We start from the raw sequence: 250379 nt of genomic DNA on the forward strand, positions 1-250379 counted from the left end.
TATTTGTGCACATGATAAAACAAGTCAACTTATAAAGCAAAGAATAAAGTAAAAAGTAAGTCACTCTACACAGCCGCCGAAACCTACTCCTCAGAATGCGTGCCGTCATCTGGAAATTTTCTGTACAGACCCGTAGAAAAATATTTTTGAGGGGTAGGCACTGGGGATTGAATTGCAGGGAATTCTACCTCTTAGCTACATCCCCCAACCCTTCTTTTTTATTTTGAAATAGGGTCTAAGTTGCTGACAATTTGCTCAGTTGTTGAGGCTGGCCTCAAGCCTGTGTTCCTCCTGTCTCAGTTTCCCAGTCCTGGGATTACAAGCATGTACCACTGCCCCCGGCTTCATTAAATAATTTTGACCACTTTAATGCAATACAATTCCTACTGTACAGTTAGGTCACTTTTTAAAGTGTACGGTTTTGTAGTTTGGGGCATATTCAAAATGGTGCAAACAGCGCCTCAAGTTCATTTCCGATTATTTTCAGCAGCCCCAAAGAAACCCTGTACCCGAGGGCAGTCGACCCCCGCTCACCCCGTCCTAGAACACTCCTGGTCTTCTTTCTGTCTCTATGTATTTGCTTGTTCTAGATATTTCATATACAGTTGGCCTCCATATGCCCTGATTCCACATGCACAGATTCAAACAACTTTGGGTTGAAAATATTTGGGAAAAGTTTGCAATTGTACTGAACATGTAGCAGTCTTTCCTGTCATTACTCACTAAGCCGGAATGTTTAACAAGTATTTACGCCGTATTTAGATTGTCTTGGGTATTATATATCACCTAGAGATGATCTGAAGTCTATGGGAGGATGTCAGTAGCTTCTGTGCACAGACTGCTTCATTTTGTATAAGTGTGTGGGGGTGCTAGGGATTAGACCCAGGGGCATTCTACCTCTGAGCTACACCCCTAGCTCTTTTTATTGTTCATTTGGAAACAGAGTCTTATCAAGTTGTTGACTCAAAACTGCAATCCTCTTGTCTCAGCCTCCCAAGGACTGGGATTACAGGTGTGCGCCATTTTATAAAGGACTTTAACATGTGCAGGTTTGGTACCATCGGGAGTTCCGGAACCAATCTTCTTTGGATACTGAGGGGCGACTGCGACAAGAATCCTGTACGGTGATGGCGTTATGTACACGTGACCGCAGGTGGGATTAGGCCTTACCTGTCTAGCTTGAGAGCTCGTCCTAGGAATTTTGTGTTGTGCACGCATACAGATCTATCTCATGAAGTAAAACTCCTGCCGCCTAACGACCGTGGATGCTCTTCTTGCCCGAGGGTACGGCTTGTAAATGAATGGCTCTTGCTAACGTTTTCACATATAAACGTGGGGGACTCCTCTGGCGAAACGGCTGAGGAAAGGGTCTGCACGGTGAAAGCTGGTCACACCAGACTCTTTCCCCAGAAACGTGCCCCTGCACCAGGAGCCGGAGACACCCAGACAGGAAAGACCGAGAGACTGGGAGACGTGAGAAGTCGCCCGAACGTGGAGCAGTTGATGCCGCCGAGGACGCGCAGCCTGCCTCCCGTGGGGCTGGTGGCCAATGTGGAGAGGGAATGGGGCGTGGCGGGGCAGCGGCTCACTGTCTCCGGAGTCACGGCCTCCCGCTGGCTCTGCCACATCTCCGGGTGCTCCTCAGCTCAGGCTGCAGGCCCTGGGGCCAGAGACATCCGTGGTTCTTCCTGGCCGCGGCCGGTGGCTATTTCCCACAACAAAGTCATCGTTCCTGGCCAGCTCTCAGTACAGCCGAGCATCCGACCCTGCAACTCTATTCCGAGCACACGTAGCCAGGGTCCCGCAGAATCCAAAGGCCAAATGAATTTATTCCTTAGACTTTGAGGTCCTGGAATTTACCTTCCATGAAGGGCCAGACACACTCTTTCCCTCTCCAGCACACACACACCATACACATACCACATACCACATACACACAGATACATACACACATATACACTCACCACACATACACACAAAGAATATACACACGCATACACACATGTACCACACACCACACACACAGATACATACACCACACATATATCACACATATACTCATGCCACACATGCACACAGAGAATGTACACGCACATACACATATACATACACATACACATACACATACAGGACGGGAAGAGCCACGGTGCTAGCCCAGCTCTGGGAGACGATACCTCTGCCACTGGGCGCCATCTTCCTTGATGGATTCCTGTAGCCATTTGGTCTTCGGTCCAGACAGGATTCCTGCACCACAGACCCAGCCTCATTCTGAAAATCCACATCGGGTCAGCATTTTCAAGCTTTCTCTACCAACTTTTGTGTAGAGCCAGCCAGCCAAGAGGAAGTGGCTTTGGGCTTTCCACCCAGCTGAGACAGCCCACGGGACCCGAGGCCCCGACCTCGCCCGGGCTCCTGTCCACCATGGACGCCCTGTCGGCAAAACTGCCCCTGACCTCCCTGCGGCCACCAGGTCATAAATGAGCGCTCCCCAGGGAAGCATCAATGGGAGGTAGACATTATCACACACACACACACACACACACACACACACACACACACACACACACACTCCTGTAAGGGATTCGCTTACCCATCGTGGAGTCCAACACGTCCAATATCCAGAGAGCTGACGCCCCAGCCGAGCCCAGAGCCGTCTGCCCCGTCGCAGAACCAGGAAGGGGCCGTGTTCTGAAGACAGGCAGCAGGAGAGTCCTGAACCAGGGGGAGAGGGGCCTTTTTTCTTCAAAAAAGACCTCTCCAAGCCAGGCACGGTGCCACGCGTTTGTAATCGCAGTACTTGGAAGGCTGAGACAGGAGAATTGCAGGTTTGGGGCCAGATTCAGCAACTTAGTGAAACCCTGTTTCAAACTAAAAAACAAAATAAGGCTGAGGGTGTAGTTCAGAGGTAGAATGCTCCTGGGCTCACCCCCCAGCACGAGTGCGCGCGTGCACACACGCACGCACGCACACACACAGTACCTGATTGGATGAGCCCCTCTCCCCCCGGCTCTAGGGAGGCCCATGAGCCTTAGTCTGTAGACTGAAGCTTTCATCTTATCTGCAAACACCCTGCTCACCTGCTCAGAATAATGCTTGATCAAATAGCTGAGCACTCCAGGCCCCAGTCGGGTGCACACAGATCAACCTCCCACCTGCCCTGTGTCTCCACGGCAACGGGGAGCCCTTTCTCCTTTCCCAGTGCACACCAAGCGATCCACCAGCCACCACACAGTCTCCCCTAAGGCTCCCCACCTGCCTCACTCAACTATTTTATCCTTTGGAGGTTGAAGAAAGATCTCCTAATTCCCTTGTCCCTCCTTGTATTTAAGAGCTGACGCTAGCTGGGCATGGTTGCGAACCCTGTAATTCCAGTCCTTGGGAGGCTGAGGCAAGAGGATTGCAGGTTTGAGGACAGCCTCGGCAAGTAGCGAGGCTCTCAACAACATAGCAAGATGTCCCCAGCACCAGAAATAAATAATAATAAGTGAATGAAGAAATACATTTGAAAAATAAAAAAGACTGGGCGTTTAGCTCAGAGGTAGAAGGCCCCTGGGCTCAATCCCCAGTACCAATAAATAAATAAACAAATAAATGAGCTAGCATTCACTACACCCCCAACCCTTTTTATTTTTATTTTTATTTTTTTATCTTGAAACAGGGTCTCAGTAAGGTGCCGAGGCCAGCCTCGAGGTTTCGTTCCTCCTGGGCGGGCCTCCCAAGTACTCCTGGGATTACAGGAGTATGCCACACCATGCCTGACTTCCTCCCCAGTTAAACTGTTCCTTGTAAATCAGGGACACAGAGAGGATTGTTGATTTCTAACAGGATTATCAGGAGAGCCGGTTCTCCCAAGAGAAGCCCACCTCGAGGGGCTGGGGGGCGGAGCGCGCCCTGCGCGGGCTCGTGCCCGAGCTTTGAAGTGGGGGCAGGAGGGCAGACGGCCAGGGAGGGTCCAGCACGGGGAGAGCCATTCCAGACCGGGAATATTTGGGGGAAAGAGGCCACCTTGAAAGAGGACTTTTTTGGGGGGGTCTTGACCGATGCTGGGTGTCAAACCCCTCTCCCTCAGGGAAGTCTTATTTCCTGAGTTTGGGAGCGTCCCGAGTGATGCTTTCGGGGAGTCCAGACTGATGTCAGACCCCGTCTCCCTTGGGAACCCCTATTTCTTAGGGCTGCTGGAGTCAGATCCCTAAGGCTGATTTTGGAGGCTTAACCAGGACTTTTATATCAGGGTTACGAATTTATATAAGGGTTTATATTATAGCCATTTGTATTAGGGTTACATGCTCTCCATGAACAGAAACATGGGTGCTGGTCAAAAAGACTTCTGCCAGTACCCCACCAGTGACTTTTACATAGTAACCAGGGTCTCGCCAAGTTGCTGAGGCTGTCCTCAAACCTGCCATCCTCCCGTCTCAGACTCCCAAGTACTGGGATTATAGGCGCACGCCACCACACCCAGCTTCAGAGCAGACCCGTTGATGACCCAACCGACCTTGGCGAGGTGTAGACACAGGGGTGGGGATGTGGTCCGGCATGGCTGTGGTGAGCGGCCGCAGAGGTAGGTTCCCTCCTCTTTTTCTGGACATTGTGGGAGTCAACCAACTGGAGGCACCTCGGGTCAGTCCCACTTGCAATTTGAGATAGAAAGGCTTCCCAGGGCTGTGCCCGAATTTGTGTCAGCAAATTTAGAAGGCCAGGCGAGGTGGACCAGGTGGGAGCCCTGGGGAGGACCGAGCTCAGGGGCCTGTGAGTCCTGGGGAGCAGGGCGCTGCAGTCCGAGGGCCGCAGTGCTCCCCGGGGAATGAAGGGCTGCCACCCTGCTGCCTGTGCTGTGCCAGGCGTGCCCCCAAACAAGTGTGTGCCCCCTAAAGGAAGGAGCCTGGGCTCATCCTCCGGAGGCAGCAGGGACTCCAGGCTCTCCGCGGCGGGGAAACTGAGTCTCCTAGGTACTGCAGGCCTCCGCTCGCCCTCCTCTCCTCTTCCTCTGCCTCGCCTCTCTCCTTCCCTCCCTGCCTTCTTCCCTTCCATCCTCCCTCTCTCCTTCCCTCTGTTTCCGTGCTGTGTCCGGCAATCAAGGCCTTTTTGCTTTCTGCTTCTAATAGACATTTTTAATTCAAGGATCTCCCGAGTCCTGCGCCATGCGGGCACCCCGAGGCTCACAGACGGGAACAGCTCGGTCAGGGCAGTGACGATAACGCCGACCTCATGCATTAACGAGAGTCACGATGGTATCAGTACTCAGCAGCCCCGGGGTCTGCGGGGCTGGGGTGCAGTGCCTGGGCGCCCGGGGGGCGGGGCCTGGAGGTGGGCGTGGCTTCTGGCGGGCGTGGCTTGGATGGGGAGGGCGCGAGCTGGAAAAGTTTGCTCTCCAGCGGGTCTGGACAGAGGCTGAGCCCGCCGGGCGCAGGGACTCCGGACTCGGGCGGCGCTGCGCGGGCCCGCAGGACCAGCACGAGGGGACCCCGGCCCAGGAGCACCCCGGCCCAGGAGCACCCCGGCCCAGGACCCGCGCGGGAGCCGGGGGAGCCGTGCCCGGGCCCCCGCCCGCCGGGATGCCGACGCCCAAAGGCTCTGGGCGGACCGAGGTGAGCGGGAGGGTCTGGTCCCGGGCTGGGTGGGCCGGGGGCTCTCAGGACCACTATGGGGGCAAAGCCTCAGCATCCCGGGCTCTCAGGACCACTATGGGGGCAAAGCCTCAGCATCCCGGGCTCTCAGGACCACTATGGGGGCAAAGCCTCAGCATCCCGGGCTCTCAGGACCACTATGGGGGCAAAGCCTCAGCATCCCGGTCTCGGGAGACCCGCCCTGGGGGGCCGGGGCGGGTTCCTCCAGCTGCCCTGGGAGGCTTACAGGAGCAGGACCCGAAGCACCTCCCCAGGAAAAGCGCCTGCAGTCCTTCTCCTGGGACAGCTGAAAAGTTAGTCGTGGGGGGCAGGGGCGGCCGTGGTCCTCTGCCTGGAAAAGTCGTTCTTTTAGGTACCAGTAGCCACGAGTTCTAGTTTTCCTAACATTTTTCCAACAAATCAATTAGGGTTGTCGGGATGGAGCTGGAAGACAAAGTCCCCACAGCACAGTAATGACATCCTTAGAGAAAACTGGCGCGTAGGAATGAGTGCTTAACCAATCCATCCTGCCGGGTTTCTCTGGCCCTGGCTCTGGCTGCAGACACTCCCCGGCCGTTTCTCTGTGGTGTTTTTATATTTAGATGTAAGAGAGGGACTCCTCGTTGGACATCACAGTAAGAAGGGGCAGCAGCTGCTCCCACGGCTCCTTACCACCCCACCCGGAGCGCTAAGACTTCAGGATTACGTGGCGTTCTGAAGTCTGGACAGTGTTACATAGCATCCCATGCGCATAATTTATCTTTTCCGTAATATTTTCTTCACAAATGAAAATACTGCGGGCAGAGGAAAGAAAACTATAATTTCCAGAGAGTCCAGGGAAGGCGCATATTCGCAAGCAACCAGCAGGATGTGGGTGGCCAGGATGGTCTTGGGCTGGCTGCTGCAGTGGTGCGTGCGTGTGTGTGTGTGTGTGCGTGCGTGCGTGTGTGTACACGTGTGTGCGCACACTGTATTCAGGAGTCATGGAAGTGTCCAGATGAGTCTATGCAGCTTCTTAATAGATGCAGAACTCAGAACTAGGACAAGTGGTTTTGCTGCCGTAGAAGACCCATGCCTCGGCTTTTTAGAAACCAGCGCACAGGGACAGATTCACACTGGGCCTGGGTCATTCTGTTCTCTAACCTGCAAAGTCAGCCCTCAGGAGCCTCCCCCTGAGAAACAGAAAGAATCAAGTCACAACTATTTTTTATTCCATCTGAGAAGACCATATTCCCTCTTTACATTCGTGAATTTTTAAGTGCATGACTCTTCGTTTTCAACCATATTTGGATGGCAGAAATTCTCCTTTCCTGTAGAAGGCACTTCACATATTAGCCTAGTGACCCGATTCCTCAAAATTCAGGGACTGATTTTCCTCTTTCTGGAAATTATGACACTTATTTCCATGGTATCTCTTCCTTCTTCCTCAGTACCTGCGGTGTATGCATATTTTTCTTATAAGAAGTAGTGAGAATTCAGGCATCTCACAGTCTGGAAACACTGGGGGTTTCCTGTGTGGAACCCCTTTTCTTCTGCCAAAGCCTGGGGTCACCCTCGCAGCTGTGGGCTGCCTGGGACCTCCTGTCTCTTTGTCTCTCTTTATAATGCCTTCCTCATCAATTTGGAATCATTCCCTAGTATTCGCTTGCCATGCATTATCTGTCCAAATAATTGTCTTAAGAGATTTTACCAGAAATTTTTGGAGATAATGTGTTTTGGGGAAAAGAATATCCCGAGTGAGGTCCTATCGAGTTTCAGTTAATAATACATTTCAATTATTGTTTCTGCTCTAGCCACCAGGCATAACGTCTCCTTTATTGTTACTCTTTGCTTTTTTTTTTTCTTTTGAGGAATCCAAGCTGTGTCAATAAGCCAGGGCCAGTTAGGTCAAATCAGTGAGAAGGCTGTGGGGTAGAGAGCGGCCCCCCGTGGGGAGGCTCCTGGGCCCTGAGCGGAGCTGTGACTGGTTGGTACAGTGAGCCCGAAGGGGCCGCTCTGTGGCCTTGGAGCTTCTCTCTCTCTTCCTGGCTTTGAATTTTTATAAATATTTCTGTAAATCCCCCAGAAAGGTATTCTAATATTTTCCTAGAGCTGCAGCATAATCAACTGTAAGACACACTAGAAAAGACATACTAGAAGAAACACTAGAAGACATACTAGAAGAAACACTAGAAGACATACTAGAAGAAACACTAAAAGACATACTAAAAGAAATACTAGAAGACGTACTAGAAGACGTATTAGAAGACTACTAGAAGACATACTAGACATACTAGAAGTAAGACATAGCAGAAAACCTCTATGGCCTCCTAGGTAAAGACCAAGGGACAAGGTCACAGCCTCCCAAAGAGCTCACTCCTGATGGGGTGTGGTGGAACCACGCAGACATCCAGCCCAGCCAGGCTCTACAACTAAGGACAAATGACCCCCCAGCCTCACTTTCCTCCTCTGTACGTTCAGAAGGCTTGTGTTCCTGTGGGAGCTGGACACGGCACAGAGGGACCACAGGTGGCCTCCCTGGGCAGGGATCCTCTTGTTGGCATTGCCTGTGGCTGTCTCTGGGAACCTGTTTCCACACACCTGCATTTATTTTGCAGAAAGCTCTGTAGTAATTCAATCCCGCGCCCTTACTCAGAACGAGCAGAGTAGAGAAAGCCTGAAAAGTTGGTTGCAAAGAAAAGGAGAACGGAACAAAACAACAACAACAACAACAACAACAACAACAACCACACCCTCGTGTGGAATTCAGTTGCCTCCCCATGGACAAGTCTGGGAGCCGAGGAGGATCCACAGCGCAGACACTTGGGCAGGGACCTGAGATTCCTGGGACACAAACCTGCACATCTTGGGGTGCTCGGCTCCACAACAGCACCCCAGCCAAGCCGCCGGGAGGCAGGAAGCCCGCCAGGCAAGCGGTTTGCTTTCTTGCTTCAAGGAAGACGGGGGAGGGAAAACGCAGGTCTCTCTTTACCTGTCTTGCCTGGAAGGGTTGGTTGGTGTTTCCCAGACACAGCAGCTCCCCCAATGGGCCTGCGTCAAAGTGCCCAGGCGTGAGGCTGCAGCTTGCAGTCCTCGGCCTCTGGAGGCAGAGTGAGGTCACCCAAGAAAACCCAGCAAGGAAAAAGACTCATTAGCAAAGGAATTTAGCTGGAGCCGCAGAAAGGCCAGCTCATTATTTCCTTTTTGAAGTTCTTTTAAATGAGAAGAAAGAAAGAGAAGAAAGGAGGGAGGAGGAAGAAAGAATCCTTGAAAGAAAAGAATTCTTGCTGTCCAAGAAGTTTTGCTTGCTGGGAAGACATGTCTTTTAAAAAACACAGCACTGTACCTCTGACAAGGAGAGGGTCTTTCTGTCTCATCATCTTCTCTGGGGGTGGGGGGAGAGAGACTAGACTGTAGAAATATTTCCCTCCATTTTCTCCCCTTTCGCTTCTTTTTATAGTTTGTTTATTTTCAAGCTGACGTGTAGAGAAAGTGAGCTGCTAGCTAGCGTGCACATCTGGAATCCATCTGGCCCCTCTCCCAGGCCCACCTCCCCCTAGGGGGTGCTCCATTTGGGATGGGGGAAGGCAGGCATCCCCAGAATTGGCAGGGTCGGACTTGGGGTCATCCACCGTGGAATAGCGACTTACCCCTTCTCTGCAGGAAAAAAAAGTATGCTGGTGTTAAAAAGCCTTGAGTTGGGCTGGATGACCGCAGCCCGAGGTGGCCCGGTGCCTACTTCTGAGCCTCAGGTGTGACCGGTGGCACTCCTGATAGTGGGATGCCTCCAAATGCACAGTGGGCGGACAGTGACGTTCTCCAGTCCTGGCAGGGCCGGGCCGGGTGAGGGAGGAGGGAGGGTCTTCGGGGAGTGCCAGGGGGCTTGTTAGTGCAGGACTTGGACGTGAGCGCTTTGTGCTCCCGAACTTCCAGCCAAAACTCTGCCTGAGTCCAGTGAGGTGGTGCACGCCTGTCATTCCAGTACTTGGAAGGCTGAGACAGGAGGATCACACGTTCAAGGACAGCCTCTGCAAGTAGTAAGACTCATCAACCTAGGGAGACCCTGTTTCACAAATTAAAATAAAATAGGGCTCAGAGTGTAGCTCGGAGGTAGAATGCCCCTAGGTACAATCCCCAATACTAAGTAAAAAAAAAAAAAGAAAAAAAGATTCTACCTTGGAGTCTGAACCAGTTAGGGATTGCCAGCAACGGTGGAGACCCAGGAGTGTGTCCCTGTGTGGGTGTCCCGTGGTGGAGACCCAGGAGCGTGTCCCTGTGTGGGTGTCCCGTGCAGCACGTCCAGCTTTCTGAATATACCCAGGATCAGTCTGCACGTCACTGTGGCTCTGGACACTTCTCCTTTCGTGCAGAGCGGAATGTGAGCTTCCTCTGTGCCAGTCTTGTTCTTGGGGCGGGAGCACCTCTGCCCCCCACTCTCAGGCAGGATGAGCTTGGAGACCACTCTTCCCGGGGTGCAGCAGGGCAGCACTGAGCAGGGCTGGCCGGGGCAGAGCTTTCTTCCTGCAAACTCGAGGTCTGTGGACCCTCAGGAGCGGGGGCAACGCTTGGCGTTTGACCGTGTGCAGTAAGGTTTAGGCCAATCCAAAATCAATAGGGCCTTTTGGCTTCGAGCCCAGCACTTAACTCTCAGAATGGGGCCGGCTTCGTAAGTGTGATAATCCAGAGAAAACGAGCCTGTGGATTCCAGCAGGGCCAGGTAGCTTCCATCTGTGCAAATGCAGAGAGTCGAATTGACAAAAGGCGTCCTGCAAAAATTCCAGTCCTTGAGAGATGAATATTGAATCAAGGGAGATAATGACTCAAGCCGTAATGGGAAAGCCTGCTCACCCTCTGCGCCGTGGTCTGGAGGGGCTCTCCGGAGTCCTCCTCTCTACTGTGTTGCTCTTGCTGGTTGCTGGTTGCTGGTTTTTAGTGTTGGCCTGTGTTTCTTTTTTCTCTCACGGGGCGAGAGGGAGCTAGTGGATTGCAGGGTCTGTTAACCCTCTCTGCTCTTTCTTCCAAGAGTGGTTCTAGATCTGGCTGTTGTAAAGGCTCGTTTCCCTTTTTCTTTTCTTTTTCGTTTTTTACAGTACTAGGGATAGAACCCAGGAGCATTCTACCTCTGAGCTACATCCCTACCCCTATTTATTTATTTATTTATTTATTTATTTATTTATTATTTTTATTTTGCGGTACTGGGGATGAAACCTAGGGGCATTCTACCTCCGAACTAGCCCTATTTTATTTATTTATTATTTATTCATTTATTTTGCAGTACTGGGGATTGAACCCAGGGGCATTCTACTCCAAGCTATACCCCCAGCCCTATTTTTTATTCTTTATTTTGAAACAGGGTCTCGCTGAGTTGCAAAGAGCCTCACTAAGCAGCTGAGGCTGTCCAAGAACCCGGATCTTCCAAATGCCGGTATTACAAGCGTGCGCCACCACGCCCAGCTTATTCTTTATTTTGAAACAGGGTCTCACTAAGTTGTGGAGGGCCTCACTAAGTAGCTGAGGCTGGCTGCGAACCCGTGATCCTCCTGTCTCAGCCTCACAAGCCCTGGGATGACAAGTGTGCGCCACTGCATCCAGAGGGACTCACTTTCCTTCTACACACGCTTTCTGGAAAAATCCAAGGCATGCGGACCTTTGAGGGGACGGTAAGGTGTAGAGTATGGGGCAGAGGGTTACTGTGTGAGAAACTGAAGGGGACCAGCTGATTTAGTGCAACAATAGCCAAGAGGCCTGGAATCGTGGCGCACACCTATCATCCCAGGCAACTTAGCGAGGCTCTCAGGAACTTAGCAAGATTCTGTTCAAAACTAAAAATAGCCAGGTGTGGTGGTGCACGCTTTTAATCCCAGCATTCGGAAGGCAGAGACAGGAGGATCACGGCTCACGGACAACCTCAGCTACTTAGTGAGACCCTTTGCAACTAATAAAAATAAAAGACTAAAAGATGGGGGTGTAGCTCAGAGGTAGGATGCCCCTGGATTCCATTCCCAGAACCGCAATCAATCAATCAATCAATTCATAAATAAATAATAAATAAAATAGGCTAAAGGTGTAGCTCAGAGAGAAAATGACCCTGGGTTACAAACACACACACACACACACACACACACACACACACACACACCAGTCTGAGTTCCTAACAGGACAAGAACGTGGAGCTTCAGTTGAACTGCCACCGACCCGAGCTGGGAGACGGGCCTCCAGACATCAGCAGGGACGACGCTCTGTCTCTGTTTGTCAGACTTTGGAATGGAAAGCCTGGTGGTGGAGCAGCTAGCCCGGGCTATTCTGCACAGTGGTGTCTCTCACAGCGCAGCCGTGGGGAGGGCGAGGGCAAGGGCCGGGCAAGATCCCTCCATCCCTGTGCAGCAGGGTGGAGATGGCTGGCGCTCCTGTGGGAGGGACAGCCCCGCAGGGCCAGGCTCTGCCCACTGACAGCGGCCTTTCCTGCATCTGCTCTGCGGTGCCCACGAGACGCTCCTCATTTGGGGTGGAAATTGAGCAGAGTGAGTGTGTGGAAATTCTCCAGTTAATGGCTCACAGATAAAGACATGGCCAGCTAAGCAGGAGGGAAGGTCCCAGCAGCCCTGGTCACCTGCCGGTGTGCAGAGACCGGGAAGACAGTGGCGTGCGGCTGGAATGGGCCGCCCCGGCCAGAGCGCCACTGTGTTAAAGGGCTTCCAGTCGGTGCTCAGGAAGTCCCAGCTGCTTATTATTATTTCCGGTTTTTTTTTTTCAAAAGATAACTTGCAGGGAGGGGGCAGGGAAAGAGGTGGAAAAAAATAAAAATAAAAAATTCTGGGCATAAGTGGCGCACGCTTGTAATCCCAGCATTTGGGAGGCTGAGATGAGGATCGCAGTTCACGGACAGCCTCAGCTACACTTAGTGAGGCCCTTTGCAACACAGTGAGACCCTGTTTCAAAATAAATAATTTTAAAAAATAGGGCTGGGGGTGGAGCTTGGAGATAGAATGCCCCTGGGTTCCATCCCCAAAACCGCCATTAAATAAATAAATAAATAAATAAATAAATAAATGGATAACTTGCATTTGGGTGGGGGTGGTACTGGACAGTAAACCCAGCATGATTGACCACTGAGCCGCATCCCAGCCCTTTTCATTTATTTATATATTTTTTATTTTTATTTTTGCCGTACTGGGAATGGAACCCAGGGGCATTCGACCTCCGAGCTACACCTCCAGCCCTATTTTTTATTCTTTATTTTGAAACAGGGTCTCACTGAGTTGCAAAGAGCCTCATTAAGTAGCTGAGGCTGACCTCAAACCGCTATCCTCCTGTCTCAGGCTCCTGAATGCTGGGATGACAATTGTGCACCACTATGCCTGGCTCCAACCCTTTTTATTTTGAGACAGGGTCTCGCTGAGTTATTCAGCCCCCCGATAACTGGAAATACAGGTGTGCACCACCATACCTGGCAACTTACAGCCAATGGGAAAAGTCACGGGGGCCGGGCTGGTCCAGGGAGATGCTCCAGAACAGATACAGTGACTTGAAGCTTCCGGGGCAGATGAGAGATAGATAAAAACGATAAAAACGAGAAGCCGCGGAGTGGAACGGGCCAGTGGGGAGAAGCTGCGGCCCTGCCGGCTGGTGGGAGCGCCCTAGGGAAGGCCGGGCTGGGTGGGCGGGCTTGTGAGCGACAGGGCCAGCAGGTGACCCCCTCCCGGCCTTCATGGCCAGCCCAGTCTGGGAGCTGGGCAGCTTTTCTTTCTGAAGTTAGATGAGGACTCTGGCCAACATATAGAGGCTTCAGCCAGCATGTGACCTTCAAGCTGACCTTGACCCAGCCCTTCTGTCCTCCCCGGCTCTCACAAAGGGACAGGCAGCTCTGGGCAGAGAACAGACCTCAGCTCAGAGGCTCCCAGGGCTCGCAGAAGAACCCACCCTCCCGCCTCCAGGACACTGGAAGAAATTGGGGACAGTCTCTCCCCATCTCAGAAAACCCAAGTCCTAGCCAGGTGTGGTGGCGCATGCGTGTAATTTCAGTATTTGGGAGACTGAGACAGGAGGATCATGGGTTCTTGGCCAGCCTCCACTATAGTGAGGTCCTCCACAACTTAGTGAGACCCTGGTTTAAAAAGAAAGAATAAAAAATAGGGCTGTGGGTGTAGCTTGGGGGTAGAATGCCCCTGGGTTCAAGGTTCAATCCCCAGGACCTAGAGAGGGGGGAAGGGAGGGAGGGAGAGAGAGAGACAGAGACAGACAGAGACAGAGACCGGCAGACAGGCCAAGTCCTCCAACGCGAGGTGGGGAGGGCGAGGGGGCCTACATGTCACCTTGGCCTGAGCCCCAGCGCAGCCCCCCAGGGCCCGGATTGACCCACAGGAGGGAGCTCAAGGTGGGGGCCTTCGGATTCTCTGGAGCCCCAGAGCCAGCCCTGCACTGCCGCGGAGCGGGTTCTGTCTCTGAATTAAACTTAGGGCTATGGCTGAAATATCAGAGTAAAAAAAATCTTCACTATATATGTAGTAACCCAGTTTAAATGAACACCATTTGCTTTCATTAGATATTTAAATACTTGAATGATTTGAGGGGTGCTGAGGACTGAACTCGGGGCATTGTACCTCAGAACTGTACCCCCAGCCCTATTTTTATTTTTTTGTTTTGAAATAGGGTCTCACTAGATTGCTGAGTCTCACTAAGTTGCTGAGGTTGTCTTCTAACCTGCAATCCTCCGGTCTCAGCCTCCCAAGTACTGGGATTATAGGCATGCACCACAGTGACTGGTTTAAAGTTTTGTTTTGTTTTTTTCCTTCAGTACTGGGGATTGAACCCAGTATCTTGTATGTGCTTGGCAAATGTTCTACCACTGAGCTACACCCTTAGCCCTCCCAGCTAATTTTATTTATTTATTTATTTATATTTATTTTTGCGACACTGGGGATGGAACCCAGGGGCATTCTGCCTCCAAGCTACACCCTCAGCCTTATTTTTTTTTCTTTATTTTGAAACAGGATCTCACTGAGTTGCAAAGGGCCTCACTAAGCTGAGGTGTCCACGAATTGCGATCCTCCTGTCTCAGCCTCCCAAATGCTGGGATTATAAGCATGCGCCCAGCTTTTTTTTTTTTTTTTTTTTTTTTTTTGAAATAGGGTCTTGCTAAGTTACTGGGGTTCTTGCTAACTTGCTAAAGCTGGCCTCAAGCCTGTAGTCCTCCTGTCTCAGCCTCCCAAGTACTGGGATTAAAAGTGTGCCACCATACCTGGCTAAGTAATTTTAATTTAAAATAAGTGAGTCTAGAAAGATCCTACCTGATCTCATCTACGTGGAATCTAAAAATATTGACTTCATAGAGTAAAAAAGTGATCGCTGGAGGTTGGGAAGGGGGAGAGAGAGGGGGGGATGGAGGCTGGATCCTGGAAGCCAAGTCACAGACACAGGAATATGTTCTACAGCGCAGCAGGGTGTCTATAGCTTACAGCAATTGATTATAGTTTTATTTATTTGTTTATTGCGATACTGAGGATGGAACCCAGGGCATTCTACCTCTGAGCCACACCCCCAAGCCCTATTTTTTAAGCTCAGGGATTACAAGCATGCGCCACTATGCCTGGCTTTATTCTTTATTTTGAAACAGGGTCTCACTGAGTTGCAAAGGCCCTCACTAAGTAGTAGATGAGGTTGTCTGAGAACCGAGTAGTAGATGAGGTTGTCTGTTTCAGCCTCTCAAATGCTGGGATTGCAAGCGTGCACTACCAAGCCAGTTTGTTATATATTTTATAAAGAGCTAAAAGAGGGCAATAGAAAACTTTCCAACACAAATGTTAAATGTTTAAGGAGATGGAAAGGCCCGTTACCCTGATCATTACATATCGTATGTATGTTATCAAATTATCACACTAGGCCCGGCGTGGTGGTAAACACCTGTAATCCCAGTGCTGGGGAGGCTAAGACGAGAGGATCTCAGGTCTGAGGCCAGCCTCAGCAACTTAGCCAGATCCTGTTTCAAAATAAAAGATAAAATAGAATTGGGGGTATAGCTCAGAAGTTCAACTCAGGTGTAGCCCCTAGGTTCAATCCCCAGTAACACACACGCACACACACACACACACACACACAATCATACTATATTCCAGAAAAACGTACAACTAGTATGTGTCAATTACAAATAAGTGGGTCTACTGGGAGCAGTCTTTGCATCCTGGCGCTTGGAGGCTTGCCTTCACCCTCTTGGGCGCAGCCAGGGGGCGCTCTTCGGCTCACCGGCACTGATTCAGTTACGCTCAGTCTTCAGGCCGGATTTGGTTTTGGAGGTGCAGGGAATGGAAGGCCAGGCCTCCAGCGTGCTGAGCCCACACGCTAGCGCTGAGCCCAGGCCTCTGTTTTAAGCCGCGCAGCCGTGATCTCCCTGGCTTCCTTCCTTCCTTCCTTTGACCTGGGCGGCAGCTGGCGTCGACGGGCTCCCGTCCCTCCTCAGTGAGCTCAGACTCGGCGTGGACGTGGAGTGGCCGCGGGCCAAGCTCAGCCTTAGGCCGTCTGCCAGGGATGGCTGCCCGGTCGGGCCTCGGGGCTCTCTGCCAGGCAGACCCCAGGGGAAGCCATCCAGGGGCTACAGTACTTCCCACGGTGGCACCCCAGAACTCGCCAGGGAGGTCTTGGAGCGCAGTTATCCTGCATGCCAGCCTGCCCGTTGTTTGTGTGGCTTTGGGTTTGTTTATTTCTATTTTATTTTGTTTTTGCTTTCCTCGGGTTTGGTTTTGTCCCAAGAAAGCCCTATTTGTCTCTAATGGTTTACCAGCTCGGAATGATGGCTTACCAGCTCCCACGTGGTAGTGAGGACTAACCGGCTGCAGCTCCCTAGTGACTTCCAAGTGGAACCTTCCTTGGGGGCTACACGTCTCAGTCACAAGATGAGACGAATCATGCATTGGGGTTACCCAACCTGGTAACTTCAGACCCCAAGTAGCCTTCTCCAGCGCCCTTCAAACACTTAGAGAGTTGCCCTGTGGTGCACACCTGCAATCCTAGTAGGCTGAGACAGGAGGATATCAGGTTCGAGGCCAGCCTCAGCAACTTAGTGAGATCCTTGACAACTTAGGGAGACCATATTTCAAAATAAGAAAGTAAAAGCGGCCGGGAGTGTAGCTTGGAATGCCTCTGGGTTTAACCCCCAATGCCAATAGAAAAGGAAATAAATAGCAACTTTTAAAGACTGCCTGCCTCCCGGCCTCTCTCCGGACACAGGCCGCGCACGTTCACGCCCTGGCCAGGTGGCGGTCGCTCTCCCACAGGCTTCCTTTCTCCTTTTTCGTGCAGGAACAGGTTCTGAGCATCCTCGCCGGGGGCTGGCCTGCCCGCGGTCCTGAAGCCGCCGCCTCTGGGCTGGTGGTCCCTTGACATGGACGTTCCCTGGGCGCCCTCTGCTGGACCGCAGTGCTAACCGCCGCCCATGCCCAGCGATGGCCGCCTGGCTCCCGCCGCGCCTGCTGCCCGCGCTGGCCAACGAGACTCTGCGGGAGCACTACAGCTACGTGGGGAAGCTGAAGGGCCGGCTGCGCGACCCCTCCGAGGGCGGCACGCTCACCACCGTCCTCTTCCTGGTCGTCTGCAGCTTCATCGTGTTGGAGAACCTGATGGTGCTGATCGCCATCTGGAAAAACAGTAAGTTCCACAACCGCATGTACTTTTTCATCGGGAACCTGGCGCTCTGCGACCTGCTGGCCGGCGTGGCGTACAAGGTCAACATCCTGATGTCGGGTAAGAAGACCTTCAGCCTGTCCCTCCGGGTCTGGTTCCTCAGGGAGGGCAGCATGTTCGTGGCCCTCGGGGCGTCCACCTGCAGCCTGCTGGCCATCGCCATCGAGCGGCACCTGACCATGATCAAGATGAGGCCCTACGACGCCAACAAGAAGCACCGCGTCTTCCTGCTCATCGGGATGTGCTGGGTCATCGCCGTGTCGCTGGGCGCCCTGCCCATCCTGGGCTGGAACTGTCTGCAGAACCTGCCCGACTGCTCCACCATCCTGCCTCTCTACTCCAAGAAGTACATCGCCTTCTGCATCAGCATCTTCACGGCCATCCTGGCAGCCATCGTGGTCCTGTACGCACGCATCTACTTCCTGGTCAAGTCCAGCAGCCGCCGGGTGGCCAGCCCCAGCAACCCGGAGCGCTCCATGGCCCTGCTGCGCACCGTGGTGATCGTGGTGAGCGTCTTCATCGCCTGCTGGTCCCCCCTCTTCATCCTCTTCCTCATCGACGTGGCTTGCAAAGTAAAGGAGTGCCCGGTCCTGTACAAGGACCAGTGGTTCATCATGCTGGCCGTCCTGAACTCGGCCATGAACCCCATCATCTACACGCTGGCCAGCAAGGAGATGCGGCGCGCCTTCTTCCGCCTGGTCTGCAGCTGCCTGGTCAGGGGCCGGGGGGCCCGCGCCGCGCCCATCCAGCCGGCGCTCGACCCCAGCAGAAGCAGCAACGACGGCAGGCACTCCCCGAAGGCCAAGGAGGACTCGCCGCACACAGCCGCCTCGTCCTGCGTCACCGACAAGAACAGGACTCTTCAGAACGGGGTCATCTGCAAGTGAGTCCGTCCGTGCACTCTGCTCCACGGCCTGGCTCTTATTGATGGCCCGGATGGCTCTCTGAGGAGCTCCTTGGCTGCCCGGGGTGGGCTTCCCCGGAGAAGGGCACCCGTACCAACATCGACGACGTGTCTTGTCCTTTTCGGGGTCCGTGAGTGTACGGAGCTGTGCGTCGCCCGCACGACGTCAGGTGCCTCCTCTCAGTCCTGGACGCTGCTCCTGTCCTGCCCAGCGAGGGAGGCCGTGGGCTCCGCTGGGCCGGGCGTCTCTGTGCCGCTGGAGACCTTTCTAAACTTCACACTACATTGATTTGCAGAGAAAGGGTGCTTATATAATTTGTCTGTTTCTGTGTTGCATGGAATTTGCCTTCCAGGCGTCCGCCAGGGGTAGGTCCATAGACTCAGCGCCTCACGCGGTTACGTAGCTGGCTTTCGAAACGTGCTGTGACTGTGGCTACAGGCTCCGGTGTGGATGGGGTGGACATGCCTCTTCTGGTCACCTCAGACTGAGATGGAATCTTGGGCAGGCAAGTTTTTAAGGCCCAAATTCCCCAAAGAGGCGTGGGTGGGTCTGGCCCTAGCCAGCCCCGTGTCTTTTCTGTCCTGTGTCCCTGCGTGATTATAAACACATTCAAACACCAGATCACAGGATCCTTTGGGGGCTTCTGCAGATCACAGGAAAGCCAGCCAACCTCTCAAGAGCCAGTGCTCCACAGCTAACCAAGGAAAGCCCACGAGGGACGGGCGGGGGTGTTTCCAGCCAAAGAGGGCTTTACGAGGAAGCTCTGGTGGTCTGCTTCTGTGTTGGCAAAGCACAGAGCCAGCACCCACCACCCCCCCACCACCGCTGCCGCCACCACCAAGTAGCTGGGACCCCCCCCCCAGCAAAGTCCCCAGCTTCCTGAGAGCACACACTGACCAGGACGGCTGGTGGGAGTGGTTTAATTGTCCGGTTAGGAAGTACGGACCGGCAAATTCATGCAGCCGTCAGAGAGGGGTTGTCCTCATGCCTACAGGAAACTGGAATGTAGCTTTTCGACACCAGCGGCACCTGCATGTGTCCGTTTAGCTTACTGAGGAATTACTCAGAAGACATCTCTACGTGTTCCTCCCCCAGGATTCCCCGTGCAGTGCACACAGATGGAGTGAGCACGTCTGTAAGCTCGCGTGCACGTGGTCTCGGTGTTGAGTTCCTGGTAAAACACAAGAACAGAGCCAGACCTGGTGGCACACACCTGGAATCCCAGTACTTGGGAGGCTGAGGCAGGAGGATAGCGGGCTTGAGGCCAGCCTCAGCAACTTAGCAAGACCCTGTTTCAAAGTAAAAAAAATAAATAAATAAATGAGGGCTGGGGGTACAGCTTGGAGGTAGAGCTCCCTGGGTCCAATCCCCAGGACTTAAATAAATAAGCAAACAAAAATGGCCTTCCCGAAGAGTCTCACATGGGTGAACTTCATGTCAGCCTCTAAAATGTTTAGGTTTACTGAGAATTCTACCCTACTAATGCCTAAAGAGTATTCTTCACACCTGAAAGATGCTTCGAGAGAGAAGTTCCTTCCTGGCTGTCCTGTGATCCGAGCTGCTTTTATCGAGGTCCATTTCACATGCTGAGCAAAGTTTTGTTCCGGATAAGAGAGAGCCTGCTGGTAAGGAGCCCATTTGCCACGGCCTTCTCCCCGTCACTGAAAACTCACTTCTCTTACCAAAGAGCATGAGAAACCCCACCCAGGGCATTGCTAGGAAAGGAAGGCACCGAGACTCTGAATGTGTACCAGGAGGTTAATGCGTCTTCACATAGGAAACAAAATTCTTTTCAAACCTGTTCTTTCACAGTTTTGAGCTGCTTCTCACATCTGCCCGTCACTACCACTAATAACGCGTGGCTCCCTACCCCTGACTCCTCTGAGGCCTGCGCACGCCAGCTCTCATCCAATAGTCCTTCCCGGGACCCCACGGCTATTCCCGGGAGGAGGTACCTATGTCTGTGACTTGGCATGAGGCTCCTTGGAGATAACCCCAAACTTTTAAGCAATCTGAATTAAAAGCACACTAAAAAAAAGTAATTGTGCTAACTTGATGTATACAAAACACAAAAGAAGAAAAAAAGGAAAGCAGTCGCCACCTTTGACACCCGTACACTCCTGGCAGCTCGCTGCACTTAGGAGCTGAGTGTGGACAGTGGAGACGGGCACCTCACAGCTGCTGGGAACCGAGACATTTGATTGCATCACAATTAATAACCTTGACTATTTCCAATGTATGTTATTTTGAAGAAAAATAAAACCCGAAGCCTTTCCGTTCCCGGGCCTTGGGGGTCCGTGTGAGGGGGTAGCCTCGAGGTCTTCGCCGGCGCCTCCCTCGTGGCGGGCAGTGGTGGGCTCTCATCTGTGCCTGTGCCGCCCTGCGTTTCCCAGAGGAACGCCTTTCAGGACCCAGATCGCCTCCCCCCTGCGTGGCCACGCCTATAGATGTGTCTGGATGGAGCGGTGGTGTGTTGGGTGCTGCTCACATTTGGCCGAGTCGCCTGTTGTTAGGAAAGTATCCGAGGGCTCTTTTCACGGGGAGAAGAGCAGCGGAAGCCGTGGCCAGAGACTACAGCGCAGAGAGGTGGGACCTCTGCTTCTGCTTCGTCTGCTGTTTGAGAGGACTGGATGAGGAGCCAGCCCGAGATTTTGTTGTGTTTTGTTTTCAGGTCTAGGGATGGAACCCAGGGGCATTTGACCTCTGAGCTACACCCCCTGCCCTATTTTTTATTCTTTATTTTGAAACCAGGTCTCACTAAGTTGCAGAGGGCCTCACTAAGTAGCTGAGGCTGTCTGCGAACCGCGATCCTCCTGTCTCAGCCTCCCGAGTGCTGGGATGACAAGCGTGCCCACCGTGCCCGGCAGGGTCCCATGTCCAGTGACAGGTTACAATGCCACACCCCCCAGAGAGGAGCCTTCTGGGCCATCTGCCTTTCTTCGATTGTGCCCAAGGCCAACCAGGCACTGGGTGATGAGATTAACATGAGGTCCCAGAATCCTTTCTGCCCGGCCGCCATTTTGCCTTCTGGGGAGAAGCTGAGAATACCTGCTTTCTAGAAAAATGTTTCAAACTCCCTTCCATTTTGTAAGGCAGCGCAGGGCCCATCATTTGAAGGAAAGAGACTTTTCAGAGCAGCCTTTATTGCCAGCGCTTACATTATAGTCATTGAAACAATACACTGGTTTAAAATGGTTGTTTCTCAACCTCCAGCCATAGTTATTCTGTGCTGGCAAACAGCCTTTCACAGGAATGTGACAAGGTACGTCTTATAGAAAATGTCTAATTACATTACCAGTTCCATGCTTTGAAATTCTATCTACAAGTGCAAAACCTCGACACCCCAGTGGTCCTAGTGGCTAAGTCACATGTCCAAAGGGGCTGCTACGTCATCAAGCGCACATACCACTACTCCCATAAAAGGCACGTTTTCCGATGACCAGTTTTCACGAAAGGCGCAGCGTCACCTAAGTCAGGCCGCCTTTCACACCTGGGGACGCTTTGGGTGTGCCGCCCCCACCTGGTCACCCCAGGTACAGGGTTGGTCCTAACTGGAAACCACGTTTCCAGAAAAAATAATACGGATTCGGCGAAAGTGAGGAAGGAATCTGAGCCAGTGAATGAGCTTCACCCACTTACTGGCAGCTCTCCAAAGTGGGGGGCGAATAATTCGGTTTTGTCATTTTTACAGAAGATTAGGAGACTTGAAGTCAGTCTGTATTTTCACTCCTCGGGGATGTCCGAGAAGCCACTTCTATCCCGGTATCAAGGAGGCGAGGGCGAGGCGCCAGCACCCCCAGGCAGGCTCACGGCAGTTCTTTTTGTTTCACAAGAGCGGGTGGGAAGGAGCACAAGAATTTCAAACACTATTCGTTTACAGCTGTGTGTGATTTGCCAACCAGATGCTTTTTCAAAAGTAACGAATGTTATTTATTACACATGAAATTTACATAGAGTTGTCCCCTGATCCTCAGATTTCAACACCAAGTGTTTAATTCTGCATACAAAGACACATCCACATACTTAATTCCACAATATTCTGGAACAAGGTAGAGTCCGCAGTCAAATGAACAGAACACTCCATTCGTGACTGCCAACACAAAGCGCCTCGACATTCCGAGGGGGACTTGTCTGCTCAGACCACTTCATGTCTCCAGAGTCGCACTAGGGGCTGGGGTTGGGGTGGAAATGGGGCCTTGTGTGTGATTCCAGAGCTCAGAGCCAGCAGCCTCACTCCACATTCCAAAGCTTCCTATCCACAGCAGTTCAAGGCGAGACAACCAGAGAAACACTTGAAACAGTACGAGTGTTGATTTTCTGTGGTTTCTTCTGCAAGAAACGTTTGAGCCCTGGGGCGGATCCTGTGTGTTTGGGGTTTCAGGGATTCTGTTATTCAGGACGTCGGGAGTGTCAGAGAGGGAGGCTGGGAGCTCCTCTTCTCTTGCCTCCAAATGACACTGGCTCAATTGCGCCAGATGAGTCCTGAACCTGCCCTGTCTGACTTGAACGCACCAGCACGTGTGAGGCTTGTGTGTGTGTGTTGATCTCCTGCTAGATTATAACCTCAGGCAGTAACGCTGTCTGTCCTCCTCTCCATCCCATGAGCCCAGCACCAGGTCTCCACATAAGAACGAAAGCATAAATGGGGCCAAGATGACTGGGTATAAAAGCCAAAGGGCTGTGCCAGCTGTAGCTAGGAAACACAGCCCTCGCTCCAGAGCAGGCTGCCCGGGGAGCAGCCTCCCTGCCTTGCAAAAGCATCATAAATACAGCTGTGAGAACCTTCTGCTTGCACTGCTTCTATCTCTGCCCTTTCCTTTCCTGCCTTCCCCCGCAGGCTTCTCTTCCTTCCCTACTGCCACGACCTGCAGGGGGCGCTCGGCCCCCACTGAGCTCGCGTCTCACCCCTGCCCCTTCTGTGCTACAGTCCCTGAGAAGGACCCGCCTCCTTGTGTCCCTGGATGCTGGGCCTGTCAATCCCCAAGCTCTTGACGTGTGTTTGACTTTCTAGTCGTCCTTGTTGGTTACACAACCCAGGGAGGAGTCTGATGGTGAACAGCACAGGACTAATGTGTGCACGCGCAAAGGCGCACAGAGGTCCGTCCCCATCTTAATCAACATGAGTATATGCATATATATAAACACACACATGTGCAATTCACATTCACAAGTCCTGGTATAAAGTCACAATTTTTCTGGTTGCTCTAAAATGTGCCAGTTTTAAAACTGTGCAATTGTTGCTTGCAAACTTCTAAATATGCATGGACCCCATTATAAATAAATTGCGGCTGGCAGATGACATTTTATCTGCCCGCAAACGGGTGCATGGAGTTAGAAGTGCTTATTAATCCTCCACTTATAAATTCACAGCCTGGACCCTGGGAGCTATGACACGGAATGGCACGAAAACTTAAACCCTAAAATAGAGAGGGGTGGGCCACCCCTAAAATAGAGAGACAGGAAGGAAGGAACTGAAGGCGCCCGCCAGTCAGTGGTTCTCAAGAGTCGAGAATCCTTGAGAAGCCGCGGCCATCCACACTTGTGCCAACTTGCAATGTCACTGAAATGCAAATTCTCAGGCCTCGCGTGTGCGTGTGCGCATGTGCACGCATGTGTTTATTGTGTTTATTTCCTGCTAGATTAGAACCTCAGGCAGAAACCCAGGCGAGTCAGGGGCTTGAGTTGCGCTGATCCATCAGTTTCCATCTGACGGTATGTGTAGCCGCCTGTCGGCAGACGGGAAAGCCAATGCACACTTTTGTAAATGGAGAGCAGCTGTTCACACGTGACACGTCTAATGTTCTCACACGGTGGGAACCGCACAGTGTGCACCCAGCCACACCTGGAGAAACCCAGCTGCCAGCCCACGGCCGGGCCATTCTGGGCGCGCAGACCTGAGCTGGACACAGGCGTCCACTGCGGCTGGCTCTGTCCCAGGGAAGCCTGGGGTCCAGGCGTCTGCCCGACAGGAAAGGAATGTGGCTCTGGCCTCCCTGTGGTAACCAACGCAGAGCACATGGGGACAGATGTCTGTGCCGCGGCGTCACTCAACTAGGAAGGTATCCACATGTCTACGCTACCGGGAAGAAAGGCCCCGTGCTAAGTGCCGGACATCTTCACGACCCCAGCAGAGGCAACGAGGCGGGACATGCTTTAACAGAGACACCAAGCTCTCTCAGGCCCGCGCCGCTGCGGCCGGTCCTTCCTTCCAGGGTAAGCTTCACTTCTGCTCTTGGCTTACCACTGTCTATCTTCATCCAGGATTACCCACAACGACCTCTGCCCCGGGAGGCCCTCAGGGACGCCGTATGTGGCGCGACCGGACCGTGGTCCATTTACCCCAACATCCAAGGTGGTCTGAGACAGAAAAGCTGCTCATCAAGGCTAAGCAGGTGCCAGCCTTGGGTCCTCCAAATGTCAGAGGGGTGACCATACATAGCACAGCAGCCTAAGTGTAGGATCTAAATGGCTGAGGCCGGCCTGTGGGGGGGCGGGGACTGCAGCTCAAACCCAGGGGCATTTCACACATGAGCTATATCCTTGCCCCTTTTTAAAATTTTGAAACAGGGTCTAAGTTGCCTGGGGTCTCATTAAGGTGCTGAGGCTGGCCTTGGACCTGCAATCCTCCTATCTCAGCCTCCCAAGTACTGGGATTGCAGACGCACACCACCACCGTGCCTAGCTCTAAGCATAGGACTTAATACTGAGTTGCTTGATGCCTCCTTAGCAGCTGCTCACCCGATGCAGCTCAAAGCCCTTCAGGGGGAGCCTGACCTAAGCCGCGACCCCAAAGAGCCCCAGCCAGCTTCGGTAGGACAGAGATGTCTGTCGAAGCATGGACAATCACCCGGGAGGGTGGGGGTAACCAGGGTGGGCATGGGTCTCCGGGGCCACAGGGCAGTAGCCGAGAAGCAGGCCCTTTGAAGACTGCTGTCCTGGTCTTCACTCCCTGCAAGGAGAGCTCTGGGTGAAGGCCACGCACTCTGAGACCCAGGGTGGCCCAGGGCGCTGCTCTGCCTGGGCCTACTGTTCAGCAGCCCTGCCCAGCCCAGGCAGGAATGCAGGCTAAGGGGGCGCCCAGGCTGGGACAGAGGAGGCCCTGCCGGCTTCCCCTCCAAATTCTAAGCTCCAGGCGCAGCAGGAACGCCGCAGAGCGAGGAGGCGCTGAGTGAGCACTGCGGTGCTGAGCGGGCCTCGGTGTCCCCCGGTCTGAGGGAGGCGTGCAGGCAGGCCACACCAGCTGGCGTGTGAAGGCAGACACAGACAGCGCGAGTGCTCTAACCCTTTCCACGTGGAGGGGACACAGAGACCTCTGTCCTCCGCTGTGTCTGGGATCCCTGTGAGCGCAACAGGCGGGCCGGCTTTTTCATAAGGTGCTACTGCAGACAGTCCTGAATCTGAACCGAGATTGTATCTTTTGAGCTAATATTGCAAAGAAAAAATAAAAACTCACCCCAATACTTTTAATTTTCTAAAATGATTTTCAAGTGAAAAAAAAAATTACCTGCCATCCTTGAAACGGATGCTGACTCCAGAAGACAGAGCTGTTATCGAGGCAGATGACGCGTTTAACTTCCCTTGACGGGGAAATAGAACTCATGGTGGTTTTTTGTTTTTTGTTTTTTGTTTTTTTACTGGGGATTGAACCCAGGGATGTTCCATCTCTGAACTACACTCCAGCCTTTTTCTTTTTTTTAACTTTGAAATGGGGTCTTGCTGAGTTGCTGAGGGCCTTGGTAACTTACTGAGGCTGGTCTTGAACCTGCAACCCTCCTGTCTCAGCCTCCCAAGTGCATGCTTCCTTTCCTACGCTGCTCACCCCCTGAACGCCTGCGCTTTGCACTTACACAGGCAGGGACACAAGAACACCGACCTCATGGATTAGTATATGCACTGTGTATTCACACACAAGAGGACCAGGCCTGTGTGTGTGTGGTGTGTACAGGGTGCTGCTCCCAGGAGACGGGAGGGCAGGGGGCCCTGGGAGTCCACACCAAGCCGACAGCTGCTAACAGTATCCCCGCTCGGGCCCAGGATGCTGCAGTTGGGGCTCGGCATCCATGCCCAGCACCAGCCAGAAAGCGCCAGGTGCTCCACAGTTCTGATCTGCCACAGAGCATTCTGGAAGATGGACTCTTTGCCAGCGTGGACTCCTCAGACCCTCTATGGCCAAAACCTCTACAGAAGGCCTCCTGTGTGAAGCCTGGTCCCTCCCGCTCTTCTGACCCATGAGCCCCACTCGGTCCCCGTGTGACCGCAGACCTGCAGAAGCAGTTCACACGCCCCCGCCAAGCTCTGCGCCATCCTCTCCCTGGCACTCTGGGCCCCTTCAGCCTGCTCAGACCACTGATCCAGCACCTCCCAACTGGACAGGCCCGGGTGCCATGTGCCAGGACCTCCATGGCCAGAGCCAGCATGCCAGCCAACAGTGGATGTGGGAAGGACAGCCGCCGCCAGGTGCCGGCGCTTTTAGGTCACATGCCCTGTCGACCTCGGAACACCCGAGGGTGGTCAGAACGTGACAGCGTTTGAGCTGGAAGAGACGGACAGGGCCAGGGGTCGCGCGGGGCGCCTGGGAGCCTCTACAGGGTCATTGAGGGCTTCGCCATCCCGCTGGCCCAGGAACCTCTCACACAGCTCCTCCCAGGGGCACGCAGACCGGGGAGCGACGGCCAGAGTGCGGCCCGGGGCTGGGCCACGCGTGTACACGTGTGTGTACCTCTGCACCCACCTCACACGCTCTTTGCTCTACTGAGGGGTGGGCCAATCACACTCACAGCCGCCACCAGCAGCCTGTGGTCAACCTGCAGGCTGGAAGGACAGACAGATGGAGCCGCTGCCACACCAGCCTTCCACACGCACACACACGTACACAGGCGGCTGTTCTATGGACCGGGTGCGCGTTCCCTCCAAATCTCTGTGGGTGAGACTCACGTTGTGCCATATTTGGTCTCAAACAAATTTTAGGCGTGCACACGCACACACACACATACGCACACACACATACACACGCACACACACACACACACAGTTGGGGTCAAGAGTGACAGTTCTCAGCTCAGAAGGACCCAGAGGAGCTGAAGACCACCGTGTGTGTGTGTGTGTGTGTGTGTGTGTGTGTGTGTGTGTGTGTGTGTGTGTTTTGGGGGTGATGCTGGGGGTTGGCCCCAGGGCATTCTACCTCTGAGCCAGCTCTATTTATTTTTCATATGAAGGAGTCTCCCTACGTTGCCGAGGGTCTTACTAAGTTTCTGGGGTTGCCCTCACACTTAGAATCCTCCCGTCTCAGCCCCCCAAGTACCGCCGTGACAGGCAGGTGCGCCAGCGCCTGGCTCACCCAACACTTTAAGTGCAGGGTGAGACACTGGTTGGGCAACGTGCTGCGCCACTCTGTTACAATTTCGTGTTTATCACCAGATCTCCAGTTTGCCTCCAACCCCCTCGTTTTGTGCTTATTAGGTAAAACTGCAGGTCACCTTACCCCGTGAAACTTCCCAGCGGGATAGGTCAGTTGAGTTACATTTTTGCCGGATAACTACAATCAAACTTTGTTTTTCATTAAAAACATAAAGAATGGGGACGTTAGTCTCACCTCTTTCTTAGTCTTAAAAAATATAAATATAGAGGGCTCCTTTGTACAGGGTGTATACGTATGTACACCTTCAGTACGCGTGCGAGGAGCGGGACAGGCTCGGGAAGCCTGAAGGAGGCCTCCCGAGGGGCATCTCAGGAGGCGGGCGCCCGCAGGCCGCCCAGCTCCCTCGGCCCGGCCTCACTGCTTCCTCTCCACGGGCTGCTGGAGGCAGAGCTGGCTCCCGGCGGAGACGATGGGCAGGCCGCTGTCCAGGTGGTAGCTGATGAGATGTCCAATGCTGTCGAAGACCCTGTCCTTGGTCCGGATCTGTGGAGGAAGCAAACGGAAGGTCTAGTACAGCCCACGGGCAGGAAAAGAGAGCTGCTGTGCTCCACGTCCCTGGGCCATTTCCACTGGTCCAGAAGGCCCGGGGCAAGGGGCCGGGCAGCCTCCTCGGCCCCTGGGGGTCACCATGCCGCAGAGACACTGTGGCCATCCACGGAGGCCATTCCCCTTTGAGGCCGAGCCCCTCTGTCCCACGAACCCCCTTCCTGTACCTTCCCTCCCTGGTCACTCTGAGATGGGCCCTAGAGGCTCAGCCTCCCTGCCTTCACAACCAGAGGCAGCACACCTCTCTCCCTGCCCTCCCTGGGCTCCGTGGTCTCGGCCCCTCTCACCCGCTGGCCTTTGCACAGGTGTCCCTGGCCTGGAATCTCTCCTACTAGGAACCTGGCTCAGCCTCAGCCCATGCCAGCCCCTCTCAAGCCTCCGTTCTCAGGTGCCGAGGGACGGCTTGCTGCCCCCCATCGCAGAGGGAGCCTTACTGGCGCTCTGGCGGACATCGTTGATTCCGTAGTCCCAGCACAGAGGCAGCTGCTGCTTTGAGAAGCCCCTAGTGATCGTTCCGTGGTTCCTGCCACGGAAGGTCACTGCTCTCGGGCAGCAACACAGCATGAAGCCTGATATAATAATTTTAGGAGAATTTAATAACTGGGGATTGGGGAGGAGGTAGATGACAATTCTCCCACCCATCTGCAGCCAGCACCTTACTTTTATAGAAACTCTAGACGAGGCGTCATAAAAGTTAATCAAACACAAAAGCTCACGATTGTCACAGGTACAATAAAGGAAATCAGCCAGGCAGGCCCGTGACAAGCTTGGAGGAGTCTCTGAGGTGACATCAAAGATCACACCTCAGAGATGACACCAGGGCCCTTGGAATTTGTCCGCTTGCGGGCAAATCCCACCCAGCCAAACTCCATGGACTCAAACTGAGCTGGCCCAAGATTTCAGTGTGCATTCCAAGATGGCCCTCGACTGAGCCTGGCTGGGCAGAAGGGCCGCGCTCCGTGTCCCTGGGCCTCCAGAGTCCAGCACGCCGTGTGCCCATGAGCTTTCGTTCACTTAGTATAGGGGGTTGATCCCAGGCTCCTTCTATCTCCGACCTATACCCCGGCCCCCTTTTTTGAAGCAGGCTCTTGCTAGCCTGCAGACAGTCTTACTCAGTTGCTGAGGCTGGCCTCCAACCTCAACTCTCCCTCTCAGCCTCCCAAGAACTGAGGTTTTAGCCATGTGCCGCCAGGCCCAGCTTCCATGGATTTCTTTTCTGAATGGACAGATGAGAGGTAGAGGGAGGTTTGATGCCAACCTGCTCACAGGTCTGTGCTGAGGACCCGGGGCACCACTGGCCACTTCCACCCGAGCTGGCACCCACACCCAAAGAAGGCATGTGGGCTTGTGTCTGGCAGTCACGAAAGGGGCTGTCTGCACATAACCCCTCGGTTTGCTCATCTGAGGAGGGGAGAGGGTCTGGAAGTGGACCCCGGCTCAACCTGTCTTCAAGGGTCATGGAGGCTGAGTGTCCCCATTCACCTCCTTCTTCCCTCAAGACAACCAGCTCTCCACCCTCCCACAGGGGCCCTGCTGTCCTCCACGCTCATAAATGCCCCAGCATTCTCCACCCTTCAAATTCATTCATCAAGGCGCTCTCTCTCTCTCTCTCTCTCTCTCTCTCTCTCTCTCTCTCTCTCTCTCTCTCTCTCTCTCTCTTGTACTGGAAATTGTACCCAGCTGCATTCTACCTCTTTGCTATGCCTCCAGCCCTATTTTATTTTTTATCTTTAATTTTGGAACTGTCTTTGTTCACAGACTGATTGATTGTATAATTGCCGGGCACGCTTGTAATCCCCGCGCTTGTGAGGCAGAGACAGAAGGATTGTACAGGTTCGAAGCTTAAGAGGCCCTGTTTCCAAATAAAAATGTATAAAAAAAATAGGTCTGGGATTGTAGCTCGGAGGTAGAAGGGTTTCCAGGAACCCCAAGTACCACCACAAAAAAAATATATTGCAGCTTAAATGTAAAACAAAAATTGTATATTCAAAGAAACAGCAGGCTACAGGGACCCACCGTATTTGATCCAAGCCCCCTGAGAATGGATCAAAACATCAGCTTGGCAGCTGCATGATGCGAAGGAAGGTGTGGGAGGCAGATCCTCTGGCAGCCAGGGAAACTCAGAAATATCAGCTTTTAGATAATGAATAATAAAAATAGATTGTACTAGCTAAGGGCGCTCAGAGCTCAGTTGGAGGGGGTCTCCTCTCTAAGGAGCCAAAAGTTTCCCAGTGAGTTTAAGAACAGCAGCCCACTGTCCAGCAACCCCCCTGATTGCAGATGACGCACTCCCATGCTCAGAAGATCCTATAAACCCCAGTGGAGCTTCTAGAGCTGATGAACAACTCCAGCTAGGCAGCAAGCCACGAAATCAACAAATAAAAACCAATAGTTTTCTATATGCCAAAAATAAATCTGCTGAGGAAGGAACCAGGAAAACAATCCACTCATAATAGCTTAAAAAAAAATAAAAACCACAAGCCGGGCATGGTGGCACACTCTTGTAATCCCAGCATTTGGGAGGCTGAGACGGGAGGATCACAGTTCTCAGCTACTTAGTGAGGCAACTCCTTGAGACCCTGTTTCAAAATAAAGAATAAAAATAGGGCTGGGGGTGCCACTCAGAGGTAGAGCCCCCCTGGGTTCCATCCTGAGAAAAACGCACACAAATGTGAGTTCACTGTACCACAGTGGGGCACGAGACTCAAGTCTCCGCAGCGAGGTCACAATGGTTTCAATCGTAGAATACCATGAAGGCAGGAATGGCCTCCTCACGGGAGCCGCTGGTGTCTTAGGAGAGGTGCTCTGGAAAAGTTGTTGAGGTCACATCCTAAGGTGATCTCAGTGTACATTTTGATGAGGCAGAAAGCTGGGCAGACACCCCCAGAGCTAGTGGAAGCAGGAAGAAGTCCTCAGTCGAAAGCTCGCGGACAGACCGAGAGATAAAAGTCCAGATTTTAGAGAGAAGATCATAGCAATTAACAGCGAACTCACTCAACCAACTGGCTCTTCGTGAAGGAGATAAAGAGGTCATCAGAGAGTCTACCAAGAGTTTGGTACAATCTCCATCATATATTCCACTGTGCAGCTACAGTAAAGTTGAATGAAAATGTAAGAGCTGCTGTTCAGTCCTATGTGATTGCTACATGACAGCGTATTCTCCTTGGACAACCAGTCAAGAACCTGGAAGTGTTGATGTGTGTGTCGACAGCATGTGACTCCTGCAGTCGGAAGCATGTTGATGAAGTGGTGTGTCCACCTCCTGTAGGCCCCAAGAATCCGACTGAGTCTTTAGAATGGCCTAGTAAACGATGTCACTCCAAAATCGATAGGAGACAGACCCGGGGCACAATACACCAATACACCAGCAGAATATGTCGTACAACAAGGAATAAAGCGAAATGTGGCGCAAAGTGTGGTGCCAGTTGGAAAGCACCTTTCCCAGGATGGACTGCCAACCTTTAATGGAACAAGTAGTCTCTTTATTGGGGTGGAGAAAGGAATTCTTTGAACAATGCCCTGGCAGATCTTGTTCCGGTAGATAGAGTTGTGGACATGAGTCGTGCGGCTGCCTGGTATTTTGGAGTTAATAAACCAAGAAACATCAAGTGAATAATTACGTGCCGGCAGCACTAATCCTTCCCGCTGGGGTGAAGTTGAATACCATGTAATTTCCACTTTCAAGAAGAGTCCCCTCGGACAGGCCATCAGACACCTCTTATATCATTACCGGACTGCGGTGAGCCACAAGGCCCCAGCATTCCCGTGTGATGTCTACCTCGGGGTGACTGTAAGAAACCCCAGGATGACAAAAACAATAACTTGTCTTCACAAACCTATGGTGTTTCTTGAATATTTCACAAGTAATCCTGGGTTTTGGAATACTATTAATGTCAATATGTTAATGAATCAACTAAACCCTGAAGATAAAAAGACCTTCAATATTGAAGTTCCACAATTACACTGGGCAGAATGTATAGAGAACTAGCACAGGGGAACTAAGAAATAAGCATTGAATGAAGAACTGCCCGGCCTCCCTGCAGCTAGAAAACGTCGGGACAAGTTACGGGACTTAAGTCACGTTTTAATACCATCCTCGCGATCCTGGTCTGGTGCATTGTATTGCAAGATCGCAAATGGCAAGAAACACCTGGCACTTTGTGTTTAATCTGTGTGACGTTTCTGTCACACCTCCAGCACTATGGGGTGCTGAGGACCAAGGATGGAGTATCATCACAGCTGTGCACATGGTGGTCTAAACGCACAACGTGTAACACGAGCCTAAGTCATCTCACCTTTCGTCAAGACATTAAACCATCTTAAATCGGAAGGTGGAGTAAATCAGGGTACGTTTTATGTAACATTTTAGTGTTTATGCTCGTAAAGCCTAAAGAACACACTGCTGTGCCATCTCAAATCTACAACAGCCACTCAAACCATGATTAAATATTTTGATCCCCTGGAAAGGAAGAGAAAGGAAGGAAGGAAGGAAGGAAGGAAGGAAGGAAGGAAGGAAGGAAGGGAGAGAGAGAGAAAGGAAGGAAGGAAGGAAGAAAGGAAGGGAGAGAGAGAGAAAGGAAGGAAGGAAGGAAGAAAGGAAGGGAGAGAGAGAGAAAGGAAGGAAGGAAGGAAGGAAGGAAGGAAGGAAGGAGAAAGAAAGAGAAAGGAAGGAAGGAGAGAGAGGAAGGAAGGAGAGAGAGAGAAAGGAATGAAGGAAGGAAGGAGAAAGAAAGAGAAAGGAAGGAAGGAGAGAGAGGAAGGAAGGAGAGAGAGGAAGGAAGGAGAGAGAGAGAAAGGAAGGAAGGAAGGAAGGAAGGAGAAAGAAAGAGAAAGGAAGGAAGGAGAGAGAGGAAGGAAGGAAGGAGGGAAGGAAGGAAGGAAGGAAGGGAGAGAGAGAGAGAAAGGAAGGAAGGAAGGAAGGAAGGAAGGAGGGAAGGAAGGAAGGAAGGAAGGAGAGAAGGAAGGAAGGAAGGAGAAAGAGAGAGAATGGAAGGAAGGAAGGAAGGAAGGAAGGAGGAAGGAGAAAGAAAGAAAGAAAGAAAGGAAGGAAGGAGAGAGAGGAAGGAAGGAGGAAGGAAGGAAGGAGGAAGGAAGGAAGGAAGGAAGGAAGGAAGGAAGGGAAGGAAGGAAGGAAGGAGGAAGGAAGGAAGGAGGAAGGAAGGGGTAGGGTGAAGGCGAGAGTTGGGAAACACTGACCGACTGGCATTCCTATGCAGTTCTGTAGCATGTTAATTAAAATAGACCTTAACACATAACGCTGGTAGTATAATCTTTAGCATGTATTTGGACAGGAATCTTAGCTTATTTGGTTATACCTGATTCTTTAGTTTTTCTATCGGTTTGATTTTTAATCAGTTGCTAAAACTAGAGCCAAACTATTTTCATTCATCCTGTGAGTTACTGAAGCCATCGAGCATGAAGGACACGTTCTCACTTTTCTTCTGACCGGACATCTTTTGCATATCATTTTTCTATGAAGTAACCAGTTGCTTCTGTAATCGGAAGGCTATTCATGTATATTAATTCTAGAAACCCCACTGGATGTAAATGGGTTTGAGAATCCATATCAACATAGGCGATGTGTTTTTTGAAGGAAAGTCAAAACAAATGTATTAAAACTGTTGAAAGGATAGGAATACATTTTTTGTCTACATTTTAATCAAATAAAAATCCTCTGAAGCCGGGCGTGGTGGCGCACGCTTGTAATCCCCATGCTTGGGAGGCAGAGACAGGAGGATCGCGCAGGTCTGAAGCCAGCCGGGCTGGCTTAAGAGACCCTGTTCCCAAATAGTGTGTCTGGGAGTGTAGCCCACAGGTAGAAGGGTTTCCAGGAGCCCCAGTACCACCAAAAAAAAAAAAAATCCTCTGAGATTGAGTTCATGTAAGCAAGAGGATTTCTTGAGACTTTATTAGAGGTGGGAGTAGGGAAGAATTAACCATATTTGTGTGCTCCACCCTTGCTCCAACCTTTATAAATTTTGTCATAGGACTTTTTAAAGGCTCATACTGCCTTTCAAATTAAATCTGAAAGTGCATGACTGTGGAAGAATGCATTTGCAGTTACTGATGGTGTTAAGGTCCTCATGTGTAAAACACACGCTTATTTTGACCTTGAAAGCTGAATTCCTTCAAGAAAAATAAATACTGTGTAACCTGTGCATAAAATTAAATAGAGGACTTTATTTATAGACCACAAAAAAACCTATGAATTAATCTAACCAAAAAGGTAAAATACCTATACAAGGAAAATTACAGAATGCTGAAAAAAAAAAAAACTGAAAAAGACACAGCAGATTGAATGACCTCCCGCATTGCTGAGATTAGAATTAATTCTGCTGAGGCAGAATTAATACTTTTAAGATACCATACTAAGCCGGGCGTGGTGGTGCACGCTTGTAATCCCAGCATTTGGGAGGCTGAGACAGGAGGATCACGGTTCGCAGCCAGCCTCAGCTGCTTAGTGAGGCCCTTTGCAACTCAGTGAGACCCTGCTTCAAAATAAAGAATAAAAAATAGGGCTGGGGGTGTAAGTCAGAGGCAGAATGCCCTTGGGTTCCATCCCCAGTACCCCCAAAATTACTCATGATACCTAAGCCAATGTACATTCTAGGCAAATAGTTGTTATATTGTATTGTTTAGGGAATGATGACAAGAAACCCATCTCTGCATATTTAGTAGAGATACAGGTGTTTGTTTTTTTTTTCTTGAAGATTCATAGAACCCAAGGATAGCCAGGGCTGGCTGCGAGCCCTTTGTTAATACGGGCGAACCTGGTCCACTCAACCTCAAAAATTACGTCCCAGGACCTCTGCTACTGGCAGAATAGCCACCTGTCATCCCAGGACTATGACCCAGGGCTCTCCACCTGCAAAGCCCTGACCCCGCTGTAGAAGCCAGGCCACCTCGGGGGCTCAGCCATCACCAGGAAGCCTCAGACACTATCCGATGATCACCAAGACACCACAAAGAAGCCTTCTTTCCACTGCTACAGGGGTGGGGTGGGGTCTGTCCGCCCTGCGGAGTCCTCATCTGGGCCCGGCCAGGGAGAACACAGCTCCCTCTCACACTAACCCGGCACCTTGTGAAACTGCTTCCAGCGCAGAAGGAAGCCCGCGTTGGCTGGGCTGTCCCTGCCGGGCCTGGGCCTAGGGCTTCTCCTCCCACACCTGCCAGTTGATAACTGCACCTTCTGGCGCCTCCTTGTGACCAGACCAGCACAACGGCAGGGAATTAGAAATTCTCCAGGTGCCCCGAAAACATTTTCTTCTTAAGGAACAAGTCTGGCCCATGGAACCCTACGTGGATGCCCAGAATACTAATGGGAGGAGGCGGGCCCCGGGCTCGCCAGGAGCTCAGCCTCGGGGTTTTCCCAAAGCCAGACAGGGAGCCGGTCCTTCCCGCCGGAGGCTGTCCACCGTAACCTTGTATCTCTTCGGTAGTGGGCAAACTGCAGCCAAAGTCAGCAAATTCTCCAACACCCAGAGCAGAAGCCTCTTGTTCCTGCTGAGGAGAAAATGCTGCCTACCCAGAGCCCACCAGATGCCTCTGGCTTCAATCCCTAGTACTACACACACACACACACACACACACACACACACCTATAGTGAACCCTGGAATATTGAATTGGAGCTGGGAACATTGTAAATGAGCGGCTCCCAACATATACAGAGAGATAAATAAATGAACACAATACTGCTGTATACCTGTGTGTGCATGTGAGTGGTGGTGAGTGTGTGTGCACGTGAGAGTGTGTACGCATGTGTGCGCATGTGTGCCCTAACCCTGTCCTGTCCAGAGGCCTGGGGTCAGCCAGAGCCTGCCGTGGTCTGGACAAAGGTCTCCTGAGGATCCATGCGTTCAAACCGCGGCCCTCCATCCGTGGTGTTACTGGTGGAGCCTTTAAAAGGCGGGGCCCAGCGGGAGGAAGTGAGGTTGCTGGGGGCGTGCCCTTGGGGGTGTAAACCAAGCCCGCAACACCTGGGGCTTTGGGGGTCATGGGGATCCCCCTCGCACCAGGTCTGCTCCCAGCTAGAGGGCTAGAGACACTCGTCAAGGCAGGAGTGCGCAGGAGCCTTCTGCGGTGAAAGATACTTCTGGTGACCCCGTGGCAGCGCCATGTCTTGACAGCAAGGGGCGAGGCCCTGTGGGGGGCACTCAAGCCCCCGCGATGGTGGAGTCTTTGCAAATGACTCTCCAGGGATTCTAAAGATAAAAGCTCTGTGTCCTGTACTCTCAAATACTCCGGTGTGGATGGGCTGAGATGCAGGGGGAGCGAAGGCCTCCGGGGCAGCCAGGTCCCCTGGGTAGGGGAGGCACCGAAGAAAACAGACAGAGGAAAAATTTGTCAAAGACTGGAAGAAATAGCAAAGTGAGCCGGGCGTGGAGGCACACACTTATAATCCCAGTGTGTAGGAGGCTGAGACAGGAGGATCACAGGTTTGAGGACAGCCTCAGCAAGTAGTGAGACTCTCACCAACCTAGTGAGACGTTTCAAAATAAAAATAAAATATAAAATAGGACTGAGGGTTTGGCTCAGAGGTAGACTGTCCCTGAGTTCAATCCCCAGCACCACAGTATAATAATAATAATAATAATAATAATAATAATAATAATAAATAATATAAAGGAGAATAAAGAATCCTTTTTTCTAGAGTTTTTGAAATACAATATGTTGTTAGCTACAGCCACCCTACTGTGCAATAGAGCCACCTAGTTCTTCCTAACTGCAACTTTGTACCCTTTAACCAATCTCCCCAAACCCTCAAGACCTTTCCCTCCCCGGTCTATGACCACTGGTCTCCGCGTTTCTCCGACGAGGCCAGCTTCTTTAAATCACACATACAAGCGAGGTCATGCGGTATCTGTCCTTCTGGGCCTGGCTTACTTTATTTAACATAATACTATCTAGGTTCATCCACGTTGCTGCATATGCCAGGCCCTCATCCTTTCGATGGCTGAGTAGTATTCTGTTGTATAAATGTACCACATTTTCTGTATCCATGCATCCATTAGGCTGATTCCATACCTTGCCTATTGTGAATAACACTATATAAACATGAGAGAGAAGATGTGTCTTGGAAATACTGGTATGTTTTCTCTGAGTCGTGAGGTCGCTAGGTGACATGCCAGGGCAATGTTAACTTTGTGAGGAAGCTCCCTGCCGCACTCCTTGGTGGAGTACTGATTCCATTCCCACCAACAGGGCACGATGGTTCTCTCTCTGCATCTTCGCTGGCATTTGTTGTTTTTTGGTTGCTAGCCCCGCTAGCTGGGGTACCCTATCTTGCTGTGGTTTCGATTTGCATTTCCCTGATACTTAGCTGGTGTTGAGCATTTTTGCACAACCCTGTGTGCCATTTGTCTGTCTTCTTTTGAGAAAATGTCTATGCACGTCTTCTCACTTTGAATTTTTTTTTCCTACTGAGTTGTGTTCTTTTTATATTCTGGCTATTAGCCCCTCCTCAGACCAGTCGTTTCCAGACATCTCCCGTTCTTAGGTCACGTATGCCCTCCGCTGCCCCCGCTGCCTTCAGTCTCGCGCAATCCCGTTCGTCTGTTTCCCTTTCTTGCCTGAGCTTTGGAATCTTATTCCCAAATCCTTTCCATTTTTGGAGTTACTCTCAGCATAAAAGGAAAACCTAGCAACTGGTGGAAGCGCTGGGCTATGGTTGTTTAGTAAAAGCCCCAGTGTGAGCTCCGAAATGTGCAGGAAGCTGAGACACGTGAGCCGAGCCCCTGAGAGACGCAGCCCTCGTAGCCCATCCCCGCAGGCCAGAGGAGGGACCAATGACGGGCGAGTCAGGGGATAATTTTAGACACTCGCAGGCTGACTAAACGAGCTCAAGGGCGTTGGGAAGAAAACAAGGGGCTTCCAGCTACATCTCTGGGCTTCTCTGACAGGCCTGGCTGCCAGCGCTTTCCAGCGCCCCTTGTTGGTAACGTCCCACAAGCAGGCTGAGAACTTGCCACCGCGGCCTTCTCGCCCTGGCCTCCAGCGATCTCCACGCAGCGAGACGGCCCCGGGCTTGGCAGGCTGCAGTGGATTTAGACAGAGAACTCTTCCATCTTCTTTCTCTGAGTCATCTGTTCTGCCAAGTTTCCTCGTTTATAGTCAGGGACCAGCCAATTACCATGAAAATCAGAGGAATAAATATCGAAGAGAATGTGTTCGACATCTCTTTTGGCGTCCTCGCGGCAAGGAGGCGACTCCCATTTTTAATTAGGCCTCTCACTGGCATCTCTCCCTTCCACCAAAGCGCCCTCCCTCGGGTCAGTTGAACGAGGTAATCGGTCCCGATAAAAGGCCCTCCCAACAAAGGGTCACTTGTAAGTGGGGTTTCATCAATGCTCTCGGCAGCGCTATGAATTTCTCCTCCAAAATTAAAATTCTACAAATAGCATGGTTTGGGGTGTTGGCTTGCGTGACACCTGGATTGAACACAACTCCGTTCTCTACACCATCTTGATGCTGGCCTGTGAATGTGTAACAAATACGCTATTGGCAGCACACAGCCCTTTTATTTACTTATTTACTGGGGAGGGGGGATTGAACCCAAGGGCATTCTACCTCTGAGCTACACCCCAGCCTTTTAATTTTCTAATTTGAAATAGGATATCATAAAGTTGCTGAGGGTCCCAACTAAATTGTTGAGACCGGCCTCGAACCCGAGAACCTCTGGTCTCAGCCTCCCAAGCACTGGGATTACAGGCATCGCCACCGCACTTGGCATGTATCTCCTTTTAAATCATTCTTTGGTTTATTAAGATTACGTGAATAATAAAAAATAATTATCTTTGTTCTATACGATGGCACGTTTAACTATATTTAACATTCGGTGCTTTTTAACACTCCAAATTTTCAACTGAAATGTTTAATCGTCTCATAAAATGGCTTGCGTGTTTTCGCTCCTATTCATCCCCAAATTTTGTAAAATATAAGTAAAATAAGCATACTACCCTAGTCGTTTTATTATATTAGCGATATTAATATATTCAGTGTTGTGCGGGCATTACCACCAGACACCTTGACCATTCGCCCCGTCCTGTAAGACTGAAACCCGTAGCCATTTCAGAAGGGGCGGAACCCAGAACCTTGAGGCTTCAGGACTGGGGTTTCCCAAAGACAGCCACAAGGCGACATCTTCAAAGGCCCATCCAGGAGGGACATCGCAGTTCAGCCCACGCCAAAAGACAAAAGTTGCCAACGGCCGGGCGCGGTGGGCACGCCTGTGATCCCAGCATTCGGGAGGCTGAGACAGGAGGGTCGCGGTTCACTGACAGCCTCAGCTACTCGGTGAGGCCCTCCGCCACTCAGTAACAAAAAGAAAAGCATAAAGAAAGAAAATATTAGGCACCTCAATCCAACAACATATTGCACAATCACCATGCCGAAGCAGAGTCGTGTTTATGGTAGGATCGCCATATCGGAAAGATCATCTCTGTAATTCTTCATATTAATAGATCTAAGAAAAATAACACAGCAGAAGTAGCTAGGTAATTGCCATGTGTAGATTCCACCAAAGCCGAGGTTCTCTTTTTAGACTGGTTCACAAATGCACACCGGGTGCCAAAATGATGTCTGAATCCAGTACATGTTTTTTGAATGAATAAATGAACGAACTACTGTAGGCTGAGAAGGATAATGTACCAAAATCCTACTGCAAGCACCTTTTCTTTTCTTTTCTTTTCTTTTCTTTTTCTATTTTGAAACAGGGCTGAGGTCGGCCTCTAACTTGAGACCCTCCTGTCTCAGCCTCCCAAGTACTAGGATTACGGGCGTGCCCCGCCATGCCTGGCAAGCACCCTCTTAACAGGACACACTGCAGACTTTCCCTTGCAGGCTGGGGGGCAGACAAGGGTGCTTCTTCTGGTCAGTTCTTGAGGTGCCCTGGCCAGCTCAGAGGTGTGAGAACAGGTGTGAGGATGCCCTCCATCCTGGGCAGGAGAGAGAGCGCCAATGTCTGCCTGCACAGGGCCCAGAGAAACTTCGAGAATCAGCAAGACTTGTGCAAAAGAGAACACCACATTTCTCTTCCTGCAGCAGGTATTGTTGAGAAAATGCAACTGAAACAACATACCACTTACCACAGACACCTTAAGAAACGACCTGACAAAGAAAACAGAGGGAGGCTTTCAACTCCATCCACGGAGACCTTAAAAACCAAGCCGGAGGCGTGCGCCAGGTTCCCGGCATGGCCCGCTAATGCTGAAGAGGGTCTGTTCTCTGCCAAAATTCAAACCATAAATTCAAGGCAAGTTCTGTCAAAATCCCGGCACGTGTTTCTGGTGACTTAACAAACTGATTCTAAAATCAGGATAAATGTGTCAGAACAATTAAGACAATTCAGATAGGCGAATCGGGAAGAAGTCACACCACCAAGATTGAGACAGCCACAGAGCCACGATAATTAAAACAACACAGTCCTTACACGCGGAAGAAACCAGGCTAAACAGAACTACGAGTCCAGAAACAGATGCGGCACCAAGCACTCAGTGTGTTATGAAAGGAACTCCAGTATGAAAGAGAAAAGACGAAGAATCGGAGATGAAATGAAGGTGAAAAATGGGCTTACTTTATAGAAACCCAAATCACTGGGCTACGAGCTCGTACTGTATTCAGGCGTACTTCCAGCCGTGATTAAAGCCTAATTGTCAAAGACAAAACTATGAAACTAATAGAAAAAAATAATAAAATACAGAATACAGCGCATTTTGTAACTGGCGGGTGGGGAAACGTTTTAAACTCAAAATCCAAAAACCATGAAGGAAAAAATTGAGGGGTTCAGCCACATTGCAAAGAAAGACCCCTATATTTGATGGAGATTAACTGTTCAGAGAAGCAAAAAGAGAAGAAAATGGCAAGAGAATGCACGTGGAAATTTTGTTGCTGAAGAAATGAAGAAGAAAGCCTAATAGGATAATAAAAATAAAAAGAGACGCGGGACAGGAAGAGGACGCAGAGCTCACCGGCGCCGCACGCTCGCCGGCCCTGCACTCCCGACTCCTACACGTGAGCAGAGCTAGGAAGAAGCTTTGAGGAAAGGCTGAGGACGAGGGTCCCCTCGGGTGCCTCGGTCGTCCAGCTAGACTGGAAGCAAACGCCAGCCCTAGCGAGAGGACGTGTGTGCATTTCCCGTGACCATAAACTTCACTTCTGGTATCTGTACCGAAGACACTGCGCCCACAGAGCTCGTCTAGACAGCTCAGTGCCCGACCCTGGAAACGTGTACACCGCGGGCCCTGGGCGACCCCCAGAGGAGTGGCCCATCGCACCTCAAAACACTTGCCCTGGGAGGAGAAAGCGGAGGAAACCAAGAGGGGCGTGTGGACCACCATGCTCGCACATCTCTGAAAGACACAACAGGTATTTTTCAGGTGACATCTCTATAAAAGAGAGCGCGCAGACTGGATACCTTCGTTCCATCCCATCTTGGGAAGTGGGGAGGGAAGAGGAAGTCGGCAGAGACAGACGTTTCTAAAACCCAAGGAGCAGAGGCCTGTGGGCACCTCGGTCTGGGTCCTGAAGCACTGAATCACCCAGACGACCCCGGCCCCACCCCACACACATTTAGATTGTGTTCAAACTCAGCTGAAGATAAAAGCCTCGTTCCTCCCGGCCGATCATGTAGATAATCCAGTTTACACAATTTCGCCTGGCTTTTGGTTTCACTGGGGAAGAGATTTTAAACTACGGTCCTGGGATTTACTCCAGGATTAAGGTGACTTTGTTGCATTTGTTTATTTATTGTGTGTGTTGAAAGGGGAACTGTGGGTTGAACCTCTGAGCTACGGCCCTAGCGCTGTTTCACTTTTAGTCTGAAACAGGGTCTCACTAAGTTGCTGAGGCTGGCCTTGACCCCGCAACCCTCCTGTCTCGGCCTCCCATGTACTGAGATTACAGGTGTGCGCCGCCGGGCCGGCTTCGCTGCATATATTAACCTTGGCAATTAATTATTGGGCTCCGCTCAGAGTGGAGTCAGATATATATATTGATTGGAAGATGGACACTTCAGCGGAACACACAGGATTGTTCAGGCATGCATACACTGCCAGGGATGGCCAAACTCGGTATCCCAACACTCACTGTCTGAGCAGGAAAACCAGAGACCAATGAGTGGGAGTTTTGCTTTCTGTTCACTACATTTACAGCTTACAAATAACCTTAGCAATACAACTTTTGGGAATATTTAAGGTAAATATTTTCTTACCCATTGTGAATATATCTGGAAGAAAAATGTTCTTTTTAGAGATTTTCTCCTTCTAGTTGTCTTCATAGCTGTATAGTTTTATCTTTCACCATTAGGTTTTTTCTTTTTTTGGTGGTACTGGGGTTCCTGGAAGCCCTTCTACCTCCGGGCTACACTCCCAGACCTATTTTTACGTTTTTATTTGGAAACAGGGTCTCCTAAGCCAGCGCGCGCGGCTGGCTTTGAACCTGCACGATCCTCCTGTCTCTGCCTCCCAAGCGCGGGGATGACAAGCGTGCGCCACCACGCCCGGCTCACCATCAGGTTTTAATTGCAACTGCAGGTACTTCTGAATATGGTATGAGAGAAGTATCCAGCGTTTTAAAAATTTCTGTACTGTAAGCCAAATTTTCAGTATTTAACATATGTATACCTGTACTAGGGATTGAACCCAGGAGCATTCTACCTCTAAGCCACACCCTCAGCTCTTTTTTATTTTTTTATTTTGATACATGGTCTCAATAAATTGCTGAGGCTGTCCTTCAACCTACAATACTCCCATCTCAGCCTCCCAAGTACTGAGATGATAGGCATGCGCCACTACACCTGTACCTGATCATTTCTTCCCTTCCTTTTTTCTTTCTCATACTGGTAGTTGAACCCAGGGGTGTTCTATCTCTGAACTACAATCCCAGCCCTATTTTATTTCGCATTTTGAAACAGGGTCTCACTAAGTTGCAGAGGGCCTAAGTTGCCGAGGCTGGCCTCAAACCTACAATCCTCCTGTCTCAGCCTCCCAAGTACTGGGATTACAGGCCTGTGCCACTGCACCTGGCAGATAATTTTCCAAGTTTAGCTTGCATGAAGTTCTGACCATTGACACCTGTCATCCTGCTCTGGCCTGAAGCCAAGAGTCTGGTGGGTAAATATGGATGAAGGAGGGAGTATGGTGTTTGCCACAGCAAGTAGACATGGTTAAAGGTGGGTATGAGCGAATCGGAAGGCCCCGGCCCGCGCCTCACCGTGCCCTCGGGTCTAGCGAGTAGACATGGTTAAAGGTGGGTATGAGCTAATCTGAAGGCCCCGGCCCGCGCCTCACCGTGCCCTCGGGTCTAGCGAGTAGAGATGGTTAAAGGTGGGTATGAGCGAATCGGAAGGCCCCGGCCCGCGCCTCACCGTGCCCTCGGGTCTAGCGAGTAGACATGGTTAAAGGTGGGTATGAGCTAATCGGAAGGCCCCGGCCCGCGCCTCACCGTGCCCTCGGGTCTAGCGAGTAGAGATGGTTAAAGGTGGGTATGAGCGAATCGGAAGGCCCCGGCCCGCGCCTCACCGTGCCCTCGGGGTCCACCAGCAGCAGGTGCTTGGCTTGGCCGTTGTGCATGCCTGTGAGGACGAAGGAGCCAGGGTTGGTGGTGCTCTTTCTGACCAGGAAGTCTCCATCTTTCTCGAGCAGTCCCTCTGCCTCCTTCCTGCTCAGCTCTCCTTGGTACCAAGGCTCAGCTTCCAGTTCCTCCAGCATCCTGGCGTCCGGGGCTCTGGGAGAAACGGGGCTGATGCACTCTACAGAGGCGGCCTTGTTCAACAGGGGCCCCGAGGACTGGTTCCTGAGAGCATCTTCAAACGGCTCTGTCAAAAATAATATGTGCCAGCAACGAGTCAATCCCGAGAAATGCGCGTGGTAAAAATACAACATGAGAGATGAAAACGCCTGACAGCGGGGACTAGAGGGAAGGACTCATCATAACAAGCATGCAAACGCACAGACCAAATCTTGGCATGGTTTGTTTTTCTGTTAATCACATGTACAGCCCATGAATATATGAGTCTGCTTGCCCCAGCCAGCTGGGAGTTCTGCTCCATTCCAAGGATCCAGCGGCCCCCTCTCTCTCCATATATATGTTTTAAACCCGGGGCTGTTCTGCCTCCAAGCTATACCCCAGCCCTGTTTGACTTTTTTATTTTGAAGCAGGGTCTCACTAAGTTGCTGAGGCTGGCCTCAAACCTGCAGTCCTCCTGTCTCAGCCTCCCAAGTACTGGGAGTAGGTAAATGTGGTACTGGTGGGTAAATGTGGGTGGAGAAGGGCGTACAATGTTTGCCCCAGCATGTGGAGATGGTTAAAGGTGGGTATGAGCTAACCGGGCGGGTGCACCACCACACCGGTTTTCAAGCTCACTTCTTGTCCAACTGGGTTCAATGACTTCACTGTGGCACAATGCAAAACCCTATGCCCATTTCACACCACCTACTTTCCCTGGAATTTCAGCTGGCTTTCTTAACAATTTCTGAATAAAAACTTGCCAAATACTAAAGGGAAAGACGAGCTACAAAACCATGGTTACATGCCAAAGCTTACCAGACCGAGGAGTTATTTCAGGCTAGAAGCTCTAGCTCCTCTGGACCTGCACACATTCCTCTGCAGCAGAGGCTGTTTTTCTGAGTACCTGACGCCAAGCTTGACTTTATCCCAATTGGAACGTGCCTTTCTCTGGGGCGCCCGCGGATGGCAGGGCTGCTCTTTAACAGCATCGAATACCAGGGACAGAACATGTAGACGGGCATATCTAATTAAATTCCAACATTCAAGTTTCCACTAAGGTGGTATGCACAAAAACACTCAGAGAAATCCCCACGGGCTATGCAAATATAAGGTGCCGTGACAATGGTTTAGGCTCTCACCACAGTACAACTCACAAGGGGAGGAGTGGTCGCTCTTGCACACACTACATCGCCAGAGCCCCACTTACTTCTCGGGACACAGTTCGTATTTTGTCAGTATTTAATGTCAGTTGTAGAATAGGCCCAAGCTGGCCAGTCTTAGTAGAAGACAGGAAGGAGAGAGGTGAATACAGGAAACCTAAATGACATCTTTCAGACATTTGCTAACCCTTTTAGTCTTGGGAAGCAAACGTGCTTAAAACTATTAGTTAAAATTATGTGTGTGCACTTTGTTTTTCTGTTACTTCTTACCCGATTACCTGGAGTGATTGAAAACTTGCCTCCTACTGTTTCTGTACCATCCCTACCTCTGTTACTTCGGCTTCAGCAGCAGCATCCAGGTTGGGCTCACATCCCACTTGTGGGCGCCATCATCATCAGTACCAGTGCTGTCACCATCTTCACATCGCCATCAATACCTCCATCACTGCTACCTCACCTCACAGTCGCCACCATCGTCATCAATACCTCCATCACCGTCGCCACCACCACTCTCACCACCGCCATTAACTTCTCCAGCTTCACCTCCATCACCACCACCAATCACAGTCGCCACCATCGCCCTCCTTGTCATCATCACCATCTTATCATCTCCATCAGCACCTCTATCAGCAGCAGCAGTATCAGCACCATCTCCATCATCACTACCAGTGTGTTCTACCTCTGAGCTACGCCCCCAACATCATCATCATCATCATCATCATTATTATTATTATTATTATTAATTATTTGTATTTTGAAACAGGGTCTCACTAAGTTGCCATGCACTGTTAGCCTCAAACCTGCAATTCTCCTGCCTCAGCCTCTCAAGTACTGGGATTACAAGCCTGTGTCACCATGCCCAGCTAATACAAAGGCATCTGACACATTGAGAAATACCCAGTTTTTGGAAGGGGATAGGGAAAAGGAGAATGAAAGGAAAAATGAGAGAAACAATGAAAGAGAGAGAAGGAGAAGAAGCAGAGAGATGGAAGAGAGGTGAGCTCTGAAATGTCCTGTTTATACGCCGGTCTTGCTTGGCAGACTTGAGAGCTTGGTGCATACAGACCATTTCATCTTTGCATCCTCAGCAAATAATAACAAGAGTTGGCAATAAAAATAAACAAACTAAAGCCTAAACAGATAAATGAAGCAGGGTGTGGAGGCACACACCTGTAATCCTAGTACTTGAGGGGCTGACACAGGAGGAATACAGGTTCGAGGACAGCCTCAGCAAATTAATGAGACCTTGTTTCAAAAACTAAAATATAAAATAGGGCTAGGGGTGTAGCTCAGAGATAGAACGCCCCTGGGTTCAATCCCCAGTACTAAAAAAAAAAAAAAAAAAAAAAAAAAAAGAGGAGATAACTGAATACATTTATTTATGTACATCCTTTGTCTCAATACATTTGCAAGGTCTTCAAGAAAAAACTCAGACCAGGAACCGTGACAAGTGCCTGGAACCCCAGTACAAGAAGGCTGAGACAGGAGGATCACAGGTTTGAGACCAGCCTCAGCAACTTAGCGAGACCCTGTTGCAAAATAAAAAATAAAAGGGGCTGGAGGACATAGCTCAGAGATGGAATGCCCCAGGGTTCAATCCCCAGTATAATAAATAAATAAATAAATAAATAAATAAATAATCAATTCTAAAAAGGCAGGGAGTGGGCTTTGCCTGTTGACTGCAGAGAGGACTGTGTAAGTCCCAAAACCCTAAATGAGCCCTACTGTGGCCTAGGAAAACACAGCGAATTATCACTGTTAATCTACACCCTGCTAACAGAAAATTCAGTGGTCACAGATAGCAAGCAGACGCAGCGAGGAACGCCAGCTGAGCCGACAGCGCAAGGCGGCGGCCACGTACTCATGTCGAAGAGGTCTTTGCGCGGGCTGCTCTCTGCGCTGCTGGCCACGGCCGGGCCGGGCGCTGGGGACACGGGCTGCGTGTTCACATAGGTGGGGGCTGCTCCCGCCCCGGCCGTGAGCGGCTTCCCTTCCGGCATGCTGTAGACGTCCAGGGAGCCTGCAACAAGAAAACAAGCCCGCTAGTCTTAGATGGAATTAAGCCACACACCAGTCCAGAGCAGGGCTCCTGGGACCCTAGGACATCCCTCCCGCAGAGGCCAGCGGCCTCCCTTCCGCCTGATGAGGACTGCTGGGTCTTGGCTAGGGCACCTTCTGGTCCTTTCTGTCAAAATGAAATCACCAAGTACTGGCGCACGCTTGTAATCCCAGTACTTGGATGGCTGAGACAGGATGATTGCAGGTTTGAGGCCAGCCTCAGCTGCTTAGTGAGGCCCTCTGAAACTTAGTGAGACCCTGTTTCAAAATAAAGAATAAAAAATAGGGCTGGGGGTGTAGTTCAAAGGTAGAATGCCTCTAGGTTCCAGCACCACAAACAAAAACAAAAACAAAATGAATCACCAGCCAACCCCAGGGTAGACAACATGACATGTACAGGCCTCACCAAGCATTCTGGACCGTGTATCCCAGGGTCCTGGGGGTCAGGCAGTCAGAGGATACCCTTCCCCCTTCCTCTCCTTCACAAATACTCCAAGATCAGACAGCTGAGGAGGGGCCATGAGATGTGGCTTAGTGTGTGTGTGTGTGTGTGTGTGTGTGTGTGTGTGTGTGTGTGTGTATGCGCGCTCATGCATATGTGAGTGTGTGCATGTGTGTGTGTGTTACTGAGGATGGAACCTAGGGTCGTTCTACCTCTGAGCTACACCCCAGCCCTATTTTATATTTCATTTGGAAGTAGGGTCTCGCTAAGTTGCTGAGGCTGCCTCCAGCCTGCCGTCCTATTGCCTCAGCCTCCCAGGCACTGGGATTCCAGGTGTGCACCACCACTCCCAGCTCAACCGTATTTTGGTTTGTTATTTCCATCCTGTTTTGAGGCAGAGCCACGAGGTGGCTGCAGCCGGGTCTGTGGGTTATTGATGGCCCGCACCGCAGTGCTCCCTCCACGAGGACAGGCAAAACCTAAGATGCTTCTGCACAGGGAAAATCAAAAATGCACTGCCATTTGCTCCCTGACACAGACGGCTATAATAAAAGGCTGAGCCTTCATGTCAAGACACTCAGCAGTTGGGTTTATAATCATCAAGGCAATCGTGGGCTCTGTCTCATTCAGACCCCACAGCCCTAGCAGCGCGACCTCAGAGGTCTTTAAAGAGCTGAAAAATGCTTTAGAAAGGAAATGTTTAAAATTAAAAGAGATCTATAAAAGACAGATTGGATGGATGGATGGAAAAATGATAGACAGACAGACAGGATAAATGGATGTACAGGAAGGAAGGATGGACAAATGGTAAAATCAAATAGAGACAGAATGGTAGAGAGGGAAACACATAAAATGTGTACAGATGTTACTGTGTAGAAGTTCTTCTGTGAGCAGTCAGCAGTTCAGAAATCACGATGTGCCTACATCACTCTGGACACCTAGCTTCTAGGTGGCCACCTCTGCATTAAAAGTGTTCGCAGCGAATCGGATGCCTGCGTCTCCGTGACCTGAGCAGGTGACGCGGGCGTCTGTCATCTCACTTTTCCTGTAAGAGCGACCGGGGCCTCGAGAGGCGTACACACAGTGAGACCTCTGCCGTCTGTGCCCAGCCTCGGGGTGTCCACGCCCCTCCCAACACTGCTCCTGAGCGTTGGCGGGGAGGGGCCCTGGGGCTACCCCTGCTGTGAAGCTTTGAGTATAAAACACACCTCAGCCGGGCGTGGTGGGCACGCTTGTAGTCCCCGAGCTTGGGAGGCTGAGACAGGAGGATCGCGCAGGTTCAAAGCCAGCCTCAACTACTTAGTGAGGCTCTCAGCAACTTAGAGACTTGTTTCCAAATAAAATATAAAATAGGTCTGGGAGTGTAGCCCAGAGGTAGAAAGCCTCTGAGTTCCACCCCCAGTACCACAAAATAAATAAGTAAGTAAGTAAATAAATAAATAAATAAATAATAGGTCTGGGAGTGTAGCCTGGAGGTAGAAGGGCTTCCAGGAACCCCAGTACTACCAAAAAATAAAATAAAATAAAATAAAAAAATAAATAATAAATAAAACACACCCCAGGCCTGCCCCGCCGAGCCCCGTTTAAGTTGGCGACGGTGCTCCCGGGCTATCAGTTCCTCGGCAGCCTAAGCACAGGCGCTGCCTGAGGCCGGCCATCCTCCAGGGCCGTGGGATGGAGCCCTGGGTGTCTAACGCCTCCACGCCTGTCCTGTCGTCAGCGCTCTCGTGTACAGGCTGGCTCTGCGCCTCCCCCGAGGCCGGCGGCCCACGGGGAGCACCCAGCACCTTACCTTGCCGCTGGTCCGGCCTGGCGGAGGTATGCGGCCAGTCCTCACCAAACGCATCACCTAGGTATCTTCCCTGGTAGTACGTTTGCTCTCTTCCTGCAAACTACAGACACGTGTAAATACACAGATGGGCTCATTCCCCGGGATGGCGGGTCAGCCGCTTCCTCTCTTGCGCCCTGTTTCCCCTTTGGGCCTCATCGTTTGCGTTGGAATTTGACAAGCGAGTTGGTGTGGGGGTGAAGCAAAGGCGTCCTCCACCTCGAGCCTACACACGCCGCCAAGGGGGGCGGCGCAGCCTGTGAACCAGGACTTGGAGGCTGAGGAAGGAGGGTCACAGGTTGGAGGCCGGTCTCCACAATTTAGCGAGCCCCTCAGCAACTTAGTGAGGCTTTGTCTCAGAACAAAAAGCAAAAAGGGCTGGGAGTGTAACTCAGAGGCAGAATGCCTCTCAGAGCCAAAAACAAACAAAATAAAAATCTATGCATGAAACCTCCTGGATTCCACAGCCCCTCCCCAGGGCAATCATAAAGTGAGCTCTTCCAGCCAGGCACGGCGGGCACAGGCCTAAAATCCCATTTTTAAAGAGGCTGAGACAGGAGGATCTCGGGTTCAAGACCAGCCTTAGCATCTTAGCAAGACTCTTAACAACCTAGCAAGACCCTGCTTCAAAACAAAAATAAAATAAAAAGGGCTAGCGGTGTAGCTCAAGAGGTAGAACTTCCCTGGGTTCAATCCCCAGTGCCACAAAATAAAATAAAAATAAAGTAAACTCCTCTGCATATAGCTGCATGACTCACAAATGAGATCTCAGTCCCAGCGCATCTGTGGCCGCATTCCCCTTCCCTGGCGACACGCGCGCCCATCACCACCCGCTCAGCGAGGCTGTCCTCTGAGGACCAGGGCACTCCCTCGCACCCTTAGGGCTTTGATTTCAGTGGCAACTTCTCATTTACATGAATGTCATTGCCACTCACATAAGAAGATTGTGTTAAAAACTGTCTGGGGCCGGGGTGTAGCTGTGTAGAATAGCGTGGGCTTAGCATGCATGAGGCTCTGGGGTGGATTTTCAGCATTGCAAACTAGAAAAAAAAAATCCTATAAAAAGACAGATAGGAGCTGGGCCTGGCGACACATGCTTATAATCCCAGTACTGGGAGGCTGAGACAGGAGGATCACCGTCCGCGGTCAGCCTCAGTTCTTAGTGAGGCCCTCGGCAACTTAGTAAGACCTTGTTTGCAAATAAAGAATAAAAATGGGACCAGGGGTGTAGCTTGGAGGTAGAATGCCCCTAGGTTCAATCCCCAGTACCAAAAAAATAATAATAATAATAATACAGGGACAGGAGGATCGCAGGTTTGAGTTTGAGGCCAGCCTACGTTATTTACCAAGTCTTAACAACTTAGGGAGACCCTGTTTCAAAATAACAAATAAAATAGGGCTATGGGTGTAGCTAAGAGGTAGAATGCCCCTAGGTTCAACACTCAGTTCCACACACACACACAAAAAAGATAATGTAAATTCTAAATGGCAATTTTGAGTTAAAGGGAAAATCTGAGTTGAAGTGGGAATGAAGAAAAAGAAAAATGCACAAGATTCTTCTAAAGCTTTGAGTTCTCCCTTCTCTCATTACAATCATGGTGTGAGGCCGGGCTTGGTGGTACACGTCTCTACTTCCAATGCTTGGGAGGCTGAGACGGGAGGATCACAGGTTTGAGGCCAGCCTCAGCAACTTAGGGAGAATCTGTTTCAAATCAAAAAATAAAATAGGCCTGGAAATGTGGCGCAGAGGTCGAACATCCCTGGGTTCAGTCCCCAGTACCCCCTCGTAAGAAAAAATGAGGGCGGGAGGTAGGGAGGCGGGGGGATTAAGAGAGGTCACAAGATCAGTGTGGGATTTATCCAAGGGTGAGCGGGCTTCCCAGATTGCTATCTCAGGAATCACATAGTGGCCAGGGCACTGTGACGGCAGCACGCCGTCTCTCACATGAACGCTTTACGAGAGCCAGTAAAAGCAGAGCTGTGTTTGTTTGTGCCGAACTGAAATAAAATTGCGCAAAATAAAATGTTCGGCCTGAAATAAAATGGCAGAAAATAAAAGGAAATCGAGCCCCGCGAGCCTCCACCGGGGGTGAGTGCCGGACGTACCTGGGCTGTGTCGGGAGCATGGGGTCTGTTCTTCAGTCGGGCGTCCAGAAAGCCCCCCGGGGGAGGCGCCTTGCTGGGAATGCTGTTGTAGTAGGGGTGGTCTGCGCCCTCCCTCTCCTCTTCGGCCCAGGGCTCGTCCAGGCTCTGCATTCTGTTAAAAGTATTTTTTCAAGGGCTTTCGAGTTTGCAGACAAATGTCACGCCAGTACCTGCTGTGCTTCCCCTGTGGTTTAAGAGCGACCGCTCCCAGAGACTCAGGTGCTGGGAGCTTGGTCCCCAAGGTGGCGGTACTGGGAGGCCACAAGATTCAAACGCAATTGAACTCACAAGCAATGGGCTCTCAGAAGGAGCCGGGTCCCAGGTCTCTGGGGCTTCCTGTTGCAAGGGTGGCCTCCTCCTCGCTCTCACCTGATCCCACCGCAAGGCGGCGCCCAAGAGGGCCCTCGGCAGAGGAAGTGTGCACCTGTGCCTCCAAACCCCAGAGCCAAGCAAACCTCTTTTCTTCATAAAGTTAGCCTACCTCCGGCGTTGTGTTGTATTAATGAAAATGGACCAATACAGTCCCTGTTGCCGAGACAGTCGGTCTCTACCTACGTCTATGTGAACCGTGGAGGGGCAGTCTGCCTAAAATCTCTGCCTTACTCAGCGTTCTACGTGTTTTTCTATGAAACACGTCCTTTTTGGAAACATTTCAATTGAGAAATAAATCCCTTTCTATCTAAAGGTCACCAGATCCTCGAGGTACAGGCAGGGTTTTCCGTATGTCATGAAATCTTTGTGATGGAGAGACCTCAGGAGAATGGGCAAAAATCTGATCATTCTGCCTTTCTTAAAAGCACTAATACAACTGGCCAGAGGGCAAGTCTGGTCACAGTCTGCCTTTTCAAAACTCTAGGGATTATCCAGATGCTTGAGACAGATACCCCAAGGAGCACTTATTAATAATAATAAAAACTGTAGGAACGGTATCTTTGTGGCCCTTTACACCAAATGTGCTCAGTTACTGAGACCCAGCACCCTGGAACCACAGGAAGAGGAGTTGTGTGGCGCCTTCAAGGCCCCACTCCCGGGGCACCACCACGATTTGACAGATGCAATCGACCCTTGAAAGACCCAACCCCGAATCCGTACACTTTAAATGTATACTTAGTGAATACACAGTAGCTGTGTATGTGTACAGGGCACAGTGTGACAACTCGATGCATCTGTGTGCTATGTCATAAGCAAATCAGAGCAATGAGCATTTCGTCTCCTAAAATACATATCATTTCTCTGTGTCTGCCAAGCTCTCTTTATTTGACCTGATTGGAGCCTGCCCAAAGAGACGAAAGAAAAAAAAAAAAGAAAAAAAAAAAAAACTTCGTTCCCAGGGCATTTGTGGGAAACTATTAGAGGCAGTTACTTAACATGGGTTCTCTGGGCAGACGCCTTGTGAACTAAATAGTGCTCTGAGCAAATGCTGAAAAGGAAAGGCTGGGAACAGAGTTTCCCACGGGGGACTTCAATAAGCTCCAGTGTGTTCCTGGGAACGCGGCGTGGCGTGCGGGCTCCATACACGCCCAGGCGGTGTGCCTGCTCAGGATGGGGCAAGACGCCTGAGCTCTCAAGGTCACCTGGCTAAGGCAAGTTGTCATCTGCGTGGCCACGTGTGGAAGAAGTGACCCGTCCCCCACCTGCCACACAGCCCTCAGCAGAGACTAGAGCCTTCGTGGTACCAAACATGTAAAGAAATATGTCTCCAGGTGCGGTGGGGCACGCTTGTAATCCCAGTACTTGGGAGGCTGAGACAGGAGAATGGCACAGTTCGAAGCCAGCCTCAGCTACTTAGTGAGACCTTGTTTCCAAACAAAATATAAAATATGTCTGGGAGTGTAGCCCAGAGGTAGAAAGCCCCTAGGTTCCGCCCCGAGTACCACACACAAAAAGAGAAATATGTCTCCATCATTAACAAAGCAATACAGTTAACCAAGCACATAGCCAGGCTTGATGACACATACCTGTAATCCCAGTATTTAGGAGACTGAGACAGGAGGATCACAGGTTCAAGCCCAGCTGCGGCAGCTTAGGGAGACCTTCAGAAATTTAGCAAGATTCTGCTTCAGCACAAAAAATAAAAGGGCTGGGAATGCGTCTCAGAGGTTGAATGTCCCCGGGTTCAATCCCCAGTTCCACAAAATAAAAAATAAAGAGTTAAGCAGGCACAGCCCTCAGTGGACATAGAAGGGAAAGAACACGGACTTCACACTAAGTACAAAAGTCACTAAAACAGGTCACCACAGAACACACAAAAACAGCAAATCCTGAAAAAGGGGAAAGCTAATCTTCAAATTGTCACATATTAGGATTTAAATTCCCAGTTTTACACACACCTGCAATCCCAGTACATGGAAAGCTGAGACAAAGATTACTGGTTCACAGACAGACTCAGCCGTGTAGATAGACTCTCAGCAACCTAGTGAGGTTCCCTTTCAAAACAAAAAAACAAAACAAAATTTTAAAAGGGCTGAAGGTATAGCTCAGAGGTAGAATGCCCCTGAGTTCAATCCCCAGTAACACACACACACACAAATTAATTAATCAATTTCTAATTTCAACACCAACAAAAAATATGAGTCATATGAAAATATAGCTCATCTACAGGGGGAAACCAATCAATGGAAACTGTTCCCAAGGAAACCCAGACTTTGGACCAAGTAAATAGACCCTAAATCAATTATTTTAAATATACCCCAAAAATGAAAGGTACCACGTGTGCAAAAACTAAACCGGCGAATAATGTCTCATGAAATAGAGAATATCAATATAGATTGAGAAAATAGAAATTCTAGAGCTTAAAAATTCTAAAAACTAAAAAATTTTAAGTCAGTAAGGATCTTAGTAATAGGTTTGAGGAAGCGAAAGAAAATAATTGTAGAATTTAAAGATAAAGATAGGTCAACTCAGATCAACCAAAGGAACAGAAAAAATAAAAGAATTCAGAGAAATGAAGAGCCTCAGGGGCCTGTAAGACTCCATTAAGCAAACCAACGTGCACAGCACAGAGACCCCAAGGAAAGGAGAGGCAGGAGACAGGGAAAAAAGAATTTCAAGAAATAATAATGAAAAAATAAGGACATTTGAAGAAAACAATATAACCAAATGGCAGAACAAAATCCTAACTTATCAGTAATTGTGTCAAATATAAACGCATTAAATAGTCTAACTAAAAAGCCAGAGATTGGCCAGAATGGATTTTATAATGAACTTTTTTTTTTTTTTTTTTTTTTTTATGAGAGACACACCTCAGGGGAAAAAACCTGAAGGGATAAAGAGGCAATCTGACAGCAATGCTTGGAGACACTAATATGCCAGTTTCTATACGAGATGGAAAACTGCGCAGAAGACTGAGAGGAGCCGAGCAGCATGGCAGCCAACCAGACCTGAGGCCCTGCGGGACGCCCCACCTGACAGCAGAAGGCACGCTTTCCAGAGCAGACGGGGCACGAACTGGGCCACAGAATGAGCCTCAAAGCACTTGAAAGGACTGAAACCATACAAAGTATATTTTCAATTAATATCAGAGTCAGGGCAGAAGCCAATGCCAGAAGGAACTTTGTGGCACTCATCTTCCCTAAGGAAGCAAAAGATGAAAAAGGGGATGACCAAGGACAAGAATGGGAGTAAAAACAACACACATAACTTATGGGGTTAAGCAAAAGAAACACTCAAAGAAAAATACCTGAACGACAAAACATCTAACGATAAAAGAAAGACCTCAAATCAGTAACTAACCTTCTATCTTAAGAAATTAGAAGAGAAAGAACAGCTCAGCCCAACGCAAGTAAGAGGAAGAGAATATTACTACAGCAGAAATAAATAAGATACACAGTGGAAAAACAACAAAGAAAATTAACAGAACCAGGAGCTGGTTCTTGGAAAGAGCAACAGAAATGTCAAATCTCTCACTGGGTTGACTGAGGAAAAAGAAAACTCAAATTATAAAACTCAGGAATGAGAGAAAGGACGATACTACCACCCACACAGAAATAACAATATGGTTATAAGAGAAATGACAGCAGATACTGACTTCACAACTGTATCACAGAATAAAATTCAAACATCTGGAGAGGGTAGATAGTCAACTTAAGAAAAGTAAACACACACACACACACACACACACACACACACACACACACACACACCATGATAGCAGGTTTGTGTTATATACGCCCATCCAGGACAGAAAGCTTGCCACCCAGTGAAAGACAGAACACACAGTCGCTGAATGACCCATACGTCTCGTGGGCTTTGTTTTGTTTTGTTTTGTTTTGTACTAGAGGTTGAGCCCAGGGGCATTCTACCTCTGAGCTACACCCTGCCATTTTTTATTTTCAAACAGGGTCTCACTAAGTTGCTGAGGCTGGCCTCGAACCTGTCATCTTCCTGTCTCAGCTTCCCAAGTGCTGGGCTTACAGGTGTGCGCCACCACGCCCAGTCCTGTATTACTTTTCTGATGCTTTCTGCCACATGGAATATTCTTATGTCCTAAAAAAAAAAAAAAGACTCAGAGTAGACACTGAACACTTTGTAAAATAAATAGGAACACTTACACACTGTTGGTGGGATTCAAAATAGTACAGCCACTGTGGAGACCAGTGTGGAGATACTTAAAAGACCGGGAACGGGGCCACCCCACGGCCAGCCACACCGCCTTTGGGGATCTTACCACAGGACTGACATCATATTACTCGAGGGACGCATGCACGTCCACGTTTACGGCAGCTCCATTCACGACAGCCAAACTATGGAACCAGCCTAGATGCCCACCAGCAGACGGACGGATTACGATATTATGGTATCTGCACACAATGGAATCTGCTCAGCCGTAAGAAGAGAACACGATGTGACCTTCGCAGGAAAATGGATGGAACTTGAGGATACTGTGCTTAGTGCGGTTAACAGTCACAGAAAGCGAAGGGCCCCGTGTTCTCGACTCATACGTGGATGCTAAAGAGAAGCTGGGAAACAAAGACGACCCCAGAGAAATAATGGGGACCCTAGGGGAGAGGGAGGGGAGGGGAGAGCTGATGGTGGAAACTGCAGGTGGTCCTCTGTGCAAACATGGAGCTATTTGCATTAATGTTAAGACTACCTATTGGGGGGAACTGCAGGGAAGCGCACCGTGGACACTGAGTACACGTGTGTTTGTTTAACTCTGAGCCTCACTACGACGCGTAACTATCAGGCACCAATTTTTTTAAAATCTCATAAATGCTGTTGATGACCCGCTTTCACTTAACACAGGAAACGGCGGCCAAGGCCCTGTTATTCCTGTTTCACAGATGAAGCTGCTGAGACTCAGAGCGTTTCAGGAGCGTGCCCAGGGCACCCAGCAGGTCAACAGGCCCCAGAGCCGGCGATGGCCCACGCCGGCTGGCGGCCAGTGGAATCCCCTGGAGCAGGACCCCGGCCACCGCCATGACAGGGACAGACGGACACGTAGAAGCTGGGACAGCACAGACATATGGGGGGAAATCACACAGCTGCAAGGAAGTGGCTCTGCGCTAACCTTGGATACCCTCACCAGCTTCCAGAAGGCTTTTGCGCACACTTGAGGCACCTCTGCACGTGACAGCGGTGTGTGCCGCAGTCTAGCCCGGGCCACGCGCTGTGAGCCAGGCGTCCCGTGAAGACTGTAGTTTTGAAAGACAATGTCCTAAAGCACAAGAGGCTGCCGCAAATGGGTCACAGAGCTACTCACCGGTCCTGCACGGCGGGGATCTTGGAAGGACACTGCAAATATTGCTTAAACCGGAGCTCAAAGGCTTGTCCGATGGCGCCAATGACGTCCTGGGCCAGTCCGTCACAGCATTCCAGGATATGACACGCTGGGGAGAGAGGGACAGGAGCCCTTGGGAGGGATGCTGGAGCTCCAGCTCCCCAGCTCCCGGCAAACAGTCCTTCCTGGAGCCAGAAGGGACCCAGACAGGAGGATCCCAAGTTCAAGGCCAGCCTCAGCAACTTGGCAAGACCTTGTTTCAAAATAAATAAGAGGGGCTGGGAGTGTAGCCTCTGGGTTCAACCCCCAATACAAACCAACCGACAAAAGAGGTGCAGCCTTGTCAAGTGACTATGGGGGTACCGTCCCAACAAGAAGCCGCCACATCTCCATAAAATGGAGACCTGGTTTTCATGCAGATCTCAGGAAGGCAGCTTTTTTTTTTTTTTACGGGCCTGGGGATGGAACCCAGATGCATTTGACCTCTGAGCTACTCCCCCTGCCCAATTTTTTTTATTCTTTATTTTGAAACAGGGTCTCACTGAGTTGCAGAGGGCCTCACTAAGTAGCTGAGGCTGTCCGCAAACCGCAATCCTCTGGTCTGCAGCCATACCACCCTGAACGTATCTGATCCCGTCTGATCTCGGAAGCTAAGCAGGGTCAGGCCTGGTTAGCACTTGGAAGAAAGGCAGCTTTCAAGAAAGAGCAGATGAAAGCCCGGGCTGTCCCAGGCCAGAAGCAGTGCTCAGAGGCGGGGAGAGGCCAGGAGGGGTGTCTGACTGCTCTGGGGCAGGCTGCAGCCATCACAGGACACGCTGTGCCGTCCTGGTGTGAAGTTTGTGGCGTGAAGTCACGGAAGCCCCCAGACAAGGAAGGCTGATGGGAGGAGGACGGCGAGGGCCTCCGTCTTGTGCGGACGTGACGCTTCTCCAGAGCCTTGGGAACTTCCTGAAACCCACCCCCAGCGCCCCTTCAGCGGAGTCTTAGCCAGTCACCTGTCTCCCTGGAGAGCTGCAGGTTGGCGACCTGCTCAGCGCGTTAAACACGACGATTGAGGTCTGTGTCTGTACGGAGCTCCTGCCCCAGGCCCAGCGGACCAGACCAAAATGAAGCCACTCCTGCTACACGCCCCATCATCAAACAAACCTCGAGAACAAGGCCAGTCCTTCCGGAAAACGAGAGGCCTCAGCCCCGGTGAGCCACCCAGGGCGGGCGCTGTGCCTTAGCCCCGACCCACCGACCGCAGGGAGGGCCTGAGGTCACCCTCGGGCTGCGGGGCTCTTTCTGTGATGCTCCATCTCTTGTTCCCAAAACCCGCGCCTCTGCCCGGGCCGCAGGAGCGCACATCCTGTTTTGAGGATGAATGGAAACCAGTGACATGCGGGACTCGCTCTGTCCTGTCTGTGCTGACAAGCACCTGGGGCTCGGCGCGAGTCGGGGCTCTCTCTGGAGGAGCACAGGGGCCGCCACATCTCACCTCTTGCTGCCATGTGGCTGTTTCCCAGGTGGCCTCTCCCAGGAGCCCCAGCGCTGTCTCCGTGAGGCGCAGGCTCACTTGGTCATGAACAAGCAGCGACTGCGGAGACGCCCAATGGTGCCGTCTCTGCAGGAGGAGCCTCGGGACCAGGGAGGCCGCCACCTCCACACGGTGCAGAGACCACGGCCGCTCTGCCTTCTCGGTGCACAGCGAGCACCCAGAGGGCGGCCGGGCCGCAGGCTCCTCCCGGCTCCAGGTGAACACGAGACAGGGCTTCCTAGGAAGAGCACGCAGGAGCGTCCTCTTGCCTCCGACTGTAATCCACTGGAGGTTTCCCGACAGCCAAGGGGTTCATCTTACAAAGACACAGGTGCTCTGGGTCCCTTTTTTTATTATTATTGCTTATTTTATTTGTTACAGATGTTATTTATAAAGTATCACCCTGGGCATTCACAGAGCAAGCCCATATGAAGCGGCTGTCACCGTTGCCTGGGTCGTGGACTGCTGGGGATGGAGGCGTTTTTCTGGCTAATCAGGAAGTAGGAATTCGGACTGAAAGGAGGCAAAGCCAGGACGACGCTCTGTCCCCGACCTGTCCTCTGGCTTCTAGCCTCGCTCACGGCTGTTCTGCAGCAACACACACGGCTCAGAAGAACTGACTGGTCAATACGTTGGAGAACCAGAAAGCAAGAGTGGGGAGGGGTCGAAGAGTATGGTTGTTTTAAGAAGAAAAGCTGTAGGTTGCCTTTTTTTTAAAAAAAAAAAAAAGTGGGTTTGTTTGCTTTTTTAAGAGATAATTTGCACAGCGAAAATTCTGCCCATTTTAGTGTACAGCTGTATGAGGTTTTTGATACTTGGTGCCCTGCAGTCTTGCTTCAGAAGGCAGTTCATGGCAATAATGACATACTGCACACAGTAGGTCTGCGTTTCAGGTAGAAGAAGGCGGCTCGTCCGAGGGGTGCCCGTTCTCACCACTCGCCTTCCCCACGTCTGAGAGCGGGAGGCCTGGGGAGGCGCCGTCGGGGAAGCCCAGGCGTTCTGGGGCAGCGTCAGGCCCCAGGTGCAAGGGCCCCGCTCAGCGAGGCTCGGGCCCTGCCAGGCCAAGTGATGGCAGGGTGACTGGGCCTGCAAGGGGGCGACGCATGCGTTCTCGGGAGTCCTGAGGCTTCACAGCCCCCGGGGGTGGACAAAGCAGTGCCATCGCCGCAAGTCTGAGGATTCCTTTGGTAACATGTGCTCTGCTCCAGAAACTCACTCCGTTCCCAAGTCAACTCTGGACCGTGCACCTCTCCGCCGGAGAGGTGGAGGGGTCGAGGCACCGCGGGGCCACCCTGGGCTCCTGGAGACCACCCAGCCCCTCGGTTTTCCCCTCACAACTCGGTAATCAGCTCGCCACTGCTGAGAAATGCAAACGCGACACTACAACAGGAGGAAGGGCTCTGACCATAGATAGACGCGCCCTGGCCCCCCACCCCAAAATGAGCTTCGTGGTGACGCCGACACTTGCGTGGGAAGAACAGTGGCCAGCGTCTGCTGTGTGGCCATGTCGTCTTCAAGCTTAAGACGCCACAGGAGGAGAGTCAGCCCAGCTCACCGCTCACCAGCCCAGGTGAGTGACGTTCCAGGCGGAGAATAATCCTCATCCACGTCCGTGGAAGGAAAGATTTTACAACCAGGTTGGGTTCACTTTGGGAGAGTCGTGGACACCAGCTGTCTAGCCTCCTCAGTCTGAAAACACTTCTCCAGGACAAGTCAGGAGCCGTGTGACGTCAAGCTGAAGAGTGATGGAGCCGGGAGTCCCTGCAGGGAGGGCCCCATCCTGGATTAATCTGTCTGTAAGTTGTCTTGAAAATACATCCTTGATAAAGGGCTCGGCAGAGTGTGGCAAGACAGAATGTGGAGATCGAATTTATATAGAATAGTAAATCGGGAGAAGCCAGGCATGTTGGCATAAGCCTAGAATCCCAGTACTTGAGAGGCTGAGACAGAAGGATCACAGGTTCAAGGCTGGCCTCAGCAACTTAGTGAGACTCTGTTTTTAAATTAAAAAAAAAAACAACAACAAAATAAAAGGACGGGGAAATATATGGAGTTCGAAATCATGCCGACTGCCGGGCGTGGTGGGCACGCTTGTAATCCCCATGCTTGGGAGGCGGAGACAGGAGGATCGCGCAGGTTCGGAGCCAGCCTTGCTGGCTTAGGAGACCCTGTTTCCAAATTTTAAAAATATTTTTAAAAAATAGGTCTGGAAGTGTAGCCCAGAGGTAGAAGGGCTTCCAGGAACCCCAGTACCACCAAAAAAAAAAAAGAAAGAAAAAAAGAAAAAAAAAGAAAGAAAGAAAGAAAGAAATCATGCCGAGCAACCTGGGAAATCAGCTGATTCGTGGGAGGGGCCGGAGGCGGCCAGGGCCAGCCGGGTAGTGGGAGATGCTCTTTTGTGGGGCTGCAAACCCACCCTCAGCCTTATCGAGGGGTTTTCGGTAACAGCAGTGGCGTGGACGTTCGGGAGGAGCGTGGTCAGCCCCACCCTCCAAATGTGTGATCATCCATCGGGTCTGGGTCTGTGAGTGACGTCCCGATCCCGCCTGTGGCTGGAGGCCCAGGCAGCCTCATGGAGGAAGCACCCTGCCATGGGCGCTGGGTGAAAGCTAGGCCAGGCGGCATTAGGGCTCAGCTGGCCCCGCAGTCTACACGTACAGAGAGCTGAGGCTGGGCAGGAGGTGAGCCACCATGGAGTCTCCGGGCATACCCCAGGACACCGTCAGCGCAGGTGGGCACTGCCAACGTATAAGTCAGGCATCTCAACCTGTCGCCATCTGGATACAAGTGTGCGTTGAAACTCAGCGACATCCGGCATCTCCTGGCTCGGCCAGGACACTGCTGCTCTTGCTGACCCAGTGACACCTCACAGCACTATACGGCACCTGCTTGTTCTGAGCCAGGTGCGCCGTGCGCAAGGACGCAGGCCACGCGGCGCTTACCTCTGCGGTTGACGGGGTCCTTGGCTACGTAGGCAACGTAGTCTGTCGTGTCCTGTTAAGAAAAAAGAAGTCTGCGTCACGCTTTGGCGGAGGCGGCTTCAGGGCTGTGTGCACTGCGTGCAGGCCGAGGAATATCTGTCCAGCGCGGCTCGAGAAGCAAACACCGCCCCAGAGAGCCCAGCCCAGACAGCCTCACTCTGGCATGCGGGCCGGAGGCCGGCCAGTGCAGACTCTGGGCCGGCACGTCCAGACAGGGCCTGAGGCTCTGCCTTTCCAGCCAGCCCTTGCTGGACTGACTGTCCGTCCATGCGTCGCTTGGAGCAGCCAGGAGCATCCCATCTCCTGGGATCCTCTAAGAGCACTGGCGTTGGAGTCCCTGCACAGATCATCCGGTTTAGCTGGCTTTGGAGGTGAGCCCTGGGCAGTGGAGATTTTAGAAGCTCCTGAGTGAGATTAGTCAGGCACAAAAAAGTAAGAAATTGGTTCTCTCCCAAATATGTGGAAGCTAGGGAGGCAATGGGTCACAGAAGGAGCTCTAGATGAAGAAGGAGATACTATAAATGAGCAAATAAGGCGACCTAGCTGAGGGGACGGGAGGGGAAGAGGGAATCCTCTAATGCACACGATGTACTTAACAAACATCTCAGTGTCAATCACTAAGCCAAGCATGAGAAGGAGGGAGGGGGAGGGAAGGGGGCCGGAAGCGGATAAGGGCTAAGTGGGTGGTGTGTGCATGTATGCCTCCACCATCTTGTACTCCATAAGATGTATGACTACAGTGCACCAATAAATATTTTTTAAAAAGCTCCTAGGTACATACTACCACAGTTGAGAACCCGCTCTCAATAATGTTGACACCACGGGCCCTTGAATGTGAGTCCGTGCCAGACTCCCCTGCAAGCCCCGTTAAGACAGACTGCTGGCTGCACCCTACAGTGCCCCATCCGGCGGTTCTGGTATGACCCTCAGGCCACACAAGTGACCGCTGACCCATTACAACTGCCACTGGACTGGGGACCACGCTCTGATAAGCAGCTGGTTCGGGGAAAAAAAACAGAGTGGACGTTGAAGGGTTAGTTGCAAACACCCCCTCATGGGCAACTGAGGTAAGATGTTTCTTTTCTTCCTATACATAAGTAATGATTTTAGTCTTTTAAGGGGAAACCTCAGCAAAACCAGGAAGGAAGGGAGAAGAGGAAGAAGGCTGAGGTTTACTCATGGAAAAGCTACATTTGAATATGCGTAGACATGTGAACATAACACTGTCGACCTGGACACTCGGTACTGGAGGAGGGAAAAGGGAGGCGGGTGGCGGGGCACCAGTACCGTGTGGATGCATGCCGCTGTCAACAGGATCCACATTGTGATGTGAGACTAGAGGGCTCCGATAAAATAAAATTTAAAAATAAACCTTAATGGTATGCTGGAACAGCCCTGCGCCAGCTCGTTTTTAGACAAAAAACAAGACAAGTCAATCATCATCCTAACTCTCTGTCAATCTGACAGTTGGAAACATCAGAAAAACCACCTCCCAGGGGCACTTGGTGAAGGCAGCCTAGTTTTGCTGCTAATTTCCCAAATAGTATCTAACGCCCCGAAGAGCTCAGCCGTGATTCCGCTACGCCAGCAGGAGGGTGGAGAGTCTGAAGGGCTGCCTGCCTGCTCATCTCCTTCCGGGAGAGGCCCGTGAGGATGTGAAGCCACTGGCAAAAACATGGACGGCGGCTGCGATGGCAGAGCCTTCCCGCTCCCTGCAGGGTGATCACTGGAGGCTCTTGGGGTCTCTAAGGCTCTTAAAGAGCAGCGGTGCTTCTTGGACTGAGAACCATGGCCCCCTGGGGTGGACTCTCTGGTATTTTAGATGTCGCCAGAATGCGTTGTTTGATTTTGAATTTTCCCTTTCCACGATAACCTTTAAAATTTAATATGACCCAGGCGCGGTGGCACATGCTTGTTATGTCAATACTCGGGGGCTGAGACTTGAAGAGGACTGCAGGTTCAGCAAGTAGTGAGACTCTCATTAACCTAGCGAGACAGTGCTTCTAAATAAAAATAAAAAGCAGGGCTGTGGGGCTGCGGTGTAGTTCAGAGATAGAATGCTCCTAGGCCCAATGCCCAGCACCAAAACAAACAAACAAACTTAATATGAGCCAGGTCTGGTGGCGCATACCTGTAATCCCAGTATTTGGGAGGCTGAGACAGGCCAGCCTCAGCAACTTATCAAAAATCTCAACTTAATGAAACCCTTATATTTAAAAAAAAATGTTTAGCCTGGTGTTGTGGTTCATGCTGATACTTGGGAGGCTGAGACAGAAAGATCGTAGCTTCAAGGCCACCCTCAGCTACTTAGTGAGGCCCTCCACAACTTAGTAAGATCTCGTTTCAAAATAAAGGAGAAGAAATAGGGCTGAGGGTATAGCCCAGAGGTAGAATGTCCCTGGGTTTGATCCCCAATACCAAGAAAAAAACAAAACAAAACAAAAAGAATTTCAAACGATGTTGCTGACATGGCCAGGTACACAGTGAGCCCACCAACTCCCACAGGGGCTCAAGGGCCCAAGGGGTTCAAAGCGCCTTCTCTGCACTTGTTCCAGCCCGTTCTCATCCCCAGGGGCCTGGGGGCCTAGCCACTGTTCTAGCACCCTCTGGGTGGTCTTTTCACAAATTTTTGCAATTTTAAAGGTTATCATGGAAAGGAAAAATTCAAAATCGAACAACGCTAATAGAACTGCTAATCGTGGAATATTATAAGTGTTATAAAGTCTCCTTTGGGAAGGATTAATAGTGTTTTCCAGGGTGTCTTTGTGGGCCTTTCTAGCTACCATTTTGCTCCTGGGTAGGCTGAGCAACCCGGCAATGAAGTGACGCACGCACTTACCGGGAGCACAAGGGCTACAACTAGAACTGTTGGTTTTATTGAAAGCATCTACCAGCTGGGCACAATGGCGCACACCTGCAATCGCAGTACTTGGGAGGTTGGGCCTGGAGGATCGCAGGCTGAAGGCCGACCTCAGCAACTTAGTGAGACTCTGTTTCAAAATAAAAAGGGCTGGGGTGTAGCTTTGTGGTAGAGTGTCCCCAGGCTCAACCTCCAGAACCAAAATAAGTAATTATCTACCATTGGGATGGGTTAAAATCATGGTTAAAAATCAATTTGGAATAGAACGCCATGCCATGCACAACCTAATATGTATTTGGGTTGAAATCTTGGAGGCAATTTTTCAGTATTTTTTGTTGTTTGTTTGTTTTAGTATTGGGGATTGAACCCAGGGGTGTTCTACCTAAGCTACACTCCCAGCCCTATTCTATTTTTTTTTTTAATTTGAAACAGGCCTCACTACATTGCTGAGGCTTTATGTAAACCTGCATGGTGGCACATGCCTGTAATCCTAGTGCTTGGGAGGCTGAGACAGGAGGAGCTTGGGTTCGAGGCCAGCCTGGTCAACTTAGTGAGATTCTCAGCAACCTGGAGAGACCCTATTTCAAAATAAAAAAGAAAGAAAGAAAGAAAAGAAGGGCTGTAAATATTCATAGCTCAGAGGTAGAATGTTCCTGGGTTCAATAACCAGTACTACAAAAATAAAAAACCTCAAGAAAGTCAATGCTTTCAGAATGTCTGACAGCTTTTGCCTAGTGAAGAAAAATTAATGGTAGGTTCTTGTCATAAGAAGGACCACTCCAAAAGAAATGATAAGAAGAAATTAAAAAACCCAGAGGGGAAAATAGCTGGCATCACAATTCAGTCTTTCATAGTGTCTTAAGGAGCGCACTTTAACTAGGCATCCCCTCACCAAAATCCCCAGCGAGAGGAGGAGAAACCAGCCCCAGGCACTTACCGGGTCTCCCCCAGAGGCGAAGGAGATGGACTGCATGCGGTGATTCGCTATAATCTGTCAAGCACAAAAGAAGAAGGAGATGTGCTGTTACTGCCCTCTCCACCGTGCAGAACCAACTGTTTGTTGGCAGGCAAGTTTTCCTGAAAACTGGGGCCACACGAACAAAACTGTCAGGTCATAACAAGAGAGCAGCTTCCATTCCCCCTTCCTGGTCCATGGCTGTGACCCAGCCAGCTGGCCAGAGCGACTTCACCAAATCCTCCCCAACTGCCAAATAGCAGCCACAGCAATCCCTCACAGGTGAGGCCCCGACGCCAGGAGGGACAAGCCGCTGCCCCCAGGAGGCGCGCAAGGCGGACCTGCCGTCCACGCGGCACCTGGGGCCGGTCCAGCAGCCTCACTCCTGGGGAGGACAGTCTCACCCACACACCAAGCCTGTTTCCAAAAATACACGGGGCCCCCAGGCAGGATGGGGCAGTGGCCCACCCGCGTCCAGGATTCCAAGTCAGCGCCACGTCGAGCCTCCTGACATTTACCAACCGAAACGCCAGAACGCACATTCCGAGTTAATTTTAAAATGGGAAATTTCCATTCGCCTTGTCAAGTGCAGCATACAGTGGAATTGGTAGATGCTAAGTTAGCGAGGAGCTGCCCTAAATTTAACGAGCCATATTAAGTCTCCTGTGCTATTTCTATCTTCTAAAGACAATGGGATGGCAGTGAAGAACCCTTCCGGGGGCGGGAGAGAGCGCTGGTCTCCATCCCCACACCAGGTTTATTTCTGCACAGGCTCCTCAGGGCCCCGTCCTCAAGCAGGCAGGAGAACTGACGCAGCCCTGATCATACCGGTAAGACTCAAAATATAACCGAATTATAAGATGAAAGAGCCCTTTTTAAACACCTACTCTGGTTGTTGGCATTTGTGAAACTTCAGGATCCGGGGAAACAGGATGGACAAATGACTAAGCTCCGAGGCTCTCCGGGTGGCCAGCGCCGGCCCCGGGCACTTACTAATAATAGTCGCTCTAGATATTGCCTGGAGACCGGACACAGACAGAGCCTGAGAGCCGGGAGGAGATGGACGGCCAATTAACGAGAAACGGGGCTCCCAAGGTTTTTAATTTTGCATAACTAATTTCCGTGTATTCAATTGTGTGCATATTTAAGTTTTGCTTATAAGGCAGCTCCTGAACTGGGGTTAGAAATTAAATGGGAAGCTGACTTAGGCGGACTAAGTGGAAATCACATTTGGTCAACACGATGCTGACCATTCGCACATCTCTGTACGCGGCCACGTCGAGTGGCAAGGTAGAAGTGAACTGACTCTTGCAGAAGCATGCGTTTTGCGTTTCTGCTTCAAGGGCTTCACGACCTCCGTGGAGTGGAGTGGAGTGGAGTGGGCGCCATCTGTCTGCTCCCTCTGGAGAAGGAGTGGTATGTCGTCGAAGCGTTCTCAATTGGCGACAGTCCCGCCCTGAAGTCAAGGGCACGTGGCCGGAGCCTCTGCTGGACCTGCCCCAGACTGCGCTGCCCCCTTGGAACTGGCAGCCCGGGTGTCTGGAGGAAGCACCCGGAGCCACACACCTAACCCAGCAGCAGGGAGGTGTGACGGATGCAGCCCTCTGGCCCCACGGTGCTGGGAGCATTGGCCCCGCTCCGTCCGTCCACCCTACCCCTTCTCTTTTATTCAGGTGGGAGTAAGGGAGAAAGGTACTCAGGGACGACAAGATCCCACAGACTCAAGGGCTAGAGTCTGAGGCCTCCCAGAAACAAGATTCCCAAGGAGCAGGAAGTGGAGAGGAGGGGAAATGAGTGGCCGTGGCTGAGTGGCCGACCGGAGTCACCAGGAGAAGGCGGAGCCGCCCAGCATTCATTTCTTTGCTGTTTTTAGGGGTTTGTTTGTTTGTTTGGGGTACTGGAGATTGAACCCAGAAACATTCCACCTCCAAGCTACACCCCAGCCTCTTTTTAAATTTTGAAACAAGGTCTTGCCAGGTTGCTGGGGTTGGCCTCAGCCTCCCAAGTACCAGGATTAAAGGCATGTGCCATCACGCCCAGTTTGCTCAGCATTCTTAATCCACAACCTTGGGGGCTAATCACTCAACCGCTAGAAGAATTAACGTGAAGAGAGAGGGGTTATCTAGGAGAACAAAAGAAAGGAGTGATGATGGCGTTCAGTTATGTTCAAACAAAGCCCAGATGCCGCTTCCCCTTTCCCCACCAGATCTAGAATCGATTTCTAATTCTTGGGTGGGAGTTGGAGGAAGAAGTGACGCTGGGGGTGCTGCGTGCTGACCTGGAGCTCCGGAAACAAGTACACGGAAGCCCACACAGCAGGATGGGTGACCACGGATGTCTCCAGTGACACGGCCACAGCCATGAGTGTGCCACACAGAGGTGACACCTGTTCCCTGCCCACCCTGCCAGGGCAGAGCGTGGACAGCACCCACGTCTCCCTTCACGTGGCCCAAATGTCCCCACATCCGTGGCCTCATCCGACCTTCAGAACTGTCCCGTCGGTAGCCGGGAGAGCTACTCATATGCCCATTTTTCCAGCTAAAGAAACTAATGATAGATCAGAGAAACATGGACAGATACTGCCCAGGAACACAAACATCCCAGATAAAATTTGCCTTAATAAACATGGCCAGACAGCTCTGTTGACTTGAAATCACTCCATCCCGTCTGTACCGTGGGTATGTTGCATCTCATCAGCTCTGCAACCCCGGAAGATACCGTGGAAGGAAAGATACTGTCAATTAAACCAGGGTGTGCCAGCCCCCTCAAAGCTGATAGAGCCGGGCGTGGTGGCGCACGCTTGTAATCCCCGCGCTTGGGAGGCAGAGACAGGAGGATCGCGCAGGTTCGAAGCTAGCCCCGCGCGCTGGCTTAGGAGACCCTGTTTCCAAATAAAAATGCAAAATGCAAAAATAGGTCTGGGACCCAAAAATAGGTCTGGAAGCCCGGAGGTAGAAGGGCTTCCAGGAACCCCAGTACCACCAAAAAAAAAAAAAAAAAAAGCTGATAGAAACATGCTCTTTATTTATTTACTTTTTGCAGTACTGGGGATGGAACCCAGGGGCATTCTACCTCCGAGCGATGCCCCCAGCCCTATTTTTCTTCTTTATTTTGAAACAGGGTCTCACTGAGTTGCAGAGGGCCTCACTAAGTAGTAGCTGAGGCTGTCCGCGAACCACGATCCTCCGGTCTCAGCCTCCCGAATGCTGGGGTTACAAGTGTGCGCCACCACGCCCGACCCAGAATCATGGTCTTTAAAACCACTGAAATGGGGTTATAAAAGGGAAAGGACATTAAGAGAAGACTTAGGCACAATGTTGTCCTTTTTTTGCCTTGCAAATAAACCAACAATTTCATCGGTGATACTGCACAAACCAACAACGAAAACAAAAAGGTAACATCGCAGAAGTAGAGAGAACGGATCTCATCACCCACTGTCCTGGTGACCCTTCCAAGTGGCCAACCAGGTGCACAGGCCAGTTGAGACTGGACGTGAAGGCATTGTGCAGGGCCTGGTAAAGCCGCGGGCAGGCAGCCGGGACCAGCCCTAGCTGGGTCTCTTGGAGGGTGGCGGGAGCTGGACGAGGCACACCTGTTTGGAGTCGGGGGTCCGCAGGTTGAGGCTGGCGGTGGAGATGGTCAGAGAGATGTTCATCCCGGCAAACTGGAGGTTGCTCTTCCCCAGGATATTGGACAGCATTTTGCTCGGAGGCTGTGAAATCCAAAAACATTATTTTAGCTTTTATTTAGCGGGGGCCACCCTGTTGGGAGTTCTGTGTTGCTCTCATCTAAAACGATGGAGACATGGCCGGGCATGGTGGCGCACGCTTCTAATCCCAGCATTTGGGAGGCCGAGACAGGAGGACCGCGGTTTGCAGACAGCCTCAGCTACTTAGTGAGGCCCTTTGCAACTCAGTGAGACCCTGTTTCAAAATAAAGAACAAAAATAGGGCTGAGAGCGTAGCTTGGAGGTAGATTGCTCCTGGGTTCCATCCCCAGAACCACAATAAATAGATAGATAGATAGATAGATAGATAGATAGATAGATAGATAGATGGATGGAGACACGGGTATCAGCCACACCCCAGACCCTCACTGACTGCTCCTCCCCCTTGGGCACAAAAAGACAAATAGAAAATGACAGCTGGGAGGATGGGGCTAACCTTAAGATATGCACTTTCTAGAATATGCAAGAAGCCGGGCGTGGTGGCGCATGCTTGTGATCCCCGCGCTTGGGAGGCTGAGACAGGAGGACCGCACAGGTTCGAAGCCAGCCTCAGCTACTTAGTGAGGCTCTCAGCAACTTAGTGAGACCCTGTTTCCAAATAAAATAGAAAATAGGTCTGGGAGTATAGCCCGGAGGTAGAAGTCCCTTGGGTTCCATCCCCAGTAAAACACACACACACACACACACACACACACACACACACACACACTAGAATATGCAAGATGCAAACTGTGAAAGACCTAACTAATATGGAAATACAGATGAGGGCTCCTCGGCAGCCGAGGTGCCAGTCTTTCTGGCTGCCTCTGGCCATGTGCGGGTGTTTCCTGGGGGTCCCTTGGATGTAAACCAGGCCAGAGACAGGGAGGCTTTGCAGACTCAAAATCTGACTTTAAGCCGGGCATGGTGGCTCATGCCTGTAAGCCCGGTACTTGGGAGGCTGAGCCAGGAAGATTACAGGTTTGAGGCCAGCCTCGGCAACTTAGCCAAATTCTCAGCAACCTAGCTAGACCCCGTTTCAAAACAAAAGATAAGAAGGGCTGGGAGTGCAGCAATGGAGGTAAACCCCCTGGGTGGGTACCACACCGAGCATGCCGAAAGTGATACTACCTCTCGAGGAAGCCTAAAGCAGACCCGCTCTGAGGCTTCTGAGCAATCCCAGAGGGTGACGGGCATGCTCCCTGCTGAAGGAAACGGACCACACATCCTTGGTCCAAAGCACCTTCCTGGCCAGGGCTCACGGGGAGAACCCAGAGAGAAGTCCATGGCCTGGGCCAGCGCAGGATGGAGGGGCCCAGGCTGGCTGCCACTGGTGTCCCCAGCCACTCAGTGCAGGAGTCTGAGGGTGGCGTTTCCCAGCCAGACGCGTTCCCCCAAGTCCCCGGGGAGCATGTCCAGTCATCCCTCCGCCCTGTGGACCTAACTACCCATCCTTTCAGCCTGGATTAGACAGGACATCGCCCTTTCAACATGATAGCTAGTTTCTAACCAGACACCTCCTTTTTAATCTCCTGGAAAAGGAGATAAAGCACGGTGGCGTATGCCTCCTAATCCCAGGGGTTAGGAGGCTGAGACAGGAGGATCTCAGGTTCAAGACTGGCCTCAGCAACTTAGAAAGACCTTCAGCATCTTAGTGAGACCGTATTTCAAAATAAGAAACAAAAAAGGGGGCTGGAGGTATAGCTTAGAAGTAGAACACCCCTGGCTTCAGTCCTCAGTACCATAAAGAGAAAAGAAGAGGAGAGGAGAGGAGAGGAGAGGAGAGGAGAGGAGAGGAGAGGAGAGGAGAGGGAGAAAAGTGAAGCTGGGCTCCTCTGCGGGCGTGGGAGACAGTGAGGGCCACACCCCACCTGCTGGAGGTCGAGCCTCAGAATGTCCAAGGGACCAGATAAGCCATGACATCAGTGTTCACGGCTTCTGTACTCTCAGTTGGGAGTACCCTCATTATCTGGTCCATCAGAATGAGTTTGAGGTTAGAATTTCTGCTCAGCCAGTGAACTGCCTCCAAAAACAACTTTTTATGGAAATCCTCCATTTAAAGAAAAAAAAAAAAAAAGACCTTTCCTGCGCTCACCTCGGGACACTACTGAGATCTGCCCTGGTTCAGTGTCCTGGACCACAGTTCTTTGCTTCCAGCTACATGCTACACCTTTGATCTCCGTGCCAATATATATTTGGTTAACACTCCTGAAAGAGATCTTCAGAAATAGCGATGCTGCCCACCCACGAGACTCAAGTGCGCCCCAGATGAGGCCCAGAAACCTGTGCTGTTTCCATCTCCTTCCTAGAGGCCCTTGAGGGCGTCCCAAGACCTGCTGGTACTGTCTCTGTCCTCAGATGCCTCCCAGGTTCCTGAATTGGAGATTCCAGAGCTTCCTTCGGGCTGGAACATGCCCAGGGGGTGGACCAGATAGAAACTGGCACACCTGAGCTGCCAGCCTAAGCTCTCTGCCTGAAACCCAGTTGTCCTGTGGGCGCATGGCTATCCCCAGCCAAGGAAGGGCCGAGCCAAGCTCACAGCTGCCCCGAGGAGCCAGACAGGAAGACGCTCGGCCTCGGGCAGAGCCAGAGCTCTCTGGGCTATGCTTCCCCCACGCTTCTGTCCAGGCCTAGAAGAGTCACTGTCCTGGGTACTGAGTTACGTGTTTACAAGATGTCTAACCAAAGAGGGCGTCTCTATGATTTCTCTTTATTTGAAATGTTTCTCCTAGTCCCACTATTCTTGGGATGGTAACTTGTAGATCACAGTAGAGCTCTCCTCCTCCGAGGCGGGTGGGCTGGCTCAGCCCCAGCTCCACCACCTGTTGTCGGCTTCTCATCTCTGCCCCTGCGTTTATCGCCTGCAACATGGAGTCCCACGGGTGCAGAGCTGGCTAGCACCAGATAACAAGAGCCAGGTATTAAGTTAATAGCTGATGGGTAAACACAGCTGTTATTAAATATCAGTTCAGGCAAACTCACAATTAAAGTTTAGATTACATTTAAAAACCAGATAATAAATACTCAGTGCACCTCCTATCCTAATGCTTTTGCTACATTAAGTACTAACTAAGCAATCCTGGTGGGCACGCCTGCAATCCCCGTACTTGGGAAGCTAACACAAAAGGATTGAGAGTTTGACACTAACCTTGAGAACTTAGCGAGACCCTGTTTCCAAATAAAAAAGTTAAATAGGGCTGAGAGCATAGCCAGAGGTAGAAGAGCCGTGGGTTCAGTCTCTAGTACCCCACTAATAAATAGTAACTCTGCTTTTCTGTTAATCTACCGGCCTTCGGGTTGGAGGTGCTATGTATGAGGCACGGCCGTGTTCTGCTTCTTCACTCTGTTCCAGAGACATCACACTGCTAGGAACGTAGGTCCAGAAGTAGTCACTACCCAGAAATGGGCAAACGCTAGGCTTCCGCGCCTCTCCCTCCCCTGCCAGCTCTGAGAGCTGGCTGCTAAACATTCTCTACGGATTGGGGCGGCTGGGGCCGCTGTGCGCTCTGCCTGCAGCCGCCTCCATCACAGATTTGACTGGGTGGCCTTCGTCTAAAGAGTTCTCCGGAGAGAGCGAGTGGATGTATTTGATAAATTTTAGTTATGAAGACAAAATGTGAGGATGTGCGCTCATCGCTATGAAGACACGCAGACGCCCTTTCCTTTTTGGGTGGGATTTTTCCTTTCTTACCTAAGAATGACTTTGGAATAATTTTCATTAACATCAAGTCAGCAAAATGAAGTGAATTTAAAAAACAAAATTCGCCCGCACACCTGGGATGCCCGCCATGAGCTGTCGTGCTTAAGGGATATACGTAAAGCGCTCAGCGGCACGCGTGGCCATGTGTGCGCCGGATAGATATCCGCAGGGTTTAAGCAGCTGCTTCTGACTGGCGGTGACGTTCCCTACCCCAGCCACAGGACAGAGAGCAATCTCAGTTCTCTTTGCTTTTAAAAAGGTCAAGGGTTGGCTGGGCGTGGTGGCGCACCCCTGTCATCCCAGTATTTGGGAGGCCGAGACAGGAGGATCACAAGTTCCAGGGCAGTCTTAGCAAATAGTAAGACTCAGCAACCTAGCGAGCCCGTTTCCAAATAAAAATAAAATATGGCCGGGGTGGGGGAACTCAAAGGTAGAATGCTCTGGGTTCAATTTCCCAGTGCCCCCCCAAAAAGAAAGGAATGAGGAGGCGTAGGGAGGAATGGTGAAGGGTCAGGCCAACAGCGTGCTCCTACGATGCATAGCTGCAATGCACTAATAAAGATGTAAAAAGAAATAAAAAGAAATGACAAGCCATTTATAGGTGGGTGCATTATAGGTGGGGTGCATACCTATAATCGCAGTATTCGGGAGGCTGAGACAGGAGGATTCCAGGTTTGAAGTCAGCCTCAGCAACTTAGCAAGATCCTGTCTCAAAAATAAAAAGGGAGCCTGGCATGATGGCGCACACTTACGCTTGTAATCCCAGCATTTGAGAGGCTGAGACAGGAGGATCGTGATTCACGAACAGCCTCAGCTACTACTTAGTGAGGCCCTTTGCAACTCAATGAGACCCTGTTTCAAAATAAAAAAGAATTAAAAAAATAGGGCTGAGGGAGTCGCTGTCGCTCGGAGGTAGAATGCCCCTGGGTTCCATCCCAGTACAGCAATAATTAATTAATTATTAATTAAAAGGGGTTTTTCTCCTTTCTCTCATTCTTTCTCCCTCTCTCCCTCTATCACACTCTCTCTCTCTTGAAATTGCCCACATTCTCCTTCAAACATGTATTGTATTCCTCACTTTCTTAAATAAACCTCTTTGTCTCCGAAAAATAAAAATATATATATAAAAGAATAAAAAGGGCTGGGGGTGTTGCTCAGAAGTAGAGAACATCCTGGGTTCAATCCTTTGTGTGTGTGTATATATATATATACTGAAATAACAATGTCGAGGCCACAGAACCTCGACAAAAAACCGCGGGTAGGAACAGGCCGGCCAATCAGAGACGCCCCGGCGCGCATGCGCACTCGAGCGTACCTTCCTCTTCTTGAAGGCGCCTTTGGCTCCCGGGACAGCTTCGCAGACTCGGCTGATGGCTTCCCTGGGGGGACAGGGAGAGAGAGCCATTTTATCACACCGTCAGTCGGCACTACATAAGCCAGAGACCCCCCACCTGAACGCCCAGAGAAAGCCGCCCCTGCTTCTTTCCGCGTGGACAATGGACACGCGGAGCGCAGCCAGCTCTCCTGCGAGGCCCAGGGCATCTCGGCCCCCGCGGGCTGTGGGCCAGGCCCAGGCGGCCCTGTAAGATCAGCGCCCTTGAAAGCGCTTTGTTTCAAGGCCCTTGGGCCAAGCCTGTACAGAAGCCACCTAGTGACCAGGATCCCGCGGACGGGGCTCGGATGGAGCAAGCCGGACCCTGTGGCTGGACCCCCAGCTTCTGCGGTGATAAACATGTCCCCAACTTCACCATGGCTTCATTTGCCACAGGTGTGAGAGCGATACGCACTGGCGAAAACCACGCTTAGAATTTTAAGTTCCAGTCTTGTGCTCTTAGAATAAACTTTGATTTGTGTGTTAACCATACGTCACTCTGAAGTCTAGAGAGATGCAAACGAGATCTTGCCCCACTCCCTCTCTCTCCCTACTCGTGAAGTTAAAATTGTGTTAGCTTCGCAGATATACATAGGATTGTTTGAACTGATTCCTTTATCAGGCCTCCTCCTCCCCTGCCAATCTCCCTCCCCAAATCCCTTTCCACGTTTCTACTGGTAAGCTTTAGGTTTTAAAAATATTTTACTTTTTAAGCCAAGCATGGTGGCACACACCTGTAACCCCAGTATTTGGGAGGCTAAGACAGAAGGATCACAGGTTTGAGACCAGCCTAACGTAGTGAGATTCTCAGCAACCCAGCGAGACCCAGTTTCAAAAATAAAAAGGGAGGCCGGGCGTGGTGGCGCACGCTTGTAATCCCCGCGCTTGGGAGGCGGAGACAGGAGGATCGCGCAGGTTCGAAGCCAGCCGCGCTGGCGTAAGAGACCCTGTTTCAAAAATATAAAATAGGTCTGGGAGTGTAGCCCAGAGGTAGAAGGGCTTCCAGGAACCCCAGTACCACCAAAAATAAAAAATAAATAAATAAATAAATAAATAAATAAATAAAGGGAGCCAGGCGTGATAGTGTAGACTTGTGATCCCAGCATTTGGGAGTCTGAGACAGGAAGATTAGTGAGGCCCTTTGCAACTCAGTGAGACCCTGTTTCAAAATAAAGAATAAAAAAATAGGGCTGGGGGTGTAACTCAGAGGTAGAATACCCCTGGGTTCTATCCCCAGCACCACAAATAAATAAATTAATTAATTAATTAAAATAAAAAGGGCTGGGAGTATGGTTTGGAAGTAGAAGTCCCCTGGGTTCAATCTCCAGTACCATAAAAAGAAATATTTTTAAGTTTTCTTAGCATGCACTAATCATACATGTTAGTGGGGTTCGGTGTAGGTTCCACCGTGTGCATAAAGGCGCGCTAATTAAACCCTGCCTCCCCGTGCGCCTGTCTGGCCTCTCTCTAGTAATCATAGCTCTGTAAGTAGGGTCCCCGTGCTTCTGTGTCCTCGGCCCGTCCACAGGATCCCCTGAAGAGCATCCAGTGCCCTTTCCACTCACTGGGCTTGTACGCCGAGGAGCACTGTGGTATAAACACAAGCGCATTTGGGAGGAGGAGGACCCCCTGGGCAAGCGGACGAGCCGGAGATGAGGGCCTGCACCTAGTAGGTCCACGGAACAGCACTGGCTACTCCATGCCAGGCCCTGTCCCTGCCAAAGGGACACTGTTGGGGGACTGGTGGACGGGGTCTGTGGCAGGAGGGTGGAGGGCGGGCGGTGACAGACTGGTGGACCGTGGCGACCAGGAAGGGATCGCTTGAAAGTAAACAGCTCGCCTCTGCGACGGCCTGGGCGAGACATGACGAGGAGATGAGCCCCAGAGGGCTTCAAAGTCCGGAGCCCAGAGAGATGCAGGGAGAGCTTCCCAACCCCGCACAACAACGGAGAAAACGTCAAGATGATGGAGAAACCACACGCAGGCATTTGAAAATGCTGACCCCAATTTTTTCTTTTTTGCAGTACCGAGGGTGGAACCCAGGGGCACTCTACCTCTGCGTTACACCCCCAGCCCTACCTTTTATTCTTTATTTTGAAACAGGGTCTCACTGAGTTGCAGAGGGCCTCACTAAGTACCTTAGGCTGTCCGCAAACCGTGATCCTCCTGTCTCAGCCTCCCGAATGCTGGGATGACGAGCGTGCGCCACCGCGCCTGACAGATTTGGATTCACGTATGATCTCAAGCATCATATGTCTCCAGAAAATTACAGGAGAATAAACAGAGTCGTGTGGGAGCCCAGGCCACTGCAAAGTCCACTGTTGATTCAACCTTCTTCTTGAGAGGCCGCGGCTGAGCTCACGTGCCCCCATGCCCTGCCACCTGATTCTCTGAGCACATACGTGCCCAACCCGGGCACACGCACCGATGCAGACACATCAAGCGACTCCAGACATCTTTGGACCCACAGATTGTCAGCAAGTCCTTGGTAAAACCACAAGTGCAGCTAAAGTTCCTACTGGGGCAGGTGAGGCAGGAGGGCCACAAGTTCAAGTCCAGCCTGGGCCTTGTTTGTGTATATATATATATATATATATATATATATATATATATATATATTCTTATTTTGTGGGTCTGGGGATGGAAAACCCAAGGGCATTTGACCTCTGAGCTACACCCCCCTGCCCTATTTTTTATTCTTTATTTGGAAACAGGGTCTCACTAAGTTGCAAAGGGCCTCACTAAGTAGCTGAGGCTGACCGCGAACCGTGATCCTCCTGTCAACCGTGATCCTCCTGTCTCAGCCTCCCAAATGCTGGGATTACAAGCATGTGCCACCATGCCTGGCTGGGCCTTGTTTAAAAAATAAAAAAAGGACTGAGAGTATATATAGCTCAGTGGCAGAGTTCCATTGGTTCAATTCCCAGTAACACCTAAAGATTAAAATAAAATAGAAACAAACTAACTTTCCGACTTCTCAATCAGAGAGGACACAGTGAATCAACACATAACAGTCAACACACAACAAACACCTCTCACCTCCCCATTCACTGTCAGACAACTGTGGGAACAAAGACCTCAGGGCCAGTGGTCAAGAGGGGAGGGCGCCCAGCTCCCACACACCTGCCCCCTGGTGGTCTACCTGGCTCATCTCAAAATAGCCTCATTTATCAGCGTCTTATTAATCATAAGACAACTACAGATATTATTACAAACTAGTGGTAGAGGACCATTAATACAGAATACAAGAGACCAAAGTATAAATTCATAGGAATAGATACTCCAAGCCAGGTATGGCGACGCACACCTATAATCCCAGTGTTCGGGAGGCTGAGACAGGAAGAGCACAGGTTTGAGGCCAGCCTCAGCAATTTAGCAAGACCTTGTTTCAAAATTTAAAAAAAATATATAAGAGGGCTAGAGATGTAGCTCAGAGGTAGAATGGCCCTGGGCTCAATCCCCAGAATCACGTGAAGAAGGAAGAAGGGAAGACGCTGGAGGAAGAGGAGAAGGGGGAAGAATAATAAATACTCCATGGACACAATGATCTTTCTGTTTAAAAAATCTTTAATATCACAGAAAGAAGCACAATACAATAGCAGAAGCGCCTGGAGGGAGAAGAGAAGCCCAAGAGGGCAGAAATCTCAAGCAGAGCCAAGCGCACAAACCCGAGAGGGAAGCCAGCGAGGCCGCTCAGACAGCAAGAGGTGTGGCAGAGCGGGCCTGCGAGGTAAGAGAGAAGACACCGTCTTCAACTGAAGCTTGAACCCAAAGGCATTCTACCTCTGAGCTCCATCCCCAGCCCTGCTTTATTTTTATTTAGAAACAGCCAAGGCGGCCTCCGCAGCTGAGCACCACTGCTTAACGAGGACCGTCTCAGCTTCGCAGTGAGAGAGAGTTGTGTGGACGGAGGGCGGCCACGGCTGCACAGCAGGAGCTAGACGGAACTAGACGCTGGAGATGGCAAAGTGGTAAGATTCATCTTACATATGTATGTTGTACCACAATTAAAAAATAAGCACCAAATAAGTGAAAGAAGAGGTAGAGGAGGAGGGCGGGGAGGAGGAGGAGGAGGAAGAGAAGGAGGAGGAGGAAGAGAAGGAGGAGGAGGAAGAGAAGGAGGAGGAGGAAGAAGAGGGGAAGGAAGAGGAGGAAGAAGAGGAGGGAAGGAGGAGGAGGAAGAAGAGGGGAAGAAGGAGGAAGAGGAAGAAGAGGAGGGGGAGGAGGAGGAAGAGGAAGAAGAGGGGGCAGAGCAGAAAGGCATCCAGATGAGGCTGGCTATGTTGGTCATATGGAAAAGAAGGGCCAAATGACCACAGCCCCATAAAGTCCCACAGAGAATGAATGATGTCCACAGGAATACATGATGTCTCCTGCCTCCCCCACCACAGGGCAGGTGTTCCACGGGGGCTGTTAGAAGCTCCACCAGAGGGCGCTGCAGAGACCGCAGGGTGGGGAGGGGGCGCCGGGGGCAGTGCGGGGACCCTGGGCGCTCTTACCAAGAACACCGGCCAGGGCTGGGGAAGTGGCTCCGTGGTCCAGCACTTGCCTGGCATGTGTAACGTTCTGGGCTCAATCCCCAGCACCTCAATCCATCAATCAATCAATAATCGTTTTTAAAAGATCACCAGCGACAAACCACCTCCCCAGAGGGGCTGGCGGGCTTTCATTCAACCAAGACCATCTCTCTCTCTTAGCTGATATTTTAAGTAGTAAAGAGTAGTTAACTAAATTACAGGAAATTGCAGAGTGGCTAATTGAATTTAATTTTCAGTTCTCAAAGGCTTTACTTCAAAAGAAGTCCTGAGCTCCTTATCTTTAAGTTATCCAGTAAGTCATCATTTTTCAAGATTAGAAGTAGTTAATGAAATGTGAAGGGAAATTGGGCATTATACCAAACAAGAGAAGCTATGCTTTCTAAAATAAATGAATTCCATGCTGCTGAGAACATTCATAAAAATATTCTCATATTCATGAAAAGGCCCTGGGCAGACAGAAAGGGGAAATTATTTAATATTACTTCCCCGGTTGACTGATTGATTGCAGTACTAGGGACTGACCCAGGGGCACTCTGCCCTGAGCCACATCACCAGCCCTTTTTACTTTTTAATTTGAGACAAGGTCTTGCTAAATTGCCCAGGCTGGGCCTTGAACTTGCAATTGTCCTGCCTCAGCCTCCCAGAGAGTTGGGATTATAAGCATATGCCCCGGAGCCTGTGATAGGAGTGTTGCTGTTATCTTTTTGTTTGTTTTTATTTGTTTGTTTGTTTGTTTGTTTTGGGTACTGGGGATGGAACCCAGGGGCACTCTACCTCCGAGCCACACCCCCAGCCCTATTTTTTACTATTTGGAAACAGGGTCTCACTGAGTTGCAGAGGGCCTCACTAAGTAGCTGAGGCTGTCCGCGAACAGCCATCCTCCTGTCTCAGCCTCCTGAATGCTGGAATGACAAGCGTGCGGCACCCCGCCCGGCTTCTCTTTTTGTTTCTTTCATCTAGAGATTCAACTGTCCCAGCCTCATTAGTCGAAAAAGCTACCCTTTCCTGCTATCTTGGCACCTTTGTCAAAAATAAACCGTCATATATGAAAATAACCCCAGCTTCTCCATTCGGTTCCACTGATCTGTATGTCTCTCTTTATGCTGATAACAAGCTAGATAAATTCTCGACCCTGTGAAGGAGGTTGTGCTATTGAGGACCAGAGACACAGAGAACTTCGGTTCCGTGTGCAAGCCCACCCAGGTAAAACGGTACAGAGCACAGACCATCTGACTCCACACCCCCCGCGCCAGGCTACCCCTGACAAGAGCAAAGGGATCCTTCGGAATAAAATATTGGGGTGGGGGATGTGAGCTCAGAGACAGAAAAGGAGCAGTCGGAGAGGTGCTCTGTGGCGTGAGGCCTATAAATACGCGTCCTGCCAGGTGGTCCTCACGGCACGGGACGAGCACCGTGGATTCGCTGCGCGGATTCCATTTAAACTATTCTCAGCCACCAACTCACCCACGGTGTCCATTTTTAACATTTCTAGATGAGTGGGATCTGCCGAGAGAGAAAAAAAAATCAACAGACTCATTTTCCGGGCTGTGGTTTCAGAGATGGTGTGGATGCGGATGGTTCTGGAACTAAAAGTAGGACTCTGGAGCAATGGCTCTCAACGTGGGAGGCCTGGAGGGGCGGCATCGGCCTCCACTGAGCGCTTGTTAGGAATTCGGGTTCTCGTGCCCCATCGCACATCCACTGAGCAGAAACTTGGCCAGCGGCGTGGGAATGAGCCCTGCAGGCGCCTCTGATGGGTGCTCGGGTCTGAAATCGACTGCTCTCGTGGGTGAGACATCTGAGACCCTGTCTTGACCAGAGCTTCGGGGACACAGATCATCCCTGTGGCCCCACTAACCATCCTGCTGGGTTCTTAAAGAATTCCACAGTCCTGTGGGCCAAGTGCAGCGAAAGGTCCCTTCTGTCTGGCGCCCTGTGGCAGGGACAGCGGGGACCTTTAACTTTTATTATCACCTGCAGGAGTGTGCCAGGATGCCCTTGGGGGCTGCCGGGCCTTCCCCAGCCCACTGCTTGAGTTTGTATCTTGAAGCTCCCCCAAAGGCCGTGCGTCGTCTCCTTGGTGGCAGTATTGGGGATAGGGACGGGTGACAGATCTTTAGGAGGAAGGGCTTTCTGGGAGGCCCATAGATCATGGGGGCCTGCCCCCAAAAAGGACCGTGAGACCGGACCTCTTCCTCTTCCTCGCACTCCCTGGCTCATGAGATAAGCAGCTTCACTCGGTCATATACGCCTGCCATGATGCCTGCCGACCACAGGCCCAGAACAGCAGAGCCAATCCGGCCTGAGTTGCGGCCTCCAAAACTGTGCGCCAAGGCAAACTTTTTTTTTTTTTTTTCTCATTTTAAGTTATCTCAGGTCTTTCATTCTAAGAAGTGTGGGCTGGAGACACGTCCGGACCAACAACATTGAGAACAGGGCTGCAGGAACAGGTCGGGCGCTAGCTATTCCGCAACTGCACGGGCCGGAGGGCTGGTCACTCTGCGCTGTCCTTCCCCGCCCCCCACTCAACCTGCTCAGACAGGCTATGAAAATAGATGCACTCCTTTCCCAGGCTGGTCTAACTGAAATCAACAGAGCTGTTTATTTTTTTTTTCTTTTCTTTTTATTTTTTCTTTTTTTGTGTGTGTGGTGGTACTGGGGTTCCTGGAAGCCCTTCTACCTCCGGGCTACACTCCCAGACCTATTTTTACATTTTTATTTGGAAACAGGGTCTCCTAAGCCAGCGCGCGCGGCTGGCTTTGAACCTGCGCGATCCTCCTGTCTCTGCCTCCCAAGTGCGGGGATTACAAGCGTGCGCCACCACGCCCGGCCAACAGAGCTGTTTATTTTGTACAAAAAAAAAAAAAAAAAAGATATTCTGAAATGTCCTAGTCAAGCAGTCTGCTTGTAAAAATCAGATCTATTGATAAGATTCCTTCTCAGATAGAAGGAAGCTGGGGAGCTGCAGCCGCCTCCTCTTCTGTTCTGTGGGCCGGCTGCAAAAGTGTTTATCATAAAGCCCAGTGTGGTGGCGCACGCTTGTAATCCCAGCATTCGGGAGGCTGAGACAAGAGGATCGCGGTTTGCGGACAGCCTCAGCTACTTAGTGAAGCTCTTTGCAACTCAGTGAGACCCTGTTTCAAAATAAAGCATAAAAAATAGGGCTGGGGCCATAGCTCAGAGGTAGAATGCCCCTGGGTTCCATCTCCAGTACTGAAAAAAAAAGTGTTTATCTTAATATGCTCCAAGTGTTGGATTTTCAAAGATGGGCTCTTCAGAATGCTGTTTCCAAAGGGAGGGCCTTGCTAACCTAGCTAGCCTGCCGAACGAGACGCCTCATGAACGTAAGGCACTTACGGGGATTTCTGCCCGTTTAGTAGCCTGCTGCCACCGACTTTCCAGGAGGAATCATTACCACCTTGAGCCGCACGGAGCTCCCTGGGTCTCTCCACCATCACTGGGGCAGGTGTCACCAGACCCGCCCAGAACCGCCCAGACGTCCGAGGTTCCCGGGAGCTCAGGCCTTACCTCTCCTCCTCCCTCGCACCTGCTCCCAGAGGCCAGTCTGGAGCCCAGAGAAATGCAAACACTCTGGAAACAGCACAGACCTCCTGTTAGGAAATGTGACTTCTTCAAACTGCGCTGTACACAAGCCTCCAGCCCCAAACGAACTTGTGATCCAGTGTCCACGCGGCACAGAGATGGCGGGGGGTGGCCACAGACACCCCTCCCTGGCACCGGGGCGAGCCAGGCCAGACCCTCTCTTACAAGTATAAGGAGTATGAGCGTTGGTCGGGGGAGGTATCTGTGAGCACACGCAGTGGGGTGGGGTGCGCTCGCTCAGGGGGTGCTGGGCCTCCAAGGATCTGAGGAGTCTCAGGGCGCAGTGTTTACCTTGGACTTCTTTTATTTTTTTTTTCTCCGAGAGCATTTATAGAAATTTGGAACTCCAGAATCAAGCTTCCCAGGTGAACTCTTGGAAGAGAAGAGGAGGTCAGAGCGGCCAGCGGTGCAGACGTCTGGCTGGCTGGCGCTCCTGCAGTTGAAGACCAGGGCTGCGGAGCCGGTGCGGGTGCTGGTGTGGGTGCGGGTCCTGGTGCCTGGGGTGGGGCGGGAGGAGACCACGCCCTCCACACGCTCAGGTCTCCCATTCTCCACTTTCTTCTTATGGCTGCTGGCTCAAAGTCCTGCAGCTGCCCAAAACCCGGCATGTTCTCCCCAAAATCACCGCTTACAAACCTGTTTTTTTTTTGGTGCTGCGGATCGAACCCAGGGGTGTTCTACCTCTGACTCACACCCTCAGCCCTTTGTGGAGGGGTCGGGGGTGGAGAGGCAGGGTACTGGGGATTGAACCCAGGGGCAGACTACCTCCGAGCTACACCCCAGCCGTGTGGGGCGGGGGAATAGGGGCTCGGGGACTGAACCCAGAAGCATTCTACCTCCGAGCTATACCCCCAGTCCTTTTCACTTTTTATTTCGAAACAGGGTCTTGTAGAGGATTTCGCTAAATTCCTGAGGCTGGCGTCCAACCCGTGATCCTCCTGTCTCAACCCCCAAAGTACTGGGGTTACAGGCATGAGCCACGCATCCAGCTTACCTTCTAACCCAAGTCCCTGGCAAAAAAACATCAGGCAGGAAAGATCCCAGCTTCTCAGCTGCGGTCCCTGGACCTCTCTGGTGGCTCACTCTCTGCCCCGGGTTCCCTTACCCCACCCCATCATAGCTGCAGTGATGTGAGAGCCAGGACTTCAACACTCAGAGAACTAGCAGTGAAGAAAGGCGAGGCCTGGTGACAGGGCAGGGCCTTTGTGTTCCTCTTGGGCGGGCAGGGACGCCCTGAGCCCGGGCAGTGCTCAGACCCCAGCGTACTTCCTGAGCGCTTCCCACTCAGAGGGGAACTAGTCACATGGAACCATTGTGTGCGACACCGAACCCCAGGGGAGGGATTCTCAGGGGCACACACAGGCAGCTTGCTAAAGTCAGGCTCGAGGCCAGATGGTGGCCAGTGTATGTAGCTACAGTGGCCGCTATGGCGACCCAGTGGCCCTCTCAGATCAAAGCAGAGGTCTGTGGCAGCCTCGGCTGGGAGCCAGTGCTCCAGCTCCTCCTCCCTCAAGCCCACCGGGGCCACACAGAAAAGCGAAATCTGTGTCACAAACACAGGGGCCTCCCTCTGTCTGTTTGAACAAGACCGGAAAGTATTAAAACACAGATTTTCCTATTCCCTGTTCCAGGATTTCTATACAACCTTTAACATCACCGTGCGCACTGAGGGTCCACAAAGACAGCGGTTGAGGGCAGCGTGCCGGGGGCCGCACGCATAGCTGGATCTGGCTGCTTTTTGGAAGCAGCTCAGGGAATCTCCCTGTCCTCTGCCCAGCCTGTGACCAAGAGCCCTTGGGAAGCAATTCCCCTCCAGGGAAGCTGCTGTCCCCCCGAGTGCCTCTCTGTTCTCGGGGTACATTTCACCAACACGGGGCCTCTCGGCCCCTCTGTGACTCCCACCCACAGGCTGCCCTAGGGATGCAAAACCACCAAAGGCCGTCACAGCAATGCCACCAAGACTGCCGGGCTCCTTCCCCTGGAGTCCTCAAAGCTGGGCAGAGACGGAGCAAACTTAAACAGTGCCCCCCCCCTCTGCCAGCCCCTGCCCTGCAGAACCCGTCTGTTTTTCTCAACAGCTGTTGAGGCGTGGTTTGTTAACACGCGTCTCACACGGGATGGCAAATGAGTGTTAGGAGCCGTGTTGACCCGCACGCTGAGATTACCATCTCAAACTGGCTTGGCTACCTACATAGTCCTGGCCGAGTGGTACTGATCTGCAAGCAGACAAACTTCCAAGAATCGGAGGGGACCAAAAAGCAGGGCACACTGTGACGTCTTCTTTGTTCCCAGTAATGTTGACCCTTCCCTCAGGTTAACTCCTAATGACCTCTCCCTAAAGCCTATCCCGTGACCGCCTCTCCCTAAGCTTAACCCGTGACCTCCTTGTCGTTTAATCATTTTTACAAATGCTTTGTTTAAACCCTCATTAAAGCCAAGCGTGGTGGCGCATGCTTGTAATCTCAGCATTTGGGAGGCTGAGACAGGAGGATCGCGGTTCAAGGCCAGCCGCAGGTTCTACCTAGTGAGGCCCTTTGGAACTCAGTGAGAACCTGTTTCGAAATAAAGAATTGTAAAAATGGGGCTGGGAGTGTATCTCGGAGGTAGAAAGCCCCTGGGTTTCATCCCCGGTACCGCAAAAATAAAATAAAATAAAATAAACCCTGAGTAAAAAAGGATGCTGGTTGAAGGAGACACAGAAGCTTTTCCTGCTTTTTCATAGCTGCCCCATTTCTCTAATGATAATAATTTTGACTCCAAGCCATTCCATGCGTGGAAACTCCTAACAGCAGCAGCTGTCCGTGGCAGCTAGTGCCTGCCGCAACTCAGCCCAGGCTTACTCGGGTGAAGGTCAGCAGAGCCGGGCCCTACAGCCAGGCGATCCCCAAGACAGCGATTAGGAGAAGGAATGATCGATCCCCTGGGATCAAGGTGTTGGGGGAAGGTTTTTAGCAGCCACTGAGGCACGACATACATAAATGAAGCCAACTTTGCTGAGTAATTTTTAAAGTTATCCTTTAGGAAGAAACCAGAAGTCCATGCCTGGTGCTTTTGAAAGGGTCGCAGCGAACTGAAAATCAGATGCCAAGAACAGCATAAAACTAAATCTAACCTGCAAAAGCACATGATACGGCTGGCGGGGTCTCCAAAACATCTCGGCACATAATTTTTCATTTATATCCAAAAAGTAATCAAATAGGTAGGTTGGACTTTATTTGCATATAAAAATAATTTTTTTTATAGTAGGGATTAAGTCCAGAGGCATTCTGCCTGCAAGCCACACTTCCAGTCTTCTTTTTTTAATTTTAAAACAGGGCCTCACTAAGTTGCTGAGGCTGGCCTGGAATCTGTGATCCTCCTGTCTCAGCCTCCTAAGTACTGCTATTAGAGTACCTGTGCCTGTTAATGATGCCCTTGGAAACAACCGTTCCTCAGACCTGCATAATACAGTCTGAGCCCACATTAGACCTCCCTGCACCTTGTCCGAGAGTATCTTTAGTATATCAGGTAAACTATGGTGGTAAAATTGAATTGTGGCCAGTTTAACACGTAAGCCACCACTGAGGCCTTAAAAGCTCCACACTGGGCGACATCCTCAAGGCATCTGTAGAACATTCTTTTCGTAGATGCTGATGTTGATTTGTGAAATTGTTTCTTTGAGCAATCTCCAGCAATTAACTCTTCTAAGAAGCAGATCACATGACAGAGATGACCCCAGAGACAGAAAGTATCATGGGGACCAGGGCACATGGCTTTCAGAAGTCAGGTAAGACTAGAGGTGCTTCTTGTGCAAGCCCAGAGGCCGACACCAAGGTCCCACATCTGTGAATGGCGCCTGACTCTGACCACTTCATCTCTGCGCTCTTACCGTACCTAAGGGTAGGGACGGGAAAGACCTCCAGACTCCAGCCCCACCAAGGTCTAGCCCATTTGTCTTATTCTTTGAGATTATCCTGGCTTTTCCACTCAGATTCTATCTCGGACGATCCCTAAGAATCAGAAGCTCTTCAAGGGAAAGCTGGAATTTTTTGCTTATTTCCCCACCCCACCCACCAGTGCCCCAGGGCCCCCGAGGTAAATGATCTTTCTCCCTGACCCTGGAGAAGGTCCAGCAGAGCAGACAGCCCCTGCTGCCCAGAGGGTTGTGTGTGCATAAACAGAAGATCTCAATAAACACATCAAGAGCATTAACACGGCAGGAAGTTATCTCAGAAATTCAGAATTCAGTAGGAAAGATCAACAGTACTTTCCCAGTTGACAGCTGTTCCTTTAAGAATGAGCACAGCTCCCTGGGGTTCTCAGATCCCCCAGACACCGTAACCCTTCTTCATTCTTTGGTACCCTGGCGCCTTTTCATGAGCAGAACAAATGAATGGTTGACCATGGAAACAGGCAGATGTTTCTTGTCAACGCTCTGGGTTCAAAATACCATTCCTTTGCCTTTGAGCACCTCTCGTGAGCCACTCTCTACAAGTATGCAAAGATGGATGCCTTGCTCAGCGCAGGAGACTTGTGTGAGTACGTCTCCCTCAGCCCCACCCACGTCTCGTGTGGCTTGAGAGAGAGGGCACCATCACTCCATCACTTCTTGACCACGAACTTCAGTGAGGAGTAAGAGGTCGTAGGAGGGCACCGAGGCCTGCACATCGCTTAGCAGCGCATTTCCATAAATAAGTGCTTTCTGGATTTCAGTCTTGGACTTTGGCTTGCCGTGTTACGGTTTGAATATAGAATGTCACCCAGAAAAGCCATGCAATGTCAGTGCAAAGCTGTTCAGAGGTGAAATAACTGAATCGGGGCTGGGATCTCATCAGTAGATACATCCCCACGTGGATTAATAATTTGAATGTATTTACTGGGTGGCAACGGCCAGCAGGTGGTGCGTGGTCAGAGGAAGGGGGTCACTGGGGATGTGGTCTTGGGGACTCTCTCTGTCCCTAGTTCCCCCTTCTCCTTCTAACATCTGTGACCTGAGAGCAGCTTTTCTCTGCCACCTTGCTGAGATATTTTTCTTGGGGTCAGCCAACCATGGACTGAACCTCTAAAACCACAAGCTCAAATAAATCTGTGGTCCTGTAAGTTCTTCCTGTCGGATATTTTTGTCACCGCAACAAAGCGCTCACTAAGACAGCTTGTTAAGTCAAAGATACCGGACACAGTGGTTTGAATGAAGTAATCAGGAGGCATTTTCCTAGACCACTATCTAGTGGCAAGCAACTCCACAAGTGCCTAAAGCAAAGAAACTCCTTGACCACAGAAAGACAGCATTGCAGACGGTCACAATTTTCTTCTACGAGAGGACTTGACACCGGTATTTTTCTAATGACAAAGTGCTACTGGGATTGGTCTGCTTCTTAATGGACTCCTGTCAATATTTCTCGTCCCAGTTCTGTGCAGTTTACTCTCTGTGTATATTGTTAGAGATTCTCTCTCGACATCTTGATTTTCTTTTATAAAAAGAACACGTTTCCATAAATTTTAAAACCTCAATCCCGTATTAGCATTTCCTGCACGAAAGAAACCAGGAGAACACTCAGATTGCATCATGGGCCTGCGACCTGATTATAAAAATTAAGCCAGTGAGGGCCGAGTGTCCTTTACAGGGCTCCCGCTGAGAGGCCCACGTGGGCAGTCACACCCATGTGGGTGTCCATCACCAGTCTCCAGCACCCGAGGGGGCCATCTGTCCTTCCAGAGCCTTCTAGGTCGTGCACCTATGAGACGTTTCCTTCCTGAGGCAAAAATCACGGAATCCACTTTCACGGGAGCTTACCTGGTGACCTGTGTTCTTGTACTGAAGTCAAGAGACCTCATGGAGCGTAGGACTTCAACACACCCCAAGTACTGAAAGGGGAAGAAACAGAATCATGAGCCCTGGGAACTGGCATGCGGGGCGATTCCTAACTAGAACGAGGTCACTGGGGGAAGCAATGCACATTTCATTATTTCTTTCTCTCTTTTATTTTTTATTTATTTTTTGTGGTGCTAGGGATTGAACCTAGGGACGTTCAAGCTACACCCCCACCCCTATTTTTTTATTTTTTACTTTTGAAAGAGGGTCTCACTAAGTTGTGGAGGGCCTCACTAAGTAGCTAAGGCTGGCTGCAAACCTGCGGTCCTCCTGTCTCAGCCTCCCAAGGTCTGGTATTACAAATGTGTACCACTGTGCCCAGCTAGCAATACACATTTTTGAAGTCACATTTTAAGTCTAAAGACTGTGGTGAGGTTTTGTCCTGTTTCTATGAAAGTAATAATTCATACCCATAAGAAAATATCCTGAATTATTAGATTGGCACTATACTTGACTTTTCTAAAACATATTAGTATTATTATTTTATTTAGATGCACTTTTTAAAAGCTCTTTGAAGTATGACTTATACACTGTAAAATGCAGAAATCGTAAACAATCCCTCAATGTTATTTAAACACATATTTGCCATGAAACCACAGCCCAGACCCAACATTATATTTCTGCTTCTTTTCAGGCTTGTAAGAATTTATACATGCTTTACATTTTTATTGCCGCATAATAGTTACATACATGTACATATACGCACATAGACATGTATGTAGGATTTCCTGCGGCCTATCTGTAGATGTACATAAAATAACTTGATCGATTTCACCCCCCCAGAGCCTTCCCTTAACCTTCTCTCCTCCCTCCCCCAGCCCCCTCTCTCTACCTTACTAATCTCCCTTTTATTTTCATGAGCAACTCCTCTTTTTTTTTACCATTTACTCTTTAGTTTCGACATGAGAGAAAAATACAGTCTTTGACTTTCTGAATCTGGCTTTTTTATCAAAGGCCTTCCACGCGGGGCATGGTGGCACAGGCTTGCAGTCCCAGTACTTGGAGGACTGAGACAAGAGGATCACAGGTTTCAGGCCAGCCTCGGCAACTTAACAAGCCTCTCGGCAACTTAGTGAGACCCTGTTTCAAAATGAGAGAGGGGGGGGAGGGGAGGGGAGGGGAGGGGAGGGGAGGGGAGGGGAGAGGAGAGGAGAGAAGAGAAGGGAAGAGAAGGGAAGAGAAGAGAAGAAGAGGGTGGGGGGTAGAGAGGGAGAGATGTATCTTGAAGGCAGAATGCTCCAGTACCAAAAGAAAAATAAATAAGCTATGGAGACTTAGCCCTGTTATTCCCACCCCTGGTGACTGTCTAGAGACATCTCTGAGGGTTAGGGTTAGGATTACTATTCCCAGGCCCAGGATTACTATTCCCAGGCCTCACCCACAACAGGGAGTCACCCACGCCAGCCCTGAAGAAAAAAGACTACCGTCTTTTGAACATTTTAGCAACATATTGAGTAATTTGCCTTTTAGGCTCGATGCTGGACAAAGAGTGCCTCTGAAATGACGTGGAGACCTGAGCCGTCATGAAATGACAGCTATTCAGAGCATCTAGAATCTTCCCCAGGCTTACGGTCGGTCACCGAGCCCACCCCGCACCTGGCGGCTGGTCTGGAGTGAGGCTCTCGTTGCTACGCTCCCAGCCAATTTTATTTTTATTTTGAAACAGGGTCTCACTACTTGCTGAGGCTGTCCTCGAACCTGCAGTCCTCCTGTCTTAGCTCCCCGAGTACTGAGAATTCAAGTAGAGTCTGTTTTATTTAAGTCTCCCTGAGCCTCGGCACCACCTTCTGGATTGATACGAAGTGTGTGTCCCCATCTGCTGCACACCCGTGTCCTGGGAGACCAGGAATATTGTTACTTGTCTACCCAGCTCAGGATCTTGGAGCCCCTTTATACATGTGGCTGAGGGCTTAGTTACAGTTCACACTAAAAGCTGATAGTAGCCTAAGTTTCACTAGAGTTTACTGGCTCCCCCTATTTCCTATGCTAAGTCCTGAACACACAAAAATTCCCAGTCCGAGTACCCAAAAACTCCCAGTTCTTAAAAAATGGATGGCACAAAAATGGCCGATGGAGCCAAGCGTGGTGCTAGATGCCCGTGTCCTGGTACCTGGGAGGCTGAGACAGGGGGATCGCAGGTTCAAGGCTCAGCAACTTAGCAAGGCTCTGTTTCCAAGGAAGAAAATAAAAGGGGCTGGGGATGTAGCTCAGAGGTATCATTCCCCTGGGTTCCATCTCCAGTACCAACCAAACAAATAAACAAGCCAACAAAATGGTAGATGGACTGTATGAAAACTCAAGTTAACGATATTAAAAAGAATAACTCCAATCAAGTTTCTGAAAGCTTTCTCTGGGCACTAGATGGGCTACAGGAAAACATCGCTGTTATTAAAGATAATAACTCAAGGGCACTGAACACAATTCGCGTTCTGAGTGAGAACTGTTGAGAGTAAAGACACGAGTCCTGGCAACAGGAAAACAGAGTCCTGCTAAAAGAATAAACCGAACTGGCTCGCTGAAGAATTCAAAGACATAATGGGACTGTGTAGGCAAGCCATCAGAAGGAAAAAATAAAATAAAATAACAAGCTGCAATTTACCATGGCCCTAAAAGAAAACTCAATTCATCGTGGGGAACAAGAGGAAAATAGATGAGAACTGTAGCTCCTTCCACACTTAAGGGCACAAAAGCCGGGATCTTGGCAGAGCGTCTTGCCGGGTACGGACCCTGCCCTGCACCTGTGAGTCTGAGCCGCCGTCCGGTGCGGGCCGGGGCGGGGGTCCGCTCTGGCTGTCACCAGCTGCGACTCTGCGGGTCCCAGCTGGCCCCGGAGAGCCAGCAGGGGCTGGTCCCGTCCCCAGCGGCCGAAAGGCGAGGGCCTCTGCGCTTCTCCCCAGGACGCTCAGAGGCTGCCGGGGACCGGGGGCACGCGGTAGGAGCGGGATTGCAGAAGAGGCCACGGCCCGAGGACAGAAGTGTCCCGCCCCTGCCTGTCACTTGGGGCCTCCAGGGACCCAGGGGCGGTGGCTTCTGCGAGTTAGTGATGTCACCCAGGGCAGATGAGGAGCTGCAGAAGAGCCAGAAAGAAAGAGTGGGCCCTGCACTACCGTGGACGCAGAGGAGGGGCCCGTGGTGGACCACGAGCCCCTTCTTCGCGGGCGCCATGCCCAGCTTATGTTTTATTTTGAAACAGAGTCTCAGCTACGTTACTGAGGCTGGCCTCGAGCCTGAGATCCTCCTGTCTCGGCCTCCCGAGTACTGGGATCACAGGCGTGCGCCGCCACGCCCGTTCTGCTTTGGCAAATGTATAAAGCACATGCCACAGCCTCCCCTGGCTGAGCCAAGGGTGTGCTGCGATGATAACTCCTGATGCCCATGTAGGACTGAGTGCAGCATCCTGAGGTCAGCCTCTCCCCACAGGACCACAGGGACACGGCCTTTCCCTAGCAGCAGGCATTATCCTAAGTGCAGGCAGGTCTAATGAACCCAAGGCAGCACGTGTATGTCGTGATTAAGGAAACGTTTCTTCTGTTTCAGGGCTCTATGTGATGTTGGCACTCCCCACGCACACAGCAGATTCCCTTCCACTCAAAGCCCTAGTGGTACACAACACTTAGAGTGAATCCCAGCCGGGCGTGGTGGCACACACCTGAAATGCCGGTACTTGGGAGGCCGAGACAGGAGGATCGTGGTTCGCGGACAGCCTCAGCTACTTAGTGAGGCCCTCTGCAACTCAGTGAGACCCTGTTTCAAAATAAAGAATAAAAACTAGGGCTGGGAGTGTAGCTCAGAGATAGAGTGCTCCTGAGTTCTATCCCCAAAACTGCAAATAATAATAATAATAATAATAATTTAAAGAGAGTGACTCCCAACCAGGAATGGTGGTGCACACCTGTAATCCCAGTACTCGGGAGACTGCGACAGGAAGATTGCAGGTTTGAGGCCGGCCCCTCAATGTAGCAAAACTCTCAGCAACTCAGTAAGACTCTGTTTGAAAACAAAAAATAAAAAAGGGGCTGGGGACGTAGCTTGGAGGTAGAATGGTCCTTGGTTTAATCCCCAGCAACACACACACACACACACACACACACACACACACACACACACGAACCAAGAAGGGGCCCTGGTGGACCGGCCACATTCAGGCACCCCTGAACGAGAGAGAGCTGATCAGAATCGGACGGAGAGAGGAAATCGCGACACCCAAGACGCCGAGGCGGCGACGCAGCGAGGAGACCGCAGAGGACGCGCTGGCGGAGCCGCTCAGCCGGTTCGTTCTCGGCCTCGCGATTACGACGACTGAGCATTGCCCCGTCCATCCTCGGGACCGACCGCGGGCCCGAGGCACTGCGGCTGTGCTGCGAGGAGGACCAGGCCTTGGCGCGCATCCTGAACGGCGCGGGCGACGAGAGAGATGGTTAGAGGAAGCAAAATTGTGAAAGGTTCGAGAGTGAGAGTGACGGGCACGTAAGATTAAGTAAGAAAGAACGAGCCGGGCGTGGAGGCTCATCCATCAGTCCTTGGGAGGCTGAGACCAGGGGATCACGGGTTCAAGCCCAGCCTCAACAACCTACTGAGACTCTCGGCAAAAGGCTGGGATGTAGGTCAGTGGTAGAATGTCCCTGGGTTCAATCCTCAGCACCACAAGAAGAAAGAAAGACAACCGTGTGGCTGTACTTAATGTTACCGAACTGTATACACATAAAAAAAAAAATTGGCTTAGGCCCGGCATGGCGGCGCACGCTTGTAATCCCAGCATTCAGGAGGCTGAGACCACAGGATCACGGTTCGCGGCCAGCCTCAGCTACTTAGTGAGGCCCTCGGCAACTCAGTAAAACCCTTTTTCAAAATAAAGACTAAAAAATAAGGCAGTGGGTGTAGCTCAGAGGTCGAATGCCCCTGGGTTTCACCCCCAGACCCGCAAAAAAAAAATAATTGGCTTAAGTGATAATTTTTATGTTATATATGTTTGACCACAGTTTCAAAACTATACGTGGATTTGAAAAAATAACGGACGACAGGTTTCTCATCAGCAACTTCAGACACAAAAGAAACGAAGCGACAGCTCCCGGGTCCTGAGAGGAGGTCATCTTTGTCCCTGGATTTCAACACGCGGCCAAACCACACGTCGGGGAACATTCTGAGATACACACAGATCCAGAGAGTTCCCGCCAGGGTCTGAGAGTGGCCGAGACTGCGTTCAAGCAAGAATTAATGTGAATCTAGAAGAAAGCAATTAAGACAGAGGGAGGGAGAGAGGAGGAGGGGGAGAAGGGAAGGAAAACAGGACGCAATGTTGAGTAATGATCGAATTAATTACGTCTAAGTGTCGCGGCTTGTCTTTTTTTTTTTTCAGAACTGGGGATTGAACTCAGGGGCATTCTACCTCCGAGCTACACTCCCAGCCCTATATTTTTATTCTTTATTTTTGAAACAGGGTCTCACTCAGTTCTGGAGGGTCTCACTGAATAGCTGAGGCTGGCCACAAATCTGCGATCCTCCTGTCTCAGCCTCCCAAGTACTGGAATTACAAGCGCGCGCCACCAGCCCTGCTGTGGCTTGTCTCAATCATGCAGCAATCTGGAAGTGACGCCCCAGGTCGACATGGCAGGTGGTCTGAACAAGCGGGACGTGAGCATGCCCTATGACCCGGCAATTCACTCCAGAGAAACAAGCCCATATTGCCCCCAAAAGAAAAGTACAGACATCTTCAGGTGTCAGAGAGAACAGGATCAAACTGGAGAGGAAGCAAGACCCACCAAGAGAGTGGTAGCGAGCAAACTGGTCTGGTGGCCTGATGGAATATTACACAGTGTGAAAAGGGGCCTGAACTACCGGCCCCGGCTGCTCTCTGCACCTGGCCAGGAAGGCCTCGCTCAGTCAGCCTTCCATGACTACACGCAATACCTGAATGGTGCATTCTTAAAGAAAAAGGTTGGCTTTGGACCTCCATTCTGGAGGTTCCGGCCCACGATGGTTCCGCCCCATTGCTTGGGTCCTGCAGCAAGGCTGCCCATCACGGTGGGAAAAAACAGTTCATCTCACAATCACAGAGAAAACAGAGGAGGAAGAGGAGGGCGTCAGCGTCCCCCGAGGTCGTCCTCAGGGACCTCAACACCCGGCCAGGCCCCTCCTCTTAACGCCCGCTCTCCCAGTCGCACCAAGCGGGGCCTGGCCTTCAACACTGGCACCCAGCCCCAAACTCTAGCGAAGCCTTCAGCCACCCCGTGATCGCTCCAGGCATGTTGACTGAGCCCCACTCCCTGCCAGTCTCACCCAGACGCTCAGGCTGAGTGAGGGCCTCTGCCGGGGGAGGCGCCAGGCCGTCAAGAGAGGAGGCCACAGGTGAAGACCAGGGGTGCCCTCCACTCCCTGGCACCGCTCCAGCCGCCGGCCACACTGGACGCCCTCCGGGCCCTTCCCTGTCTACTTCCTGCATGCGATCCCTCCTGCGGGGCGGCCCCTCTTCTCTCGCCATTCATCGGATCCCTTCCAAATGGCCCACGTGGCGCAGACCTCGCCCGGCCCTCCCCGGCCGCAGGGGAGCCTCAGTGTCCCATGGGCGCCTCTGCCCACTCAAAACAGAGGAAACTGTCCTCAAAACAGAGGCACTTGGCCCTGGCAGCTCTGCGGTGCCCCATCCCTCGCTCCCCACAGGGCCCAACGCCCGCTCTCCTGCACAGCAGCGCCAGGGGGCCACGGCCCAGCTCTGCTCGCACAGTCCACGCAGCCCAGCTGCCCACCCAGCGTTCCTACGGCCCCGGGCGACCAGAACAGAATCAGCGTTTGCTTAATGAATTCACCGAGGCCGAGCAAGTTAAAGACGCTCCGACAAGCCTCAGATACTTAGTGAGGCTCTCTGCAACTTAGTGAGACCCTATTTCAAAAGAAAGAATAAGAACCGGGCGTGGTGGCGCAGGCTTGTAATCCCAGCATTTGGGAGGCTGAGATGGGAGGATGGCGGTTCACAGACAACCTCAGCCACTTAGTGAGGCCCGCTGTAACTCAGTGAGACCCTGTTTCAAAATAAAGAATAAAAAATAGGGCTGGGGGTGTAGCTCGGAGGTAGAATGCCCCTGGGTTCCATCCCAGTACTGGGGGGGGGAAAAAGGAGAAAGAGAAGGAGAAGGAGGAGAAGAAGAAGAAGAGGAGGGGAAGAGGAGAAAGAGGAGGAGGAGGAGGAAGAGGAGAAGGAGGCTGGGAAGCCAAACTGGGCTCTGTGGTGCATACCTCTGACCTCATGTAATCCCAGTATTTTGGAGACTAAGAAGGGACATCACAGGACTGAGGCCAGCCTCCACAACTTAGTGAGATTCTGTTGCAAAGTTAAAAAAAAAAAAAAAAAAGGTCTGGGTATGTAGGTAGAAAATAAAATGCCCCTGGAAACTCCCCGCTTTAAAAAAAAAAAAAAAAAAGCATCACCATGAACCAATCAAAAGCATCAGAATATTCTAGAAGGCAGAAAAGAACCCTGTAGGGGTGGGGGAGGCTGTCTGGGAAAGTGCTTTAGTGAGATGATATTTGCTGGTGCGTGTTGCGTGTGCAGATACATGTGATCACAGGAGTCCGGAGGCCGCGCCGACCTATGACATACGGTTCTCTTGGATCAATACGCGTGAATAACCAACCTCTTCCACTAAAGGCAGAGGCTGGCCCGACTCGTGGTGTGCCGGAGAAGGGTGCTCTGGACTGAACGGTAGGACGGGGATGGCTCAGAGGGTGAAGGCTCAGGAGCACCCGCCACCCGCCAGGCGCCCTGCCAAGCCCTCTGCAGATGCCTAGTGCCTTTGTTCCTGGTGGCCCTACAGGGACAGTACCATGTGGGCCCCATTTCACAGACAAGGGCCTTGAGACTCGAGTGTCCCCGCATGACAACCTGCGTCCCTCGGGTGTGTGCCAAGAGTGAGGCCCAGCTCTTCCTGGGCCAGGACGTGCCCTGGTGCACCCAGGCACCAAAACTTGAACCTGGGCGCCCAGGATGGCCCTGTGGGAATAACGGGGTTGCGGGTGCCGACCCAGCACCCAATACTAACTCTCTGCCTAGGCTTTTTTCCAACTCCCACCCAGAGAAACTATCCATTTGGTTACATCCCGGGATGTATCAGTTTCCCAGTGAGTGTGACAACCTTTTGTCCTGATCTTTTGATCTCAAGGAGAAAACTGTGTTAATACCAATGCTAGAGACGTGTTCATCAAAGAAGCCAGGAAGCCGTGTGAGTGCTGGGTGGCGTGTGTCTCCGGCTGAGTCACAGAGGAAGTGTGGCTGGGGTTTGGTTAAAAGTAACCCACTGTGCTGGGTCTCTTCTGAAAACGACAGCAAGGCGGTCGACCACAGCTGCTCCTCAGAGCCAAAGGACAGGGGTGAAGAAGTGCCACGGAAGCAGATCCCCTCCCAGCAAAAGCCACGTTCTAGGCATCGTGTGACCGCGCGCAGGTGGCCAGCCAGTTTCTTCTAGTGCTTTCCTGTCTACTATTCCAGCCCGCCCTCACGCTGATGCAAACAGGGCTGCTTAGTCTTGGGAAATGAATCCGCGGTCCTTGAGCACTGGTTTTCTTGTGACACAATGGTTAGCCACGATGGCCCCAACATGGCCGGCTCTGCTCTTTCTTTGTGCCTGGAACCCAGGCTGCCAGCCAGTGTTCCAGTCCTATTTGATGGGCAGAGGGAGCAGCCTTCCTCATCTTTCCTGGGAAGGAAGGCATCGAGAAAGGAACCTAGAAAAAGAGCCCAGACTCCTGCACACGATCGGTATAAACGCACCATCCTCCAGCCCAGGCATGGACATTTGCAAAGGGCCTGGCAGAGATCCCGGTGCCTGCGCAGTCAGTCTCTGAGCCATCCCTGGTCCTAGTTGAGCCTTGGACGCCTCCCCGACTCAGACCTGACCCTGGCGCCACTGGGTTGGGCACTTGTCCTCGGCTGGCTGGAAAGGCTGAGGACAGGCATCTCTGAGGCACAGGCTATGTATGGCGCTTGCCTTGGGGTTTCCGGTCCAGTGATCCAGGCTCCCCCAGTACAGAGGCCTGTGTGTCGCCAGACCTCAGGGACCACTCCAGGTTATGTCTCCTACAGGATCCTCAGCACAGGCTCATCGCCCAGCCAACACACTGGCCTTGTTCTGGGTGCCTCTGAGCCCGACACGGCCACCCCCAAACAGCCAGAGAATAACACCAACGGCTCGCCCTGCCCAGCTCAGCCCCGGAACCAAATCTGGTTGCCAAGCACCCTCTCCCTGCCCCTCCAGGGGTCACCTGCTCTTCCACACACTTCTCTCAGCCTGGGTTCCCCCTGCCTGTACCCCACCGATCATCAGCCAGTCTGTTAACCTGACCTGGCATCTGAGGGTCTGTCTGTTATCAGTGCACAAGAAATCCATGCGCAGAGCTGGGCACAGCGGCACACGCCTGGAATCCTAGTACTTGGGAGGCTAAGACAGGAGGATCACGGTTTTGTGGTCATTCTCCTTTGCAACTTAGGCCCTCCACAACCAGGAGAGACCCTGTTTTAAGATTAAAAGGGATGGGGGTATAGCTTTGAGATAGAACGTCACTAGTAGCAAAAAAAAAAAAAAAAGAAGAGAAGCATATGTTTGTGAGGTGGCGCACACTTGTAATCCTAGTACTCGGGAGGCTGAGACAGGAGGATCAGAAGTTCGTGGCCAGCCTCAGCTACTTAGTGAGGCCCTCCGCAACTTAGTGAGACCCTGTTTCAAAAAATAAAAATAAAAAATAGGGCTTGGAGGTAGCCCCTGGATTCGATCCCCAGTTCTGCCAAACAAAAAACAAACAAAAAAAAAGAATAGCAGAGTTATAGTATCTTAGATAAAGTTATTCTCGGTGGTACAAGCGCATGAATTAAAGACCAGAAATATCCTTGAGACAGGACAGATCCTAAAAATAAAATATATGCCAACTCTGGCCCCAATCACAATTCTGTCATATTCTTTACTCTGAGCAGGGCATTTGTTTGTGGTTTTTGTTTCTTTGGCACTGGGAGTTGAACACAGGGGCATTCTACCGCTGACCTATACCCTAGCCTTTTTTATTACTTATTTTATCTTTTTTTTTTTTTTTTTTTTTTTGGTGGTGGTACTGGGGGTTCCTGGAAGCCCTTCTACCTCCAGGCTACACTCCCAGACCTATTTTATATTTTTTTAATTTGGAAACAGAGTCTCTTAAGCCAGCGCGGCTGGCTCCGAACCCGCGCGATCCTCCCGTCTCCGCCTCCCCAGCGCGGGGATGACGAGCGCGCCCCCGCGTCCGGCGTTAATTTTTTATCTAGACACAGGGTCTTTCTAAGTTGCTGAGTATCTCACAAAATTGCCGAGGTCAGCCTCCAACCTGCGCCTCCTTTCTCAGCCTCCCAAATCCTGGGATCACAGGTGTGTGCCACCGCACCTGGCAGGGTCTCTTCGGTGTAATTCACACACCACAGTGCACACAGACGGGAGAATCTCTGGGATGCCAGTGGTCAGAGGCGTGTGACTCGGGGCAGAGCGGGCGTCCAGCCGCTCGAGGACTGTCCTCCGCTGGGCAGAGCCTGTGGGGGCAGGAGTCAGCCGGTAGGACGCGGTCGGCCGGCGCAGGTGAGGCCAGCCACGCGCTGGTGCCCCTCACCAGGGACCTCCCGGACACCCAGGAATCTGGACGGAGTCCAGCCCCGGCTGGGTGTGTTCAACTCTAAGCAGCAACAGCCCAAGGTGGAGGCGAGTGATGACTGGTACCCAGCGGGTCTCCCTGCCAGCTGCCAGCTGCAGGAGGAAGCCTCCAAGCCGCTGCAGACACCGAGCTCGCCCAGCCCCCAGAGCTCCCCGCGCAGAGCCCCTCCCGCCCCACACCCTCCTCCAGGACCTCCAGCCCACACTGGCCGCTTTATTTTTTCTTAAAAAGCTTTTATCGGTGCATTACGGGCTAACATCACAATGCAAGTCAGCACACGACCTCTTACCAGGCAATTAACACCTTTGGAACATGGACTTTGTTTCCTGTTGAAATGACGGCTCTTCCTGTTTAACCAGATCACAAATCGTTTGCAGAAAAATCCCCCTAGACCTTTGTGGCACCCACCAGACCTTCTGTGGGCTAAAGCGCCCAGTCCAGCCCCCAGAAGCCTATTGGCCCATTCAGTCCCCTTCCTTGTTCCCAACTCCAGGCGCTTTAATTAGGGGTGGGTGTGCTCACAAGCACTTGTGGGTCTGACTTCTCTTTGGAAACACCCTGGCTGTACAGAACTTTAATATAATAATAATCTCTCGTGAACCTCATTAAAGCTGAGCCCTGCCGAAACTCTCCTGCGGTTAGCTTTAAAGAAGGGTGTGGGGGGACAGATGCATGGGTCTGCTAATTACGCCTCCCATGGACAGATAGACTGGGGAGGCCGGGTGGGATGTGAAAGGCATGTGGGTCGCATGAGGAGCGATTATCCAAAGATTTATAAATGAAACAGAGCTCAAGGTGTGTGTGCGTGTGCATGTGCGTGCACGTGCGTGCGCGTGTGTGTGTGCGTGTGTGTGTGTGACACTGAGGATCGAATCCAGGGGCGTTCTACCTCTGAGCTACACCCCAGCCCTTTGTAGGGTCTCACTAAGTCACTGGGGCTGTCCTCAAACCTGTGATCCTTGTGTCTCAGCCTCCCACGTGCTGGGATTACAGGACTGCACCACCACACCCAGCCAAATACGCTCTTTGAGCCAGGCACGGTGGAGCACACCTGTAATCCCAGTATTTGGGAGGCTAAGAAAGGAGGATCACGGGCTTGAGACCAACCTCAGCAACCTAGAGAGACCCTGTTTCAGAATAAACAAGGGCTGGGGTGTAGCTCAGTGGCAGAGCCTCCCCTAAACAAGCCCTAGATCAACTTCGTGATGGCTGTTTGTGGACTTCTGCGATCCGGTACTTGGCACAGGCCCTTTCTCCAAGGAGGTCTTGGGAAGAGCTGTTGGCTACAGTGAAAACACGGTGTGTTCCTTCGGAGCCCACGTGAAGCTGCTGCTGGCTGGGGGCACGTGGGTCCTGGGTCCTGGGTGCTGCCATCTCTCGAGAGCAAGGCGTTCTTGCTTTCTCAGGACGAGGCTGGTCGGCGCGGGATCCGCTGGTCCCAGGAGGCCGTCCCTCGGGTTTGGGTTATCACAATGACCGCCTTCCCACCTCTTCTGCCCAACTTGAGGCAGCAATCAGCCCTCACAGGGTGTGGCTGCCCGAGCTCACAGGGTGTGGACTCCTGCCTCAAAGCTTCTTTACAAATCACCTGGTCTCAGGTTTTTAGAAAACAGACTAGGGCGAAGCAGTGGTAAATTCCCACAGTCCATGGTCTTACGTCATGGCTCAGCAGGCTCAGGCTGCTGTAACAAATAGACCTAGGCGGATGGCTTAAACAGTAAATATTTATTTCTCGGAGTCCCAGAGGCTGGAAGCCAGAGGTATAGCTACTTGCAGGTCAGTGTCTGGTGAAGCCCTTCTGAATATGTAGGCAGCTGTATTAAGAAAGAGGGCAGGGGGCTCTCTGGGCGTGTGTGTGTGTGTGTGTGTGTGTGTGTGTGTGTGTGTGTGTGTGTGTGTGTGTTACTGGGGATGGAACTCAAAGGCACGCCAAGCTACACCCCCAGACCAATTTTTTAATTTTTTAATTTTTATTTTTGCCATACTGGGAATGGAACCCAGGGACATTCTACCTCCGAGTGACAACCTCAACCCTATTTTTTATTCTTCATTTTGAGACAGGGTCTCACTGAATTACAAAGGGCCTCACTAAGTAGTAGCTGAGGCTGTCCTTAAGCCATGACCCTCCTGTCTCAGCCTCCTGAAGGCTGGGATTACAAGTGTGCGCCACCACGCCCGGCTTATTTTATTTTGAGAGATGGTCTCCCTAGGTTGCTGAGACTATCACTACTTGCTGAGGCTGGTCTTGAACCTGTGATCCTCCTGTCTCAGCCTCCCAAGTACTGGGATTACAGGTGTGCACAGCACACCCAGCTAGGCCCTTTTATAATGTTCCAAATCCCATGTATGCCCTCATGACCTAATGACCTCTGCAAGGCCCCACCACCTAATATCACCACCCTGAGGGCTGGGATCCCAACACGCGGATTTCGGGAGACACAAACACTCCGACAGTAACACATCACATAACTCACGGCCCTCCATCGCCCAAGGGCAAACGGCCTTTCCCTTGAGACTTCCTGGAGAGTGGGTGCCAGTGAGCTCGTCTTGGGTTCCTGGCACCAGGTTTCTGCCAGGTTCTCCAGTAATGCCGACTGTACGTAGGACGGGGGAGTGCAGACCCTGAGCCGCCATCCCGGAACTGGACCGGCGCACAGGCCGGGAACGGGCAGCTGCCCGCAGGACTCCAGAGCATCATCTGGGCCAAGAAGGGTGAAGGACAAGGGCCAGAGCGGGAAAGCCCAGCGAAGCCCAGAGCGCAGCGGGTCTGGGAAGCAAGTGTTTCCACCTGGTTGGAGTTCTGGGGGCAGCGGACGAGCGATGAGGCCCAGAAGCTAAAACGAGGCCACACTAGACAATTTTATGCTCATCAAAAGGAACTTGGATTGGATTCTGTGGGCAGAGGGAAAAACAGAGAGCTTTTATTTTAATGAAGAGGATGAGATAGCAGACAGGAATTCTAGAAAAATAAATGATTCACCACATTAACAAAGAAAGAGAAAAATATATATTTACCTTACCAGATGCTAAAAAAAAAAAACTGAACAAAATTCAAGAACCATTTCTGGTGTTTTAAAATTTATGAAAAGTAAGATGATAGAAAAATTTTCCTAACTCATAAAAGTATATATAACAGGCAAATGTCCTCTTTTAGGGTTGAATGCAGGAATCATTTTGTAACCAGAAGCAAGAAAGTAACCTTGATCAATAGAATTGATCATTGTATTTGACACTCTAGCCAAGACAAAAGAACAGAAAAAGACTGATATTAGCTAAAACTTAGTGTACACACACAAGCAAAAATATTCCCTGAATTCAAGCACGGTGAAATAAGCCTGTGATCCCAGTACTTGGGAGGCTGAGACAAGGAGGATCCCCGGCTGGAGGCCAGCCTCAACAACTGATGAGACTCTGCTTCAAAATAGAAAATTAAAAAGGCTGGGGCTGTAGCTTGGAGGCAGAATGCCCCTGGGCTCAGTTCCCCACCACACACACACACACACACACACACACACACACACACGCAGCAGTTTCTCCATTCCAGAGAAGACCCTGGAGAACCCAGCTGGACAGGAAGGGGGAGGCAGGATGTGCCAGGTGCACCAGGATCCCATCAATCTTAACAAAGGGACAGTGAGAAAACAGACGCCGACCTCAAGAGACGTAGGGCCCAAGGACACCCGGCCCTCGCCGACCCCACGTCGACTCCATTCCCATTTCCAGCCGAGCTTCCTGAAAGGTGCTCTTCCTGGCCAGCTCCATTTCCCAACAGCACTTATTTACTATCTGTTCTTTAATTGGGTCGAGGCCATATAGAAACAGGCATCAAAATTCTTACTTGGAAACACACAAAAGCAAATCTTAAATTGGGAAAAATGCACCCACAAATTATTATTGTTAAAATTTGCAAATTAGAGGGAAAAAGTACTGTCTCGATTTTAGAGGCCAAACACCTTGAAGCAGAAACACGCCTCCCCCAAGAGCCCCAAACGCTCTGTAGTGACTGCGCGTGGACAGCGCTCCCGCCTCTGAGCTTGCTCCCCAGGGCCTCCCCAGCTACTTAGTGAGGCCCTCCGCAACCCAGTGAGACCCTGTTTCAAAATAAAGAATAAAAAAGTGGGCAGGGGATGTAGCTCAGAGGTCAGACGCCCCTGGGTTCCATCCCCAGACCAACAACAACAACAACAACAAAAAACCCAACTGAGACCCTGTTTAAAAATAAAAGAATAAAACAGGGCTAGGGGCCAGGCTTGGTGGCGCACGCTTGTAATCCCAGCATTTGGGAGGCTGAGACCGGAGGATCACGGTTCGCAGACAGACTCAGCTACTTAGTGAGGCCCTCTGCAACTCAGTGAGACCCTGTTTCAAAATAAAAAAAATAGGACTGGGGCTGTAGCCCAGAGGTTGAATGTCCCTGGATTACATCCCCAGCACCACTAAATAAATCCAAACTGTAACTGGGCACAGATATCTGTAATCCCAGTATGGAGGAAGTTGAAGCAGGAATGTCACAGGTTTGGGACCAGCTTCAGCAACTTAGTGAGAACTTGTCTCGAAACATAAAAAATGTAAAGGGCTGGGGGGGGTAATTCTTATTAAATGTAAGGGCTATTCTTAGCAATAGAATGCCCTGGTTCAATCCTAGGACCACACACAAAAAATATATATAAACTTGTCACACACGTGTGTGACACTTACATCTTGCCTGTCTCCAGGAGAGACAGCCTTGCACGTGCAGGGCTCAACACAGCCGCCTTTCCGTGTTCGACGCAGAGGCCGCGCTTCCTGTGACCCCTTCTTCGGTGGAAGCCATAAAGGCCCAGATTATTGGTGCCTCTGCTAACAACCACCGCGGGGACTGATCCTTTGATCCTTTTTCAACCAAGCGAGAACTCTGCTTCCGCTTTCAGCTCTGTTTTTCTTTAAACAGAAGGTTCCTATTTAGGCTCTTGGCAGGAGAAATCTGTAATATTTGCTAAGTAAAAAGCAATCGTATTAAACATATTGTCAGTAGGGCCCTCTAGATGCCAAGCGATTATGTTTAACGGGCTCTGCCGGGATGAAGTTTGTCAGAGTGACCTCAGCGCCGAGTGCTGCGGAGGCGAGGCTGCGGGAAGGCCAAGTCCCACGGAGTCCCAAGGGCTGCTGCAGGCTAAAGGTCTTACACTTTGCAATGGAACTTTGGCTTCTTTTTCTGTGTATTCGGTAGAAGGAAGGGTGGGCAGACTCCTCGGAGAGGCCTGCTCTTCTGGGTGGACGGCACATTTCGGATGCCCCTAGCGTGGCCGCAGATCTAACGTCAGCCACACCACAGCCGAGAGCTCTGTAAGCATTTTTCTCGGGTCTGGCTTTGAGGGCTTAGGGAGATGCTCAGATGGCCAGCGCTCCGGGAGCGGGCGTCCTAACGGTCAAGGAGAGGCGCTGGCTTGGAATTTCTGCAGCTTCAAAGCGACACTTGAGCTCCTTGCAGGAGCCTGGAGTTCTGGCGGGAAACCCTCATCCCCACCAAGGTGGCGGGCCTTGCCGGGCTATCTATAAGGCAGAGCAAGCGCTGAGCCCAGAAGCCACGGCTCAAGGGAGCCAGGGAGCCAGGCCTTGCCTTTAGTCTCAGGACTTGGGAGGCTGAGACAGGAGGATCACAGGTTCAAGGCCAGCCTCTGCAGCTTAGCAAGGCCCTGTTTCAAAATAAGAAATAAAAAGGGCTAAGGGTGCAGCTCCATGACTGAAGGCCCTTAGGTTCTATCCCCTGTAACTCAAACAACAACGACAAAGGCATAGGCAGAAGAAGCCATAGTCAACCTAAGCTGCCCGTCTAGCCTGGCCACAGTGGAGGGCGGTTCCGGCCAGAGGCGCCGCCCAGAGCAGCAGGTGGTCCTCTAAGTCTGCACAAATCGGGCGAGGCCAGAGGGCCCAGAATGGCCTGCGCCTTCCTGCCGACCTCCCTCATGAAGACGAGAAAGCACTGTAGAACCCCTAACTGCAAACACAGCCTTCCGCCCCGGCCTGCGCTCCGGGTGGAGAAGGTCACTCCCCTACTCCAGTTTAACTAGGGCCGTTCACGATTGTTCTGAAATTCGGGAAGGATCGCGGAGAGAAATGTCACCGGTCCCCAGCCGGGAGGCGCAGGCTGGCTGCGGAACGCGCCAGTGCCCGCACCGCACCGTGGCTGTGATGAGGGGCTGGGAGGAGATCACGGGTGGGAACGAGCGAGCAGGCTTGGTACCTGAACTGGAAAGCGGTGGTTTATGAATTACAGGACCACATGCATGCACACTCCATCCACCCCGGTGTGCAGCTACACACACACACACACACACACACACACGCCACAGTCAACATTCACACACTCAGTAGGCTCTTCCTGTGTGCAATGCCTCTCAGTATAAAGACATTATTATTATTATTATTATTATTATTATTATCATTATCATCATCATTATTATTATTTGTACCTCGGATTGAACACAGGGGCGTTTCAACTTCAAGCTGCACCCCCAGGCCTCTGTATTTTTTTTTTTAATGAAAAAAGATTTCACTAAGTTCTGAGGGTCTTGCTAAATTGCTGAGGCTGGCCTTGAACCTGTGACCTCCTTTCTCAGCCTCCCAACTACTGGGATTACAGATACGTGCCACTGCGCCCGGCTCCATAAAGACATTCTTTATCCAGTACCTACTGTATATACTCTCTGGTAAAAGGTAAAATGATTTCTTCTTGTCCTTCACCCTGGAAATAGGCAGGACTCGCTATTTCTTCCCAGTTTATCTGTAATAATCTTATTTCTAAATGTAATGGAATTAAGCAATCCCATTACATTCCCTTTGGGTGTTTCCTTTTCTTTTTGGGGGTGAGGGAGATACTACTACGGATTGAACCCAGGGGTATTCCGCCTCTAAGATACCACAGCCCGTCTTTGTTTTTATCTTAAAACAGGGTGTCCCTGAGTTGCTGTGAGGGAGGGTCTCACTAAGTTGCTGAGGCTGGTCTCAGACCTGCGATCCTCTTGTCTCAACTTCCCAAGTTGTGGGTTACAGGCGTGCGCCGCCACGCCCGGCTTCCCCTTGGGTGTTTCTGTGAATGCGCTGGCTCCTCCCTGGCCTTCCCTCTGGGCCAGCTGACCGTGGGTCTCACCCTGATGCAGGGGTCCGGCAGGGCGCCAGTCAGGTAAGCATGCACACCTGCGGCCAGTCCATTTCAAACACATTAGATGCCGAAGGAAGGGACCCATCCATCACAATGCCACCCGGCCGCCAAGCCATCAAGACAAACCCCAGAACAGCCCTGCCTTCAGCAGCCCCAGCCAGGGATAGCAAGCAGCAGAGGGTAGGCCGGCTTCTCCAGCCCCACACGAGCTGGGCTCCAGGTGCCCTGCCTCTCACCAGGTCAGCCCTGGACTCTGATGCACCGTCACCCCAGCCAGGGCCCCAGGATCAGCACATCGGCATGACCGGCCTGTAGGCTAGGAAGCCCACCTCTCAAGAAGGTTTGCCTGCTCTCAGCCTAGACTACTGTTACCAGAATGTATTTATCATACATTCTTCAAAAATATGATGTCATAGCCGGGTGTGGTGGCGCACTCCTGTAATCCCAGGACTTGAGAGGCTGAGACAGGAGGATCGCAGGTCCAAGGACAGCCTCAGCAAGTAGTGAGATTCTCATCAACCTAGTGAGACTCTGCTTCAAAATAAAAATAAAATAGGACTGGGGGTGTAGCTCAGAGGTAGAATGCCCCTGGGTTCCATCCCCAGCACCACAAAACAAAAAAAGAGGGATGGCTAAGATCATCGGGTTATTTCTGGAAATATGACATTTGCTATTTTCTAACAAGAAAGAAAACACCCCCTCCCATTCAAAGATATCACAGGTTGTCTAGCTGCAGGATGTGGAGGGAGGAAGGCGTGTGTGTGTGTGTGTGTGTGTGTGTGTGTGTGGTGTTTATGTGGGATGTGCATATGCCGGTGGACTGTGGAGTGTGTGCATTTAACACATCTCTGATTGTGTCACATAAAGAGATGATATACTTTGCAGATCAAATTAGTAACTTTATCATTAATGTCAAAAGAATTTTCAACTATTTGGATAATAATTGCATGTAAGTTGCCCGTATTATGAGCCTTTTAGGGAGCCTTAAGAAAAAAGTCAACTTTCAAAGTTGAGCTCCGCATCAAGGAATGTCTCAGTCTAGAACCAAGACAAAATTTCATCAATTCCGCTATAATAACATATCATGGATCTACTTAAAATAACTTCGCCAATGGCTGCTTCCTATGATATTTGCTCACAGTTGCCAAAAGAATAGGACTCTAAGAAAAATATTTAAGATATTTTTATAGATACTTAGTCAAGTGAAAGAAAATAAGAATAAATTTTAGAGCAAATGCTATTTATAAAGCTCATCTACACAGAGCAACAGAACATATATAAATAAAACAAATGACTTATACCTCTCTGGATATCATCAGAGTCATACATTCAAGAAATAAAATAATTTTCAAAGAGTTCTTGTAAACACAAGGCATTGTCCCAAAAGGAAAACAGTCTAATGTACCAAGAAATCATTCACTCCTTTTATGATTGCTAAAACTCTCCTAAAAGTATCTCATCGTTATGAATGTCACGGTCGACCTGCTCACTAAACGCTGGCCACTGTACCAAAGCTCTCAACAGTGAGCCCTTTTACTCTTGCTTTTGAATCAGGCCTTCTCATCACAATTCCTGACTTCAAATTATACTGCAGAGCTACAGTGGTAAAAACAGCATGATGTCACAAAAACAGACACATAGACCAATGGAACAGAATGGAAGGTACAGAAACACACCGCACACTTACGGCCAGTCGGTTTTTGACAAAGGTGCCTGACGCGTGCGTACGTTGGAGAAGAGGCAGCCCTTTCAACAAATGGTGTTGGGAACACTGATCATCCTCTTGGAGGAAATGGAAATGAGCCGGGCGTGGTGGCGCACGCGTGCAATCCCCGCGCTGGGGAGGCCGAGACAGGAGCATAGCGCGGGTTCGAAGCCAGCCACACGCGCTGGCTTAAGAGACCCTGTTTCCAATAAAAAAAACATATAAAATAGTTCTGGGGGCATAGCCTGGAGGTAGAAGGGCTTCCAGGAACCCCAGTACCACCAAAAAAAAAAAAAAAAGGAAATAAATCCTTACCTCTCACCCTCACAGGAGTGGACTCAAGACAAATCAAAGAAGCCAGACCACAGACCGCGAAGCTACTAGAGGAGAGCATAGGCCCAGCAGGTAGAAAGTCCCTCAGCCAGACTCCCAAAGCTCAGGGAATTAAAACAAAAATTAACAAATGGATGGCATTCAACTAAATTTTTTCTATTCATCAAAGGAAACCATCCGAAAGCCTACAGAATGGGGGAAGAGCTTTAGCAGCTAGTCCTCTCATAGAAGACGGATCTCTAAAATATACAAAGAACTTAGGACTTCACCCTAAAAAAAAACCCATCAACAGATGGACGATTTAATTAAATAAATACCTCACAAAAGAAGAGATACAAATGACCGATAAATACATGAAAATATGTTCAACATCATCAGCAATCGGGCAGATATGAATCTAAACTACACTGAAGGTCCACCTACCCCGAATCATCAAGAAGTCAGAAAACAATAAATGTTGGCGAGGATGTGGGGAAAACTGGATCTCTTCTACACTGTTGGTGGGAGTGCGAACTGGTTCTGCCACTGTGGAGATCAACGTGGAGATTCCTCAGAAAAGTGGGACGGATCCACCACGGGATCCGGCTCTTCCACTCCTGGTTTCTTTGCAATGGGGTTGAAGTCCGAGAACTACGGTAACATGTTCAGAGCAGCACAATTCACAATCGCCAGATTGTGGAACCAGCCTAGGTGTCCATCAACAGATGAATGGATTGCAAAATGGTGAGACATTCACACAAAGAAATTCTACCCAGCGAGAAAGAAGAACAAAACTATGTCATTGGCAAGAAAATGGAAGGACCTGGGGCACATCGTGTTAAGTGGACTTAGCCAGTCACAGAAAGGTAGTAATGGGGACTCCGGATATTGAAGGCGAAACCTCAGTGGAGCCAGGGAGGTGGGCTGGGGAAGGGGGGGGAAAGAGTGAGGCTCACTGAAGGAATTCCCCCATCAGCTATGTGTACACATGTGAAAATACCAATGCCAATCTCAGTGCTCTGACGGGAAGGCAGCCGGGGCGGGGGGCGCCAAGTGCTGTGTGCGTGTATCACTGTCCACATGACTTACAGTATGATGTGAGGCTATAATGCACCAATAAGAGCATATAAAAATAAGTAAATTGGGCCTCTTGATTGGGGGGTGTGTGTGTGTGTCTGTGTGTGTCTGTGTGTGTCTGTGTGTGTGTCTGTGTGTGTGTCTGTGTGTGTCTGTGTGTGTGTCTGTGTGTGTGTCTGTGTGTGTGTCTGTGTGTGTCTGTGTGTGTGTGTCTGTGTGTTTCTGTGTGTGTCTGTGTGTGTGTGTGTCTGTGTGTTTCTGTGTGTGTCTGTGTGTGTTTTACTGGGGACTCAATTCTTTTTATTTTGAAACAGGGCCTCATCTCGGTAAGCTGCTGAAGGTCTGTTAAGGACCAGAAGCAATCTGCGGACGGAGAGCCCAGCCACCTTTTGAGGGCAGTACAATTTAAAGATGGGACAGCAGGATCACCCCAGCAACTCAGCGAGACTGTTTCAAAATAAAACATAAAAAGGGCGCGGTGATGCATGCTTGTAATCAATCCCTGTACTTGGAAGGCTGAGACAGGAGGATCACAGGTTTGTAGCCAGCTTCAGCAATCTAGTGAGACCCTCTGCAACTTATTGAGACACTGTCTCCAAAAAAATAAAAATAAAATAGGGCTGGAGGTGCAGCTCAGAGGTAGAATATCCCTGTGTTCAATTCCCAGTACAAATCAAAGAGGGTGCTGAGGGTATAGCTTGGAGGTAGAATGACACTGGGTTCCATCCCCAGCACCAAAGCAACAGCAAATATATGTGAGCAGCACCATAATCAATGCCTCTGTGGGCCCCATCAGCCTGTTCGGTCCAAATGTACAATCTTTTTTAAGTAAAAATTTAATGAACATTTATTGTTCTTTGTCGTTGACTTTTTTTTTAACCTGAGGAATTTTCTTGTTCTTTCACTTCTCTGTCATCAAAGGATAAAAAAATAGTGTCACATATACTTAGAGGGTGGGTAAGCATCGTGGGCGAGGCCTCCCGGTACGGACACAAACCTTGACCTTCCTCGGGCTGTGTCGGGCTGTGATTTAACAGCAAACTCAGTGCCAGCAGAAGGACAGAGGACGCACGCTACGGGATGCCAGTCCTGGTGTTGCTCAGAAACTTTTCCAGTGTTAAATTTGTGTCGTGTGTGTGTGTGTGTGTGTGTGTGTGTGTGTGTGTGTTGTACTGAGGATAGAACCCAGAGATATTCTACCTCTGAGCTACACTCCAGCCCTTTTTCTTCATTTTGTTTTGAAGCAGAGACCAGGTTCTGACAGTCTCACTAGAGGCTGGTCTCAAACCCATGATCCTCCTGTCTCACCCTCCTAAGTACTGGAATTACAGGCACGAGCCACCATGCCCGGCCGGTTTTAAGTTTTCAATCCTAAACAGGGTGTGGTGGCACACATTTGTAATCCCAGTACTTGGGAGGCTGAGACAGAAGGATCGCAGGTTCAAGGACAGCCTCGGCAAGTAGTAAGACTCTCATCAACCCAGTGAAACCCTTTTTCAAACCAGACATAAAATAGAAGCCAGGCCTGGTAGCGCACGCTTGTAATCCCAGCATTCGGGAGGCTGAGAAAGGAGGATCCGGGTTCGTGGCCAGCCTCAGCTACTTAGTGAGGCCCTCCACAACTTAGTGAGACCCTGTTTCCAAATAAAGAATAAAAAACAGGGCTGAGGGTGTAGTTTGAAGGTAGAATGCCCCTGGGTTCCATCCCCAGTACCGTAAAAAAAAAGAAAAAAAGAAAAAAATAGGGCTGGGAGTGTAGCTCAGAGGTAGAATACCCCTGGCTCAATCCCAGTACCACACAAAAAAAATTTTTTTTAATCCTTCATTAAGTAAAGTTGCAAGCCGTAATCCCAGTACTTGGGAGGCTGAAACAGGAGGATCACTGGTTTGAGGCCAGCCTCAGCAATGTAGCAAGACCCTGTTTCAAAATAAATATAAAAACAAGGCTGGGGGTATAGCTCAGAGGTAATGACCCTGGGTTCAATCTTCAGTACCACACACACAAAAAAAATGAAATGATATAATCAAAACCCACCACACTTGTGTAATTTACAGTCTTCTTCTCATGTAAGCAGTTTGTTTGCTTTCATTTTTATGATAATATTCCAGTATCACCTGTTGGTTGATATTTCTATGAGAGGAGAAAGTCCACAAAGATCTATTATATGAGTTTTCCAGAAAACTAAAAGCTACCTGGGGCTTTATTTAATTTAGAAAAAAGTATACCAAAGAGAATAACAAATAATTTCCCAAACTCTAAGTCTTCAGATTTTTTGTAACACCTGATCATAAGATTTCCCACTTCTAGATACCAGAAGTCGTTCAAAGTAAGGATACCAACAGAAACTATCCAGTCAGGACATAACACCCAATTACGTTATATTTTGTTTTATAATTTTCAATAAAGTAAGTCTGTGGTTTTAAACTGTACATGGACAATACGGAAATTTGCACACGTGCACCAACAGAGGGCCAGGTGGCGATCCGAACCATTCACTCAAGAAGCAAGGCAGACCTTGCACAGCCCGTTTCCTTTCTGCGTGATTCAAACTTCCCTAGAAAAGCAGAAGGCAGGCCAGCCAGCCCCCTGCCACTGGTACCCGGCAACTCCCAAGGCCCGACCCGCGGAACGGCGGAGCAGAGCACGCTGCTTTTAGAAAAAACATCACTATTTTGCCGCACCTGACCTAGAACTGGACGCCTGCCTTCATTCCCATACAAAAGCAAAATTCTGACCAAAATGATGTTTTTTTAAGGAATTAAAGACGTAAGTTAAGAATGAGCCCTCAGCGTATAAAACGTGATACACAGAAAAATTCTTTTTCAAGAGCCATTTGTCTATCTTAAGGGTAGGCTCTTTTTGAAAAGAAATAGCAATTATACTCACCCTCCAGAAGTAACGAATGAGCACCGGTATCACAATCTCACCTCAAAATTGTTAGAGTCTTTTGTTTGAGGTCCTTGGATATATATAATTTAAATAAACAATCCGTGAAGAATATTCATTTTCCTTTAAGATAAACTCAGCCAAATGTGCATAGCCTATGCTGAGCCGCGTCTCTCTGGGTAAAACATAATTACCCATGCTCAGAAGCTCAGAAAGCAGGTCAAATTAAAACAGACCCCAACGGTGAAAAGGACTTTTTTTTTTTAACACCAATAGTCACATTATAAGTATTGTTATATAGTTAAAGATAACCCATGAAGTCGTCTGTTTCTTTGGAAATCTTGGGTCCAGCACCACCAAGATCTATTTTACCTAAAGATGCACTCTGGCGAATGTTTAACTTGGACGTGCAGCCAGGATGGAGAGCCCAGCCGCCCGAGGTCTCTTAACGTTACTGACACAGGTGGGGATACGGCTCGTGTCTCGTTTCCTTTTCAACCACAAGGTTGCCTTCAAGAGGCAGGACTGAAATAACGCAACTCGGGCCTCCACCTGTGGAGGCCGAGCTCCAAGGGGCAGGCAGCACCCGCTGAGCTCCTTAAACACCATGCCATGTTTGCACACAGGAAGAACTCTATTCCCACATCACGGTTTTATAATTCTTTGTGTTGGAAGAAAACTCCTTTCTGGACTGGGGCTCCTGGCTGCAAACCCTCCGTCCCTTTGAACCCGTTTAAATGGAAGACTGCAATCCCTGGGGTGGGGGGGGGTCCCCAATCCTCCTTTGGCTGCTGGAAGCCACTCGCTGCAGAACGAAAGACAAACACCACTGAGATCTGTCTGCTTCAGCAACCAGGACCTGCGTGTGCAAGGCGAGGCTGCGTGGCCTGCGCCTGCTGGCCCGCCGCGGGGCCCTTTCTTGGGGGCACAGGACGCCCCCCAGCCCGGTGCCCGCGGAGGGCTCGGGGCCGTCCAGCTCTATCTAGCACGCGTGTTTGCGGACGCCGGACCGGCCGGGGGTCCCAGACGCCGCGGGCCCGCCCGCCCCGCCGCCCGCGGACCCACCTTGACCACGTAGGTGACGCCGGGCCCCAGCACCTGGTCTCCGGCCGGGGCCCGGGGCGGCGCGTCGCCGGGCCGGCTCATGCTCGCGGGGCCCGCGCCGGGGTCCGGGGTGGCCAGGCTGGGCGCGCTGCAGCTGGCCGCCAGGCGGGCGGGCCGGGCCAGGCCGCGGAGGCCGGAGCTGGACACCTTCAGGTGGGACACCTTGTGGAGCAGGTGGCCCAGGCTGCCGGGCCCATCGCCGTGCGCCTTGCGCAGCGCGGCGCCGGGCACCAGGTAGGGCGCGGCGCCCTGGGCGGCCAGCCCGTGCAGCAGGTCCTCCACCGAGGCCACCGAGTCGTTCCTGAAGCGGCTGTACTTGGCGCGGGGAAGCATGCCCCCGCGCCGCCCCGCGCCCGGCCCGGGCCGCTACACGCCCGCCCCGCCGCGCTGCCCGGCCGGCCCCGAGGGCGCCCCCGGCCCCGCAAGGCCCGCGGCCCGCGGCGCGCGCATGGCTGGCGGGCGGGGACTGGCCACCCGGGCTCGAGGGCCGGGGACTGGCCACCAGGGCCGGGGACTGGCCACCGGGGCTCGAGGGCCGGGGACTGCCCACCGGGGCTCGAGGGCCGGAGACTGACCACCGAGGCTCAAGGGCCGGAAACTGCCCACAGGGGCTCGAGGGCCGGGGACTGCTCACCAGGGCTCAAGGGCCGGGGACTGCCCACCGGGGCTCAAGGGCCGGGGACTGGCCACCGAGGCTGGCTCGAGGGCCGGGGACTGCCCACCGGGGCTCAAGGGCCAGGGACTGCCCACCGGGGCTCAAGGGCCGGGGACTGGCCACCGAGGCTGGCTCGAGGGCCGGGGACTGACCACCGGGGCTCAAGGGCCGGGGACTGCCCACCGGGGCTCAAGGGCTGGGGACTGCCCACCGAGGCTGGCTCGCGGGCCGGGAACTGGCCACCGGGGCTCAAGGGCTGGGGACTGACCACCGGGGCTCAAGGGCCGGGGACTGCCCACCGGGGATCGGGGGCTGCAGATGGCTTCCTGCGGAAAGGAGAGAGGGAAAAGAAGATGGAAATAGACATCCAGGGCTGCCAGCCCTGGAGCCAACCGGCCCTCCCCGCCCTCCCTGCCCTCCTGGGGCTCCCGGCCTCCCGCCGCCCTCCCGCGTGCCCAAGGTGGACCCCGCGAACTTCCCGGCCCTTTGCTGGGCCCCCTCCCCTGCCCAGCGCGTCCTGGTGCCCCGGCGCCCTTCCTGGGAAGTCTGGGGCGAATCCCCAAGAATTGGGATTTGGACAGCGGCAAGAGTGTTTAAATAGAAAACAGAAAAGGAAGGTGCACCCCCCCCCACACACACACACCCCGGGGAACGGCAAATACCGGTTTCCTGGGGTCTTTCTCTTTTCAAATCAGCAGCGCAGCCATGATGAGTGTCTCTGTGGCATTGCAGTTTAAAAAAAAAAAAAAAACCAACAACACCCTCTAGGTGAACTTGAGCGCGGCGCCCCTCGGGGGTCTCCCCTGCCGGCTGGCCACAGTCCTCGCCAGGGTTAGGCTGAGCGTGTCCTTCCGGGAGGCAACAGGCTCCGGGCACCCAGGCCAGGAGGGGCTGCGTCCGAGCCCCTTCCAGGCGGCTGCGCCTGGGCTCTGGAGCGATGCCCGAGACACGCTCCCCGCGCCGGAGACGCCCCCGCCGCGACGCAGCCCTGCGCGGGGAGGGGGACCGCGGGGAGGGGGGCCGCCGCGCGCCAGGACAGGTGCAGGCCTCCGGCCTCCCCGGGGGAGCAGGGCATGGCCGCCCGCAGGCCGGCCGAGGCTGGAGCCCGCAGGCCCTTCTCCGCGGGAGGACGCCCCTCCGGAGTCGCCCGCAGCTCCCGCGACTTGTGGGGTGCGTGCGATGCGTTCACCCCTGGCACGCGCCCAGGGCACCCCGGGTCCGCATGGGTGTCCAGCCCCGCGGGATCAGGGAGCGCCCCTCTCGGCGGGCATCTCTGGGCACCCCCGGGCGCCCGCTGCCCCTCGCTCTCCTCGCGTGGCGACGGCACCAGCACCCCCCAGGGACCCGCCAGGGGCGCCCGCAAATCTGAAGCCGAGCCGCCCGGCCGCCCCGGGCCGCGGTCCCCCTTAGCAGCAGACAAAAACAGCCAAGTGTGAATGGGACGCCGCGGGTGTGAATGGAGGGCCGGCGAGCGGCCCGCGATTCTGTGAATGGGCCGGCCTGCAGCCGGCGGGGTCCGGGCCGGGCCTCGGCCAATCAGCGGCCGCGCCGGTGACTCATTCACCCGCGCGCGCACCGTAGTGGGAGATTCCATCTCCATCAAGGGCGGGATCTGCTATCCCACGGCAGTGTGGGAAAAAGAAAGGAAGGGGAAAGGGAGAGTAATGCCACCCGGCTTGATGACGAAGACGCCGGGGGGGGGGGGGGGCAGCTGCTTTGGAGAAGGGAAAAGTGAATTTTGCAAGGAAATTCAAGAGCCAGGGTCAGGTCCGAGTGTGAGCAAGACCGCTCTCCCCGAGGTGAGCTGCCCCCACGCTTCCATTCACCAGCTCTGCCACGGCAAGGAGCAGGCGTGAATGTGGCTTTTATTATGAATGTACGAAGAATCTACATTCAAAACCTGGGATCCGCGGCCCTAGGTTCTGTTTCTTTAGCATTTGTTTATTTATTTGATTAATTGATTGATAAATGAACACTTAGGCGTGCTCTGAGTCACCAAGGGGTAAAAAACCCTAAGGTACATAATTGACCCTTTAGCCAACGGGAGACTTGGAATATTACAATGGAGCCGACAGAGAAAAATGGATCATTTAATTCCAGTACTTGGGAGGCTGAGACAGGAGGATCACAGCTTTGCAGCCACCCTCAGCCACTTAGTGAGATTCTCTGCAACTCCGTGAGATCCTGTTTCAAAGCAAAGAATAAAAAAAATAAGATTGGGCATGTAGCTCAGAGGTAGAATGCCCCCGGGTTCAATCCCTAGTTCCACAAAAAAAAAAAAAAAAAAATCAAATATTTGTATTTCCAGAACACAATAGTACCACAAAGCCAAGCTATCCAGAAATAAGAATGACATCCTGGAATCCAGGAGAATCCAGGAGAAAAGCAGATTAGCAGGGGCTGACGCTGTCCCGCGAGGCCCTTTCCCCCAAAGCCCTGGGGGAGGAGACCGCCTATTAGGTGATGATCCATTCAGAGGAAATTTTCTTAATCTATGCTATGATTTAAATATGAATTACCCTCTCTGAAAACTCTTATGGAAATCTGATCCTCATTATCGGTATTAATAGATTGGAAACTTAATCCAGCTACGGTATGTAGAGGTGGGTCCTTGGGAAGGGATTTGGATTAGCTGAGGTCATCAGAGGAGAGCACCATGGCTGAATCTTAGAGGCTTCATAAGAGGGAGGCCAGGTGTGGTGAGGCACACTGGTAAAACCAGTATTGGGAGGCTAAGACAGGAGGATCACAGGTTCAAGGCCGGCCTAGGAAATTTAGTGAGACACTGTCTCAAAATAAGAAATAAAAAGGGCCAAGCGTGGTGGCGTTGGGAGGCTGAGACAGGAGGATTACAGGTTTGAAAACAGCCTCAGAAACTTAGTGAGGCCCTCCACAACTTAATGAGATCCTATTTCAAAATAAAAAATAGGGCTGGGAGTGTAGCTTAGAGGTAGAACACCCCTGGGTTTAATCCCAAGAACCACATACACCAAAAAATTCAGAAATAGCCAGGCGTGGTGGCGCACGCTTGTAATCCCCGTGCTTGGGAGGCGGAGACAGGAAGATTGCACTGTTTCGAAGCCAGCCGCGCTGGCTTAAGAGACCCTGTTTCCAAAAATATATATAAAATAGGTCTGGGAGTGTAGCCCGGCGGTAGAAGGGTTTCCAGGAACCCCAGTACCACCAAAAAAAAAAAAATTCAGAATTAAAAAGCCCTGGGGGTGTAGCTCAAAGATAAAATGCCCCTAGGTTTAACCCCTAGTACAGAAAGAAGGAAAGAAAGAAAAAGAAAGGAGAGAGAGAGAGAGAGGTTAACTTAGCTCGTGGTTTTAGAGGTTAAGAGGCATGGCCCCACCTCCGCTCTGTGTAGCAGGGCTCCAGGGAGAACAGCAAAGGCAGACGTCTGTGGGATTCTGCGCGTGGACATATTCTAACCCAGGAGCATAGCGGGCCCAGGCCTCGCCACCCCTTCCGAGGAGGTGCCCCGTGACACAGGCCTCCCACCAGGCCCCACCTCTCCAACCCCAGTAGTCTCTGACCTGCCACGCTGGGGACCAGGTTCCCAGCACAGGAGCCCCTGCGTGGGCACACACCATGTCCAAACTGCAGCAGGTCTGAGGTCTAGGTGGCAGATCTGCTCCCTGCGGGGAACTGTGGCCAGCCATGTGTCCACTCTTCACGTAAGGAGTGGGGAAGGACAGGCGTGGACTATCTATGGGGTAAGAATACTCTGGAACAGGCCGCCCAGCAGTTCAGCACCCAGGAGAGCTCCGAGCAGCCCGGGTTCCCACACTCCCTGCAGGACAGGGTTAGGGCCACAGCTTCCCAGAGGTTGCCCGCTGGGTCCTTGACACGGGACCCTCCAATCCTTGACACCCTACCGTGTTGGCCCTGATATGTTACCCCATTTTGCAGGTGGGAACAGTGAGGCCAAAGAGGTTACGTAACTTCCCAGGATGCCGCAGCCAGCAGGCCACAGAGCAGAGATTCCCACCAAGTCAGCCTAACTCCTGCACCCCCACAAAGACAACACTACAAAGGGGGTCTCCATTCCAGCTCGGCTCAGCTCCCACCTTCCGGGGAGGGAGGAAGAAGACACCACCTCCTGCCTCGCACTGTTGCCATGGTGACCAGGCAACGCACTGGAGCCCGCCAATTCAGCACGAGATCACGTTACTGTAGAGCAGGGAGATTGACTGATCACTACCAACTTTACACCCAGAAAAGGGACAAGGTACGCCATCAACATGCTGGCCTAATTAGGGGGACAAGATGGCGAAGAAAGCTCTCATACGCTCCGGAGCAGAGCTGCCATAGAGAGGGTGTTACTAGGACAGTCGTTCCTGTTTCAAACATAAGAATCCTGCCGAGTGTGCTGGCGCAGGCCCGTCATCCCAGCACTTGGGAGGCTGAGACAGGAGGATCACAGGTTCGAGGACAGTTTCAGCAACGTAGTGAGCCTCTCAGACACCTAGTCAGACCCTGTTTCAAAATAAAACTAAGATAGGGCTGGGGGTATAGCTCAGAGGTAAAAAATGCCCCTGGGTACAATTCCTAGTACCACACCACACACACGAAAAAAAAAAAAAAATAGCAGAATCCCAGAAAGAAATCCTTCAGGAAAAAAAAATAATAATAACTAGACTGCAAGGATTTGCTCTCTGCAGTATAATTGCAAAGCTGCTGTTAAAAATAGTTCTTGGCTAAAACATGGAAAGACCATATTTCATTTGTAAAGTTATAAATTATAGATCTTCCTGAAGAATTAATTCATTTAAAACACTTTTAACAAGGTCTGTATCCCCTTCCGAATCTAGATAATCCTTTGATTATAGTTTTATGTAGAAGCAATTTCACGTTCCTTGTCTTTCCTGAAGAAGATCTATTCTTAGAGACATCATTTTACAGTCCGACCTCCACAAATGTGTCTTGTTCCATGGAGTTGAGACATCATTATTCTGGGAGCCTCCCCCTGGTCACGAGGCCCTCAAGATTATTCTGAGTATCAGTGCTGTAAAAGCTGCTATAATAACCATCACACATGCAGCTCCTCTGTATCCACTGAACTACTCTCAATATATATATATAATCGCAAGGAAACAAAAACGTCTTATAATTCTTGAATGGTGTTGCTATATGACCATAATAATATATACCTGGCGTAACCACTTATAAATAGGAAAGGCTCTTTCACTCCCAGTTAGGGAGGTTCTAGTCCAAGGCAGGAGAGAGCCCTCTGCTCTGGGTCTCTGATGGCCCACCAGCTGTCAATATTGAGCAGTGGGTGGTAGAGCAGTTTGCCTCCCAACCAGGAAGCAAACGGGGGAAAAAAGGGCTGGGGTCTGACAACCTTTTTTTTATTTTTTAAGGTGCTGGAAATTGAACCCAGGAGCATTTTACCTCCAAGCTACACACCAGCCTGATTTTTTATTCTTTATTTTGAAACAGGGTCTCACTAAGTTGTGGAGGGTCTCACTAAGTAGCTGAGGCTGGCCATGATTCTGTGATCCTCCTGTCTCAGCCTCCCAAGTACTGGGATTACGAGAGTGCGCCGCCACGCCCGGCTGACAGCCCTCTCTGAGAGCATCCCCCGGTGACCTCAAGATTTCCCATTAGCTCCATCTCTTAAGGCTTGTCCACCCTGGGTCCACACCTTGACACAGGTTTGAGGACCTCCCAGGCCCACATTGTAGCAGCTGCTAAATGCCTTACCACTTTTCACTGCCGGCAGTAATCACAAGGAACCAACTAATTTCCCTGCATCCTCGGCAATTTGGATTTTTTATTTTTATTTTTGTGGTTTTCCTAGTTGTCAGTAATATGTCGTATTGAATAACTGTGAGACAGTTATTGAACGGCCTGTGATTTTATCTGCTGGGGGGAATGCCAACCTTCTTCCAGCATCCGGACTGGTCCATTGCAAAGCCTCGAGATGTGCCAGGCCCCCGTGGGCCAAGGCTGCGGTGGACTTGAGCCTCGAGGACCTTTCTCTGCACCTTCCCGTCAGAGGTGGTCCTGCCTCGAACCTCAGACCCATGGTTCTGGATTCTTTGCAATGTTTTGGCTACTTTTAACTGCCACATACCATGTAGATTTTCTCTATGGTTATCAAATGTTTATCTTTTAACCTTTTTTGGTAAATATTTTAGATATGTAATGATACATAATATGTTATATATAAAATGTATCATCTTGTTATATAAGCATTTGCATATTATATAATATGCTAGAGGACTTACACATAATTATATATTATGTGTATTATCTATATTGATAATTTATTTGTTGATTACATGCATTGTTTGTTTCATATGAAGAATATGAATCAATATGTCTCAATTGATACATAATTATATATACTGATCTACTATAAAAGCTAGGTTGGGAGCCGGGTGTGGTGGCTCACACTTATAATCCCAGTACTTGGGAGGCTGAGACAGGAGGATCTCAAGTTTGCAGCCAGCCTCAGCTACCTAGTGAGGCCCTCTGCAACTTGATGAGACCCTGTTTCAAAATAAAGAACAAAAAATAGGGCTGAGGGTGTAGCTTGGAGGTAGAATGCCTCTGGGTTCAATCCGCAGCACCACAAAAAAAAAATAATAAATACATACATAAATAAACCTAGGTCGTATAATATTTATATACATTATATATACTGTTTCTCATATAAATATGTTATAATTTATAATAGTTATAGATATTAATATACCTCACAACCCATATTTGTATGATATTTTCACCTATCAATTATATATAATTTTATTTTATATGAATACGTTAAAATTTAAACATAATTTTAGCCAGGCACAGTGATGCATGCCTGTAATCACAGTACTTGGAAAACTGAGACAGGAGGATTGCAGGTTTGAGGCCAATCTCAGCAACTTAGCAAGACCCAGTTTCAAAATAAAAAAAAATAAAAAATAAAAGGGCTAGGGGTGTTGCTTGAAGGTAGAACTCCCCTGATGCTGAGTTTAATCCCCAGTACAAGAAAATAAAGCCAGATGTGAGAAGTCATCTGGCCAGCTCGTGGCCCAGAGAAGCCGCCGCCTCTCAGCCGGCACGAGCGAGGTCTCTGAAAACCGCAGACAGCCAGCGAGTCCAAGACCAAGCCACGGCGGTCAACTCGAACTGGCCTCAAGGCTGAGGAGCCTCGGTTCGGGATTCTCAAGTGGACGTTTGTACACACGGTGTTTTCATGTACCAGAATGGCAGCGGGTTCAAAACCACCAAGTGGCCACACTTTAGAAAACTCACTGAAGCTGTGTTCAGAGTGCTGCCTTCTGGGTTTGAATCCAGGCTGCTCCCCGCACAGATGGCCTGCATTCCTCCAGGGAGGCCATTGAAAAACGTCTTCCCTCCCTGCTGGGCTCCTCCTTGGAGCGGCCATAGCCTGGGCGGTGGAGTCAGCGGTTACGGAGCCATGCTGGGCTCCTTGGTCACACCCTGGCCCTGCAGCCAGGCAGCTGCCTCTTTTCTGGAGCCCACTGCTCTCTGTGGTAAGGATTGCCCAGAAGAGGTACTCAGCCCAACAATGTGTCTCCCTTCTGTAGCCTTGTTCTCTGAGACCATCTGTCTCTGAAGCCATTTGGCACTCTGACCATGCCTAGAAATCACATTTTTTTTTTGCCTTTGAGATTTAAAAATAACACACACACATGCATGTATACTTATGCACGTGTAGGCAAGTAAATATATATATATATGTATATGTATATGTATATGTATATGTATATATACACACACAAATACACAGATATACATGCTTAACACACAAACAACAATGCCAGGGCTTAGCCCCAGATTCTGATTTAACTGAGTAAAGTGGGCCATGAGTATTATTATTTTTAAATAGATCATGTACACACACAAACTCCACAAAAATCACCAACACAAATTCATAGCAGACGCTTCATCAGATGCAGAATTACAAACATGATTTCACATTCTTCATGGCTGCTTTTCAGAATCAATTGGCAGGGCTGATGAATACTGGCCATGGAACTACAACCTTAGGAATGATCGAAGTTAGGTGGCATGGTAGTGCATACCTGTAATCCCATTATTTATGAGGATGAGACAGGTGGATTGCAGATTTGAGACTCTAACATTAAAATTGAGTTGGGAGCTGCAAAGGAGGCAAGAACCAGCCAAGTTATTAAAGGCCTCTTTAATCAAACCGGCACCTTTAGGCGAGGTCTGCTGATGTGGGGGAAGGGACCAGTGACCGAGTCCCAGAATCACGGTCAGCAGAGTCACACTGCAGAGGGAATTGAGGGTATTTAAGTAGCCGGGTCTTGGGGTAGGGCTAGTGGCATGGGAATGCTGGTCCTCTCACAACACCTGGAGTCTCATGGCATCTAGAGGCTGCCCCAAGATGTCTGGAGTCTCACAACACCTGGATTCTCCCGACCTCTGGAGTCTCGGTACATCTCCGCTTCTGGCTTCCAGGGTTCTGCCTCCTGTCTCCTGAGGGGATGGGGAGGGACCCAACCTATCAGAGACCAGTGTCAGCAACTTAGCAACATCCTCAGCATCTTAGGGAGACCCAGTTTCAAAACAAAACAGGTGTTACTCAGAAGTAGAATGACCTTGGGTTCAATCCTCAGTACCAAAACAAAAAAAAAACAACAACAACCCTACAAGTGACTGCCAGGAATGGTAGTACACACCTCTAATCCCAGTGCTGAGGAAGCTGAGACAGAAGGATCACAGGTTCCTGGCCATCTTCCATAACTTAGCAAGACCTTCAGCAACTTAGTGACATTCCGTTTCAAAATAAAAAATAAAAAGGGCGGAGCATGGTGGTGCACGCTTGTAATCCCAGGAGACAGGAGGATTCAAGTTCGCAGCCAGCCTTGGCTACTTAGTGAGGCCCTCTGCAACCTAGCAAGACCCTGCTTCAAAGATAAAGGACACATGATATAGCTCAGAAGTATGGGTTCCATCCCCAGCACCACAAAAATTAAAAAAACAAATAAATAGAAAATTATTTTATTTTTTATAAGTAAAAAATAACTGTAGTTTAGAGGTCCAATGTCCCTCTATTCAATCCTCAGTACCAAAAAATAAAAATAAAAGAATAATATGGAGGAAATGCATGTTCTGAAATCCATGGGTATCACTATTTTTTTAAAAATGCAAAAGGAAAAAACACAAAACCCTGTATATGAATGAACACCCACACACACACGCACACATAGATTTCCACACGTGAGCTCATACTAGACAACACCATAAGAGCGAAAGCGTGTCTAAGCGAGGCACACCCCTTCCGGAGGCGCCCGAGGCAGGCCGGGGGAACTGGGAGGCCAGAGCTCGGGACGCTGCCACGTAAACAGGAGCGGCTCCGGTAGCACACACTCAGCACGCCCTGCACCCTGCGGCGTTCGTGACCTTGGCTTATGCACTGCTGGTTCAAAACATGCATTTTTTCCTGTAATTTTTTAACTATATATGCTTTTTTCAATGCACTGTCGTCTTACATCATAATGTAGTTGAATCTGTTAGGGACATACATACACATAGCACTTAGTGAGCTCCCCCCCCTCCCCAAACATACATTTTATAAAGATATCTGTCCTAGGTACTGTTTTGAAGTAGTCCATCAACCACAAATTATCTTTATGTTTTTCTTATAAAATCCTTCTTCCAATATTTTTATTGCCTTTGTGTATTGTAGGAGGCTCAATTTTGCCCAAAGGACCTGGAATTCATTCTTTCACTCTGTGTTATAGCAAAACATGTGTTACCATGGTTTCCTAAAACAAAATTTCAGTTAGCAGATGGAGCCACTGAGAGGAAAGAGTCCTACTGGTGTAGAAATCTGGAAAGGAATGAGAGCTAAAATAAACACATTTCAAAAAGTCCTCCGATTTCAAATTACAGTGAATGACTGCCAACAGTATGGTGGCGTATTAATTATTGTATTAAATATTTTAATTGATATATATCTTATAAAAATTAGCAAATTCACAACATGCTGTATTTTAGTCAATACCATTTTTAAACTTAGAGAACGTTGGATGGAGGTAGATGAAATGTGGGTACTTATTTACAATTCCTTGTAGATGATTATAAACTACTGGAACATTTTGAAACCCTGAAATGAATCCATGAAGAAAGTTCAAATCGTCTCCACAATTTAAATGATGTGACCTTTGTTTTAAAAATTCCAAAATTATAAGGTGTGATTTTTAAGGTCGGTGGCTTGTTACTGCTCACAATCTGTCCCCCAGGGTGATATAATTTTATCAGGGCACGTGGCTGTTGAGAATGAGAACTGTATTTCCCAGCCTCCTTTGCAGCTACGTTTGGTCATGAGACTGACATCACAATGTGGGTCAAGACATTCCACCTTCTTGGAACCTTCCTTAAGTCCAGCAGCCTGCACTGTTGACTGTCTATTCATTATCCTTTTTTCTTTTCTTTTGTTTTGATTCGGTTTGGATTGTGTATGTGGCGCTAGCATTTGAAACCAGGGGCAGTCTAACTCCAAGCTATATCCCCAGCACTACTATTTCATTTCCTTTATTCTATTTTATTTTGTGGCACTAGGGATTGAACCCAGAGGCATTCTACCTCTGAGTTACACCCCCAACCCTATTTTTTTATTTTGAAATGGTCTCACTAAGTGGTAGAGGGCCCCACTAGGTTGCTGAGGCTGGCCACAAACCTATGATCCTTTCTCAGCCTCCCAAGTACTGGGATTACAAGCATGTGTCACCATATCTGGCATTTTTCTTTCTTTTTGTGGTAGTAGGGTTTGAATCCAGGGGCATTCTGCCTCTTAGCTATGCCCTCTGCCCTGTTTTATTTTTTAATTTGAAACAGGGTCTCACTACGTTTCTGAAAGCCTCCCTAAATTCCTGAGGCTGACCTCAAACCTGCGATCTTCCTGTCTCAACCTCCCAAGAACTTGGACTACAACCACGCCACCATACCAAGCTTATCTTTTATTTTAAAACCGGGCCTTAGCCAGGCACAATGGCACATGCCTATAATCCCAGTACTTAAGGAGGTCAAGACAGGAGGATTGCAGGTTCAAAGACAACCTCAGAAAGGTAAGGAGATGCCCAGCAGCCTATCAAGACCTCGTTTCAAAACAAAAGTAAATAAATAAATAGATAAATAAAGAGGGATGGGGGTGCAGTTCAGAGGTAGAATGGCCCTGAGTTCAATTCTCAGTACACACACACACACACACACACACAGTCTCGCTAAGTTGCTGAGGATGCCCTCAAACCCCCTATCCTTCTGTTTCAGCCTCCCAAGTACTGGGGTTACAGGCAGCCACCGTCACCCAAACTCACTTTCATAAACAACCCATTCCCCGGTTGAGTGAGGACACCCAGTCGGAGCCTTAGAAATATTGTCAGGATTTAGCCCTGAGATGGGAAGGAGCAAGCGTTCCCCGGCTCTCCCCCTAGCTGTTCACAAGCAAGGGGGCAGACTCGCTTCGCCCGCTGGGTGCAGGCTGGTGGCTGCTCTTGTTGGCAGACTTCAAGCCCGTGCTTCCAGGGTGAGATGGTTTCTTCAGTTTGGTAAATATGCAGGTCTGTGAAAACGTGTGTTAGTAAACCATAGCCTGCGGGAAACTGTTCTAAGTCTTTTTAAAAAATGGCTTAAAGAGTTAGCGCTTTTTGCTTGCTTTGCCAGAAGACTGCCCCTCTTGAGGGGACTGAAGACAGGGGCCTCGCTGCCCTCCGCTGTCTAAGCCATTTCTTCCAATTCTACACACCTTCTGCTTGGTTTGCTGAGAGGCAGAAGACTGCCAGTCTTGCAAAAACTGCCAGATAACAACTTACCTTCTAACGCGTTCCCAACCTGACGCTCTACTCCTCAGCTAGCGCCAGTCAGTGACTTGGTGATCCCGCCTCCACTCTGTAAGCTCGTAATAAAGGGAAGAGCTGAGCTTTGCTCAGGGAAATGGGCTCTTGCGCCTGCTCCCCTCTCAGCTCTCTGAAATCAGGAATGAAGTCTCTAGAGCCTTTACTTACCCTGTCATTCCGAGCCCTACAGAGCCCAGCAGTAGCGATGAGTCAAAAGACTATAATAGAAGTTGTACTTGGGAGGCTGACACGGGAGGATTGCAGATTCAGGGACGGCCTCACCTACTTAGTGAGGCCCTTTGCAACTCAGTGAGACCCTGTTTCAAAATAAAGACTAAAAATAGGGCTTGGAGGTAGAATGACCCTGGGTTCCATCCCCAGTACCAAAAAAGAAAGAAAGAAAGAAAGAAAGAAAGAAAGAAAGAAAGAAAGAAAGAAAGAAAGAAAGAAAGAAAGAAAGAAGTTAAAGGGGAAGGTAAAGGCACACTTGTGAATACATCAATGTTGGAAAAAATTACTATGTGAATTTTGAATATTTTGAACTGCAATGAAACTACATATCAAAATTTGTAAAGTGCATTTATAAATAAAGAAAAATTAGATATAAGGGCTGGTTATCCAATTAGACAGAATACACAAGATTAAGCCCAGGAGGAGAAACAGACAGTGAAGAGAGCTAACAGAACTACTAGCTGAGAAGATCAACGCAGTTATCTTCAGCAAAAGTAATAGTATAGAACAATACATGGCTAACCAAAATCCAGGCTTAAAAACTAGAAGGTCAGTGGGGCGTGGTGACAGACGCTTGCAATCCCAGCATTAGTTTTGTTAAGAAGAAAAGAAGTAAAATATTAAAACAAGTATATAGCTGGGTGTGGTGGCGCACGTTTGTAATCCTAGCATTTGGAGATCACAGCAGGAGGATCACGGTTCTCAGACAGCCTCAGCTACCTAGTGAGGCCCTCTGCAATTCAGTGGGACTCTGTTTCAAAATAAAGAATAAAAGAATAGGGCTGGGGTGTAGCTTGAACGTAGAATGCCCCTGGATTCCATCCCCAGTTCTGTATATAATTTACATAAAATTCGACCTGTGTAAGTAGAATGTGAAAACCCATATATTCTATTGAGATGGTAGGTTTAGCAAGGCGTGGTGGAGCATGCCTCTATTTTATAATTTTTTTTATAAAATATATAAGGCATATATTTTATAATATTTGGGGAGTTGAGACAGGAGGAAGACTGCAGAGCCAAGGCCAGCCCCAGCAACTTAAACAGCCTCTCAGCAGCCTAGTACGACCCTGTTTCAGAATGAAAAAATTATAGTCGGGCATGGTGACACACACTTGTCATCCCAGTACTTGGGAGCTGAGACAGGATGAGGTTTGAGGACAGCCTCACCAATCTCATCAACCTGATTACATTCTGTTTCCAAATAAAAATAAAATAGAGCTAGGAGTCTAACGTGGAGTAGAATGCCCATGAGTTCAATTTCTAGTGCCACATACGTGTACACACACACACACACACACACACACACGCAATTATTAAAAAGGACTGGGGGTGTAACTCAGAGGTAGAATGTCCCTGTGTTCAGTCTCTAGTATCATTAAAAAAAAACTGAAAAATCAGAGCTGGGATGGCAGTGCACTCCTGTAATCCCAGTACTTGGGAGGCTGAGGCAGAAGGATCACATCTTTTATTCTGGTACAAGATATTGAACCCAGGAGCTTTCTACTTCTGAGCTATACCCCTAGTCCTGCAGTTCTAGTCTTTGTTTGTTTGTTTGTTTGTTTGTTTGTTTGTTTGTTTTAAGCAGAATCAAGTTAAGTTGCTGAATGTTTCACTACATTTCTGAGGCTGGCTTCAAACTTGCAATCCTCCTGTCTTCAGCCTCCCAAGTTCTGGAATTACAGATGTGGGCCACTGTGCCCGGCTTCGTTCATAATACTAGGGCCTAAAAAGCTACACACATGCCAGGCATGGCGGCACACATTTCTAATCTCAGTATTTGGAAGGCTGAGACAGGAAAATCATGGGTTCCAAGCCAGACTCAGCAATTTGTGAGGCCCTCTACAATTTAGTGAGATGCTGTTTCAAAATAAAGAATAGAATAAGGTTGGGGGTATAGCCTGGAAGTAGAATGCCCTTGAGTTCAACTCTCACTACCACAAATTAAAAGAAAATAAAAAGCTGCACAAAGTAGATGCTGGTAGAGGAGTGTGCGTGGGTCTGAGCTGGCCTCTCAGAGAGGGGCCTGGGGAGCAGCACAGCATGAGGTACTGACCGGAGAGGACGTGGGGGAGAAGGGGGCCGCGGGAACCAGCTGGACGCCTCTGGCGTCCCTAAGTCACTGTAGACACGGGCTGGGCCTGGGGTGCTGTTTTGCCTGCTTCGTCCCATGCTGCCTGCGCAGGAGCAAGAGGAAGCAGGCCAGCCAGTGTCCCGTGCACGCCTGTAACCCCAGGACTTGGGAGACTGAGACAGGAGGCTGGCAGGTTTGAGGCCAGCTTGGCAACCTAATGTCACATTGTTTCAAAATAAAAAACAAATAGAAAATAGGGCTGGGGGTGTAGCTCTGAGGTAGAATGTCCCTCAGATGATCAATTCCCAGCAAACACACACACACACACACACACACACACACACACACACACACACACACAAAGACGCAGCAGCCCATGGACCTGGAGTCACCCACAAGGTCGCTGTCCTTGTCCTTATTTACCCATGAGGCTCAGCTGAGGCGGCTTGAACGTCACGGAGGAGGCAGAGGCTGCTAAAGACCTGGGAAGTGGGAGCCGCTGCTGCACCTGTGCCTACGTCAAAGTCCTGCGACATCAGAGGACGCTTCATGAGAGACCCCAGAAAGGGTAGAGTCATTGCTCATGCCTGAAACATTTCCTCCCACAAAGTGGCTTTTTTTCTTTGATAAATGAATAAACTGTGTTCATTTCCTCTAATGAAAACGTGATAAATCAATGATTCATTCATAGCTGGAAGCCCCAGGAACCTTTTAAGAATGTCATGTGTCTCCCATTTGTGTGGGAGGCTGAGACAGGAGGATCACAGGTTCAAGACCAGCCTCGGCAATTTAGTGAGACTATCAACAACCTAGCGAGACCCTGTTTCAAAACAAAACATAAAAAGAGCTGGGTGGTAGCTCAGAAATGCAACACCCCTAGGTTCAATACGAAGGAAGGAAAGAAGGAAGGAAGGAAGGAAGGAAGGAAGGAAGGAAGGAAGGAAGGAGTGTCTGGCCCAGCACAATGGTGCACATCTATAATCCCAGCACTTGGGAGGCTGGGCTTATTTGATGGTCATTTGCTGTCTACCTCATCTGCTTGGGATAGAGCAGGGCTCGGCAGTCTCTCTTTGTAAACGAGCGGGCAGTAAGCATCTTAGGCTTCATGGGTCTCACCGTCTCTGTTGCAGCCATTCAACACTGGGATGCCTTGCAGATGGCACACAGAAGAGATGTAAACAGACAGACATGGCTGTGTGGTTTGTTATCCAACTGGTTATTTAATCTTAAGTTTATTTGATTTTCATGTGTCGTTAAACGGCATTCTTTTTATTTCCCCAAATTATCTTATGTATTCATCTATTTTGGGGAGCGAACTCAGAGGCATTCTACCTCCGAGCTACACCTCCAGTCCTGTTTTATTTTTTCATTTTGAAACAGGATCTCACTAAGTTGCAGAGGACCTTCCTAAATTGCTGAGGCTATCCACAAACCTGCAATCCTCCTGTCTCAGGCTCCCAAGTACTGGGATTAGAGGTGTGAGCCAGCACGCCTGGCTTCCCCGACTGTTGGGAGTCATCTTAGCACCACACACTGAGATTCACACCGTGGATCAGCTGGGCTGTGTACACAGTATTTGGAACTTGTCCGCAGTGGACAGACTTCCAAGGGACCTGATGGAATCGGTGAGTATGGACTCTGATGTCTTCTCCACTTGTCGGCTCCTGTGTGGAATCGTTTTGTACGACGCCTTGTTTAAACCTCCTATAGCCGGGCGTGGTGGCGCACGCTTGTAATCCCCGCGCTTGGGAGGCGGAGACAGGAGGATCGCGCTGGTTCGGAGCCAGCCTCTCTGGCTTAAGAGACCCTGTTTCCAAATTTAAAAAAAAAAAAAAAAAGATCTGGGAGTGTAGCCCGGAGATAGAGAGGCTTCCAGGAACCCCAGTGCCGCCAAAAAAAAAAAAAAGTTAAACCTCCTATAAAAGAAAAGCTCTGGTTACAGGAGGACGGGAGATTCACGCAACCTCCCCTCCAGCTACCCCATCAGATATTAAATATGATAATGATTTTCTCTAGATTAGCATATCTACTCCAAGTCATCTCATGCGAGGGCTTTTCACGTGAGAGACTTCTAATTAACAGCAGCTTTTGTGGTTAGACAAGTGGTGTCCACTACATAGATGAAAGGGTTTCAGCGAGTTGCTCACGGCCCTTCAGCTGCCATGGTCACGGCCAGTGTGGAAGGGGAGCTTCATGACTGTGTTACAAACGAGGGCTGGTCTGTCTCATAAACAGTACTGCTCTGCTTTGCTTCAGCACAGGACAAAGGTGCCCGTTGCTGTTTTCTCTGCCTAGGCTCTCACCAAGTTGTGCTTACAATCTTTTACATATTTTCTTGGTCGACTGACTTTGGGGTCAGGCAAAAAAGTCTTTCGTGCCCAAGCATTTGAGCATTAAGCAAATGGCCTTTGACGACACCAATCTGGATGTTAAAAATGCCCTTTCTTCTGTGAATGGTAAATTTTTCTGTGGTTATATTCAGGTGGCTCAAATAGTTAGGACATAAGCAATCTTTTTTCCCTGTAGCCTTGGGTAAAGTCCTTACACATCATACTGGTTCCAAAATTCAGTGTTATAAATATTAAAAAAAAAAAACATGGACATACCCAAAAACAGTGTACGGGGCATGTTACCACTGCCCCATAACCTCTAGAGGATGACCTCATTGTAAAAAGGGAAAACACTGGACCAAGCAACGCCACTCTAAATTTGATAATCAGGGGAATCTACTTTTGGAAAATGGGAAGGTAGGCCACTCCCAGGCCACAATCAAACACAGAGTGTTTCGGTGAGCAAAGAATAATTACATGGCTCAGTCCAGCAACTGCTGGAAGCACAGGATTCCACTTGCCTGTAAGAAGAGACATAATTATAACCCTTCTTCAAACTAATGTTTGACTTTTAAAATATAATGAGAAATAAATATATCAGAGTTAATTTTTTTTTTAATCATGCTACCCAAGCTGGTCATGGTAGCACATGCCTGTAACCCCAGTACTTGGGAGGCCGAGACAAGAAAATTATAGGTTCAAAACCAGCCTCAGCAATGTAGTGAGGCCATCACAGGTGAGACCCTGTTACCAAATAATAAAACAAGAAGGGCTGGGAGTGTAGCCCTGAGGTAGAATGCCCCTGAGTTCAATCCAGAGTACCACAAACACAAAAAATCATCCTATTTATAAAAACTTATTCCTGGGTTGCATATTAAATAAAAGGCAAAAAACTTATAAAACAAGAAAAAAAAGCTAGTTTTTGTTATCAGGTTTGGCCCTAATGGAAATTAAAAGATAAAGCTTGTTCTAAAAATAATAGGAAGCTCTGAAAATTTGGATTTTCCCCCTAAGAAATAGGCAGTAGTAAAATCTGATGTAGAGTCTTCCTCAACGCCACAGGTGAGCACCTAAGGCATTTGACTCGGCGTCAGCATTGGCTGGTGGACTCCGCCTCCGCCATCCCCTGCCACAGATTTCATATTCATGTGCGTCTTGTAGTCTGTTGCTCGCTGGCACAAAACAGCGTCTAAGTTGCAGGAACTAGCCTCAAATCTGCCGTCCTCCCGTTTCAGCCTCCCAGATACTAGGACTGCAGTCACGTGCTATTGCACCCATTTCTTTTCTTTTGTTGCTGTTGTTGTTTTGATTTGTATTTTTAAAAATTTTTGGAGGGGTTGTTTTGCTTTTTTTTGGCCTACAAGAACCACTTGCTGTATCTTAGGTTCTTTTTCATCATGTGGAGTCAGCAGAAATAAACAAACTAGATTCGGGAAATGAGCTACTTTTAGGAATTATTGCTTATAACAACAAAACATCCCCAGTAAGTCATTGAAAGTTGGCTTGAGCTGGGCTTGGCGGTGCAGACTGGCTATCCCAGTACTGGGGAGACTGAGCTAGAGGACCACAGGTGCCAGGACAGCCTGCCCTGCTCACTACTGCTCAGGAGTAGTGAGACTCTCGGCAACCTAGTGAGGCCCTGTTTCAGAATAAAAATAAAACAGGGCTGGTAGCGTGGCTCAGAGGTAGGATGCACCATACACACACACACACCCCAAAAATGTTGGTTTGGTGGAAGAGACTGGATTCCAGTAAGGATTTCTGCTGAACTGTTACAATCTGCTTGCCAGAATATAATTTCAGAGACATTGAAAGGAAGACTTCAAAAATATTGTGATTTACTTCATTTGGGGCTCTCTAAACATTTACTGTTACAGATCCATCAGATTAATGATTCAAAACGCTGTTTATTTCTGACAACTTATGCTTGGTATACACTTGCCATTCATAAATCTTCAACAAAACCAGCTTCCTGTGGTGTTTTAGTAATGTCTGTAATTGCTATTACTGTTTTGTCTCAGGATTCTTGTGTCTACATCGCGGGGGCTGGTGAAGAGGTCATAGGAGGGCTGATGTCATCAGACGGGGATTCTACTCCTTCCACGGGGAAGATCTCTAACAGTGTTTGGTGAATTCCTTGCGAGGAGATGGAGGAAAACAGCACTAAATAAGATTCAAATAATCCAGCCAACCGGCTAGCACCATCTCCAAGCTGCAGAGAGCACGCTGGTATGCTTTGAGGTACCACTTACCAACGGGGTTGCCATAGAAACGCATCCCGAGTTGCTGAGAGGAAGCAAGGCAGAGCAGGCAGGAGTTCGCAGGAAATTCTCCTTGAAATAATTACAGTTGTTCTCAGTGTGTTTAAGAAATGAATGTGCTGTTTTTTTTTTAATTCTTTTCAAAAGAATGTGATAGTCCTGCATCCAGAGTTTAGCTCAAATGTTTCCTGTTGCAAGTCTTAAGTCTTTTTTTTTTTTTGTGTGTGTGTGTGTGTGTGTGTGTGTGTGTGTGGCAAAGCAAAAGATGTGTGTCACCACGCTTGGCTTCTGCACGTCCTTTTGAACGGGCCATCTTCCCCCACTGAAGGCTTGCTTTCCCCCCCAAGTCCCATGAGGACAGAGAACCGAGACTCAACAGGGCACCCAGCTTCTGGGAGGCTCTCAAGAGACAACAGTTGTATGAAAAAAAATAAATACATCAAAAAGCCCCACATCAAAAAGCGGGATGCGGGGCTACTCCGGGCTACCGGGGGAACCATCCTGAGTCTGAGCAGGCTTGTTCTTCAGAGAGGACTAAGAACCCAGCACTCGAGTCTGGCCAGGTGAGGGCAGCCGTGGTGCGGTGAACCCGACGCCCTGAAAACCGTGGGGGAGTGTGGAAGTTCCTTTGGGTGCGGAGCGCCGAGTTGGCCTCGGCCGGGAACACTCCAGCTCAGCCCGGGGGTGATGGGGAGGGGGTCAGGTTTAACCCTGGGCTGATGGGGTCTTAGACTCAGCCGGAGGTGATGGGGGCTTAGTTCAGGGTGACGCGGGACGCAGGTTCAGGTTCGGCCGGAGGTGACGGGGGAGCAGCCTCACGCTCGGCTCGAGCTCATGGGGACACAGACCCAGGGTCAGCCCGGCCGGGTGCGCGCTCCGAGCTCCGGTAGGAAGGAGCCGGCAGCCTCGGCGAGCAGCGCTGAGCCGGGGAGACCACAAAGCCCTGCGGTAGGAGGAGCCTCGGGTTGGCCCGCCCACAGAAGGCCCCGCCCCCCTCTCCGCCCGGCCAATCCGCAGAGCCTTTCTCCCCCTCTATTTTCTCCTGTACGAGCTCGAAAGCCGGTGTGAACAGCCTTAAACTCTCTGCAGAGTGCCGGATTCACGCTCTCCAGTAATGCGTGGAGATGCGCCCCGCACGCAGCGCCCCCACCGGGCGAATGCAGATGCAGAAGCCTGGAGTTTGTGGGCGGCAGCAAGGGGCGGACACTGGAAATAGCGGCCTGGGTTGACTCGGGTTACTTCTTGCCAAGAGGCAAACCTGGGGGACTTACGTACTGCACCCACTCAGGCGGCCTGGAATCTCCTATGATCAGGGGAAATGGTTTGTTCAGGGATTGCTCTGCTTCTGTAAAAATGTGGTTATTGATGTGGCATTTATCACAGGTGACTCCGTTTACGTTTTGGCTGGTCCACCGGGGTCCAGTGCAGGATCTCAGTTCAAAACAATGACCTTCCGCGACTCTGTTTAGCAATTCTTTATATCCACCTAGAGACCTGTGTATTTTGCTCCCCTCTAAAAGATACTTGGTTGGGCAGGGAGTGAAAAATCGTTTCCATTGCTGAGTTTCCGCCTCCTTGGTCTGCAGATCTGCGGTGTTCGCCGCATGCCTCGCTCCTGGTTGGCAGGTTACCTGTCTGTAATGTCAGACGATCTCTGTTGACAGTGCTCATAATTGTGGCCTGGATCCATCAATTCTTCAAAGGTTAGGAAGCAGGGCCTTTCATTCTACCATCTCTGCTGGGTACATCAGCTGCTTGGCATCTGCTGTAAAGAGACGCTTCCCCCAGCTGCTATGAGGGTGCCCTGAGGACAGTATGTTTAATAAAGACATAAATGTTTGATTCCTTGCCTTATTTACACTTATAAAAATAATGAGTTGGTCTCCAAGCGTTCTCCACATCTGTTAAAGAGTTTTTTCTGGGAAGTGATACTAGGTTTTTATAAACCACCGATTGTAAATCCCATCCTAAAAGTGGGAAAAGTCCGATGGGTCCAGAGTCTGGAAGACCTAAGACCTGCGGAAGGGACCATTGGCGGCCTTGGGGAGCGCGATTAACTCTAACTGCGGCTTTGCCTGCTGAACACCGGGTTGAAAGGAGATCCGGTCAGCGGGGGCAGCAGGCCGGCCAGGCTGGGCGGCCACCAGCAAGGAAGAGGACGGCGAGGCGCGGAGAGCTGCTGCAGAGGGAGCCCGAGGAGGACACCTTTGAGAACAATTCGGTCCCCACCCCCGCCCCGCCCCGCGCTCCCCACCTGCCGCCCGCCCTCTCTCCCCAGAGTGGCCGTTTCAGGGTCCAACTGCCTCTCCGCCTCGGCCTCCACTGCGGGCCTCCACCTCCGGCCTCCCGGGTCCTCTGTCCTGCAACAGCTGGTGGTGGCGGCCCTCGAGTGGACGGGGGTAAGACCCTGTGCCGGCCTCCTCGGCCTCTCTCTCTCCTCTGGTCCAGGCCCTGGAGACCAGCCAGGGCAAGGTCGATGTAGGCCAGAAACAGCCTAAGATCCTGGTGTCCGGGGCACGGAGGAGACATACTATAGAGATGGTGGTGCTGGGGAAGGGACCCCAGGGAGCGCCTGCAGCACACCTGTGCTCTGCAGGATGGGAGGAAGAAGCCCAGGTGTCCAGCCGGCCTCAGCAGCTTAGCACAACCGTATTTCAAAATAAAAATATAAAAAAATAGGGCAGGGAGTGTAGTTCAGAGCTAAAGCAGCCCTGGTTCGATCCGCAGTACCACCACCACCACCACCACCAAAAAATGAGCCAAATGAATCCTGAGAAATGATCCTGAGATTTATTCTGGAGCCTAAGGAAGAGTCATCACAGACTGAAGGTTAAGGTTCAAAGCCAGCCTAGGGCCTTTGCCTTGTCCTTTGAAGGTAAGGTTATATTGTGAAGCACAGACTGTTTAAGTCATTATAGATACGGACAAAGAAGAAAGACAGACGTATCAATAATCAGGGTTAAGAACAAGAAATGAAAAAATATTTGATAAAAAAAAGTAAAAATAAGCTGGGTGCGGTGGCACATGCTTGTAATCTCTACTTGAGAGGCTGAAACAGCAGGGTCACAGGTTTATGGCCAGTCTCAGCAATCTAATGAGACCCTGTTTAAAAATAATAAAATAGGTCTGGGTAAAAGAAGGAAGAATGCCTTTGGGTTTCATATCCAGTAGCATACTAATATTAATACTAATAATACTAATAGCTGGGCATGGTGGTGCATGCCTATAATTTCAATACTTGGGAGGTGGAGATAGGGTCACAGGTTCAAGGCCAGCCTCATCAACTGAGATCATGTTTTGGAATAAAAATATTTTTAATAAATTTTAAAAAGAAATTGGAGGGTAGCTCAGTGGTAAAATGCTCCCGAGTTCAATCCCTGATGCTCTCAAGTACTGGGATTATAGGCATGCACCACCATGCCCAATTTATCAATAACTTCTAAATACCAACCAACAATCCTCTGAACAAGAAATCTGGAGAACTATTCCATTCACAATAACCTCAAAAAGAAAAATACTTGGTAACAAATCTAACCAAGGAGATAAAAGACTTGTACAGTGAAAACTCTTGATTGCTGAGAAAAATGCTATATATATATATATATATATATATATATATATACACACACACACACACACACACACACACACACACACATATATGCGCGCGCGCATGTGTGTGTGTGTGTGTGTGTGTGTGTGTGTGTATGTGTGTGTGTGTCTTGCTGGGGACGAAATTCAGAGGCATTCTACCTCCAGGTTACACCTCTAGCTCTCTTTTATTTTTTATTTTGAAACAGGATCTCACTAAGTTGTGGACAGTTTACTAAGTTGCTGAGGTTGGCCCACCTTTCTCAGCTTCCCAAGTACTGAGATTACAGATGTGAGCCACACCTGGTAAGATATTTTAACTAGAAATGAAAAAAAAATTGAGTATCCTACAAATTTCAATTTCTATCTTCTTCGTGTGTGTGTGTGTGTGTGTGTGTGTGTGTGTGTGTGTGTGTCACTGAGGATTGAGCCCAGGGGCATTTTTTCCTCTGAGCTACACCCCAGCCCTATGTTTTAATTTTTATTCTAAAACAGGGTCTTACTGGGTGGATGAGGTCCACTACTTACTGAGGCTGTCCTTGAACCTGTGATCCTCCTATTTCAGCTTTCCAAGTACTGGGATCATAGGCTTGATCAAATTTTAGCTCAAATTTTAATTTCTAAATAAGCAAACATCAGCCTCTACAACCCTCTGAAGCTAAAAGCTTCTAGTGTCCTTACTCTGCTTATTAAAGCGGAAAAGTCCTGGAGGCCCATAGGTGAGGTGGCCACAGTATAAGGCGCTCGCCACTGCTGGGCTTTTGTCCGTTAGTACAGGAAGCTCTTGGTGGTGACCGGTTGGACTCCCAGATAGAGGGCGATTTGGCAGTTGATGGCTCTGGATTGGTTTGTTGGTTTTGACTTTTGGCTGTGTGTGTGTGTGTGTGTGTGTTTGGGTTTGTTATTTTGCTGTTTTTGTTTGTTTCTTTATATAGCATCCTTAGCTGCTGTTGCACTTTTGATGGAGTGTGGGAGGAGAGCGCGTAGAGAGGCCAGGTCAGGCCTCACGGCCAGCTCTCCCCATGAGGATGGCCTCAAGGACAACTATGTGGTTTTGCCCGGGTCAGACTGGCCCGCCACGTCCTCACAGGGACCGCGGTGGCCGTGGAGGTCGTGTCTACCACTAGTGACAAGCCGCTGCTCCGAGAGGAGATGGCTATTATGAAGACAGCGGAGCATCCCAGCGTGGTCCAGCTGTTTGAGGTCATCGAGATGGCCGAATACTCTACCTGAGGATGGAGCGCGTGAGCAGGGGCCACAGGTGCGCAGCATGTGGCGGTCGCGGGCCTGGAGGCGGACAGGCCGGAGGGTGTCCGGCAGGTGGTGAGCACGGTGCATCACCGCCACGAGCACGGCATGGTGCACCTTGACCTGAGATCCGAGAACATCCTTGTGGACGGGAGGGGATCGCCAAGGTCATCGACTTCGGGCTGAGCGGCAGCTGTGCCCCTGGAAAGACGCTGAACTTGTTGCGGGCACTCCCAGCGCCTGCGCCCGGAGATCCTGGACGCGTGGAGGTGGACATGTGGAGCCTGGGGGTGGTTCTCTATTTAATGCTTGTAGGCCGCTTCCCGTCCAACACCACCTTCACCGAGGAGCTGCGCGAGCAGGGGCTAGCGGAGAGCTGCTCGGGCCCAGACATCTCTGCCCCGGCGCGGAGGCTCCTCCTCCTCCGTTAGCTACTGACAGTGGACACGACCCTGAGGCCCAGCGCTGCCCAAGCCCTGGTGAGGCCGGGTAGGGGCCTCCGCCTCCCACCCCGCGGATCCCCTGACGGCAGACCGGCTATCGGTGATCAGCAGGACGTTGGACCGTGCCATGGCGACCCACCTGATGATAGAGCGCCAGGTGGGCCACGGGACAGGGCCCGAGCCTCGGGGTGTGGTGCCGCCCCCCTCCCCAGCAGACCCCGACTTCCACCACCAGTAGTGCCCTCCTAGGACCCGCCAGCCCAGGAGGACACGCTGTGCCGGCAGGAGGGCAGCAGAGGGGCCAGCCTGCCCGCCATCGCCCTGAGCTGCCTGGCGAAGAGGCCCCCTCCTCCCAGTGCAGCCCCCCAGCACAGCCTCAAAGCCCCCCAGGCCACCCCGGGCCAGAGCAGCAGCGCCCAGAGACCTCAGGAGCCTGCCTCCAATGCCCGGACAGCAGGAAGAGCTGCAGGCGGACCACCAGGAAGCTCTGCGCCAGCATCCTCGCAGTGGCTGGGGGGGGGGGGGGGAGGTGCCCCGTTCAACAACGAAGTCGCTCCCAAGTAACCAGGTGGATGCAACCAACTCCCTGAATCCTGACTTTGGCCGGAGTGCTCTCAACTGCAGGACAAGAAGGCGCTCCGGCTGTTGAAGGCTTCTCCACACAGATTCCAGTCGAGCGGTCTGCACCTGGGAAAAGCCAGGCATTTCCCCAGTGAATTCCCCTTTTCCCTGAGATGATGCTTAATAAATTGGTTATTTTTTATAATAAAAGACGTTTCTTAACACATTTGTGTTTCTCTTAACACATTTGCGTTTCTCATAAATTTTATAAAAGTGGTACTCCTCCTGAAATATCAGTTAAAAAAAAAACTTATGGAGTAGGAGCAGAGATAGGTAAAATAGAAGATGCTTTCTCTATTTTAGTTTTCAGACATAGTAATTGGCAGTGCTTGGTGATAGGTCAGGTCCCTCCCCCGCTCCTCAGGGGACAGGAGGCGGAACCCCAGAAGCCAGAAGCATAGACCTAGGGAAACTCCAGATGCCAGGAGACTTCCAAATGTCATGAAAAGACTGGCATTCCCACACTGCTAGCCCCACCCCAAGACCCCAGCTACATAAATACCCTCACTCCCTCTCTGCGATGTGACTCTGACGACCCTGACTCTGCTGCCCAGTCATCGGTCCTTTCCCCCCCACAGCTGGCTGACCTCACTCAAAAGTGCCAGTTGATTAAAGAGGCTTGGTCTCACACAGTAACTTGGCAGGATTTTGCCTCCTTGCAAGCCCCAACTCAATTTCAACATTACATCTGGTGCCAAAACCCACCAAACCTGAATTCATTTTTTTTTTAACCCTTCTCTGAGCCCCTGTGACTCCCATCGGGAGCCCTCCTCTTTATTCCCAGAAACCTGGACTCTAACTCTTAATTGAACTGACCGCTTCCGCTTTTGGACAGGGTAAGTTCCCTTCCCTTCCCCTGTTCAGCGGGTCCTCCAACTCCTTCCCTCAGGCTTCTCTGTTTGTCCAAACGCATGGCCCCATCAGAGTTGCCTCCAGACACCAGGTTGTCCTCTGGCCTTGAGAAGGGAGTGGAGAAATCTCTCCTGTCCTCTTGGTTCCTCTGGCCCTGAGAAGGGATTGGCGATGTCCCTCCCTTCCTCTTGGTCCCCGTTCCCAGACGTTGACCAGGACAATGGAGATGCCTGTTTCCTGTTCTTCATTCTCACCCACGGACCAGACATGGGAAGCCAAAATTCCAAAATAATAGATCATGGTGGCCTGAAAACGGAACTTTGGATTTTAATATTTTGACCGATCCCAGCAACTTTTGTAAGTGATCTGGTAAATGGTCAGAACTCCTCTATGTCCAGGCCTTCTTTTTCCTGCACTCTCCTACCTCTGACTCCTCTCCCCCATCAGCCGCCATTTTCCAATCAGCTGCCATGTTTTAACTCTGCGAGATCACAGTCGTGACCTTCTGACAATACACACTCGCCATCCTGGTCACCCCGTTGTGGCGGCAGTCGCCATCTTGCGACCTTGCCGGGTGACAGGCACAGTCGCCATCTTGTGACCTTGTCAAGTTATAGGCACCGTTTTCTGATTTCACCCCGATCCTCAGGGTCTCTCACCACCCTGATTACCACTCTACCCTGAGACGGCCTCTCACCCTAACCTTCTTTCCCCACTGTCAGCCTCCCTTAAGGGACACTCAGACCCTTAAGGGAGATTAAGATTTGGTGAACATGGCATTTAAAGTTTTCAATTCCCAAGAGGAACAGGCTGAAATGGACCGTACAATCCAGCTCCGCCAAAAGGAAGATCTACAAGCACTGTGGCGGGCGGTGATGGCTCAGCCCTCTGGACAACAAGCATCACCCAGGGGTGGAGGACAGCTCAGCCCTCTGGACAACAAGCATCACCCAGGGGTGGAGGACAGCTCAGCCCTCTGGACAACAAGCATCACCCAGGGGTGGATCACCCAGGGGTGGATCACCCAGGGGTGGATCACCCAGGGGTGGAGGACAGCAGCGACAACTACCTCCAGGAGCCGCTTGAAGTGTGGCAAGGCCACACCCTCCATGCCCAGCTTGCCACCAGGAGGGCCACTGGAACAGTGCCCTTGGAAAAACGGTGAGCCCCAGGTGCCTCAACACAGGGGACCACCCTTCCAGATCAGACTCTGCTGCTGGCCCTACTCAGCCTGGCCAAAGACTGAAGACTCCCAGACTCCTGAACCTCGATCACCCTTGCCGAGCCCAGGGTAACTCTAAAGGTAGCGGGTAAGCCAATCATGCCCTCACAAAAAACTAAAATATCTTCTTAGCATAGTTGTCACTCTTAACAGGTTGGGTAGAGGCTTTCCCCTCAAAGGACGAGACAGCCAGCATGGTGGCCAGTGCTCAATGCTTGGACATCACCCATCGGTTTGGACTCCCCAATTCCTTACAGTCGGATAATGGACCAGCTTTTATTTCTAAGGTTACTCAACAGGTAACACAAGCCCTTGGCATTTCTTGGAAGCTCCACCTCCCACATTGACTGCAGCCATCAGGGACGGCCCACCTGTTTATGTCTGTAAATTCACTGTGCAGGAGACCGAGTTGCCCCCCTCCATAGACTGTTGGGCTGACCACAGGTGGGATTAGCACAGCGCTCTCCCTCTCTGGATGACGACAGCCGTTAAGTATTGAACCCTCTCTAAAATCTGTTATTGATGCTTCTGACCCAATAGTGAGTTTTCCGTTTAACCAGATTGACCCATATTGCCTCTTCAAGTGAATCTTGAATTTAAACTCTGACCAGGTTAAGCAAGAATCTAAAAACACAATACCAATAGTCTACCTCATATCTGGAAGAATTCCAAGGGCGAGTAGCTGCTGGGCTTTCGTCCCAGGACCCGTTCTCACAATTTGACCTTTTTTAAATAGCCCCTTGTCTGCTAAAGTTAATTCAGACATGTATTACCGAGCTGTCCAGGGTAACCTCCAATCAACTCCTGCTGCAGCCACACTCCCACCTGCCCACTTCCGAATGACCTGACCTCTCCTGGCCAAGGGGCCCATATAGCTACGTCCCCTCCAACAGCAGGAAGTAGTTATTGACTTGATCATCACCCATTATCACCAAAAGGCCAGGATGATAGGTCGGGTCCCTCCCCTCACGGGCCATGAGGCAAAGGTCTCGAGAAGTCAGAGGCCAGGGCATGCTGGGTCTCTGGGGCTGTGGGAGGCCTCTGGTCTTGACTGAAAGCATAATGTAAATCACTGGGGAGCTTCCAGCAGAGTACGGCCTCCTGAAAGTTACCGTGTATAGGGACCCCTCAGGCTGCAGGACGCTAGGAAGAAGGAAGATAGATGTGGGGCTCTGGCAGAGCTATTCCATCTCTCCTAACCACAGATTATTTCTCAGTAAAGTGAATGAAGATGAACTGAGACTGGAAACCCCTCCTGACCTCGCTGTTCACATGGGTGAGTCTGTCTGAACCACCAAAGCATCGGATGGATCTTCTGAATGGTCCTGGTCCACCTCTGTGGAGAGAGGTCGGAGAGAGAGTCAAGCTGGGTAGGAGCAAGTTGGAGTGAGAACAAGAATCTAGCCCACGATGTGAGCCCTGGTGCGTCTAAGTCTAGACTGCAGGAGGAACAGTGGAACAGGGATTTTGCGTTGTTCTAGTAGTAGACAAATGTAAAATAATCCTATTATTTTAGTGAAAGTCAAGAAGAAAAGGGAAGGAAGGAGAGAGGGAGGGAGGGAAGGAGGGAGGAAAGGAGGGAAGGAAGGAAAGAGGGAAGGAAGGAAGAAGGAAGGAAGGAAGGTACTGTGATGCCTTCTCCCTGGTCCTTGTTGCTGAGAACTACTCTGGCTATTCTGGGGTGTTTTTTGTTCCAAATGAACTTAAGGGCTGATTTTTCTGTGTCTGTAAGGAATAACTTTGGTAATTTAATGGGTTTGCATTGACTCTGTAGGTCACTTTTGGAAGAATGGCCATTTTGATATTTACTCTGCCTGTCCAAGAACATGGACATTCTTTCCATCTCCTAAGGTCTTCTTCGGTTTTTTTTTAATATCTTATAATTTTCTTTCTAAAGGTTTTATACCTGCTTGGTTAGGTTTATTCCTAAGTATTTTTATTTTTTGTGGAATATCTTGAGTGGAAGTATTTTCTGGATTTCTTTTTCAATAAATTTATGGTTGATATATAGAAAAGCTTCTGTTTCTTTAGATTGATTTTGTGTCCAGACCCTTTGCTAAATTTGTTGATCAGTTATATAATCTTTTGGTTGAGTTTGTTGGGTCTTCTAAGTATAGTATCATGTCATCAACAAATAGTGATGTTTAAGTTCTTCTCTTCCTATTTGTGTTCCTTTGATTTCCTTCTCTTGTCTTATTGCTCTGGCTAGAGTCTCAAGTACTATATTAAAAAGAAGTGCTGATAATGGACATCCTTGTCTTGTTCCTGTTTTTAGCGAGAATTCTTGCAGTTTTTCCCCATTTAATATGACATTGGCTGTGGGCCTATTATATATTGCCTTTATGGTGTTGAGGTGTGTTTCTTCTATTCTGATTGTCTGCAGTGCTTTTAGCATAAATGGGTGTTGAATTTTGTCAAATGCTTTTTCAGTATCTATTGAAATGATCATGTTACTTTTGTCTATGGTTTTGTTTATATGAAGAATTACATGAATTGTTTTTGGTATGTTGGTATGTTTGTTTGGTATGTTGGTATGTTTGTTTGGTATGTTGGTATGTTTGTTTGGTATGTTGGTATGTTTGTTTGGTATGTTGTTATGTTTGTTTGGTATGTTGGTATGTTTGGTATGTTGAAGCAGCCTCGCATTGCTGAGATGCATCCTCATACAATTTGGTCATGTTGTATGGTTTGCTTGATATAGTTTTTTGTGGTTTTGTTTTGTTTTGTTTTCGCAGTACCAGGGATGGAACCCAGGGGCATTCTACCTCTTTTATTCTCTACTTCATTGATTTCTGTTCTGATTTTAATAATATCCTGTCTTCTCCTGGCTTTGGGGTTAGATTGTTCCTGTTTTTTAAGGACTTTGAGGTGTGTCATTTATTTAGTGATTTTCTGTTCTTTTTATATAGGAACTCAGTGCTATGAAATTACCTATTAATACTGCCTTCAAGGTGTTCCAGAGGTTTTGATATGTTGCATCTCTATTTTCATTTGTTTCTAAAAATGTATTAATTTTACTCCTTATTTCTTCAATGGCCCATTCCTCATTCAGCAGTGTGGTATTTAGTCTTCACTTGTTTATGTGGTTACTCTGGGTCTTCTTATAGTTTATTTCTAGTTTCATTCCATAATGGTCAGAAAAGACAGAGAAGTATGTCACATATTTTGAATTTGCTAGTGCTCACTTTGTGGCCCAGGACATGGTCTATTTTGGAGGTCCCATGAGCAGCTGAGAAAAATGTGAACTCTGCTGTTGTTGGGTGGAGTATTCTGTATGTATCTAATAGGTCCATTTAGTTTATGGTGTTTTTTAAGTCTGAGGCATCTTTACTGACCTTTTGTCTAGAAGATCGGTCTAGTCATATGAGAGGAGTGCTGATGTCTCCCAATATTATTATATTTGGATCTATGTGTGACTTAATGTCACAAAGAGTTTGTTTTATGAAAGTGGCTGCACCTATGTTTGGGCCATAAATGTTGACTATCATTACTTCCTTTTGCTGGATTGTTCCTTTTACCAATAAAAATGACCTGATTTCTCTTCTGTTAAGCTTGGGCTTGAAGTCTAATTTGTCTGATATCATAGTTACAACTCCTACTTCCAGTTATGTTGGCACAGATCACCTTGCTCGGGTCCTTCACCTTTAGTTTGTGACTATCTTTATTTATAAGGTGTGTTTCTTGCAGGCAACATATAGATGTATTCTGATTTTTAATTCATTTTGCCAACTTATATCTTTTTATTGAAGAGTTGAAGCCATTCATGTTCAGCGTGATTATTGAGAGATGATTTTTAATTCCTGACATTTTGACTTTTAACTTCTGTTTGAGGTAGTGTTTGTTCTTTGCTTAATTGTTTGATGGAAATTATTGTTTCTCTGGTTCTGGTGTTTATTACCTATTTCTTCTTTGCAGTTAATTTCCTTGAGTATTTTCTCTAGTACTAGTTTGGAAGACATAAATTCTTTTAGATTCTGCTTGTCATGGAAGATTTTTATTTCTTTATCAAATATGAGAGATAGTTTTGCTGGGTAGGAAAGTTGGCTGCAAGTTGTTTTCTTTCAGATTTTAGAATATGTTGTTCCAGGGTCTCCTGGATTTCATGACTTGGTTTGGGAAGTCTGGAGTGATTCTAATTGGTTTAGCTCTGCATGTCACTTGGTCTTTTGCTTTTGTTGCTTTTAACATTCTCTCCTTGGCTTCTACATGTTACAGTTTTGTAACTGTTATGGTTTGGGAGAACTGTCCCCAGGGACCTCTGTTAGGCTTGCTACAGGAAACTGTTCCCATAAACCGAGGGTTCTTGTCCAGACTTAGGATAGATATACACTAGTCCAGACTCTTACTGAAGACTTAAATGAGTTTATTATTACAAAGATAGAAAGACAGGTTGTACTGTTATGGCACCATTAGAAAGAAGGAAAGCTAAAGCTTAAAGTAAAGCACTACGCCACAGAGTGATATAGTGGGATGACCCAAAACAAAGTCACTGATGATTCCTGGACACAGAGTATTTTTATAGCCAGTCTTCTGACCCTAGTAGATCTGCCCTTTCTCCGGGAAGCCCTTCTACCTCCAGGCTACATGCCCAGACCTATTTTTACATTTTTTTTCCCTTGAAGTCCTTTCCTTGAAGCTCCTGACTTTTTTTTTTTTTTTACTACCAAAGATATATTTTGAAAATTGAAAATCTTTCCCAATAGTGGTACATTTTTGAAGCCTCTTCCCAATACGGGTACACTACATTATTAGTTAGACTATTATGTGGTGTGGTGAACGTGTGTGTGTGTGTGTGTGTGTGTGTGTGTGTGTGTGTGTGGTACTGGGGGTGAAATCCAGGGGCTTTTCTACCTCCAGGCTATACTCCAAGACCTATTTTATACTTATTTGGAAACAGGGTCTCACTAAGTTGCTAATAGCCTCACTAAGTAGCTAAGGCTGGCTTCAAACCTGCATGATCCTCTTGTCTACATCTCCCAAGTGGACCTTTTCTTTGATCTTGTCTAAAGGGGTTCTATAAGTTTCCTGTACCTATATAGCAACCTTATTTTCTATGTTTGGCAAACTTTCTTATATTATTTCTTTAAAGAGATTTTTTATCTTTTTGGTTTCACCTTCTATTCCCTCTTCAATACCTATTATTCTTAGGTTAGCTCTTTTAAGAAGAGCCCATATCTCTTTGATGTCCAATCCATGCTGTTGAATACTTCTTTCTAAATTATATATTATGCATTCATTTTTGGAGATATCTTCTAGGAGTCTGATTCTGTTTTCCATGTGGTCTAATCTATTGTTTATAGTTTGTATAATGCCTTCACTTCAATTATTGCATCCTTCACTTCCTTCTGATTAGAGCTTCCTCCTTCTGATCAGAGTTTCTTTCTGATTCCCGTTCAGTGTGTCAGATTCTTCATTTACTTTTTCCTTTATTTCTTTTAGGCTTTCTCTAAATTATTTTCAAAAATCCTGTATCATTTCTACTGTTAAATTTTTTATTTTCCTTCTGTTGATTTCTGCTTTCTATGTTGTTGGGTTCTGTTACTGTGGGGTTGTGGGAGCTCATTGCTTCCTGGCTTTTATTCTTTTCATGATTTAGGGTTTCTCAAGCTTGTGACTTTGTTGCTTTTGATATCTTTCTCTCACTCTGCAGTTGTCATTTGGCATATACAAGGGCAAGTTGTGTTGTATTGAATGGTGAAGGTTGAGTGAGGAGAAAGGTGATGGAGTAGTAAGTGCAAGAACAGGGTAAAGTAGCAGAGAGGATCAATAGAGTGAGAGTTTGTGTTTCGAAAGGTGATATAACTGAGTATCTAGTGGACTCTAGTAACAAATATAGAGTATAGTGGTATAAAGTGTATTTAATACAAGGCAAAAAAAGAAAAGAAAAAAGGACAGAGACAGAAACACATAGATATGTATGAGAGAAGAAGCTTGTAAAAGTGGTGGGGAAGAAAGTAAACAAACAAACACACACACACAAAAAAAAAAACCAATAAAATAAAACAATCCTACAAATGTATGAATGCTGAGCAGACTTGGTCCCTGCAGTCTTCCTGGGCCTGTGTGGATTCTTTCAGGTGTTTGATGTTCACATTCTATATTAGGTTCTCAAGCATGTTCCAAGCACTCGTATTTGCTCTTTAACCTGTAATAACGATGTCAGTGTATAGCCCTGCTTTTTGGTCTCCTTCAATAATTAGGACCCTGGCCTGGTGTCTCTCTGTGTACGCACTGGGTGCTACTGGCACCTCTCCCACTGCAAGCATGAGTTTCTGAGTTCTCAAAAAGGACCTGTCTCTGAAATTCTCTCAGTCTATGCTGGCAGCCAGTATCACTGGGGCTGGATCTGGTGTTAAGAACCAGTTTTCATGCTTTCTACTGATACTGATTCCATGTCTCTCCCTGCCTGCATGGGTGGCAGGTGCCACTGGATCAGACCCAATGTATATGTAGGAGTCTGTGTTCTCCACAGCTAGGGCTAGGTTGTTCTGACTTCTGCCCAGATACAATAATTGGGTGGTATTTCTGGATGCTCTACTAGGGCTCTCTGGACACCCTACTAGGACTCTGAGCCCTGGGACTCTAGGCCTTTTAACCTGATTGGCCCTGAGGGCTGTCTGCTAATCCTGCTAACTTGAAAGCAGACTCCATTCCCACTTTCACCAGGGTGAACCGCATAAAGTCTCAGACCCTGTGAGTCTATCACTTGCTGCTTGAGTCCCTGCAGTTCTGCCAGGCAGTCTCCTGTGGGGACGACTGGTCCACTTATAGTGTTGTTGAGTGCCACTCTGGATCTCTGGAGGATGTGGTGAGCTTGAACACCACTGCTGCAAGTTGTTGTTGGGGTCCAAGTAGAAGGAGCCAACAACTGACAATTCTGATGAGCTGCAGCCACCTACTTTGTTTCAAGTCGTTTGCTTTTTTTCTGGGGTCTCTAGAGCCTCTGTGCTGTCACTTGTGGAGCTGTGAGGCAAAATGGCGCCTCCGAGGCTGTCTTGGCCACAGCCAGAGGTGGATGGGGTGATTTTCTGCTTATCTTCTGCCTCCTAATTTTGTTTCCACTGCTTTTCAATGCTTTGTGCTCTTTTTAAATTTATACTGGTTTCTTTCTTTCATCAAGATGCTGTTTTCAAAGCAATAGAGATTGAGTGTCAGCAGGACTGATATGTGCTGCTTCCCTCTGTCACCATCTTCCCAGAAGTCCAATTGTATACTTTAAAAATGGCAACCTTAATGATACATGACTTTTACTTGAATTTTTTAAAAAATGCAGTGGAGCCAAGTGTGGTGGCACACACTTGTAATCCCAGTACTTGGGAGGCTGAGACAGGAGGATTGCATGTTTGTGGCCAGCCTCAGCTAGTGAGGCTCTCCACAACTTAGTGAGACCCTTGTTTCAAAATAAAGAATAAAATCCCTATTTTATTCTTTATTAAAGGTGGGGTGGGGTGTATTCTTTATTAAAGGAGGATGGGGTGTAGCTCAGAGGTTGAATAACCCTGGGTCCAATCCCCAATTCTGGAAAAAAAAAAAACTGAGTGGAGACAGAACAAGCCTATGCATACTCTTTCTGTGTAGTACAGATGGTGACCAGGCAGGAACCATCACCTGGGTCTGCCCAGGCTCCTCTCTGTGACTCACGGGCTCTTCTCCTCCTTGTCTAGGACACACACCGAGGGCTCTTCATCCAGCAGCTCCGGCCCACGCAGAACCTGCAGCCAAGAATCAAGCTCAAGCTGTTCGGCCACTCGGGCGCGGGGAAAACCACCCTGGTGGAGTCTCTCAAGTGCGGGCTGCTGCGGAGCTTCTTCCGCAGGCGCAGGCCCAGGCTCTCCTCCACCAGCTCCACCCGCTTCCCACCCTCGCCCCTGACCACCAAGCCCACAGGTAGGAGCCTCCGGGGGCTTCTCCTCTGACAGACGAGGTCGGGATGAAAGCTTCTTCTGCCTTGGTCACTGGCCCACTGAGGATCAGATCCATGGTCATGGTGGCTTTCAGCAGGTTCCAACAGGCTGTAGACCTCATATCCACTCTGCTGTCTACCAGCGGTGGCTCGGTGCCCGGCCATCACTGAAGCCACAGTCAGGGAAGCCCAGAATCCCAGCTGAGCACACTGCAGAGCTGAGCTGTGTTCTACTCAAGGACTCCGCCCCTGGACTGATGCGGGTCCCAGCAGAGCACACGTCCAGTACCAGCCCAGAGGGCACTCGCCCATCTGCTTTCTTCCTGGAGAACAGTGGGCACTTCAGTCACGCCAGAGCCCAGGGCAGCAATACTGGGTCCTCTCGGAAGCACCCTTCCTGCTCAGCCTGGGGTTGGCTGGAAGATCTCAAAGATTGGTGGTTTTAACAGCTGGTGTCTGGCCACATCTGCCCTGTGGGGAGCCATTAAGGTTTTCCCCTAAAAGAATATTTCTGACTCAGCTGACTGCCCTTCGCCCAGAGTCAACAAGGTTTGGGGTTATGGAAAGTTCAAAGTAAAAGGTCTTAGAGAAGATCAGATGGTAATGGCACGGGAGTACTGATTAACCTACCTGTAATGTATGTGCTTTGGATTGGTCTTTATTGTATTCTGGTGGTGATAGCTTGAGTATATTGATTGACCTATAACTGTATAAATACCTCTAGAAAAATAAACCCATTGTCAGCCCAATAGAGAATACTGACCCAGGAGTAGTTGTTGACCAGTAGAGATATTGATCCAGGAGCAGGGGTCGGCCAGTAGAGATAGTAGGCTAGCAGGCCCCCCCACCCATGTTAGAATTAAATATTCTTTGAATCAAATTCCTAAGAGTTTAATTCTTCATCCTCAGGCCTCTCTTTGGAACTCGTACCTTTGCCGGCTGGCTCCAGCACTGCCCTCCTTAGGAAGCGGGCTTTGCTGTCTCCCTGCCTCCTGCAGAGACGATCAGTTCACTGCAGGGGGCTGTCAGGATTCACACCCAGAGCTGCAGGGTTGCCCTTCCCTCCCCCCTGAGGTAGGGGCACCCACAGAGGGCAAGAGAAGACTTCAACCCTGGGTGCTATCCCACCAGACTCCCAGTTTAGAGGGAGGAGACTGATTTTTCTGAGGATAAGAATAAACCTTCCACGAATTGCTAAACAGTGTCCGTTTTATGCCTGTGGGTCTCAGATTCGTTTTCTGCACATGATATTACAGAGGTGTCATGGCGGTTTTCCAGGATGAAACAGTTTTAATTTGTGTCTTGATGGCGATGTCTTTCCGCTTTTGAAGAAGGGTGTCTGGGCCACGAGGAGCTGGGGCACAGACGGAGACTTACTGGCCCCTGTCAGTTTTCTCTCTCAGATCACACAATGTTGTTAAAACTTGAGGGAGAAATAGCAGCCAAATGGATCTGTAATTAGTCTGGTGGTCATATTGGTAGTACGCTGCTAATACTTGTTGAGCACCAGCTGTATACCAGGAACTGGCAAATACGATGTGTGAGACCTTGATTAGCCCCACACAGCTGTGGGGCATTTCCCCGTGTTACAGAGGCCTGATGGGGCAGGAGGCTGCCCACATCACACAGCCGCAGACTCATGGAGCACCCCGTGCTCAGTGACGTAAGGACACTCTTGCACCGTATGCAGGGGCAGCATGCTAAGCACCAGGTAACTTCACCCTTCCAGTAGCCACAGAGGCACATGTTTTGAGTTCCCTTTTCACAGGTGCGAAGTGGGGCTCTACTAGTTTAAGCATCTTGCCCAAGGTTACATGCTGTTAAGAAGTAGAATGAAGATCTGAACCGAGATCTAATCCTCAAGTCAGTGCCTTATTCATTGCACTCACCTTCACTTTTTAATAAGAACTTTTACTCTGCATTCAATTTGCTAACTCGCACGGCAGGAGGCTCAGCTTCTGGCCTATCCTGGTTTTCAACATTCCTTCCTCATTAATCTTCATTATTTCTGGATTTTTATTTAATGTGAGAGATATGGGACTCACCCCTGCCTGGCCTCCTGTCGCTCTGGAAAGTCCCACATGCAAAGCCTCGGGACAAAGAAGCCGATTGATTCATCTTGAGGCCCATTTGGCTTTGGGCCTGGAGGTTGCATCTCACAGTCCAGTGAGCAAGGGCCGGGTTTGGGTGGTGCTTGAAGACAACTCTCAGGAAGGGGCGAAATAGGAAGGAAAGGGCCGGCCTCCTGGTCTGTGAGGCCTGACCCCAGCTCATCCCTGACCACCATTTTCCCTGCCGTGTACTTTCTCTCGGCTTCTGGCTATTGTCCAGGGATGACAAGCACATCCCTGCCTCAGGACCTTTGCCTAGAAGCCTTGTTCCAAAGATATTTACAGGGCTTGATCCCTGACTCCATCAAAGGATCAGGCCTAAAACAGCAACTCCTAGTTCATACTTTCTGCCATTACCCTTCTTTATTTTTCTTCAGAGTACTATAAAGATGACAGTACAATATATATTTACCTGTTAGTCTGTTTACTCTGATTTCCCTCTAGAGTGTTCATTATGAGAATGAGAACAATGAGGTTCCTTACACATCACCACACTCGTAGGATCAGACAGGGTGGCGCTTCATAAATATCTGCTGAATAAAGTCTTAACTCATACATACTGACTCATGACTGGCCACCATCACAGTCCATGAAACTGTCCCGTGGTGGGGCATTTCCTACCACGCTCATGAAAGCATTTTTTATTCTTCCAATGCTGACACTAGCTACTTTTCCTATATGCTAAATTTCTAATGTCTGCTGTTCGTTTGGGGTGTGTGTGTGTGTGTGTGTGTGTGTGTGTGTGTGTGTGTGTGTTACTGGGGACTAAACCCAGGGCATTCTACCTCTGAGCTACACTCCCAGTCTCCCTAGGTTGCTAAGGGCCTAAGCTGCTGAGTCTAGTCTCAGACCTCCAGTCCTCCTGTCTCAGCCTCCCAAGCACTAGGATAACAGGTGTGCACCACCCCAGCTCTTCTCAGCGCTTAGTAAGAGGCTCAATTCAATTTCTTTTTTGACATTCAAACATTCTGGCATCCTCACTTTGGTTTTTCCCATTTAGAGACTCAATGTTTTCACTGCACCATCATCATTATACAATCACTGCATAATTGAAAAACAAAACATAAAATACTTGAGGGTGGGAGTCGGGGAGGGGCCAATTGAGTGATGTGTGCATGTACGTCTCCGTCATCTTGTACCCCATCAAGATGTATGACTAGAATGCATCAATAAAAATATTTTTGTGTGGTCCTGGGGGTGGAACCCAGAGGCTTTCTACCTCCAGGCTATCCTCCCAGACCTATTTTCTATTTTATTTGGAAACAGGGTCTCACTAAGTTGCTGAGAGCCTCACTAAGTAGCTGAGGCTGGCTTCGAACCTGCGCGATCCTCCTGTCTCAGCCTCCCAAGCACTGGGATTACAAGCATGCGCTGCCACACACAGCAAAATTTTTTTTAAAACGTATGCACAAAAAAAAAAAATAAAGTATACACTTCACATTCTTAAGAAACATTTCCAAAACCCTGCCGGCATCCCCGCGGAGGAAGCCCCACCTGTCAGCACTCTCTGGCCATCCCCTCAGCTCAGCCTGGGCATCCACCACTCTGCTTTCTGTCTCTATGGATTTGCCTATTCTCCTGCCATTTTGATTTATAACAAATTGGGTGGTGCCTTTGTGAGGCCACAGTTTAAAGAGAAAACAGGACGCGCCCTGTGTGAGCATCCGGGAAGCCTGTCCTGGGGTGGAGGGTCTGGTTCCCTGACTGCACTGTCATGGAAGCAGAGGGAGGGGAGACAACCTGCGCACTGTCTTCTCAGCCCTACAGGCAGAAGCAGGAGTCGCCCCCAAACAGAGTCATCCCAGATTTATTTATCCACAAACAAGAATGTCTCTTGTGTGCTAAGCCCGGTGCTTAGCAGGACTTAGGCCAGGTCCATGTCAGTGGGGAGACACAGCCTCGCCCACGACTTGGCCTCAGATATCTAAGTGCTCTAAGGAGCCGGCGCTGTTTCGCTCGGGTTGCACGCATGGACCCCTCCTCGAGGCCTGGCAGCGGACACCCCTCGGCCTCCCTGTCCGCAGGCCAGCCTCATTCCCACCGCCCCCGGCGGCTCCAGAGAGGACCTGCTCGGAGCTGGTGCGCGCAGCCCGAGCTCCCTCCCTCGCCGTCCGGGAAGCCCCTCTGCTCCGGCCTGCCTTCCACGCACCTGTGGCCGGTCTCACCTGTCCTCTCCCCTCCTTGGGCAGGCCCCATCATGGCCCCACAGACCGCAGAACCAGGTGGAGCTCTGTCCTTCCACCCCAGGGCCACGCTGAGGGCAGAGACGGTTTCTCCAGCGAGGACACCTGTTCAACGTGCAATAAACGGGTCTTCTTCTAGGTGAGATCCGCACCTGACCGGACCATTCCTTCAGTCCAAGTCCTGCGAGGTGCTCTTTTTTATCTCTTTAAGCCAAGACACTTTTTGTTTTGTTTTTCATCAGTAATTGCTGTTACACGCTCATACAACGCTCCTGAAGGGCACAATTCTACTCCCATTTTGATACTTATATAGGAGCCCCAAGCAGCGGGGCAGCACTGCCCCCTGGTGGCCACTATGGAAGCCTGCAGTGGCGTTTTCAGTTGGCACAGCTGGCAGGGAGATCTAAGGGTGCTCCATGCCAGGTGTTCCCACAGTGCGTACACAAAATATCCCATGCAGCGAAGGATTATCGTAGCTCCTGTGTCTTCTGATCCCTTCTATATGGGAAGCATTGGAGTATAATCCTCCGAGTTTAAGACTTAACAGGGTTTTCCTAGTAACCCACACGGGTTTGGGCGTCAGAGTTTCACATTCCCTGAGTGTTCCAAGACTGTGACCTTTCATAGATTGGGAGTTGAATATACTTTCTTTTATTAAACATCTTATGACTGCTTGTCCCGTTTCTTTTTTTCAGTTTTATTTTTTTAATTACACACAATTGGCTGAGTGTGGTGGCGCACACTTGTAATCCCAGCATTCACAAGCTGAGACAGGAGGATCGTGGTTCGAGGCCAGCCTCAGCTACTTAGTGAGGCCTTTGTGATTCAGTGAGACCCTGTTTCAAAATAAAGAATAAAAAATAGGGCTGGGGGTGTAGCTCAGGGGTAGAATGCCCCGGGGTTCCATCCCCAGTACTGCAAAAATAAATTACACCCAACTGTACACATGTATGTGATACGGTGTGATGTCAGATATACATTGTGTAATGACTGAATCGGGCTAATTAGATAAAGCCCATCAAATATTTATCATTTCTTTGTAGCAAAACTTTTCAAATTCTCTCTTCGAGCTAAGTTGAAAAATATAATATTATTGACTATATGTCACCCTAGTGTGTAATAAAACGGCAGGATTTATTCCTCCGTCTAAATATAATTTTGGACTACTTGACCAGCCTCTTCCCACCCCTCCATTCTTCCAAACCTCTCCAGACTCTGCTGAGACATAATTTTTGGTCCAACGTTGATGTATACCAAAGCATGTTCCACATTCTTTTCAGAAGGCTATGTATTGGATAAAATATTCTGTAAATGTCTGTAAGGTCCATGTGGTCAGGAGTACAGTTTAACTCAAATGTTTCTTGTTGATTTTCTGTCGGAGGATCTGCCCATTGCTAAAAGTATGGGGGAGAACAATCTAACAAAAATTCTATTATTACTAGTCAGGCGTGGTGGCGCACGCTGGTAATCCCAGCATTCGGGAGGCTGAGACAAGAGGATTTGGGTTCACAGCCAGCCTCAGCTACTTAGCGAGGCCCTCCACAACTTAGTGAGACCCTGTTTCAAAATAAAGAACAAAAGCTGGTTGTGGTGGCGCACGCTTGTAATCCCCGCACTTGGGAGGCAGAAACAGGAGGATCGTGCAGGTTTGAAGCCAGCCGCGCTGGCTTAAGAGACCCTGTTTCCAAATAAAATATGTCTAGGAGCCCCGGCCGAACTGCGCGTAGCACGCCAGACCCCTGGAGAAACCAGGCCAAGTAAGACGCTGGGTTCTGGGCTGGGGTCGCGGGCTGGGCACGCCAGATGGGGCCCGGGTCGCGGGACTCTGGGCCCCAGGCAGAACTGCGAGTAGCACGCCAGACCCCTGGAGAAACCAGGCCCAGTAAGACGCTGGGTTCTGGGCGGGGGTCGCGCGCGGCGCACAAAAGCCGGGGCCTGGGTCGCGGGACCCTGGGCCCCGGGCCGAACTGCGCGTAGCACGCCAGACCCCCGGAGAAACCAGGCCCAGTAAGACGCTGGGTTCTGGGCGGGGGTCGCGGGCGGGGCACGCCTAATGGGGCCCGGGTCGCGGGACTCTGGGCCCCGGCCGAACTGCGCGTAGCACGCCAGACCCCTGGAGAAACCAGGCCAAGTAAGACGCTGGGTTCTGGGCTGGGGTCGCGGGCTGGGCACGCCAGATGGGGCCCGGGTCGCGGGACTCTGGGCCCCAGGCAGAACTGCGAGTAGCACGCCAGACCCCTGGAGAAACCAGGCCCAGTAAGACGCTGGGTTCTGGGCAGGGGTCGCCCGCGGCGCACAAAAGTCGGGGCCTGGGTCGCGGGACTCTGGGTCCCGGCCGAACTGCGAGTAGCACGCCAGACCCCTGGAGAAACCGGGCCCAGAACAGAAAAAGATAAAGAAAAATATCGGAGAGGTGGTAAGAAAGCCATTATGGATGCCAGGACACTGGAGATGCAGACAAAACTTACCTAAATGCACTGGAACTTATGGAAAAATTCGCCGTGAAAGAGGACTGCTATTTCTCTATATTGTTAAGAATCTCAGATATCACATATAAGGAGAGAGTTTAGCGGAGACCAAGGAGAAATGCGGTGTTGAAAGAGTTCTTCGCGATGGTGGTAGAGACTTGTATTCAGGAGAAGCAGAAACCGGATCTTACCAACTTTATTTTTTTGGAGAAATTACACCAAATGTCGAATGCTACCATCACGCATGCTTAGGAACACTGGACAACATTCAGAGTGGAAAAAGAGCCTGGGAAGGATTTGAAACGGTGGAGGCAGTGGCAATGCCAGTGGCCAATATTCGGGGGAGGCAGAGATCTGATACATTACAACTGGAACCTTTGAAATACTAACAAAAGAGACAGTGATCGGAACCTGCTGAGGGGTTAGGCGGGCGCCGGGGCCAGTGGCCGACATCGGAGCTTGCTGTGAGGCAAGGCCACTACTGAGGCCTCCGTGGCCGGGATTGGAACCTGCAGAGGGGTTAGACCGATGCTGGGGCCAGCGAGGCCGGCATTGGAGCCTGCCATGATGCAAGGCTTGTGCTAGGGCCTCCGAGGTCGGGTCCGGAACTTGCTGAGGGGTTAGGCCGGTGCTGGGGTCAGCGAGGCCGGCATCGGAGCCTGCCGTGAGGCAAGGCCGGTACTGGGGCCTCCGAGGCCAGGATAAGAGCTTGCCGAGGGGTTAGGCCGGTGTTGGGGCCAACGAGGCCGGCAGCAGAGCCTGCCGTGAGGCATGACCAGTGCTGGGGCCTCCGAGGCCGGGATCGGAGCATGCCGAGGGGTTAGGCTGGTGCTGGGGCCAGAGAGGCCGGCATCGGAGCCTGCCTTGAGGCAAGGCCGGTACTTGGGCCTCCGAGGCCAGGATAAGAGCCTGCCGAGGGGTTAGGCCGGTGCTGGGGCCTCCGAGGCCAGGATAAGAGCCTGCTGAGGGGTTAGGCCGGTGCTGGGGACAGCGAGGCTGGCATCGGAGCCTGCCTTGAGGCATGACCAGTGCTGGGGCCTCCGAGGCCAGGATCGGAGCCTGCCGAGGGGTTAGGCCGGTGCTGGGGCCAGCGAGGCCGGCATCGGAGCCTGCCTTGAGGCATGACCAGTGCTGGGGCCTCCGAGGCCGGGATCGGAGCCTGCCGAGGGGTTAGGCCGCTGCTGGGGCCAGCGAGGCCGGCATCGGAGCCTGCCTTGAGGCAAGGCCGGTACTGGGGCCTCTGAGGCCGGGATCGGAGCCTGCCGAGGGGTTAGGCCGCTGCTGGGGCCAGTGAGGCCGGCATCGGAGCCTGCCGTGAGGCAAGGCCGGTACTGGGGCCTCTGAGGCCAGGATAAGAGCCTGCTGAGGGGTTAGGCCGGTGCTGGGGCCAGCGAGGCCGGCATCGGAGCCTGCCTTGAGGCATGACCAGTGCTGGGGCCTCCGAGGCCGGGATCGGAGCCTGCCGAGGGGTTAGGCCGCTGCTGGGGCCAGCGATGCCGGCATCGGAGCCTGCCGTGAGGCAAGGCCGGTACTGGGGCCTCCGAGGCCAGGATAAGAGCTTGCCGAGGGTTTAGGCCGGTGCTGGGGCCAGCGAGGCCGGCATCGGAGCCTGCCTTGAGGCATGACCAGTGCTGGGGCCTCCGAGGCCGGGATCGGAGCCTGCCGAGGGGTTAGGCCGCTGCTGGGGCCAGCGAGGTCGGCATCGGAGCCTGCCGTGAGGCAAGGCCGGTACTGGGGCCTCCGAGGCCAGGACAAGAGCCTGCCGAGGGGTTAGGCCGGTGCTGGGGCCAACGAGGCCGGCATCGGAGCCTGCCTTGAGGCAAGGCCGGTACTGGGGCCTCTGAGGCCGGGATCGGAGCCTGCCGAGGGGTTAGGCCGCTGCTGGGGCCAGTGAGGCCGGCATCGGAGCCTGCCGTGAGGCAAGGCCGGTACTGGGGCCTCTGAGGCCAGGATAAGAGCCTGCTGAGGGGTTAGGCCGGTGCTGGGGCCAGCAATGGCCGGCATCGGAGCCTGCCTTGAGGCAAGGCCGGTACTGGGGCCTCGAGGCCAGGTTAAGAGCCTGCCGAGGGGTTAGGCCGGTGCTGGGGCCAGCGAGGCCGGCATCGGAGCCTACCGTGAGGCAAGGCCGGTACTGGGGCCTCTGAGGCCAGGATAAGAGCTTGCCGAGAGGTTAGGCCGCTGCTGGGGCCAGCGAGGCCGGCATCGGAGCCTGCCGTGAGGCAAGGCCGGTACTGGGGCCTCCGAGGCCAGGATAAGAGCCTGCCGAGGGGTTAGGCCAGTGCTGGGGCCAGTGAGGCCGGCATCGGAGCCTGCCTTGAGGCAAGGTCGGTACTGGGGCCTCTGAGGCCAGGATAAGAGCCTGCTGAGGGGTTAGGCCGGTGCTGGGGCCAGCGAGGCCAGCTTGGAGCCTGCCTTGAGGCAAGGCCGGTACTGGGGCCTCGAGGCCAGGATAAGAGCCTGCCGAGGGGTTAGGCCGGTGCTGGGGCCAGCGAGGCCGGCATCGGAGCCTACCGTGAGGCAAGGCCGGTACTGGGGCCTCCGAGGCCAGGATAAGAGCTTGCCGAGGGGTTAGGCCGCTGCTGGGGCCAGTGAGGCCGGCATCGGAGCCTGCCTTGAGGCATGACCAGTGCTGGGGCCTCCGAGGCCGGGATCGGAGCCTGCCGAGGGGTTAGGCCGCTGCTGGGGCCAGCGAGGTCGGCATCGGAGCCTGCCTTGAGGCAAGGCCGGTACTGGGGCCTCCGAGGCCAGGACAAGAGCCTGCCGAGGGGTTAGGCCGGTGCTGGGGCCAACGAGGCCGGCATCGGAGCCTGCCTTGAGGCAAGGCCGGTACTGGGGCCTCTGAGGCCGGGATCGGAGCCTGCCGAGGGGTTAGGCCGCTGCTGGGGCCAGTGAGGCCGGCATCGGAGCCTGCCTTGAGGCAAGGCCGGTACTGGGGCCTCGAGGCCAGGATAAGAGCCTGCTGAGGGGTTAGGCCGGTGCTGGGGCCAGCGAGGCCGGCATCGGAGCCTGCCGTGAGGCAAGGCCGGTACTGGGGCCTCCGAGGCCAGGATAAGAGCTTGCCGAGAGGTTAGGCCGGTGCTGGGCCCACGAGGCCGGCAGCGGAGCCTGCTGTGAGGCATGACCAGTGCTGGGGCCTCCGAGGCCGGGATCGGAGCATGCCGAGGGGTTAGGCCGGTGCTGGGGCCAGCGAGGCCAGCATCGGAGCCTGCCGTGAGGCAAGGCCGGTACTGGGGCCTTCGAGGCCAGGATAAGAGCCTGCCGAGGGGTTAGGCCGGTGCTGGGGCCAGCGAGGTCGGCATCGGAGCCTGCCGCGAGGCAAGGCCGGTACTGGGGCCTCTGAGGCCAGGATAAAAGCCTGTCAAGGGGTTAGGCCGGTGCTGGGGCCAGTGAGGCCGGCATCGGAGCCTGCCGTGAGGCAAGGCCGGTACTGGGGCCTCCGAGGCCGGGATTGGAATCCTGCCAAGGGGTTAGACCGGTGCAGGGGCCAATGGCCAGCATCGGAGCCTGGCGTGAGGCAAGTTCACTCCTGCGGCCTCCAAGGTCGGGACCAAAGCCAGCTTAGGGGTTTGACCGGTTCAGGGGCCAGCGAGACCAGAACTGGGTCCTCCCATGAGGCAAGGCCGCTGCGTGAGCCAGCGAGGTCTGGTTCAATCCACTGAGTAGCCAGGCCACTACTGGGACCATCAAGAGTGGGATTGGTACTTGCAACGCAGCATGCACAGAGAAATATCGCAGAAAATATAAATCAGACGCTTCTCTTAATCAGCAATAACTAGGAGGAAAAGGGCAACAGGAAGAGGTTGAGCTATAGAAAGGGCCCTATAGTGAAGCAACTAATGTGACCAATCAGAGGGTATGTAATACTGGAGGACGGAGCCTCTTTAAAATGCAGGAGGTACATAAACAAATGTATCAAAGTAAATCACCAAAGAAGTGTGGGATGGAGGGAGGGGGAGGGAATGGGACGGGGGCTGGAGGAGGGCTAATTGGATGATGTGTGCTTGTATATCCTCTCAAGTCTTGTACTCCAATGTGATTGATATATGACTACAATGCACCAATTTAAAAAATAAACTAATTAAAAAAAAAAAAATATGTCTAGGAGTGTAGCCTGGAGGTAGAAGGGTTCCATCCCCAGTACCACAAAAGAAAGAAAGAAAGAAAGAAAGAAAGAAAGAAAGAAAGAAAGAAAGAAAGAAAGAAAGAAAGAAAGAAAGAGGAAGAAGAGGGATGGGGTGTAGCTCAGAGGTAGAATGTCCCTGGGTTCCATCCCCAGCACCACATACACACAAAAATTGTTTTTAATTCTATTATTACTGCGCTGCAGTCTATCATATCCCTGTATGTCTACTGATATTTTCTTTACATATGTCGGTGACAGAGATTTTTAAGCCGCAATAATTAAAATCCCTTTGATGAGCACCTACAGGAATTCTTGAAACAAATGGAAAAAGCAGCAAATCGGAGAAAAGAAACAAAAGTCATAAAACCAATCAAATGGAAATTATAATACCGAGCAATACATTAGATTATAAAATGTTGAAACTGTGTGGAGGGAGCCAAGTATAAGTCACTCTGACATTGAGACTCAGGCATTAGAGAAGATACTTAAGACAAAAAAAGAAAAACAAAAAGAACAAAAAAAAAAAAAAAGAACAAATAATACTTAACAAGACTAGAGGGAAAAAAAGTAGTTATCAGGCACAGCAGACAAGATGGTGCATCTTTTCAGAAAAGAGGAAGGCCTGAAACCGGCCACATTCAGCGTCCGGGGCTTCAGTTAGAAGTCACGGGAGGTGCTTCCTCTGCTGGGGCACACTCAGAGCTCACGGCCACCCCTGTATCCCTGAGAGTGGAGCTGCTCGCCGGGCTGAGTGCCCAGGATCTGATGGTGCTGGTGGTGCTGGCAAAGGGCTCACACTGGCAAAATGCATTCACTCACCATACACTCTTTCCTAGAGAGCAGGGATAAAGGAAGAATGCTCAAGATGTAAAGATTCCTGGCAGCTGCTGGGATGCCGCTAGACTCACGTCACAGCGGGGTCATCATGAGCAGCCAAGCCCCCTCCTCAAAGCGATCTCTGCTCCAGTCGGAGCCGAGAGGGCTTGTCCAGGGGCACCTTTCTCTCAGCTGGTTTTCTCACAGCCATTACCACATTCAAGTACCTTGACTGCCCATCACTGGAGGACTAATTAATATCTGGGAGAGAGATGAGTGTTGGTAGGAAGGAATCAGGTTTGTTTAAGGCCGCTGCTGCTGCACTCTGTCGGGCTGGGGGTATGAATATTTCTGTAGGGAGGGCAGGAGCCAGTGAGGCCGCAGGCTGGTGGGGCCACGGTGGGTGGGGGCAAGTCTTCAGAACAGTACCTGAGTTTTGACTTTCCTTAACTGTTACAGAAAGGTGTTACAAAGGCCTGGAAGGGTGTTACAACGGCCTTCTGAGTAGCGTGACTCTAAAGAAATATTTAGCAGTTAACACCTAGGTGGGAATACAATGGAAAATTAGAAGTCACTTTTGTTTAAAGATTTACTCCTCACGTGGGCCCGCAGAGCCTAATGAGCACCACGCGTGGGATAAATCTCTGCTGCGTTTTGTATCTTTCTCCTTCACTGCCTTGAACCTTGGGCCACGTTTTGGCCAACGCTTCAGAGAGCCATGTTAATCCTTGGAGGCGTACTCATCTAAAAACTAGTAATAGAGCTGGGCATGATGGTGCATGCCTCTAATCCCAGTACTTGAGAGGCTGAAATAGGAGGATCGCAGGTTCAAGGACAGCCTCAGCAAGTAGAGGGATGAGGAGCAATTTAGTGAGATGAGACCCTGTTCCAAAATAAAAATTAAAATAGGGATGGAGGTGTAGCTCAGAAGTAGAATGCGCCTGGGTTCAATCCCTAGAACTAAAAACAAAGAAAAACAAAACAAACAACTATTAAGGGATGAGGATGTAGCTCAGAGGTGGAATGCCCCTAGGTTTAATTCCTAATACCAAAAAATAAGTAAATGAGTAAAAATAAATAGGCTTTAACAAACTGAATTCAACAATATCTGTAAAAGAAATAATACATCATAGCCCAGTAGAATTTACCCAGAAATGCAAGTATAACTTAGTACTTGAAAAACCAATCAGTGTAATTCACCATATTAACAAAGTTATTTTCTTATTTTCTTTTTTTTTTTTTTTTTTGTGGGTCTGGGAATGAAACCCAGGGTCATTTGACCTCAGAGCTACATCCCCTGCCCTATTTGTAGTCTTTCTTTTGAAATAGGGTCTCACTGAGTTGCAGAGAGCCTCACTAAGTAGTTGAGGCTGGCCGTGAACCGCGATCCTCCGGTCTCAGCCTCCCGAATCTGGGATTACAAGCGTGCCCCGCCACACCTGGTAAATTAACAAATTTCAAAATCATGGAATCATCTCATGCATCATCTACGTGCAGAAAGAGCATTTGATCATATCAACTTCTGACTTTAAAGCAAAACAAAAGTATAAATGAATGTTCTGACTCTAAGCAAAATAAAAATATAAATGAATTTTCTCAACCTGGCAAAAGGTACTCATGATAAATATATAAGTATTTGCAAAAATCAAGATTTAATTTTACACTGTAAATACATGCTATTATTGTACGGCAATTATACAATGAAGGTAGAAAGAAAAAAGAAAGAAGCTAGTTCTGCTACTGATGATGTTGCCGTCATTCTAAAATATGTGGTAATGTTTTTATTTCTACTTTCTTTCCGCTTATGATTTTCTTTTTGTAACTTCTTAAGATACATAATTTAGTTATTAATTTTTAGGATTTTCTTAAGATACATAATTTAGTTCTTATTTTTCGGGATTTCTTCTATGTAAATGTAAATACTCGGCACTATAAATTTCCCTTGGCTTTTGCTGTTATACAAAATCTCGAGAAGTAATATTTCTGTGACTCAGTCTAAATTTTTATTATGACGTCATCTTTAATCTATGAGTAATCAGATTGCTCCGTGGATTAGTAATGTGTGAATTTTACCTTTTACCTTTAAGGTTCTAAGTATCCGATTGTTGTACATAATTATAATGCTAATTTTTAACTCTGTAGGAGCAGATATTATAAACTATATGACGGCCATCTTCAAGACATGTTTGAAGCCAGGAGTGGTAATCCCAGGCCTGTAATCCCAGTACTTGAGATGCGGAGACAGGAGAATCGCAGGTGTGAGGCCAGTCTTGGCAATCTAGCAAAACTCTCAGAAACCTAGCAAAACCATTTGCCAAAAAATAAATAAATAAAAGAGGGCCAGGGGTATAGCTCAGAGGTAGAATGTTCCCGGGTTCAATCCCCAGTACCACAAAAAGAAAAAGAAAAACAAACAAGAACAACAACAACAAAAAAAAAAACCTCCAAAAACATGTTTTAGGCCTTCTTTGTGTAATTTTCCTTTTATATATGAGGGGAAAAAATGTCTTTTCTGTTATTAGATACAGAATTTTATTGTCTCTTTTTAGATCATTCTGGTTAATTTTGTTTATACTGCTAATAGACTGAGGAGAATTAAAATATTGGTTATATGAGCACTCAGTGATTCACAAGTTAGGCAGAACCAGATTATACCATCTTAGGGTTCTGATGAAGGGGCATCAGGGAGAGGTTTTTACAGGGTGAACACAGAGCAAGGCAAAGAAAATACATGACTATAGTACAGCAATAACCTCCTTTAAGAAAGTCTCTCCAAGAGGTCGATGGGCAGCTGGACCCGGGCCTTAGAGGAGGACCATTTGCACCCGCTGGATTTTTGGTTGCCTATACAGAAACTGCAACCACAGCTGCAGTTGTTATTATTTTATTTTTTATTTATTTATTTTTTTTTTTTGGTGGTACTGGGGTTCCTGGAAGCCCTCCTTCCTCCGGGCTACACTCCCAGACCTATTTTATATTTTTGAAACAGGGTCTCTTACGCCAGCGCGGCTGGCTTCGAACCTGCGCGATCCTCCTGTCTCCGCCTCCCAAGCGCGGGGATTACAAGCGTGCACCACCACGCCCGGCTTGTTATTATTTTAGCAATTTGATCTCATCTCATTGCTTATTTGTATTTTGTCTTTTAGCCAATAAATTTAAAGTGGTGTGTCGAAAAAAAAAACACTAAAAACAGAATTGTCATATAAGCCAGCAATGTCACCAGCAGTTATACATCTAAAGGAGGTGAAAGGAGCGTGTGCACGGGACATCGGCACCCCTACTCCCTGAAGCTCCACTCACAAGAGCTGACGTGACTTGTTTTCCCTTAGGTCTCATCTCTCTCTTTTCTTGCCTTCCTTTGACTTACTTAATGTATTTTTAGAACAACACCAGATAGATAAAATGGTAGAATTTTTAATTTATCTATTTGTATAGTCTTTTCAGTGGTTGCTATAGGTGTGACAAAATTCATGTGTAACTTCCCAGAAGCAATATTTTGCTTCGGGCCATTAGGAACATTTACCTATTATACAAAATCTCGAGAAGTAATATTTCTGTGACTCAGTCTAAATTTTTATTATGACGTCATCTTTAATCTATGAGTAATCAGATTGCTCCGTGGATTAGTAATGTGTGAATTTTACCTTTTACCTTTAAGGTTCTAAGTATCCGATTGTTGTACATAATTATAATGCTAATTTTTAACTTTGTAGGAGCAGATATTATAAACTATATCTAAAGACCCTGTTCCTAAAACAAAAAATAAAAAGGACTGGAGGTTTAGCTCAGAGGTAGAATGTCCCTCAGTTCCCTCTCCAGTACTCCCCCCCCCCAACACACACAAATGTTTGGTAGTTGAAGCAAATTATAACATAGTATGCATAAATGCATTAAAGTATGCAAAAACAATACTTATGAGAAAATTATATCTAAGAAGTAGAAGGGTGACCGTGTGTCAGATGTATTTTGGAATTTCCAGTGTCTCTCTATTTCTCTTGGAACAGACGGTGCCCCTTCTGCCACGCTGTCTTTTGGGATAAGATAATGAATTCTGAATTCAAGTCTTTGCCCCTAAAACGAGTGTGTTTTTCAGGTCCAGGTCGCACCTCCTTGAAACAAGGCAGTCCCTGTGAAACAGGAAGCAGGTTGTGCCCAGGCATTTCACCTGGAAGGGAACAGCTCTCCGACCCAGCCCCTCTCTCCAAGGGCTTCAGCATGGAAACAAGAGCCCCAGAGGAACGTGTCCAGGGTGAGCCGGACGTTCTGGCAATGCCACCTCCTAAGGCAGCACAGCTCCTGTGTCAGTGAAGTTTGGGCCAGCTTCAAGAACGGCCCAGCAAGTTGGGGAGGCCCAGGGACAGCTTTCCCAGGAAAGCCCGCCTCACTGCGGGGCTGGCGAGGGAGCCTACGGGAAGCAGAAGCGGGACTTCTATAACTGTGCTGCCCCTGGACAGCCCGGCCTCTATTCACTCTTGGAGATGCTGCCCTGCTCTGACCCACGTGTGCACCAGATGTGACTCTAGTGACTTTATTCTGACCACAGAGAATCCCTCAATGCTGATACATGTAGAGTTTTCCAAAGTTATCTTTTCCCGACCCTGGAAAACTTTGAAAGTATTGGATGTTAAGGTTTAGTGACTTTCCAAAGGAAAGCCCAGCTAGTGACAGAGGCAGGAGAAAACAGTGCAGGTCACAGGGGGCCACCAAAAGCTATCGAAAGAGATTTTTGAGAACTACATCCGGTTAAGCAATGAAAAAGCCTTTCCTTAAAGTGTCTTGTTTTTTTTTTTTTTACTAAGTTTTACATTTTTTTAACTAGGTTTTCTATGAGCTGTCTGTACCCAGAGGTATACAGTATTACTAAGAACAGTAAATAAATAATGCTAGGATCACAAACATACGCCACCACGCCTGCTACATGGAGTGTTTTTTTTTTTGTTTTTTTTTGTTTTTTTGGTGGTACTGGGGGTGGAACCCAGAGGCTTTCTACTTCCGGGCTATACTCCCAGATCCATTTTATATTTTTATTTGGAAACAGGTCTAACTAAGTTGCTGAGAGCCTCACTAACTAGCTGAGGCTGGCTTCGAATCTGCGCGATCCTCCTGTCTCAGCCTCCCAAGCGCGGGGATTACAAGCGTGCGCCACCACACCCGGCTACATGAAGTGTTTTTATGCTAAGTTAATTTAATGAAAGAATAGTATTCAAGAATACTATAGGATGATAAGCCAGGAGTGGTGGTGCATCCATGTAATCCCACTACTTGGGAGGCTGAGACAGGAGGATTGTACAGGTTCGAAGCCAGCCTCAGCTACTTAGTGAGGCTCTCGGCAACTTAGTGAGACCCCGTTTCCAAATAAAATATAAAATAGGTCTGGGGTTCCATCCCCAAGACCACACACACACAAAAAGAATACAAGAATGCTATAGACTGCTATAGTTTAATTAAACTAATCCTTTACTTTTATTTCTTTATGTTAGCAAAAAGGACATGTGCGTTATTGTTAAATCACATTCATTCAGTTAAAAAAAAAAAAAAGACATCAGGTGCAAGCCTGGTCATCATTTCGGAGCTGCATGGGGACAGATAATTCCCTGAGCATGATCCTTGAATGCCTTTTCAAGTTAAAAGGCTCCTTTACAGCTGCTCTGTACTGGCGAGATTTGAGAGAGAATCTAGGCGCTGTGGGGCTGGCGGTTTCAGGACCCCATCCTCTTCCTTTTTACTCTAGCTGAGCCTTCACAGTTCCTATGCTGTCCCGGAACCACAGAAAATGGACAGACCTCAAGTGACCTCTTTATTCACTCCCTACTTGGTAATGTGATGGATTTTTGAAGTTTAGAAGCGTCCACGTGTTAAATGGAAAGGAAGAAATAGAAAGAGATCAAGTAAGTTTTGAGGGAAAATACAGTTTTACCATGAATTCTGAGGTTTGTTCTCAGCTCTTGATAGATAACCTTTGTTAGGTTCCCTCTAATTACCAGTTTGCCAGGATTTCATGTTAATCATGAATGTGCATTGAGTTATATTGAATATCTATGTATATCTATTGGAATAAAGCTATAGCTATTTCCTTGAATTTATTCATATAATGAATTTCCTTATATTACCTTGGATTGCTACATAGACCTGAATTGCTAATAGAAGTGATAAGTTGACTATTACATACATTCTTACAGCTTTTTATTAATACTTTTAGGTTTCTATTTCTACATTTTAAGTTAAAAATATATACTTTCTTGTTTTCCTGTCCAAATATGTTATCAGGGTCTCCCAAAAGAAAAGTGAGCAAGTTCCCTGCTCCTTTTCTAATTTAGAAAAATAAAAGTGTATTATTAGATTCTATGAGATTTACCTTCAAATTTGGGCCTTATAAGGACTTTTGGTGTGAAGATTTTATTAAACCAACTTAATAGTTTATCAATAAACTTACTACCATAAGCCTATATTACTTTTGTATTTCTGTATTGACTGCTGTGATAACGTGGTTTTCTGGAGTACGGTGGTAGACCACATTGACTGATTTTCAGATACTGAACCAGCTCTGCATACTTAAAATAGATTTTGTTTGGTTTGATGTGTAATTCCGTTTAGTTATCATTCATTTGTTTTGATAAGTACTTTTAAATTCATGAATTGTCTGTGTCTTATTTTCATATCAGGATGATTCTGGCCTCTGATAGTTGGAAAATACCCCATTCTATCTTCTGGAAGAATGTGTACAAGTAGTATTTAGTCCTCTTTAGATTCTGTTACAATTCATTAGCAAAACTATCTGGGCCTTACGGTTGCAAACTGACTCAATTTCTTTAGTACTTATAGGGCTACCCAGATTATATGTATGTTATTGGGAGAATTGTAATAATTTTGCTTTTCTTGCAATTAGTACACTTTAAGTTGTCAAGATTAATTTGGTGGAGTTGTTCATATCATTCCCTTATAGTAACTTTGATATCCTCAGAATGTGTAATTATATCTCTCTGATGTGTGTGTGTGTGTGTGTGTGTGTGTGTGTGTGTTACTAAAAATTAAACTCCGGGGCACTCTGCTACCGAGCTATATCCCTACATGGTTTTTGAGCCAGAGTCTCACCAAGTTGCCCAGGCTCACCTCGAACTTGTGATCCTCCTGCCTCCGCCTTCCGGGCAGCTGGGATTCCAGGTATGTACCACTGGGCCCAACCATATCCCGATTTTATTCTTGGTTCTTGTCATTTGTCTTCTTTACTTTTATTTATTTTCCCTTTTTTTAGATTTGTCATCTCACTGTATTACCCAAGCTGGTCTCCAGCTCGTGGACTCAGTGGTGCCCTGGCCTCAGCCTCTGCAGCACCTGAGCTGACAGGTGTGCCACCGCACCCAGCAGCGCTCTTTTCTCTTGCTCAGTCTTCCTAGAGGTTTGTCAGTGTTACTGCTCTTTTCAATCCAGCAGTATTATTGATTTTTCTGTTTGGTATCCAATCTTATCAGTGTTGGGATTTCATTTTTTTCTGCCAAAGTTGAGTTTATTATGCTGTTCTTTTATATGTGTCTTAATGTGAGATCATAGACTGTTAACTTGAGACGTTTCTTTTCTAACGCAAACACAATACTTTTTCTTCTCTCTTTTTTTTTTTTTTTTTTGTGGTACTGGGGATGGAACCCAGGGGCACTCTACCTCCGAGCTACACCCCCAGGTATATACCTGGAGTCCCAGCTACCCCAGCCCTATTTTTTATTCTTTATTTTGAAACAGGGTCTCGCTAAGTTGCAGAGGACCTCACTAAGTAGCTGAGGCTGGCCTCGAACTGCGACCCGCCTGGCTCCACCTCTCAGATTACAAGCGTGCACCACCACGCCCAGCCACAGAAGTCTTAAGTTTCCCTTTCAGCACTATAGTTTCGACAAGCAAATTACCTATCAAGTCACTAAGCAGGTCCCTTTCTTAGATCTAGTGGTTCTGCTTCTCTGTGAACCCTAATTTATTCAGCATGTGATCATAAAAGAAATGGCATTAATATCTAGCAGCTGCTTAGCTAATAACCAATGTTTAGCAGACATTTTTGCACTTTTCAAGATACTTAGTAGAATTTTCATACTGTGGCTTGAACAGGTTCTGAAATAAAAGTAGGTTTTCCAAGCCGGGTGCTTGTAATCCCAGCACTTGGGAGGCTGAGACAGGAGGATCGCGCAGGTTCGAAGCCAGCCTCAGCTACTTAGTGAGGCTCTCAGCAACTTAGTGAGACCATGTTTCCAAATAAAGTATAAAATAGGTCTGGGACTTTATGCCCGGAGGTATAAAGCCCCTGGGTTCCACTCCCAGTACCACACAAAAAAAGATTTTTTTTAACCCAAAAGGGTACATGTGTAATATATACCTGGAATTAACTTATTGTTAGGAAACCAAGGACTCAAATACATAATGGGGCATATGTATACTCATGCCACTCATAAAAACTTTGTTAAATATTCTAAAGGGGTTTTTCCTTATTGTTAGAAGACTTCCAACCTGCTAAACTCTCAGAGAAGAGTCCAGAAAACCAAGGAAAGCATTTGTGGCTTGTTTTATTATTTACCGACAAATCCAACTAATGAGCAAGAATTTTCAGGAAAACCATGTGATCTGGATGTGACAAAATCCCCTGCAAGAAAGATGTCTTGCAAATTTAATACCTTGGGGTCTGCTCGTCTGTGTCCTAGCGCTGCACATCATTAGCATTTAAGAGAAAAAGCGTGTGAGCCTAATTTATGTGAGAAGTGGCTCTTCAGTATTGAGGCTGGCAGAAATAATACTGAAGAGAAATACTCTGCTTATGGTAAAAATATAAAAGCCGTCAGTCATAAGGAGGAAGTTATTGAGCTTCAGACAGCACAGACTGTGAGGTGAGCTTCCAAACTCAAGGAAAGTGGGAAATCTCCCCTTGGAGAGGCTGCCCTCCTTACATCTCAGCATGCCCACCGAAAACTGAAATCTTATGAAGTCAGTACCTTTGGGGGAAACCAGTGTGATAAGTCAGCCTTCGTCACCTCTGGGAGCATTCACCCAGAGGATAAGGCTTGCTATGAGCGTAATGAAAACAGAAATCGTCTCAGTAGAACCACTCACAAAACCGACACAGGAGGGAAGTGTTTTAGCCAAAAATCACATGTCAGGGAACAGCACGGAATTCGTGTTGAGGTGAAGCACTTTGAATATGGCAAAAATGTCGACCACACTTCAGCACTTCTGGTACAGCCACTAACTGACGCAGCAGACGAACCTTCCGACGGCACGGCAGCCCAGGTACAGAGACCGGCAGCTGCCAGTCACCTCTGCATACCCATCACAGAGCTCTCACAGAGGGGAAGCCCTGCTCTTGGAATCCCTGCCGGCTTCAGCCTCAGAAAAGTCACACAGGGGAGAAACCTCAGGAATGTGGGAAAGCTTTCAGTGAGAAGTCACGCCTGCGAAAGCATCAGAGAACTCACACAGGAGAGAGGCCCTTTGGGTGTAATGAATGTGGGAAGGCCTTCGGCCATATGCCAGGCCTACGGAATCACTGGAGAACTCACACAGGGGAGAGGCCGTGTAAACGTGGTGAACATGGGAAAGCTTTCAAACTGAAGTCAGGCCTGAGAAAACATCACAGAACACACACAGGGGAGAAGCCCCACAAATGTAATCAGTGCGGGAAGGCCTTTGGTCAGAAATCACAGCTTAGAGGACACTACAGGATTCACCTGGGGAGAAGCCCTATGAATGTAATCATTGTGGGGAGTCTTTCAGTCAGAAGTCAAACCTGAGAGGACACCACAGAGCTCATACCGGGGGGAAACCCTATAAATGTGACGAGTGTGGAAAAACTTTCAGGCAGAAATCAAATCTCAGAGGACATCAGCGAACTCACACAGGGGAGCAGCCCCATGACTGTCAGTGTGGGGAAGTGTTCAGCCAGAAATCAAACCTCAGAGAACATCAGGACACCCACGCGGGGGCTAGATTCATGGGTGTGAAGATTATGGAAAACATGGGTAGTCTTTCAGCCAGAGTGTAGATCTTCCTATGCACCAGAGAACTCACCCAGCAAAGAAAGACTATAAAGGTAATGAATATAGGAAGTACTCTGTGATTCCTCTGTAAAATAGTCTTAATTCTCAGAAAACTCATGTTTCAGAAAAACCTCCAAGAAAGTAAAAGTGTGGAAATTGTATGGCAGCAATCAAAACTATTCTATCATCCGAGGAATCAGAGTGTGAAATCCTAGAAAGTAAACAAGTGCAAGATAACACACTTAGCTTTCCAAATATGGCCCCAAATACTTAGGAGGGAGAATAGAGACCTCACGGTTTATCAAAACACAATAAAAAAATGCCAGGCGTGGTGGCGCACGCCTGTAATCCCCGCGCTTGGGAGGCAGAGACAGGAGGATCGCGCAGGTTCGAAGCCAGCCGCGCGCGCTGGCTTAGGAGACCCTGTTTCCAAATATAAAATGTAAAAAGAGGTCTGGGAGTGTAGCCCGGAGGTAGAAGGGCTTCCAGGAACACCAGTACCACCAAAAAAAAAAAAAACCCACAATAAATGAAGGTGGTAGAGGTGGGAAATCCGTAAGACAACCCTTAATTTGACTTAGATAAATCTGATGACTCACAAGCCGGGCTTGGTGGCGCGTGCCTAGAATCCCAGTACTTGGGAAACCGAGAACAGAGGATCGCAGGTTTGCAGCCAGAGCAACTAAGGCCCTCCCCAACTTACTGAGACCCTGTTCTAAAATTAAAAAATAGGGCTGTGGGGGTACACCTCAGAGGCAGAGCACCCCTGCATTCAATTCCCAGCTCACCAATGACCATATCTTATTTTGTACCGTGCTACATCCAGCCAAAATTTCTTAACCACTCTGTGACCAAATGGGATCATATTGTCAGTCATTAAGTAACTGAATGTGGGAATCAATTATCAGACAAGTTTCATTAAATACATCTCTCGATATTCAATATTTTGTCTGTTCCTCATCAGACTACTTAGAGAAATGTTAGCGTTCATACACTCAGGAAGGGACCAGCTGAGAGAATGACTACATGGAACAGAGTTTCCCACTACGGATAGAACCCAGGGGCATTCTGCCCTGAGCCTCACCCCAGCCCTTTATTTTGAAACAGCATCTCACTGAGTTGCAAAGGGCCTCCTCACTAAGTAGCTGAAGCTGGCCGTGAACCACGATCCTCCTGTCTCAGCCTCCCAAATGCTGGACTTATAAGTGTGTGCCACCACGCCTGGCAGAGTTGGGGTTTTTTGTTTTGTTTTGTTTTGTTTTTTGTTTTGTTTTTGTTTTTGTTTTTTGGTGGTACTGGGGTTCCTGGAAGCCCTTCTACCTCCGGGCTACACTCCCAGACCTATTTTATACTTTTTTCTTAATTTTTGGAAACAGGGTCTCTTAAGCCAGCGCGGCTGGTATCAGACCTGCGCGATCCTCTGTCTCCATCTCCCAAGCGCGGGGATTACAAGCGTGCGCCACCACGCCTGGCCAGAGTTGGATTTTTTAACAGCAAGAAAATAAACTCTCCTGAGCTTCCAGTTTGGAGTGTATTTGATACTGACCTACACTCACCAACTCTTACTTAAACTATGAATGTGATATCTGTGTATATTTGAACTCCGTCAGGAAAAACTCCCGACAATATCCGAGACCATAGCTTCTTTCCAAAACTCAACATTCATGTAAATTTCAGGAGAAGAAATCTAGTATTTTAACATATAGGAAATACCTTACCAAAAAACGTGATTTCTCATTAAATATAGGAGAGAGAGTTGAGTTTTGAATGTTTGAAAGTTTCGGTAGGTCACCAAACTTATCATTCAGGATACAAAGTACAAGAGGGTAAGTCTCAATTCGAGGAACGTAAGTCATAGCCTTTAGAATTTTTATGTCAAAATTTGTTTCATGTAATGTGAAAAATTTAATGAAATATTACATTGCTGACTATAGACATATACTGGAATAAAAATCTTAAAAGAAACAAATTGCATAAATTGAACAAAAGTATCAAATATATATGATTATTTTCTGATTGTCAAAATTATGGATATTTGCATTACATTTACCAGGCGTATATCTATGTATTGAAATTCAGCATTACAGCCAGGCGTGGAGGCGCACGCTTGTAATCCCAGCATTTGGGAGGCTGAGACCGGAGGATCGCGGCTTTCGGACAGCCTCAGCTACTAGATAATAGCTAATAGTACAGAATTTCTGTTAGAAAATTAAAAGAGCCGGGTGTGGTGGCGCATGCTTGTAATCCCTGCACTTGGGAGGCGGAGACAGGAAGATCGCGCAGGTTTGAAGCCAGCCGCGCTGGCTTAAGAGACCTTGTTTCCAAATAAAAAAGTATAAAAATAGGTCTGGGAGTGTAACCCAGAGGTAGAAGGGTTTCCAGGAACCCCAGTACCATCAAAAAAAAAAAAAAAAAAAGAAAAGAAAATTAAAAGAAACTACACTTTTATGTGTGTGTGTATGGTACTAGGGGTGGAACCCAGGGGCTTTCTACCTCTGGGCTATACTCCCAGACCTATTTTATATTTTATTTTGAAACAGGGTCTCAGTGAGTGGCAAAGGGCCTCACTAAGTAGCTGAGGCTGTCTGCAAACCTGTGCAATCCTCCTGTCTCAGCCTCTCAAGCGTGGGGATTATAAGCGTGCACCACCATGCCCGGCTTAAGAAACTACACTTATAATCCCAGTTTTTGGGAGGCTGAGACTGGTTTGCAGACAGCCTCAGCTACTTAGTGAGGCCCTTTGCCACTCACTGAGACCCTGTTTCAAAATAAAGGATAGCCGGGCGTGGTGGCGCAAACTTGTAATCCCCGCGCTTGGGAAGCAGAGACAGGAGGATCGCGCAGGTTCGAAGCCAGCCGCGCTGGTTTAAGAGACCCTGTTTCCAAATAAAAATAGAAAAATAGGTCTGGGAGTGTAGCCTGGAGGTAGAAGGGCTTCCAGGAACCCCAGTACCACCAAAAAAAAAAAAAAAAAACTAAACAAAATAAAGGATAAAAAATAGGGCTGGGGGTGTAGCTCGGAGGTAGAATGCTCCTGGGTTCCATCCCCAGTACCACAAATTAATAATAATAATAATAATAATAATAATAATAACAACTGCCCAGTTGTACTCCGCAGAAAGACCTACGTGTTCTGTCGCATCTTTCGATCTGCAGCTCCCCCACCTCACCTCCCTCCTCCACCTGAGTGCTGGGGTGGGTGTAGGAGAACGGTGCCTCCAACACCATGGCTAAGACCATTCATTGGTTCCACCTTTCCAAAGGCCATTTGGTAACATCTAGTATATCATGTAATGTGCCCATTTTTATTAACCAGCTATCTAATTTGTAACATTAAAGAAAAGGCATGTATTAAAGATGGCAATGAAGTCTTTATTCAAGGGGGAGACAATCTCAACAGGCATCAGGACCATGCTCACGGAGGCCTGCTGTGCAGGTGATTTGAGAGCCTGTTTCAAAATAATAGGATAGGCTGGGGGTGTAGCTCGGAGGTAGAATGCCTCGGGTTCCATCCCCAGTACCATAGATGGATGGATGGATGGATGGATGGATGGATGGATGGATGGATGGATGATGTAGCTCAGCGATAAAATGCCTCTGGGTTCAATCCCCGGTAACACACACACACATACACACACACACTAGAATACCTGAGCATGGTGGCATATGCCAGAAATCCCAGTACTTGAGAGGCTGAGACGAGAGGATTGCAGGTTCAAGAACAGCCTCAGAAACATGAGACTCTCAACAACCTAGTGAGACCCTTTCCAAAGTAAGAAATAAAGCTTGGCATGATGTCACATGCTTGAAATCCCAGTACTTGGGAGACTGAGACAGGAGAGTCGCAGGTTTGTGGCCAGCCTTAGCAACTCAGTGAGGCCTCCCGAAACTTAGTGAGACCCCGTTTCAAAATAAAATAGGCCTGGGATGTAGCTCAGTAGTAGAATGCCATAGGGTTCAATCCCTAGCACTAAAAAAATAATTAACTAGTTAATTTTAAAAATAGGACTGGGGCTATAACTCTGAGATAGAATGCCCCTAGGTTCAGTCTATAGTACCATCAAAAACAAAACAAAACCTAATGTTGTTCTTTTCTGTTCCAAGCCATGCCTGGTGGCACTCGCTTGTGATCCCCGCGTTGGGAGGCCGAGACAGGAGGATCGCACAGGTCCAAAGCCAGCCTCAGCTACTTAGTGAGGCTCTCAGCAACTTAGTGAGACCCTGTTTCCAAATAAAGTATAAAATAGGTCTGGGAGTATAGCCCGGAGGTAGAAAAGCTCCTGGGTTCCACCCCCAGTACCATAAAAAATAAAATATAAAGCAGCCTCTCCTCATCCATAAGGAATACATTCCATGACTCCTAGTAGAGGCCTGATACCACAGTACCCAATGTATACATATGCATACCTATGATAAATTTTAATTTCCAAATCGAGCATAATAAGAGATTCATGAGAAAGCATAACTGTAACAATATGCTGTAATAACATTTATATGAATGCGGTTTCTCTTAAAGTGTCTCTGTACCGTATCCCCTTTCTCCTTTTGATGAGACGCAGTATCTGCCTGCTAACGGAGCCGAGTGAGCGCCTAAGCACAGTGGCCAGAATTCTGTAGTTCGAGATGTGAACGCAAAACCAGCCCCGATTTTTTCTTTCATCGTAATTTAATGGACAAAGGATTCATCCTTATGGTTGATATTAACATCCTCAGCATACAGTTTCTCCCCTTATTAACTGGAGAACCTTCACCTTTACACTTAAGGAGGAAATACTTTATGGCTTCCGGTTGCCACGTCTGAATTGCAGAATATGCCAACTGCTATGGTTTGTTTTTTGTTTTGTTTTGTTTTGCGGTACTGGGGGTGGAACCCAGGGACATTCCACTTCTGAGCTACACCCCTGGCCCTGTTTTTTATTCTTTATTTTGAAACAGGGTCTCACTGAGTTGCAGAGGGCCTCACTAAGCAGCTGAGGCTGTCGCGAACCCGGATCCTCCTGTCTCAGCCTCCCGAATGCTGGGATGACAAGCGTGCGCCCCCACGCCCAGCTAACTGCTATGGTTTGAATTCTTGTCCCTTCCAAAACTCGTGTTGAAATTTAGTTGCCACTGTAACAACATTAAGAGAGAGGACCTTTAGGAGGTGATTGGGCCATGAAGACTTCATTTCTTTGGCGCCATTATAAAAGGCAAGTTTGGTCTTCTGCGTCTTCTCTTGCCCCTTCTCTTCTGCCCTGTGAGGAACCGCCTGTCCCCCATGACCAAGCATGCCGCATTCAAAGCACCATCCCTACCAGACACGAAACCTGCCAGTGCCTTCATCTTGGGCTTTTCAGGCTCCAGAACCATGGGAAATAAATGTCTGTGCTTTATAAACGACCAAGTCTCAGCTCTTCTATTACAGCAGCACAAAAAGGACTAAGACTGCCGTGACCTGTCAGTACTCCTGTTCAACACCATCCCGCAGTGACCCGTCAGTACTCCTATTCAACACCATCCCGCAGTGACCCATCAGTACTCCTGTTCAACACCATCCCGCAGTGACCCGTCAGTACTCCTGTTCAACACCATCCCGCAAGTCTTAGCAACTGGAGTAAAGCCACCGAAAGGCATAGCACTCCTGCAATTATAAAGAAGAAACAAAATGGTCTTGATTTTCAGAAAAAAAATTTAAAAGGCTTAGCAAATAGGCAAGGTCCTCCACAATTTTGTGAGACCCTGTTTCAAACTTAAAAATAGGGCTGGGAGTATAGCTCAGAGGTAGATTGCCTCTAGATTCAATCCCTATTACCAAAACAAAACGGAATAAAATCATCTGTCATAAATATCAACCATGCTAGGCATGGTGGCCACACTTAGAGGCTGAGTCAAGAGAAAGGATCATGGGTTCAAGGTCAGCCTCAGCAATTTGGGCCCTCAGCAATTTAACAAGACATGTTTTTAAAAAAAAAAAAAAAAAAAAACCTGGGCATGGTGGCATATGCCTGTAATCCCTGTACTTGGGAGGCTGAGATGGAAGGATCTCAGTTCATGGACAACCTCAGCTTCTTAATGAAGACCTTTGCAACTCAGTGAGACCCCTGTTTCAAAATAAAGAAAAAATATGTTTGGGGTTGTAGCTCAGAGGTACAATGCCCCTGGGTTCCATCCCCAGTACCACAAAAAAACATATATTAAAAAAAATTTGGCTGCTGGGCGTGGTGGCGAACGCTTGTAATCCCCGCGCTTAGGAGGCGGAGACAGGAGGATCGCTCTGGTTCAGAGCCAGCCTAGCTGGCTTAAGAGACCCTATTTCCAAATAAAAAATATAAAAAATAGTCTGGGAGTGTAACCCAGAGATAGAAGGGTTTCCAGGAACCCCAGTACCCAAAACAAAAAAAATTTGGCTGGGGGGGTAGCTCAGAGACAGAATGCCACTGGGTTCAATGGCCAGTCTCTCTCTCTCTCTCTCTCTCTCTCTCTCTCTCTCTCTCTCTCTCTCTCTCTCTCTCTCCCTCCCTCCCTCCCTCCCTCCCTCCGTCTCTTTCCCTCCCTCCCTCTCTCTCTTCTCTTTCTCTCTCTCCCTCTTTCTCTCATTTTCTCTCATACACACACACAGTATCAACCATGAAAACTGTGTGTAGCAGCAAAAATAATAACTTTATTATGCTCAGAGGTTTCTAATATGGTTCCTAGTTTCAGAAATGTGCACATATTAAGACTTAAGTATCTCCAGGATATGTGCAATTTGCATAATTATTGTTTTCTTTTGTAAGGTTGTGTATGCTTTCAAATATTTTGTGATATTCAGCTTACTTTTCTTTTTTTCCACAGAGATGAACTATGAGGATAACAAGTAATTGACAGGTTGGGTCCCGCGGGGCGGGACCTTAGAAAAGGAGGAGACTGATGGGCGATATCGCGAGAGGGGCGGGGTTTCCACGCGTAACTCCGCCCACAAGGCATAAACTTTGAAAGGAAGGCATTTTCCTTCCAGCATCGGAGGAGCTCGGAGGTGTTCTGGAGGGTCCAGCTCCTATCTCCGGGTGAGACCGCATTAAAATTCTTTTTCTTCTTGGCGCACCGGTCTCTCTCGCCTTTTTTTATTGCGCCTAAAAACCTAACAGTAATATTCTTATGTAATAACAAGCCATTTCCTGGGATTTTGTTACACTGGAAAGCTTCATTCACAAGAGCTGTTTACATGTGTCTTTATTTTTCTTGGCAGTTCTGAGTTCCAATTGTGGAACGGCAGTCCAAATTTTCCCCTTATGAGCATTATATTAAAAGTTTCAAACACATTAAAAATAGAAAATAGTCAAACAAGACTACCCATATTTTAAAAGTAGAACTTTAATTTTTTTATATTGTTTTTGGTGAGTCCTGACATCAACGCCCAGGGGCTAGAGCGTGCAATGCCAGCACTATACCACTGAAGTATATCCCCAGCTCCGTAGATAGAAGGTGTTAATATTTCGGCATTTTTGCTTTTTATAATTGTTGTTTTGTTCAGGGAAATCGGTTTGATAAAAGAAAGGTTTACTATGGATCTCTTAAACATACCTATATAATCCTTTTGGGGTTGACAGGCTGGTTCCTCAACTCAGGGACTCAGCATCACATGATGGGAAAGAATTTGAGGAGGAGCCAGTCAGAGACATGGACAGAGGTTTATTTGGGAAAGTAGGGACTTTGAAGGGATGCGTGATAATGCTCTCAGCCCAGCGGCCACACGCCGATGTGGCGTGTTCCTGGTCCCAACCTTCACTGTCTCATCAGCAGGGATGATTTGAGGAGATTGCTCTCTTGAGCAGTGTCCAAGAAGATTCCTCTTGGTGTGATCGCCGTTGTCTGATACATAGACGCCTCCCTAAGTGTTGCAGGAGGCTTTGGTCCATGGAGAACAAGAGACGGAGGCTGGATTAGGATACGGCAGGTCTTTTTATTCACCAGTGAGGCTCAGAGAGCAAAATTCTGGGTCTGATCTCTGAGCTCAGAACATGCAAGATCTTTTATACAATTGCCGACTTAGCTTCCGGAAGGGAAGGGTCAGTGTGAGGTGGTTCTGCCTAGCAGAAGCAGGAGGCAGGAGCGGGGCAGCAGTCACCTGTGCACTGTTTCTCTTTTCTCTAGCAGCTGCATGCCTTATCTTGCTCTGTTCACCTTGAGAGGGGGTTCTGGGAAAAATACTTTATTCTTCTCACTTGTCTCTAGGCTCCTAACCAAGCGTCATCTTCAAGGACGTAGCCAGGGCCCCTTCCTCATAAGGATGGGTCCACGGCACTGGGGATCACTAGTAAATTATTCAGAAACTCGGGGGCTTCACAGGTCTTGTCACAGGCTTCCATATTAAAGCTACATTTTCCTTTGTTGCGAGGTGACCCACAGAAACACGCCAGACTCCAGAGTGCCAAAGAGGTCACTTTATATACCAGACAGCCAGAGGAAGCAGTGCCCACTATACTGCCATCTTTTATAGGGGCTGGCCCCGGGCAATTAAGGATACATTGCTTCCCTTATCGCCCTTTTCTACCTATTTATTTCTTCTATCTTACATCAACCCCAGTTAATCACAATGAACAGAAATATTCCTTACTATTCCAAATATAAAGGCCATATACTTATTTCCCCAATGGCTCCAAAATGTATTTCCCACCTCCTGTTTTCTACAACCAGGATAAGGTTGAGGGCTGTCTATCAAGCGTATGAGCCATTGGGCCAAAAGTTCTAAGTATAACCAATGGCTCTGGCTCTGGCAGAACTCGGATTTCTGGTACCAGGACAGAGGAATTAAAACCAGGGCTCCCGGCGCCGTGCCCTATGGGAAATGTAGTCTGGCCGCGTGGCTCGCGCGCTGCATTCTGGGAGCGAGGGCCCGGCCGCGCCCCGTGTGCGCGTGCGCAGTGCGCTCCTGGCCGCCGGCCGCGCTGGCTGCGGGCATGGCGGGCGGTGGCTTCGCTCCGGGAGGGCCGGGCCTCTCCGCGGCGGGCGGGCGGGCGGGCGGGAGCTGCGCCCCGCCATGTCGCCGCACCCTGAAGCCGCCGCGGACTGCGGGGCGGTGGACGGCGAGGCCCGCCTGGGGAGGGAGGTGAGCCCGTGCCCGGGCCCGCCTCGGGCCTCCTGGGCAACGTCTCCCTCCCACGGCCCAGCTCGAGCCCCGCCAAAAACGCATCGCACAGAGGACAGGCCGAAAAAGAGTCTGACTCTGAAACCTGGAAGAACCCAGCACGGTGGGGGTGCGCGCCCGCCATCCCTGGACCTGGGAGGCTGACAGGAGGTCCACAGGTTGGATGCCAGCCTCAGCAATTTAGCAGTACCCTGTTTCTAAATAAAAAATAAGGACTGGAGGTGTAGCTCGGAGGAAGAGCGCCTTTGGTTCAAAAAAAAATATATATATATATATATATATATATATATGTATGTATGTATGTATATGTATATATGTATGTATATATGTATATATTATATATGTATGTATGTATATATATGTATATGTATGTATGTATATAACGCCCTGGGTTCATATATATATATATATATATATATATATATATATATTTCATATATATGAATGTATGAAATTTACCCATAGTTACCTAGCTAGAAGCAATTCAGGTGAGTCGCCAGAAATGTCTTACAGAAGTATTCTTCAGAGCCGGGCGTGGTGGCGCACGCTTGTAATCCCTGCGCTTGGGAGGCTGAGACAGGAGGATCGCGGGTTGCCGACAGCCTCAGCTACTTAGTGAGTCTCTCTGCAACTCAGTGAGACCCTGTTTCAAAATAAAGAATAGAAAACAGGGCGGGGGATGTAGCTCGGGGGTCAAATGCCCTGGGTTCCGTCCCCAGACCCGCAAAAAAAAAAAAAAAAAGTATTCTTCAGAAAATGCACTAGATAAGGACAGAATTTTATTTAAAAAGTCTTGCTGGGTGTGGTGGCGCACGCTTGTAATCCCTGCGCTTGGGAGGCTGAGACAGGAGGATCGCGCAGGTTCAAAGCCAGCCTCAGCTACTTAGTGAGGCTCTTGGAACTTAGTGAGACCCTGTTTCCAAATAAAGTCTAAAAAATAGGTCTGGAGTATAGCCTGGGGGTAGAAAGCCCCTGGGTTCCAACCCCAGTACCGCCAAAAAAAAAAAAAAAGTCTCAGTGCCTTATCTTTCTGTTTCGTTTTTACTGATTTTTCTGCTGGTGTGAATAATACTAATAGGAGTATGAATTTTCTGTTTTAATTTTTTCAGTACTTGGTAAAAGGAGACATACATTTTAAGTAAATGACAAGAAAATAATGCCGGGCGTGGTGGCGCATGCTTGTAATCCCAGCATTCGGGAGGCTGAGACTGGAGGGTCTCCTTTTGCGGACAGCCTCAGCTACTGAGTGAGACCCTACTTCAAAATAAACAATAAAAAATAGGGCAGAGGGTATAGCTTGGAGGTCGAATGCCCCTGAGTTCCATTTATAGACCTGCAAATAATAATAATAATAATAATAATAATAATTTACAGTCATCCACTGAAACACAGTCGGGTTATGTCGGCGCATTAGGAGGTGCTGCTTGTGTCTAGAGTACCCTACCCTTTCTCAAGCCTCTGAGGACCGTTTGTCCATAGAGAGTATGATAAAAAGTTTTAGGCCAATTAATAAATAAACTGACCAGACTGCTCATAACTCTTTCCTTACCCGCAGTGTATCTTTCCCAATTCTCTTTACTTTTCCATGAGCAGCAGAAAATGAACATGTCTCAGGTGAGAGTGTAATGAACACTTTTTAAAATGGGTTTCATAGCCGGGCGTGGCGGCACACCCTTGTAATCCCCATGTTTGGGAGGCGAAGACAGGAGGATCGCGTAGGTTTGAAGCCAGCCGCGCTGGCTTAGGAGACCCTGTTTCCAAATAAAATATAAAGTAGGTCTGGGAGTGTAGCCCGGAGGTAGAAGGGCTTCCAGGAACCCCAGTGCCACCAAAAAAATAAATATATAAAATAAAATGGGTTATATAGATGTTTAAGGTGCCATCCATTAATGTGGGAAAAACAAAAATAGAAATAGATTGGAGTCCTTCAGGGAGAAACTAGAAAAGCACAGCAGAGTTGGTGTGTGGAAGCAGGTGTTCTCATGCTGAATCTTCAACATGGAGCTGCCATTTTCCTTCTTTCTCATACCATGGCAGAGAATCAGGTAAGCAACATTTGCTTCAAGATAAGCCTCGGCTTCTGAGCGAGGCCTGTGCAGCTTAGTGAGGCCTTGTGGCCACTCTTTTTTTTTTTTTTTTTCCATTTATTTAGTTCTTTACCTGAGGTACAGGCTTTAGCCCGCAAAGTGCAGTCTGCAGCCTTTTTTTCTTTTTTCTTTTTTTTGTAATGGAGATTAAAGCCAGGGTTATTCTAACTCTGAGCCATGCCCCCAGCTCTATTTTATTTTTTTACTTTGAAACAGGGTCTCACGAAGTCTCTGAGGCAGGCCTCGAATCTGCTGTCCTCCTGACTCTTGTCTTCCAAGTACTGGAATTATAAGTGTGTGCAGTCACACACAGTTCAAAGTGCAATCTGCGGTGGGTGGGGGTATGAGGAGTCGTGAACTTATCAGGCTACACCCCCAGCCCCATTTTTTTTGTGTGTGGTGCTGGGGATTGAACCCCAAGGCATTCTACCTCTGAGCTGCACCCCCAGCCCTACTTTTTATTCTTTATTTTGAAACAGGGTCTCACTAAGTTGCAGAGGTCCTCGCTAAGTAGCTGAGGCTGTCTGCGAACCGCGATCCTCCTGTCTCAGCCTCCCAAGTACTACTAGGATGACAAGCGTGCACCACCATGCCCGGCTCCCAACCCAATTTTTTATTTTTATTTTTTTACTTTAAAACAGAGTCTTACTAGATTGCTGGGGCTAGTCTTGAACCTCTGATCCTCTTGTCTCAGACTCCCAAGTACTGGGATTACAAGCATGTGCCACCACACCTGGCTTCAAAGTGCAACTTTAAGAGTGTGACTAGATGAGTTTTTGCCGCATCCATATGAGTATACATACACACAGTATTTGACATACAAATATACAGTGTGTATTTGTAATGTAGCACGCTGGTGAGGATGGAGAATGTGTCCATCACCCTTGAAATCTTTCTTTTGCTATTTCTAACTGCTCTTCTGGCCTTACATGATAGAAAACATGAAATATTAATTTTTAATATCATATACATCCTCCATGCATGATTCCATTTTAGTCAAGGGAAGGGAAGGCCTCCTTTTTTCTCTGAACGTTTTCTTCATTCACCCTTGTTGTGTCTGTCCACTGAACTGCAGCAGTTTCCATCGTCAGTTAAGCAGCCATTTATAAGTGGACCTCTGTCAAGAGAGCTCGTTCTCCCACTTGGGCCCAGTTATTTTATGGTAGCCAGTGCTGTATTGTGTTGTCATATTCACTGCTGCCTGATAGCATGTCATGAGATGTGGTAGTATGAGGCCTCCAGGCCCCACTACTTCAAGAAGCCTTGACTTTTTAGATCCTTTACATTTTCACAGAATCTATCAGTTTCTATGAAATCTGGTGGAAAGTTTCTCAGAATAGCGGCAGAGTTGTTGATATCTTTCATTACTCATTCACAAGTATTTCATCTATTTTGATACTACTACAAAGGACAGGTTTTGGATTTTGTTCTCCAGTTCTTTGTTGTTTGTGTTTTAAAATGCAATGAATTTTTTTATTTTCCTGAAATCAGTTATTTGTAAGATACCACGTGGTTAAATATATAATTGGTGAATATTTTCCTTATTATGTAAGTTGATGGAAAAGTTTTTCATTTTGTTGAAGTCTAATGTTTTTCTTTGATTTCTTGTGGGTTTTTGTTTTGTTTTGGTACCTGTGATCATCCTGTCTCAGCCTCCCAAGTACTGGGATTATAGGTACACGTCACTGTGCCTGGCTTACATCTGTATTCTGTTGGGATTTTTATGAGTTCCTGAGTGAGTTGTATTAAATTATAATAACACCAGTTATAAATGTGGGTCACCTCATTTATATCAGCTTCTGTTTATATATAAGGACGTCCCATCATTCTCAGTAGTGATAGCCTTTAAGTCACCACATTGAATTAGTAAATACTGAACCATGGCTCAGAGAGGAAATACAAGGGTCAGTTCCCACAAGCCTCTGATCATATTATTGATAACCTTGTAGTGTTTCTGTTTAAAGACATCTTATTTATTATTATTATTGATTTATAAACATATTCTTCTTAAGTGTATCAAGACAGGACTTCAGTACTATACATGGAGGCCATTTAAAAAAATAAAAGCAAACCGGGCATAGTGGCACACACTTGTAATCCCCGCACTTGGGAGACAGAGACAGGAGGATCACACAGGTTCGAAGTCAACCTTGCTGGCTTAAGAGACCCTGTTTCCAAATAAAAAGTATAAAATAGGTCTGGGAGTGTAGCCCGGAGGTAGAAGGGTTTCCAGGAAACCCAGTACCACCAAAAATAAAAAATAAATAAAATAAAATAAAAGCACACAAAAAAGTAAAAAACATGGCACTACAGTCAGGCATGGTGGTGCATGCTTGTAACCCCAGTACTTGGGAGGCTGAGACAAGAGGATCATGGTTCTCGGCCAGTCTCAGCTACTTAGAGAGGCTTTTTGCAACTTAGCAAGACCCTGTTTCAAAAATAAATGAATTAAAAATAGGGCTAGGGGTGTGGCTCAGAAGTAGAATGCCCCTGGATTCCATCCCCATTACCACAAGAAAAAAAAATAGCACTAAGTAAACTGAGAAAAGGGTACTCAAAGTATCAGAGCTAAAACAAAAAGGTTTAACACCACTTTGTTCAGCTGGGAAATTTTAAAACAGGTCGCTCCGATTTTGAATAATTTCACAGATACCCAAGAGCAACTGCAGGATAACAGTGAGCTACAAATAAATCTTAAGTGGTGAGTTAAATTCACAGGAATATGATTTGTGACGAATGAGAAATGGTTGTGTTTGAAAACTGGCTCAGTGCATACTTGCTTAGGTTTATTATGTCTTCTGTTCAAAGAAATATTTTATCACTATAAATTGTTATTCATCATCGTTTGTCATTTTTTCTTAAAATGTACTTTTCTTGATATTAATATAACTACACCAATTTCATTAGACTAACAATTGCATGGTTTACCTTTTTATAACTTTTTTTTTGGTGGTACTGGGGTTCCTGGGAGCCCCTCTACCTCTGGGCTACACTCCCAGACCTATTTTTTATATTTTCATTTGGAAACAGGGTCTCTTAAGCCAGTGTGACTGGCTTCAAACCTGCACAATCCTCCTGTCTCTGCCTCCCAAGCCCGGGGATTACAAGCGTGCGCCACCACGCCTGGCTCAAAATAGACATTCTTTATATGCATTTGTTTTAAACCTTTTTTAGTAACCATAATAAGAATGATTTTTCATGGGTATTTTCTATATCTATGTCTAATTCTGGATCCTTCAGATTAAACATAAAATGTGCTGTTCCAGGCACCAGTGTCATTCGAGGACGTGACTGTGGAACTCACCCGGGAGGAGGGGCGGCGCATGGGCTGTGCTCAGAGGACCCTGTAGAGATGTGATGTTGGAGAACTATAGCCACCTTGTCTCTGTGGGTGAGTAGATGAGCCTAACTTACCTTGCAACTTCATAGAGAAGGCTACTTTTCACTTACCAACATGTGTGAACACACATAATTTCATATTTAGATGTTTTGTTCAGGAATCCACTTTTGGAGACCAAAAGGCTAATGTATCTGACCCAAGCCCTCAATTTTGTCCTGTTCATAGGGTACTGCATGTTCAAACCAGAGATAATCTTCAAGTTACAACAAGGAAAAGTGCCTTGGTTCTCAGAGGAGGAAATCTCAAACCAAAACTACCTAGGTGAGTGTCTGAGCACTAGGAAAAGAACTGTATGGAGCAGTTAGAACTGTATGGAGCAGTAGGAAAATGATTAATAAAATTCGTTGAAATTTAATACTTTGTTCTTAAAGATAACATTCAAAAGGGTAGCATACCAACCACAGAGTAGAAGATAGGAATGTATTCTGAATAACCTAGAAAGAATAAGCTTTCTGAAAATTGAAAGAATTTCTGGAAGTCACTGTGAGAAAGGTAGACAACCTAATTGAAAAATGGACAGAAGACTTTGAACATGAACTTTCAAACTGGCAAATAAATCTGAAAATGTGTGTCTCAGTCACCATTCTCAATACCATAATACAAAACAACTGACCGACCACAACTTGGAGGAAGAAAGATTTGAGCACAGTTTTTGGAGATTTCAAGGTTTAGTCCTTGTCACTCTGGGTCTGTGGAGCTCAGAACACGGCAGAGGAAGCAGAGAGAGGTGAGAAAGCAAGGTTCTACTCTCGTATCCCAGAGGCCAGGAGCAGAGAGAGAGCAGAGGCAGGAGAGACCTTCTATAATCCCCAGGCCACACCCCCAGAGGCCCCTCCTGCACAACCAAGCCCTCTTCCAACATCGCTCCCTTGTTTCCATGAGGGCTAGGGGCATATTCTAAACCCAAACCATTAGAATATATTTAATCACATTAGTTTTATTGAATGCAGAATAAAATATGAAATGAAAATGTAAGGTGAAAGAAGACAGGTAATAAGATGCCGGAGCCAGCCGGCAAAAGTGCGGGTTCTGAAGAGAGGAGTGAGGATCAAAGAATTCAAGCCTGGGAGGGCCACCAGTCACTACTAGCGCCAAGTTTATTCTCTCAAAGCCGTTTTATACAGTTTCTAGCTTTGGGTTGCACAGGAATGCAAGAAAGACACGTCCAAAGTACATACGTCACAGGCAAGTCAAACAATACCCTGGTACAACACAAACCTAATCTTGTCTAGAAGACAGAACAGTAGCATCAGTTGTTCTGAGAGAGTCTTGATTACTTTGAAACCCCCATGACTCCAAACCTTGTTGACTCTGGGCGAAGGACAGTCAGAAGTACTCTTTTAGTGAAGATAAGGGGAAGATCTCAATGGTTCCCCACAATGGCCAAGGACATGGGGAAGTACTTAATGGCTCCCCACAATAAGGTACAATTAACAAGTCTGGTGAATATTTGGAATATTAGAAACCCTTATCGCCAAGCGTGGTGGCGCATGCTTGTAATCCCCGTGCTTGGGAAGTGGAGACAGGAGGACCGTGCAGGTTCAAAGCCAGCTGTGCTGGCTTAAGAGACTCTGTTTCCAAATAAAAAGTATAAAAATAGGTCTGGGAGTGTAGCCCGGAGGTAGAAGGGCTTCCAGGAACCCCAGTACCACCAAAAGAAAAAAAAGAAAAGAAACCCACGCCTGTAATCCCAGTACTTTGGAGGCTAGGACAGGACAATTGTAGGTTTGAGGACAACCTCAACAAGTACTAAGACTCCTCAACCTAGCAAGATACTGTTTCAGAATAAAAATAAAAAATAGGGCTAGGGTATATCTCAGAGGTAGAATGACCCTGGCTTCAATCCTCAGAACCAAAAAATAAAAGGGAATAAAGAAAGGTAGAAGCAGCACGGTATAGTCAGGCTCACTTACTGTTCAGCTCTAACAATGAATCAGAGGTGACAGAATGGAGCCAGAAATCTAATTTATTTGCAAGTTCAGTTTATACAGAACTTTATTTCTGGGAATCCCATCTGTAAGGTAGGGAGGTTAGAGGCTAAGCTGAAAACCGCTTTATATAATCACATGGAAGTTGGTGTTCTTATACATTTGCTATTGAAGAGTTGATGGCATGAGCAACATCATGTTGCAAGAATATAGGCACTGGAGGCTCCACCGGTGAAGTCTGGATAACGCCTGGGCCTGGACTACAACTCACTTTTCAACCGAACTCTTCCCATGTGTGGCCTGTCTTATTATCCCCTTATTTTTGTCGTTCTCGTTGGCAGTCTTTTGTAGGCTTCCCATACTCCACTCTTTTGGATGCCTGAAATAACCACCCTATAAGACTAGTTTCTGGTTCCTTTCTTTCCTTCATAGACTTAGGAATGTCTTTTTTATTACATGCTAAATATAGTTTCCTCTTCATTTGCATTATAGTTTTATTATTATTTTAAAAGGGCTGGACACACACACACACACACACACACACACACACACATACATGCATCTCTTTGAATTATTTGGTTTTGAGAAGTCAAAGAATGTAATGCAACATAGATAAGCCCTACCCATAGAAGGCATAAGGTTTATAAAGTGTTTTCAATTTCTCTCAGTTTTAGAACATTACAAAGGTGATGAATGGATCAAGAGAAACAAGAAAATCAAAGACAAACATTTGCAACAGGTAATACCCATCAGAAATCAAAGGCTGACTGCGGAGGAGGAGGGCGTTTTGGAAAAACCATTAAGTTTGCACACAGCTCCAGGTTCCTTAACAAACCTCTCTTGCAGATGTGAATCATGGGGTGTGAACTTTCACAGTATTTCCAAATTTATCAATAATGACAACTCTTTTACAAAGAAAGAAGGTTGCCATAATGTGTTTGAGAATTTGCCTTTAAAAAATAATTTTGGCAAAATTCAACTTGGAAAAAACTTTTATGACTAATAAAAACATGAAAGCCCTCAGTTGTAAGGAAAATCTCCCTGAGCATCAGAAGTTTCAAACATTGGAACAGGATTTTGAAGTTAATGAAATTGGAAAAATCTTTTTTGATAAGGTGGGCTGTGTTACACATAAGAGTTCTCACAGAAAAGAGAAATGCTATAAAGGTAATGAATATAGGACAGACTGTGGTAAGACAACTCACTTTGACCACAGAAGAATTAATACAGAGGAAAAATACTCTGGTCTTCACCAGTGTGGGAAATCATCTTTTGAGAAGTCAGCCCTGGAGAAATACAATAAATTTAACATGGCCATGAAATGTTGTAAACATAATACACGTGGAAATAAGTTTAATAGGCAGTCACACCTCACTCAATGTCAGAGAACTGTCTCTGACAATACATTGGTATGTAATGACACAATACAAACTGGGGATAAATTGTTTGGATATCATGAAAATAAGAAGTCCTGTCAAACGTCAACCCACAAAGTACGCCAGAAGACTCACTCTGAGCTAAAGCCCTATAAGTGTAACAACTGTGGGAAATCATTTTATCAGAAAGAGTATCTCATTCAACGTCAGAGAACTCACACAGGAGAGAAAGAATTGAATGTAATCAGTGCGCAAAGACTTTCTCACAGAAGTCACACCTCAGGACACATCAAAGAACTCACACAGCCGAAAAACCCCATAAATGTAATGCATGTGGGAAAACATTTATCCAGAAGTCAGCCCTCAGGGGACACCAGAGAATCCACACAGGAGGGAAACCCTATGAATGTACTGAGTGTGGGAAAGCTTTTGTTCAGAAGTCAACCCTCAGAGATCACCACAGAATTCACACAGGGGAGAAGTCTTTTCAGTGTAATGAATGTGGAAAAACTTTTGGCCAGAAATCAAAGCTCAGAATACATCAAAGAACTCATACTGGAGAGAAAATTTACCAATGCAATGAATGTGAAAAATCTTTCTGGAGAAAAGACCGTCTCGTTCAACATCAGAAAACTCACACAGGAGAAAAACCATTTAAATGTAATGAATGTGGGAAAACTTTTGCCCGGACCTCAACCCTCAGAGTGCATCAGAGAATTCACACTGGGGAGAAACCATTTAAGTGTAATGAGTGTGGCAAAAAATTTGTTCGGAAAGCAATCCTTAGTGATCATCAGAGAATTCATACAGGGGAGAAACCCTGTCAGTGTATTAAGTGTGGGAAAACTTTCGGCCAAAAATCAAATCTCAGAATACATCAGAGAATTCACAGTGGAGCAAAATCTTATGAATAATGAATATAGGAAAGTTTATAAGTAAACTCTAAACGTGTACAGAAAATTCAAGCTGGGCATAATGGCACACACCTATAATAACAGTACTTGGGAGCCTGAGACAGGAGTTTCGCAGGTTCAAAACCAGCCTCAATAACTTAGCAAGGCTCCCAACAATTTAACAAGACTTTGTTTCAAAATAAAAAAATAAAATGGGGCTGGGGGTGGAGCTGAGAGGTAGAATGCCCCTGGGTCCCATCCCCAGCACCAAAAGTGTTAGAGTGGGGGCTGCTCGGGACCCTGTTGGGCTCCCGGAGCTGTTCCAGTGAGAGAAAGATGCGGAGGCAGGTTCTTGTTCTGAACTAGGTATAGAAAACTTGTCCAAACTCTGCAAGCTTAAGCCACTTTATTATTACAGAGATGGAAAGATAGAATATAGATTAATAAAGCCCTATACCAGAGATAATATACTCACCGAAGTCTTTCAGATATCGAGTATTTTTATAACCAGTCTTCTGACCTGCCTACATCCTCCTTTTCTCTGGACCAGGTCTTTTGACGTTCAGATTCCTTCCTGCAGGCCTGCCCTGTCTCCTGCACAGACCCCGTGCCTTTTGTTACACTCTGAGATGTGGCAATTGGTCATCAGGAGTCTGGGCTCTCTTGGAGACCCATGCCATTCCCCCACATCCTTGAGGAAGTTCTCTTCTCTTAGAAACGTTAAAGACCGAGGCTTTGGGGCTTCCTCTGTTCTCTCGCCAATCACCCTGGGCGCCTGGGTCCTCTGCGGCCCTTTCCTCTGAGAATCCTGGCTTTCTGATACTGAAGGGTTTTGTGGGGTTTTTTTACATACCTTTTGAAAATATTTCCCAGTACTCGCACATTCAATATTTCCCAGTACTGGCACATTCATACATTTTGAAGCTCTTTCCCAATACTGGTACAAAAATCAAAGAAAATTCAGGGAGGGAGGAAACCCTATTAATAAAATAACTACAAAATGTTTTTGACAAAAGACCATGTCATTTGACTCCAGAGTATATAGGAAAAGCCAGCTGAATGTACGTATGTAAGATTATAGTCCCAGAAGTCAACCCTCGGAGTACAACAGAGAGTTCTCACAGGAAAGAAATTCTGTGGATATGAATGTGGAAAGAATTTTGTTCAAAAGACAACCCTTCATTATGTTAAAGAATTAATATGGACTTGTTTCTTTCAGAGGATTGAAGAGAGTCTTTTTGAGTTCATCCTTGTCCTTTTTTTAATGTGTGTAGTCCTGGGAATCAACCCAGGACTCTGCATGCTGGGCAAGTGCTCTGCCACCAACCCTCATCCCAGCCAATGTATGCCCTTCCAGACAACTCTCATACATAACACAGCCTGGTCCTGTTTACCAGTAACCGTTTCATTTTTTGTCTTTTAGGCACATACATAATCTAAATTTTCCAACCTCCTTTTCATCTAAGTGGGCTTTTTTTTTTTTTTTTTTTACTGGATCTTGGAATGTAGATGCCCATGATATATGGCACCAGCAGTTCTGACCAATGAAATTTCCCTGAGAAATTTCCAGGACCCTGTCAGAATAAAATGATTTTGTTTTCTAGGTCAATTGTGGGTGCCACACTTTCAAATAGTATAGCACAAGGTCAAAGAAACCAGGATGTCTGGATAAATATGCTTTACCAACTGGGGTAATTTCCAACTCAATGGAGCAACATTCTCTTCTACGCCTTTACCAGCTGAACATTGTGTGAGCAAAAATTAAGCCTTTATTCTTTTGAACTCTTTCATATTTTAATCATCTCTTTTTACACATAATTTAGCTATTTCTGTATTAGGAAGGCAGAAAGTTGCTGTGTTGGATCATGCTTAAGATAAGGAGTCCCTCAAAGATCACCAGAGAATCCATACAAAAGACATTCATTTGATGTAACAGAATAAATGGCATCACTGGTACAGGCTTTAGACGAACCCAGAAGGCTAAAAGGATTTCGGTTGGTTTTGGTTGAATGGTGAACAGCCACCATGTGGCTCAAAGTAACTGTACCTTGTTTAATGGCATAAAGCCACCCCCTTAACACCTTCTGACACCCCTACATACTCCAGTCGTAGCTTCTTTAGAAACAAATGTTTCTCTGTCTCTAAAGGGTACTGAAGCCATTAGTACCTATTTGATTATTCTAGGGAGGGGAAGGACTCTAATGTTTATGGCTCTGTTGTATAAAAGTACTCAAGACAGTATCTTACCAGTTCCTGTAGAGGTTAGGGGCACTTAGGCTTAGCTAATGGAATTTGGGTAGAACTCACAGGGAAGGGAAATAAATTAACTGTATGAATGGAGCCCTTGGATCAGGGCAGTGTGACTGGTCCTATGTGTTTACTTCTGTACTGGCCCCAATTTGCCAGATCCAAATAATTCGGGCAATCCTTTGGGAAGCGTGTAACCCAGTTAGCAGCAGTGTAACAGGAATGTGGACTACTGAGGCATTTGAGGGGCATCTTGCTTGTCCTATGACAGTGGAGTATGTTTTACCACCCATTGTCCTATGACAGTGGAGTATGTTTTACCACCCATTGTAATTTCCTTCTTAACAATAGATAGGGCCGGGCGTGGTGGCGCACGCTTGTAATCCCCGCGCTTGGGAGGCAGAGACAGGAGGATCACGCAGGTTCGAAGCCAGCCTCACTGGTGTAAGAGACCCTGTTTCCAAATTTAAAAAGTATAAAAAAATAGGTCTGGGAGTGTAGCCCGGGATAGAAGGGTTTCCAGGAACCCCGGTACCACACACACACACACACACACACACACACACACACACACACACAATAAATAGATAGTAGGCAGGCAAAGGGAGGTAGGTATAAAGTGTGTGAAACAGAAGTATAAGGGAAAAGATCATATTTTGGGGTGGACACAGGCGTTGAGTGGCGACAGAGTCGGAGTTTGAGAGTGTTAGTGGGCGAGGGGATGGAGATGACTGTGGTTCGTGGGAGGAACTAATTTCTGGGTGAGTAGCTGGTTTGAGTCTGGAGTTATGAATCCACAGAGTTATCTTTCTGGAGGCCTTACAAAGCTTGGCCACTGAGGGTGTACACAGTGTGAACGGAAGGGGGCCTGTCCACTTGGGTGTAAGGAATCGGGTTCTCAAGTCCTGAGGGGGAGAAAATAAACCCAAGAGGAAATGACAAAGGAGACTTATCTGGGTTTGGAAGGAGGTATCTTAATATTTCCAGAGTTCCTGTCTAAAGAAGGAAAGAAGCAGGTGAAATAAGCCTTTCAGTGGGGGCCCTGTATTAGGGGAGAGACCAGGTGGGAGAGCTGGGCGTCCAAACATAATTTCAAAAGGGGAGAAATGAGGGGGGTTTTTTGGAAGAATTCTAAGCATAAACAGGGCTAAGGGAAGTAGCCTGGTCCAATCTAAATGAAGCTCTAGGGACAGTTTTGTTAGAACCTCTTTTATAGTCCTGTTGGTCCTCTCAACTTCCCCTGAGGATTTAGGATGTCAGGGATATGGAAACACCAGGGAACATTAGGGCAGATACTAACTGTTGGGTGACTTGTGCGACAAACTCAGACCCATTGTCTGACTGAAAGCAGGTGGGTAGGCCGAATCTTGGGACATGTCTGACTTGAGGATGGAGGCAACAGTGCCAGCCCTCTTGGAAGCTGGGAAAGCTTCCACCCATCCGGAGAGAGTGTCAACCAGAACTAACAAATACTGTATTTTTTGGACCGTGGGCATGTTAGTGAAATCGGGCTGCCAGTCTGCAGCTGGGAGATGTCCTCGAGCCTCGTGGGAAGGAAATGTGCCAGCTTTAAGCAATGTATTTGGGTTAGTGCACTGGCAGGCTCTACAAGTGGAGGTAAGTTGTTGTAGATGTTGTATATTTTCTGGGGTTAAAGTTAGAAAAGCCTTAGCAAATGTAGTTAAGGCCTTAGGGCTAGGATGGAAGATAGAATGTAAAAAAGTCAGGAATGAGTCAATTAGGCTAAAGCTAGACGAGGACAAGCAGATGAGGAAAGGGCTGTTCTTTTGGCCACCTCATCTGCCCTAGTATTTCCTTGGGTTAGGGGTGAGTCATCTGTCTGATGTGATGGACAGTGTGAAATACCTGTTTGTTTAGGAAGAAGAGCGGCCTTAAGGAGTTTGTGAATCCACTTTGAATTAGTGACTGCTGAGCCCTTCACTCCTTCCATATTTCTGAATGGGACAATAAAATATGTTAGACATTTTGGAGTCAATGTATAGCAAGAGGAAATGGTCAGTCACCAATTCAAAGGCACAAGTTACCACAAAGTTTGGCCTGTTGATTGGTGGCAGTGGGTGTTAGCGGCTGTGCTTCTATTATTTCTGTTAGGGAAACAATAGCATAATCAGCAAAATGTTGTCCATCCTAACAAAGGAAGATCCATCAGTAAACCACACAAGAGAAGGGCTGGGAAGGGGTCCTTCGTGAGTGTGTGACGGGTGTGGAGGAATCGCCTCTAAAGCCTCCACACACAGTCCTGGGATGGTGGGTCTGTAGAGACCAGAAGTAGGGTGGCTGGGTGTAGGGCCGAACAGGGCTGGAAGGATATAGAGGAATCGTGTAGGAAGATACCAGTAAGGAAAGTACGTGGCAAGGCGGAAGGGTTTGAAGGGCCTTATAGGCAAGCAGGTCCTTTAGGTGATCTGATGTGCACCAAAAGTTAGCTTTTTTGACTCTTGCAGGAGCACATAAGCAGGGAGCCCACCCCCGGACAGTTGGATCTAGCTGCTTAGAAAGATATGCGATGGGGGCAAAGACTGAAGCTTTATATTGTCCTGGGACCCCCACCCAACACTAAACCTGATTTTTCATGGACATGTACCGTGAAGGGCTATTGTAGGTTAAAAAGATGTAAATCAGGGGCATGGATTAATGCTTGTTGTAAAGTTTTGAAGGATGTGTGTATGTTATCTGAGGGACCAAGTAAAGACCCCCTTTGCAGCCTCATATAGTGGTTTTGCTAAGAGAGAAAAATTGGGGATCCATGCCTTAAAATATCCAGCTAGCCCCCAAAAGGAAAGGATCTCATCCCTGGTCTTGGGGCACGGGAGGAATCTAATAAGGGCCTTTCAGTCTAATGTAATAGCCTTTAATTGGTGGGAAGTCTGGACTCCCAGGTAGAATACCTGGACTGAGCCAACTGTACCTTTTGTGGAGACACCCTGTACCCCCAAGAGCCAAGAAAATTTAGAAGGGCATAGCTATCTGATTGAGACACCAGGAGAGAGGGGCTACACAGAAGATCATCTACATATTGAAGGAGAGTAGAGGATGAAAATTTTAAATCTTGAAGGTCTTTTGCTAAGGTCTGGCCAAAGATGTGGGGACCGTCCCTAAATCCCTGAGGGAGGACAGTCCAGGTTACCTGTTGGGACTGTTGGGTATCCGAATCTGTCCATGTAAAGGCAAACAGATCTTGAGAATTAGGACCTAAGGGAATTGTAAAGAAGACATCCTTAAAAATCAATGACAGGAAAGTAGGTCGGAATGAGTGAGGGGATAGTATAGGGGTTGGGAACTAGCGGATGGATGGGCTTTACTGCCATATTAATGAGATGGAGGTCTTGGACTTGTCAAAAGGACCCATTAGGCTTTTACCATGAGAACTGGTGTGTTATGAGAAGAATGGGTAGGCCTGAGAAGGTCCTCACGGAGAATCTCCAAAACAAGGGGCTGGAGGCCCCTCAAGCTGGCGGCTGGAGGGGGACTCAGGCTTGCTGGGAAAGCTATGGAGATCTTTTAAGTGAATCCAAGCAGGAGGGCAGTGTGGTGTCCCAGACCTCTGGAGTAACTAGATGTTCAGGACTGGAGGTAACAGATTGTCTACCTTTTGTTGTTTATCTTCTGAAACCATGAGGAGAGGGCAGTTTTAAGAGAAAGAGCAAGAGAGGAGTCAGGGTGCAGGATGACTGAGGCCCGCAGTTTGGCCATTATGTCCCTTCCTAGTAAGGGGAAGGGGCAGTGGGGTAAGATAAAATAATTTCTGGGCAAACAAATGGAGGTGTAGGCAGCAAGATAAAATGGGGGTTTTATGGGGGTGGAATATTTTTCTGTCTATTCCTTGTATGGTGGATGAAGAGTAGGTGGTAGGTCCCCAGAAGTCCTTTAAGACCGAGAACATGGTGTTGGTATCTAACAAAACTCAATGGGGCGGCCATCTACCTGTAGGATGATCCAGGACTCCTGTGTGATGATGTCAATGGCCAGAGTAGAAGACCCCAGGCCCCATCAGTCCTCTACCGCCAGAACTAGTAAGAGTAGTGATGGCTCGTCTCCCCTCCAGGGTACAGGACAATCGCCTGTCCCAGTTTTGTAAGGCCTTGAGGGTGGCAGATAATACGGGCACTCTGATGCCCCACATTCCTCTCTACCACACTTGTAGCACGGTCTTGGGGGGCCCCGTGGTCTGAGAGATTGTCTATTTTCCTGAGTAGGTAGCCTAGTTTGGGAACCGCCTGACAGGCCCCCAGACTTTAAAACCTGAGTGAGCATTTGGTATCAGGCACGTTCTGCCTTTTCAAATCGTTGAAATTTGCGACGCTTGGAATCCTCCTCCCTGTTATGAAAAGCCTTGAATGTGGCTGCCATGATTTTGGTTTGAGGAGTTGTGGGACCTTGTTCTAACTTTTTCAACCTGGCCCTTATATCAGGGTAGCTCTGAGAGAAAAGTAAGCCATGAGGACTTGCCGCCCTACCAGGGAATTCTGGGTCTAAGCTGGTATATTGTTGAAGGCCTTGGTAAGGTGATCAAGAATTTCAAAAGGAGTTTCCTCCCTTTTTTGAATTATCTCATGCAATTTTTCAAAATTCACTGCCTTTTGAGTGGCCTTTCTTAAACCTGCCACAATACAGTGGAAAAAAAGCCAAATCACCCAGGGAGTTATAATTCCAGTTGGGGTCTGTTTCAGGGACTGCGTCAGGTCAACCAGAAGAGTGGGGGTTGTCCGCTGTATTTCATCTGCCTGTGTCCTGGCCAGTTCCCAGACTCGCCTCCTCTATTCAGGGAGAAGAGTATTGGCAAGGACTGTATAGTGTTGTGAAAAGTGCGGTTGGACGTTTGTAGGGTCCACGGGAATTCCCCAATAGAAGATGTAGGCTTAGTAGTCTCTGGGCCCAGACGCTTTTCTAAAACAGCTTGGTCAGATGGTGAAAAAGGGACATGGACACGAACTATTCCCTCAGCCCCAGCAACCTCTCAAAGAGGAGCCACGGTCTGCGGTGGTGGCTATGCCAGGTGTAAAGTACAAGAGCGAGTGGTTGGGGGGCTGAAAGAAGAAGGTGGTGAAGGAGGAGGGGGAGCAGAGGGCTCAAGCGGCTTGGACTGGGAGGGTCATCGGTAAGGGGATGGATGGCTCATTTGCTGGGTCAAAATCAGAAAGTGAATTTGCTTGGCATGCCAGAAGGATACTTTTAGGAGAGCAGGAAATGCAAAGAGAGAAGGATTAGCTGGTAAAAAAAGAAAATGCCTGGATATAAGGGATCTCCATTTTTTTGATCGCTTGCAGTAATTTTGTAAGTCTCTAAGGAGACTGGGATCAAGAGACCCAGACTCGGCCATTTATTTGGTTATCTAAAGGACAGGTGGGCCAGTCTTGGGTACAGAGTTTGATAAGTTGTTTTGGGTATCAGGGGTAAGACTGAGGGTATTTAGGTTTTTAAGAAGGCATTTTAAAGGGGAGTTGGCCAGGAAAGAGGAGGAGCCCCCCATGGTACGGAGTGTATGCCTAGCATATATATGTCCTTGAAAGTGTCCTTTCAGGACAAGGAGTGTGGTCCCGATCCAAAGAGCTCAGTCGTCACCAAGGTCTAGTGGGCAGGAGGTTCCAGCGTGAATCGGAGGACAATGGGCCACTAAGCGCTTAGATTTTTTGGTCCTATAGACCGGCAGAAAGGGAGGACCCAAGTCCAGAAGGAAAGGAGGTCCACCACACTCATGGATGGCCAAAGTAAGGAATAGGATAGGGAATTTAGCTTATAAAATAATAAGCACAATTTGCCTATTTGGTCTAATTAGAAAAAGCTAAGCTACAATGAATTACAAGCATTAGGTGATTATAATAAGACCAGCCAGGAGGGGAGCTCATGAATTAGAATTGAGGGGTAAGGCTCCTTGAGGTCCACCATGACCTCAGGGTGGGGTGTGTTCCTCCCTGACCAGTAAGTGCATGGGACAGCCATTGATATCTGCCAGAAAGAGCTCTGAGCACTTAAGAAGGTGGACCTCAAGTTGGGTTTGGATTGCAGAGGGTCAGTGTGAGCCCCCAGCCTGGCTTTTGGGTTGCAGAGGGTCAGTGTGAGCCCCCAACCTGGCTTTTGGGTTACAGAGGGTCAGTGTGAGCCCCAGCCTGGCTTTTGGGTTGCAGAGGGTCAGTGTGAGCCCCAGCCTGGCTTTTGGGTTGCAGAGGGTCAGTGTGAGCCCCAGCCTGGCTTTTGGGTTGCAGAGGGTCAGTGTGAGCCCCAGCCTGGCTTTTGGATTGCAGAGGGTCAGTGTGAGCCCCCAACCTGGCTTTTGGGTTGCAGAGGGTCAGTGTGAGCCCCAGCCTGGCTTTTGGGTTGCAGAGGGTCAGTGTGAGCCCCAACCTGGCTTTTGGATTGCAGAGGGTCAGTGTGAGCCCCCAACCTGGCTTTTGGGTTGCAGAGGGTCAGTGTGAGCCCCAGCCTGGCTTTTGGGTTGCAGAGGGTCAGTGTGAGCCCCAACCTGGCTTTTGGATTGCAGAGGGTCAGTGTGAGCCCCAGCCTGGCTTTTGGGTTGCAGAGGGTCAGTGTGAGCCCCCAACCTGGCTTTTGCTGTAGGAATGCTTCCCCCACTCCTTAGGGGTTACAAGTGGCTGGAAAACCACTCAAGCAAGCTTGGCAGAGAGGCACTCCTGAAGTGGGTACACCCAGTTTGAGGTCCCAGCAGGGGAATGAGGCTCAGAGGCTCTCTATTAACCAGCTGGACGTCTAACGGCCAGCACCCAACAAAAACCAGTAGAGTTTAGGAGCCCATGAAAATGGGGAGACTCACCAAAGTAGTTGATGGTGGATGTGAAGTAGGCAATCAAAATAATGGGCCAAGGCCGTGGCGTCCCAGTGAGTACTGCCCTCTGATCTGGGATGGGATCCCGACCCGAGGTGGACCCTGCTCAGGTTAGTGTTGTAGCAGCTCTGGAGAGTATTGCAGCCACCACGATGCAGGGGGTACCATCCTCACACGGGGCACCAATGTAGGGCAAAAAAAATCTCGGCTGGAGATGACTGTGCAGCCAAGAGATGTATTCAGGCAACAGGATCAGGAAAAGGAGCAAAAGAGAGAGAGGGCCTGAGAGTGGGGTAGTGTGCTGATTTATATACAGTTCTGGGTTGAACTGGTGAGCTGTGATTGGTCGACTGGGCTGGAAGCAGTATATTACTAGTGGTTAGGAGGCCTTTGAATTTTACTGGCTGGGGGATTTGGTGCATGCGGGAACGCGGACAGCATACATTTAGTTTAGGCAGTTTCCAAGAAACTGTCTAGTTTAGGCGGTTTCCAGGAAACTGAAAAACCAAGTGTCGGGTGGGGCCAGAGCTGAGGGCTGGGGCCTTTCCTGGGGAATCAACCGGGCCTGTCCATCACAAGGGGCCTGTCCATCACAAGGGACCTATGCAAAACACAAGGCAAAACAAGCAATTGGTGTTGTTCTCTCATCTAGAGACACCTCAGTGTTTTATGGGCCTGGGAGGCCCTTAGGTCTAGGACCTACAAGCCGAGTCAGTATTTAGCCTCCAAAGTCCAGACAGTCGAATTCTCAGCAGCCTGAAGGGGATTCTAATGTTCAAGGTTGGGATGTGTGTTGTTAATGGAAGTAGCTTCCTCTGGTCTCACGCAGAGGCCGGTTCCTTCTACAGTGTCTCAGAAAAGACTCATCCCAACTGGGGGGGTGGGGGGGGTGGGGGGCTGATTCAAAGCACTGGGGTGACCAGCCCCTTATGTGTGTTTGTTTGGCAAAATCTTTCTGATTATTTTCCCGTTCACCCCTGAGGTTGAGGCATGTGAGAATTCAAATAGACGCACAGCAAACAGAAAACAAAGAAGCAAATATATGGTCATACACAAATGTAGGAACAAAGGTGATAGGATTAATATATCAAAACTGATATCACAGGATAATCAGGCCTAGGGCAGACAGACAGTTAACAGAAACCAGACAGGACAAATGGACAAATGGCAGACAAACAGTTAACAGAAACCAGACCCGAGGAACCAGAAACAAAAACCAAGAGTCTGGGGACATCTTCCGAGCCTCTGGAGACCAAGGTTAGCGATTCCATCCAGTCAACCTTGATCCCCCAGACAAGTCAACTAACTGGGTACCAGACGCCTCTGTCAACAGTGGGCGGCTGAGCAGGGGGAGGATGTCAACAACTCACCACTGAGACTGGGATAAACCTCTCAGCAGCCGCCATTGAGAGGGGAGTTTGTCTGGTTCTCACACCCAAATCACTATCCAATGTTCAGTAGATTCCGATCTCGCTGGGGCCTCCAGATGTTGTACCGCGAGTGCAGAACAAAGGAATCAAGACCACATGTGGTTGTGGTGAGAGGCTATGATCAGCCACATGGCAGCTGCCATCTATCCTCCAAGAAAGGCAGAGAGGACAGCAATTGTGTCAGCTTACAGTCCCCCTTGTGGAGCATAAGCTAGGTGCAGAAGCGAGAATTTGCAGGGTAAATTTATTTTTTTTTGTCTTTTTTTAAAATATTTTTATTGGTGCATTATATTCATACATCATATTGGGGTTAAAAAACTTGTGTGGACATCCATGTACACATCACTGATTTAAGCCCTACCCAATTCCCACCCCTTTCCCTCCCCAATTCTCCTTCCCTTGCTTGGTTTAGTGGTTGACTTCAATGTGTTTAAGTACATTGTGTGTTTTAGAGAATTTCTTTCTTCCCCCCTCCCATCTCCTCATTTATGTTGTCTTGTTTGCTCCTCTATAGGATTTCCTTTTTCATCTAGAGTTCCTCTATGATGCATTACTCCTTAGCTTTCACATATTAGGGAAAGCATACAATTTCATATTTTTTTAATTAATTTATTTTTTAAATTGGTGCATTGTAGTCATATATCAATCACATTGGAGTACAAGACTTGAGAGGATATACAAGCACACATCATCCAATTAGCCCTCCTCCAGCCCCCGTCCCATTCCCTCCCCCTCCCTCCATCCCACACTTCTTTGGTGATTTACTTTGATACATTTGTTTATGTACCTCCTGCATTTTAAAGAGGCTCCGTCCTCCAGTATTACATACCCTCTGATTGATCACATTAGTTGCTTCACTATAGGGCCCTTTCTATAGCTCAACCTCTTCCTGTTGCCCTTTTCCTCCTAGTTATTGCTGATTAAGAGAAGCGTCTGATTTATATTTTCTGCGATATTTCTCTGTGCATGCTGCGTTGCAAGTACCAATCCCACTCTTGATGGTCCCAGTAGTGGCCTGGCTACTCAGTGGACTGATCCAGACCTCGCTGGCTCACGCAGCGGCCTTGCCTCATGGGAGGACCCAGTTCTGGTCTCGCTGGCCCCTGAACCGGTCAAACCCCTAAGCTGGCTTTGGTCCCGACCTTGGAGGCCGCAGGAGTGAACTTGCCTCACGCCAGGCTCCGATGCTGGCCATTGGCCCCTGCACCGGTCTAACCCCTTGGCAGGATTCCAATCCCGGCCTCGGAGGCCCCAACACTGGTAATGCCTCACGGCAGGCTCCGATGCCGGCCTCACTGGCCCCAGCACCGGCCTAACCCCTTGACAGGCTCTTATCCTGGCCTCAGAGGCCCCAGTACCGGCCTTGCCTCACGGCAGGCTCCGATGCCGGCCTCGCTGGCCCCAGCAGCGGCCTAACCCCTCGGCAGGCTCCGATCCCGGCCTCGGAGGCCCCAGCACTGGTCATGCCTCAAGGCAGGCTCCGATGCCGGCCTCGCTGGCTCCAGCACCGGCCTAGCCCCTTGGCAGGCTCTTATCCTGGCCTCGGAGGCCCCAGTACCGGCCTTGCCTCACGGCAGGCTCCGATGCCGGCCTCGCTGGCCCCAGCACCGGCCTAACCCCTCGGCATGCTCCGATCCCGGCCTCGGAGGCCCCAGGACTGGTCATGCCTCACGGCAGGCTCCGCTGCCGGCCTCGTTGGCCCCAGCACCGGCCTAACCTCTCGGCAAGCTCTTATCCTGGCCTCGGAGGCCCCAGTACCGGCCTTGCCTCACGGCAGGCTCCGATGCCGGCCTCACTGGCCCCAGCAGCGGCCTAACCCCTCGGCAGGCTCCGATCCCGGCCTCAGAGGCCCCAGTACCGGCCTTGCCTCAAGGCAGGCTCCGATGCCGGCCTCGCTGGCCCCAGCAGCGGCCTAACCCCTTGGCAGGCTCTTATCCTGGCCTCGGAGGCCCCAGTACTGGCCTTGCCTCACGGCAGGCTCCGATGCCGGCCTCGCTGGCCCCAGCACCGGCCTAACCCCTCGGCATGCTCCGATCCCGGCCTCGGAGGCCCCAGCACTGGTCATGCCTCACGGCAGGCTCCGCTGCCGGCCTCGTTGGCCCCAGCACCGGCCTAACCCCTCGGCAAGCTCTTATCCTGGCCTCGGAGGCCCCAGTACTGGCCTTGCCTCACGGCAGGCTCCGATGCCGGCCTCGCTGGCCCCAGCACCGGCCTAACCCCTCGGCAGGCTCTTGTCCTGGCCTCGGAGGCCCCAGTACCGGCCTTGCCTCACGGCAGGCTCCGATGCTGGCCTCGCTGGCCCCAGCACCGGCCTAACCCCTCGGCAGGCTCCGATCCCGGCCTCGGAGGCCCCAGCACTGGTCATGCCTCAAGGCAGGCTCCGATGCCGGCCTCGCTGGCCCCAGCACCGGCCTAACCCCTTGGCAGGCTCTTATCCTGGCCTCGGAGGCCCCAGCACTGGTCATGCCTCATGGCAGGCTCCGCTGCCGGCCTCGTTGGCCCCAGCACCGGCCTAACCCCTCGGCAAGCTCTTATCCTGGCCTCGGAGGCCCCAGTACAGGCCTTGCCTCACGGCAGGCTCCGATGCCGGCCTCGCTGTCCCCAGCACCGGCCTAACCCCTCGGCAGGCTCTTATCCTGGCCTAGAGGCCCCAGTACCGGCCTTGCCTCAAGGCAGGCTCCGATGCCGGCCTCACTGGCCCCAGCACTGGCCTAACCCCTCGGCAGGCTCTTATCCTGGCCTCGGAGGCCCCAGTACCGGCCTTGCCTCACGGCAGGCTCCGATGCCGGCCTCACTGGCCCCAGCAGCGGCCTAACCCCTCGGCAGGCTCCGATCCCGGCCTCAGAGGCCCCAGTACCGGCCTTGCCTCACGGCAGGCTCCGATGCCGGCCTCGCTGGCCCCAGCAGCGGCCTAACCCCTCGGCAGGCTCCGATCCCAGCCTCGGAGGCCCCAGCACTGGTCATGCCTCAAGGCAGGCTCCGATGCCGGCCTCGCTGGCCCCAGCACCGGCCTAGCCCCTTGGCAGGCTCTTATCCTGGCCTCGGAGGCCCCAGTACCGGCCTTGCCTCACGGCAGGCTCCGATGCCGGCCTCGCTGGCCCCAGCACCGGCCTAACCCCTCGGCATGCTCCGATCCCGGCCTCGGAGGCCCCAGCACTGGTCATGCCTCACGGCAGGCTCCGCTGCCGGCCTCGTTGGCCCCAGCACCGGCCTAACCCCTCGGCAAGCTCTTATCCTGGCCTCGGAGGCCCCAGTACCGGCCTTGCCTCACGGCAGGCTCCGATGCCGGCCTCACTGGCCCCAGCAGCGGCCTAACCCCTCGGCAGGCTCCGATCCCGGCCTCAGAGGCCCCAGTACCGGCCTTGCCTCACGGCAGGCTCCGATGCCGGCCTCGCTGGCCCCAGCACCGGCCTAACCCCTCGGCAGGCTCCGATCCCGGCCTCGGAGGCCCCAGCACTGGTCATGCCTCAAGGCAGGCTCCGATGCCGGCCTCGCTGGCCCCAGCACCGGCCTAGCCCCTTGGCAGGCTCTTATCCTGGCCTCGGAGGCCCCAGTACCGGCCTTGCCTCACGGCAGGCTCCGATGCCGGCCTTGCTGGCCCCAGCAGCGGCCTAACCCCTCGGCATGCTCCGATCCCGGCCTCGGAGGCCCCAGCACTGGTCATGCCTCAAGGCAGGCTCCGATGCCGGCCTCGTTGGCCCCAGCACCGGCCTAACCCCTCGGCAAGCTCTTATCCTGGCCTCGGAGGCCCCAGTACCGGCCTTGCCTCACGGCAGGCTCCGATGCCGGCCTCGCTGGCCCCAGCACCGGCCTAACCCCTCGGCAGGCTCTTATCCTGGCCTCGAGGCCCCAGTACCGGCCTTGCCTCAAGGCAGGCTCCGATGCCGGACTCGCTGGCCCCAGCACCGGCCTAACCCCTCAGCAGGCTCTTATCCTGGCCTCGGAGGCCCCAGTACCGACCTTGCCTCATGGCAGGCTCCGATGCCGGCCTCACTGGCCCCAGCAGCGGCCTAACCCCTTGGCAGGCTCCGATCCCGGCCTCAGAGGCCCCAGTACCGGCCTTGCCTCAAGGCAGGCTCCGATGCCGGCCTCGCTGGCCCCAGCAGCGGCCTAACCCCTCGGCAGGCTCCGATCCCGGCCTCGGAGGCCCCAGCACTGGTCATGCCTCAAGGCAGGCTCCGATGGCGGCCTCGCTGGCCCCAGCACCGGCCTAACCCCTCGGCAGGCTCTTGTCCTGGCCTCGGAGGCCCCAGTACCGGCCTTGCCTCAAGGCAGGCTCCGATGCCGGCCTCGCTGGCCCCAGCACCGGCCTAACCCCTCAGCAGGCTCTTATTCTGCCCTGGAGGCCCCAGCACTGGCCTAACCCCTCGGCAGGCTCTTATCCTGGCCTCGGAGGCCCAAGTACCGGCCTTGCCTCATGGCAGGCTCTGATGCCAGCCTCGCTGGCCCCAGCACCGGCCTAACCTCTCAGCAGGCTCCGGTCCCATCCTCGGGGGCCCCAACACTGGCCTTGCCTCATGGCAGGCTCCGATGCCGGCCTCGCTGACCCCAGCACCGGCCTAACCCCTCAGCAAGTTCCGGACCCGACCTCGGAGGCCCTAGCACAAGCCTTGCATCATGGCAGGCTCCAATGCCGGCCTCGCTGGCCCCAGCATCGGTCTAACCCCTCTGCAGGTTCCAATCCCGGCCACGGAGGCCTCAGTAGTGGCCCTGCCTCACAGCAAGCTCCGATGTCGGCCACTGGCCCCGGCGCCCGCCTAACCCCTCAGCAGGTTCCGATCACAGTCTCTGTGGTTAGTATTTCAAAGGTTCCAGTTGTAATGTATCAGATCTCTGCCTCCCCCGAATATTGGGCACTGGCATTGCCACTGCCTCCACCGTTTCAAATCCTTCCCAGGCTCTTTTTCCACTCTGAATGTTGTCCAGTGTTCCTAAGCATGCGTGATGGTAGCATTCGACATTTGGTGTAATTTCTCCAAAAAAATAAAGTTGGTAAGATCCGGTTTCTGCTTCTCCTGAATACAAGTCTCTACCACCATCGCGAAGAACTCTTTCAGCACCGCATTTCTCCTTGGTCTCCGCTAAACTCTCTCCTTATATGTGATGTCTGAGATTCTTAACAATATAGAGAAATAGCAGTCCTCTTTCACGGCGAATTTTTCCATAAGTTCCAGTGCATTTAGATAAGTTTTGTCTGCATCTCCAGTGTCCTGGCATCCATAACGGCTTTCTTACCACCTCTCCGATATTTTTCTTTATCTTTTTCTGTTCTGGGCCCGGTTTCTCCAGGGGTCTGGCGTGCTACTCGCAGTTCTGCCTGGGGCCCAGAGTCCCGCAACCCGGGCCCCATCTGGCGTGCCCAGCCCGCGACCCCTGCCCAGAACCCAGCGTCTTACTGGGTCTGGTTTCTCCAGGGGTCTGGCGTGCTACGCGCAGTTCGGCAGGAGCCCAGAGTCCCGCGACCCGGGCCCCATCTGGCGTGCCCAGCCCGCGACCCCCGCCCAGAACCCAGCGTCTTACTGGGTCTGGTTTCTCCAGGGGTCTGGCATGCTACGCGCAGTTCGGCAGGGGCCCAGAGTCCCGCGACCCGGGCCCCATTAGGCGTGCCCCGCCCACGACCCCCGCCCAGAACCCAGCGTCTTACTGGGCCTGGTTTCTCCAGGGGTCTGGCGTGCTACGCGCAGTTCGGCCCGGGGCCCCTGCAGGGTAAATTTAAACTAACCACAGGAATTTTTCCTTTTTGGAAGCCAGGGAAGTGGGTTCGAGGGCCTTTTGATTTTGTGGCCTTTCAGTGGCAGGAATGACTCAGCAGTTATACAGTGTTAACACAGAAAAGCAGTTTTTAACATAAACAAAAGATTTTGTCAAATGGGGCACAGTACCACAGAATAAAGGTCTCTGGCCTAAAATTCCAGTTTGGGGGTATGTCATCTTGGACTCAGCAACTAACAAAATGAGAATGATCCAGCAAGTCTCAACTTGAGATGAAAATGGTCTATTTTAAAACGCAGCTGCAAGCCTGGCGTGGTGGTGCAGCCTGTGATCCCAGCATTTGGGAGGTTGAGGCAGGAGGATCGCAGTTCGTGGACAGCCTCAGCTATTTAGTAAAGCCCTTTACAACTCAGTGAGACCCTGTTTCAGAATAAAGAATAAAAAAATAGGACTGGGGGTGTAGCTCGAAGGTGGAATGCCCTTGGGTTCCATCCCCAGGACCTCAAAAAATAAAAAAATAAAATGCAGCTGCTTGGCCCTGCAGCTGAGTTGTATATGAAACGGTAGCAGCTATCCCATGAAAGAAATCTATGTACATTTTGTTGCCTGAAGCAAAGCTGCTGGCCTAGTAGGGCCCTCTGTTCATAGAGATTGCTCCAGCTGCTCCTTGGTCACTGGTGGTTTGGCTAACCAGCACCATTATGATGCTATGTCTGTTCATACTCTGCTTCACAATGAAAGCTCTTACTCCTCAGGGCACAGAGCACAAGGATGTCCTCAGCTCTGGCTAGTCCATCATTTGGTGAGCCTTGTTGCATTCCTATTGACCTTGGGCTCTTGCTGTAGCCTAGTTATGTGACATCCCAACTAGAAAACTGTAGACCAAACTGAGGGGCGTTTGACCTCTGAGCCGTAACTGAGCCCCCTACTTTTTTGTTGTTTTGTTTTGAAACAGGGTCTTGCTAGGTTGACGAGTTTTGCTACATTGCTGAGACCATCCTTGAACCTGTGATCCTCCTGTCTCAGCCTCTCAAATACTGGGATTATAGGCATGCACCAACATAAGGAGCCTGTTATTTTAGTAACACATCCTCTTTGTGAAAACAGGGCTGGCACATACCTCATATGAACCATAATACCCTTCTTTCTGGCCTTATATTGAATGTTTCAATGAAGAATAGTTGTTGTTGTTGTTGTTGTTTTGGTGGTACTGGGGTTCCTGAAAGCCCTTCTATCTCTGGGCTACACTCCCAGACCTAATATATATATATACATATTGGAAACAGGGTCTCTTAAGCCAGCGAGGCTGGCTCCAAACCAGCACAATCCTCCTGTCTCCGCCTCCCGAGCGCAGGGATTACAAGCGTGTGCCACCACGCCCGGCCTCAATGAAGGATATTTGAATCCAGTCTGGAAAATGAGAATACTTTCTAGGGCTTTAGAAATGGAACATCACAGATATTGTAATTAAAGTGGCCAGCTGCCTTGCCAAGAAAATGCATCTGCAATACAAGAAGATAAAGTTACACTTAGCTGACAGGATTGGGAAACTGGTGATACACAGGTCCAGTGCTACAGTCCCTGAGAATCAAAATACCACTGTTTTCTCTTTTTTTATTACTTTCTGATAAAAGCAGGCCTTCCATTCTTTGAACCCTTTTCTTACATTTTACTCAAAAGCTTTCTTTTTTTTTTAACGAGGACATAGGTTTATTGCAAAAGCTAATGAATAAATATAGTGTCTATTTAACAGGGGCTGTCGATCCAAAAGCTCAGGGATCTGAGGAACATAAACAGGGTCTTCAATGGATTTTTATGGTCGGGGGCTCTTTCCTAAAAAACAACAACAAGAACACACCTCTTCTGTGCTGTCTCCTCACGGGGGCTCTCGGTGGCCTTCTTAGGGCAATTCCTCCTCTGTACGCACAGCAGATTTGCTTCCTGAGCCAGGTGAAGGTCAAATGGAAGTTCACACAGGAAGTCAACTGGGCATGAGAAGAAGTGTCCTTCTCTGCCTGCTTTCTGCACGTCGAGGACATCTCTGCCACGCCTTCCCGGGTTCCCTTGCACCTGGCTCACCATCTTTAGGTCCATCGCTATTTCCAGACCTCTCTTCCTGGCTCCTCTCTCTCTTCCCTCTGAGTAACTGGGATCATGTCAGAGCCCTGGGTCCAGCCCTCTTCATGGCAGAAAATAAGGGGCTGTGCTCTCCACCCAGTACCCACACTGGTCCTGTTGCTTGCTTTTCTGGTGGTCATCTTGATGCTCCCCTCAGCGCCGCTGGGTTGGCCTGGTGAGCCTCTTCATTTTCTGGCATTTGGCAGCTGGCAAAGACTTGACTGGCATGATGATTTTCATGACTTTGCTGAGTCCCGGGGGGGAGACCCAATTGGCAGGCAGAAGTCTTTCTCCTGGGAAGGCTCAGGGGCAGAGTCATCATCATTGATTTCTCTCTCCTTGTCTAGAAAGGCCTGGAGGTCTGGCACTTGGCTGTCAGGTCTGCAGAGAGCTACTTTCGGTCTCTGCTGGTCAGTATTCTCCATCATAGGCTTCTCGACCTGGAGAATCATTATTTCCTCAGTGTCATTAGGTTGGGTTAGTCTAGGTGGCTTCTTGGGGACCTGGTGTTCCTCTTGATTCTCTAATGCTTTGCAGGTGAACAGTCTTGAGCAGCATCCTGATCTGGATGGCTGCTCTGCACCTGGGAGAGGACCTGCTCAAAGCTGGAGAGCTTCTTCCTGCGTTGGCTCAGGGGATACAGAGTCACTGTCATTGTGATGTTTTCAGGTTTTGAGAAAGCTCTTGAGCTCTCGAATTAGTCCGTCCATCCTGAGGCAAGTTTGTTCAGTTCTCAGCTTTTCCAACACATCATTTATTACCTGGTCAGTGTACACGCTAGGAAGTATTCAAGGTTGGAGCCCATGTTTACATCCCAGTCGTGTTTGGGTTTGCACGTCTGTTGGGGCTATTCGCCATCTCGTCTCCTCTATCAATATGCCCCTACTCTCCCCAAGGCGAGTTGTTTCAATAGAAGCCAGGATGGGAAGTGAGGAGTCCCCAGAAGACCCATCTTCCCAGAGAGTCGTGACTCTATAGGCAACCTCCCCTTTTCCAGGGAAGTAGCCTAAAAGGACACAGGTGCGGTCAGACCTGAGTCCCCAAATGCTGTCCTCAGTGCCACTGTGCTCCATGTCTTTGGAGTCGCTGCTGCTACAGGCCAAGGTGACCAGGCATCTCTGGGTCTCACTCGGTTCTTAGTGCGGGCCAGGTCTCAGCATGGCCAGCAACAAGACAGTGGAGAAGGCGCGCAGGGTCCTGTCCCTGCTGCAGGCCAAGCAGCTGCTGCAGTGTGGGGGCCGCCATGGCAACGTGGGCCTCAAAAACTCTCTTGAAGACATTTTCTGGGCATGATGGCACATGCCTATAACCCCAGTACTTGGGAGGATAAGACAGGAGGAGCTTAGGTTCAAAACCAGTCCTTGAGGAGCATAGTGAGACTCTAGCACCTAACAACACCTTGTTTCAAAACAAAAAATAAAAATAAAGAGCTGGTGATGTAACTCAGAGGTTGAATGTCCCTAGGTTCAGTTCCCAGTTCCACACTCACAGGAGGAGGAGGAGGAGGAGGAGGAGGAGGAGGAAAGAAAGTAAGAAAGAAAGAACTTAAAATTATTGATAGTTGCGTCCCTCACCCTCTCCTCATGGGACTCTGTATCTGGGGCAGGAGGCAGAACCCCAGAAGCCAGAAGCAGAGATGGGACAGACTCCACATGTCGTGAGAGGACTGGCTTTCTCCCGCATCACTAGCCCCCACCCCAAAACCCCAGCACCTGAATACCTCCACTCCCTCTCTCAGGGGCAACTCTGCTGACTGATAGTTCCCCCCTCATATTGGTCTGCAGACCTTGACCAGGAGCGACAGACAATTTAATAAAAGAGGTCTGGTCTCACACTCCTTTGCTGGATTTTGCCTCCTTTGCAATCCCCAACTCAATTCCAACATTACATCTGGTGCTGAACCCAGGAGGGTTTATTTTTTTACCCCTCCGTGAGCCCCTGTGACTTCCTAGTGGTTCCACTGGGCCTCTGAGGGGAGCCCTCCTCTTTACTCCCAGGAACCTGGAATCTCTGACCCTTAATTGGACCAACCACTCAGACAGGGTGAGTTCCCTCCCCTTCCTCTGGTCAGCGGGTCATCACCTCTGGCTTCTCTGTTTGTCCATATGCACGGCTGCGTCAGAGCTGCTCCAGACAACCAGGTTGTCCTCCAGCCCTGAGAATGGAGTGGAGACGTCCCTCCTATCCTCTTGGTCCCACTTCCATATGTTGATCAGGATAACGGGGACACCTGTCTCCTGTTCTTCATTCTTGCCTGTGGACCAGATTGGAAACCAAGATTCCAAATAAATCCCCAGTCCCCGCTGGTTTGTCTCCTTGCTAATCACTGGACCCTGGGGCCATCGGAGGATTTATGCCCTGAGCGCCTTCGTTTCTACTGTAATATGGCATGGCCTCAGTATGAATTGAATAACGGGTCTCAGTGGCCCAAAAATGGAACTCTGGATTTTACTATCCTGGCTGATCTCAGCAACTTTTACCAACCATTTACCCCCTCACCTTCCCTCAAAAGTCACCATACCTGCTCTAAGAACCTCCCTTCTCTCTTAGGCCTGCTCCATGAGGTGGTCGATGTGGAAGGTGTGGTCCATATCCATGTTCCTTTCTTCCTCCCAGACCTTGCTCAAATTGAAAGAAAACTTGGTTCTTTTTCTGCCAATCCATCCGATTTTATTAAGGAACTCCAATATATTATTCAAGCATACAATCTCACATGCAGGATCTTAACCTCTGCTTTAACTCCTGATGAACAAGATCGTACCTTAAAGACTGCCCAAGAATGGGCCAACCAGGCCATTTTGACTAACCCTGCCCTCCCTACTGGAGTGGCCATGGTGCTTTCTGGGATTACCAGCCAGCCCCAAATGGTGGGGGTGAGGGGTTAAAAAAGAGAGACCATAGGGTTCTATGCCTTCTTGATGGCATTCGAGCTACTTCCCATAAGGTGGTTAACTATGAGAAATTTAAGGAAATCACCCAAGGTCCAGATGAAAACCCAGCCATTTTTCTTAATTGGCTTCAGGAGACTTTCACCTTCTATACCAGGTGGCCAAACATCCCCTCCCTATAGATTTGGTGGACCCTTTTATATGGGACACTACTACTCTGGTTTTGGCAAACCACCACACCCCAGTTCGGACTGTCTTCTGTGACCCCACTATTTTCCCCACCAGCTCCCAGTTTCCCATTTCTCTCCATCACCAATGCAGGCTTAAACCCATCATTTCTCATCTCCTGGCTCAAGGATTACTCACCCCATCTACTGCCCTTACAATACCCCCATTCTCCCAGTTAAAAAGCTTAATGGGACTTATCGCCTGTGCTGTTGTTTCTCCCCAAGAAGGCTTACACACCCCTCTTTTCCTACTGACTAAATGAGAGGACATTTGCCAGGACAGGACTGGAAAATTGATTTAACTCATACTCCCTCTCACAAAAAACTAAAGTATCTTTTCTTAACCATGGTCGACACTCTAACAGGTTGGGTAGAGGCTTTCCCCTTAAAGGATGAGACAGCCAGCGTGGTGGCCAATGCTCTATGCTCGGACATCGTCCTTCAGTTTGGACTCCCTACTTCCTTACAGTCTGATAATGGACCAGCTTTCATTTCTAAGGTTACTCAACAGGTGGCACAGGCCCTTGGCATTTCTTGGAAGCTCCACATTCCATATTGACCACAGTCATCAGGAAAGGTAGAAAAAAATGAAGGGGATTCTTAAAAATTATCTAACAAAACTCTCTCTGGAGCTGGGGATATTGTGGCCTGAACTCCTACCACTGGCTCTGGCCCATGTACAGGCCACCCCTCAAAGCCCCACCTTTACGAGCCCCTTTGAATTGCTGTATGGTCGCCCTTTTTTGCTTAATCACACTCTCCCTTTGGGCACCCCTCCTTTGGCCTCCTATCTCCCTTGTCTTTTCTCAGGCACCTCCTTAGGGAGCATGCTACTGATACCTCCCCCAACCTGGGACTGAAGAAGCAGCTTCACACCCAGCAGCCAAGGCCCTTAAGCCAGGGGACCAAGTCTTCCTCAAGTTGTGTGGGGAGCCATTAAGGTGTTCCCCTAAAAGAATACTTCTGACTGTCCTTTGCCCAGAGTCAGTAAGGTTTGGGGTCATGGGAAGTTCAAAGTAAAAGGTCTGAGAGAAGCATAGGTGGTGATGGCACAAGGGATTGATTGACCTGACCGTTGTGTGCACAGGTGGTGATGGCACGAGGGATTGATTGACCTGACCGTTATGCGCTCAGGTGGGATTGATTGACCTGGAACTGTATAAATAGGACAAGAGAGATAAACCCAGGATTGGCCAGTGGAGATATCGACCTGGGAGTGGACTGGCGATCCTTCCATGCTAGAATTAAATATTCTTTGAATCAAATTCTTAGAATTGAATTCTTTCATCCTCAAGCCTCTCTTCAGAACCCGTACTTTTGCCAGCTGGCTCCGGCAAAGTTGCTTCAACCAAAACATCTTCAACTGTGGTGGACTGGGCCTCTTCTGTGATCCTCACCACACCAGCTGCAGCCAAACCGCTGGGGGACCCCAACTGGCATCACCCTACTCGGCTAAAAAGGACTCCACTACAACAGCCTCATGACAAATTCTCCTGTACAGTGTTGGGGCCTACTAAGCTCCACTTTTCTTGGCATATTTCTCTTTAATGCCTTTATTTCAGCAGGCCCACCTGTTTATGTATGGAAATTCACCATGCAGGAGACCTGTGCCCCCCTCCACAAAACGCTGGAGTGACCACAAGGTGGGATCAGTGCGGTGCGCTTGTGCTCGCCCACCCGCACTCTCTGGATGCCAGGCAGCCATAAGTATCGATCTCTCTCTAAAGTCTGTCACCGACGCTCCTGACCCGTAGCTCATTTCCATCTGACCAAGCTGACCCCTATTGCCCAGCCCAAGCAGAGGCGACTTCAAGAGGCTCTTGACTCTACAACCTCCTCTGTGGCCTCCTTTCAGTGACCTCCCTTGCTAGGGCAGCCCTCCAAAACAGACGGGCTTTGGACTTGCTCGCTGCTGAAAAGGGTGGCATTTGTCTCTTTCTCAGGGAAAAATGTTGCTATTTCATTAATAAATCTGGTCTAGTGGAGGAAAATGTCCCAACTCTGACCAGGCTATGCGAGGATCTAAAAACACGATATCGACAGCCTACCTCCTATCTGGAAGGGTTCCCAGGGCCAGTAGCTGCGTGGCTCCTTCCCCTCCTGGCACCCGTTATCATGATTTGCCTTTTCTTTTTGATAGCCCCTTATCTGCTAAAGTTCATTTAAACCTGTATAACTGAGCTGTCCTGGGCAACCTTCAATCAACTCCTGCTGCAGCCACACTCCCATCTGCCAACCTCTGAATGACCCGACCTCTCCTGGCCGAGGAGCCCTATAACGACGCCCCCTCTGACGGCAGGAGGCAGTTACTGACTCGGTCGTCGCCCAATATCACCAAAAGGCCGGGGTGATAGGTCGGGTCCCTCCCTCTCACGGGACTTTGCAGCTGGGACAGGAGACCCCAGAGCCTGGGAAGCCAGAAGTGGAGATGGGGCAGACTCCAGATACCGTGAGAAGACCGGCATTCTTCCGTGTCACTAGCCCCCACCTCCAAGACCCTGGATACCTAAATACTCCCACTTCCTCTCTCGGAGGTGACTCTGCTGACTGATAGCCCCCCGCAATATTGGTCTGCAGACCTCAACAAAGAGCAACAGACAGTTTAATAAAAGGGGCCTGGTCTCATCCTCTTTGCTGGATTTTGCTTCATGTGTACCTCCCAACTCAATTTTAACATTACAGTTATCTCCCTCCCTTTCCCACTTTTAAACATAATCTTTTAGGATTATATTGGTTTGCTTTTAAGTGCAGGATTAGGTACGCATAAGAATGTAACTGAGCCACCCAGATGGCCAGAGTCATTCACGGGGAGGCCAGGTGACAGCGTCCCGTGACTGGGCTTTCAGGCTGTGTCAGCTCCCAACTTTGCATACATCGCCAGCTCGTAACCATGGACCATCCTCTTGTCACGAGTGTTCCTTCCTCTGCCTAGGTAACCTTATTAATTATAATCTTTTATTCAAACAGATCTTTGCCTCACCTTTATACCCTGACTATGTTAATATTTCCATTTGCCCACCTTAATAAAGAGAAAAGAAGCCTCTAGGAAGGTAGGAATTTTTGTCTATTTTATTCATGATATAGTTCACACACATAAAGATAATTTGTCAACATATTAAACACTTTAAATAATTGTTAAAGATAAAATTATCAAAGGGAAACATTAACATTTTTCTTTTTGATGCTATAAGTTAATTTTCTAGATGACTCATTTGTGCCATTATTGGGAAACTGCCCTGGTGTTGCCTTCTAATAAAAATGTAAAATGTGGTCAGAGCCTGGGTGCTGCCAAGCACTCAGGCAGGGAAAGACTGTAGCTTTGCCTGTTATACTTCAGGACCTCCCCTCCCCTCTCCTTTGCCCTGATGTTAACCCATAGTAAGAATGTGGAGGCAATGAAAGCCTTAAAAATACATAAAAGCCCTGAAATCCCAGGTATCCCTTCCTGGCACATCTTAAAGCCATAAAGATAGCAAGAGCCTGTGCCTTGCTCTTGGAGATGACACGCAGCTGCACTGGCTGCAACCAGTGCCTCTGTCTCCCTTTTTCTCTGTGACCCAGCCTTGGTATGCAGGATGTAACCTCCATAGGTTACATCAAAGCACCAATAATTGATGGCCAACCGATAGAGCAGACAGAGACAGAGACAGAGACAGAGAGACAGACAGGTCACCCACACCCACACTTACAGAGTGCACTGACCAGACAAGATAATGCCACTTGTCTGAGAAAATGAGTTGCTAGCCCGTTGACTTGGTAATGCCAATAAGAGAATACCTGTAAAGACTGCATTTAAAGGCAGAGGTCCAAGAGGAGGGAGGATTCTATTTTTGGACTTTCCAGTGTTTCTCCTCAGCACGCTGCTCTTTCTTCTCTAGTTCTTACTTTGTAATAAAAACTTAAGCTGCAACCACGTTGTCTATCAATTCTGTAATTTTCCCAAATCAACACATCTATTTGAATCTAGGAAAATAGACCACAGTGCTGTTACAGCCGTAACATCATTTATTATAGATGGTTGAAGTATTAACTGTAAGCTCTCCATTCAACTTCTGTTTTGTATATTCTGTTACTAAATTAAACTTGTTCTTAATATTCAGAAGCTACGAGAACTACTCAGATCGTCATCAACCAAAATAGTTTCTTTTCCATAAATTTAAGATTCCCAATTCAAAGTCATGTCTGCACATCCAACTGGCTTTTATTGGCACTATAGAGTGTGAGCTTTTTTATTATTTTGCTTCCACACAAGCAGTTTGTAAATATACAAGCAATTTTATAAAGCAATACTGATTAATATTAATCAATACTAATTAATATAAAGCAATACTAATCCCAAGATTAATCAAATGGATATGCAAAAAAAATCTAGGATCATCCCTTTATTCCATTTAGTAGTAGTTCTCTTCACCTTTATTTCCTAAATCGTCCCCTGACAGGTTTTTTATTTTATCAATTCAAAGAATCTAGCCCCTCAGTGACACCTGGCCCTGAAGAAGGCACAAAACTCTCATCTACACTCCTTGGCCGGCGTGGTGGGCGCCTTGTCATCCCAGCACTCGGGAGGCTGAGACCGGAGGGTCGCGGGCAGCCTCAGCTACCTAGTGAGGCCCTCTGCAACTCTGTGAGACCCGGTTGCAAAATAAAGAATAAAAAATAGGGCAGGGGCTGTAGCTCGAGGTCGAGTGCCCCTGGGTTCCACCCCAGACCTGCAAAAATAAATAAACTCCTGCCTACCTATGTGACTATGATATTGTTCTCTCATCTTAAAAGTCTCCCTGGGAGCCCAGAATAAACAGTGTATTCTGTCCCACCAAGGCAGCTTTATATTATGGTGGTAGAGAAACAATTTCTGTGTCAGATTCCAGTAGTAAGTACCACTAGTCTGTCTGGCCACCTGGCTGTTTTAGTGATCTTCCAGTGTTCTAAGGAACACTGACAGAACAAGTAATTGGCTGAGCCATCCGGAGGCTGAGCCCGGAAACATAACCAAGAAGCTAAGAAACTAGTCCTCTTATTTCTTGGTCAGATACATCTGAGAACAAAGCTCTTGCAGCCTAGTGCGTTTAACTGACCAGAGCCTCTGGTGCTGAAGGACAGGTGCAAGGAGGGACGTCAGCACCAATGATGAGTATTTTCATCACTGGGTTTTTCTTTTTTTCTCACCAAATGGTATCAAGTGCACAAATTCTTAATAAGGCAATAATTTCTCAAATCACAGGGATAAAGAGCACATTTTTTAAAATATATGTTCTTTAAAAAGCTAAAAACAGATGCAAATCTTACACACCTTCAACATCTATCTTCAGTAAGAATTTAGTCCTCATCAGCTCACTCCACAGTCCTCACCTCCCCAGACGACCTTTTACATCAGTGACCTATTTCACTTACAGGGTCTGGAAATAGTCTTAGCTAGACATTTTTGAAAGTAAGACATGGTCTTCTTTCTGGAATATGTTTTAAAAATAGATTTATTATACTCACTGTGCAAATGTAGGACTGAGAGAGTTTCTTGAGTAATGAAAATGCCTCCCAGCTCAGGAGGGAGGAAGATGCTGGATGAATAGTGTGGGTAGATAACATAGGCCTAAGTATCAGGCAGAATCCAGACGGTGGATAAAGGAGTGTTCGCTGAAAAAAGAAATAAACTTTTTACACGTTTAAAATTTTTCACCATTAGCTAGGTATGCTGGCGGTCCCTTGTACTCGCAGTACTTGGGAGGCTGGGACGGAGGGTCCCGAGGTTCGCAGCCAGCCTCAGCTACCCAGGCCCCCAGCAACTCAGTGAAACCCTGTTTCACAATATGTAATAAAAAAATAGTGTTAAGGATGTAGCTCAGTTTTTTCATGATAAATGTTTTTTTAATTGAACCCGCATGTAAGATAGGTGCGATCTGCGTCACGCTGTATTTTAATGGCGAAAAAGAAAAAAAGAAGAAGTACCTGCATTTAGGAAGAGTTGGTTAAAATCCGGACAGGAAGCCAGGCGTGGTAGCACACACTTGTCACCCCAGTACTTGGGAAGATCAGACAGGAAGATCACTTCGCGGCCAGCCTCAGCTACTCAGTGAGTCTCTGCAACTTAGTGAGGCCCTGTTTCAAAATAAATAAAAAATAGGGCTGGGGTGTAGCTCGGAGGTAGAATGCTTCCGGGTTCCATCCCCAGGACCACAAAAAAACAAAAAAATAGGACTAACTTCGGTCCGTACAGCTGGGCAGGGCGAGGAGGGCGGTGCTTCTTTCTTCGTTAACGTTCCTTAATGCCCTAGGTGCTGCAGCACTGGGGAGGAAATCAAGACCGGGGCGTCCTGGGTCCCAGACCAGGCCCCGCCCCCGGCTGTGGCCCCGCCCCGCGCGCCCGTCCTACCAGGCTAGGCCCCGCCCCCGGATGTGGCCCCGCCCCGCGCGCCCTTCCTACCAGGCCAGGCCCCGCCCCCGGCTGTGGCCCCGCCCCGCGCGCCCTTCCCTGCCCCACCAGGCCAGGCCCCGCCCCCGGCTGTGGCCCCGCCCCGCGCGCCCTTCCCTGCCCTACCAGGCCAGGCCCCGCCCCCGGATGTGGCCCCGCCCCGCGCGCCCTTTCTACCAGGCCAGGCCCCGCCCCCGGCTGTGGCCCCGCCCCGCGCGCCCTGCCTACCAGGCCAGGCCCCGCCCCCGGCTGTGGCCCCGCCCCGCGCGCCCTGCCTACCAGGCCAGGCCCCGCCCCCGGCTGTGGCCCCGCCCCGCGCGCCCTTCCCTGCCCCACCAGGCCAGGCCCCGCCCCGGCTGTGGCCCCGCCCCCGGATGTGGCCCCGCCCCGCACGCCCCTCGGTCCGACGCCCGGTCGGTCCCGCCGGGAAGCTCCAGCCCGGCGCTCGGGCGGCGATGGCCGCGCCGGTCACGCGGCAGGTCAGCGGCGCCGCGGGGCCCCCGAGCCTGGCGCCGAGCGGCCCCGAGCGCGGGCAGCCCCTGGCGGCCGCGGTGGCCGATCTGCCCGTGCTGGACGCGGCGGGGCGGCGGCTGCCCTTCGGCGCGCTGTTCCGGGAGCGCCGGGCCGTGGTGCTCTTCGTGCGGGTGAGCGGGCGGCGGGCGGCGGGCGGCGGGCGGCGGCGCTTCCCGGGGGGGGGGCCGGCCGGCCGAGGGCCCCCGCGCGCTGACCGTCCGCCCTGTTGGGTTTCAGCATTTCCTGTGTTACATCTGCAAGGAATACGTGGAAGATCTGGCAAAGATCCCCAAGAGCTTCCTGCAAGTAAGTCTCCCGAGTGCGCGGCGGCGCTCGGGACGGCCGGAGTGCCACCTGTCACTCGGGGTGCGGGGGGCAGGCCTGGGGGCCGTGGCCCGCCCCGCAGGGGCTTCCCAGCTCACGCCCCTCCCGCACACATCTGGACCCCTCCAGAACAAGGACGGCAGGCTGGATTTCTGCCCTCATTAAGTCCTTGCTACCAGCCCGTAACCCGCTGGTGATAGTCACTGTCACCTGGCCGGGTGCCTGTTTTCACGTGCTGAAAGATGAAGCGCAGAAAGTCAGTACTTGCTGTGGGGGGAGGTCGCGGCCCTCTGCAGCTTAGTGAGACCCTGTTTCAAAACACAAACCAAAGCCGGGCCGGGGGCGTATCCCGAGGCTGCCGCCTCAGGTCCAGCCTCCAGCAGGACACACACAGGCTAATAGCGGTGCTCAAAGACAGCGCCGGGAATGGGCACTTCTTCCCGTAACTGTGTGTCACCCTAAATGGCCGTCCAGTACAGGGACGTTACGATACTTAAGTGCCTATACGTATTTGTCAATGGGCTGCAAGTGCCATCTCCCCGCGTGTTTTGTTCAGATTTGAATAGGTTTGGCACCAGATGAGCTTTTTAGGTGAGAGTTTTGAGCAGTCTTTGTAAAAACACCTGTTTTTAGCAAACCTACTTTGGGATCAGAAAAATAGTCTTATAAGTAAAACTTACATGGGAGGGAGGTTTTCTTTCTTTCTTTCTTTCTTTCTTTCTTTCTTTCTTTCTTTCTTTCTTTCTTTCTGTGGTACTGGAGGTTGAACCCAGAGGTATTCTACCTCCAAGCTACACCCCCAGCCCGATTTTATTTCTTATTTGGAAACAGGGTCTCACTAGGTTGATGAGAGTCTCACTACTTGCTGAGGCTGTCTTCAAACCTCTGACCCTTCTTTTTTTTTCAGTACTGGGGATGGAACCCAGGAGCATTCTACCTCTGAGTGACACCCTCAGCCCTATTTTTTATTCTTTATTTTGAAACAGGGTCGCACTGAGTTGCAGAGGGCCTCACTAAGTAGCTGAGCAATCCTCCTGTCTCAGCCTCTCAAGTGCTGGGATTACAAGCGTGCGCCACCACGCCTGGCTTCTCTGACCCTTCTGTTTCAGCCTCCCAAGTACAGACAGGGATCGGGCGTGCGCCACTATACTGGACTTGTTTTCTTCTGTATACCTTTGGGGGAAGTATAGCAAATTATTTAGAATCCTTTCTTTCTCTTTCTTTCTTTCTTTCTTTCTTTCTTTCTTTCTTTCTTTCTTTCTTTCTTTCTTTGCAGTACTGAGGATTAAACCCAGGGGCACTCTACTAGTGGTCTACATTCCCGCCCTATCTAGTAGTTTTGAGACAGGGTCTTGCTAAATTGCCCATGCTGGCCTGGATCTTGTGGTCCTCCTCCCACAGCCTCCAGAAACATCAGGGTTACAGACACGCACCACCACACCTGGCAAGTAGATCATTTTGAAAGCTTTTTTGACTGTTTTGCTGCATGGCCTTTTTTTTTTTTTTTTTTTTCCTCCTAGTGCTGGGGGTGGAACTAAGAGCATCTCCCAGGTTAGGAGGGCATTCCACCCCCCTTATATTTTGTTTTACATTTTTTTTTTTTTGTAGTACTGGGTATTGAACCAGGGCTGCTTTATTACTGAGCTCCATCCCCAGCCTGCCTTTGTCCATGTTTTTACTTGGATCATTTGCGTTCTTGTGTTGAGTTGAGCTCCTTATGTTTTTAGATTTTAGCCTCTTAACAGATTACAGTTTGCAGACAGTGTCTCCCCATCCCTGGGCTGTCTCTTCACTCTTAATTATTCCCTTTGTTTTACAGAAGCTTTTGTAATTTGATACGATATTGTTTGACTTATTGCTTGTGTGTTGGTAATCATAGCCAAGAAAACCAATGTCATGGAGCTTTTCTCCTATATTTTCTTGTAGTTTTATAGTTTTAGGTATTCTGTTTAATGCTTGGAATTCTTACTTAGCAAAATAATCATCTGAAGCTGGGCATGGTGACACACATCTATAATTCCGGTACTTAGGAGGCTAAGACTGGAGGATCGTGGCTTCAAAGGCAGCCTCAACAACTTAGTGAGACCTTGTTTCAAAAATAAATAAAAGTAAGCCAGGCGTGGTGGCACACGCTTGTAATCCCAGCATTCAGGAAGCTGAGACCGGAGGATCGTGGTTCGCAGACAGCCTCAGCTACTTAGTGAGGCCCTCCACAGCTTAGTGAGACCCTGTTTCAAGATAAAGAATAAAAAATAGGGCAGGGGGTGTAACTCAGAGGTCAAATGCCCCTGGGTTCCATCCCCAGGCCAGCAAAATTAAATAAATAAATAAATAAATAAATAAATAAAATTAAAAGGCTAGGGGTGTAACTCAGAGGTAGAATACCACTGGGTTTAATCCCAGTACCAGAATTCATCATCATCGTCATCATTATCGTCATCATCATTGTTAGGGTTTGAACTGTTGTGGTTTGGGGAACAGATCCCGGGGACCTCTGTTAGGCTCCTGGAAACTATTCCCATAACTGTGGGTCCTTGTTCTAGACCAGGATCAATAAACACTAGTCCAAACTCTTGCTGAAGACTTAAATGAGTTTATTATTAAAAAGACAGAAATGCAGAGGACAGCTACAGCCCTATACAATCTCGGAATTGTATGGGGGGTGGCCTGAACAAGGTCACCGACAATTCCTGGATACAGAGTATTTTATAATCTTTCTTCTGACCCAACTAAATGCCCTAGATCCAGGGCAGAGGTGGGTGTTAGGTTTGTGCACGGGAAGTAAAGGCACTAGAGAGACAAGGAAGCGCGGTACCAGTTTTAATACGGTCCTCTTGGGGATGGGGGATGGACAGTCCTGAAGACCAGCCGGCCCATCCGAGGCTAGAGGGAAAAAGCCTCTATTTTTAAGGTATACATCTTGGGGGTGGGACTACGTGTGGGAGCGCTGCCTGCCTCAGGGTACTGCCCTCCTGCCTGCCTGCCTAGCAGAGTCTCCTCCTTCTCCAGGGTTCCGCCTCCTGTGGGGAAGGGGGGAGGGACCCGACTTGTCAGTGGGGGGACAGATCTTTTGACAGACCTGCTCTGTCTCCCACAGCAAAATGTGTTAAATTGCTTATCCGGAATCTGGGATTCCCCCACATCCTTGCAATTCTCTCTTAGAAATGTAAAAAGACCCTAGGCTCTTGGGCTTCTTCTATTCTCTTGCTAATTACTTTTTGGCGCCTAGAGATCTGCAGCCCTTTCCTTGAAGCTCCTGGCTTGTTTTACTACCAAAGCTATATTTTGAAAATTGAACATCTTTCCCAACACCGGTACATTAGCTCATTTTGAAGCTTCCTCCCAGCACTGGCCAATCGTCATCTGATTAACTGAACTTTTAGGTTAAGTTTCTTTGCTTTGACTCGCACAATTTTACTGTTGGTTCCGTTCTCCTGGACGCCTATAGGTGGCATTAGAATGAAACAAAAGAATTAGGGAAGCTGTATAAAACATAAACTTTTGATAATGGCAACATGTCTCTTTTCTTCTCTTCAAGGAAGCAGATGTTACCCTTATAGTGATTGGACAGTCGTCCCACCATCATATTGAGGTAAATATCTACCGCGTTAGGGAATGCACAGGTGAACTCTGTTTCCGATATAAGTGCTGCGGCACACACCTGTAATCCCAGCTACGAGGGAGGCTGAGGCAGAAAAGGAGGATCGGGCCGGGCGTGGTGGCGCGCGCTTGTAATCCCCGCGCTTGGGAGGCGGAGACAGGAGGATCGCGCAGGTTCAAAGCCAGCCATGCTGGCTTAAAAGACCCTGTTTCCAAATAAAAATATAAAAAATAGGTGTCTGGGAGTGTAGCCCGGAGGTAGCAGGGATTCCAGGAACCCCAGTACCACAAAAAAAAAAAAAAAAAAAGGAGGATCATCAGTTTGAGGCCAGCAGGGCAACATTGCAAGGTTCCATCTCAAAAAGAAAAACAAAAAAAGCAGGCTAAATTTGCTAAAGATAGATTATCTTTACTCTTTTCTCATTTGTTTTTATACAAATTTCAAATATTCTCCCTTCAGCCTTTCTGCAAACTGACTGGGTATTCCCATGAAATCTATGTTGATCCTGAGAGAGAAATTTATAAAAGATTGGGAATGAAGAGAGGTGAAGAAATTGCTTTCTCAGGTAAGAAAATAACATGTCTCAAATAAAATAAACCAGTGATGTATTTCCATATTTGCTCATATATGCATAGGAAATCAAATGATAAATTCATAAGTCAGGTTGCTTTTTATGATTCTAATAAATGGTCCAGATACACCACAGTCCAAAAGATTCGTTTTCTGAGTGTAATGATATGTTAGTCAGCTTTCTGTCGCTGTGGCAAAATACCTGAGACAATCAACTTCCGTGGAGGGAAATCTCAGGGAGCTCACAGTTTTAGAGGTTTCAGTCCATGGTCAGCTGGCTCCATTGCTTTTGAACCTGTGGTGAGGCAGAACAGCTTGGCAGAGTAGATGGTGGGGAGTTCTCTACCTCCGGGCAGCCAGAAAGCAAGGAGAAGAAAAGACCAGGGTCCCAATATTCCCCTCAGGGACACACATCAAACAGCCTCTCTTTTCCCCAGCCTCCACCACCTTCCAATAGTGCCACTGGCAAGCCTGTAGCCCGGGGGCTTTAAGGGATACTTCCAAACCGTAGGAAAGGGCGTGGAAGGCTATTGGCAAAGTACTATTGAAAGGAAAAGAAAGAGCCGGGCGTGGTGGCACATGCTTGTAATTCTAGCACTTAGGAGGCTGAGACAGAAGGATTGTAGGTTCCTGGCCAGCCTCAGCAACATAGTGAGGCCTTCCACAACTTAGTGAGACGCTGTTTAAAAATAAAATAGGACCAGGTGTGGTGACAAGCACTTGTAATCCCAGTACTTGGGAGACTGAGACAGGAAGATTGAAGGTTCGTGGCTAGCCTCAGCTACTTAGTAAGGTCCTCTGTAACTTAATGAGACCCTGTTTTGCGATGGACCAGCTCGGCCGGAGCACTGGGACGCTGGAGACAGGGTTCTTGAAAGGTGGGCAAGGATTCGGCTTAGTTCTGCAGAAAAAGCCGCTGCAGAACTAAGCCGAATCCTTGCCCACCTTTCAAGAAATCCGTCCCAACGGTTCCAGTGCTCCGGCCGAGCTGGTCCGTCGCACTGTTTCAAAATAAAGAATAAAAAATAGGCCTGGGGTGTAGCTTGGGGGTAAAATGCACCTGGGTTCAATCCCAAGTACCACAAAAAATATTTAAAAATAAAAATAAATAAAATAGGGCTGAAGGTGTAGCTTGGAGGTAGAATGGCCCGGGTTCCTTTCCCAGTACCACACCAAAAAAATAAAAACAATAAAACAAAAAAAGAGCTGGGTATGGCGGTGCACGCTTGTAATCCCAGCATTTGGGAGGCTGAGACTGGAGGATCGTGGTTCAAAGAAAGCCTCAGCTACTTAGTGAGGCCCTCCATAATTTAATGAGACCCCGTTTCAAAATAAAGAATAAAAATTAGGGCTGGGGGTGTAGCTTGGAGGTCGAATGCCCCTGGGTTCCATCCCCAGACCCACAAAACAAAAAAAGTAGTTTTTGTTGTTGTTTGGTTTTTTGTAGTACTGAGGATTGAATCCAGGGACATTCTACCTCTAAGTTATACTCCAAGCCCTATTTTACAAGGTCTCCCTAAGTTGCAGTGGGCCTCACAAGGTTGCTGGAGTCGGCCATGAACCTGTGATCCTCCTGTCTCAGCCTCCCAAGTACTAAGGATTACAAGCATGCACCACACCTGGCATATGATTCCGTTTTTGTGAAAACAAAAAGTATTTCCATAAACATAAAGGTCTATAAAGTATAAATGTTTGTGTGTGTGATAGATGAAAAAGATTTCGGCTGGCCGTGGTGGGCATGCTTGTATCCCAGCACTTGGGAGGCAGGGACGGAGGTCATAGTTCGCAGCCAGCCTCAGCTACTTAGTGAGGCCCTCTGCAACTTAGTGAGACCCTATTTCAAAATAAAGAATAAAAAATAGGACAGGGTATATCTCAGAGGTCAAATGCCCCTGGGTTCCATCCCTGGTACTGCAAATAAATAAATAAATAAATAAATAAATAAATAAATATTAAAAGGCTAAAAAATAGGACCGGGAGTATAGCTTGGAGATAGAATGCCCCTGGGTTCTATCCCCAGTACTGCAAAAAAAAAAAAAAAAAAAAAAAAAAAAAGATTTTAAAAGATATAGTAGTGTTTACTCTAAGAATGAAGTGAAAAAATTGGCTTTTGCATTTTATACCAGTGTATTGTGCTTTTCTAATTAGGAAAAACAGTACAGCCAGACACAGTGGCACATGCCTGGAATCCGGTACTTGGAAGGCTGAGAGAGAAGGATCACAGGTTCAAGGACAGCTCAGCAACTTAGTGAGACCCTTAGCAATGTAGCAGGGCTGTATTTGAAAACAAAATAACTGAGCCAGGAGTGGTGGCGCACGCTTGTAATCCCCGCGCTTGGGAGGCTGAGACAGGAGGATCGCACGGGTTCGAAGCCAGCCTCAGCTACTTAGTGAGGCTCTCAGCAACTTAGTGAGACCCTGTTTCCAAATAAAGTATAAAATGGGTCTGGGAGTATAGCCCGGAGGTAGAAAGCCCCTGGATTCCACACCTAGTACCACAAAGAAAAAAGAAAACAAAAAGAATAAAAAGATATAGGGGAACAGCCCAGAAGTGAAACACCCCTGGGTTCAGTCTTCACTGCTGGAGGGGGGGGATAGTAAGTTCACATATTGTCATACCACAGCACCGTGGCTTAGGACTCTTTAATTGAAGAAATCCTACTTTGAACCCAAGAGGCTCATAGTAGCGGCCGAGGCATATCCCCCTCCGTGCCCTGAGCAGCTCTGCGCCCCGCACTCCACTACACATGAGGCGGCCAGGCACGCTGCACTTAGCTCAGGAGGCTGATGCGTCTTCATCTTTATATCGTCCACGCTCCCGCTCTTACAATTCCTTGTGCTTAATGGGGCTTATTCAATTTGAGTCAAGCGGTTTGTGCTTTAAGTATGAAGACCCTGGTTTCTCAAAGGCAGAGTGAGGGAGCTCAGACTCAGATCATTCTCAGCAAATACCATTTCTGAGCTCTGACCTCTGACACCCACTCTGCTGGCGGGCACTCCCTGAAGACAAGGATGAAAGCCACGCAGGGCCTCGGGGGGGAGTTCAGTGCTGCGTAAGGGCTCCTGGAAGAGGAACTCCCCCGAGGAAGGCCTGGATGGGAAGTGGGAGGGGAGGGAGGGGAGGGCCTGGACACTTCCCAAGGAGCTGAGGAGTTAGCCGGCCAAGTGAGGGCAGGGCGGGTGCCCCAGACACACTAGCATGTGCAAGTGTACAAGGGCATGAAAGAATGTGACCTTTTTGGAGAAGTGCACGACCCTGCCCCTGGCTGGAATCTGAGAGAGTGACTGGGGACCGTGTGCGCCAGCAGGCCCTTAGGGCTGAGGCACCTGGCGCCCATCCTGGAAGCCAAGGACCGAGGATTTATCCTGAAGGCAGGGGAGGGGTCCTGAAGGGAGACAGTCACCCGGAGGAAGCAGAAGAGCCAGTCCAGAGCCAGTGATGCTCCGGCAAGGTCAAGTAGTTGGCTAGGAAGGATTGCAGAGGCCTGAGGTGGAGGTGGAGGTGGAGAGGAGGGGGACAGGAGGCAGGGCAGCTGCGATCCTGTTCCTGGGTGGTGTTTGTTTCTTTTTGTTGCCGTCCTGGAGATGGAACCCAGGGGCACTCTACCACTGAGCTACATCCTAGCCCTTTTTATTTTTTATTTCGAAACATGGTCTTGCTAAATTGCGCAGGCTGGCCTTGAACTTGGAATACTTCTGCCTCAGCCTCCCAAGTGGCTGGAATTATGGCCCTGTGCCACCATGCCAAGCTCTATTGTTGGTATTTTTATTTACTTATTTGTTTGTTTATTATGTGGTACTGGGGACTCAGCCCAGGGATATTCTACCTCCAAGATGTACTCCCAGCCTTATTTATTTATTTATTCATTGATTGATTGATTGATTGATTGCAGGTCTGGGGATGGAACCTAGGGGCATTCGACCTCTGAGCTACACTCCCTGCCCTACCTTTTATTCTTTATTTTGAAACAGGGTCTCACCAAGTTGCAGAGGGCCTCACTAAGTAGCTGAGGCTGTCTGTGAACCGCGATCCTCCTGTCTCAGCCTCCCGAATGCTGGGATGACAAGCGTGCACCACCACGCCCGGCTGCCTTATTTTATTTTTATTTGGAAGCAATTTTATCTGGAAGCAGCTAAGTTAATGAGAGTCTCACTAGTCGCTGCTGAGACTGTTCCCAAACCTGCGCTCCTCCTGGCTCAGCCTCCCAAGTACTGAAATTACAAGCGTGCCCTCACGCCCAGCTTGTTAGCATTCTTCGACAAAGCAGCTTAAACTCTATTAGAAGCAGTGACGATTGGAATGAAGATGAGTTTGACCTGACATTTCGGCACGCTGCTTCCACCTGCTGTAACAGCCTCGGCACTGTCAGGTCTGTTTACCCCTGAGCCCTTTAGTTAAACCGTGAGTGTGTCACTTAAGTGACACCTCACTCACTGCTGCAGTACAGATACGGAACTGCGAAGAGAACAGGTGGCTTCCAGACCAAAATGTGCTTCTGATTGTGAGGGCACGCTCAGCTCCTTAACTCTTTGCATGTCAATAGCTATCTGTAATATATGTAGCACAGCTATAGAACTTATATAAATATATTAGATTTGCCTCTAAATAGATGAACTATTATATGCCATATAAATATAAAGTAGATATAAGTAGAAAACACACTAAGCAGGCACAGGGGCACCTGCCTGTCATCTCAGTCCTTGGGAGGCCCAAGTTAGAAGAATCACAAGTTTGGGGCCAGCACATGGTAACTTAGCAAGACCCTGTCTCAAAATAAAAATGAAAAGGGCTGGGGATATGCTCAGTGGTAGAATTCCCTGGCTTAATCCCTAGTATACAAAATAAATAAAAATAAAATATACTATGTATAATAGCTGTATGATTATATATTACAGTTTTTACTTGATAGTGTTAAAATATCCTATTAGATTCTCATAAATACTCTGTGTGTGTGTGTGTGTGTGTGTGTGTGTGTGTGTGTGTACATATGTGTGTGTGTTGCTGGGGCTTAAGCCCAGGGGCGTTCTACCTCTGAGCTCCACCCTAGCCCTATATTTATTTTTTATTTTATTTATTTATTTGTTTGTTTGTTTGTTTGTTTGGTGGTATTGGGGTTCCTGGAAGCCCTTCTACTTCCGGCTACACTCCCAGACCTATTTATTATTATTATTATTATTATTATTATTATTATTTTGGTGGTACTGGGGTTCCTGGAAGCCCTTCTACCTCCAGGCTACACTCCCAGACCTATTTTTACATTTTTACTTGGAAACAGGGTCTCCTAAGCCAGTGCGCACGGCTGGCTTCGAACCTGCGTGATCCTCCTGTCTCTGCCTCCCAAGCACGGGGATTACAAGCGTGCGCCACCACACCCGACTCCAGACATATATATATATATATATATATATATATATTTTTTTTTTTTTTTTTTTTTTAACAGAATCTCTTAAGCCAGCGCGCCTGGCTTCAAACCTGCGTGATCCTCCTGTCTCCGCCTCCCAAGCACAGGGATTACAAGCGTGCGCCACCACGCCCGGCTTTATTTTTTATTTTGTTTGTTTGTTTGTTTGTTTGTTTGTTTGTTTGTTTGTTTGTTTTGCGGGTCTGGGGATGGAACCCAGGGGCATTCGACCTCCAAGCTACAGCCCCTGCCCAACTTTTAATTCTTTATTTTGAAACCGGGTCTCATGAGCTGCAGAGGGCCTCACTAAGTAGCTGATGCTCTCTGCGAACCATGATCCTCCAGTCTCAGCTCCCAAATGCTGGGATTACAAGCGTGCGCCACCACGCCCGGCTCTTATTTTTTATTTTGAAAGAGTATCTTGCCAAGTGGATGGCAGCTTCACTCTGTTGCTAAGGCTGTTGAACCTGTAACCCTCCTGTCTCAGCCTCCCAAGTGCTGGGATTATGGGTATGCACCACCCCACCTGGCTAAAATACTCTTTGAAAGGTTCCTTCTGTGAAGCATAGAGCATAAATAACAAAATCATCCTCTGAATAGCCTTTTGTTTAAGTTAAGGCACTAATAATGTATTTTACACCTAAAATTAGCAGTGCCCATTTCCATAAAGACAAAGCATGAGCTGGGCACAGTGGCGCGCCTGCAATCTCAGCACTCGGGAGGCTGAGACTGGAGCGTCCGCAGTTCTCATGCCAGCCTCAGCTTCAAGGGGCCCTGTTTCCAAAGAAAAAATAGAAAGGAGGTCTGGGGGCAGCCTGGAGGTAGAATGCCCTTGGGTTCAATTCCCAGTATCAAAAAAGAAAAAGAAAAGATGCGTGCAAGTCTGAAGTGCAGGAGCTTCACTCTCAAGGGCTAAACTCACACTGGCAAAACTAGATCGTTCTTGACAGCGAGGACCACTCAGTTCCAGGCTTTGGCTTTTCCTTTGATTTAATTTCTAAAATATTTGAAATATTAACCCATTTTCTATATTCCCAGACATGGAAAAGCTATAAAAGTTTAAATTGAGCAACAGATATACCACTTAGGGTCACTTTGAAATAATTATGTTTTTAGACGATAGGTTCTAAGCCAGGCATGGTGGTGCATGCTTGTAATCCCAGCACTTGGGAGGCTGAGACAAGAGGATCACACAGGTTTGAAGCCAGCCTCAGCTACTTAGGCTCTCAGCAACTTAGTGAGACTCTGTTTCCAAATAAAATATAAAATAGGTCTGGAAGTATAGCCTGGAGATAGAAAAGCCCCTGGGTTCTGTCCCAGTACCACACACAAAAAAAGATAGGTTCTAAAAAAATTGGTGAATTATTTATTAATAATATAGTGTTATTAATTCAATAATTAATAATCATTAAATAATAGGTGAGGAATAGGTGAATGATTAGAGCACATACATGTGTGTATTTTTCATTATATATGAAAATGTAAATAAAGGACAAACAGGCTCTAGATTATGACTTCTAGCCTATTTTAATGCACCCATGTCAATTTCACTGAAATATTCCAAGAATGAAAATCTTGAGACTTTTTTTTTTTTTTTTTTTTTTTTTTTGCAGTACTGGGGATGGAACCCATGGGCCTTCTACTTCTGAGCTACACCCCCAGCCCTATTTTTTATTCTTTATTTTAAAACAGTGTCTCACTGAATTGCAAAGGGCCTCACTAAATAGCTGAGGCTGACTTTGAACCTGCGTGATCCTCCTGTCTCAGCCTCCAAATGCTGGGATTACAAGCGTTCGCCACCATGCCCGGCTACAATGAGACTTAATGGGTTAATTAATCTCTCTGTAGACATGAGATATCTGGATTTTTGAGCACTTAGATATAACACAGTGAATTCAGTCTGAGTTAGTGATGCTGTTTGTTTTATGGTAAGATAAATGTCATTACGTAACCATAGAAATGGGAGAGTTGGATAGAAGGAAAGGAGTCAGGAAGCCAGGCAGGCGAGGGCTGCGTGGTATGTGACACACATCCATGCGTGTTTTTCTCCACCAGAGCTGCTGGCTTATCCTCCCTCGCCAAGGCACATCCTAGAACCCAAAACTATACCCTTTCCCACCTTTCTGTGTTGGAGCTGGCCATGCAGACATTCTCTGGCCTCCCTTACTAGGCGGTAGACCACAGACCCTCATTTCAGAAGGATCCTGCCCCACACCCCGCGGGGAAGGGCTGCACAGAGGTGGGAAGAGTGTGGACAGGCAGCCTGGCGGTGTTTCCCCCTCATCTGTCAGCGTTAGATCTGACCCCTTTTATCCAGTCACACTTCTCCACGGCCGTGCACACGTCAGTTGAGTTTATGCAAGGCAGTCTCCATAAAAAACTCAAATGGCGCCGGGCGCGGTGGCACACGCTTCCCAGCATTCGGGAGGCTGGGATAGAAGGATCGCGCAGGTTCGAAGTCAGCCTCAGCTACTTAGTGAGGCCCTTGGCAACTCAGTGAGACCCTGTTTCAAAATAAAAAATAAGGCTGGGCGTGGTGGCGCACGCTTGTAATCCCCGCACTTGGGAGGCGGAGACAGGAGGATCGCGCAGGTTCGAAGCCAGCCGCGCTGGCTTAAGAGACCCTGTTTCCAAATAAAAATATAAAATAGGTCTGGTAGTGTAGCCCGGAGGTAGAAGGGTTCCCAGGAACCCCAGTACCACCGAAGGAAGGAAGGAAAGAAGGAAGGAAGGAAGGAAGGAAGGAAGGAAGGAAGGAAGGAAGGGAGGGAGGGGAATAAAAAATAGAAGCCGGGCGTGGTGGCGCACGCTTGTAATCCCCGCGCTTGGGAGGCTGAGACAGGAGGATCGCACGGGTTTGAAACCACCCTCAGCTACTTAGTGGGGCTCTCAGCTTACTGAGACCCTGTTTCCAAATAAAGTATAAAATAGGTCTGGAAGTATATCCCGGAGGTAGAAAGCCTCTGGGTTCTACCCCCAAGTACCACCAAAAACATAAAAAAATAAAAAATAGGGCTGAGGGTGTAGCTTGGAGGTAGAATGCCCCTGGATCCCTTACCCAGTACTGCCAAAAAAAAAAAAAAAAAAAAAAAGCCAGGCCCTGGAGGCTTCCAGGTAGCAGAACACGTGGCGGCCACTCCAGGGGGGCAGACCCGGAAGGCGCGGAGGCTCTGCACCCTTCCCTGTGCATCTCCTCACCTTTGTCCTCTGTAGCATCCTTTGTCATTAAACAGTAAGTGTCAGGACGTGCTTCCCCGCGCTGGAGCCGCTTGGGCGTGGTAACCAACCCCGAGGGGGGCTCGAGGGGCCCTGGTGTCCAGCCAGTGAGTCACAAGCACGGGTAACACCTGGGCTCCAGGCCTGAGGGATCTGCCGCCACCTCCGGGAGAGCGTCCGCTTTGAGTTGAACTCGACGCCACCTAGCTGGTGTCACTGCAGTACTGACTGCTTGCCTTGCGTGTGGACAGAAGCCTCCGCACTGCTGTCGGAAGCAGTCAGTGTTGGGAAAGCAAAACAGGAGACGCTGAGTTTGAGTTTGTCTTTCCTATTCATCAAGGTAAAAGAGCTGAAGGGCAGACGTAAGAGGAAACGTGGTCACAAGAGTAGCAAGGAGACTGGGTCTCTGCTCAGAGGGAGTGGGGATGAAGGTCAGCGGTGGGGACGGGAGAGCTGGGCTGGGCAAGCCTGTGATTCCAGTACTGGGGAGGCTTACACAGGAGGATTACAGGTTTGAGGCCGGCCTCAGCAACTTAGACCTTCAGCAACTTAACAAGTCCTTGTTTCAGAGTATAAACTCAAAAGGGCCGGGGTGTAGCTCGGGGTACAATGCCTCTCTGCTCAGTCCTCAGTACCCCCAAAAGTAGGGAAGTGACAGGCAGGGAAATGGAGAGGCGGCTGATTTCCCTGGCGGAGGTGGTGCTTTCTAAGTTTCAAGAAGGGCTCATCTACTCGGGTGCCATTCTTCCCAGTATCAGCATCTACCCGGGCCCTGCATCTTCTGACGTTGCATTTGCAATCCAAGCCGTCCAGGAATGCAGCCAGAAGAGGGAGAACGGAGAGCCCGGCGTGGTGGCGCGCACCTGTAATCCCAGCATTCCGGAGGCTGAGACGGGAGGATCACAGTTCGAGGACTCCCTCAGCTACTTAGTGAGGCCCTCTGCAGCTCAGTGAGACCCTGTTTCAAAATAAAGAATTAAAAAGCTGGGGATCATGGTGTAGCTCGGAGATAGAATGCCCCTGGGTTCCATCCCCAGCAACACAGGGGGGGAAAAAAAAAAAGAGGAAGAATGGCTCGGGGGCCTTGGGGATCGTGGCCTGATCACAGTCCTCTCACTCACGTGCGGCACACCACTGCCAGGAGCCTAGAAAATACTTCACTGGGCCAGGAGGACCAGACGGGCCTTGGCCAGCATGCAACAGTCCAGGCCAGGTGAATCTTGGAAAAGAGAGCAGCGCCTGCCGGGAGATGACAGTGAAGAAGCCTGGAAGCGCTGCTCCTCTGAGAAGGCCTGGCTGACAGTTTTCTTCTTCTTTTCCTTTTTTATTTTTTATTTTAATTTTATTTATTTATTTCTGTGCTGAGGATGGAACCCAGGGTCTTAGGCACGCCAGGCCAGTGCTCCACCACAGAGCCCACCGCAGCCCAGTAGCTGACTCTTCATCATATTTTATTTTGCTTTTGATTTGGGTTCTGAGGACTGAAGCAGGGACGTTCTATCTCTGAGCTACCTCTCCAGCCCGGTTTTATTTTTCATTCTGAAACAAGGTCTTGCCAAGTTGCTAAGGCTGTCCTGGAACCTGCGGTCCTCCTGTCTCAGCCTCCCAGGACAGGGATCGGAAGCGTGAGCCACACGCCGGCGCAGCTGGCATTTGTAGGCCTGTCCTCACTTCCTCCTTCCAAGCAGTAGCTCCCAACTCCCCCTGCCGGGGGCATCTGGCACTCTCTGGAGCCATTCTTCTTGGTCCCAACGTGGTGAACTCCTGGCATGGGTGGCGACGCCCTGAACCGAGCAGAACAGGAGACTGTGTGGGCTGAAATGTCAGGAGTGGAAGGACGGAAGCCTCTGTGAAGGAAGGAGAGTTGAGGAGGAGACGGGGACGCACGATGAGACCCAGGAGCGCACCTGGGCGGAGCACTGACTTGGTCCTCGCAGTGCTCAAGATAACGAAGGCCTTCTCAATATTGCAGGGCAGAGCCCCCACGTCAAGTCCAGCCTCCTCTCGGGCAGCCTTCAGAGCCTCTGGCGGGCAGTGACTGGGCCTCTCTTTGACTTCCAGGGAGACCCAGCCCAGCAAGGTGGGACCCTCATCTTAGGTCCAGGTAAGCAGCGCAGCCCACGCCAGCCTGCTCCGCGCACAGCTTTGACAAGCCCACAGACGCCCGCTCTCTGCAAAACAGACACCACTTGAAAGCGGGCATCTTGGCCGGCAGTCAGGATGCCGGCCTCTCCCAGGAGGCGGCTCTGTTGTTACAAGCTTATCTTTAGTGCTGTTTGATCTGTGCCCCTCCTTCCACGCCCGAGTCACATCTGCAGTGATGGGGAAAGGGAAGGCACCATGATTATGCGGATTGTATATGACCGTTACGCTCTTTTTTGGGGGAGGAGGGTACTGGGAATCGAACCCTAGCCCTGATTTTATTTTTTATTTTGAAGCAGTCTTAGTGAGTTGCTGAAGGTCTTGCTAAATTGCTGAGGCTGGCCTCGAACCCACAATCCTCCTGTCTCAGCCACCCGAGTACTGGGATTACAGGCATACACCACCATACCCAGCCCTGTTGTATTTTTATTTGGAAACACGGTCTCACTAAGTTGCGGAGGCTGGCCACAAACCTGATGATCTGATGATCCTCCTGTGTCAGCCTTCCAGGTACTGATTTTAAGTGAGCAGCACCACACCGGGCTTTTTTTTTTTTTTTTTTTTTTAACCTCTTTTGGGTTATAACACAGCAGGTGTGGTGGCCCATGCTTGTAATTCCAGTACTTGGGAGGCTAAGACAGGAGGATCACAGGTTCACAACCAGCCTTAGGCCCTCCGCAACTTAGTGAGACACTGTCTCAAAAACAAAAAGTAAAAAATGTTGCATAGGAGGTAGAATGCCCCTGGGTTCAATTCCTAGTACTGGGGGGGGAAAAAAACAGCATTTGGGAGCACATTTTTTTAAGTGATCCATTATTACATATATTAAAGAAACAGATGTGATTTTCCAGCTGATATCTGTGTTAGTACTTGCTCTGCCTGTTTGAAAGGACATTTTATTTAATTATATTTAATAAAGCCTAATAGAAGATTATAACTTAAGAATATTTCCCCTTGGATCTCGTAAAACATGAAGTATCACTCTTAGATAACCATAATCCTTGCCATGCTTTATTGCTGTAATTAAAAATTATTATGGCTTTATGTAGGGAATATAATGTACTCCAGCTAATTAATTTTTCCCTTTGGACCAATTAAAAGTTGAAAAGCTTTCTTGATTTTAGTAAGCAGTAAATCTAATGAACAATATTTAATATGCAAACCTCAGCCTCTTATTCTTACTGTCTTCTAGGTAACAACATCCATTTTATACACTGCGATAGGAATAGGTTGGATCACAAACCCATAAACTCGGTTTTGCAGCTTGTGGGAGTTGAGCGTGTGAACTTCACCAGCAGGCCTTCAGTTATGCACGTGTGACTTGCGACAGAACCTGTCGCTTCAGATGAGCCCCTGGGACTGCGACCTTACATGCCAAGATGCCGTATTTTTGTGCAGTGTCTAACTTGCTGGCTTCTCCCAGTCTGTGCGGGGTTATGAACACAGACAGACGCCACATGCCAGTTGGATTGCGTGCTGAGAGGCACCGGTTGTCAAAAATGTGATGCATATTCTAAATATTACGGCCTTCACAGCTTTATGCAAAACAAACATATATATATATATATATATATATATATACATGCACACACACACAAAATAAAACTTTAAAATTATAAATACCATTGCTAAGGAATTTTTTACATTATGATATAGCCATTTAATTTTAAAAATGGCAATTAGACCAGGCGTAGATATGCACACTTGGAATCCCAGCATTCGGGAGGCGAAGACCAGAGGATCGCCGTTCATGGACAGCCTCAGCTACTAAGCGAGGCCCTTCGCAACTCAGTGAGACCCTCTTTCAAAAAATATAAAGACTAAAAAATAGGGCTGGGGGCATAGCTTGGAGGTAAAATGACCCTGCGTTCCATCTCTGATACCACACACAAAAAAATGACAAGATATACAAAGTGAAGGGAAGAATAGGTAAAGAGAAGGGAACGCAGGCAACCCAAGCCCATTGTATTCAATGGAGAAAGCGGGATGTCAAATTCTTTAAGCAGTATAACCACTTATTGTAAGTATATGTTTACATTTTTATATGCTTAGAAAAAGATAGGAGATAAACATGCCAGAATAGTGCCAGTAGGTTTGTCTGTGTCATGAGATGACAGTGTTTGGGTTTTTTTTCCAAGCCTTTTTGTATTTTCTAACTAATCTTTTTTTGCAGTACCAGGGATGGAACCCAGGGGCATTCAACATCCGAGCGACTCCCCAGCCCTATTTTTTATTCTTTATTTCAAAACAGGGTCTCACTGAGTTGCAAAGGGCCTCACTAAGAAGTAGCTGAGGCTGGCTTCAAACCACGATCCTCCTGTCTCAGCCTCCCAAATTCTGGGATTACAAGCGTGCGCCACCACGCCCGGCTCAACTATTATTAATGAGCATGATTGATTTCGGGGGGCAGAAGAAGTCTTTATTTTATTTTATTTTATTTTTGTGGTACTGGGGTTCCTGGAAGCCCTTCTACCTCCGGGCTACACTCCCAGGCCTATTTTATATTTTTTTATTTGGAAACAGAGTCTCTTAAGCCAGCACGGCTGGCTCCGAACCAGCGCGATCCAAGCATGGGGATTACAAGCGTGCCCACCACGCCCATCCAGAAGAAGTCTTTAAACATTATAGGACAAATAAGCGCCTGCATGAACCCTCCACCGAAGCACAGATTCCCTGGGCTGCGTCCACATGTTTACACCCTTGCTTTGCTCTGAGGACGTAGGAGCCAAACCTCCCACCTGTGGCCAGCACCCAGAGGACCCTCACCGGGGCCACCACACACCACACAAGAGTTGCTTGATGGGGAGATGGGAGCAAAGATATATTGTTTTGGGGTGTTTTGCTTTGCTTTGTTTTGTTTAATGTAGTGCTGAGGCTTGAGCCCGGGCCTCATGCATGTTAGACGGGCACTCGTCAGTGAACTTTATACCCTGTCCCCTGTTTTAGATATTTAATATGGTCAGGGCTCCAGGGTAGAGTGTTTGCCTAGCCTGTGTGCCGCTCTGGGTTCGATCCCCAGTACCACATTAAAAAATATATAATGGTCAGTGTGCTTTTGAGAAGGGAATTTTAAGAATTGTTTAAATTTAGCTAGGAATGATGGCACATGCCTGTAATCCCAGTACTTGGGAAGCTAAGACAGGAAGATCACAGAATCAAAGCCAGCCTCAGCAACTGAGACCCTTAGCAACTTGGTGAGACCATTTTAAAATAAAAAAAAAAGAGCTGGGGTGTAGCTCCTGGGTTCAATCTCTAGACCCCCCCCCACAGCAAAAAAAAAAAATTAAATTTTTAAACCTTATAACTAAATGTATATTGCGGGTTGTTTTTGTTTTTGTGGTTCTGGGGTTGGAACCCAGGGGCATTCTATCTCCGAGCTCCACCCCCAGCCCTATTTTTTTTAATTATTTATTTTGAAACAGGTTCTCACCGAGTTGCAGAAGGCCTCACTAGCTGAGGCTGTCTGCGAATTGCGATCCTCTTGTCTCAGCCTCCCGAATGCTGGGATTACAAGCATGCGCCACCATGCCTGGCTCCGTGTTCCAGAAATTCTGATGACAAGTCCAGCTAAATAAAAACATTGGTAAACTGGGCATGGTGGGGCAGCCCTGTAATCCCAGTGCTTGAGAGGTTGAGACAGGAGGTCAAAAATTCAAAGCCAGCCTCAGCAATTTAGCAAGACCCTGTTTCAAAACACAACTAACGTAGACCTCGGAGGCAGAATGCCTCTGGGCTCAATCTCCAGTACAAAAAAAAAAAAATGGTCATTATTAGCATAACCATTTTTAGGCTTCTAAACCATAATACTGCTTTGAACTTAGAATGCTTTTATATAAACCATATGAAATCCCCAAACATATAATGTATTCAAATATTTGAATGTATTTTCATATCTATACATTAACAATCATGTTTTAATCAATAAAAATAAAATACTCATAAAGTTAAATTTTTTTTTTGGTACTGAGGATTGAACCTAGAGGCGTTTTATCTCCAAGCCACACTCCTGGCCTGATTTTATTTCTTACATGGAAATGGTCTGGCTAGATTGCTAGACTCTCACTAAGTTGCCAAGGCCAGCTTTGAACCTGCGATCCTCCTGTCTCAACCTCCCACATACTGGGATTACAGGGTTGTGCCACCATGCCCTGTTTCAAAATAAAGAATAAAAAATAGGGCTGGGGGCATAGCTCAGAGGTAGAATGCCCCTGGGTTCCATTCCAAGTACTGGGGAAAAAAACTAAATTGTGAGGGAAGATGGTAACAGAGTAAGGACTTTTAGATGAGCCTGCGTCTAACTCATCACCGGGAGCTTTGAACTGAGCCGCATTCCAGATCCCAGACTAACTCGTGGGAGGTGGGAAAGACAAACTCAATAATACAGCCAAGGCCACCTTTACACACCCCGGCTGAAAAAAGGGGGGAAAGCAACCAGCCAGACAAGAACAAAAGCACACACCATGGGCGTGGACGGCGCTCTGGGGAGCAGTGTTACGTCCCAAAAATCTTACATAATCAGCAACCCCAGATCACCAGCCACAGACTGACACCGCCTGGAGAAAGGCAACCACGACTCTAACCCGCTCCGGCGGCCGCAGCAGAGGTAAGTGCGTGCAGAGTCCTCATGGGGCAACTGGAGACCAGAAAAGGGGTGAGGGTGTCCGGCTGTGGCTGCACACAGCACACAAAACCGAGGCCCACAGGTTTGAAAGCTCCGGGCCACCCCAGCCTTCTCCGTGGACAGCACCGAGAGCCACACCTGCCGTGGGGCGGCCCCCAGCAGCACCCGGGCCTGCCAGGCCAAAGCTCTGGGGCTGCAAACCAAGCAGGTGAGAACATCTAGGATGTGCTCGAGAATTTACTATAATAAATGGGCTTTGTTTTTGTGTGTGTGGTACTGGGGGTGGAACCCAGAGGCCTTCTACCTCCGGGCTATACTCCCAGACCTATGTTATATTTTTATTTGGAAACAGAGCCTCACTAAGTTGCTGAGGCTGGCTTCGAACCTACGCGATCCTCCTGTCTCCGCCTCCCAAGTGTGGGGATTACAAGCGTGCGCCACCACGCCCAGCAATCAGAAGCTTTGCTATATGCCAACAATAAATCCACTGAAAAAGAAATCCAGAAAACATTTCCACTCACAGTATCCTCCCAAAGAATAAAATACTTAGGAATAAACCTAACCAAGGAGGTAAGAGAATCTACAAGGAAAAATATAAAACATTGAAAAAAAGAAATTGAAGATCTCAGAAGATGGAAGGATCTCCCATGTTCTTGGGTAGGCAGAATAGATATCAAAATGGCCATTCTAACAAAAGTGAGCTACAGACCGGAGCAGCTGCTTAGTGAGGCCCTTTTGCAACTCAGTGAGACCCTGTTTCAAAATAAAGAATAAGAAATAGGGCAGGGGGTGTATGCCCCTGGGTTCCATCCCCAGTACCGCAAAAAAAGAAAGGAAAAGAAAAGAAAAGAAATGCTCCTTTTTTAAAAAAAAATTGGGTAAATGTACATTCTGCACCAGAAAGGAATAAAATAGAAAAAACAGAAATAAAATAGCCTGTAATTTCACAGCATCAAAATTGGGTGGAACATTCAGAAGAATTATATAAATGGAGAATTTGACAAGTGTCATTTGTAAAAATTAGGGTTGAAGAAAGGTACCCTGAATAGAGGCAAATGGCAGTTTCTGGAAATGTTGGAGCTGAAATTGTTTTTAATATGAAAAATGGATTTGAAAATACTCTCAATTTAGCAAAATGTGTTCTGAGTTTCCCAAGTTCTTCAGTGCCTGTAGAAAGAATATTCTCAATTTGAAATGTAGTCCACGTAGAAAAGTCCAATTAAAAGGGCAGTAATTCAAGTCTTTTAACTTTGGAGTAAATGCAACCTTGGAGGTTGCTGACAGACAGTTTTATTTAAAAATTTAAAGGGCTAGTCAGTCATGGTGGCACACCACTGTAATCCCAGTAGTTGGGAGGCCGAGGCAGGTGGATCTCAGGCTCAAAGCCAGCCTCAGCAGCTTAGCAAGGCTCTCAGCAACTTTGTGAGACCCTGTTTCCAAATTAAAAAAATAAAATAAGGCTGGGTGTGGAGGCACACACCCGTAATCCCAGGATTTGGGAGATTGAGACAGGAGCACTGCAGGTTCAAAGCCAGCCTGGGAGCCGGCCGTGGTGGGGCACGCCTGTAATCCCAGCATTTGGGTGACTGAAATAGGAGGATCACAGTTAGAGGACAGCATGGATGGTTCAAGGACAGCCTCAGCTACTTAGTGAGGCTCTCTGAAACTTAGTGAGACCCTGTTTCCAAATAAAGAATAAAATATAGGGCTGGGGGTGTAACTCAAAGGTAGAATGCCCCTCGGTTCCATCCCCAGTACCACAAAAAATTAAAAAATAAAAAATAGTAAATATTTCATTTACTATTATGAACTAAGTAGAATTTCAGCTAACTCACTATGTTAACACTTTAGGAAGAATATGTTATTATGATATATACTTCAAAGAAACAGAAAAAGCATATAATAAAAATTATCATCCAGCCAGGCATGGTGGCGCACGCTTGTAATCCCAGCATTCAGGAGGCTGAGACAGGAGGATCGCAGTTCATGGACAGCCTCAGCTACTTAATGAGGCCCTCTGCAACTCAGTGAGTCTCTGTTTCAAAATAAAGAATAAAAAATAGGGCTGGAGGTGTAGCTCGGAGATAGAATGTCCCTGGGTTCCATGCCCAGTACCACACACACACAAAATCTGTTGTTTGTTTGTTTGTTTGTTTGTTTGTTTGTGGTACTGAGGTTCCTGGAAGCCCTTCTACCTCTGGGCTACACTCCCAGACCTATTTTATACTTTTTTATTTTTGGAAACAGGGGCTCATAGCCAGCGCGGCTGGCTTTGAACCTGCGCCATCCTCCTGTCTCTGCCTCCCAAATGTGGGGATTACAAACATGCCCCGGCCTTATCATCTGTTTATAGTTTTTTTTAAAAAAAGGAAAACTTGAGTCAAATTAGAAACAAAAGGAAATTCCTAACGTGATAAAAAGCTGCCTGTCAGGCACCTCCAACCACTGTCCTTGGTGGGAGCCCCTGGAAGAGGGCGCAGGGCGGAGTTCAGGAAACTCCAAGCGCAGGGCCTATGCTTGCCCTCTCGCCTTGCAGTGTGAGGATACAGGCTGAGCTGCCCAATCCCAAACCCCGAAACCTGCAAGTTCTTCCTGAGCGCTGACATGATGCTACCATGGAAACCGCCACACCTGACCACAGGTGTGATGCACCCGTCAACACAGGCGCACTACAAACACTGAACACAACTTCCTTCAGCCTACATGGAGAAGGTGTAGGTGAAACAGCACTGAGTTTCGTGTTTAGATTTGTGACCATTACCCAAGACACTCATCCCACGCATGCAGGTATCCCAAAGCTGAAAAAAATCTAGGGACACTTGGGCGATACTGAGTAAAACAGATTTAGAACTGGTCTCGTGCCTGGCGTGGTGGGCACGCTTGGAATCCCCGCGCTTGGGAGGCGGAGACAGGAGGATCGTGCTGGCTTAAGAGACCCTGTTTCCACATAAAAAGTTAAAAAAAAAAAAATAGGTCTGGGAGTGTATCCCGGAGGTAGAAGGGCTTCCAGGAACCCCAGTACCACCACCAAAAAAAAAAAAAAGAACTGGTCTCGTACATACACTAGCGATGGGGTGTGCCTCGAGTCGAGTACCTGCCTGGCACACGAGGGCTACCATCCGCAGCAGTGCAAATAAGAGAAGGAAAGAAAAGAAAAGAAAGGAAAGGAAAGGGAGAGAGAGAGAGAGAGAGAGAGAGAGAGAGAGAGAGACTACTAAACTGGATGAAATGCACAGCATGGTAACAGCAACATCGTCACAGCTGTCAATTGGAGACTGCAGATATCCATCACTGGGAAACGGATGAATAAATTTATGATGCAGAATATTACATACACCATTGAAGAACAAATAGGGCAAAGCTACGAATATCAAAGAGGCTGGATCTTAGGGTTATGGTCTCAGAAAGTAGCTGTTGCAGACAATTCATGTTTTACTATGGTGTTTCAGTAAAGTCTACATTATTAGTATGAGTGTGTGAGTGTGTGTGTGTGTGAGTGTGTGAGAGTGTGAGTGTGTGTGAGTGAGTGTGAGTGTGTGAATGTGTGTGTGTGTGAGTGTGTATGTGTGTTGTGGTACTGGAAATGGAATCCAAGGGTGTTGTATATCTGAGCTGCACCCCCAGTGCTACTTTATTTTTTAGATTAAAACAGGGTCCCGCTAAGTTGCTAAGGCTGACCTAGAACCTGTGATCCTCCTGTCTCAGCCTCCCAAATACTGGGATTACAGGCCTGTGCCACCACACCTGTCTTATATGAGGATGGATGGATGGATGGATGGATGGATGGATGGATGGATGGATGGATTGACTCTGTGGCACTGGGGATGGAACCCAGGGGCATTCTACGTCCAAGCTACACCCCCAGCCCTATTTTTTATTCTTTATTTTGAAACAGGGTCTCACTAAATTGCAGAGAGCCTCACTAAGTAGCTGAGGCTGTCCACGAACCTGCAATCCTCCTGTCTCAGCCTCCCAAGTACCAGGGTAACAAGTGTATACCACCATGCCTGGCTCTTATATGTTTTAAAAAATCAATACTGAGCTAGGCATGGTGGTACACACCTGTAATCCTAGTCATGGGAGGCTGAGTCAAGGATCTCAGGTTCAGTGCCAGCCTCAGCAATTTATCCAGGCTCTCAGCAACCTAGTGAGACCCTAAATGAAAAATAAAAGAAAATAGGGTTAGGGATGTAGCTCAGAGGTAGAATTTCCGTAGGCTCAATCCTCAGCACCACATAAAAAAAAAATATATTAAAGTGAGCATGCTGGTGTATGCCTGGAATCCCAATACTTGGGAGGCTGAGGCAGGAGGGTCACAAGTTCAAGGTCAGCCTGGGCAACTTTGCAAAACCCTGTCTCAAAATAAAAAATAAACCAGACATGGCGGTGCACACCTGTAATCCCAGTACTCTTGCAGGTTCAAGGCCAGTCTCAGAAATTTAAGGAGATTTGTAGAAAAATGGAATTAAATCCCAACCTTTCAGCCTCCACAAGGGTCCATTCACGATGAATCAAAGACCTAAAAATTAGACCAGAGACTTTGAAGCTACTAGAGGAGGGCATAGGCTTAACACTCCAATATACAGGCGCAGGTAGAAACTTCCTCAATAAGACCCCAAAAGCTCAGGAAATTAAAACAAGAATTAAATCAGGCTGAGGTGTAACTTGGAAGTAGAATGCTCCTGAGTTTAATGCCCAATGCCACACACATGTACAAAGAAAGGGAAATAATGACAAAAAAATTAAAAAATTTAAAAAGCTGGAAGTGTAGTTCAAAGGTAAAATGACCCTAATCTCAATACCTGGAAACAAAAATAAAATATAAAAATAAAAAGGTTGCCGGGAGTGGTGGCCCGCGCTTGTAATCCCTACGCTTGGGGGGTGGAGACAGGAGGATCACGCAGGTTCGAAGCCAGCCGCGCTGGCTTAAGAGACCCTGTTTCCAAATAAAGTATAAAAAAGTTTTGGGAGTGTAGCCCGGATGTAGAAAAATCCACTGAGTTCCACCCCCAGTACCATAAAAAAAATTATAGCACCTTTGAAAATTAAATGTGTTAAGTACACGTGTGTGTGTATGTCCATGTACACACGTCCGTAGAGATCATAGCATATTTTAGAGCGGTATTAATTGATTTGATCTCTACCTTATTCCAAGCCTAAGTGTTAAAACAGAGGGCAGTCAGCAATTTTGTATTCTACACAGCAAACGCAGAAGCAATTTCCGTGTCTTTAGCACACTCAGCTTTGCTAATGTCTACACTAATTCCCAGCTAGAGTAAGGCAGGGGTCCCTCCCCGCCTGACCTATGCCGCCCGCAGGTGCTGTGTTCTCAGGCTGGAAGAAGGGATGGTCGCGACACCCGCTGTCTGGGGGGCGCCATAGGAGCTTTAAAGGACAGAGAAGACAGAATGTCTGCCTCTGACCATTTGGAATATGTCTGGAGAGGGCTGGAGGGACCACAGTGACCCCCAGAGAGGGCAGTAAAGGATAAACAGCCCTTTGCACGGCCTAGTCAATCTCACAGTAATTTGAAGATGGTCATGGAGGATCCCAATCAATTGAAGTGTTCAGAGGTTTGCATATGAATTTTTTTAAAGCAGCTCACAGAGACCACAAGTGTAATTAACTTTATTCATCATGACAAGGTATTTGATCAAAGCTCTGGTAGAAATAAAGCTTGTTTCTAGAAAATTATTTTCAATATTGTGCCAATCTTCTTACAATGCCATTTTTAAAAATAGGTAAGGAGTCAGAATATTTTTAAGGTTTCTTTAGTAACTATCACGCACACTGTTATTTAACTTCACTCTAAGCAGCCTGTAATCACTGACATTTCCAGACTTTGATTTGTAAAGGCTTAAAATGCCATATGAGAATGCACTCACTGACTTGATATAAATAAAGAATTTCCAAGCAACTGCATCCATGTCCTACAAACACAACATTCAGCCTTCTTTCTGCTCAAACCAGGAGGCTTTGCGCCCAAGTTTTTAGACTGAAAGCTCAGATTGTGACATCTTGTTGCTCATGTCTATATGACTATACTGGCCACTATGGGGGGAGAGACAGAGAGAGAGAGAGAGAGAGAGAGAGAGAGAGAGAGAGAGAGAGAGAGAGAGAGAGAGAGACAGACAGACACTGAGGATTGAACCCAGGGGCATTCGACCTCCAACCTACATTCTCAGCCTTTTTTTTTTTATTATTCTTTATTTTGAAACAGGGTCTCATACTAACTCTGTGTATGTATGTTAGTGGGTATGGAACCCAGAAGCATTCTATCTCTGAGCTATAACTCCAGCCCTTCCTTTCTTTCTTTCTTTCTTTCTTTCTTTCTTTCTTTCTTTCTTTCTTCTTTCTTTCTTTCTTTCTTTCTTTCTTTCTTTCTTTCTTTCTTTCTTCTTTCTTTTGCAGTACTGGGGATGGAACCCAGAGGCATTTTAATTCCGAGCTACACCCCCAGCCCTATTCTTTGTTTAGTTTATTATGTATTTATTTATTATTTATTTTTGGTGGTACTGAGGGTGGAACCCAGGGGCTTTTCTATCTCCAGGCTACACTGCCAGACATATTTTATATTTTATTTGGAAACAAGTTCTCACTAAGTTGCTGAGATCCTCACTCAGTAGCTGAGGCTGGCTTCAAACCTGTGTGATCTTCCTGTCTCAGCCTCCCAAGAGCGGGGATTACAAGCATGCGCCACCACGCCTGACCTAGTTTTTTTATTTTTAAAACAGGGTCTCGAGCCCAGCATGGTGGCGCAGGCTTGTAATCCCAGCATTTGGGAGGCAGAGACCAGAGGATCATGGTTTGGGGACAGCCTCAGCTACTTAGTGAGGCCCTCTGCAACTTAGTGAGACCGTTTCATTTTGTGTGGGGGGGGGCGGGGAGGCGTCTGGGGATGGGACCTAAGGGCATTCAACCTCCGAGCTAGACCTTTGCCCTATTTTTTATTCTTTATTTTGAAACAGGGCCTCACTGAGTCGTGGAGAGCCTCACTATATAGCTAAGGCTGTCTGTGAACCGCCATCCTCCTGTCTCAGCCTCCTGAATGCTGGGATTAGAAAGGTTCTCCACCACCCCCGGCTGACCCTGTTTCAAAAAATAAAAAAGCCGGGTGTGGTAGCGCACACTTGTCATCCCAGTACTTGGGAGGCTGAGACAGGAGGATGGCAGTTCGTAGCCAGCCTCAGCTACTTAGTGAGGCCCTCTGCAACTCAGTGAGCCCCTGTTTCAAAATAAAGAATAAAAAATTGGGCACAGGGTGTAGCTCAGAGGTCAAATACCTCTGGGTTCCATCCCCAGTACCAAAAAAAAAGACTAAAAAGTAGGACTGGGGGTGTAGCTCAGAGGTAGAATGCCTGGGTTCCATCCCCAGTACTGCAAACAAATAAAGATAAAAGATAAAAGATCCATTAAAGTTGGACCATGGACTGGGCATGCAGCTCAGTGTTAGAGCTCCTGCTTAGCACGACGCCCTGGGTCGACCCCAGCACCATAACAAATGAAAACCCCAAAGACCTGGAACTTCCTGGGGCAGAAAGTAAGAAAGCTCTAATAAAACACAATAAGGACATGTCAGAAGGAGCCCGGAGCCAGTATGAAGTGGCATGCACCGACAATCTGATTTTTGATTTGAACATCAAAATAAGCAAAATGCTAAGTACGTAATGATACCTATAATGTCTTTATGAATAAATGACAATATTGTATAAAAAAGAATTAAAGAATCCATAATCTACTCATCCACCCACCTACCTACATACATACATACATAAAAGAAAAAGAAAGCGCTTCTTTCTAGAGGATGACAATAAATACACACAACAACTAGAAAAGGCAGAGCCTTATAGTAACGGCTGATCCAGAAGCATCGACGCGTCGTCAGTCAATGGAAGTTCCTGGTCTTAAAGTATTTCCCACAGATTATTCCTGTCAGAGGGGAAACGAATGGCTTGACAAAGGATTACATAACAGTGGGCGACGCTCCCTTTCTGAACCCAGGGTCAGAGCTCCCCCACGTCCGGAGTGGGCCTCCTCATCCGCGCCAGCACCGCGGCGGAGACCTGCACCTGCAAATCCCGCGGTCAGTCCAAGGGGGAGTTCAGCACTGTTCAGTGGACCCAAGAATTTGACGATTACATGGTGGACACGGAAGAGAGTGTCCCTCTCTTTAAGAGATACTGGTCGTGATGTCTGCAGAATACTGTCAGATGGTGCAGAAATTAAACTTTTCTCTCTAAATTGATTTCTCCAAGGGCTTTAAAATTTCTAAACTAACACAGCAAACAAAACAAAACCAAGAAACAAAAATCACTCTCATAGAAATGTGTAGGATGGTCCAAAAGAGAAAGTCAGGTAGACCTTCCCTAAATGAGGAAAAACCCATTTAATTTGGGTTTATAAACCGAACTGAAAGCCAGGCATGGTGGCGCATGCTTGTCATCCCAGCATTCGGGAGGCTGAGACAGGAGGATCGCGGTTCGTGGACAGCCTCCGCTACTTAGTGAGGCCCTCTGCAACTCAGTGAGCCCGTTTCAAAATAAAGAATAAAAAATAGGGATGGGGGGATAGCTCAGAGGTAGGATGTCTCTGAGTTCCATCCCCATGATTAAATTGGGTTAATTGATAAGATAGTAAAATAATTCATAAAATAATAATTGACAAAATAATAAAATAATAAAAGTCAGATCTCCAAGTTCTTCACTTTGATTTATCTAAATATATTAAATGTTAAAGTAATATTACAATGTTATTTTGGCATATAGATTTAAGACAGCGGCATAAGGTTTTGGTTTTATTTTTTCGCATTGCTAGAGGTCAAACCTGTCGCGTCCCTAAGGCTCTGTCCTGCAGAGCCCCAGGAAAGAAGACACAAACGCCGAGTCTGCTGATGATGCTTCCTCTTTAATGCTTCCCCCTCAATGCACACAGCAGGCAAATATATATCAGTCTCATAACCCCTCCCTCATCACTCCACCAACCCCAAGCTTCCCACAGCTAGGGCATGCACATTTCTAACCCTCTCATAGGTGGGCTGGTGGTAGCACGAGGCGCTGCATCACTGATCATCCGTAGGGAGCCTGATAGGGCTCACTGCGCAGGGTCAGGGCACCGCCAGCCTCGTGACTTGGCAACATGCCTAGGCGCCATCTTGAGCCACCGCCCCATCCCGGTCTAGCCAAGCGGGCCCCGACATCTCCCCCTTTTTGTTTTATTAAAATTAAGGCTCTGGACTGTGCCTGTCTTAGGTTGTCGAACCTCAAGGATCATTCTTACCCGTCATCGGGAAAGCAATGGCATGATTACTTCCCTGTCTTAGGTTGATATGATCCCGGGGACGATCGTACCCGTCTTTGACTACCAATCCAGCATATTTGACTACCAATCCAGCATATTGAGCCATACGTGAGAAGATGAGCCAGCTTCAAGGGCAGCCAGAGCTTGCACCAGCATGTGCTGTTGTTGCACAGTTTGTTGTCGAATACGCCTGATATAGCCAACCAGGACACAGCATACTACCACCAGCAAAAAATGCCCAGAATGCCACGCCACCCCAATCTCTTAAGAAGCCCACTGTCCCCTGTATCAGGTCCATCCATTGTTGTACTGAGGCAATCTCCACATGGGTAGATTTGATCGCAACAATGGACGCTCGAGGTTCTGTCATAGTCTGTTCAAATTTATGGCTCCAATTTCCCAGAAGCATTCTGCCTATCTGTCGGGATAGATTGCCTGCAAGGGAAAAATTCTGATACTGCACAGAGGTTATGCATAATCCAGACAATTTTTGAATACATGGTACCATGGCCATCTGTCCCAAGATGTCGACCTGTTCTTGTAATAGGTCCACTCTTTGATTTACCATCATTATGCCTGCTTTAAGCTGCCCATTTCTTTCACTCCTCCCTTAAAAAGAATCTTACAGAGAGCCTCATTGACTTTCACAGTAGTAACCTCAGACCCCATGATAAGTCTTGCTTCGTCGCAATCCGCGAGCTTTGTACTTCATCGCTAAATCCTGTGAATGTACACAGCGCTGTCCCTACGTCGCTTACCTGCGAACCTTTTCCACGGTGTTCCCCGGCGTTCCCGGGTTTCGGCACCACTTGTCGCGTCCCTAAAGCTCCGACCCTCTCATAGGTTGGCTGGTGGTAGCACGAGGCGCTGCGTCACTGATCATCCGTAGGGCGCCTGATAGGGCTCACTGCGCAGGCTCAGGGCACCGCCAGCCTCGTGAGCCTTGTGACTTGGCAACATGCCTAGGCGCCATCTTGAGCCACCGCCCCATCCCGGTCTAGCCGAGCGGGCCCCGACAAAACCCAGGGCCTCTAACTTGCTCGGTAAGCTCTCTACCTCTGAGGTATACTCCTAGCCCCAGACTACAAGATTTTAAACTTGCTCAGGCTGCCTTCCAGCTTGTGATCCTCCTGCCTCGGCCTCCCAAGTAGCTGGGATTATAGGTGTGCACAACCATGCCCTGCCAATTCTCTAAGTTTTCAATAGTGCACAAACTAACTCATTTAATTTATTAAATGTAAAAGCAGGATTGCTTTTCTTTAGATAAATTTCATTAAATGATAGTTCACCATATGTGTGTATTTGTGTGTGTGAATTTGCATGTGTGGTGTGTGTAGTACTCAGGACAGAACCCAAGCTGCCCTTCCAGCCCTTTTCGTTGTTTTGAAACAGTCTTGCTACGTTACTGAGGCTGTCCTTGAAGGTGCGATCCTCCTGTCTCCGCCTCCCAAGTACTGAGATGACAGGTGCGTGACAATTCACGGTCACTAACATTTTCTAGACACAATTGCCCACATTATGGGCCACTTTAGCCTTCTGTTTTATTCCACAGAGCCCCTAACTTTGGAGAAAATAGCCCACTGCACACTTGAGTCTGCATTTAAACGTGGAGAGAGGACAGTGTAGTGATGTACCTGTAATCCCAGCATCTCGAAAGGCGGAGGCAGGATGGCAAGTTTGATTCTAGCCTGGGCAATTAGCAAACTAAAAAGGCTGGGAATGTTGCTCTGTGGTAGAGTGATCCTGAGTTCCATCAGTGGTAGAGCCGGGCGCGGTGGCGCACGCTTGTCATCCCAGCATTCGGGAGGCTGAGACAGGAGGATCGCGGTTCGTGGCCAGCCTCAGGTACTTACTGAGGCCCTCTGCAACTCAGTGAGACCCTGTTTCAAAATACAGAATAAAAAATAGGGCTGGGGGTGTAGCTTGGAGGTAGAATGCCCCTGGGTTCCATCCCCAGTACCGCAAAAATAAATAAATAAATAAATAAATAAATAAATAAATAAATAGAATAGGGCTGGGAGTGTAGCTTGTAAGTAGAACACCCTTGGGTTCCATCCCCAGTACAAAAAAAAAAAAGGGAAACAAAATTAATAGAGGATCTAACCTGTCTACTTGTGCTCTGCATTTTAACCTTCCTGTTCTCCCTTTTCCTGTGGAAAACAGTGGTGAATCAAGAGTGGGCCAGGGCCGGGCGTGGTGGCCACCCTTGTAATCCTCGTGCTTGGGAGGCAGAGACAGGAGGATCCCACAGGTTCGAAGCCAGCCGCTTGCTCTGGCTTAAGAGACCCTGTTTCCAAATAAAATATAAAATAGGTCTGGGAGTGTAGCCTGGAGGTAGAAGGGCTTCCAGGAACCCCCAGTGCCACAAAAAAAATGAGAGAAAGAGAGAGAGAGAGAGAGAGAGAGAGAGAGAGAGAGAGAGAGAGAGAGAGAGAAAGAAAGAAAAGAAAAAATAAGAGTGGGCCGAAATGCCTTCATATCCTATTGTAGCTCAGAGGTAGAGTCCTTGCCTGGCATGCACCAGGCTGTGGGAGACACACACACACACACACACACACACACACACACACACACACACACACACAGAAATGAACCTAATGTATTTGAGTTGGTAGCTAGCTCTCTTTCAAAGCCAGAAAAGTCTTTGCTAGGAATTGTCTTCCCAGCCACAACAGAAGATAAGTTGCTTTTACACTTCTGTAAGTACAGAAGAAACTTGAAATCGATGCCTTTCGTTTACTTCTGTGCGGATAAGAGAAGAATTAGACAAAGATGTCTTTCTTGTCCTGGCAAGAAAAATGTGTGTAGTGAGGGTAAAGGAGGCTGTTAGCTGCCTCCAATGACCTGATTATCTCAACTGATATTGTGAAACATGGTCTGTCCTGTGGTCACCAAGCCCCCCTGCAAGGGGATCTGCTGGGCTGGGTCTGGCAGCTGGAGCCAAAGAGAGACAGCTCGGATCTGCAGCAAATTTCACAAAGTCTCAGAGAAAATAGCCTAGTCCTGTCTGAATAGGGGACCAAGTGTCCAGCCAGGGGTGCCTGCACAACCTGATCAAGGTCAAAGAGCCAGAGTAAGTTTTAGAAGCCAGGATACGGTGCCAAATACACACCTGAGAGGGAGAAAAGCGTGCACGGGCAGGGTGTATTAGATTTCCATTTCTGTGACAAAACGCCTGAGGTAGTCAACGTACGAGGAGGAAAGGTTTATTTGGGCTCATGGTTCCCGATATTTCAGTCCATTGGTTAGTTGGCTGGATGGTTTTTGGGCCCGTGACTCTTGAAAACTATTCCAGACCAAGAAGACCTGAATTAACCCCGTCTGCGGGCACACCCCTAGACTAACCCCTTTCACTAGGCCTTTTCACTAAAGGTTCTGCCACCTCAACAACCCCACACTGGGCACCACGTCGCCAACATATGAACATTTGGGGGACACACCCCAAACATAGCAAGTGGTATTTTTTTGTGTGTGGTATTGGGGGTAGAACTCAGGGACTTTTCTACCTCTGGGCTACACTCCCAGACCTATTTTTTTTTGGGGGGGGGGTGGTACTGTGGTTTCTGGAAACCCTTCTACCTCCAGATTACACTCCCAGACCTATTTTATATATTTTTTTTTATTTGGAAACAGGGTCTCTTAAGCCAGCAAGGCTGGCTTCGAACCTGCGCGATCCTCCTGTCTCCAACTCCCAAGCGCGGGGATTACAAGCGTGTGCCACCACGCTCAGTTAGATCTAATTTTTTAAAATATATATACTTTATTTGGAAACAGGATCTCACTAAGTTGCTGAGAGCCTCACTAAGTGGATGAGGCTGGTTTCAAACCTGTGCGATCCTCCTGTCTCAGCCTCCCAAGCGCGGGGATTACAGTGTGTGCCACCATGCCTGGCTGCAAGTGGCATTTTTCTTTGTTTTGGTTTTTTTTTTTTTTTTT

The 250379-nt window shown here is 49.1% G+C and overlaps 3 protein-coding genes and 1 pseudogene across 4 annotated transcripts; 3 read left to right on the top strand and 1 right to left on the bottom strand.

Moving 5' to 3' along the window:
* Nucleotides 1-17020: 17020 nt before the first annotated feature.
* Nucleotides 17021-18145, top strand: S1PR3 (sphingosine-1-phosphate receptor 3; the record flags this gene model as incomplete). The annotated part of the gene is made up of 1 exon (XM_080709390.1): nt 17021-18145. One exon carries the CDS (start codon nt 17021-17023, stop codon nt 18143-18145), a length of 1125 nt encoding a protein of 374 aa, XP_080565516.1.
* A 9790-nt stretch (nt 18146-27935) lies between these two features.
* Nucleotides 27936-113503, bottom strand: SHC3 (SHC adaptor protein 3; the record flags this gene model as incomplete). Its single annotated transcript, XM_080708602.1, has 12 exons — nt 27936-28064; nt 43644-43939; nt 46873-47031; nt 49304-49403; nt 51446-51596; nt 57186-57312; nt 61662-61713; nt 65498-65551; nt 69108-69227; nt 74237-74300; nt 88208-88278; nt 113132-113503. 12 exons carry the CDS (start codon nt 113501-113503, stop codon nt 27936-27938), a joined length of 1695 nt encoding a protein of 564 aa, XP_080564728.1.
* Nucleotides 30856-32386, top strand: LOC308272586 (fatty acyl-CoA reductase 1-like; annotated as a pseudogene). Its single transcript has one exon. The product of its transcript is annotated as a fatty acyl-CoA reductase 1-like (transcript).
* Nucleotides 113504-217203: 103700 nt separating the features above from the next.
* Nucleotides 217204-233845, top strand: PRXL2C (peroxiredoxin like 2C; the record flags this gene model as incomplete). Its single annotated transcript, XM_080709592.1, has 6 exons — nt 217204-217401; nt 217508-217576; nt 221133-221186; nt 221655-221760; nt 232356-232487; nt 233718-233845. Exons 1-6 carry the CDS (start codon nt 217213-217215, stop codon nt 233843-233845), a joined length of 678 nt encoding a protein of 225 aa, XP_080565718.1. The 5' UTR covers nt 217204-217212.
* Nucleotides 233846-250379: the final 16534 nt, after the last annotated feature.

The sequence above is a fragment of the Muscardinus avellanarius genome (assembly GCF_963383645.1).
Source record: "Muscardinus avellanarius genome assembly, chromosome: 13".
Taxonomy (NCBI): domain Eukaryota; kingdom Metazoa; phylum Chordata; class Mammalia; order Rodentia; family Gliridae; genus Muscardinus; species Muscardinus avellanarius.